Source organism: Monodelphis domestica, chromosome 3, assembly GCF_027887165.1.
Source record: "Monodelphis domestica isolate mMonDom1 chromosome 3, mMonDom1.pri, whole genome shotgun sequence".
NCBI classification, from domain to species: domain Eukaryota; kingdom Metazoa; phylum Chordata; class Mammalia; order Didelphimorphia; family Didelphidae; genus Monodelphis; species Monodelphis domestica.
The window spans coordinates 214370421-214658778 of record NC_077229.1 but is presented as its reverse complement, the minus strand read 5'-3'; the positions used below and the strand labels follow the sequence as shown (position 1 = coordinate 214658778).

General features: G+C 37.8%; 1 protein-coding gene and 1 long non-coding RNA gene across 10 annotated transcripts; one reads left to right on the top strand and one right to left on the bottom strand.

Moving 5' to 3' along the window:
* Positions 1–49062: 49062 nt before the first annotated feature.
* Positions 49063–285774, bottom strand: RNF144B (ring finger protein 144B). Of its 9 annotated transcripts, none has more exons than XM_007487884.3 (9): positions 285583–285774; positions 254536–254627; positions 124864–125064; positions 99154–99258; positions 85832–85892; positions 58711–58918; positions 56204–56348; positions 52672–52761; positions 49063–51523 (listed from the first exon to the last, which is right to left on the bottom strand). In XM_007487884.3, exons 3-9 carry the CDS (start codon positions 125026–125028, stop codon positions 51383–51385), a joined length of 915 nt encoding a protein of 304 aa, XP_007487946.1. In that variant the 5' UTR covers positions 125029–125064; positions 254536–254627; positions 285583–285774; the 3' UTR covers positions 49063–51382. The 9 variants fall into 9 exon arrangements, with proteins under 9 accessions (XP_007487946.1, XP_007487949.1, XP_056679468.1 ...); XM_007487887.3 differs by lacking the exon at positions 285583–285774 and adding an exon at positions 284477–284493; XM_056823490.1 differs by lacking the exon at positions 285583–285774 and adding an exon at positions 272507–272661.
* Positions 203947–223475, top strand: LOC130458369 (uncharacterized). Its single transcript, XR_008917625.1, has 5 exons — positions 203947–204025; positions 209987–210071; positions 214914–214947; positions 217104–217237; positions 223293–223475. It is a non-coding gene; the product is annotated as an uncharacterized LOC130458369 (long non-coding RNA).
* Positions 285775–288358: the final 2584 nt, after the last annotated feature.

The following is a 288358-nucleotide window of genomic DNA, read 5'->3' as shown; positions in this document are numbered from 1 at the left end:
AACCACTAAATAGTGTTCATGAAAGAAAGAGAAGCACTTCCCTGATGCAGACATAACTTGTTACAAGCAAGCGCTCCAAAGACTGATTCTGGAGCTAATATTTGGTGCAAAATAATGTAATGACTCACACTAACTTAGAGCGAGAATGAGCATGACTGGGCACACTGCTGTGAGACTTTATGCCACTTAGGAAAATGTTGAGAATTTAGCATGTTAATTAAAATTTTTATTTTACATGATTTTCTACATTTTTTAATTGCCGATCACATATCTGAATTCACATGTGTTGAATTCAGGTAAAACGAGGCCCTACTGTTAACATGAAATTAGAGTAGAAAGGTAGTTTGGTGTCAGCTTGGAGAAGGACTTAAAATAGAGGTTGAGGAGTTTATATTTTATCCTGGAGGCAATACGAAGCCACCAAAGGATTTCAAGCAAAGGAGTGGCAGACTCAGACATAAAAAAATGTAGAATAAGATGGTATACAATTAAGTGATTTCTTCTATGTTGGTCTCAGCTTCTTCATCCATAAATCAAGAGACTTGGATTAGTCATCTCTAAATTCCTTTTCGTTTCTAACATTCTATGCATCTAAAACCACAACTTAGTGTGGTAAACTATAGGAGAGAGTCCATGGCTGAAATATAGCTATCCCAAGAGGCTACTAAATGGCATGTCCTTGGTGATTTGTGAGGCAAACTGCGTGTTTGGCAATTATAGAAATGAGGGAGCAGAGATGGTTTATTGAGCATAAAATTTCTATCTTTGGCACACTAGGAATTTCCCTGAGTGCCTTGGTGGAATTTAGTCCAATCCTAGGGCCAGAAACATCTCGGGTACCACATGTGCACTGTAGCCTTGGTAAAAACTATCAGCGAAAGGACTGTGGTTTCCGGGACTTCCAGATGCCCGGGTTATGGAATAGAAGGTAGGAGAAAGGAAGACAACAGAGCTCTCTTTGCCTCTGCTTCTGGAAATGTTGACCTCTGGAGGAGAGAAAAGGTTGTAGGGTCTCTGCTGTTCTCTACTGCACTCACTTCTCATCAGCCTCTTGCTTAAATAATCAAACGTATATTGGTAAGCAATGGGGAGGCTGAATCCCTCTATTGTTAAAGCAGTTTGCTAGAAATAATTAATTTAATTTTAAGATTATGCTATTCTCATGTCTCATCATGATGTAAAAGGTGATCCTGAGTCCTGAAATGCTATGGAAGCAAACCACAAACTTTGGCAGGACCCACCTAGTATACTGAGAATGGACCTACCTTTGGAAAGGAGGCTCACATCAGAGATTCAACTTAGCTAAATCTGATTAACTAGAGTGTCACTAACAAAAGGCTATCTGCTAAGCGAATAATTCTTCTTTCCTTCTTTTCTACCTATTTCCCTCCCTCTCTCTTTTTCTCTCTTATTAAATTTTTTTTAAAGCTTCACCTTCTGTTTTAGAATCAGTACTAATTATTGGTTCCAAGGAAGGAGCGCAGTAAGGGTTAGGCAACTGGAGTTAAGTAACTTGCCCAGGGTCACACAGCTAGAAAGTATTTGAAGTCATATTTGAACCTAGGACCTTCCACCTCCAGGCCTGGCTCTCTATCCAATGAGCCACTTAGCTTTCCCCTCCCTCTTTCTTTTTTCCCTTTCTTTGCCACTTCCTTCTCTCTTCCCCTTCCTCCTCACCCCTCTTTCTTTCTATCCCTCATCTTTCTTTTTCTTCCCTTCCAACCTCTCTTCTCTCTTTTCTTTACTTTCTTCCTTCTTTCCTTCCTTTTCCCTCTACCTTCTTCCCTCCATCTTTCTCTCTTAAATCTCTTCTTTCCTTACTTTTTTCCTTCTTTTTTAAAAAAAATCTTTGTCTTCTATCTTAGAATTGATACTAATTATTGATTCCTAGACAGAACAGTAAGGATTTAGGCAATTAAGATTAAATGATTTGCCCAGGAAGTATCTAGGACAAGATTTGAATCCAGATTGTCCCTACTCCAAGCCTGGCTCTCTATCCACTGTGCTACCCAGGCGCCCCTCTTTCTTTATTTCTTCAGCAATTCATGAAGATTGTCTATTAAGGTACAGAGTTGGGATTACATTCTATGTTGGAGGAGAGTTTCCACACTAAGAAAATCATGGTACCTCTGAGGTATTAAAGCATTAACATTATTCTCTTGGAGTTAGATTCTTGTGTATACTGGGGAAATTTACTCAAAACTCTTCAAATTATCCCATGCATTAATAATTAATAAAAAAAGCTTGATAATCCTTATTAAACTCAATTATTAATATTAATACTTCATCTTCCCTTCTTACTATATTATCTACTTCTAGGCACAAATAAGTCAAGTTTCATTTTACCTGCTCCTCTAGATTTTTAAATCCATCAATAGCCATGAGAAAGCGATTTTGCATTTTATTCCTTCCCTCCGTTTTCCCAGTTCTGGGAAATAATATTAGGGCCTTCTCCTTAGCCTCATCTCCTCTTGGAAATCATGCTTGTTTGCCTCCTTATTTTATCAGCTTCCGTACCATGAAGAGCTATGCTTTTGGCACATTACTTAAGATAAATAGGGTTGGGCCCTGGTTAAGTATTTACAGAAAAATCTCTAAGGAAAACAGAGGGTGGTGGTTTAAAATGTGGTGCTCCACTTTCTGAGCCAGTATCAAAGGAGCCACTGTTGTGGGCCTGGCACAGCTATATTTGGAGAGGGGCACAGGGTTCTTTGCAAACTTAATAATACTTTGTGGGAACTGAGGTTTCTGGGGATCCCCTGGAACAGAAAGGAGGGGCAGTCAAATTCCAGTTGGGGTGGTACCAATATTTTCCAACCTCAATCTCCCTTAACAATGTTCAGTTCTTTAAAATACTTTGCCAACGGTTAAGATTAGCTGCCAGGAAATAATTTCTGGAGCCCATGGCTATCTTTCTGGATCAGAATGTATCAGCCAAAGAGATTCAAAGGTGGAAGAGAGATTCTTCATCTTAGAGGAAAGGAAACCTGGACTTGGGAAGGGGATATGACTTCTCCACGGTCACACAAAAGCAGGTCCAGCATTAGCCCCTAAATTTCATGACCCCATCTAGTATTCTTTTCTTTATACTACAGTTTAGAAAGAACATATTCTTTCCATTGAGACTTAGCATCACTGGAATGCTCCTTGGAGGTGATCTAATCCAGTGTTCTGACTTTTTCAGAAGAGGGAACAGGCCTAGAGAGATAAAGCAAATTACATAAAATTATAGAGGTCAAATTTGAACCCAAACCCTCCAACTAAAAACCCAGAACACTTTACAGTTTTCTAGAACCTCATGGATACCCTAACTAGAACATATGCATTTCAGAAGTTTATATCTAATAGAAAGGATGGGACCTATTGTTACCCTTCACCCCCTTAATTGATGAATAGTAGACTTAAGGATATCAAGTGTGCAAGAAAGGATTTTGAAAGCATTCAGTGACCATCTCTCCTAAAAATGGAACCTTGTTTGTCATGTGTTCACTATGCAAAATGTACCATCCTGAGGTACAGATTTTAACTTGGTGTATCATGTGAGATATGAGTCTATGCCTAGTTTCTGCCATATTGTTTTCCAGTTTGCCAGCAGTTTTTGTCAAATAGTGAGTTCTTCCCCCAATAGCTTGGATCTTTGAGTTTATAAAACACTAGATTACTATACTCATTAACTACTGAATGTTGATTTCCTAACAGATTCCATCGATCCACACCCCTATTTCTTAACCAGTTCCAGATTGTTTTGAAGATTATTACTGCTCTATAGGATACTTTGAGATCTTGAGCTAAGCATTTTAAGATGAGACAATCAGCAATGAAAAAGAAAATAACTTCCCAGGATGAGCTTTCAAGGATACCTTAGGGCTTTAAGAAATACAGCTGGGGAAAGGGAATGACTGAGTCTTGCATTGCATGTCATGGGTAGGAGATTACATTAGGAGGCCAAAAACCTCATCTCTAGCTTTATCACTAGTCTTGCTCCTAGAACAGAGGTAAGCCATTTACCCTACTTAAGAATAAAGGACTGCTCTACTTAAAATATAGATATGAAAGCACAATTGATAGAACAGAGTTAAATGCCATAGAATTCCCAAAAGTTAGAGGTCAAAGATATCATCTATTCAAACCCCATGTTTTGCAGATAAGGAAGTTGAGAGACTTAACTCTTGAGAGAGACTTTACCAGGTCCTCAGGTTTACCTAGGCCTAAGGACTAACTCTCCTGCCCAGGTTGAGCCAGGGGCCAGGAGTAAATTACTTAGTGCTTAGGCTACATATCTTACCTTATCCTCTCTCTGTTTTTCTTATTTCACTCTTTCTACATTTTGTAAATAAATTGTAAATAAATCCCTTGGGAATATATTAAATTCCTGGCAACCAAACTCTTAAATAATCCAGTCCAATCCTTTTAAAATTAACCCCTTTTCCCCCTTACAATAGAGAATCAACAGACTCATAGTACAGATTGAGGCATATTTTCTTCAATTTTTATTTTTCTTTCTTTTTTTCTTGAACAAGGCTAATGCGGAAATTTATTTTATATATCTATACATTTTTTCAATTGATTTCATTTTTCTTCCCTTCTCAATAAGAGAGGTAAAAAAGGAGAAAGGAAAGAATTTAGAACTTAAAAACTTTTTTTAATTGAATTTTGTTTAAAACAGCTTAGATATTTTACCCTTTCCACTATACATTCTGCCTACCCTTTAATTCTGGGCAGTCTCTGACATGAAGTTCTGGAACTAGGATTATGTTTCTCTGACTCATCTCTCTTATATTCCCCTTCTCCTCTATGAACATAGCAAGTGCTCAATAATTAGTTGGTTGTTGACTAAACAAGAGGTAAGATTTTTTTCCAACAAAATGGGCTGGGTTATATTGAAAACTATAGTGACACCCAGGTAGCACAGCAGATAGAGTTCTAATTCTGGAATCAGGTGGACCAGGGTTCAAATCTGACCTTAGATACTTAATAGTTATGTGTTCTTGATCAAGACACTTAACCCCATTTGCCTAGCCCTTTCCCTTCTGTCTTAGAGTTGTTACTAGGACAGAAAGTAAGAGTTAAAAATTTTTAAAAACAGTACCATTCTCCCTATTATTTGCTTATTGCCCCCTGTAAAAGTGGAGATTTGAACCCCAGACTTCAATCCCCAAAAGTCCTTGCTAGTTCCCAGAATTCCCTAAAATCTCACCTGAGTCCTCACCTGGGCCAAGAACACAATTTGTATTTAAACTGACTCTCTACCTACTTTGGGGCTCTCTGCTTCCGCTTCTAAGCACACCCATCTCTCAAGATATAGTAAGTGAAATTGAATGGGCTTACCAGCACTAGAATTTTCTTATTTTTTTATTTCTTAATTCTAATAATCTTTAATAAACATCATAAAATATAATACCCTTATAATACCCCTTAATTTTAATTTTTACAGTTTGGCTTATCACTTCGGTTGTGACGAAATATCCTCAATCTTCTAAATCTTTTCTCTACTGTGACTAAGTTCAGCTTATAATAGTCACTGCCTAGATTTTTTTTAAGCCACGTTTCTCCAAGGCTTTTTAGCAAGCCTCTTGACTCAACTCACTCCTGCCTGCAATCTGGACCTGTTTGATTCAGATCACTCCTGCTCCAGCTGCCCACCTCGGCTCCAGGCCGGCTCTTACTACTGGCTTCTCTCTCGCTCACCTGGCTCAGCTGATCCCAACCCCAGCAACTCTGGCCTTCAACTCAAATGGCTCATTGCCCCAGGCCCAGCCCCAGGACCCAGGCTACTGGCAGCAGATCCAATTTCTTCAGGATCAAAAACCAGCTAGTAAAAAACGGGGGTGATTTTTCTTTAGGCTACGATTAGCCTCCACATGGCAAGGGCCAGGGGATCACAGTGAGGGAGAAAGAGAGAAAGAGGGAAGAGACTTTTCCAAACAGGAACTTATAAGCATGGCTTTAAGAGGATATCTTTTGAGTGCACTGATACTTTTATTTATTTCACCTGAGAGTCAGGGGAAAAATTCAACTCCCTGCAGTTCTTTGGCCCAATTTGAGATTCCAAAATTCCACCCTTACTATGGGGAGGCAGCTAAGCAGCTCAGTGGACTGAGAGCCAGGCCTAGAGACGGGAGGTCCTGAGTTAAAAATCTGGCCTCAGACACTTCCTGGCAGTGTGGCCCTGGGCAAGTCACTTAACACCCCATTGCCCACCCCCTTACCAATCTTCTGCCTTCTGACAATAGGCATCTAAATGGATATATTTTTAAAAGGAACTTTAAAGAGATTGGAGGTTATATTTTTAAGGCTTTTCAGACTCCAATGCTTTATAAAAATCTCTGTGTTCTATTGCATTTTACTGATTGTTTTGTTTAAGATTTAACTTTGTGATTTTAAGTTCATATATTACTACATTCAATACTATTCTGTTACACTGAATAATTTTAATGTACTGGGTTTTAACTACTGTTAAATTCTGTTGCTTTTCCCCTATAACTATACTGAACAAACATTATTGAGTAAGCCCATATAAAAGCAGCTTTTCTATTTTTTACTTTGTAAATTGTCACAAAGAGGATAGATGGACTCCATCAGAAAATTGCTACAATTGTATAACAACCTTTGGAAAATTTAATGAGCTAAATATTGCAAATTGATTTTAAGGATTCTTTAGACATGATTTTTAGAATTTTTCTTAACAATCTCTGGCCATTTTGCCAGCCCCTAACAGGAGGTAATGTCCATTTTAGTAGCTGAAGTGAAATACAAATTTAATCCCCACCCCCACATTTAAAAAAATGTGAATGGAAGCTGGGAAGTTAATCCCAGGGCATTGTAACCCTAGAAGACTCCCCAAAGCAGAGCATCTCTCATTTATAACTCTTCAGCTCACTTTACAGAGGTTTCAGTTTTTCCTAGACTCCTCTGCCACACTTTTGTAATGATATATAGAATTTCTTGATAATGTTCTAGACCCAAAATGAGTTTTACTTTGTTTAAAAAAATATGTTTACCAAGGTTGAAAGATTTGCTATGTCTGTAAAAATTGTGACAAATATCCATCAGTTCATAGGCTTTTAAAAATGCCATACAGCAATTTATGTGAAATGTGATAGTGGGTTTGTTTGTTATTGTAATTAATTGGGCTATTGAGAATTGGGGGATATTGATACCTACATATTTGTACTACTGTTGTTTATTTAAAAAAAACTGTTGCCTTGTAAAATTCATTTGCTTGTACTCACAGTGGATCATGGCCAGATATGAAGAGGAAATGGATCTCATTTCTGGTGAGAAAGCCTTGTATTCTATATTTCCTTAACTGACACAGTGTGTCAATGATTATAGGCTATATTTTAATTTTTTTAATTCTTTTATTATCATATTTTTCTTGCATGTGCAATATACTATTTCAGTTTTTTTATTTTTATATTTGAAGCACATGTCACCAGTATTAAGATTTTCTTTAACTTTTTTGATTTTGCCATAATATAATTTTAAAATATATTTGCCATCATGTCAATACATGCCCCAAAAGCTTGAGACTATAAAAATAATGCCACTAATTGTTAAAAAAAATTATGGGACTTTGCTTGATGAGTCTGTCTGATTCCAGGACAAGATATACAAAAGAGTCATTTCACAGGGCCAAAGAAGCAAAGCTAAACCTGAATTGTGCCAAAAGAGCACACAGGTCATATAATAATAATAAACCAATCCAGGAAGGATTGATGCACTTCTAAGCCAATACAAAGGACTTGAACCTAGTGTGAAGACTCAAGGTTGCAAAGCTTAGCATACGTTAAGATGTAGGCCTTCCTTGTATCCACACCCTTTGTGAAAATACTTACAGACAAGTATCCCAAACTTGGCTCCTAACCTGGCTCCTATAATCTAATCCCTTTTCTGTCTTTCATAGTGTGGCAAACTTTCTGTAGTCTTGGCTACTGACTGGGTAAATGCTTACTTGCTTAGATCATTTTAATTGGGCCCTGATACAAGGACATGTTATAGATTTATTTTTCCTTTACTTAGAATTTTTATATATAAGACTTTGATAGTCTATATTTTCATCCAGAAATTTTCTTTTTTTATTTGGATTTTTCTGATCTTTTTAATTTCTCTTGCCAATTAATTCATATACCTCATAACTCAGCCATGCATCCCTAAATGATCCCTGTGTTTTTCAATCACCTTCTTCACAGGAGAATGTAAAAATATTATTATTTTAAATTGCAAAGTTTAAATTCCTTTTGCGAAGAATTTTAGGTTAAGAAACATGATACCTCTCCAAATCCAGAAACTGAACTGTTTGGAGAAGACACCATGAAGATGCCTCCAGACCACAAGCTGCACGAGAAGATCAAGAATAAACTTTGGGTGTGGTTGATTGAACATTTATTTGTATGTATACTTTCATGCCAAAGGGGACTTCCCCCTAACTGGTTTTTTTGTCAATGCATCTAGCAATTATTGGTTTTGTTCTTTTCCTCTTTTCCTCAAATTATTGTAATCTTTAAGTTGATTATGTTTTCATGATCCTTTTGGGGGAAACCTTTCCCAATAAGAATTAAATGGGGGAAGGTAAAAATGGAGATTTGAACCCCAGACTTCAATCCCCAGAAGTCCTTGCTAGTTCCCAGAATTCCCTAAAATCTCACCTGAGTCCTCACCTGGGCCAAGAACACAATTTGTATTTAAACTGACTCTCTGCCTACTTTGGGGCTCTCTGCTTCTGCTTCTAAGCACACCCATCTCTCAAGATGGAGTAAGTGAAATTGAATGGGCTTACCAGCCCTAGGCTTTTCTTTTTTTTATTTCTTTATTTCTTAATTCTAATAATCTTTAATAAATATAATATATATAAGTAAAATATAATACTTTTAGTAGAGAAACTAATTCTAATTTTTACACCCCATATCCAACCCCCCCCCCAAAACCCAGCTTTTGTCTTACCACTGATAGTGATAATCTGCCATTCTGGCCTGCCTAAAGTATTTAGGGGGCAGCTGGGTAGCTCAATGGATTGAGAGTCAGACCTAGAGATGGGAAGTCCTAGGTTCAAATCTGGCCTCAGACACTTCCCAGATGTGTGACCTTAGGCAAATCACTTAACCCCCATTGCCTAGCCCTTACCACTCTTCTGCCTTGGAACCAATACAGAGTATTGATTCCAAGACAGAAGGTAAGGGTTTAAAAAAATAAATAAATAAAGCATTTGCCATATTTTTAAATGTGTGATTAGATTTTCTCCAACTATTTTCTGGAGCACTTGATTGGTGAGTCACCAAAAGAGAACCTGAAGTGGGAGAAGCTGATAACTTAAACTGGGAAAGGGTGTGTCTCTTAACTGGCCTCAGGGGATGTTTACCATCTCTATTTGCCAATGAGCTAACTACTACAAAAAACAGTGAGCTAGAAAATATTTATTAAGCATTTACCATGTACCATTTTAATGATGCTAAGGACTGGAGATATGAAGAAAGGCAAAAGTATGTATTTGTATTTAAACTGACTCTTGCTCTCAAGAACTCATTCTAACTGGAGAGACAGCATGCAAATTACCAAGTCCCTACAAGATATACAGTATAAATGGAAGGTAATTCCACAGGGAAGGGAATTTCAGCTGGTAAGCTCTGTAAAGTTCTCCTGAAGAAGGTAAGATTTGAATTGAGGTTTTTTTAAACCCTTACTTTATGTCTTAGAATTGATACTAAGTATTGATTCCAAATAGAAGAGCAGTAAGAGCTAGGCAATTAGAGTTTAGTGACTTGCCCAGAGTCACACAATTAGGAAGCATCTGAAGCCAGATTTGAACTCATCTCCAGGCCTTGAATTGAGTCTTAAATTAATATTCAAAGAGGAGAAGGGAGAGCATTTTCTGGCATGGGGCACAGCAAGTATAAGGATATAGAATCAGAAGATGGAGAGTCATGTTTTTTAAACAGTAAGCAGGGCCATGTATTTGGGTCTTAAAGCGCATGAATGGGGAATAAAGTATGAGGAGATTGGAAAGATAGGAAGGGGACAGGTTGTAAAAGACTTTAAATTTCAAATGGAGGACTTTATATTTATCCTTATGATAATAAGAAGCCATTGGAGATTACTGAGTGGGGTGGGTGTGACAGATTTGAGTTTTTAGAATGTCATTTTGGTTGTTGAGTAAAAAGTGGATTAGAGGAGGGAAAGACTTAAGATAGAGAGACCAAGTAAAAAGCTATATCAATCATCTAAATGAGCAGTGATGAGGGCCTGTGTATTGTGAAAATTAAATTTAACTCCCCAGATTGTGAAAATTAAATTAACTCCCCTGTCCATTTTTAGATTTAATCACCAAAGGTGTAAACACCCCATTCATATTTGAGTGGTGGGGGGGTTCTGTGACCCACATGTGCAATAGTGGGTGACGAATCAGAATTCAACTGACTGCCCCTGAGCAGTCCTAAAGCAAAGCTTCATCTGTAATTGGTAGACATAAAATTAAGGGAAGGCACAGGAAGTGACATAAGAGAAAGTGTCTTTAAAAAGAAGTTACAACTTCCTGTGGAGGGAGAATTGTCTGAGATCTTCAGCTGAAGAAGAATCTGCTGACTGGATCTGAGACCCTGCTCCTGGTGAGGCTGTTCTTAAATCTCTTCCTTCAGACTGACATGTGGTTAGTGAAAAGACTGACTCCTTTCCTGGATTTACTGAAAATAAAAAGAGCCTCAGGAGAGACCTACCTCTTGAGAGAGTTTTCCCCGGGTCCTTAGCTTTGCTAAGTCTGGCTGAAACTAACTCTCCCTAGGATCCAGGAGTAAATTACTTAGAGCTTAGACTATATATCTTACCCTATGCTTTCTCTGATTTTCTTACTTCACTCTTTCTATATTTTGTAAATAAATATCTTTGGAATTAATATAAATTCCTGGCAACCCTATTCTCAAATAATCCAGTCTAACCTTTTATAATAAATAATCCCTTTTCCCCCATATAGTATGGATTGTAGTTGTGTGAGGGGAGAAAAAAAGACATAGTAGAGAGATGCCTTAAAGGCAGAAACAAGACATGGCAAGAGACTGGGTATGAGTTGAGCATGAGTAGTTGAGTAGTTATCATACTGAGCATAGGTGAACATGAAATGATTTGGAGAATAAATGGTGGTGCCACTGACAGTAATGGGAAATATGAGAAGAGGGGAGGATTGGGGGTGGGGAAGACTATAATGAGCTATGTTTTGGAAATATTATGTTTGAGGTACCCACAAGACATCCAATTTGAGACATCTAAAAGATAATTGGTGATGTGAGAATTGGGCTTAGGAAAGAGGTTTGGGATGGTTATAGAGATCTGGAAATCATGTTCAGAGATTTTAAATGAACCCATAGAAGCTAAGGCCACCAAGCAAGACAGACAGAGTGAGGAGGGATAAGGACAGAACTTTGGGAGATACTCATTGTTAGCAGGCATGACTTGGATGAAGAACCAGCAAGAAATTAAAGAGTGGTCAAACAAGTGAGAGAAGAACTATGAAAAGAAAATCTAGACAGAAAAAAGTATCAAAAGAGGAGAACGAGGGGGCAGCTGGGTAGCTTAGTGGATTGAGTGTCAGGCCTAGAGATGGGAGGTCCTAGGTTCAAATCTGGCCTCAGACATTTCCCAGCTGTGTGACCCTGGGCAACTCACTTGACCCCCATTGCCTAGCCCTGACCACTCTTCTGCCTTGGAGCCAATACCCAGTATTGACTCCAAGACGGAAGGTAAAGGTTTTTAAAAAAAAAAAAGAGGAGAACGTGATCAACAATGCCTCAGACCTCAAAAAGGTCAAAAAAGATGAGGACTAATAAAAAAGAAAAAACATTCGAATTGGCTATTGAGGGATCACTGGTAACTTTGAAGAGAGCAGTTTCAACTGATGTTGTTAGTCAGAAAAAGGAATGAAGATGGTTAAAAGTGAGAGGAGCTAAAAAGGAAGTACTGAATGTAAATGGCTTTCTCAAGGGTTTAAGCCAAGGGAAAAATGAGATAATAATGCTGTATTATTAATATTTCAACACTTTGAGAATGTGTGGTTTCATTGATAAGGGATACTCCTTCCATTAATGTAGATCTCAACCTGTTTGATGGTCTTTGTGAGCTTCTATGGCCAAAAAATTAACCACCTCTTTGCCAACCTGGTGATGAGCCTTCCTCTGAATTAGCTAATCTAGTTCTCAGATGATAATCGTAACATTTCTATAGTGCTTTATGGATTACAAAGTACATACTGGGAGTAGGGAATTTTTCAGCTGAACACTTTGAGAAAGCCTTCAACACTACCTTTCCTCTCACTTGCTTCTAAACCCTTTACAATCCAGTTTCTCACCTTATTAAACTGAAATTGATAACAAATGCCCTTTTCTCAATCTTCATTCTTCTTTATCTCTCTGTGGCCTTTCCACTGTTAATCACTTTCTTTTCCTGAATACTTTCTCCTCTCTAAATTTTCATGGCACCACTCTCATAGTGTCCCTACCAGCTGTCTGAATCTATTTCTCTGTTTTCCCTCCTGTTCTTCATTCATGTTATGTCCACTAACTATGGGTATCTCCAAAAGGTTCTGCCTAGGACTCTTTTCTCTATATTCTATCTCACTTGGTGAGATAGTATATCATCAGCTTCCATTATTATCTTTCTAAATATGATTCACAGAAACTCTCTCTTCCTCCCTCCCTCTCTCCCTCTACCCCTCCCTCTCCCTGTCTGTCTCCCTCTCTCTCTCCCATCCTCCCAGCTCCAGTCCCATATCACCAAGTGCCTATTAGACATCTTGAACTGACTGTGTTATAAACTTAACATGTTTCAAAAAGAACTCATTATAATCTTTAAAAAAAACACTCCCTCTTATTATTAATTAATCAATTGATTGATTGATTAAAAAAGAAAGAAAGAACATGAATCATGTAACCATGGAAAAATATTCTTAATTAATTAATTGATTGATTGATTGATTGGTTTTTTAAAACCCTACCTCTTCCCAACTTTCCTATTACTGTCAAAGGATACTATGTCCTATCAGTTACCCAGACATGCTATTTCAAAATCATTCTCAACTACTCATTTATATGCACCCCTCACATCAACCTGTTGTCTCATTTTGTATTTCTACCTCTACAACATCTCTCCTCTATGTCTCTTTCTCTCCATTCATATAGCCTTGTATAGGCCCTTAACACCTCTCAGCTGGACAATTATAATAGCCAGAATTAATTCCTTGCCTCAAGTCTCTCATCTACTCACTTAACTCTAGTGGTTTCTTATTGTATCCAGAATCAAACATAAAGTCCTCAGAAATTTAATACTTTTCACAACCTATAATCTTCCTATGTTTACAGTCTTCTTTATTTCCCTTCGTAGAATCCATCTACATTGACCTACCTTCTGCCTTTTCCACTTAAGCCTCCATTTCCTGGTTCTATCCTTTCATACTGACTATGCCGGATGCTAAGAAGATTCTTCCTCCTTACCTCCACTTGGGGTCTTCCTTCAAGCTTCAGCCCCAACCCCCACCTTTTGTAGAAGTTGTTTACCAATTCCCCTCACCCTATCCATTCTCTTCCCTCTATGATCACCTTCTATTTGTACTCATATATCTAGTATGCATATTGTTATTTATGTGCCATCTCCCACATTAGACTGTGACCTCCTTGAAGGCAGGATCCATGCTTTCATCTTTCCCCAGAGCTCAGCACAGTGCATGGCATGTCATTAAATACTAAATAAATGCTTGTTAACTGATCAGTGCAAATATAATGATCTTCATTTTGTAGGTAAGAGAGGCTCATGACTGATGCAAGATCATCCCTCAGCTTGTTAATGGCAGATCTGAGAACCAAACTCAGATCATTTAACTTCAGTCTTGTTATTCAGTTTTTAGTTGTGTCTGACTCTTTATGACCCCATTTTTAGGGTTTTCTTGGTAAAAATGCTGGAGTGGTTTGTAATATCCTTCTCCAACTCATTTTATAGATGAGGAAATGAGGCAAAAAGGGTTAAGCAACTTGCCCAGGGACACACAGCTAAGTGCCCAAAGCTAGATTTAATTCATTGAGAAGATGAATTTTCCTGACTCCAGGCCTGGCACTCCATCTACTGCATTCCCTAACTGCCTAATTCCAATACCAAGGCATGTTTTGCTATACCACACTACTTTAGCTATCTCAACCAAAACAAGATCAAGATTTCAAATTCCCTCATCTGAATTAGGAGTCATGTTAGGGAATGTGAGAGAGCAGGAAAAACCCAGAGAGGTGGGAGAAATGTCTTATGGCTCTTGTGTCTGCTTGTATGATCTTTGGCAAGTCTTCTGATTTATCTGAGCCTTAGTCTCTCCACTTGGGTAAAGAAGTTACTGGATTCATTGATCACTAAATTTATTCCAGATCAAAAACTTGATTTGGCCCATTCCATGAGCTTATAGTTTTGCCTTTTTCAGGGTACTGGGACCTGAGAAGATGGGATTAACTCTCCCCTGCCTATTTTTAGATTTAATCACCAGAAGTGTATATACCCCACTTACACTTGAGTGGGGGAAGTCTGTGACTCACATGTGCAATAGTGGATGATGAATCAGAATCGACTGATTGCCCCCTGGGCAGTCCTAAGCAAAACTTTAGCTATAATTGGTACACGTAAAATGGAAGGAAGTCACAGGAAGTAAGGAAAAGGAATGGTCTATAAAAATGCCAAGAACTTCCTGTGAAGACGTCTATTGCCTTCAACTTGATCTTGAAGCAGCTCTAGCTTGAGACCTCAGACTACTCTTGGACTTTCCCCTTAGAACTACCATGCAGGGTGAGTGAAAAAGGCTGACTCCTTTCCTGGATTTTCTGAAGGGACTAGACTCAGGAGAGGCCTACCCTCTTGAGAGAGGCTTCCTGCATCCCCAGGTCCTCGGCTCAAGGCTGAGGTCCCTCCGGCTTAGGACTAATCAGCCTGCCTGGGTTGGGCCAGGGGTCAGAGCAAAATACTTTGTGTGTAGGTTAGATATCTTACCCTATCCTCTCTCTGATTTTCTTAATTTCATCTTTCTATATTTTATAAATAAATTTCTAATCCAGTTCAACCTTTTATATTAACCCCTTACATTCTGGCACTTACAGACCTGAGAAATAACTTGCTGGAATAGTTTCAAGTTTCATGTGACTAATTCTTCAAGTGACTGGACATTTTCCAAAGCCTCTTCATAACCTTTAAAGTATGTGGGTACCAACCATCACAGCAGATTCTTGTGAGCTTCCTTTCCTCCAGCATATACATGCTCAAAAAACTTTGCTAAATATTTCTGTCTTAAAGAGCTTCTCTCTTAAGTCAAGTTTAAGGACTGACCTTTCTGCCACAGGGTTTCACTTCCCAATTCTATAGATGCCTTAAGATTCTGAAGCTTCCCAGTCATCAAATATGGGTACTGGAAAAGATATTAGAAGTCAACTAGTTCAACCTCCCAGACCATTGCAAGAATCCCTCCTTAGGCAACATCCATGATACATGGTGTGAAGATTAAATTTAACTCTCCCCTGATTGTGAAAATGAAATTAATTAACTTTTCCCTGATTGTGAAGATTAAATTAACTCCTTTGCCCATTTTTAGATTTAATCACCAAAAGTGTAAACACCCTACTTACAGTTATGTGGAGATCTGCCCATTTTTTAGATCTAATCACCAAAAGTGTAAACATCCCACTTAATCATTTAGTGGGAGAGGTCTGTGACCCAAGTGTGCAATAGTGGGTGACAAATCAGAATTGTAATGATGGGGAGTAGGAAAAAAAGAACCATTGTGTTGAAATAGATGTTGAGAACTCGACAGAGGCAAGGACAGCAGTTGGGAACTGAACAAGGACTTCTGGGAAATTCTCCTGGAGGAGCAGGGTCTTGGGTGCTGAGACACAGAAAAGAGTGGGAGGAGCTGATCGTTGGGGCCATTCAACACATCTTTGGGGATTGCTGACACTGACAGAAATCTTAACATTGCAGATTCCTGTTTAAAATATTGCTGGTTATTACAGAACCAAACTGACTGTCCTCTGGGCAGTCCTAAACAAAGCTTCAACTGTGATTAGTAGACATAAAATTAGGGGAAGGCACAGGAAGTGATGCAAAAGAAAGCATCTTTAAAAGGAGCTGTCACTTCCTGTGAGGGAGAGTTCTTCATTCTTTGGAGTGGAGGCTGGAGGCTTCTTCTCTTTGTGCTTGGGACTTCTGACTAATCTCATATTTGGGAGTTCTGAGTTCAAGTTGAAGGCTGAAGAAGAATCTGCTGACTGGACCTGAGACCCTGTTCCTGGTGAGACTGTCCTTGAATCTCTCCCTTTGGACTGACATGTGGTGAGTGAATAGAGCTGACTCCTTTCCTGGATTTTCTGAAGAATGGTCATCCAGCCTCTGTTTTAGTGTTCTATATCACTATCCCAGAAGAACTCATTTCATTATTGAATTGCTCTCATTAGGAAGGTTTTTGTTCCATTATGTCAAAATCTGTTTCTGGAGACTTCTTTCACTGGACCTAGAACTTTCTTTTAGAGCAAGAAAAAAACCTGCTTCCCTCTTCTAGAGGACAGACCCACCAATTATGACTAGTAGGTATATAATGTATCAAGGGTGGGAAAACATTTTATGTTTGCTATCTCAGTCAAAGCCCCTGTGTGGTAGATGTTATCATTATACCCATTTTGCAGAAGAGAGAATCATGGCTCAAAGCGGGTAGGTAGCTTGTCTAGGGTCACATAGCCAGTAAGCATGCATGAGGCAGTATTTGAATTCAGATCTTCCTGGCTCCAATTCCACCTCAACAAGCTAGCTGCCCTCAAATACTGCCTCCTAAATACTTAGAATCAAAAAATGTGAAGCTTAAAAGGACCTTAGAGATCATCTATTCCAACCCTCTCATTACAAAAATATAAAACCCAAGTTGTAAACTGCCAATCTCATTCAAGTAATAACTGACAAAGCTTGCTCCTCTAATTCTGAATCCATTTAGCTTTCCACTAAACCCCATCCATTCTCTTGAACAATCACCACATCCTGCCCTAACCTACAATGATTCTTCTCTTTTCCAAGCCCAACACACCTTGTTTTTTAAGAGATCATATACAGCCACGAGGTGTTTGGCATCAGGAAGAACTGAGTTTGAATCCTGATTGGGAGATTAGCTGCCTGTCTCTGGGCTTAGTTACTTAACCTCATTCAACCCCATTTTCTCATCTGTAAAATGGAATAAAGGAAACAAAGAAACATTTATTAAATTACTATTACGTGCCATGGAGTGGTGCTAAAAGCTTTAGAAATATTATCACATTTGGTCCTCACAACTCTTGGAGGTACATACTATTATTACCCTCACTTTAGAGTTGAGGTAACTCAAGCAGAGGTTAAATGACTTGACCAGAGTCACCCATCCATTAAGTGTCTGAGGCTAGATTTAAACTCAAGTCTTCCTGACTCCAGTCCCACTAATCTATGTGTGTACCATCTAGTTGCCTCTAATGAAATTAATAATGCCCCCTACTTCAGTTTGTTATGCCTACCAAATTTCTGGCATCCTAGAATGCTTATTATTATTAGCTATTATGCTTTCCATACCCCCTTACCATCTTAGTCAATCTTCTTTGCATATACATTAATTTGTCCTTTTCTCCATTAAAATTAAGTACAATCAAAATGGACCAAATAACATGGAACAAGGGAAAATATGCTGGATTTGAGTTAGATGACCTGGATTAAAATCCCAGCCTTGTTATTACTTGTTTGATTTTTGTTGTTCAGTTGTTTCATTTGTGTCTGACTCTTCAGGACACCATTTGTGTTTTCTTTGCTAAGATACTGGAGTAGTTTTCCATTTTCTTCTCCAACTCATTTTATAGATTGGAGTAGTTTTCCATTTTCTTCTCCAACTCATTTTACAGATGAGCAAATTGAGGCAGATACAGATAAATGACTTGCCCATGGTCATATAGCTAGTTTCTGAGGTTAGATTTTCTTGACTCCAAGCCCAGGGCTCTGTTCCCTGAGTCATCTGTATGACTTGGGGCAAGTTATTCAACCTCTCTGGGCCTCATGTTCTTCATCTATGAAATGAGAAAGGGGAGAGAGATAAGAAAGATAGACAATGGAGAGAGGGAGAGGGAGAGAACACATTAAGTCCTTATTACGTGGCAGGAGGGTCAACTAGATGGCACAGTGGCTAGAGTACCTTGCCTTAAATTAAGACTTTTCTTTGTCAGTTCAAATCCAACCCCAGACCTTACTAGCTGTGTAATCCTGAGCAAGTCACTCAACCCTATTTGCCTCAGTTCCTCATCTGTAAAATGAACTGGAGAAAGAAATAGCAAACCACTCCAGTATCCTTGCCAAGAAAGCCCCAAATGGGTCCATGAAGAATCAGACATGACTGAAAAACGACTGAACAACAACAAAAAATGTACCAGACATTTTGCTAAACTCTAAATGTACAAAAGAAGAAAACAAAAATGGTTCCTCTTCTCAAGGAACTTATATTCCATTGTGGAAAAAATAAGTATAAACTAGAACTGGAAAGCAGAGATGGGAATGGGAACCCTGTGAGAGATGGACAAAGTAGATGGTGGAACAGAAGGCAGAATGTAGAACAGTCCAGAGAATAAACTAAGTTTGGAGTAAGTGAGTAGCATGTCTGGGTCTACTCGAGATATGGTGTCACCAGGCAGGGACTCACCAATCAGAAAAGCAGTCCTCAAGGCAGACTTATTGTTTTGATGGGTAGAGTAGCTATTTAGGAGGTAAAGCAGTCAGGAGAGTGAATTGAGCTAAAAGTGAAGGGATGGGATCCTAGATGGCCTCTGGGGTCCCTTCTAGATCTCTAGGTATGACCCTTGATCCCGATTATGGTCTGAGGTCCAATGAGGACAATTTCTGCTTCCTGAACTCTGGACATTATTCTTTTATCACTGTGTTTCCTAATATCATCCTTCCTATTCTATGGAACAGTTTAGAGTCCTCAGTTGCTTGGCTCCACTCTGTTCCTTGGTTTCAAGGGATTTCAAGTAGTACATAGAGTTGCCTGGGTAAAATCAACCCCAAGTCACTCATCAATAAACATTAATTAAGTGGCCCCATATGTTCTAGACACTGTACTAAGTGCTAAGGACACGAATACAGTAGGACTTCATTTTATGTTATCATTACATTCTAAGACCTTTCATGTTAGTTGAAAAAATTCCATTTTTAATAAGTGTTTCTTATACAAACATAACTAGACACTTTATGACTCTTCTTAGGCTCATCAGAGCTACCACTGTCATTACTCTTATACTTTGGAGCCTTTATTAATAGCTAAATAGCGTTAATGAAACAAAGAGAAGCTCTGCTCTGATGGAGACATGACTTGTTACAAGTGGGAATTCCAAAGTCTGATGGGGGAGCTAATATTTGGTGCAAAATAATGTAATGACTCACCGTAATGCTTCTCGTGTGATTGGACATACTGCTATGAGATTTAGCACAAATCACAATTTTTTATTTTAATCACTAATCATGTGTACCAGAATTCATATATGTTGAATTTGCATAAAATGAGATCCTACTGTATGAAAAAGAAAGGCAGTCCCTGCCCTCAAGAACTTTACAATCTAATTCCCTCAATGAGGGCTGTGTTACACAGCCTGAGAGCCCAGATTACTGATCTAAAAACCAGTAACCAGATTCTCATTCGAGGCTGGCAATTGCTGCCTGAGTTTTCAGATTCAATCTTGAACTTCTGAAGTCATTTGATCTTAATGTAAAATCAGGACTGTCTTAGTAATTACAGAAGGCATGAGAAGATCAAATCCTTTCTCTTTAAGTTTAGAGATTTAAATGGGTTTAGCTCCCATTATGGGGGAGCAGGATACATACATCTAGGATGCCATAGCAATTGAAATTGATGCCATAGCAATGGAGGCTGAAACTGGGAAGATGAAAGGCTCCTGTTTGTTAAAAGGATAAAGGAGGAAAACATGGAAGAAGTATCCTTGGGGAACACCTCCCATAGGATTCCTGTCTTTCTAGGCTGTACAATGGGGACAAAGTTTTACACTCCTCATCTCTAAATGATTGGTTACCACTAACTTAGTAGACAAGAGATTCAGATTCGAATCTCAATTTTCCTACTTCCTAACTCATTTTACTAATCATTTAATGGGGTTTTGCTTCCACTTCCTCACTTATAAATGGAATTTGGCAGAGGAAGAGAACTTGGAACTAGGAGATCCAGGTTCAAATTTGGGTTCTGCCACTTCCCACCTATGGAACTTTGTGTGAGTCATTTAAACTGCTCTGAGGTTCATTTCCTTTTTTTTTGTATATCAAAGAGTTGTTTTAAGTGATCTCAAAGATCCTTCAGATCTCTCAGCCCAGTGAGCCTATACTAGAAGTCATCCATGTCTCTTACTGGACTACAGCCACCTTTCCTCTCAATTCTTTCCCCTCTAGTCCTAATTCTATGGAATCTATCCTAGAATACCTAGAATACAATGTTCCCTGATGACTTGGTTTGGCATCAGAATTTTGTGTTTCATAATTAATATCAAGTGAGCTTGAAAAAAAGGTTTTTTTTAACTCCAACATCATCTAAGAAGCGCCATGAATAAGTATTGTGACTGACTTTAGATATATGGCCTAGTAAAAGAAATTCCACTTTCAAGGCCTTTGTGGCTGTTGTTCTATATCAGACCCTGTTTTTCATGGGTGTAGGGAGTGCTCAGTGATCAAACATTTTCTGGCAACACAGTTCTCTGATTCATCTTCAACTGATAATCTAAGAGAGTTGTTTGGGGTACTGAATGTGACTTGTCCAAGGGTGCATAACAGTATGTGCCTGTCACAAGTGGGATTCAAACAGAGATGTTCCTGCCTCTGAGGTCAGCTCTTCCCTTCACTAGGCAACATTGCCTCTTATTGAGGCCTTAATAAAAACAAAAATACATAACACGTGTGTGCACATATACGTGAATGCCCTTTCCTTCTGGCAAACCTGTGAAAGAGATAAGTTCAATTTTCCCGAAGAAGATTTCAAAGCCTATTTAATTACATTTGACATTTCTGTGCTTAAAATTAGAGGCAACATTCTCACTGAAAACCCCAGAGCATTCATTATATTGCAGCCCTGAGGAGGGTATTAATTAATTTCGATCCTACCTGGAGGTCCAAAGGAAATAAGTCACTCTCCCCCTCTGACGACCCATGCTGCTAGCTGCCCTGTGTCCTTTGATTTGGCCCTTTATATTTGGATTTGGAAGTAGAATATCTAAGCTGGAAGGTTTTTTTTATTTCCTAACAAGAATTAAAAAAAAAAAAAGATAAATCAGGTGTCTTTTTAGAGCATTTATCTAAAGAAGTTAAAGGTAATACAAGCCTTTCCCTGGTTCTAAACAAACCCAACAGGCTGGCCAGCCTGCTTGCCTGCCTGCCTAAATCTGGCAGACACAGAACTCTTCTCCCTCTAGCGAGTTGGCCTTGGCTTTGATCTTCCGTGCTGATGAGACTATATTCTTTGGCTACTCCAAAGCAGACTGCCAATTAGATCCAAATGTGTCAGACCTACCCTATAAATGGTTGTGATGTGGCCAAGCTTACGTTAATGGCTGTCCCTGCTTGATGCTAGGAGGGCTGTTTATTTGGAAATGGAGCAGTCATCTTTCAAGATTTAAAGCTGGAGGGGCAAAAAGGTCCAGGGCTCTCCTGAATACTTTTCAATCTGCATTAAGGGCAAGAGAGAGAAAAGGAGACCTTTTTATTTAAGGTCAGACAGTATCAGAACATTGATTCACGGAAACACTGGGACACTTCCTAGCTGGGACAAAGGCAAGAGAAAAGGCTGAGTGAATAATTAGAGCATGAATGCAAGTGGTCTAAGAAAAACACTTTTGAATATTCCTACTGTTTCACAGTGGGCAGTGTGATGGGCTGTTTAGACAACTGACTTTTCTGTGGGTCCTAGGAATATAAAAAGATGAGAAAGGAAGATCTATGGATTCACATTTCCCCATTTCACCCTTTTCGTGAGTACATCAACATGGGTTAGGGATAATGGGCAGGTAGATGGTATAGTGGGTAGAGCATTGGGCTGGGAATCTTCTCATCTTCTTGAGTTCAAATCTGTCCTCAGATAATTGCTAGTTAAAGGACCCTGGCCAAGTCACTTAGTCTCATTTGCCTCAGTTTCCTCATCTGTAAAATAAGCTGGAGAAGGAAATGGCAAACAATTCTAGGATATTTGTGAAGAAAACCCCAAACAAGTTCATGAAGAGTCAAGCATCTCTGAACAGCAACAACAACAATAAGATGGGTTAGGGACTCTTCCCCACTCCCAAATCTACTGTACTTTGCTGCTGGCTTATCCAATCATTCTTCTAAAATATAAATATTGTGAGGAGAAAATAGAGGAGAAAAAATGACTCCTTTTTTGTGAATGAGTCACCCTGGCTGCTGTTGAATATGTTCTTATTGGGAGGGAGGAAGAAAGCAGCTAATATGTGCCATACACTGTGCCAAGTAAGCACTTTACACATATGTCCTTTATTTGACCCTTACAGCAAGCAACCTTGGAGAGAGAAGTGATTTATTATCCCCACTTAACAGTTGAGGAACTTGAGGCAGACAAAAGTTGAGTGACTTAATGTAGGGTCACAAAGCTAGTAAGTGACTGAGATCATATTTGAACTCTGAGCTTCCAGTCTTCAGGTCCAATACCATCACCACAAAACCCCCTCAAAGTCAACAGTAGCCTTTGCCAGTCACCCAAAGAAGACTAGGCTGAACTGATTATAATAGCACTTGGCTTGATTTGGCTCATCAACTAACTCTGAAATACCATGTGCATTTATCCAACCAACTTGATATTGTCTTTTCCAATTCCCCCCCCCCATTCCCCTTTCTAGCCCTTCCCTTGTTTTCTTTTCTTTTTTTTTTTTACCTTCTGTCTTAAAATCAATACTGTGTCTTGGTTCCAAGGCAGAAAAGCAGGAAGGGATAGGCAATGGGGGATAAGTGACTTGCCCAACATTACACAGCTAGAAAGTGTCTGAGTTCAGATTTGAAGGCAGAATTTTCGATTTATGGGCCTGATTCTCTATCCACGCCTTTCATTGTTTTAGGTTTTTCCCCTCAAGATTTCCTGTGAAGAGGGATATGTGATTCCTTCCACTTTAAAAGAAAGTTAGTAACTGTGGTTTTAGAAAGATCAAGTGTAGAGGCATACCTGGAGTCTGACATAGTTTCAGATCATCTGATCTCTTAAGGGTCTTTCCAGCACAGTAATATAAAGTGCCTCTAAGAAGCAATGAGTGCCTTGTGACAATGGCTTCACTTCCTCCGTCGTCAGGTGTTCTCGGTCTACATTGCCAAGTCTTGAGTATAATTTGTTATTGAGTCTGAGATTTTATCACTTAATATGCTGAAAAATAACCAGTCCTGGATACCATAGTCAGGGCTGAAGAGATTATTCTGCCCTTTGATGTCTAGCGAAGTCAAGCCAGGGCATGACTGGAGAGAGCAGGAGTATTAAACTTGTCTGGCTTCATCACGGGACAAGTGCCATCTGTGACAATATACTCATTTGCAGCTCTGGAAAATTTGGAGGGTTTGGTTGGTTTCCCAACCTCTGATTTCACTGCAGAAGGTTTGAAACACCTAGAAGTCCCTGCTCACTGTGTTGGTGGCTGCTGGCAAGATTCAGGGAAACCTGAATTTTGGTAGCATTGGGTCAGTAGGCATATCCCACTTTAAATCCAAAGTTGATGAGATTGTTTTAGTGTTCCATTTATCTTTCTCTTTGGTACACACATCCACACCTCTACATTTATACCTGAGCTCCAAATTCCTACTGAGAATTCCCCATCATCATCATCATTACTCTTTTCCTTCTCCCTCAGCCTTCATATCCTATTGGTTATCAAGTCCTATCCATTCTGCTTTGTAATCTATGTCCCCTTCTTTCCTCTGGCAATATCATCACTCAGTGGGAGCCCTCATCACCTCATTCTTGGACTATTATAATAGCCTGCTGGTGGGTCTGCCTACTTAATCTCTTCCCCTCTCCAGTTCATTCTAGTCTTCCATTCAGCTGTCAAAATGATCTTTGTAAAGTACAGGTCTGTCTATGTCACACCTTCTACTCCTTATCAATAAGTTCTAGTAGCTCCCTATTACCTTGAGAATCAACTATAAAAGCTTCTGTTTGGTTTTCAAAGCCCTTCATAATCTGGCCCTCTTCTACTTTTCCAGTCTCCTTATTCCTTATCCTCCCCTAACCTCTGAGTTCCAGGGACATTGACCTCCTGACTGTTCCTCACACAAGATTCTCCATCTCCCAATTCCTGGGATTTCCCCCATGTCTGGAATTTTCTCCCTCTTCCTGTCCTCTTTCCTATAAGTCTCAGTTAAAATCTTACCTCCTATAGGAACCCTTTTTTGATCCCCCTTAATTCTAGTGCTTTCTCTCTATTGATTATCCTCAATTTATTGCATATTCAGGACATCCCAAAAATCTTAATGGGGTTTTAAGTACTGGTTTAAGCCATTAAGTTAAAAAAATTTTAAGCTTAAAACTGCACTAAGGCTTTTGGGACACCCTATATATCATGTTAGGTAACCACTTGTTTCTCTGTTGTTTAGCCCATTAAAGTATAAGCTCCTTGAGGACAGGAACTATTTTTTGCCTTTCTTTTATCCTGTAAGGACTTAAATTTAGGGTTTGACCAAATATGTGAGAATTCTAAAATGATATGGTGGTTGCTGATTTAAAATATTATAGCTTAAAGGGACAGTTGAGTAGCTTAATGGATTGAGGACCAGGCCTAAAGATGGGAGGTCCTAGGTTCAAATCTGGCCTCAGACACTTCCCAGATGTGTGACTCTGAGCAAGTTATTTGACCCCCCCATTGCCTAGCCCTTACCACTCTTCTGCCTTGGAACCAATACACAGTATTGATTCCAAGACAGACGGTAAGGTTTTCATTGTGTGTGTGTGTGTGTGTGTGTGTGTGTGTGTGTGTGTGTGTATTAGCTCAAGTCAAAATGACTTTTAATGGCTTTTGTTTAGAAAGAGGTAAAAAGAGTGAAAGTAGAAAAATGCAAAAAGAAGATAGAGAAGATTTCTAGCCTATCACACTAAATATTGAAGAGGTGGCCTGAGAGACCCTAACTCCCCACTCATTATTACTTCATCATAGAAAGAGGCAGGTCTTAAGGATGCCAACACCCTTTCCTTCCCACCACTTGGATGAGCTACCACATTTCCCAACATGCCAGCTAGAACTTGTTCACATCATCTGATCTCTCCAGTGGGTCAGGTTTTACCCTACCCTTAATCCTTTCATCCTTTAAGATCTAAAAAAAAAGAAAAAAGGGAGGTCACAATCCAGATTCATTATCTGGGGAAGAAACTGTTTCATCCTGACCCTAAAGGTATCCAGTTCAATATTAATTTTCCACATCTTGTTCTTAGACCTGAGGGAAATCAAGCTTAAGTCTTTGTTTTGTTTTATTTTACATTTTATTTTTTCCAACTGCATATAAAAACAATTTTTAACATCCTTTTTTTTTAAATCTGAGTTCCAAATTCTGTCCTTCCCTTTCTTCCCCCTTCATTTAGAAGGCAAGAAATTTGATATAATTTATATAGGTATAATGAAAGCATAGGTCTTAATGACAATAAATCAGTGGCTCTAAAGCAAATTTCAAATAATGCATTTTCTTTCTCCCTTTAGTTGACTTTGATTTTAAGTAAAATTCTGTTAGTATGGAAATCTCAAGTGTATTTTCTGCAAGTTAGTATTTAGATTAGCTAAATTATAGCAATATCTAGCTGTTGTACATAATGATAACAATGATGACAACAAATACATATTAGCTTATAGTTTATAAAGCCCATACTGTACTTTGATTCTCACAATAACTGTGTGGTATAATTATTTTGCTACCATTTTTATAAATGAGAAAGCTGAGGCAGACACAAGTTGAATGACTTGCACAGTGTCACAAAACTAGTAAAAGCTTGAAAGAAAAATTGAATTCAGGTTTTCTTGAAATCAAATCATCTAAATGTCAGCCTAAGTCAGTGGTGGCAAACCTTTTAGAGGCCAAGTGCCACCCCCTCCCTCCCCAGAGACCCAGTGCTGTGACCTGCCTCCCCCCACTTACCCAAGATAGGGGAGGGAGGAAACACTCCCTTTGGGCTGCTGGGCAGAGGGGCAATGTGTGGAGAATGGGAGGTAAGAAGTTGCTTGTCCTGAGTCCCTCTCGCTTTCTAGTAATTAACTCTGGTGGGTGAAGGTGCCCACAGAGAGGACTCTGTGTGCCCTCTCTGGCACATGTGCCATAGGTTTGCCACCATAGGGCTAAGTGATAGAAATGGGTAAGACAAAGAAGGTTGCAATGTCTGCTGACTCTACCACTTGGGGAAAGACAGGCAAAGACAATTTTATCTATGCTACTCTTTGGAACTTTAAAATTATAGCACATGAAAAACTTAGTAGAATAGATGTTTCTGGGGAACCAGATGATAGTATCAGGGCATTGTGTTCCCTGTAAAGGCTAAAGAGAGGTGTGATAAAAGGAAAAAAAATAGTAAAACTTGAAGCCAAACTTATCTACTTCACAATTTCTCAACCAGATGGTCCCAGCATTGTCATGGGCTTTTAGTAAATTGAAATAAACTGGCCTTCCACAGAATGACAGACTTACTGAGATGAGAATATAATTAGCATCCTCAGGGAGGCAAGATATACTTGACCCTTAATTGCCACATTTTTATCCAAAGTGGTTAAAGACAGGGCTATCATGAATTTTAACCAGAAGACATAGATTAAGTCTTAGCTTCAGGAATGAATTTCCATGAAAGAAAAAGATTGTGGAGCTACTTTCCTATTGCCACCAACAATAGATTAGCTAGATAGAGGGAACAGTAGGAGTCTTTGCCTCAGACTTAGAATGGCATAGGCTGTGTGCCCAGTTGGGATATATGGGCATTTAAGAGGAAGCTCCCCAGAATTACTTACTAACCACTTCAAGGGCCACCCATCCAATCACAAGTGCTACTCCTCTTCCTTAGATTTGTTTTGGATCAAAAGAATTGGAATCCTAGGGAATACTGAGTTCTTCACAGGCAATTCAGAGAAGTAAAAAGTCCATGATGATCCCTAAGCACAATAAGTTTTCTACCCTTTTTTTTTTTTAGGAGAAAGGGGAACATTCATTAATAGATGTGGAATTTGGCCAGAATATAGCATGCTTCCTTTCTCACCATCCACATACTTCAACTGCAATAGGCAGAACTAAAACTGCTACTAAACAATAAAACAACTGATCCCCATATTCCTGTCTAGAAGAAGTCTATAATCAGGACACTATAGGATGTCAATTTCAAGGGGGAAAGAGTTGAAAAAATTTATTTAAAAGCATGCAAAATAAAAGTATAGTTCAAAGATTTATTTATTCTACTTATTATCTACTGCTTATTCTACTAAGGAAATATGGTTGCCAGAAGAATAGATCCACTTTATTGCATCTTCATGGGGCATCCTTTCCAAAGAATATAAAAGTAGCATGCTCTACTAAACTTAGTAGAAAGAATGTCAGGCTTGGAATCAGGAGGCCTCATCTTCCTGAGGTCAAATATGGCATCAAATACTTGCAAGTCAGTTAATCCCATTTACCTCAGTTTCTTCTTCTATAAAATGAGCTAGAGAAGGAAATGGCAAATCACTCCAGTATCTTGATCAAGAAATCCTCAAATTGGGTGATGAAGAGTTAGATATGACTACAACAATAGTCTATTAACTTCTCCAATGTATCTTTGGTCCTTTATACCCCATTATTTTCCAGTATAAATGAGGAAGACTCCTGGGCACCTTGTAGTCAAAATAAGAATGCAAATTTGTCCTGAGAAAGTGCAGAAAATATTGTAGAAAGAAAATAAAGGATTCCTATGCATACATTTGGGCTAGCCAGGTATCACAGAAGATAGAATGCTAGGCTTGGAGTCAGGAAAATTCATCTTCCTCAGTTCAAATCTGGCCTCAGACATTTTCTGGCTATGTGATCCTAAACAAGTCACTTAGCCCTGTTTGCCTCAGTTTCCTCATCTGTAAAATGAGCTACAGAAGGAAATGGTAAACTATTCCAGTATCTTTGCCAAGAAATCCCAAATGAGATCACAAAGAGCTGGACATCACTGAAACAATTCAACAACAAATCAATGTGTTCAGGGAAGTTGATAATTTTCTAGTTTAAAAATAAAAGTTTTTTTTAAAGCACCCAAAATCTAGAAGGCCTGAATTTCATGAATATGAATTTGCCTTAATGGGTTCAATAATCAAGTTATAGAATTCATCACCTAAAATCAGCTCATCAAACAGTTCCCAGAGTGTGTCCTCTGGCAGCAATCCCTATGTTTAATATGACTACAAATTTGAAGTGTCACATAATATCAAAAATAGTTACTGTTTTAGTTATTTTTGCTTAATTTTTTGCTTTTTTGATACAAGAGAGCTAGAATTGCATATCACAAACTTTCATAAAATAAAAGACATCCATATAATGAATATGGGGAAATCATAAATTATGAATAAAAAGGTAGCTGTGCTAAAGATCCTCATGGAAGAAGGCAAATTTGTCTTTATGTAGGTATTGGTGAGAATTTATAGAATGAAATCAATGGATAGAATGTAACTGTGGTATAGTCTATCTAGTTTTAAAATAATAAATTTAGTTTAAAATAAAAAAGAGGGTGAAAAAAATAGCAATGTGTGTTGAGAACATATTCTCATGTCAAAAAATTCTTAAACCAAAGGAAAAAAAGCATGATGGAAAGTATTTGGGTGAAGGTCAAGAATAGGCAGAAATAGAAACAATAATGTCAGTAACATACTGAAGACTACATGAATAGAAAAAGGAAGTAGTTAGGGAAACAAATCATAAGCCATAAAAATGATAGAGATTTCTATTACCTGGAGATCTCCCAGAATCTACCTGTCAAATTCAAAATCTTTCACAATCTGTTTACTGTGATCTTCCTAGGATGAACTTTGTCTCATCACCTCTGTTTGGGCCATACGTGCCCATTCATGCCAGAGATGGCCACCACTGTCTCTCCTGGTTCCTGGCAGTCAATAGGATAAAGAATAGTCAGGACCAGCCTGCTGGCGCATCTCCTCAAGTTGTCCTGTGTAGGGTGACTGCCCTCTCTGGCTTATTGCTGCTGCCCTCTTCTCCCTTCCTTTTCTTCGTCAACTTCATGGTTATTAGGACTTAGCCCTCCTTGCTGTAGAACTCCTATCCTTCTTGACATCACAGTGGGCTTGGTTCCTTCTTTAATAAATTGGAAAAGAGAGATAAAACAGAGATAAAAAAATGGCCAATAATTGAGGCAGCCAAGTGGCCTAATGAATAGAGAGCTGAACTAGAACTCGGGAAGATCTGAATTCAAATACAGTCTGATAATAACTAACTGTGTGACCCTGGGTAAGTAGTAAACTTTCCTCAGGATCAATGTCCTCATCTGTAAAATGGAGAAGTTTTTGTATCTACTTCCTAAAGTGGTTATGGGGATAAAATGAACTAACAAAGATTTTTGTTAATCTTATAGCACTATATAAATGTCAGATAGCTATTCCAGGCTCTGATATAAATCTTGAGTACTATGTTCAGTTCTGGAAGACCATACTTTAAGAAAAACATATGATAAGCTAGGGGTACCGTGAGAAGAGGGCAACCAGGATGGTGAGACAACTGGAGAGCATGTCATATATACACATTTGTTGAAGGTGGGGGAGATGTTTAGCTTGGAAAAGAGAAGACTTAACTGTCTTCAAGGTGTAATTTCAATTCAAGCTATAATGTGACAAAGTTGAACTAGACTTGTTCAACTTGGCCCCCAGACTTGTTTTTATTGGTTCCAATAGCAAAGGATAGATGTTTCAGAAAAACAACCGCAGATATGCAAAGGTGTAATGGACCTATTTTGATTGAGAGTTAGTGAGTTACATCTCTCTGGAGGTTTTCCAGCAGAATACATATGCCTGGGAATGGGGGGGGGGGGTGAGGTGAGGAGGCAGCTAGTTTCCCTAGTGGATAGTCAGGCCTGGAAATGGGAGGTCCTAGGTTCAAATTTGGCCTCAGACACTGCCTAGCTATGTTACGCTGAGCAATTTACTTAACCTCCATTTCCTAGCCTTAACTACTCTTCTGCCTCAGAACCAATACACAGTATTGATTCTAACATGGAAGGCAAGAGCTTAAAACAAAATAGAATATATATGACTACTTACAGTTTTTAGCCTGAACTAGATGAAGTCCAAGATCCTTCTTTTGGTGGCTCTGTGAATCAAAAACTTGAAGTAATAAAAGAAAAAAAAAACCTCCCAAAACAACAACAAAAAATATTCCCTTAGTCAGCATCATCATGCACCTGAACAAGCTGGGCATCTCCAAAGCCTTATTTGGACCTCTTGTTTTGCAAAACTAAGGGTAAACATCACTAATTTTTAAATTATGTCTGTAATATACTTTTAAAATTAACAGTCCCAAAACCATAACTGAAAACTTGATTAACAAAAAAAGACCACTACCACCCATTGTAAAATCCAGTTGACCCACTGATTCTTACTTTATTAAACCTCTTGAATTCCTTTTCCTAATTTCCATTTCAACACTAGACAAAGTCCTCATAGCCTCCTGCCTGTAAATATCATAACAGTTCTCCAATAGGTCTCTCTGCCTCATCTTCTCTCAATATAATCCATTATATACATCTCTGTCAGATTAAATTTCCTAAGAATTTCTTAGCCATCCATTTAAAACTCTCTGACTCCCCATTCCCAAAAGAGCAAAGTGAAAACTCCTTAGGTTGATAATCTGATAACAATCTCTCTCCAACTTCATCTCCTATTACCCTTCTACCAAAACCCCTTGTTCTCCAATCAAATTTCACTATCTCCAGAGCTCACCATGCAAATCTCTGTCTCTTTACTCTCACTCCCCTTCTCTGAAGTGCCCTCTACCTGTCTGAATACTTTCTTCAAGGTCCTACTCAAGACCCCACCTCTTCTATAAAGCCTTTGGAGACTATACAGTTAATCCCACTCATCGTGTGAAGTCCTCCCCAAGTATTCTCAAATTTGGTCCCTAGGCTTTTTGTAATTTGATAGTATAATATTCATTTGTACTATTACTTAAATATTTTTTATTTGATCAACTCATCAATATAACACGCCTTATAAAGAGACATGAAGTGCCATAAATTCATTTTTAGTGGCTACAAAGATCCCAATGCTGGTAGATTCTCTGACCTATACCACTCATCTGACATTTCATTTATGTTACCTTGTGTTATACCTCCCTACCCATCTAGAGAACTTAAAGAGTCCTAGGTAGATAGGGAGGCAGGCAGGCAGGTAGGTAAGTAGATAGATGGGTGGATAGATAGATAGATAGATAGATAGATAGATAGATAGATAGATAGATAGATAGACAGATAGATAGATAATCACACTGTGACAGCCTACATTAATGTCTCTGTGTCTTGGGCTCATGTTTGAGAGGATCATTTTTTAATAAGTATATCCCATATCCCCAGAATGAAGCTGGGTTCCTCTAAAGTCAACTTGAGTCTAGATGCTCAGTTATTACTGGGCTAAGCTTAGATTCAGTGATTATTTTTATTTGGAAAGTAAAAGGAAACAAAAAACATTAGAAACATTCTCTGAAACTCAAGTGAGTGTATTTTCACTCTTCACTTTTCCACAAAGTCCAGAAAAAAGTTCCCAAACTGAAAGCTGGAGGAGATCCAAGTTCCATTCCTGCCTGCTACAGGAGATAACCTTCTATAATAAAAAGTCTCATGAACTTCCTTTGCCCATGCCTTAAGACTTAATTGCAGACTTGCTTATCTTACTCCACCATTAGCTTCAGTTCAATGAATAATGTGTTTTCAGAATGCCTTTTCCCCCTCCTTTTTTTTTTCTTCCTCATGATCTCCCCTAAGAGAAGCTTTTCAGGAATTCAAAGCCTAGCCTTCCAGTGTCAGGCCTGATTCTTGAGTCCTGGTACCTAAAGACAAAAGTAGTTTTATTGTCTTACTAGAAAGTCTATATATTCATCATTTTTTCTTTTTCAAAGAGAACCGATGACATCAGGAGGGTTCACAACTAGAGATCTATCACTGATACATTCACTGGTTGATCACTGTTCAAGGCTAATGTCAGTGTATTTTAAATTTAGGGGGCAGTGTTTAGCTTTTTGTTTTTACTTTGTTAAACTGGGTTTCTATCTCAAAATCACCCATACCTGTTTATTGGCTCTGTTTAATGATTTTTCATAGAACAACTGCTCATGTATAATTGTTCCATTTTATTACATGGAAAATACATTAAACTGACATTTACATTTAAAATATATTTTATATGCAGCAAAAAAGGCTGCTTTTTCTCCCTTCCATGTCATCTCACTTCACCAAGATGTCTTCTGCCACTATTTCCCCTTTCATCTCTGTATCAAGTGAGAAAGCCTTTCTCCTTGCCAAGGCAAATCCCATTATAGCAACAAGGGATTCCATCCCATCATATCTTCTCTGATGGATTGTCCCTCCTTTATCATTCTCACTCTGTTATCTTCAGTCTCTTATAGAAAACTGGCCCTGGCCTGTTTTCCTACAAATATGTCCATGCCTCCCTCCACCCTCAAAAAACTCTCACTTAATCCATCCATCCCTACTATCATCCCATATGTCTTCTCCATTTTGTGGCTAAATTCCTTTTAAAAGTGGACTACCATAAGTGCCTCCACTATGTTTCCTCTGATTCTCTTCTTTACTCTGAGGGAATGGCTTCTTCTCTCATCATTCAATTATAACTATTCTCTCCAAAATTACCACTGAGCTCTTAATTGACAAATCAAATGGCCTTTTCACAATCTTCAGCCTTCTTGGCCTCCCTGCAATCATTGATATGGTTTACCCTCTTCTTCACCCTGTCCTCTTTCTAGGTTTTTGGACTCTAACCTTATACTACTCCTGTTTTTTTGGTTCTTCTTTTTCAAAATCTTTTGTTGGTTATTGAGTCATGTTAAGTCTGATAACTCTAGTTGTCCTATAGGACAATGTCCTGGACCTTCGTCTATTCTCCCTTTATACTAGTATCAAATGAAATCTCATCAACTCCCATGGATTCAGGTATCATCTCTTGTGCTGATGATTCTCAAATCTACTTATCTAGCCCTAAAGTCTCAGTTGATCTCAAATCTCACATCTCTTAACTGCTAATTATATTTTTTGAACTGGATGTCCAGTAGATATGTCAAACTCAACATGTCTGAATCTGCACTCATCTTTTCCCCAAATCCTCCTTCTTTGAAACTTCCATGTTACTGTTGTGGACATCCCTATCCTCCCAGTCTCTTACAACCTAGATATATTTGATTCCTTACTCTCTCACCGCATCCCACCCTTATATCCAATCTGTTGCCAAAGTTTGTCAAATCTGTCTTGATATGTCTCTAATATACCCCTCTTATCTGCTGTGACACTGCCATTACCCTAACAGACTCTCATTACTCCATGAGCAGACTACTGCAATAGGCTAGGGGTATTTCTCCCTCAAGACTCTCTCTTCTCCAATCTAAACTCCATTCAGCTATATCTCCCTAAATCAAAGATCTGTCCACCTCCCTTTTACTTGATAAACTCCAGTGGTTCCTGATCACCTCCAAAATCAAATATAACATTCTCTGGCATTCAAAATCCTTCAGAACTTGCCCCCTCACACCTTTCCAGGGTTCTTATGCTTTATATCTCAAACAAGAATTATTTCCTAGACCTTATCTCCTGACTCAGTGAATTTTCGCTGGCCATCTTCATATATGGAGTTCTCTCCCTCTTCATCTTTACCTGGTTGCTTTCCTGGTTTCCTTTCAAGTCCCCAATAAGACCTCACCTTCTGCAGAAAGTTTTTCCCAATGCTCCTTATTTCTAATGCCCTACAATGTTCATTATTTCCAATTTGTCCTATCATTTGTTTGTATGTAGTTTTTTGCATGCTCTCTCCATTAGACTGAGTTCCTTGAGAGTAAGCACTTTTGTCTTTCTTTATTTCCCCAAACCTTAGCACAGGGGATGTGCTTAAAACATAGAAAGGCTGTGAAGATTAAATTTAACTCACCCCTGATTATGAAAAATGAAAATAATTAACTCTCCCCTGATTGTGAAGATTAAATTGTAACCCCTGCCTATTTTTAGGTTTAATCATCAAAAGTGTAAGCACTCTACTTAAAGCTGAGTGGGAAGATCTGCCCATTTTTAGATTTAATCACCTAAGGTGTAAACACCCCATTCACACTTAAGTGGGGGAGGTCTGTGACCCATTTGTGTGATAGTGGTTGAAGAATCAGAATCAAGTGACTGCCTCCTGGGCAGTCCTAAAGCAGGATTTCAACTGTGATTTGGTAGATGTAGAATTAGGGGAAGGCACAGGAAGTGACACAAGATAAAGTGTCTTTAAAAGGGAGTGACAACTTCCTGAGTGCAGTTCTACTGGCAGTTCTTTCTTTCTTTGGAGAGGAGGCTGATAGAGAATCTGCTGACTGAACTCAAGAGGTGGTGAGTGAAAGGCTGACTCCTTTCATATTGGATTTTCTGAAGAGACTAGTCTCAGGAGAGATTTCCCCAGGTCCTCAGCTTTGCCAAGGCCTAAGAACTAACTCTCCCTGCCCATGTTGAGCCAGGGGCCAAGAGTAAATTACTTAGTGCTTAGGCTAGATATCTTACCCTGTTCAGTTTCTGATTTTCTTACTTTACTCTTCCTATATTTTGTAAATAAATCTGTTTTGGAATAATTTCGTGGCAACCCTATTTTAAATATAATCTGGTCCAACTTTTTTATATAATAACCCCTTTCCCCCTTTACAGGGCTTAATAAAGATTTCTTGACTGACTAAACACATTTATATGTAAATAGATACATAGACACAGAGGTACATAGATATACAGATACACAGATTATGTGTATGTATCTCCTGTCTCTGGTGGTTGTTGTTGATCTTTCGTTTTCAAAAAGGACCAATGACAACATAAGGGTGAAGTCTTGCCTCACTCATGAATTGGATTTAAGTGAAGCAAAGTTGCACAGTCAGCCTCACTCTCTACTCTTTCTCACTCACAGACTCTTTCAGAGTCACCAAAGTCTTCTGGCAAGACAAAAGTCAAGATGACTGGCAATGGCCCAAGATACAAGGGATGACCTCAGCTTCTTCGATGTCTAACCAACTTCTAAGCACTCCACAGTGTCTGCTTCCTCCACCTACATGGTCATTGAAATAAATTGTTCTCATCCACCTCTTTGGTCGAGGTTGAGAAAGGATTTTCACATGCCTGGGATAGGTGCCCACTAACTCATAGACAGGTTTCTGCCTCATCAATTACCCTTAACCTAGTTTATTTTGCCCATCAGCCAAGATGGATTACCAGGGTATGGCTACAGTGCATGCTCTAATTTATTGGAGTCACAGGTGAGAGCTAGGTGGTCAGCATCTCTGGATTATAAAACTCACAGGCATTCCTCATACCTCATATGTTCCTAGTACCTAATACAATTCTCTGGACATTCTCTTGGTCCAGATCTATTATTTCATTGGCAAAGGAAGTTCACAAGTGAGGAAAGTATCGATGTAGATCAGTAACTATTCTGCTATTTCTGAGAGTTGCTAGGGGCACTGGGAAGGAAAGTGACCAGCCAGTATGGACAGCAACTGAACCCAGGTCTTCCTTAATTTGAAATCAGTTCTCTATTGAATTTCACCCCACTTCCTCTTGCTATGCACATAATAGATTATCTATGGTAAACCCAGAAGATAATTTTCATTTTTTCCTAAATCTAGTTGCAGGCTACGGATGTTTATTAAATAAACAACAGAAATTGCTATTGGGTTTTAAGGGCATGTTGTTATGAAATTAGGCCATAATAAATAGCCTTAGCTAGAGAAAATCATTTTTTTCTTTGCTTTAATCAAAGTCTAACACCAAAACTTACCGTAAGGTTTTGTTACTTTGTTTTGTTTATCATATATTTGTGTCACTGTGAGAGGCAAAATACAGTCATGGTGACTCATATATTACCATCTAAATGCAAAAAGCCATTTTCTTCACAATAGGGCAGGTCAGTTATAGAGAAGCTTGATTTAAATCAAGTTAGAAAGAAGTTAGTGTTTAATCAAAAGATACATTTTTTTAAATCCATGAATGTTTTAATTCATTCTGATATTTTATTTTTTAAATGAAATTTGTCTTTAAACTCTAATCAAGCCTTTTACTTTCACTTTACAAATGTGACTTGTAATTATAATTTGAAAGTTATGTTCAACGTATGGCACCAACCATCATTACTTGATTTTAACATTTGAGGTGATGCTAAACTTTTTCTTAGCAAGCTATTTGTCTACACAGTTGCTCCTGGTGAACTGGGAAAGGGAAAGAAGAGAAATTTAATAAAGGAAATCAAAGTTCTCCAATTTGCTTGTGAAAATTAGGTGAAAAGGAAAAATTTATATTTATATTTGTGTGTAGGTAACAAGAAACAATTTACATATATATGTATGTATCCATAGATATACATCTCTGTGTGTATATATACATGTATATCACTTATAGAAAACATTTAATAAGCACCTACTATGTTCAGGGCACTCTGGTAGCTGGTAAAAATACAAAAACAGAAATGCAACTATCTCTGCCTTCAAGGAGCTTACATTCTATTAAAGGAATATTTATATATAAAAGTACATTTACAATGCTGGGTAAATTGCTTAAAGGGCTGTATCATATCAGTTATTATTTACCCAGGGTAGAAATATTCAAGCCAGCACTGGATTTTCTTCAGTCTATGCTTTGCTAGTAGCAACTTAGGTTATTATTAAGAGTTGGGGTTGGGGAATGAAGTTCAAAGGCAACAGGACTCTACTTCAAACACTTCTAAGAGAAAAGAGTTCCTCTGACATCAGCCAACCTTCCCTAGATCTTTGCTATTTCTGGGTTCTTCTTGGACCCACGTCTAAACTGAGCTAGAATTGAGGAGAGAACCATGTGTGGATAAGTGTGATCTTTAGAATCTGTTTGATTTTGGTCTAACAAACTGGCTGGGTGTCAAGATCTACATTGAAGCTGACCTACCATCCCTCTTTATATTCCATCACACCCAATTAATACCACAAGAGGACTTTCTAGATATTATTTTATTTTAAAATGTAAAATAATCAAGTATCATTAATCAATGTAACACATACAACAAAAATAATTCATCCAGTTCATTAAGGAATAAAATAAAGTGAGACAATTAAGAGTAAACTTTTAATTTTCTTAACCTATTGAGGGGCCTTTCCCCAAAAGGCCTTAGTTCTAGATACTTTAATGGAGGAAAGGGAAACTGGGGAAAGTCAGAGCATAAAAATAAATATATCTCTCAACACAAAAGGCAGAAAACCACACCAATAAAACCCAAAATGCAACAAAAGAATTAATTTACTGAAGCACTGAACTTCTTTATACACATATTTTCAAATACACACACATACACACTTTATTGAATCTTACAAAGATCAAAGCCTCCACTTCTTCATCACTTTGAAGTGGATGAAGGGTCATCATTTCTCCATCTAAAATATAAGAAAACTGACATAGAATAATAATCTATTTTTGATATGTTAAGGGGGAAATCTACTCCCCCACATCACATGCCAATAGTTCATCCGTCAATGCTCCATTTCTTATCTTTTTTAAAAAATAATGAGGTTTCCATAACAATCAAGTCACAGGTCTAAAATATGAGTTGGCTAAGAACATGATAGCAGTGCTAGTAGGAGGGTATTTGGCATCTGTGTTAACTGCTTTCTCACTATACCCCAAACAAGAAAAAGATCTCAAAAAATTAAATTTAATTGCAAGTTCAGAACATTTATGAAACCACTTTTTATTTCTCTGAAGCAGGCGATTAATGGGAGGCTTGGGAAGACAAAGGCATAATATGGCAGAGATTCCAACATTAAATATCAGATCTAGGAGAACCTTGGACATTTTTCTCAAACAACTTATTCTCAACCTTCTCTTCCCCTCCATTTCTCAGATGATTCCTTGTTAGGGTAGGACTAAGACTCTACATCTGATTGGCTTTGTATGTAGTCATACACTGACAAAAATGAAAAAAAAAAAAGACTATTTTAAAGTATTAGCCACCCCCTTCAAATGATCTAATATCTACTAATATAGATAATGGAGTTAACTATACTGTTTTATGAACTGACTGACAGGAGCAAAGCAGTATGGACATTGGAGGCTTGATTGCCCTCAGTAACAGAGGTAGATTTAACAAAATGGCCAATTGGAAAGAGCTTTGTGTTAATGTGACAGTGAGGGGATCAGGTTCAAATTCTGCCTTAGTCATGAATAACAATACACCAGGAACTTGTGAGAACTTCCTCAATCTTTACCTTTAACTCATCTATACTTAAGAGTCTTAGAGGGCTTTCTGAGTTTAAATTTCTTGCCATCACACATCCAGGTCTTTCTAACTTGGAAGTGAACACTCTCCATGATGCTATACTTCCTCTCTGCCATAACTGGCATTTATATGACACTTATTTACAAAGGACTAAACATCATTGTTTCACTTGAGTCTCACAAAAATCCTATGAGTTAATGCAAGTATTAATATCTATATTTCACAGATAGGGAAACTGAAAATCTCAAAAGAGATGAAGTAACTTGCTCAAGGTTGCACAGTGATTAAGAGGCATTTGGAACTTAAAAGCAGATCTTCTGATCCTAACTTCCCTGTTCTCTCCACTGCATGACACATTTCTCATTAACTACCTGGGGAACTTTCAGAAAGACCCAATCTTTCTCTGACTCAGTTTCTTCATCTTTAAAATACAAATGAGAAGCATATTCTACTATCTCATCTATCTCATATTATCTACCTATCTCATATTACTTGCATGAAGATAAAATGAGATAACTTAAAAGTTAGAAATGCACCATAAACAAATTAGAGGAACATGGAAAAGTTTGCTTGTCAACTTTAAGAATAACAGAAGAATTTATGACCAAACAAGATATAAAGAACATTACAAAAGATGAATTCTTTTAGATAATTCTGATCACATTAAAATTTAAATTTTAAAGGATTTTTACAAATAAAACCAGTGCAACCAAAATTAGAAGGGAAACAACACATTTAGGGGAGAAAATTTATAGCAGATATCTCTTTCAAAAGAATCATTTCTCAAATATATAGAGAACTGAATCAAATTTGTAAGAATATTGGAAAAACGATCAAAAGATATAAACAGGCAGTTCTCAGAGGAAGAAATTAAAACTATCCATAGTCACATGAAAAGTTCCTTCAAATCACTATTGATGAGAAAAATGCAAATTAAAACAACTCTGAGATAATGCCTCACCCCTAAGAGGTTGGCTATATGACTAAATAAGAAAATGACAAATCTTAGAGGTGACATGGAAAAATTGGGACACTAATCCACTTTTGGTGGAACTGTGAACTGATACAACCATCTTGGAGACCAATATGGAACCAGGCTCAAAGAACCACAAAACTATACAACCCTTTTGACCCAGTAATACCACTACTAGGTCTGTATCCCAAAGAGATAAGAGGTAAGGGAAATGATCCTACCTGTATCAAAATATTTTTAGTAGCTCTTTTTGTAGTGGCAAAGAATTGGAAACTGAAGGGTTGTCTATCACTTGGGGAATGGATGAATAAGTTGTGGGATATGGTTGTAATGGAATTCTATGCCACCATAAGGAACCAAAGCAGGATGAGTTCAGAAAAACTTTGAAAGTCTTATATGAAATGATGCAAAGTAAAGTGAGCAGAACAAGGAGAACAATGTATATAGTAACAGAAATAGCATACAATGATCAACTGTGAATGACTAAACCATTATCAGCAAAGCAGTTCTCCAAGATAACCACAAGGGACTCATGACGAAAATGTTATCCACAGCCAAAGATGATTGAAGCATGTCATTTTCCTCTATATTACCTTTCTATTGAGATTTATCTAATGAGATTTCTATTATATGTGTGATGTGCATCTTTTATCATGACATGAGCAATATGGAACTATGTATTACATGAAAATATGGATATAACCTATATCATGACTATTCACCACATGGGTGGGGAGGAAAGGAAGAAAACTTAAGTTTTAAATTGTCAAAAAACAATTGTCAAAGAGTGTTTGTACCTGTACCTGAAAAAAAATGTTGGAAAAAATTAGAAATGTTATGTTTTTGCAAATTATTTTGTTGTTTTTCAGTCATGTTCAACTCTTCATGTCCACATTTGGGGTTTTCTAAACAAAGCTACTCAAGTGTTTTGCCATTTTCTCTTCCAGTTCACTTTAGAGATGAGGAAATTGAGGCAAACAGGGTTAAGTGACTTGTCCAGAGTCACAAAGCTAAAAAGTGTCAGAGGATGGATTTGAACTTAAGATGAGTCTTCATGACTTCAGGTCTGGTGCTCTATATACTATACCACCTAGCTGACCCAGGACTAAGAACAATCCATGGTAAAGAAATCAGATGTTCTCTCGTAGCATGGGATAAGTCATCGGACATGGAAGGCTTGGAAAAATGTTTGTTTTCTAGCACACCAAAAAACTTGGAACCTGGTATAATCCTGATTATCAAATCTTCTGAAATACATCAGTTACATAGCATTTACATGAAACGAAGAGCTGCGTACAGCATCAACTGATTACCAGGGGCGTATGAAGCCAACTAGTCAAGAATTCCCTGGAAACACATACATTTAAATTTGCTGAATATTTAACATCAAATTCAATCTTTTAAAATTACAAAATGTTACTATGCTACAAAAGACCTCCTTGAGGACATTTGACTAAATGAATAGAGTTATACTCAATGTGATCTTAGGGATTGTACCAAAACTAAGAAAACTTAGAATTGTGTTACCTGTTAATTAGAAGCCGTTGTGCTCAGTAAGCCATACCACAGAAAGCCGAGGGGTAGGGCTTAGGCTATAATTTTATTGGTAAAAGAGGACTCCCAGATAGAACCAACCCCACCTCCAAAATAAAAAAAACATCTCCCTCTGCCACTGTAGGTTAGTTCTTTCTCATAGTCTAATAAAGCTGCCTAAAATACAGAAGTTAAGTGACTTGCTCAGGGTCACAGTTTGAGTCTAGAAAGGAATTTAGGGGGCTGCTAGGTAGCAAAGTGAGGCCTAGAGTTGGGAGGACCTGTGTTCAGTCTGGCCTCAGACACTTTCTAGCTGTGTGACCCTGGGCAAGTCACCTAATGCCAATTGCCTAGGCTCTTATTGCTCTTCTGCCTTGGATTATAAGAATTTATTCTAAGGCAGAAGATAAGAGTTTTTGGGTTTTGTTTTTTTTTTTTAAAGAGATACTGAACCCAGGACTTCTGAGCTGCTCCAAGGCTGGCTCTCTATGCCATGATGCCCCTAAGAAGAACAGATCATATCCAATGTGTTTAAATCATCCATTACCACTTGTGCCTAGAAGAATCCTTGGGGTTCTCTTAGTCTAACAGGGGCAATTCTTACCCTATTTCTAGAATTCATTTTTAATCTTGGTTAAACAACTCTTCTACAGGCCAATTGAATAAATGGAGCCTTGATTTCCCATCATTATCGATGGATTTTTAAACCATTTCTTCCCCACGACTAAAAGAAACAGCTGCTGCATTAGTTAGCAGGGGCATCTAACACCCTGCAACATGCACAATCAGAAATGATCCAAAATTCTGACAATGGCATCCTATGAAGGAGTCACTCCTAAGATTTAGAGCCAGAAGGGACGGTAGACGTCATCCAGCGTACCTTTTCATTTTAGAGGAGGAAACTGAAAAGTCCAGAGATTGGGGGGGGGGGGGGGGCAGAAGCTGAGATTTGAACCCAGGTCTTCTGACTATAGACAATGCTACGCTCTTTCCAGTATGCCCTCTGCCTCTGGTAGCAATGTAAAAAGAAAAAAAGTTCACAGTTGAGAGCATCCATTCAGTCTGCAATTCTCGAAGGAATCAATGTAGCATGAACTAGCAAGTGTCCCACTTTACACTTTCCTTTTCTTCAGGGTTTAGAATTTGTCTGGTAGACATTTAATAAATGTTTGCTGAAACCCAAATCATCCAACTGCTGAAACCCAAGAACAAGATTTACCATTGAGATACCAAAAAAATAAGGGCAATTTTACCAAAGTACTGAGGAGTTATTTATTCATTCTGAAGTTCCAATTTAGTACCCTCTTGGCCTTTTTCTTGAAGATTTAATTGAAAGGGAACATAAGAAATAAAAGAAAAAAACAAGAAGCTATTAAACAAATGGAAAATGGAAAGAAAATAGAAACCAATACCATTATTGAGAAAAAATATTGGCCCTTAAAATCACAATGTAAAATCCTAAAAATTATCAATGATGCACAAGTAGAATTTTGTTCTCCTTAACTATACTTCTATTGTCCTTAAAGTTATATTTTGATTAAAATTCAAATCAAGTTATTTTTAAGTAGGGTCTGACTCTTCATAATCCCATTTGGGATTTTCTTGTTAAAGGTACTTGAGTGATTTGTCATTTTCTTTTCCAGTTCTTTTTACAGAAAAGGAAACTGAGGCAAACAAGATTAAGTAACATGCCCAGGGTCATAGAGCAAGTGTCTGAGGTCAGATTTAAACTAAAGGAGATGAGTCTTTGTGACTTCATGCCCAGCATTTTATCCTATATACATGGGAGCAATTATTTATATTTTATAAATAAAAAGAAATCAACCATTTAGAAACATTAGTGGGGGGGGCGGACAAGCTAATAAATATTCAGATATTCAATGTTTAGGAAATGAGTACTAAAATCTGAGGTTTAGAAAATTATGATTTACCTACAAAATAAGGCATCGCTTTTGAAGATGTGAGCAGGAAGTTCTGAGGATTTATTAATAGACTGTAGCAAAGAATCTAAAGCCAATTAATTATGCACCTGGTTTGCCCCTCCCAGACACCAAAATAAAATTATTCTAAACAAAAACAAAAGACCAAGGAAATGCTAAAAAGCTTTTCTAAAAGAAATTGATTCATTCAGCAAACATTTATTAAGAGTCTATTATATGCAAAATGGGAAACTATGAGTCAGTGACTAGAACACCGGGTCTGGAATCAGAAAGAGTTCAAATTTAGCCTCAGACACTTCCTAGCTATGTGACTCTGGACAAGTCACTTAACCTGACAATACCTGACAAAAAGAACTCATTGGATCCCCTGAAAATGACAAACCAGTACAGTAGCTTTCCAAATAAAACCTCTTGGATAACTATGGACCATAGGGTCACAAGGAGTCTGACTCCAGTGAACAATAACAACATATGCAAGACACTGGACTGGGTGATAAAAAACAATTTTTTTAAGTCAGTTCCTGCCCTCAAAAAGCTTACATTTTACTGCGGGTGAGAGCAATGCAACACACTAAGTATAATTAATACAAGGTATGACATGATGGAAGTGAAGGAGAAATCTCAACACAGTGCCCTAGGGAAAACTGAGACTGGAAAGTTCACTTTTAGCTGTGGTGAGGAAGTTTGAAGTAGTTCATGAAATAATTAATTTAAATAATTCAAGAAATTTATGAGTGAGTGTATGAAAAAATGCCCTAAATGACTGATTAGAAAAATAATAAAACAAATCTGAGGCATCATCTCATATCCATTATATTAGTTAAAATGACAATTGGGCAAGAAGCAAATGTTGGGAGGGGATGTGGGAAAATGGGTGAACCTAACCAATCATTTTGGACAGCAATTTGTAATTACACCCAGAGAAACTGTTTACCCTTAGATACAGCAATACCATTGCCAGGTCTGTTTCCCAGGAAGATCAGGGGAAAAGGAAAAGAACCCATAGGTTCCAGAATATTTATAGCAGCTCTCTTTGTGATGGCAAAGAAGTAGAAAATTAAGAGGATGTCCATCAATGGGAGAATGGCTCTAAAGAAATTGTGGTATATGAGTGTTGTGGAATATTACTGTGCCATCTAAGAAACAATGAGCAAATTAATTTTTTTTTAACTGGGAAAGAACTCTACAATGAGATTATGAAGAGTGAAACAAGTAGAACCAAAAGAACATTATACACAGCTACCTTTTTTTTTTAAGACCCTTACTTTCCAACTTAGAATCAATATTATTCCAAGGCAGAAGAGTCATAAGGGCCTAGCAATGGGGGTTAAAGTGATTTGCCTAGGGTCACCCAGCAAGGAAGTGTCCGAGGCTAGACTTAAACCCAGGAGCTCCTGCCTCCAGGTCTGGCTCTCGATCCATTGAACCACCTAGCTGGCCCTCAACCACAGATTTAATATTTGAAGAATAACTTGTGAAGGTTCACCTCCAGATAATGAGCTGAAAAACTGAAATATGAAAGACAATCTATATACGCATATCTGTTTAGTGGATGATGTCCTCTGGTGTGGGGAAGGGAATGAGGAGCTGAGGCAACTGGGGGGAAAAGGAAGGAGGGAATGAGGGAGAGAGGGAGGGAGGAAGGAAGGAAGGAAGGAAGGAAGGAAGGAAGGAAGGAAGGAAGGAAGGAAGGAAGGAAGGAAGGAAGGAAGGAAAGAAGGAAGGAAGGAAGGAAGGAAGGAAGGAAGGAAGGAAGGAAGGAAGGAAGGAAGGAAGGAAGGAAGGAAGGAAGGAGGGAAGGAGGGAAGGAGGGAAGGAGGGAAGGAGGGAAGGAGGGAAGGAGGGAAGGAGGGAAGGAGGGAAGGAGGGAAGGAGGGAAGGAGGGAAGGAGGGAAGGAGGGAAGGAGGGAAGGAGGGAAGGAGGGAAGAATTAACACCTAATTTGGGACTTGAAGATTCAGAAAGGCAAAAATGAGTGGTATATTCTAGGCATAGATGATGTCTTCCACAAATGGATAGTGGGGGAAGTTGATAAATCATGTTATGTTCAAGGAGCAGCTAGTTTTTATGTTGGCCAGAATATAAATGTATAAAAAGAAGTCATTGAAGTAATATTGGAAAGGTCCATTGGGCCAAGTGTGGAGGGCCTTAAATGCCAGGTAGTGTGTTCTGTATCATCTTATTCTATGGATAACAAGAATTCACTGAAGGTACAAGGATTTCAATTAGTCAGTTCTGAGTTTCTGAAGATGTTCACCCTGGGTAAAAGTTAGTGTTGATTCTCAAGTTTTCTTCTTTCTTTCTTTCTTTCTTAAGGAGACAAAGTCAAGATGGTGTAGTAGGCACAAAAAGGTCAAACTTCTCCAAGCATCCTCTCCAACCAACCTTAAAAATAATGCTTCAAAATGAATGCTGGTGCGACAGAACCCACAAGGTGAAGGAGTGAGGCAATTTTCCTCCACAAGACAATTTGGAAGGTCAGCATAGAGAATCTGTTTTACTGGGGTAACAGGGGAGCACAGCCCATGGCAAGGCTGCACCAAGAAGTAATAGTGTAAGTCAATAGCAAGCCACCCCACCCTAACCCTACTACCTGAGATTTTGAACCCAGACCCAAGCCAACATCAAGACCATAAAATCCTATCTAAGCCAACAGCAGAGCACCCCCATGCCAACCCCTTGAAGTCTTAAGCCCTAGTACATGCCTGTAGGAAGGCTCCAAGCTCCAGCACAAGCAGTCCATTGTACACCTGGCCACTGTAAGCCCAAGAAAAGGTCTAGAGACCCTGTCCAAACCTGAGGTGATGCCTTGGGCCCCAAAACAAGGTAGCTCTTAGTGCACTGGGCCCAGTAAGCCATCAACAGGCCTTGGGAGAATCAGTAGGCAGCATCCAGAGCTCTCAGCCCACAGGCCATTTGTCATCTAGGAAGAACTGAAATTTATAGAAATGTAGAACTAGAGCAAGAAGGAAAAGATGAAGTTTAAGAGTGCCCTCTCTACTCTAAGAACAGAGCCTACCTTTAAAATAAAGATAAAAGTTAAGAAAAATGCTAGGGAAATGAGAAAACATAAAATAACAACACTTAACCACAGAAAATAATTATCAGACAAAGAAGAGCAAGGCACAAACTCAGAAGGGGACAATGAGCTCAAAGCAGCCGCATACAAAACTTCAAAGAAAAATAGGAAATGGTCTTAGATCCAAGAAGCACTCAAAAAAGATGTCAAAAAGCAAGTAATAAAGGAACAGGAAAAATGGGGCAAAGTAATGAAAGTAATGCAAGAAAGAGTCAACAGCTTGAAAAAGGAGGTAACAAAAAAATAAAATAACACTTTATAAAACAGAATTGGAACAAAACCAATGCAACCAAGATTAGAAGAGAAGCAACAAACTGGGGAACAAAATTTTATAACAAATTTCTCTGATAACGGTCTCATTACTCAAATACATAAAGAACTAAGTCAAATTCACAAGAATCCAAGTCATTCCCCAATCGATAAATGGACAAAGGATATATATAGGGAGTTTTCAGATTAAGAAATCAAAGCTATCAATCATCATATGAAAAAAATATTCTAATCCCTCTTAGAGAAATGCAAATTAAAACAACTCTGAGGTACAACCTCACATCTATCAGATTGGCCAATATGACAGTAAAGGGAAATAATAAATGTTGGAGGGGATGTGGCAAAACTGGGACACTAACACATTACTGGAGTTGTGAATTGATCCAAGCATGCTGGAGAGCAATTTGGAATTATGCCCAAAGGGCTATAATAGAATTTATATCTCTTGATCCAGTAATACTACTACTAGGTTTGTATCCCAAAGAGATTTTTTGTAAAAACAGGAAAGGATCTGTTTGTACAAAAATATTTATAGTTGCACTTTGTGTGGTGGCAAAATTGAAAACTAAAGAGATGTTACTCAATTGGGGAATGACTGAACAAACTGTGGTATATGATGGTGATGAAATACTATCATGCTATAAGTAATGATGAACAGGATAATTTCATAAAGACCTGGAAAGACCTACATGAATGGATGCAGAGTGAAATAAGCAGAACAAGAACATTATACCCAGTAACTGAAACATTGTTCAACAATCAAATGTGATAGGCTTTGCTAGTAACAACAATACAATGATCCAGGAAAATGTTGATGGACTTGTGAAAAAGAATAGTATCCACCTCAGAGAAAGAACTGTTGACGTAGAAATGTAAATTAAAACATATGATTTATAATTTATTTATTTGGGTAGATGACTTGGGATTTTTTGATTTTATAAGATTATTCACTTACAAAAATAAATAATATGGAAATATGTTTTGCATGATAACACATGTATAACCCAGAAAAATTTTTTTAATTTTAAAAACAGAATTGGCCAAATAGAAGAAGAGGTGCCAAAAAAAAATCCAATGAAGAAAAGGTTTTCATAAAAAAGTAGAATTGGCCAAGTGGAAAGGAAGGTTGAAAACTCTTTGAAGAAAGTAATTTCCTAAAAATTAGAATTAGGTAAATGGAAACAACAAAATCAAATCAAAAGAATGAAAAAATAGAAGAAAATATGAAATAAATCATTGGAAGAACAACTGACCTGGAAAATAAATCCAGGAGAAACAATTTAAGAATTATTGAAATACCTGAAAACCATGATAAAAAAAAAAGACTTGACATCATATAAAAGAAATTATCAAATAAAACTGCCCTAATGTTCTTGAAAAAGAGGGTAAAATAAAAATTGAAAGAATCAAGTTCTGTGCTCTACAGTAACATTATGAAAACTGGCACTACAACATCCTCAGACATGAATGGTCATATCTACAGCACCCTAGGGCTTGGCTACAGTATAATTTTTCAATTACACCATTAAGAAACTGACATCACTGAGGCTGAATAGGTTCAAAGGATGGTTTAAGGAGACAAAGTCCCAAGTTCACCTATTCATCTAGCTAGCTAATATTGCCACATTGCAGGATTTACAGGAATATTTACAAATCCTTCTTGTTTATTATTAATCCAGGTTGTCAGTATCTCCAGCTATATTTAGACTCTTTTGGCTATCTTAGTGCCTCAGATTGAGGGGTGCTGTCTACACAGTTAAGGTCCAATGTTCAAGTATCTGCCTCAGTTTATCCCTCACCAAATTATTTGGCTATTTGTGAGATCTTACTCAGTGTAAGCTACCATTTCTCCCACAGAAAAATCTTTCTAAAGTAGTTGGGTTAATTTCTTTAAAGTTTAAAGGTTTAAAGTTTAAACCTTTACTGTAGCTGGATTTCTCTTGAACCTCTATATTAATCCTTCTAAAGTGTTCTAGTTTAACAAAGAGGGTCACAGAACAGGGTTGTGAGAAAGCAGATTCCAAAGCCTGGTCCAATGATAGATGCTCCCTCCCCCATCCCTTTATCCAGTCCTGAAGGCTCTCTTTTACAGCAAATGGTTGGTATGAAGACTTGGGTTCAAATCTACCTTCATATGCTTCCTAGCTATGTGACCCTGGGCAATTCAACTTAACCTCAATTTTTCCGTTTATAAAAGGAGAAAAATAATAGCACCTCCCACCTAAAATTATCATGAGGGTCAAAAGATATAATTGTAAAGCTCTTAGCACAGTGCCTGGCACATAGTAAGCACTATGTAGATATTAGTTATTATTATTATCATTACTAAAAAAAAGCTCCAGACTCAAGTTACCTGACAGCAATGAGTATACTAAAATGTGAAATAGTACATGTGTCAAAAGAAATAGTTTTTTTCAGTGCTTACAATTACTTTGATCACATAAACACACCCCCTTGCCTAAACTGAGACAGCAATTTTCAGGGACGAAAAGGCCAGAAACCATCCATTCCATGACAGCATAGAGAAGGCACCATTGACAACAGGTGGGTGTTTCTTGTCCTGAGGGAAAGCAAAATGAAGGTGGGGGGTGGGGGGGAGAAAGGTGGGGTAGGGAGTACGTAGATGACAGTGAAAAGCAATAATATTATGTATAACTTTTCAGAGTTTTAAATTTTTTTTTTGATTGGAGGCTCCTGAATAAGTTTCCTCAAAATTCTCATCCATAACCTTTATAAATCATAAAAATGTACATGTATAAAATCACACCATCAATCAAGAAAGTTTTTATTAAGTGCTTACTGTGTGACAAGCACTGTGCCAGGTGTTAGGGATACTCCCCCCCCCCCCAAAAAAAGGCAAATCAATATGTAACAGAGATGACTTAAAGTGCTTTAAAAACATATATCCCCAATATCTCCATTATGTCCTTCTGGTTTGAGCAAACCTTTGTCCTTAAATAATGCCTTGTGACCAACTGGGACCTATTCTATGGCAATCTTATTTGTCAACTCACCAAGTGTAATAAATAGTGTATATCCAAGTGATCTCAGAATAGGCACTGGCTTTAGAGGAAGATGACTATGAACCCCTAGCATCAGAGTTTGTTTAACTTCATAGGTACTGAGCCTAGACTACCAACTGCATCTATTATGATGCCCTTAAAAAGTCAGAGTTGCTTTTAGGCATCTATTCAAATGCAAAGTAATGGAGCTATAAGAAAAGAAGTGATTGAAGCCTCAGAAAAATGGAGTTTGTGCATTTTCATCTCAACCAACTGATCATAAATTGGTTTTTAAAATTAGCAACACATTCAGTGTGCTTTCACTAATGTCCTCTACCTAGAGGGAAAATAAAAAGTAGAGGTAAAGTGGGCTCTCAAAGGCTGTCCCAGCTTGGTAGCTCTAACAGGTCCCACCACGTTTTAAAACTTATGACAATGGGTTGAGAGAAAGACCCCATTAATCTCTGAGGATCAGCCTAACTAAAGACAGAGAGGCTCCTACCAAAAACTGGCTTCTACGTCAATGGCTTTACTTCTGGCCATAGAAATTCAAGAAACTGCCAATGAAGGGGATGAGCTGGGATTGCAGTCTGCATGAATAGCAGAATGGCTGACTATGTACACAGGAAATCCATATGCTGTGCTGAGCCAATGACAGTGAACTCTAACTAACAGGGAGAACCTGCTCTGAAAAGACTAAAAAAATTCCGCTTTCCATCCTGGCACAGCAAAGAGTCACCTTCTCTATGGCTGTGACAAGAGTTAGATTCAGGACCTATTTGGTTAGTAACAGATATGGTGGCCAGTTCAAAATAGAAGATATTCAATGTGAAAGGGATGATTCCACTCTCAGTCCTTTTCTTAGGACCCACAAGGATATATAATGGAGATTTCTTCCAAGGTGGAGACCAGATGGATATACAGTAGACATAGGATTCATGACCTAATATTTGTTGATGAGATTTGCTTTTAAGCCCCATTTGATATCTTAAAGCTACAAAATTGTAGGGCCAAATTATGGTGCCTACAGTCTTCTCTACTGAGGTCTTCATAGCGTGTTGACCATTTTTCTCCCTTTTTTCTTACACAGAACACATCTTTAAAATAGGCTCCCTAACTAGAGGAAAAGGGTCTTCTGGGGAAAATCGTACTTGCCAGGTGGAGATGTTGGAGCAGGCATATTATCATTACCCTCTTTCTGTGAATTCTCTTATTGAAAACTGATACCCTTCCGAAGGCTTCTCTTCCTCCAGGTTATGGCTACAGAGAAAGAACCCCAAACCTTGTGTAGATATTGTCAACACGGCATCCCCTATATACCAAATACCTGGCCTATTTCTGCCTTCAGAGGAAAAGCAGACTCCATCCTGAAAGATTCCTCCCCAAGCTCTGTGGTTGGCTGCATGCCCTAGAGCTTTCCTTTCTTAAGTGCATCCTTCCTCACCTCAACACTGCTTCCCCAACACACAGACACACACACATTAAAGATTCTGTGTCTGCCCTTCCTACACTTTGTCATGATGGGAAAGGAAATACTTGAGCCAAGGTAATGTCTATCTCTCTCTCTCTCCGCTGCTCCTGTCATCATAATCATGGGCACACAGATTGCAGTAAGATGTTTCCTCAGGCTCCTTCTCCGTGGCTACAAGATGACCAGTCCTGGAATCACGGAGCTTCAGACAGTAAGTCTCCTCTGCCACATCTGTCGTACATATAATAATCATGGCAGCACAGTTTGTTGCAACAGGAGATATTTCCTCGGGCTCCTTCTGCTCAGCCACAAGATGGCCAGTCCAGAAATCATGGAGCTTCGGAGGACAAAATGACACTGGTCCTTTCCATCCAACCCCCAAGTTTCCAGACATATTCCACGTTCATAGCCTGGGCTTCACAAGCAGTCCTTCTTCAAACAGCAACACAAAGCTTAGCCTCCCCCTTATTGAAGACTCGCAAGCAAGTTCAAATCCTGTAGACATTAGGCACTTCCAAAGATTGGCACGGATAAGGAGATGAGTCTGCTAAGGAGGGCACCATAACCAGATCCTCCCTTAGGCCACCTCACATACATGCCCACGCGTGCGAGGCTTTTAGGTCGTGGATGGGTCGTGTTTTTTCTTCTTGCCCCGGCAGGATTTGCAAACGCAGCAGATGATACAAGGAGAAGCCAAAAGCAGCAGAGGTGAGGTCACCAAGGCTATGATGCCCAATCCCACAAGGATTCCAACAACCTGAAGAAGGAAAGACAAGGGGACGGTGTAAGCCAATAACCAAAAGTTCTGACACGAGTCCACTTCGGCACATACGCAAGCAGCAATAACAAGGAGCCTTACCCAAAGTCCAGCTACAGCCCAAATCAGAGCTAGAAGCAGCAGAGTTCAAGCATTATAAACACAATATTTGGGTTCCAAATCTAGCTCTGGCACCAACCTTGGCACCACCTAAAGCTGGCGACTCCCTCTGCAGTAAGTAACCGGTGCCAATGATGCAATGTCCCATAGCGGCTAAAGCACTGGACTTGGGAGTCACAGAAAAGCAGAGTTCAAATCCTGCCTCTGAGAGTCAGCAGCTGTCTGACCTCGGGCAAAGCCCTGAATCTCACATGATCTCAGTTTTTGCCTCGGTCCAAGAGGGATAATTAATATTTGTGGGATGAAGCTGGAGTGAAATTTAAATGATTTAGTATGTAAGAAACTTAAAGCACCATGAAAATGGCAGTTATTGTGAATGCCGGCTCTTCCTCACCAAAGTGGGGGCGATGCTTAATGAACCCAAGACAATTCTGAGTGGTGGAAATAACTAAGCCACTAAGTCTGGTCCTGATTTGTAATTTATGCAGACATGGACTGTATATTCAAAATATATCATGATAGCAGTAAACTCCAAAAAGGTCTTTATCTGCTCTTAGATATAGGCCCAAGGCAGAAAACCAGAATAACCCCTCCTCTTGTCAGGGGAACAGAACATATGCTTCCAATTCTAGGTAGAATCATAGATTTAAAGCTGGGGCATGACCCCAGAAGCTAGGAAATCCAATCATCTTGTTTATAGAGGACACTAAAGATTAAGTGACTTGCCCAGGTCACACAATGAGGAAATGTCGGTGGCAGGATTTGAACTCAGGTTTTCTTGATTGCCAGCCTATAACTCGAGCCACTAAACACTACCTGTTGCTATAGATAATACCCAGACCACTCTTCTGGTCCTCTAAGGGGCTGCTGCTGCTCATACTCAGCCTCTTCTACAGCATCTGTGTCGCCATCTTCTTCCATCAATGACAACCATCTACCCTTGTAAAATGGGAAGATTCCCAGGCAGAAGCCCTCCTAGACGTAGCACACCTCACTTATTCTACCCATCCCCTTTCAAACCACAGTACCTGTGTTCGGTTCCACATCACAGAGGCTCGGGAGTGACCCAGTTTATTCCGGCAGGGTCCTTTATCATAATGTCTGAGGAAAATGTCATTCTGAAAGAAAGGAGGAAGTCCCAATCAGCGTCAGTTTTAAAACTTAGAGAAGGGTACATGCCTAACAAAGTTTTCTTACAAAATGTCAGAACTGCAACCGGGGTTAGAAAACTGGGGCTTTGCCCAAGGGCACAAGATGTAGAGAATGCTGACAGTCCCTGAAATTTCTTTAGCATAATGAGGTCAGTTCATTCTCCCCCTCTATTCTGCAGCCTGCCAAGCAGAGATCATGTGCCACTATCCTGGGGCCTCTGTTTCTCTATCACAGGGCAACCTTCATCCCCCTCTCCTTAGGGCACCTTTCATGTTACTTGCCTTGAGCATGGTTTATGTTGCTCAATCTCAGCACACACACACACACACACACACACACACACACACACACAATCCTGCCAAAAGGAGATTCAGAAATCAAAGGTAAATGTTATGATCAAAAATACCTCCCAGCAAGCCCATGACCTTCAGAAATGTAACTGGGTGGCTCCAGAAGTTATTCCAAAGTCAGATAGCACCTACATAATTCTAGTAAGGAGTTTAAGAATCTTTGCTGAGACCAGCCCTCTCCCACAATATGGTGCCTTGTATGGATACATCAATTCTTCATAAAATAAAAACCAATGGATGAGTCTTTGTTGAACCCCTAATATATGGCTATCACTGAGGTGTGTCTTGAGGGGAATAAAAGAGTGCCTACAGGAGCTTATTAAGGAAATAAGAGTTAAAACTTAAGTGAAAAGTATCACATTAAGAGCAATGCAATGATCTCAGAATGATAAATCACATGTTTAATTAGGAAACAAAGCAATATTTTGCAAGATCTTAATCATGTGGTATAAGTAGTAAGTGTGAAAGGAACTGGGAAAGCCAATGTGGTCTTGCCTCGAAGCTTTGCCTGGAATTCTCTCTGAACTCATCTCTGTGTCACTTCCTTTAAAAGGCTTTTGATTCAATTCCCCTGATAATTCAATGCTCTCCCACCAACAAATCCCTACATATTTATTTTGTATGTATTCTATATTTACTTATTTGTAAACATGTTGTATCCCCACCTTGTAAAATGAGGGAAGGGACTGGACTCCCCAGTAATCTCATGATGGCAAGGAATGCTCTAAGAATGATACTGTCATGGAAGGATCTGAACAAGAGTGTCCCAGGACATCCAGGCATGGGAGATCCCTTGTTAGGGAGCTTAGCAATATCATTAAGATCAGAGATCTCTTGAAGTATTTACCATAAAAAATTGATTTACAATTAAAATTATCAAGAGAAATAAATCTGTGATGTTTGCCCAAATGAAAGCATTCTCCATTTGATGCCTAAGCTTAGGATTTGGATAATCACCTCTCAAGGCCCATCCTTAGAACATTCCTAGAAGCCAGACACCCACTATCTGAAATTTTCACAGGGCAACACAGCTCAATATGCAACCAATGCCAACACCATTGGTTTAAACAGAGCAAAAATGATGAATAGGAAAACGATGAATAGAACAAGATGCTTCCTTCCACATCTGATGTCAGTGTTACGAGCCATTTAACATCTGCCTCATCTCATCGCAAGTGCCAGAACTGTGTGTTCTTTGCAGCACCATTCACCAAAACACAAATAAATCTGCCAAAGAAGACCGAGATCTGGTGCATACATTTTTATCTCTGTTTTCTGCAGAAGGCATAAGTATGTTGTGAGCCCAGAATATGAATATGGCCCCTCCTAATACACTAATGGAATGAAGAGGAAATTGTCAATTCTATCATTCGTTTATCCTCAGATAAATTCATTTCAATTATTCACAAAGCTCCATAAGGGGTTATACAATCTGGTTTAATTCCTCTCCCAGAATGTACCATATCATAGCAGGCCTCCTATAATGGTGTTTCTCAGAAGGATTAGACCAAACCACACAAATAAGGGCAATAGTTAAAGGATAGCTAGGTGGTTCAGTGGAGAGAGAGCTATGCCCAGAAATGGGAGGTCCTGGGTTCAAATCCGGTATGATACTTCCTAGCTGTGTGACTCTGGGAAAGTCACTTAACTCCAATTTGAGTGATCTGCCTTGGAACCAATATTTAGTATTGATTCTAAGACAGTAGGTAAGATTTTTTTTTATGTTATATAGCAGTATCATTGCTGAACTGAGATGAATTTTTTGTGAGTCAAATGTGTAGTCACTTCTAATTAAGCTCAAATCACTTTGTATTCAAGGGCTCTGACTTCAAGGGCTTCTCACCCCTCCTTCACCCATCCTTTCCCTTATAGTCCTAAAGATTATCACTTGGCTGTGGGCTTGTAACAGTACTAACATGACTTTTTTTTTTTTAATTTTAGAAATAAACCCTTACCTTCTTTCCTAAAACTGAAATGACATAAATATCAGTTCCAGGACAGAAGAGTGGTGAGAAATAGGCATTTGGAGCTAAGTGACTTTCCCAGAGTCATACAGCTAGGAAATATCTGAGGTCAGGTTGAAACCCAGGACCTCTTGTCTCCAAGACTGACACTTAGCTGCCCTGTTGACATGATTTTAAAAAGAAGGAAAGGTTCAGTCAAAATATTGAGATGGTAAAAGCAGGGAATGAGATGAAGAATGATAACTGGGTCAGACGCTTTTCACTTGGTGGCAGCTCTGGGTTTCATGTGTCTGAATAAAGAACCAACTTCAGAGTAGCTTATAAACTCATCTAATCCAAGAAGAATTTACCAGTGTCCTATTATGTGCAAAGCACTACCCCTAGGTGGTAAGACTATAAATAGAACCTCCTCTCAAAATGTCTCATATTCTCAAGAAACCTACATCCTATGGGAGGTGAGGTAAAGATAAATATATTAAATTTATGGGGCATAGTGACACCTATTCCAGGTTAAGAGAACAACTTAATGGTTCTAGAATATAGTGAAATATCTCTCATCCAAAGAAAAAGAGATGCTCCCAAACAAACTTTATCTTTTGAGCCACCCTCGAGTCCATCCCTCCCTCCCTCTGGGAGGATGGACATGGAGAGATCCTCCCAGAATCCCCCTTTAAGGAGGGCAGCCCCATTTTCATTTCCTAATCAATGGCACTCCTTTGGACTTAGCATGCCTCTGAGTCAGGTCCCCTTCCCTTCCTCCTGCCAATTCCTTTTTATGTGTTGTCTTCTCCCAATAGATAGTGAGCATCTTGAGGGCAGGGACTATCTTTTGTCTTTCTTTGTATCTCTAGTGTTTAGAGCACTACCTAGCACACAGTAGATACTTAATATCCCAGTTAAGGCAAAAACCTTCAGATAAGGATCTACAGAAAGAGCTGTTAAGGTTGGAGAAGTCCTTTTTCTTAAGAAAAAAAAGTTTTCTACTTCAAGACCACTAGACATATTCAAAAATGGAAATAGGCAGGATGCCAATTCTCATTCTAGAAGGTTAAAAACAAATGCTCCATAGGGTGGAACCACACATAAGAACTTACATCCAGGTTCTGGAGACAGTACCAGCAGAATGTGTGCTTACAATTCTTACACATCATCTGAGCACAGCCTTCATTCCGTTCAATGTAGACTCGGCAAACAGGACACTGCTTAATGGGAGCTTCCGCATCCACCCCAATGAGGGCTCTAGAAAGAGAAGAGGCAGGGAGTAGGGAAATAGCTTATTCAATCAGTGAGAACCACAGCTATATCAACTAAAGTAGAAGATGAGGAAAGTGGGAAGATCTAAGGGCCAAGCTAAAACACAGACTCCTTCTTGTAAATGACCTATACTAAATTTGTAGGCCAATAATAGCAAAATGTCAATTTTCCATTATCCATGCTGGTGTGTATGTGTGCACCCTTGTGTACAGGAGCCATGAGTGTGCATCCATGTCTTTTTCAGAGGAAGTTGGAAAATTCAAGATAGAAAGACAAAGGACCCCAGATATGTAACAAGAAACTCAAAAGAACAGGTCACTGAAAATCCATTTACATTTGGTTTTGGCATGCATCGCAATTATTTTCCTTGGCATAGATCAATCTTCCTAATTGTGATTTGCCAAGCTAGAGTGAAAAATGAATGTGTATTCCTGGAGCACACTTACCATAACAGAAACCCTAAAGAGGAAACGAGAAAGTAGGAGAATCGAGCCAATGGTCATCTACACGTGGAGAATTATAAAATAAAATTGAGACTTGAAAAATGACCATTTCATATGAGACTGAAATGACAACTATTTATGCTGCTTATAAGACACTAAACTAAACAAATTAGCTGTGACATTCCCATTCATCCCCCACCCGGCCACAGTAAGATAAGAATTCTGGAATCTCTAATGTGGAAAAAGGAGTGGGAAGGAAGAGTGAATCACGGTCCTAGGATCCCTCTTTAGTGACTGAGAGACATCAAAGATGCAACAACCAAGGTGTGAGAAAGATGGGAATGGCTGGTCAAAGCCTGCCTAATCAGTCTATTAAACCTGCCTATAATCTGTATTAAGTCCTTAATCCTATTAATTCTTCATGAAATATGGAAAGACATCAAGATAAGTAGACAACACCAGGAGTCCTAAAAAGCCACACTACCAGCTCTGAAGCAGGGCTGAGATCCTTCCCTTGAATGCACTAGTAGCTAGCTATGTTCTCACTAACAGAGAACACTCATAGCCCCAAGCAAAACTGAGGATCAAACACAAAGGTCATCCTCAGGGAGCTCCTGTTTTGTTCAAAACCTCCCAGGACCAGAAGGCACAAGTTTAACTGATTCACATCTTCCCCTCTCCCAGCAGGGGTGCCACCTTCAAAGAGCCTGATTTCTTACATAACATACAAATGACGTGACAATGAGTACTCGTTTTCCCACACATTTTAAGAAGATTCAATTCCCTGTGAATGTTTTCAACGCAATATAACATTTTTATTGTCACCAGACCTCAAAACATCCTTGGGAAGAAGGTAGAAGAATGATGGCTCTATTCTCACTCAAAAGAAGCAGGAAAACTGAGGCACATGGAAATTAAATGACTAACATGAAGGAAGAAGGTATATGGTTGAGCCAAGACTTTCCCCTCTAGTTTCAACTGACCAAAGTGTCTCTCCCACCACTGGATGGGGCAAAAGAATCCAAGTAAAAACTCTGTATCATCAATAATACTAGGAGAAGTCTCCAGCCCCAAATCATTCCTTAAGAAATAATCTCTTAAGAGGGTAGCTGGATAGTTCAGTGGATTGAGAGCCAGGACTGAGAGATGGGAGGTCCTAGGTTCAAATCTGGCCTCAGACACTTCCCAGTTGTGTGACCCTGGGCAAGTCACTTGACCCCCATTGCCTAGCTTTTACCACTCTTCTGCCTTGGAACCAATACACAGTATTGATTCCAAGATGGAAGGTAAAAAAAGTAAGGTAAAAAAAGAGAAAGAATTTCATAATTACAGGAATATTTTGATGGCATTCAATATGTTGATAAGGAAAATGTTGTGTTATAATTTATTAAAAAGTGGCTACTTCATGCAACTCCAAAGATACTTTTTCTCCCTGGAAAGAGCATTTAGTGAGGGACTAGAAAAGTCTGTAGATCCCAGAATTTGAGAATTGGAAGGGACTTTTTTTTTTTAACATACACAGTAGTTTCATTCTATTACTGTTCTAGCCATGGAGGAATAACTGAATCCCCCTCAAATCCAAGGGGGAGCAGATGAAAAGGAATTAATTGGCTGTTATAGTGACTGTACATTTTGCATACTTTTAAGCAACTCTTAAATATTATAGAACATATTAAACATAAATGGAGACTACAATGCAGTACTCTATTTACAGTACATTTGAAGATCCAAGTTTAAAATAATCAAGTTGAATGTACATAACTGTTAGTGCATTTGAGTAGATTATGATTATGTCCAAAAAGAGCAATTTGAGAATTGGAAGGCCACCTGGTTCAAACCTCCACACAAAAGGAACCCCCACTCTAATCCCCCTTGTTGAGATAACAGATCTAGTTCAGTCTTACCCATGTTCTGTTGGCAAGACAACAACTGGGGGGCTGTCCCGACAAGAGCGATCAGCATGCCAGGTATCTTTGCAACATGAGCAGAACGTCAAGTGACAAGAAGGACATTCAACTTTTGTGGGCTGTCCTGAATCACTCTGTTCAATATGGCATACAGTCTGGCAGTCAGCAACAGGGCACCATGTCCGACAAGGGTCCAAATGGACCTCTGGAATAAAAAGAAAGAAAATGATGGTTGCATTCCTTTCTTAGGGTCTTGACTTAAGTTTTCCTACTTATGAGTCCTCTTCTGATTTCAATACCTGTTCAAAAATCATTATCTGGAAAATGGAATATTTGTTATCTAACATGATTTTTTTAAATGTTGGTGACATCTTTTACTAATATACAAACACTCTGGCAAGATAAAGATTTTAGGAGCAGTTTCCCCAACTACATAAATGATTCTCTGATGCAAACAATCTCAAGTCACATTTATATAGTAATCAAGATAAGATTTGCAAAGTACCCAGCACACAGTAAGCATATTAAAGATAAAGATTCTTTTTTCATTCATTCATTCATTTCTAGTTAAGAGCAGGGATTGTTTTTTGTTTTCTGTTCTTTTCAGTACCATTGTCTTACACATGCATAGCAGCCATTTCCTTAATTAAACTTAAATTCTTACATCTGCAAATGTTTATTTGTTCCATACTTATTGCCTATGCTTTTTCAACCATCTCCTAAATTATCTTGAAGCTACCTGGTTTACCCCAACTCTGATATTGTGTAGTATGAATAAGGTATAGTTGGTGTTATTCAAGAGTTGACTTCTGATTTCAAGAGTTATACAAAAAACACTATCTGGAAATCGGGGTGTTTGTAACCCAACACTTACATAGCAAGCACAGTGCTACCAAGAACAACCATTTCTACTAAGTTTCCATTAGGTGAATCCATATCTCATTTACTTGGTCCCTGATCATCATCCCTTTCCCCCATATTGTGAAATGCTATGTTTGCTGCTGATCTCATGCCCTGACAGCAAAGAGTGTCATCACCACTCATAAAATAAAACCCTTTCAGAAATGTTTATCTCAGGTATTCCAAAGAGATAAAAAAAAATCAACAATCACAATCCCCTGAAATGGCCAGTCTTGCCTCTATTTTAGAGAAAACTAGAATATGATCAGCCTGCTAGGTATGAAATTTTTTTTTTCAGACACAGACTTACCCTAACAATAGCCCTAGGTAATAGGTTATAGTGATTTCCTTGAATTAACAGAGGAAAATGCAGCAAATGGGGAAGCTGGTCCCAGACTTCCCATAACTGTGTCTGGGAGCCATAGAACTAGTTAAAACACAGAACTCATCTCCAAGGTGATCTACACATCCTCTCCATGTTATAGATGAAGAAAACTAGAGCCCAGGGAAATTAAGAGACTTGCCCAAAGTTATACAGGTAAATGAGCATCTGAGGTGAGGTTCTAACCCCTTTCCTTTGACTTCTGAAGACAGGGTTCTTTCTACTGTTACAGTCAAGAGGTTAAAGTGACAGAACTGACAAGCTGTATTTCATACTTCCACAACACTTCTACGATAATGAAACACTAGAAAATGAAGCAAATGGGGATAATTCGTTCCCCTAAAAGGAGAAATGGTCCAGATACACTCTAGCCATTGTGGAGACTTCATGGAGCAGGCAAGAATCAATCATCGCACCTCATACAAGTGATGGCTATGTCTGTCTCTTCAGAAAATAACAAAAGTCTTCCTCTTCAAGTATTCCCACACCCTGCCCAGCTTCCTTACTCCTTTTCAGTAAAAGATCCACAGTTCTTTCCATCAAAGGTGACCTTTAGAGGAATAAAATCATGTGGAAAATGTTGGTACTCCTTGAGGGGTGGAGTGGCCCTTTTCTCTCTGAAACGATGGATTTGGAAACCTTTGTACTGATGAGATTCTAATTTTAAAACCTCCTTCCCTTGGGAATTTATAGACAGAAGAAAGCAAATTTGAAGGAGAAAGAAAATGAAATAAAAAAGCTGAGAGATAGTCTAATTTCCCAAACCAATACTTTCCCAAATCAAATACTAAGGAAAAAAAAAAGTCTAAAAGAGTTCCTCTGGATATTATATTTATAACTACCTGAGATTTATAATAAGTGGATATATTCTTATTAGGAATTTTGAGTACTCAGGCACTTTCCTTATATACATGATATTTTGGTCCAGGATAAAGATTTGGGATGGAGGAATAGAGTAAGGAAGGGAAATGGAAACATCACAGAAAGGATAAGGAGAAGATAGACTGGGGGGGGGGGGGGGCACAAGGGGCTTGTCAAAATGTGATCAAAAGGAGACAGTTGCTTTCTAGCCCCCTTATTATATATCATCTGGCACCAACATTAGGACTTCCAATCTCTTAGAAAGTTCATTCATATGTCACAATGATTCCAGGAGAATGGCCTTTTGATTGATACCAGTTTTTAAAATAACCTATTTAACAAATTAAAATCTTTAAAAGCCTTGTAACAAGGGTAGTGCCACTTTTCTTTGTGTATTTCCAGAGGAAGGAATTATATAACTAGGTCTTAAATTATTCAGTTTATTATTGTTTACATATATAAATATATGTGTGTGTTTATATGTATATGCGAATTTTATGTATCACTAAAAATTCTGATCCAAAAGTATGCAGATAAAGTAATTGCATTTTATTATATTTTGGGAAAGAATGATGATTATTTAGTTGAACATGGCTGTTAGTATAATTTCAATATCAAATGTTCAAGGGCAAGCTGGCTAAAAGATACTATACAAATGAGTAATTTCCAAACACCAATGTCATATTACAATACAACATATTACAATAACAATGCCCCCCATTGAAACTTTCTATAAGAAATGCCTTTAAAAATAAAAACCTTGCCTTTTGAATTAGAATTAATTCTTCTAAGACAGAAGGACAAGGGCTAGGTAATCCAGGTTAAGTGACTTATCCAGGGTCTCACAGCTGGAAGTATTTGAGGCCACATTTTAATGGGACCTGCTGACTCAAGACCTGGTGCTCTATCCACTGTGCTATCTAGCTGCCCCACAAAATGCTTTTTAAGTTTAAAAAAAAAAAACAACCCAGACCTTGGACTCAGAAGTCTTGGATTCAAATTTCAACTCAGTTATTTACTCAGGTTCAATTTCCTCACCCAGAAAATAAAAGGTTAAACTGTATGATTTCTACATCTATGATTCTATGTTATGAAATATGCAGTGTGCATAAACATATACATATGCACAGGTGCATAGTGGCTAGAACACCAGGCTTCAAATCAAGAAAACTCATTTAATCCAGAAGAAAACATGTGATTTATTGCTTGTTTATACGGGTGTGTGATTTGGGGTTTTGGATTTAAAGGATTGCTCTTTTACAAAATTGAATAATATGGAAATGGGTCTGAGTGATTAAATATATAGATATAGATATTACATATGTATGTATAACCCAGTGGAATTGCTTGTCAACTCCAAGATGGGGAGGGGTGGGAGGAGGGAGGAAACACGGATCAAGTAATTATGGAAAACATTTTTCTTTTTAAGCCCTTACCTTCCATCTTGGAGTCAATACTGTGTATTGGTTCCAAGGCAGAAGAGTGGTAAGGGCTAGGCAATGGGGGTCAAGTGACTTGCCCAGGGTCACACAGCTGGGAAGTGTCTGCGGCCAGATTTGAACCCAGGACCTCCCATCTCTAAACCTGACACTCAATCCACTGAGCCACCCAGCTGCCCCCAACTTAAAAGTCTTAAGAGAAATAGCTGCTGAGAGCTCCAAGGATCACGTACACTGGGGCCTAGTGACTAGGCTGTCTATTTACTATTCTCCATTGCCTCTCTCTATCTGCTGAACTCTACTGGGTAAGAAACATTTTTTTAAACACTAAAAATTATACATTTGTAAAATAAAAATTTCAAGTCCTACTTGCTATGTATATAAATATGGGCAAATAAAATGCTATTTCTGGGCTTGTTTCTTCATCTGTAAAATGACAGAGTTGGACAAAGTGATAACTAAGGTCCTTTCCGGCTCAGAGGCTACAATGCTTTGCAGCTTCAGCTGTTTGAAGTCATCAAGAACGAACTGAATATAAAGATGTTATCAACAATACTGGCTGCTGCCATAACAAGGTAATACCACAAAGGAAGAGAAACACAATGAAAGAAGATATGGAGGCAAAGGAGACTTTAAAAATATTTTATGTTACATGCTCTGCTTTCCTTCCTAACAAAACGCCCAGCCTCATGTAACTAATAAGTAGGCATCGTTTTGTTTACAGGCAGCTCTTTATGCCTTTGCTTTCCTGAGCTGCTTCTTAGCATTCTCTTTCATTATTAATTTCTCTTTCATCCTATTCTAGCTCTCGCTGGGGATTATTTTCCCTTCCCTATACACCAACGAGTAGCTAGCAGAACAACTTAGAATTTAGGGGTTAGGGATAGGAAATGCCTCCCAACTCTGCTCTGGAAAAGTGGATGCATATGTGACTATTTCATATTATTACTGTGCCATCCTCAGCTACAAAAAGAATTAAGGAGACGGCGAGGTAGCCCTCGTTTGAGACTAGGTCTAGGGACAGGAGATCCAGGATTCAAATCTGACCTCGGACACTTCCTAGCTGTGGGGACCCTGAGCAAGTCACTTAACCCCAATTTACCTAGCCCTTACTGCTCTTCTGCCTTAGAACCAATACAAAGAGAGAAGGTAAAGATTTTTAATAAAGAATTAAGCTCAATGATTTAGAAAATTCTTTGAAATTTTCTTCATTGGGTGAGAGACTGAAAATTTTGTCTGTTCAATGCCTACTTCATTTTAGGTATCCAAATGTTAAACTGAAAACTCAATGATGCTTTGATGTGGCTGTTCTCCATACGAGTTCCTCCTCCTCCAGTGAGCATCTTTCTGAGCATCACTGTTTTCTGAGCAATTCTTGTCAAAATCCTCCCGCTGGAGGTCACCTTCCTAAAATCTCTTGATATTGAAGCAGTTACCAATGAAGCTATACTTTTTCCCCTCTTGTTATTAGCCCAGCTTTTTAATTAGTCATGTCTAATGACATCCATTATAGTACTTTTCCTTCCTTTTCTAGTACTAATTTTTTTCTTTTTTCTTTACTTATTTATAATCCTTAACCTTCCATCTTAGAATCACTACTGTGTATTGGTTCCAAAGCAGAAGAGTGGTAAGGGATAGGCAATGGGGGTTAAGTGACTTGCCCAGGGTCACACAGCTAGGAAGTGTCTAAGGCCAGAATTGAAGCCATTTCTCACACTTCCTAGCTCTGACCACTCTTCTGCCTTGGAACCAATATACAGTAGTGATTCTAAGATGGAAGATGAGTTAAAAAAAAGTGAAACCATTAACAGTCCTCCATGTAACTTCTCTTCTAGGGCAGAAAATGAAAGCATGGTGCCTGAAAAGAAAGTAGAATCTACAAATCTAACAGGGTCCCCAACCTAATGAATCCATGGTGCACCTTCTATGAAAATAGTTAAGAATCTCTTTCCAATATATAAAAATGTGACCAATAACAGATAATTGCCTACTTGCTTTATCTTCCTAAGAGTAGTTAAAAGTATTTGGGGCTAAAGTTGATAAGGTGCTTTGAAAAGCTGTGAGTCCCATATTATATCTAATTACAGAAACAATAGCTGCTAATTGTGTAAGAGAAATGCGTAGGGAAAGGTTTACTTCTAAGTCCACCAGAATTGTAATTATTATAATTTCCCTTGTTCCTACTCATAGCTGAACTCACAGCTATCCCAAGAACCACTCATTCTGCTTCACTTTTACTGCATTAGCAGTCAGGCCAGAAGGAAGTCAGATGAGCACTGGCTCCAGCATGGGGCCCAGCTGCAAGTGCCTCATCTCTAGTATCTCTCAGAAATACCTGGCACTCTTTGGGATATTCTGATAGCATCTTTCTTCTAATTAATTCCAAGTGATTCCTAAATCCCTCAATCCTATTTTACAAATAGAGACCCAGAGAGATCAGTTGGTTTATTTACTATTTCATTTTTAAATTTTTTTCATTTTTAAATTTTAAATAAAATTTAAATTTTTTTTCAATTACAAATAGAAAAAATTTTGGTCAATTGCTTTTTGACATTTTAAGGTTCAGATTTTCTCCCTTCCTACCCTCACTCCCATCCCTTAGGTGGTGAACAGTCTGATATAGGTCATTCCCATACTTTCATGTAACATATATTTCCATATTGTTCATATAATGGGAGCAGACACATATCATATATATAATAGAAATGTCATGAAGGAAATATAGTGGAAGATGGCATGGTTTGATCTGCACTCAAATTCCAACAATTCCTTCTTTGGCTGTGGATAACATTTTCCTCATAACGGTCCATTGTGGTTGTTATCTTGGAGAACTGCTTTGCTGATAATGGTTTAGTCATTCACAGTTAATCATGATTAATATTTCTGTTACCCTATACAATGCTCTCCTGGTTCTTCTCACTTCACTTTGCATCAGTTCATCTAAATCTTCCCAGGTTTTTCTGCAATAGTTCTGTTCATTATTCCTGATGATGCAATAGGTTTCCATTACAATCATAAATCCCAACTTGTTCATTCATTTCCCAAGTGATGGATAACCCCTCATTTTCCAATTCTTTGTGCCTACAAAAATAGCTGCAAAAAATATTTTGCTACAGGCAGGTCCTTTTCCCTGATCTCTGGAGATCAGTCAGTTTAGCAATGGCCAAAGCTAGAACCAGAACTAGGTATGGCCAACTTGCAGATCCATTTGCCAGGTTCTTGAAATCAAGATCATGAAGGAAGGTAAGTTCCTTGAGAATAAGGGCTATTTCCTTTTTTTTATAGCTACAACCAAGGTGCCAACACACAGTTTATATCTGTTGAATGATTAACCAATTTAAGAAGAATTGTGATAATAATTGCTAGCATTTATATAGCTCTTGTTTGTGCTAAACACTGTGCTAAGCACTTTACAAATATTATCTTATCTAATCCTCATAACAACCCTGGGAAGTTTGTGGCTATCTTATCCATCCTTCCAAAGTCCAAAAAAAAGGTCCAACCTTTTCTATAAAGTCTTCCTTGTGGATTCCAATTTGTGTTGTCTTAATGTCACTGATAAGATTCACATCTAATAAGCTATATCTTTACTATTTATCTCATTCAGTAATGTATTCAAATTAATATTTATCAAAGTAATAAACCAAGGTTTATCAAATGGTCACTATGTGCCAGGTCTTCTATTCCTGTGAGTATGTTTCATCTTTCCAGCTAGCTGGTAAACAAAGTCAATACAAGAGAATTCTATCACCAATGGCCAAGATCCTGCCCCACCATGTGTGGGACTGAGCAAATCACTCAACCTCTCACTCTCAGTGACCTCAGGTAAGTAAACTGTAGAGGAAATGCCAGTCTGCATTCAATGGGAAAGATTTCCTCATGAGGAATTTCCTTCAGGGATAAAATCACAAATCTGACCAAAAATAAGCTATAAAACCTCACAAAAGAATAGCTTCTAAGCTAGAATGCCACATGTTTGTTTTATGACCCTTGGGAAGTCACTTCAATTCTCAAGGCCCCCAAACAATCCTTGAGGACTATAAATTGCCAATTAGACAAAAACTGCTGGGAAATCTAGAAAACAGTATGGCAGAAACTAGGCACAGATCAATCCCTCATGCCTCATATCAAGGTACAGTGAAAATGGATACATGATTTAGAAATAAAGGGGAATATCATAAACAAATTAGGGGAGCATGGAATAATTTGCCTGTCATATCTATGGATAAAAGAAGAATTTATGTACAAACAAGATACAGAGAACACTACAAGATGTAAAGTAGAAGACTGACTACATTAAATTAAAAGGGTTTTGCAAAACCAAAACCAAATACAACCAAGATTGGAAAGAAAACAACAAACTGGGAAAAAATGTTCATAACAAGTGTCTCTGACAAAGGCTTCATTTCTCAAATATATAAAGAATAGAGTTAAATTTATGAATGCAAAGCATTCCCCAATTGACAAATGATCAAGGGATCTGACAGATGAAGAAATTAAAACTACCTTCAGTCATATAAAGAGATTCCAAATCACAAATAAGAGAAATGCAAATTAAAATAACTCTGAGGAACCATTCATATCCATCAGGCTGGCTCATATGAAAACAAGGAAAATGATAAATTTTGGAAGGGATGTAATAAAACTAGGACACTGGTATGCTACTGAAGGAACTGTGAGCCGAAATAGCAGTTTTGGAGAACTATTTGGAACCATGCCCAAAGGGCCATAAAAACTGTGCATAACCATGAGTAGGACTACATCCCAAATAAATAAAAAATAAGAGAAAAAGACCTATTTGTACAAAAAAAATTATATCAGCTTTTTGTGGTAGCAAAGAATTGGAAATGGAAGTGATGTCCATCATTTAGGGAATGGCTGTACAAGTTATGGTATATGATTGTAATGGAATAATACTGTGCCATAAGAAATGATGAGCAAGATGATCACAAAAAAAAAACCTGGAAAGATTTATATGAAGTGATGCAAAGTGAAGTAACAAGAGTAACAGCAAAAATTACATAACAATCAACTTTGAATGGCTTGACTATTATCAGCAATACAAAAATCCAGGGCAATCCCAAAGAACTCAGGACAAAAACAGATTTACCATCACAGAAGGAACTGATGGATTCTGAATGCATAATGAAGCATACTATTCTTCATTTTTATTTCTTCCATTAATATTTCTCTAGTCTAAGAGATATTTGTCTTTATTCACAATCTAATGAACATAGAAACGTATCATATGATAACACATTTTTAACATATATCATATTACCTGTAATCTTGAGGAAAGGGGAAAAGTGGGAAGGAGGGAGCGGACATATTGCAAAATGACAGATGATTATTAAAATTGCATCAACATGTAAAAAATGTAAAATTTTTTAAAAGACTATAAATTACAAATATTGAAAGATATTTCCTCACTAGTAGGCCCATAATCCAATGAGAAATAGTAACTGCTAAGCAGGCTACAATATTCCTTTCAACTAGTCATAACATTTGCTTCCCAAAAGGAGAAATTCTACTTGGGAAACAATACCACTGCCAGAAAATTGTTTGTAAGAAGCTATAGAACAAAGAGAAATGGATAATATTCAAGGACAGAATCTTTCCATAGTAGCTATTTCACCTTCCTATCTGTTCCCACAACAGGGATGCATCTACCAAACATCTGAATGTTGGTGTTGGAGAACCAGGTATCCACCCTCTGTTCTGGACATGGACAAGTATATTGATATGTTTATTTGCTACCTCCCCTTTTCCTAGACTCCATGTGTGTCCCATTCCAACTTCTGTTTTCCTTTATTATTAACAGGTTTGCATTTCTAAGATTACAAGGTATATTACATTAGATAGAGTTATATTATTCTCTATGATGCCACTTATTCATTTTATGACTTCTGGGAAGTATCCTGGAAACAGACCGTCTTTTATCTATTCTTCAAATGGACCATTTAATCTTCAAATATGAAATGGATCATTTACTCACATCTCAGAGAGTGTCATTTTTTAAAATTTTACTCCTCAAATTCTATGGGTACTTTATAGTACCCCCTTTTTGGAAATTCCAGTTCTAGGCAATGGAATAGGAAATAATTTATTAAGAATTGGCTTTATGCCAAGTACTGGCCAAAGGATTTAGAACACAAATAGAAAAACAAGACAGTCCACTTTCAAAGAGACCACATTCAAACTGAGAGGACAAACCATAAAGGAAGTTTCAGCAGCAAAGACAAGCCCTGTCAGTATCCCCAAACATATTTTCTAAACTCTAAACTCTCTACCCAGTCAATAAACGTTCTTCCCTATCAAGTACAACACCTCCAAAACAGATTTTACAATTTTAAATATGATCCTCAATCTAACTTGACTTCTTGGATCCCCCCATTTCTATGATTAGAAGCATCTTGGGTTTATCCCTTTATATTCATCTTTGATTCTCTTATTCTCCTAGAAACTTAAATTAGGAGATGGACCTACTATGATAAAGGAGATAGGCCAAGTGGAAATAAGCACTGTAAATAACTAAATTTTGAACGTATAAAGAGAGCTAGAACAGTTCCCCACAGTGTTTGACATATAGTAAACACTATACATGTTAGCTATTTTTATTTTTGGCAGCTAGGTGGTGCCGTGGATAGCGTGCCAGACCTGAAGTTAAGAAGACACTCCCTGAGTTCAAATCTGGTGTCAGACTCTTACTAGATGTATGACCTTGGACAAGTCAGTTAAACCTGTTCTTTAAAATGAGTTGGAGAAAGTAATAGCAAACTACTGCAATAGCGTTGCCAAGAAAACCCTAAATGGAGTATTAAAGAATCAGACATGATTGAAAACAACTCAATATTGCTACAGCAATAGCAAAGAGTGCTATGGGAATACATCCAAAGAAAAGATCACTTCTGGCTGAGGGTAATCAGAGAAAACTTCCTGTAAAGAGTGGCATTTTGGCTGGGCTTTGAAAGATGGTTAAGATTGGACAGGCAGAGATTGATGTGGGGAGAATGGGGCGAATAGCATTATAAGTAAAGACAACAAACAAGAAAAGACACAATGGAGGAGAATCGAGCATGGTTCAGTAAGTAAAACTGAATGCACTTTTCACATGAAAAAATTGCATTCAGTTTTAGTCAAAGAGAATGGGCATGATTCCAGGCTCTGACGCTTCTGCCTATATGACAGACTCCTTCCTCTCTCTGGGTCTCCGTTTTCTCATTAATACAATAAGGGTATTGGTTTAGAAAGCTGCCAGGGTCCTTTAGTGACAGCTAAATGGTCACAATGGATAGAGTGCTGATAGATTTGCAAAGATCAAGTCCTAAAATCAAACTCTCTCTCAAAAACCTACTACCTGTGAGATCCTGGGCAAATCAATTAACCTCTCCTCACCTACTGAATGGGAATAATAATAGTACCTACTCCACAAGTTTTTGTAAGGATCGAATGAGATAACATGAAGAAAACTTTAGAAACCTTAAAGTGCTATTTTATTGTTGTTGTCTTCAACCTTTCATGAGCCCATTTGGAATTTTCTTGGCAAAGATACTGAAATGGGTTGCCATGTCCTTCTCCAGCTCATTTTGCAGATGAGGAAACTGAGGTAAAAAGGATTAAATGGCTTGTACAGGGTCACTCAGGTAGTAAGTGTCTGGGGCTGGCTTTGAACTCAGGTCTTCCTAACTACAAGCTGTAAAAATTAAATATTTCTAATAATAAAAATATTATATTTTATGAGGTTTATTAAGAATCATTAGCAATCAAGGAATAAGAGGATACAAATTAAAAACCACATGCCCATGGCTGATTAGCCCATTTAAAATCCCCACACTTAGCTTACCACTATACTTGCTACATCATTGCAAAGGAAGAGGCATTACTGCCAGTTAAATGCCAATTGTGATCTCACCAACATGGAGACTCAAGAGAGATTATAGGGAATTCTGGGAAATACCAAGGGACTTCTGGGGATTGAAGTCTAGGGTTCAAAATCTCCATTTATACAAAGCACAGCATTCTATCCACAGCACCAACTAACTGTTATATAAATGTTTATTATTAGTAATCTTATCATCATCATTATTGATACTTCTGACTCAAACTCTGATTCTGAACAATGGGAGGTTGGAAAGATTATCACCATTTGAGAGTTAGAGGTCATCAAAAGCCATCTAATATAACAAAAAGGTAATCCTTACAAATGACATTCCTAACAATCTTCTATTTGAAGACCTGCAAGGAAAGGGTAGAGGGGGGACCCACTAGCTCTGGAGGCAGACCATTCCTGCTTTTATTTTTTTTTTATTAGAACATTGTCCCTAACATCATTCCTGGTTCTACCCTTACTGGTCAAACACGATAAGGCTGATCTTTCTTCCACATGAAGGTCATTCAAATCCTTGAAAACAGCTATCATGGCCCCTCATAGAGCTTAGCCTTCTATAGGCTAAACATGCCCAATTCTTCAACAAATCAGGCCGTTTATCATTCCATTTGTTCTCCTGTGATTACTGTCCAACTTTTCAATATAAATTATGGTATCCATAATGGAATATACACTGCAAATGAGGTCTGACTAGTGCACAATAAAAAAGACAATTACACCTTTCTTAATGCAGCCCATGATTGAATTTGTTTTTTTCAGCTGTCGTACCACATTGTTGTTTCATACTAAGCTTGCAGTTCACTAAAATCCCCAGATCTTTTTCAGAACAATTGCTATCTGACCATTCTTCCCCATTGTATATGAGGTTGGGGGTTTTTTAATACCAAAGTATAAGACTTTATATTTGTCTCTGTTGAATTCCATTTCATTAGATCTCTTGGAGTCTAACTCTTCTGTCTACTTGATTATCTGGTCCTACCATCTTTGTTTCACCTGTAAGTTGAATGAGCATGCCATCTATGCCTTTAACTCAATCCCTAAAAAAAAAAAACAGTACTGACATATTGACAATGAAAAATTGATTCTGTTTGTCTACTCAATCTGTTCTTTAGTTTTGGACTGTATCATTAAGGGAAGGCCCTAGGGTTCATTCAGTGAATCATAGGGATATATGGGTTTGGGTGTAGGAAAGTGAAATTGAAAGGTATATGGTAGAAAGATTAATCTGGTAGTAAAATATGAGATGATTTGGAGGTATAAAGAGATTCAATCTGAAAATGATAAACAAGAAGGTATTATAATAAATCCAGGCTAAAAGTAATCATTTTGTCCAAACTAAAGACAGTAAAAACTCAGTTTCATTTCATGATAATGATTATCATCATAATAAGCCTAGGAGGTAAGGTGTGAGGCCTTCCTTGAAGGGAAAATCTATAGGATTTGGCCTACAACTGGTTAAGGGGAAGGTGGAGGGGCAAGGTCAAGGGGGAAATCAAACACAATTCTAACGATTCCACACTTAGGTGCCTGGGAAGATAATGATTAAGTAAAAGAAAGATGCACAGAAAAAGCTTTCGAAGTTCCAGTATTGGGATGAAGATATGGAAAGTTCAATTACAAACAGAGTAACTTATGGCACACCAGTAGGGCCCCCAGATGAATTCATCTTACAGACAATTAAGATATATAGATTTGGACCATGGGCAAAACTAGAGACAAATAGTTGGGAGCCCCTCACATAAATAGGCAGTGGATGCCATATAAATGAATATCTTTTTCTCTCTCCCTCTCAAAGAGGCTACTTCATATACTTAATAAAAATTTACCACATACAAGGAAGGCCCTATAGTAGTGCTCGGAATACAAAAACACAAAAGAAATAATTTCAATTGTTTATATATTTTCTATTACTTTGTAACTTTTTTCCAGGATATTTGCCTAATTTTGTCCACTCCAATCTCCAATGCCTTAGCACAGTACTGTAGTAGTAGTAAGAACTTATAAGTACTTGCTGTGTCACTGATCTTTATCTTTGTAGTATTTGGGCATGGAGGAAAGGGTTGGTGAAGAGACAAAAGGAGGACTCAACAACTTCAGCTTAAATTTCTTTCAGATTAATTATTTTTCTTTTCCAGTGATGTCTTGCCCCAGTGCCTCATTGTGGCTTGGGGGTGACACTGAATTATTAAAGGCTATGCCAATGGTACACAAGTTCTGACAGGTCCTACCAAAATAGAAAGGCCTAGCAACAGCTTAGATTGCTACTAAATAGTCCTAAAAACTAGCCTAACTCAATTCACAGAAAAGCTTGTCAACAAGTTGGCCCCAGGGTGTCATGTTTCAGCCACAATTAACTCTCAAAGACTGACATAATTGATGACCACAAAATCAACTGCCCTTGAAACTTCAAATGAAAAGCCTTAGTGGAGACTCTCAGAAGTTAAGAATACCACTGCAAGTCAGTTCAACTTGGTCTCCCACATAACCCCCAAAACACAAGAACTCCCCAATGAGTTCAAATTTTTCAAGTATATGCTCAGAAGATGAAAAAATGAAAAAAGGGCCTCTTAACTCTTTTTTTTTTTTTAATCCTTAGCTTCTGTCTTAAAATCATTACCATATATTGGTTCTAAGGCAGAAGGGTGGTAAGGGCTAGACAATGAGGATCTGGTGACCTGCTAGGTTCTATCTGAGTCCATATTTGAACCCAAGATCTCCAGTGTCTAGGCTAGGCTCTCAATCCACTGAGATGTTTAGTGGTCCCCAGGGCCTCTTATTCTTAAAAATATCATTAAGGAAAGTCAATAACTAACAAAAAGTGTCCAGAGCAAATACTGAGGATTGTTTTAGGCATATTCAGAGCAAGAAGAAAAAGGAAAGAATCCTTGGGATAGATGGTTTAACATTAACAGAGGGCCAAGGGAAAGCTATGTAGATTGTAAATTCCCAAAGGCAGGGATTATCTTTGGCCCCTTTTATAACCCCAGAAGTCTAAAGCAGTGCCTGGCATAACCAGGCCCTTAATAAATGTTTATTGATTGATTTGTTATTATTTTTGCTTTCTTGCCCACTATTGAAGATGATCTTTAATCTGCAAAGAATAATGCGAACCCAATTAACAGGAAATTCTATGTATGTGCCAGTTTAGTTTGCAAAACATTTTACAAATATGATCTCATTTGATCCTAATGATTACCCTGGAAGGAGATGCTGTTATTATCTCCATTTTATAGATCAGGAAACTGAGGCAGGAAAGCAGTTAGGTCCAGAATCATATAGCTAGTACTTGTCTAAAGCTGAATTTTTACTCAAATCTTCTTCACTCCAGATAAGATGATATGAAGTCACCTAGCTGCTTTAAATAAATTCCTGTTTCCAGACTCAGACAAATTACATCCCAAAGATATTGAAAGGCACTGATGGTGTGAACTCAGAAATACACAGCTGGCAAATTTTGTAAAATTATGTAGAACAAGAAAGGTATCATTAAATTAGATCATTAAACTAGATGGCCAAAAGTATTCGAACTAACAAGATTATATTCTTCCCTATCACAAGGTCCAAGTCCTACATAAAACTTTAATCAAATCAACAGCAGGTGGGGGGAGACTTGGCTCAGTAGTACCTCACAAGAAAAAAATGGAAAGGTGGAAAGGCCTTTGTTCGCCAAGTTCAAGAAAAGCCAGAGTGACTTGTATGGTTGTCAAAAGTGGTAATGGAGTATAGCATGCAGAACAAGGGAGATGATTACCACAGTTTTAATCAGGATAATGAGGTAAACTAAAGGGCAGCTAGATGGCACAATGAATAAAGTGCCAGGTCTAGATTCAGAAAGATAAGTCTTCGTGAGTTCAAATCTGGCCTCAGACACTAACTGGCTGTGTCATTCTGGGCAAGTCAATTAACCCTGTTTGCCTCAGATTCCTCATCGAGAAAATAGGTTGGAGAAATGGCAACCCACTCAGTATCTTTGCCAAGAAAACCCCAAATGGGATCCCAAAGAGTAAGCTACAACTGAAACTAAATAACAGATAAACAGGAAGATATTCAGAAGTTTGTGAAGTGACTTGAAGTCATTAAATATTAGAAAAAATTGTAGGATTAAGGAACATTATACTTAGAAAAAGACTCAAGAGAAGATAGCAATCCTATCTTTAAAAATCTAAAGAGCTGCATGTAGAAGAAGGATTAGATTTTTTCATTGTGGTTTCAAAGAGAAGAATTAGATGGTAGATTTTGTATTTTTTAAAATATTTTTCCATGATTATATGATTAATTTTCTCTCCCTCCTCTCCCCCCCTCACCCCAGAGCCAACAAGCAATTCCACTGGGTTATACAAATGTTATCATTTGATACCTATTTCCATATTAGTCATCTTTGCAATAGAACAATCTTTTAAAACCAAAACCCTAATCCATGTACCCATATAAACAAGTGATAAATCATATGTTTTTCTTCTGCATTTTTGCTCCCACAATTCATTCTCTTGATGTGGATAGCATTCCTTCTCATAAATCCCCCGGGATTGTCCTGGATCATAGTATTGCAACTAGTAGCGAAGCCTATTACATTAGATCATTCCACAATGTTTCGCTTTCTGTGTACAATGTTCTTCTGGTTCTGCTCATTTCATGCTGCATCAGTTATTGAAGGTTCTTCCATTTCACATAGAAATCTTCCAGTTCATCATTCCTTACAGCATAATAGTATTCCATCACCATCGTATACCACCAATTTGTTCAGTCATTCCCCAATTGAGGGACATGCCCTAATTTTCTAATTTTTTGCTACCACAAAGAGTGAAGCTATGAATATTTTTGTAAACCTTATTCATTAACCTTTTGCGGTACAAATCTAGTAGTGGTATTGCTGGATTAAAAGGCTTTTAAAGCCCTTTGGGCAAAATTCCAAATTGCCTTCCAAAATAGTTGGATCAGTTAACAACTCCTCCAGCAATGCATTAATGTCCCAGTTTTGCCACATCCCCTCCAATATTTATCATTTTCTTTTACTGTTATATTGAACAATCTCCTAGGGATAAGGTGGTACCTCAGAGTTGTTTTGATTTGCATTCTCTAATCAGGAGGGAGAAGGTAGATTTTTTAGCTCAATATAGGAAAGAACTTCGTTTTTCCCACTTAAACATTTGAATAGGTTGGATAAGTGAGGAGGTATGGTGTAATTGAGTCTCTAATGATATAGGGGATATAATGATGTAGGTGGCATAATGGATAACACACCAGGTTTGGTATAAGGAAGACTCATGTTCCTGAGTTCATATCTAGTCTCAGACACTAGCTATGTAACTGGGCAAGTCACTTAATCCTCTTTATCTCAGTTTCCTCATTTTTAGCTCCTCAAGAGCTAAAAAGGAAATAGCAAACCACTTCATTACCTTTTCTAAAAAAACCCCAAATGGGATCACAATGAGTTGGTCATGACTGAAAAACAACTAAACAGCAAACGACAAAAGGAAATAATTTGCATGATGACTACTGTAAAGGGGTTACAGTTTTATTATTATTTTATTATTATTATTACACTACAACAGTATAAATAAAAAGATAAATAGAAGGAAGTTGGTCTCTGAGTAATTAGTTAAAAAAAAACAATGAAAGCCTCAGAGAAAAGATAATGAAACATGCTTCCTCTTCCTTCGCGGCAAGGAGGTAGAAGACTAGTAGAATAGAATATTGCCATATATATCATTAGACATCGTCTCAGTATTGGGTATTTTTCCTTTATTCTTAAAGCTTAAATTTGTTTGATTGATAATTCAGGTTAATTTGCTTAATGTTTTTCTTTGCCACAAGGAAGCATCAAATTTAGAATGGGAAATGATTATAATAGAAAGACAACAGGAATTAACAAATTGTATTTTTAAAGATTTTGCCCTTATAGCCAAAAACAGATTTCTTAGTCAAACATGGACCACCTTTAGAATTCTTAGGATTATTATCTGGAAATGAAGAGATTTTGTTTTTTCAGAGGTTGTCTAGCTCACTCTTAGAAGCAAAGGTCAAGGAAAAACACTCCTCATCTCACTCTAGCTTGAATGATTTTTCAGCCCTCTTATGCAAATTTTGCTAAAGAAGCAAAATAAAGGTAGAACATGTAATAGTAAACCTACTGAGCTCAGGCTAAAAGGTCTTCTCTTTGGAGCATTCCATGAAATTGCTTTATCTAAATATTGTTTTCTATAGCACTTAGCACAATGTACAGTCTTAACAGTATACAGATGGAAGTTAAAAAACTTTTTAATATCTTTTCCTTATTGTTTTCCAGAACAGTAGGATCAATTCACAGTTCCACTAACAATACATTAATGTGCCCATCTATCCACATTCTCAACAATATTGTTTTTCATTATTATATTTTTTTAATTTGAAGAGTATGAGAAACTTGAATTGTTTTAGTATAGTTTCCCTTATTAGTATTAATTTAGATTTTTTTATATTATTGATCATCACCTACATTTCTTCTTTTGAAAACCCTTTTGATCAATTATGTATAGGGGAATGGATCACAGACTTACTCATTTGTGCCATTTCCCAGTATGTCATACAAACACACACACACTACAGTCTTATTCTTGCTGCACAGATTGTGTTCATTAAAATGTTTTTTAAATTATATATAATCATAACTATATATGTTTTCACTTATGACCTTTGTATCTCATTTAGTTATGAGGATATAGTTATTTAATATTTTATGATGTGTCCTTTTTACATTTAATTTACTTTTCTATTTGCAAATTATTATACTATTAATGATGTAAGATACTGGTTTAAACCTATTTTCTGCCAAAGTACTTTGCTGTTTTCCTACCAATTCTTATAGAATAGAGAATCTTTCAGGTATAGCCTGAGATTTTCAGATTTATCAAGCTATTAATGTTTGACTGCTTCTGGCTCTTACGTATCTAATCTGCTTTTTTTTTTGTCTTACCTTCTGTCTTAAATCATATTGTGTATTGACCAAGGCAGAAGAGCAGTTGTAAAAGCTAGGCAATTGGGATTAAGTGACTTGTCCAGTGTCACACAGTTAGACAGTGTCTGAGATTATATGTGAACCCAGGGTCTCCTGTCTTTATGCCTGCTTCTCTATCCACTGACCCACCTGGCTGCCCCTCTATCCAGTCTGTTCTACCCCAACCCACTTTTTATTTTTTAACTCAAGGAGCAATGGTGCTAAAATTTCTTTTTCTTTTCTACACCGAGATGTGCTAGTAGCTTAAACAAAAATGACTATTTGGGTGCCATTTTAAGAAGACCTTTACAAATAATAGATTCATTTTAAGTTTTTTAACCAAGATCTGTGATTTCACTTGTATAAGGAACAACAGATAGATCAATAGACAGATGGATAGATGGAGATAGATAGAGAGATAGATAGATAGATAGATAGATAGATAGATAGATAGATAGATAATAGATAGATTAAACAATCTATGAATTTTTTTTTACCTTTGGCACTAGGCACTAGGTGACCTACTCAGTCATATATGTAATGGAGGAGATAAAAGGAAGGAGGGAGAGAGGGGAAGGAGAGTGAAGGGATTGGTTTTCTCCTCCATTACTTATGGGGAGGGTTAACCCAGGTACTGTCTCCTTGGAAAGGAAGTGACTCCAAAGAGATGTTGTCTTGAGAAATGGAGGACAGGAGACTGGAGAGGAATTTTATTCAATGAGGTGGCACTGTGACTCCCTCAGGGGAGTTAAGGCCCCCAAATTCAGAACGGCCTCTGTGAGACAAGATGACCCCTTGTAATTTCCACCTCCCAAGAGAGCATCAACTGCCAGCCCCCAAGGATTTGGGTATGACCAACTGTCAAGGAAAGAATGGTAGCTTCCTTGGTCAGAGATACCGAGTCACAGGGGTTGGAATCAACCCCCTCCTTGTGAGAACCTAATCCCCTTGTCTGATCTCTAAGAGAAGCCCAAACCCAAAGTCTAAATATTTCCAAATAGTTTATTGAAGGTTAATCTGAGGCAGATGATGGCAAAGGTATGAGGGAAAAAGGGAAGTGGGGAAAAGGTCAGCCCTAATAGTCTGCCCCTCCCAAGCAGATTGGCTCCCAAAGTCTGGAGGCCAGAGGCCACTGTGGCTTAGCCTCTTTTTTCACCAACTGCTTCTTCTCTAAACTTATACTTAAACTAAATCCTAAATTCAGTTCAAAAGGGGTAAATAAGGGAGAGAGATCAAGGGAGATGGATCAGATGGCTCAAAGCCAGAATAAATCCAACAAAATCCCTGTTGAGAAGCACATGGATGATGGTTGAGTCTCAGTGGAGATATTTGAGGGTCTCTGGACAAAGTCAGGTCTCAACTGGTGGAGAAATCTGCTTCAGTCTCTCTCAGCTCCAGGAAGATGTTCCTTCCCCTTGCTTTCCCAGTCAGAAAAGTCCTGACTATTGGCTCCCAGAGTTCTCTCCTCCCTGGTCTCAGAACCCTCACAGCATTCTCTTCGCCTCTCCTCCGCTACTTCCCAGGCCATCTGTCCATCAGTCTGGTTGTCAATCACTCTTTCTTACTTTACAGATAGCCATTACATATGAAAGGTGAAGCATATTATGTTCATTTCTTTGACATCACATAAAGCAACACATAACAAAATTATTCAAGATGGTACCACTAACTTCATTGTTTTAGTGAGTTACAGGTTAGCATGGATAACCCAAATCTACAAGGAATAGAACCACCAGACATTAACTTGATCTACAATAAAACTAAAGAATAAAAAGGTGGAGGGAGTCCATATTGTTATTGTTTGTTCAGTCATTTCAATTGTGTGTCTGACTCTTCATGACCCCATTTAGTGATTTCTTGGCAAAGACACTGGAGTTGTTAGCCACTGCTTTCTCCAGTTCATTTTACAGATGAGGAAACTGGGGCAAACAAGGATAAGTGACTTGCCCAGGGTCACACAGCTAGTGAGTGTCTGAGGCCAGACTTAAACTCAAGAAGATGAGTCTTCTTGACTCTAGACCCAGAGTCCTCTCTACTGTACCACACCTAGCTGCCCTAAAAGGGATCCTTAATTCCTCTTCCTTTTGTTCCAGAAGAAATGCCAAGAGATTGCTAGAAGTCAAAGAATCCAAGAAGGCAGAAGAGAAATCAAGGAGCTCATGGAATCAAACTGTGAAATCCTCAATTAACACTATAACTAAATCTGTAATATGAACCCAGTAGAGGCTCAATGGATAGAGAGCCAGGCCTGGAGACAGGAGGTCCTGCGTCAAAACCTAGCCTCAGGCACTTCCAAGCTGTGTGACCATGGGCAAATTATTTAACCTTAGTTGCCTAGCCCTTATCACTCTTCTGCCTTGGAACCAATATTTAGTATTGATAGAAGGTATGGGCTTAAAAAATTATAAACATATACACATATATGTGTATATATACATATATATAAACCCATTAAGGAAATGGTTAACTATGATATTTGCTTACAAGAGAGATGGAAGACTAAAAACAGACTTTTATTGGAAATTACTTTACATAATCAATTACTAAAGTAACAAATTATCACATATGAAAACAAACCTAGTGCTGATGACCATCCCTCCACGTCCACAAGATTAAGTTCCATGAAGTAGGAAATACAGTTTAGGATGAGGCTTTTTCACTCTACTTCTGTTTTCTGCCATTGGGAAATTCTTGGGAAATAGATTCTGAGAATAAAAATGACCATTTCCTTGACCCTAATGTTTTTCTCTTCAGTTTTCAGAAACTGACATAGCAGTGCTGCTTCCCCATTGACACCAGCAGGAGATGTGGCTACCTGCTTGTTACCATGCTTTATAAATGCTCAATAAACATTAAAGTCATCTTTTTGCTTTTCTCCCTCATCATGGGGCCATGCCAAAAAAGGCACTTTGTGAAATTTTACTATTATTGTGAGAAACATACCCATGCTGCTCCAGTTGCCAGAGGAAATAAAACATGCTGTTTTAACTTTTATGAGCTGTTGAATTTTTAGTCATTCCAAGGATTTGGTTGTTCCTGGTATCACAAAGGAAAAAAAGGCCTCAGAAATTTAATTCATTGCATTTATGGGTAAGGTACTCTGCCAAGAGCTAGTGATATGAAGATGAAACTGAATGGGTTTATGTTCCAAAGAGCTTACTGGCACAAAGGGGAGATAAGAGAGGAACATAAATGACTAGAATACAAGTTTAGATGTCATAGGAAGACCAGAGATGGTAGATGGAAAGCTAAATGGAAAGGTATATTAGGAAAACTAGGAAATCCGGATTACAGTTTCAGCTTGATCACTGAACTACTTATAAGATCTTGGGGAAGCTGTTACCTTTTCAGTTTCCACATCTATAAAGGGGCAGCTAGGTACCAGGCCTTGAGTTAGGAAGACTCATCTCCATGAGTTCAAACCTTGCCTGAGAACCTTACTAGCTACGTGACTCAGGGCAAGTTGCCGAACCCTGTTTACCACAATTTCCTCATCTGTAAATGAAATGGAGAGGGAAATGGCAAACCACTCCAGTATCTCTGCCAGGAAAATCCCATATTGGACCATGGAGAATCAGACATGAGTGAAAATGACTGAATAACAAATGTCAATAACAGGCAAGTTGAACTCTATGATCACACCAAAACTCAATGACTCTAAGATATTAGCACAAACTATTTAATTAGTGTAAGTAACCATACATAAAAAATCCAGAACAAGAAGAGATTACCCAGGAAGTTAATGAGAAGACTCATCTCCAGTGAGGAGAATAAAGTTTTTACCATTGTAATGTAATTCTCAGAAAGTGGCTAATATATGGGCAGTCTGGTAAGACCAATGGACTCCTTCTCAAATCATGTTTTTAAATTGTGACATGAAATTTATAAAATTATAAAGGAACACAATTATACTGAAATTCAGTTTTCAGAACATTTTAAGTTTATAGGTACAAGGTTAAAAAAGCCTGCTTTAGTAAAACCCACTGATTTTATTTTTAGTAAGAAAACTTAAGACTCAGAAAAATTAAATTATTTGTTAGGGGAATAAAACACAACACAGAGTTTCCTCATGGAGCAGTAAGGGCTGAAGTCCAGCCAATTTTATTTTTTCTTTCTAATATTTTTTGATGCTTAAAAAAAGCCATATATGGTCTCTTTAGTATCTCCCTATAAAAATGCCCCTTCCCCCAATTTTAAAGGTCTTTCTACCATAAATAAGCTCTTCTGAATTCTCCCATGTCCATGGGAACCTATCTTTCTAAACATCTATTTCAATGTCCTAATCTAAAAAAAGTCATGATCTATTTCCCCAGGGCCAAGGTGTTCAATGCTGCAAAGAGGTAGTTATGGGATTAGAACAAAATCTTTCATAGTTCTGCCTTAGATCCTATCCAGGGGGATTTACTCCCAAGAGGCACCAGAAGAACCTCTTTAAAACAAGTTTCACCATAAATGTAGTCCTGCCTGTTACAAGGCATGGACCCCAGGTCACTTGTCCACTAAGACAGGGTCTTTGATCAGATATTTTACATGAACAGAACATTTAGTTATCAGTGAGTGTTATCTGGTAAACTTTCAGTAGAGTTCCAATTAATACAACTCTTGATCACTGGTCTTCTGTGGCACAATGACAATGGACAAAACATTGGGCAGTGTTATAGAGACAACTAGGTGGCACAGTGGACCGAATGCTGGACCTAGAGTCAGAAAGATCTGAGTTCAAATTCAGTCTCAGACAATCACTAGCTGTGTAATCCTGGACAAGTCATTTAAAATCTGATTCAGTTTCCTCAACTATAACAAAGGGATAATAGCACCTAACTCCCAGGGTTGTTATGAGGATCAAATGAGATAATAATGGTAAAGTGCTTATTAATAAGGTGCCTGGCACATAACCAGTGCTTAATAAATATAATAAATGCTTGTTCCCTTCATTCCTTCTTTAGTGTAAAGAGAATTCAATATGGAGTCAGAAGAGTTGGGTTCATTCCTAGTTAAAAATATTTCTTACTCTCTGTGAGACCTCACAGGCAGATCATTTCCTTCACTGGCCTTTACAATAACAAGTTTGAATTAAATCTCCAATAGTTTTTTTCCAAGTTTAAAATTCTAATTATGATTTTGAGGCACTGCAAGATGAGTCATTAAGTGTAAAAACAATTATACAACTTCCTTAAACCTCAATTTTCTGACCTAAGAAAATTAATTAAATTAAAAAGCATTTATTAAATGCGTATCGCATGTTACGCTAGATGTGAAGTACACAAAGACATAATTCTGGAGTTGGTCTAGCCAATTTCTAAAATTTCTAGCAAACCTAACATCCTACGAGTCTGTATTCAGCATCATTTTAGCATGATTTATTATTAGATTTAAATATTTTTCAATTAACAAGTATTTTTTAAATTAATCTGTTCCTTCCACTAGCCTAATACACTAAGTAAATTTAAAAAACAAAATAAATCCCTTAACATATGCTGTTGTCTTCTATATCTTTGAATTTAAGCAGACAAATCTTCATTGCTCCTTAAATGGTTCAACATCTAAAAGAAAGCCATTCCTCAAAAACAATTCTCACACTGACCATGTTTGAAGTTCACCACCTCTGGAGGAAGCAAGTGGTATGTTTCATCTTTTTGAACTCATTGCTTTATTTTTTTTTTCCAATCCTCACCTTCCATCTTGGAATCAATACTGTGTATTGGAGGGGCATCAGGGTGGCTCAGTGGATTGAGAGCCAGGCCTAGAGATGGGAGGTCCTAGGTTCAAATTTGACCTCAGACACTTTACTATCCAGCTGTGTGACCCTGGGCCCCATTGCCTAGCCCATACCACTTTTCTGTCTTGGAGTCTATACACAGTATTGACTCCAAGACAGACGGGTAAGGGTTTAAAAAAAATAAAAATAATTTTTAAAAAATACTGTGTATTGGCTCCAAGGCAGAAGAGTGGTAAGGACTAAGCAATGGGGTCAAGTGACTTGCCCAGAGTCACACAGCTAGGAAGTGCAGATTTGAACCATCTCTAGGCCTGTCTCTCAATCCACTGAGCCACCCAGCTGCCCCCACATGGCTTTATTTTTATCAAATTAAAATCTTAGAATGTTTGAAGTAGAAACACTCTGGGAGAGCTTCTTCTCCAAGGTCCTTACTTCACATCTGAGGAAACCAAAGATCAAAGAAGTCATGTGATTTGCTCAAATTCCTCCAAATACAGTCCTGAGAGAGATTGAGTTAGAAACCAGGTGTCCCAAACCAATGCTTTGTCCTCCACCCATCATGGTGACGTATTTTATTTACAGTATATACACTAAACCAAAAATAGAAAATGGCAAACCACTTTGTTACCTTTGCCAAGAAAACCTCAAATGGGGTCACAGAGAATCAGACTTGACTAAAACAACTCAACCACAACAAAAACACGAAGACATTTATCAAGTGACTAATAGGTGTAAGGCATTATACAACAGAAAGCTCATAGGAATTAAACCTCAGGACAGGCCAAGTGTTCATTTAAAGATGAGGAAATTGAGGCCTAAAATGGTTGAGTAATGTGCCCAGGATTAAAAAGTACCTAGACAATAAGTGGGAAAGGGGCAAGAGGGAGGGAGAAATGTGGATCTCAAAATTTTTTTAAAGGAATGCTTTAAATACTTAATTTAAATAATTTAAAAAAAAAGAAATACTTGATGAAATGCTTAACAAAATCTTTTTTAAAGTAACAAGACATAAGGTCCTAGGTTCAGATCTGGCCTCAGACACTTCCCAGCTGTGTGACCCTGGGCAAGTCACTTGACCCCCATTGCCTACCCTTACCACTCTTCTGCCTTGGAGCCAATACACAGTATTGACTCCAAGACGGAGGGTAAGGGTTTAAAAAAAAAAAGTAACAAGACATAGATAGCACAGTGCCCGGCACCTAGGAGGCAGTGAGGTAATACAAATGATAAAGTACTAGAAAGACCCAACTTCAAATCCACTCTTGAGTACTTACTAGGTGTGTGACTCTGGGCAAGTTACTTAGCCTATTTGCCTTGATTTCCTTGACTATAAAATGGGAATAATAATATCTATTTCACAAGATTGTTGTGAGCCTCAAATGAGGTTATCTTTAAAGCCTTTATACCATTATAAATAGGCATTTAAAAATGCTTTTTGCTCTCCGCTCCCTAGTTAGTGCTTAATAAATGTTGGTTAACACATGAACTAGAAAGCAACTTTTAAACCATCTATGCAATCCCTTCATAACAGATTGGAGTGTTGAGGTCCAAAAAGGCCACAACTTGTTCGAGGTTAGATTAGTAATAAGTTCCAGAGCCAGTATTTAAATCCAGATTCCTTGACTCTGTCTCCAAATCAGGGTTTGTTCCACTAATGTAGCCGGGGATGATTCTAGGTCAATTCCTTTTAAATCACCGTATTTCCTAACCATGCCAATTAACCAAGAGTTCATTGGATTGGCTCAGTGGGACTACGTACAAAAAGGCCTATTAGGCAACAGGACAAGAATTATTCTCAAGAGGATGGATCTTTTCAGTCACAGACGTCAGTCCATAGTTACATTTTATTACAGTAGTTTGGTATGAGCAAATGAGACGCCAAGGGGAATATGAATGCATCTCTACTTTGGTGGAAGGGCACTATAATTAGAATAGTTATGCAAATCATCATTGGCCCAGAGTCTGAAAGAAATCAAATCAAACAAAAGCTTGTTTTAAAAAAAGAAAAGGAAAAGCTATGTCGTGAGACATAGCCAGAAGCCCAGCTGTATTGCTGATCTTGTCGTGTTTTCTCCTATGTCCATGAATTTGTGCAGGATATTCCCCATACTGCCAGGTATGCAGTCTCCATTCCTCCTTAAATCTTTCAAGACCTAAATCAAAGCCCTCCCTCAATTAAGTCTTCCCTGATCATCCCCCAACCTCACAACACACAGTTGAAATCCATCCATCTACCTCATCAAGTTTTATCCTACTACATCTTGCTCTCTCGTTTTTATCATATTTTACCTTCTGTCTTATTCTGTAGGTTAAATGATACATTTTCTTAATAAAGGATGGTTTTCATTTCTGTGTCTCAAGAAGCTCACACTATACCTTATATATGCCAAGACCTTAAATGTTTGATTAAATTAATTCAGTCCATATGACACCAATAAACATGAACAAAAAACATTAACCATTTGATGGGTGAACATTTTGAACCCATCTGAAAAGACTGGGATAGTAGGTGGTAAAATCAGTTCAGAAAAGATGTCACCTTCTTTTCCATTAATGTTAATTGTGAACCACTGCATAAGTCCTTCCACAGATCACAGAAAGTTAGGGAGTCAACAAATACTTATCAAGTGCTCACTGTGTGCCAAATACTGTGCTAAAGAAAGGCAAAAGACAGTCTTTGCTGCCAAGAAGCTCACAATCTATTAACAAGATCAAGTAAAAGAAAGAAAACCATTGCTGAAGCAAGGAAAGACTCATTTCTTTTAGGTTTGCCATTCTTTTTTAACTGGAGTTGAGCAATTAACACATTTATACTGGGGTAAAGGCTTTTGCCATTTGGGGTATCCTTACTATTTTGCTGAAAAGCCCACAGCTAACCCAAGTCTCTACATGAATTAATGGGGTTTGGGGAATATGATGGCTTAAAGATGGTGACTAAACTAGACAAGGGTCCTACCTCGTTCAAACTTCAACCGTTGGAAGAGCTGAAACTGATCCACTGGCACCAAGCAGGAGATCTGAAACCAAAAAGAGAAAGGTGAGATTCTCAGCACTCCATGGAGTTATGTTTGTTACTAATCTCGAGTTCTCTCTTTGTTGAGTTTTCTGTACCACCTTAACACAATATTGACCTCTTTAATTGCTTTGTAGTCCTCCTCTAGAAGTCATACTTTGAAAGAGGGCACCACAGAATCACCAAACTGGAAAGAACCAAGAAACCATCTAGTCCAACCTTCTCATTTCATAGATAAAATATTTCATAGACCTCACTTCATAGACCAAAAGAGAGAGGTTTATTACATAAAAAAGTGGGAATTAGTGACTGGGCTGTGGCTTAACCCCATTTTTTTTTAATGCCTCCGTCTCACATTGTGTCTACTATGCTGTCAAGTGTGCACTCCTCTGGAACAAGAAATCTGGTTCTTCCCAAACCTTCTAGATATTTACAGTGATTTCCTGATTTTTAAAAGACTGTGCATCTCACTTTTTAGATAATAAAGAGAGTTCAGACACAATTTGCTTAACTATGCTCTTTTGTTACAAGAAAAGTTTTTGCTTTTGTTCTCTAAATTTGGGAATGGATAAGAGGAAGAACTAGTGATGGTGATGCCATTTAAAAAAGGAAAAAGGATTCTTTATTATTTTTAATATTCAGAAGAAAATGGGAGAAAGTTCAGAAAGACAGACACATACAAAAGCTTTTAAACTACCATATTTATCTTACATATTTTTTAAAAATCTTTATCTTCTGTCTTAGAATTAACACTAAGTATCAGAGAAGCAATATTAAGTATGAGTTCCAAGGAAGAAGAGCACTAAGGGCTAGACAACTGGGGTTAAGTGGCTTGCCCAGAGTCACAGAGCTAGAAATTGTCTGAGATCAGATTTTAATTCGGGACCTCCTTGTCTCCAAACCTGGCACTCTATCCACTGGGCCACCACTTTTTTTTTTAAGGCAAACTCTTCAAAATAGTGATGAAGAGTTTTAGATATATTCTATTTTTCTGTCCTTTGTATGTTATTTGTCATGTGTGTTGGTATTTTTCAAGTTCAGAATAATACTACTTTTAAAAGATAAGAAAGAAATGTCCTAATCTAATTCAAGTAAAACCAGCTCTCCTGACCCTTTTCTTCACACAGGGAGTCTGAAGATTTGGCTACTGTATAGACATCATATATGATATTAGTAAAAAATGAAACATCAACTGGCAGCCTTCTTGTGGTAAAACAGCCTTTTCCCTCCCAGATGAAGACAAAAACCAGATTTTTCCTTATAAGTAATAAGTATTCTTATGTAACAAATATCTTTTGAGATTAATGATGTCGAATATGCAATTGCCTTTCACAGGTGCTTACTGGAATATCTTATTTGCCTAAAACACAGCCTTAAAAAATAAGATTCCACTGACGTCAAGATTTGTGTTTCAGTGTTGCTTAAAAGATTTAGAATTTGAGAGAGAAGGATTGCGTAACCAAACTCAAAAAACGTGAGCAAGCCCATACAGGCTACATTCTTAGCTTAGTTAGCATAGGTCTCCAAGTCTCCTTTCTTTTCATGTCTATAGATTGCTACACTTTATTGCAGCTAATAAACAGATAAAGATGTAAACTAAAAGAGTTTGGGGAGAAGAAAAGAGGCAGCTAGGTGAATTTTTAGTCCATGCAATAAATACCAACACGTGATACAATCTAGTCCTAACAGAGGAAAAAAATAAATTTGGCCATCTGGATAAAAAATTAAACTGTCAACTACATTGTATGAAGAACCAAAAGGCCTGAGCATTTGGGATGGTTCCCATTCCCAACAGAACGAAATTAAGCCAGGGACAGAGTTTGAGAATAAAAACTTTTTTCTTCTAAGCAACCTTATTCAGTTGAGAAGTGCTATATGGGTATGTTCATATGTAGTATGTGTGGTTGTGTTTGTGTATGCATATACACTCAAAAAATATATATATATACACACACATATGTGTATGCTGTAGTTATTGAATTCTATAATAGAAGGTTGTTTTTATACCAATCAGGTTTATTTCCTATGATCAGGAAAAAAGGAAAAGCACCTAGATTTCTGAAATATTTGTAGCATCTCTCTTTGTGGTAGCAAAGAACAGGAAATTGAGGGGATATGCATCCACTGAGAAATGGCTAAATAAGTCGTGGCATGCAATTGTGATGGAATACTACTATGATGTAAGAAATGAACAAGTTAATTTTGGAAAACATGAAAGATCTACACAAAAGTATGAAAAATGAAATGAGCAGAACCAAGAGAAGATCATATGCAGCAACAAAATATTGTCTGAAGAATAATTCGTGTAACTCTTCCTCCAGAGAAAGATCTAACAAAGAGAAACAAGTAAGACATGGTTTTATACAACATAGATCTTTTTGTCAAAAGATGCCTTCTCTAATGAAGGGAGGGGAGAGGAGAGAGGGAGTCAATTGTATATTTTCATGTAACAAACAAAAAATGTAAATGTAAAGGTTTTTCAAAGATTAACTATTACCCAGACATTCCAAAGAAGACCCAAAGTGAGGTTTATATTTTTCACAAGCTATATCTCCTCAAACTAAAATTTTTAAGGGTAGAAGTTTACAAAACAAAAACAAAAAAAAAAGAAAAAACTCTTTTTAAAATTCCCTATGTGTCTTAGCATATTGTCCCCACATGACAGGTCCCCAAAATGCTTGATAATAATATAAAAGAAGAAAGGTGGAGAACACGAGAGTAAGACAGAATAAGTCTCATATGAAGAATACATGCATGATAGATAGGGCATGGGACTTGGATTCATAAGAGACCTGGGTTAAAACACTGACTAGTTGTATGACTCTATGCAAGTGACTTAATAATAATCTCTTTTGGCCTCCATATATTTGTTTATAAAATGAAAACGGCCTCAATGGCCTCTAAATCTATGTTCATCTCTAAATCTATGATCCTATGAGCCTGTGCCATGGTAACAAATGAAACTCCTTGGGGAGAAATTACTTCAAATAATTACCTGGGAACTATATGCTGCAGAGCTATCCATGCCTGGCATACAGCAAGTGTCTAATGAATGTTTGCTGAATTGAATTTTCCCAAAGTCCACTTTGCTTCATATCTTTTACTACTTTGTCAACTGCATCCAACAAGGGCTTGAGAAGAAAAGGAAAAATAAGGACAGAGGAGAGAAGGCTGGCCTTGTGAAGTCCAGGGCAAGTTATTTAATACTTGAACCCTTTCTAGTGTATATAATTATTATTGGTTATTTATTTCTGGTTTTGTCCAATTCTTCATGACCTCTTTTGGGGTTTTCTTGGCAAAGAAAGTGGTTGGCCGTTTCCTTCTCCAGTCCATTTGACAGATGAGAAAACTAAAGTAAGGTTAAGGAACTTGCCCAGGGTCACAGAGCTAGTAAGAACTTGAGGCTGGATATGAATTCAGATCTTCTTGGTTTCAGATCTATCACTCTTGTCTACTAGGTCACCTGGCCACTCTGTGTCTCACTGACCTTAAAGGATAAGTGAGCTAGAAAAGCAAATAATAAAAGGAGTGCTTTGCCCTAATCATTTTGATTTATTCTTTTCCAAGATAAAATTTCAAATAATACAAGAAGACTCCTAGGATAATTCTCAATGTCATTTATTTTTGTCTCACATGAAAGGCACATGTCATGCATGGAAGTCAAGGAGAATAAAGTTAGCAGTGAAGATCAGAAAAAGAGAAATACTAAGGAGAGAAGGACACTGACAAATTACAGAGAAATTTGATCTGCCTTGAAGTCACAACAGCAGAAACAATTATGACCAGAAATAGAAAGAAAATGAATCAACTTATTACAGAAGACCATATTAGTGGTGATGGAAGGTTGTAATCTCATGTAGTGACTGGCTCTTTTTTTTTTTAAAGCCCTTACCTTCCATTTTAGAATCAATATTGCGTATTGGTTCCAAAGTGGAACAGGAAGGGCTAGGCAGTGGGGATTAAGTGACTTGTTTAAGATCACACAGCTAGGAAGTATCTGAGGCCATATTTGAACCCAGGACCTCCCATTTCTAGGCTTGGCTCTCAATCCACTGAGTCACCCAGCTAGCCTCTGCTGGCCATACTTCTTGATTGGGTTCCTTATTATCATCTTGAGGTTAGAGAGCTGTGAGCTGTGGCACTGGGGGGAAGGGAGGGATTCTTTTTTTTTAATGACTCTGTGATAAAGGTCTGAGAACTAACATATGTAGAGAATGAACATGAATATGGAAGACCAAGAGTTATGTAAAGGTAGCTAAGAATATTGCCAAAAGGTCCCAAAGAAATAATTGCAAACTATTAACAACCACATGAAAAACTGTTACCAAATCACTAACAATGAGGGTGATGCCAACAAAAACAACTTTCTCTCGTGCCTAAAAAACTGGCAAAGATGTCAAGAGATGTTTTTCACAATCTGTGTTGGAGGGGTAGCAAGAAAATCACATGCACTGCAGAGAGGTCAAACCATTCTATAAAGATTTGAAATTATTTTTAACATGATAAGGGAGCAAGTAGGTGGCACAGTGAACAGAGCACACCAGACCTGGAACTAAGAGGACCTGGGTTCAAATCTGACCTGGGCAAGAGGATTGACCCCATTTGTCTAGTCTTTGCTTGCCCTTCTGTCTTAGGGTTGTTGAAATTGCCAAACCTTTCAACCCAGGGATGCCACTGCTACACTCATATCCTAAGGAGGTCAAAGACTGAAGGGGTCTTCTATGACACAATCAGTATTCATAGTAACCCTTCTGGTGGTATCAAAGAACTAGAAATAAAATACTGTTGGTGCTTATTGACTGGGAAATAGCTAAACAAATCATAGCATATAAATGCTACAATATGAAGTGATGGAAAACTATGGGTATAGAATATTGTCATGTGCTACTGAGTGTGCTTGATTCATTGGTTGGTTTTACCAAACATTTTTTCCCTTTTAAAAAAATTTTGGTTATATTGAAGAAGGATATATTTTATAAATAAATATGATGAAGAAACAAAAAGGTATCAATAAAATGAGGTTTCATATACAAGCTATACCTCTATAGTATAGTTTATTAAGCTATATTCTAATAAAGGTATTTCTATATAAAACGTATCTATACCTATGACTATATAGAAATACGTACTTCAGAGAATCACAAGATTAAAGAATCTCAGAGTTGGTGATCTAAAAAAAGGATTTTTTTTCTTACAACAACATAGCAAACATGATTCTCCATCCACTCTTTTCCAAAGAAAGACACCAAAATTTTTTTCACTCAAGACCAATTTTACTTATTTTATCTATCTTCCCTCCCGATGAAATGGCATACAAAGGAGCAGCTCAGTGGGTATGGCAGGGTCTAGATATGGGAGGCTTTGGGTTCAAATGTGACCTCAAACACTTCCTGGCTGGGTGACCCTGGGCAAGTTCACTTAACCCCAGTTGTGCAGCCCTTACAGCTCTTCGGGCTTGGAACCAATACTTAGTATTAATTCAAGGGGAAGGGGAAGGGGAAGGGGAAGAGGAAGGGGAAGGGGAAGGGGAAAGGATTTCTGAAATTTCTGAAAAAAAAATGCTTTCCTCCATTTAAGTGATTTTTTTTCTTACAACACAGACAGGGAACTACATAATAGAAAGTTGAGAATGACTTAATTGGAAGCATTGTTCAACTAGGAGAAAGAAAAACCTAAATTCTGTGATTCTAGTCTTATGTGGGGTTCTCTGGCTCAAATGCTTATGACAAATTTGGAAAAGTTGTTCCAACAATACTGAAAAGAGTAATTGGTAATAAAAGGTGCTTATTCCATGGTGCCAGTTGCTTTCAAGAGAGTCCTCTAGAAGTCCAAGTTCCCAGAAAGAAAGGATGGCAATGGTAAACGTGGGAAGGCATGACTAGCATGCAATAGAAAAAAGGGGATAGAATGGTAAATATGGGAACACATGATTAGCATGCAGTAAGAGAGAGTTCTCTCTGCTGTTAAGGAAATTCCAAACAGCTTTAATTTTATCTCACCACACTCTATTAAAAATGGAAAAATATGCATGGTGGGAAGCTTCTGCTCTCTTCTCCCACTGTCTCTCCACTGACACCAATGGACCTTAACAGAATGTTCACTCAGTTGACTCAAATCCTTGCTACTTTTCATTCAGCCTCAGACACTGATGTGAGCTTTCCTATTATGAAGGATTTTCACTTTCCTACTGTCTCAAGACTACCTGGACACAGTCTCTAACTTTTACCTTACAAAACTGAAGACAACATATAGAAAAAAGGTTCATGGAGAGACAAGCAGTTTGACACGTAACAGAATTTCAAGGCTGAAATCTTTGGCATGTCCCTTTGTGGAAGACTGACCACAATTCATGTTTATTAACCTTCCCTGCCAAATCCCTACAAAGAGTGTCTGCATTCACTTGGCTGCTCACTCCTCAGCTTCTGTATCCACCACTGTAATGAAAGAGGTCACTAATGACCTCCTTGCTGTTATGTTTAATGGCCTTTTGTCCCATCCTTAACCTTTTTGTAGCATTTGACCATCCCTTCCAACTTCTCTGACTACTCCTCTTTTGTGGGCTTTTTATTTTCCTTCTGCCCCTTAAATGTGTGTATCTCTCTCTCAAGGATTTGTTTTAAGCTCTCTTCTTTCTACACTCTCTCCTTTTGTGATCAGATTCACTCCCACGGTTTCAATAACTACCTCCATCTCCATCCCTAGGCTCTCTCCAGAGCTCCAGGCCACATTTCCAGATGCTTGCTGGATATTTCCTGGGTAGGCTGCCAACAGCTCCAACTCAGCATGGCCCCTATCCCATTCCTCAGTTTCCTTTCTTTATTTTTCTGCTACCAGTCACAGAGTCGGTATCTTCCATGCCTTCTCTCCTTTACCTTGCTCAATTAATTGACACTACCTCTGCAATATCTTCTGCATCCATCTTCTTCCTGTCCATAACCATTGCAACAACCCTAGTTCAGCCTTTCAACTCTTCTCTTCCCAGTAGCTTCCTCGCTGGTCTTCCTGGCTTCAGGCTATCATTTCTCCAACCCAAAGTACCATTCTACGCACACACACATCATTCCTCTACTCAAAAAACTGCAGTTGGCCTTCTTCTTGTTGTTTAGTCATTTTTGTTGTGTCCATCTCTTTGTGACTCCATTTTAGGGTTTTCTTGGCAAAGATACTGGAGAATCTGGCAGTATACCATTTACTTCTCCAGTTTGTTTTATAGATGAGGAACTGAGGTAAACAGGATCAAATGATTTGCCCCAGGTCACACAGCCAATGTTTGAGGTCAGATCTGAACTCGTGAAGATGAGTCTTCCTGATTCCAAATGCAGTGCTCTATCCACTGTACCACCTAGCTACCCTTGCTTCTTATTACCTACCAAAGAGAGGTATCAGCTCCACAGTCTGGAATTCAAGTCACCAAAATCTGGCCCCAATCTTCTCATCCAACCCTCTCATACCTTACTCCCCTTCAAATATTTTATGTCACAATCAGCCTGGAATACTGTTCCCTATTCTCATCATACCTTTCCAATCTCATTCTGTGCTACTTTCTTTCATATGCTTTCTACTCTAGCCAAACTCTTCTGCTAGCTGCTCTCTGCATACTCTATTCCATTCCCCATTTCCCTATCTTTGAACAAGTGGCCCCAAATGTCTGAATACACTTACTCCCTCTTAATCTCTGACTTTTGGAATCCTTAGCTTCATTTATACACCTCCAGGTGCTACTTCCTACATGACACCTTGCCTAATACCTGCTAATTACTAGCATGAACTCTTTTAAAATTACCACTTCAGTAGAATGCATGTCAAGTCAACAAAGCATTCATTAAGTGCCTGCTATATGCCAGGCACTGTACTAGACACTGGGAATAAAAAGGAACAACAAAAAATAGTCTTTGCCCTCAAGGACCTCATAGTCCAGTGGGGTAAACAACATGTAAACAGCTATAAACAAAATATATATAAAGGTCAGTTGAAGATGATCTCATAAGAGACAGCCAATAAAAATGCCCAGTCAGAAAATAGAGCATCTTGTGTAAGGAACCCCAAGGAGGCCAGTGTCACTGGATTAGATTTCATGGAGCAGAGTAAGATAGGAAGGCAGGAAAGCTGAGAAGGTAGGAAAGGGAAGGGAAGGTAGGAAGTGGAAAGTTATAATGGGCTTTAAAAGCAAAACAGAGGATTTTATATTTGATCCTGGAAGTAAGGAAGAGCCACTGTAGTTTACTGAATAGATGGGGGAAATGGTCAGACTTGCAATTAAGGAAGATCAAGTGGATAGCTAAATAAAGGATGGACTGGAGTGGGCAGAGGCTTGTAGAAAGGCAGACTCAGCAGCAGGCTATTGCCAGTCCAGGCATGAGATAATGAGGGACTTCACCAGGTTGGTGGCATTGTCCAAAGAAAGAAAGGGGCATATGTAAGTTATTACAGTGATAGAAATGATAAGGCTTGGCAAGTGATTGATATGGAGCATAAGAGAGAATGAGGAATCAAGGACAACACCTAGTTTTCAGCCTGAGTGACTGGGAAGACAGTGGTACCTCAATAGGAAGAGGGGAAGAGTTTGAGGGGGAAATAATGAATTTGGTTTTAGAAATGTTGAGTTTAATACATTTATAAGACATCCTGTTAGAAATGCCCAAGGGTTCATCAGAGATGTGAGTCTGGAGGTTAGAAGAGGGATTAGGGCTAGACAAAGATCTTGGTATTATCTGCTTATGGGTGTTGATCCATGGGAGGTGATAAAAAGACTATGAAGCAAAATAATATACAGGAAGAAAAGAGCCCAAAACAAGGCTTTAGGGGATCCAGGAAAGAGGGCAACCTTTTTGTCTTTGTATTCCCAGAACCTTAAAAAAAAACAAAAACACTCTGCATATCACAATGGTTTATCAATTTTTTAAATTTAATTTTATAGACATACAGTGTGGAAATAACAGCTTTGCCCCACTTCCTGAACAAGGACCAATGATAGAACAATAGATGTGATAGTGATTCAACTAGACCCTTCCTTTTTCATTCCCTCTTCTCTTACACACTACAACCCTAACAGGGCATGGTAAAAATGTAGTCAGAATGCCTATAGGATAGGGAGAAATGGCAGTAAGCTGCTGGTTCCTCCCTTTCCTCTACCCGTGATAATCTCAGGCTAGCAGTAAGAGAGGCTAAATTGCTCAGGTTGTACCATGGCAGAAACTATTCAAAAGAATTTCCTGTTCAGCACCCAGATTTTCCACAGTCCAGTCAAACATTTCAGCCTCACCCAAGCAAGTAAATAGTAGTCTACTTCCTCAATTACTGTAACTGAACTGCTTAAGATTAATCATAACTTTTCCCAAAATATATGTAACTTCAAATCAGTCACTTATCCACAAAAAGGTTAAAAAAGAAAACTGAGGTATACCTTCCATTATCTAAAATAATAAATAAAAACCATTGGCCTGTGTTGAAAAGACCAAACAAGAATTGTGCTCAAATTCATGTGCTAGAAAAGGATTAAAGATGAACATGAAAGGTCCAGAGTTGGAATAGTTTAGAAGTTCCTTCCTATCTTTGTCCTGCTCCTAAATAGATTGCATCAGAATGAATTCCACTCAACCAAACATTTATTAAGTACCCACAATGTACCAGTTACTAATGCTAAGTGCTAAGGATACAAGAGAAGCAAAAGACAATCCTTGCCTTCAAGGTGCTTACAATCTAATAAGGTAGACAACATGCAAACAAGGACATAAAAAGCAAACTAAAATAATATTGATAGGAAATAATTAACAAAGGAAGACCCTAAAATTAAGAGTTGGGTAAGGCTTTCTGTAGAAGCCCATGTTCTATGACTTGCCTTTTTTTAGATAGAAATTAATAATGCCTTTTTCTGTTTTCCCTTTAATTAAACAGTATCTGAAGTGGACATTAAACACTTCTTGAAGTAGTTGTTCAATATTTGAAAGACAAGATTCAAAATCACAGCTGGGCCATCTCGGAGGGAGTAAGAGGGCAAATGCAGATGGAGGCAGGAGGGATGTAGGAGTAAGGAGCCAAGCCAACGTGTAGGCTAGAGTTTCTTGGTAAAACCATTAAGAGAAAAGAAAATTAGTTCCCTGTTTTCTTGTATCCCATGGCAACTATTCTAGAGAAAGAGACCTACTATATTTAAACATTTAAAAAAGCCATTGCGTTTTCAAAGAGAACATACAGAAGAGCTATAATATATTGTAATAGAAATATCAGCAGGACATTTCAGAACTTCCATTTATGATATGCTAATGTCCTTCATCAGTTAGGCTCATAACAAAATCAGTGAGTGTATGGTAATGGTCCATTAATGAACACCCTGGAGTGTCTTCCTGCTCACCTAATGGGAAATGGGCCTTGCTGATTTTCTCCAGCTTGAAAAAAGATTATAGTTTCTTCCCCCCATATCTTATTTTTGTAAAATTTTCTTTAAGGACCATTAAGTATATCTTATGCAATCTTAAAGTAAACTTCCTTTATATAGAGAGGTTGAATCAAACAGATTTTCTCTCAAACCCACAGTCTTAAAACATTAACACCAGGAGAGATCTAAAAATTCAGAAATATATTTTTACCTTCTAAGTCCATAAATGAATCTGTGTGTCATACAAAGGAGAGATTTGAAAAATGAAAAGAAAGACAAAACTTTTACTGAGCAAAGAAGGAAAAAATATTCTCTGTCATAGCTCTGTTCAAATAAGGCAGTTTTCTATGGCATATATATAAAAATATATATAATATAATATGATTATCTGGCAATTCAACATATGGCTAGAAATCCCCATCAATTAGACAGGTAGAGAGATTTGGGCAACTAGGTGAGATGGGATAGAGTGTTGGGTCTGGGAGTAAGGAAGACTCATCTTCCTGAATTCAAATCTAGCCTCAGATACTTATTAGCTGGGTGACCCTGAGATGGAGAAGGAAATGATAAACCTTTCCAATATCTTTGCCAAGAAAAACTCCAAATGGGGTTACAAAGAATTGGACATGACTGAAAACAACTGAACACCAAAGAAATTCTTGGGATCTCAGGATTGTAGAAGCTTGATTTAAAATTTAAAATATTTGAGCAGAACTGCATAAGTTTTATCTCTGTTTATTTGTTTTGTTTAGTGTCCCATCATACTTCTGACATCTACTTTGGACCAACTGCTATCTAGTCATATCTCTATTTTGTACCTGTGAAACTGATTTTTAAAACTCAAGTAGAAGACAACATTTAACCCTATGATGGAGTCCAATGTCTTAGACTACATTTTTGAATCTGGATGTCATCCAAAGAACCATATCAATTAAAAGTTAGAAGAGACTTTAGTAGCCATCTAGTTCAAACCATACCTGAAAATAATCTTCTCTTGCTTTTTCTTGAAGACTTCCAATAAAGAAGAAATCATTACCCCCCCAAAATTAAATTAAATGTATATTATGTGGGGCATATTTTTTACTTCAGGATTAAAATTCCATCCTAAACTTATCTGGGAAAAAATTTAAAAGAGAGTATATTATATCAGAGTTGAAAGTTACAAGTAGGTCTCAGATTAGTGTGAATAATGAATCCCCTAAAGTGGTCGCATTAATTGAATTTTTAGTGCATATTTCCATTGAGCTGGAACCAATTACTACATTTTACATAATTAAAACTTCAAATTGTACAAATCTGATGTGACCACTTCGGGCTATTCATTCTTCTCACTAATTAGGACATAGATTTTTTTACATGTTAAAGTTGCCAAAACAGATGCAAGGGAAGGTTATTTATCTTCCTTCCTTAACCTAAGTTTAAGCTTAATTATGGTATCTCACACATCAGGATGTTGTTCTTGGTAGTTTGCCTAAATGTTTTCTCACTCAGTCTCATACTTTACACATAATAACTCAGTATCAGAGATCAGAACTGCAAAGGCCCTAAGAGGCAATCTAAGACAACTCTCTCATTTTAGAGATAAGGGAACTGAGGCCAAAGAAGGTAAAGGGAATTGTCCCAGGTTAATGTCTCAGAGGCAGGATTTGAACCCAAGATCTCTAATTAAAAAACAAATTCTCCTTCTACTATACCATACTACCAGTCACTTCTTTGCATAAAACTAAATAATTACTTCTTTAATACTTTACTTTTGTGTCTATATATAGTTGCACACAAAAATATATGAATGTATGTGTCACTCTATTTTTCAATAACAATTTTAAAATAATTTGTTTATTCTCCAAAATCAATAACCTCCAAGCCCTTGTTTACTCCTTTTATTCTCCCCTAAACTTCCTCCAGGCAGTCTCTATGGTTCCAGTAATAAAATTTCCCCCTCAGGTGCAGCTTCATGAGAATTATTTCCTCTACTCCATGACCTCCCTGCTTATTTCATTGATTCATGTTTATATATAGCAGCTGGTGTATGTACATTTAGAGTTTAAATATAATCTTGGTCTTCCTGCTGGCCAGTCATTCATTTATCACTTTTTTCTGGTCTTCCAGCTTCTCCCAAAAGTCCAGAAAAGGACCTTTAAGCACAGACAATTTGTGTCATTGTTCTCCTTTAGAATGGTTTCTTGGAGGCAGCTGGGTGGCTTAGTGGATTGAGAGACCAGAGGTCCTGGGTTCAAATCTGGCCTCAGACACTTCCCGGCTGTGTGACCCTGGGCAAGTCACTTGACCCCCATTGCCTAGCCCTTACCACTTTTCTGCCTTGGAACCAATACACGGTATTGATTCCAAAACAGAAGGTAAGGGATTAAAAAATATATTTCAAAACCAATTATGATTTAGGTTTCTAGAATGTAAACACCTTTTTTAAAGACCCTCCCTCACACTTTACTCAGTTGGCAAATACGATTAACATTGGTAGTAGTCTAGGTCAAGTGTCAAACTCCCTGAGAGCCCCAACCAAATTAAAATGTAACTGGGAAATGTTTAGCAGAAAATATAATACAGGGAATGTATTTTGTGGTTTATAAATCAACCTGAGGCAGCAGGGATCTGTTTCTACTTGAGACTGACACTATGGGTCTGAGGCAATGAAAATATCTTCACCAAGAGGGATGTCTAGAAGAAATGCCAATGATTAGATGGTAAGAGTCTGAATAATTCACTGGTAGCCAGTGTTTCAATAAATACTTCTGAAAAAGAAAGCTAATAACTTGTTTCCAGTTTGTCTGGAAGGCAGGCTCACTGCCGCACAATCAGAGGTAAGAAAGAGCCCTAGGGAGGAATGTCAGCAGGGAAAGAGGGAGTATTGATTGTCCTTCTATATCCGTACCTCTGACTCCTGTAGGGTACCACGATTTAAGCACACCATGTCAGGGCAGGTGATGGGAGACCCACATCCTTCTCGAACTGACAGCTGCACGTACTGTTTCAGGCACTAGAAATGAACAGACAAAAAAAATCAAGCCAGTGAAATAATACATTCTAAGACCACAGAGGCTGCCAAAAAGAACCATCACTACAACCATCTGTTTCTTTATTTGGTAGTCCTGGGGATCAGATCCTCAGAAAACAGGTTATCTTAAATGTGAAAACGAGTGCCCCCTCATCCTTGGGCTGCCTAAAACTAGAATGAAAAATATTATATAGGTCTGTCAGGGTTAGTCTTAAACAAAGGTAGAATTGCAGTCATGTAAGTAATGTGTCTTGAGAAGCAGTGCAAAGGGAAGCTAGGTAGCACAGTGGATAGAATACTGGTTCTGAAATCAGGACGTCTCCTCTGCCGGAATTCCAATCTGACCTCAGACTAGCTGTGTGACCCTGGGCAAGTCACTTAATCCTGTTTTCCTTAGTTTCTTCATCTGTAAAATGTGCTGGAGAATGAAATGGCAAACCACTCTAGTCTCTTTGACAAGAAAACCTCAAATGGGCTCACAGAGAGTTAGGCGAGACTGATCAACAATAATGAAAAGGGCACCTGGCCAAAAGTTTCTTCTACCCATCTGAAATAGGCAGTCAAAATTTTACTATTGGAGGTTCAATCCTTGGACCTAAAGTATTGCCATCCCTTAATACCATTCATCTAATTTTATTTAAAAAACCATTTATTAGGTACCTACTACATGCAAATATCTCAGACAATCTAAAAATCTAAATCTCAGACAATTTAAAAATGGATTAATATCTAAGAGTAAATTAGTTCATAATTATTTGTTTCTTGACATATGACTGAAGATGAAGAATATTTTTGAATACTATTTTTTTCTCCAATTATATGTGAAAACAATTTTTTAACATTTGGGCTTTTTTTTTTAAATTTTGAGTTCCAAATTCTCACTCTCCCTTTCATCTTCCCTCCTTTCCCCTCTCCATGAGAGAACAAACTAATCTAATCTAGATTTTAAATTTACAATCATGCAAAACATTATGATGAAGAATTTTTTATGGGAAAAGTAATTAATGTGGTTAATTTTGAGACATGGGGCACTAGATAAGACATGTTCAGGTGAGCTACCACCTTGGGCAGCCTGAGGATGCAGGTTGACCAGGCAGAAGGGCACTATAACAGGGAAAAGGTGTGTGGGAGGAAGCCACTCATGTCAAAATCTTACCTAGGATAGAAAGATGAGCCTGATACTACAGAGACCACGAACTCCTGCACCCTCAACAAGTATCAAAAACAAGACATTTTAAGGAAGCAATTGAAGCAAAAGTGTCAGTATTCCAAAAGCAGGTGCTTACTTTTGACCAACAGGAGTCTCAAAAAATCCCTCCACCATTTTATTACTTTTCCAAATCACATAAAGAAGAACCTCAGTCTTTACAATTTCAGCAGATCTACAGATTTGATAAACATGGCTCTCTTCTATACCAACGCAAATCACAACCTAGTCATGCCATCTCAGCCTGTATAATTCTTGTCCATGTTCCTTCATTAAGGATCTCCTCAATATGGATTCACTGTCCTTTATTTTCTATTTCTCTTTCAACAGAACATCTCCTTTATCTATTTAGCCTGAGGGTAGAACTAGGATGAATAGGTCAAAATTATAGGGTACAGATTTCATCTGCATATAATAAATTTTTTTTCTGCAACAAGAATGCTGGAGAGAGAGAATGGTTCAGTGCTTCAGCATCAGGGATATCTAGACTCATCAAGTTCTTCCTTCATTTCAAATTGGCTCTGCAACCCTAGACAAATAATTTAACCTCTAACGGCCCTAAAAGAAAGAATTTCCTCACAAACCATATTTTGTACCAATGAAATAATAAACTGAGTGCAGCAATAATGAGATATCCAAAAGTAAAATGGCTTTCCTTATAGGTGCTGGATTACCCATTGCTGGTGGTCTTTAAGCTGGGACCAAATGATTCTCTTGTTGAGAATAGTAGAGTGTATTCATGATATGGGAAAATTCAAGGTGACTTTCAACGCAAATTTGATTCTATTGCCTCAGAGTAACAATCTGAAAATCAACAGACATCATTTCTGCTATTCAGCTCCTAAGAAAAATGACATAAGTGGTGGTAACCTGGTTAGGTTTTGCATTTGGGTCCCTAGGACAGTGCCTAGAGCATAGTGGGCATTTCATAAATACTTGCCACATTGTTAAATGATATCCTATTTACCCCTAAGTCATAGTGTAAATCTTAGGGGTGTAAAATTGAGATTTGAACTCTGGACTCCATTCCCCAGGAGTCCTTGCTAGCTCCCAGAATGCCCTCTAATCTCACTGAATTCTCACCTGGGACAAGAACAAAATTTTATTTAAAGGGTCTTCCCGTAGGCGGGGTCTCTTTTGGACTTCCGTTTTGGAGCAGACGTGGCTCTTTCCATAATGTAGGTGAGGTCTTGTCTAGGTCTCTGTGGCCTAGGCACTTGTTTCTTATCCTGTATTTTCTTTAATCCTTAATCTTCAATAAACCTCTAAGAAAATATATAATACTCCTTGCAGAGAGAAACTAATTTCTACCTGCCTCAGTCTCCCCTAAATTTTAATCTTTACAGGGGATAATCCACAAATAAGACATGCTACCTCTAATCCATTTTGAAGAAAAGAAATACATCTTCCTTGGGATTAGTCTCAATATAGTTCCAACCCCAGGAAAACATTGTGGGAAGCTTTTTGTGAATAAACAAGCTACTTATAATGGAAATTCTATCTAGCCTTAAGGTTATCTATGTTATATGCCATGCCATGTGCAGAAACTCGTCCCTTTGCATTTGCCAAATCCATTTGGAAAGGGTCAGGTGGGTCCTACTCAGTTTCAGAGAAACTTTAATATCATTAGTTCAGATGTTAAATAAGCAATATAATCAAACCCCTGCCCAATTAAAAACTAGTTATATTGCCCTTCAACTTACTAAACTCAAAACCTGTAGGCCTGCTAGATTTATTACTTTCTTTTGTTTCACTGGTCAAATCAGGGATTTAAAGACAGAACCAGAGATTTTCTCCTAGGAGTTTTAACTCTCATGTCCCAAACTTTGGCTCAGGAGTCCTGCTGTCATGACTGACAGTAGCCTCACCCAGGCTACTTCATGCTTCACTTTGCTTCCTATGCCCCTTCCCTAATTTCAGTCCTCAAGTCATGCCAATCTACTCTCCAAAGGTCCAACTCCAGGGAATTTTACTAGTTTCCCCAAAAAGGAGAGGGAGATTTCAAGGATATACCCCACTATGTGCTTGTCTCCCCTTACTGGCACACAAGCTGCCCCTTAAAAAGGCAGGGACTGTCTCTGCTTTCACACTTGTACCTAAAGCAATGCTTAATAAAAACTTTCAATCATTCATTGTAAGCTCTCTTTAGACATCTATGAACAATTCTTGCTTGTGGGGTTTACTTATTTTTCCTAAAACCATTCATAGAACGGAACAAAAAAAGAACAAAAAAAATGATGTTTCTTTACATGGAACAGATACATTGTCAGATTAAACATGTTCTTACTCAAGAATTAAGTTTTCCCAGTTCTTAGACATTTGCCAAGAACAGGCAGAGTCATTAACTGTTAACAGTTTATCCTTTTGCCACTGTTTTCTCTCAGAGCAGAAAAGGGAATTCTACCTGAATTCTCAGCTTCCTTGTTAGCATATTTTTTGTTTTCCTGAACCAGAATTCAAGTCCCAAGTCTCTTCAGTTACCTTTATAATGCTAACAGGGAAGGCAAAAATAACTTGAATATATGAGGAGAATGAGTAGCACTAGGGAACAGCTTTTTAAAAATAAATAAAAGCTTATAATGATGGGAAAAGTGGGCATTATTTGAAGATAGTGCAGCTAAGTAGCACAGTGGACAGAATGCTGGTCCTACAGTCAGGTAGTCTCAGCTTCACGAGTTCAAATCTGGCTTCTAACTACTGTGTGACCCTGGGCAAGTCACTTAAAACTCTCAAGACTCAGTTTCTTCATCTGTAAAATGATCTGGAGAAGGAAATGGCAAACCAGTCCACTATCTTTGCCAAGAAAACTCCAAATGGGATCACGAAGAGTCAGACACAATTGAAAAATAATGGAAGAATCTGAAGAGACTTCTATGGGTATAGAGAGAACTCAGTGAGGAAATTAAACAAAGCTAGGTAACTGGGGGGGTGGGGGGAAGGGGAGAGTAAACACCAAAAAATAATAGAAGAAAGCAAGCCACAAGAACAGGTAACAGTTATGATGCAGAATCTCATTTTTAACTAGTAAAAAGACCAGGAGGGAGTTTTTCATTGACTTGCATGGCATGTTAAGAGATTATCTTTCTCTTGTGGCCAACTAACTACTATCTACACACAAAACATCTTGATACAGGATAAAGAGGCAGAAGAACATACTCATTCCAAAAGTTACCAGGAAATATTGTGTTTTAAAATTATAAAAGGGCTTTCAAAGTTTAAGAAGAAAAGAACTGAAAAACCATAAAGAAATGCGACCTGAACAAGAAGTTGTAAACTAATGTGACAAAAGAAAGACTGTTTAACATAAAGTTAAAATCTTATAGTAGAGGGAACTGGACCTTCGGAGGAAACAGCGTCTTATATTCCCCCTGAGCACCCTGCAAAATGGTCATGAGGATCATAGTACAATAAGAATCAGAGGAAGACTAGGTAAGTAGTGGTGGCTGGTGTCTCATTTGGTAAGTACCAACAAATATTTATTTCTCAAGTCTGGTTTTAACAATAGAGAGGTCTGCATGGACTGCTGCATACTCCAAGGACATGCTGAGTAAGACAAAAAGACCCTTCTAAGACTTTTCAAACCTAATTATTTATCCTCATATGAACTTATCCTACTGAAGACAATCTTGACACAGGAAGTGCCTTTCATCAGTGCTGCCAATTAAAGACAGGGCCTTGAGAAAAGAGATGCAATTTGATTACCAAATCTGATTAAGATGATGTTTGAGTCAAAAATTGTTTCCATGCATAATAAAAAAAAATTACGCCCAAGACAGTGTTTGGATTTTTCCAAACCATGTCTTAAAATCTAGGAAAGACAGGGTTTTCAATGGGAATGGAAGACACCTAATGAGGGTTGGTAAGAATGTATTTGCCTAGAATCTTCCAAATGGATCAAAGGAATCATAAAATGCAAAAGAGACAGTCACTCAAATTAAAAGAATAGCAGCTATAAGAGGAGTAAAAGAATTGTCATAGAGATGCCCAGTAATTCTAAAGAAACTAAACTTTCAAAAGGAATCAGCAATAAAATTCAAAGACTAAAATATTTTTACTCAAATGAAGTATGGTTAATAAGTAAGATAAACTAAATATCCTAGCACAAGGAGGCAAATTTGATCTTTCACATAAATCACTGGGAGACATTATGAGGTGATTTTTATTGTTAGTCATTTTTCAATCACATCTGACTCTTTGAGATCTCACTAGGGTTTTTTCCTGGTAGAAAAAGTAGAGTGGTTTGCCAATTCCTTCTCCAGCTCATTTACAGATGAGGAAACTGAGACCAAAAGGGTCAAGTGACTTGCCCTGGGTCACACTGCTTATAAGTATCCAAGGTCAAATTTGAATGCAAGAAGATATCTTCCTGACTCCAGGTCCTGCACTCTATGCCCTATATCACCTAGCTGCCTCTATAGAATGTAGCCCATAATTAAAATATTTTTCAGGAAGACTTAAAGTTTATTCAGAAAAAAAAAGGCATGCAATAAATATGAGGGACAGAGATAGGATATCGTATTTTTAGAATATATTCTTTTTTGTACAGTATTCTAAATATTTTTAATTCATTAAATTTATTTATCTGTTTGTTTCATTAAAATTCTCAGGTATCTACCACCCCCACTCCCACCCCCTGCACTAGAGAAGATATTATTTGACAAAAAAAGATACATACATACATACATACACACATATAAAACAATGTCTTGCTTATTTCTCTTTTCAGTTCTTTCTCTGGAAGTGGACATATACAAGTTATTCTTCAAATAATATTTCTTTTGCTGAATATAATGTTTTTGTCATTCTCTGCTCATGAAGTAATCCTAGAACCAAAAGGAGAAATATGGTGGACACTACTTGGTCAAAGTTCAAATAAGTAATACAAGCACGGATTACACCACAGGCTATCTGTCAAAAGAGAGAACATTCTGTGATTTGTTTCCATACTGAAATTCCAAGTAGACTAAAACACCTCAAGGTAAGAACTGACTTTCTCCCCCATTTTTTGTCTTTGTATCCATAGTGTACTAATAGATGTTGTAAGTGTTTAATAAATGTTTCTAAAATTTATATAAATGAGTTCAGGACAAAAGTTCACAAACCTAACACAGAGAGACAAGATATAGCAGTAATTGGGAAACTTAAAATATGACATCTGCCATAGTTCTCTCTCTTTGCTAAAATCCTAGCTAGTGGGTATTTTTGTTGTTGGTCAGGATACTTCTTAGAAGGGCGACCCTGAGAAAAAGTCACTTCACTTCCATTTGTCTAGCTTTTCTCATCTGTAAAATGAAGATCTTCAAAGTGCCCCTAAACATATTATTCCACCAATATAGTATCTAGAATTTCTTCTCAAGAGTATATTCTAGTGGGCAACTGGGTGGCTCAGTGAAGAGAGTGTCAGGCCCAGAGACAGCAGGTCCTGGGTTCAAATCTGACCTCAGGTACTTCCTGGCTGTGTGAACCTGGGAAAGACACTTAAGACCCATTGCCTAGCCCTTACTGCTCTTCTGTCTTTGAGATGGAAGGTAAGGGTTTTTTTTTTAAAGTATGTTCTAAAAATACATTTTTCTACATCCTTCTCCTTGTACCTATTTGCATTCCTTTATATTTTTTCTCAATAAACTGTAAGTCTCCCTGAGACACATTTTAATCATGGTTTCCATCCTACAATGTCTCTCAATGAAACGTGTGAGAAATCAAATTTGCCTCCTTGAACTTTAGTTGGACTTGCTTATTAACCATACTTGTTGCATTTATGTATCTAGCATCTGCTCCCCAAGGTGGTTGTGGGGATCAAATAAGTTCCTATTTATAAAGTGCTCAGCACAGTGCCTGGCACAGAGCAGGTACTCTATCAATGTTAGATAATAATAGTAATACAGTCAATCTCGACTCTTGTTCCCTAGTCACCACTGGGTCGGCTTCAGAAATGAGAATTCAGGGGGCAGCTGGATAGCTCAGTGGATTGAGAGCCAGTCCTAGAGACAGGATGTCCTAGGTTCAAATCTGGCCTCAGACACTTCCCAGCTGTGTGACCCTGGGCAAGTCACTTAACCCCCATTGCCTAGCCCTTACCACTCTTCTGCACTCCAAGATGGGAGATAAGGATTTAAAAAAAAAAGAAAGAAATGAGAATTCACTTCTGTGTGCACGACAGATCTGCTGAAGAAAGAACAGATAAAAAAGACTCCATGCAAGCCTCCAGTTGCCAGGATGTAGCACACACACACATAGTACATATACACAAATTACGGTGACTAGATTCAAAGCTGGAGAAGAGTGACAGAGGAACATAATGGCCAAAGAATTGATCTTTTAGTCAGAAAGACCTGCATTCAAGTCCTAGAATATAGTAGTCCTGTGACCATGAGTAAGGTCACTTATTGTGTTCACCTGGACACTGAAGGATTCAATTACAGAACAGGTACTAATAGTGGATCATGAGTGCTCTTACACTAAGGAAATAAAGTCAAGAGCATCGGTGGTGGTTGTTCAGTCCTACCTGACCCTTTGTGACTTCATTTGGGCTTTTCTTGGCAAAGTTACTGCAGCAATTTGCCATTTCCTTCTCTAGCTCATTTTACAGATGAATAAACTGAGGCCAACAGGGTAATTAAATGACTTGCCCAGGATCATACTGCTAACAAGTGTCTGGGACCAAATTTGAACTCAAGAAGATGGGTCTTCCTGACTACAGGTCTGGCATCTCTCCATTGCACCACCTAACTGTCCCTAAATCAAGAATATACATACTTCTTTATTGACACCTCTTGAAATATAATTTTGTGGATGGCCCACGATTAGGTCAGTGTTGTGGGATCTGTAGCAGGATCAGAAAATAAACCCAAAGGGAAAGAGGCACCAAGAGTGATACCAGAACACAAACCACCATTTAGTGCAGTCTCTTTCGGTTACAAAGCGCCATTAAGGAACAAAAGGGGGAGAAGGGAGTCTTTCTTTATTTCATACATCCCATCCACTTTTCAGTTTGCTGTATATACCAACCCTTCTGCTCCAATTTATAGCCTTTAGTAGCATTTGACTTAAACATGGCAGTTACTAAAGAAACGGAAAAAAGGACAAATGTAGCCCAGCAGGCATAGTAATTATAGTATGCAATGGTACTCATCCAACTTCCCACAAAAAGCATCTAATTCTGGAAAAATTGGCTTCTGTGATATAAAGAAATTCTATTTTATTCCTTTAAAACAGCTATTGTATCTATGTACTAAGGGCAGCAAGGTGGTGCAGTTCATACAGTACTAGGCTTAGAATAGAGAAGACCCGAGCCTCAGGTACTTACTAGCTGTGTGATCCTGGGCAAGTCACTTAACCTTGTTTGCCTCTGTTTCTTCATCTGTAAAATGAGCTGGAGAAGGAAATGGCAAACCACTACAGCATCTTTGCTAAGAAAACCCCAAATGGGGTCATAGTCAGACACAACTGAAAGAACTGAACAACACAACAACAAATCTATGTACTTGGCAATCAGTAAAAACAGAAATCAATTTGTGGGTAGAGTACCCAGGTTTGAATCCTGCCTGTGTCATTTACTACTTGTGTGACCTTCCACAGGTCATTTAACCATAGTTTCCTCAGCTGTAAAATGAGAGGGTTGGACAAGGGGACATCTCTTGAGTAACAAACCCAAATTCTTATAAGTTTCATAAAATAAAAGCCTAGCACCATAAAAAAAAAAAACCAGTATGACAAAATATAGCAATTGCTCATGAAATCACTTTTTTAAAGTTTCAAGGTGATCATCTATTTTAAACTGATCAATTCTGCTTAAACCCCAAGTAAATGACAATTACTGCTTCCCCATAATGGATAACCATCCCCTAAACAGTTAAGCACAACAGTATAAAAGAATGATACTGGTAGATGGTACCTTCCCAGGGGCAGTAGTTTCCTAATCCCAAAAAGGAAGGGCGGGTGCTTGAAAATTCAGCAAGTCAGTGCCCACCATTGTCCATTGTTTCTGATCAGTTTAGTTGCTGTTCAAAGTTGTCTTCATTTATACAAGCTGCAGTCATTGTGTATATAGTTGTTTTGGGTTCTGCTCTCTTTACTTGAAAGAGATTCATCTAAACATGCCATTTTCTAAGTAGCAAATGCAAACATTTAGGGGGAAATAAGTGAACTACTCTATTTGTATTTGATTGAAGTCATTATGATCTAGAACAATGACCAGAATATACAAATGGCTGCTTCTTCTGGACAAAAAGACACAGAAGGTCATTAATACAACAACAGAGATTATTTGTAATTACTGAGACTCATCCACTGGAAGATTCCAGTGTCCTGTAATTTTCAGAGATGCTTGCACCTATACTCTGTAAATGGGCTAAAGAACAGTTTGAATTTGGATGGGAAGTATACATAAGATAACCTAGAAAAAAATTTCCTGACAACTTTTTTTTTAATCCCAGTGACAAAACACAAGAAACAAAAATATATTGTAGTAAGGTTTTCTAAAGGAAAGCAAATCTTTTAATTATGTTTCAAAATTCCTGAATTATTTCTTTTAAGATTAAAATTGACATTCTTCAAATATTCACAGGAAGAACTTCCAAGTGTAAACTGACAGAAAAGGGAGTTTGGGGGGAGGGAAGGGAAGGGAAGAGAAAGGGAGAGAGACTTGGCCTAGTTTTAAGGTATCAAAAAGAAAAGAAACATTTGATTCCAAATTTACATCTTTCTCTAGTACAGACAACAACTTCTTAAAATATGAGTGACACAAAGTTTAGATTGGTTTTTGTTTGTTTAAAAAAGCAAATGTTCAGATCTTATTGAATAATAAAACTACTTCTTAAATATGTAGATTATTTCATACTCCTTATTTAAACAATGGCACAGGTTATTTTACCCAGATCCAAAGCCCTTTCTTGTATTCCCAGCACCCGCCTCAACTTACAAAGTTACTCTTCTCAAAGGCTGAGTGAATGAATCACCTTTTAGGTGGATGTGGCTAGCAAACTTTTCCCATTTTAAACTTAGAGCTCTCACCTGGAATTACTTGTTTCTGAGGATATAAAATGCAATTTTGACTTGTTTAATGGGGTAGTACTTATATCTGATCCCAAGAGGTTTCTAGAGACTTGCCTTTATTCCATCACGAATTGTGTGCCTGAAGCGTCTCAAAAAGCATCAAGTACCCATAATAGCCTATATGGCTCTGTACTGAAGGATTTATATACCTTTTACCCTTTACCTAAAAGACTAACAAAATTCGTCATCATCTCATTTTAAGGGGATTTAGTGTCCAAGGTAGCCAAAGAACTTAACTGTAAGGCAACTTCACCTTATAATGGTCACACAAGATGTTTCTAAATTATATCATGCACCTCAAACAATGCTCTATTCGTTTCCTATAGGGGATAGGAATAGGAAGATGAGCTGTTTCTGTTGTTCATACATGTCAGAGGACAACCACTCTATTTATAAACATTAACATGGCAAATCACCCCTAGCTCTGCATCCCAACTATAACCAAAGCAACCGACAACAGCAGCATCCTGGGTAATAGAAGGTTAATGATAAATTACAATGGACATTTATAGTATTTTTAAGATTTGTTTGTTTAAACCCTTACCTTGTCTTGGAATCGATATTGGTTCCAAGGCAGAAGATACAAAATATTTCCTTTGCAAGAACTCTATGAGATAAGCATATTTAAGAGGTCTGCTGATCAATCAGGCAAGGAACAGTTATTATGTTGGCTAAATGTTAGGTATTGTGCCACGTGCAAGGAATGCAAAGGCAAAAAAAAATCCCTACATTCAAGGAACTTGTATTCCAATGAGGTAGACAATATATAAATTACAAGAGATGGAAGGTAGTCTCAGAGGGAAGTCCCTAAGGCTGTGTTGGCAAACCTATGGCACGTGTGCCAGAAGGCTGTAACCCCCTCTCCGACACACCTGAGGGCATTTCTCCCATTACCCGCCCCACTACCCTGCAGCCCAATGGAAGAGCTTCTTCTCTCCCCAGTCTGGGGTAAAGGAGTGCCTCACATGTGTGTGAGGGTTCAGTCGGGGCACTCAGTCTCTAAAAGTTTCGCCATCCCTGCTCTAGAGAGTTAGTTTGAGATTGAGATTTGAGAGAGTTGAGATTGAGGAAAACAGGAAAAGTCCCCTGCCAAAGTCTGCTGCGGAAGGTGGAGTTTGAGCGGATTCTTAAAGGAAAACAGGGAAATTAAAAGTCAGAAATGAGAGGGCAAAGGATGCCTTTCAGGCATGGGGATCATTAGTGCACAGGCACAGGGAATGCTAAGATGGAAAGTATTAGAAGAAGGTAATGTCTGTATGTGAGGAGGTACACATGACCCATGGTGGGATTACAGAATCCATAGAAGAAAGTAAGATATAAGAAATCTAGAAAGGTAAGAAGGGGGATACTTTATGAAGGGCTTTAAATGACAGAGGACTTTACAGTTAGGGAAATGAAACAGGGAAAAATTAAACAATTTGGCATTAGTAGCACAATTATTGTTAGAGGCTTTAGTATCTGACTCCTGACAGGTTTCGATTCACTTCATTGATATCTGCCCTCCAGTTTATACCAGAATTGTCAATTCCTCATTACTTCCAAAACAGCTATTGATGCCAGAGTAGAGACCATTTTGGGGCCAATGTAGACCAAACCATGGAAAGCATCAAACTATAGATCTGAATTTTTTAAACTCTCAAATCCAAATGTTCAAAGTGAGAATCAAGCCCTAAAGCCTAATCTGCTAACTTTCAAAGTGGTAACTCAGTAGAGATTAACACATATCCCTTGCAGCCAAAAATAACTGTCTACTGTTTTCTGGAACAAAGTATTCAGATCAAACTCTCTGAAGCTTTGATACAATAATTCTCCAAGAGAGAGCTTTGGATTCAGATCACAAAATACTTCAAGTTTTTACCAAGTAAACGGGATCAAACAGTTTCTTGTCTTGATCTCTGTTGATCGAGAAACATCTAAAATTAGGAATCCTAGTGATGGAAATAACACTGAAGAGAAATATGTCCAATGTGTGATAGACTTGACTGCTCTATGCTATATAGATACTTTCTATGTTGAAAGATGGGGCAACACGGTGGTGGGTAGATGGAGTGCCTGCCCTAGACTCAGGAAGACTCAACTTTCTAAGTTCAAATCCATCCCAAGACAACTTACTAACTGTGATCCTGGGCAAGTCACTGAACCCTGTTGGTCCCAATCCCATCGATAAAGTGGTGGGTAGATGGAGTGCCTGCCCTAGACTCAGGAAGACTCAACTTTCTAAGTTCAAATCCATCCCAAGACAACTTACTAACTGTGATCCTGGGCAAGTCACTTAACCCTGTTGGTCCCAATCCCATCGATAAAGTGATCTGGAGAAGGAAATGGTAAACCACTCTAGTATTTCTGCCAAAAAAAAAAAACAGAAAAGGTAAAAAGATTGGACAAGACTGGAAAACTACTGAATTGAGCAGGTCAAAAGTTGGACAACAATCACGACAGAGCTGATGTGCCCATTTAAATCTTTAGGTCTTTGAGTGCTTCCAACATTAGTAATTCAATAGCTGTCCACTGGCTTTTGAGATATAATCTCTTCCCCCATTGCTGCCTCTCTCAAAAGTCTTAAACCTGTCCCAGAATAGGGCCCAAAACGCCACACTATTCCCAAAGCAATCCAGCTGTGACAGGTGTTCTCTCCATAAACAGTATACCCAGAAAAGAAAAAGATGGCTCCTAGACAAAGAAACCAAGAGTTGAGCCAATTTTACATCTTTCCATTTCCTCCAAAGAAACCTTAGACTCCAAAAACTGCCCATTCTCAGGCTGCACAGAGGCCCCAACAACCAGCCTCAGAAAGCAAATTGCCTAAACAGAGTCATTTAATAGAAAAAGGAATTCAATCCTGGAATAACTGACAGAGTAGAAGAATGAATATAAGTTTCTCCCCTTTTTATTAAAAAAAAAATAAGTGATAAACACCATGCTTTGATTTAGCTGGCAAGCAGTCTTCTGACTTGTTTGAAGACTTGAAAGGAGAAGGAACTCGCCACCCTTGAGGCAGCCCATCTCACACTGGAACAACTCTAATATCAGAATTTTTCCTGGCATCTGTCCTAAATAGCCCTCTTGAGCTTCTACCCATTATTCTTAGTTCTAACCTCTGTAATAGAAGCTTCAAGGAACTAAATTAATGCAAATCCTTGTATATATTGCAAAAGAAAGTTGAGAAATCATGCTGTTCCTCTCACAGATCTATCTCCTGGTGGGGGGAGAGAGGGAGAGGGAGAGTGTGAGGGAGAGGGAGAGAGGGAGTTTGGCAGGTTATATACTTCTGTGGTTAAGGTGACCCTTTCCTCATTTTTGAGATCCACACCTAAAAAGGCTTACATTCCTCAAAATCCTCACACCTTCCCCAAGCTCATTTCAAACATCAGGCCACATATTTCTGCCATAACTAAAATTCAGTTGGTCACTTTCATTTTTGAGGGGTTCCTAGGATTCCTCTTTTCCAATTCAAGTCACCTAACATTTATTAGAAATCTAGTATTTGTCAGGCATTGAACTAAGTAGTGGGCCTATAAACAAGAGCAAAAATAATCCCTGCTGTCAAAGCACTTAATTTAATGGGGGAGTCAACATGAAAATAACTATGTACAAACAAGATAAATACAGCATTAAGCAAAAATAATCAGCACCAGCATTATTAAGGGGGAACATGAAAGACTGGCAGAGAGTAAGATTTTAGCTAGGATGCGAAAGAAGCCCAGGGAAATTAGGAGATGGAAACAAGGAGGGAGACAATTCTAGGAATGAGGGGTGTGGCAGAGAAAAGGCAAAAATAAAACAGTGCTTTAGGTGTACAGAACCAAGGCTGAAACAATAATCAGATTTCCATTTCCAGGTGTGTTTTGGAAAATAACAAACAATGAAATCAAAACTCAAAGGTCCTGCCTTCTAGGTCACCCCCAAACACTCTCTTGGCCAGAGTCATCATGCATTCAACTTTTCTGTGGCATAGGAAATGTACCACCAAGCAATTTGAAAACTAAAGGTCACCCTGGTATCTCTTGCACAACAGAAAAGAGTATTGGCTTGAGAGGCAAAGAAACTGGGTTCAAATCCCATCCCTGTGACTTTGGATACATCACTTAACAACCCTCAGGCTCAGTTTCCTCATCTGTAATAGAAAAGGATCTGACCTCTCAAAATATGAGATTAACCTCTGACTTTTTACATCTTTTTTCCTTAGAAAGAACAGAAAGGAAAAACAAAACCTGAATGCTTGAATGTTATAACCTAAGACCAGATTTGTACAGGCAATTCTGCCTCCAAAGAAATCTGTAAATAATAGTAACAAAAAGAATAAACACCGGGAGCTGTTTGCTAATACAAGTAAGTGAAATCCATGAAACCCAAATAGCTTGAAGGATTTTTAGTCTCTCAAAGGATTAACTTCATTCCATGAACTTACCTAATGAATGAAATTTCAGAGCCAACTAACCTACACAATTCCAGGCAGTCCTTGTTCCTTTCTCTCTTTTTCTTTTACTGGGGAAGTTTGGGTTTCAATAGCCAGAATGACCATCTTCATACCCTACTTTATTTTGCCTGTGGTGACATGGAGAGAGCTTTAACTAAACCAGAGACAGGAGTTGGCAATCCCCTTTGGTTGGAATGTTCTAAGTGTTATCTTTTTTATTTTTTATTTTTTTAAACCCTTCCCTTCTGTCTTAGAATGAATTCTAAGAAAGAACAGCAGCAAGGGCTAGGCAATGTCTAAGGCCAGATTTGAATCCAGTCCTTTTGACTCCAGGCTTGGCACTGCTGCCACTAAGTGTATCTTCAAAGAGCTGAAAATCTACATGTGTGTGCATATGTGTGTGCATGTGTGCGTGTGTGTGTGTGGCCATCTTAAGGATGGAAAACTGAGAGGAAGAAGAAAGATAAGTAGATACCCAGATAAGAAGAACTTAAGGATGAGATACCCAGTGGAATCATGCACCGGCTATGGGAGAGGTGGTGGGAGGTGGGGAGGAAAAGAAAATGATTTTTGTTTCCAATGAATAATGTTTGGAAATGACCAAATAAAATAATGTTTAAAAAAAAAGAATGACATCACTGATATCCTCAAGTGTACATTAAGCTTTTCTTGTAATAAATCTAGTAAAGAGGATCCCATAAAAAAAAAAGTTAAGAAACTTTTTCATTTTCAGAAGGAGAAAGATGATCATTGGTCAAAGATGCCCCATATCTTTATCAGTGTAATAGAAGAAGAAATTTAAGTAGATTTGTTTTCATCAATGTATTTCAAGATGTCCTGACACAGAGGTGGATGATGAAGCAGCTGAATAAGAGCTCTTCCAATAGTGATATTCAAGCAAAGCAAAACAATTTTCTGTTAACAGGAGAAAGAATCCATCCTGGGAAGAAGGTTAAAGTAAGTAAGAACACCTCATGTTCTGTCTCATTCTAGACTATGTTTAAGGCTAATACCAAATCATCAAGGTTTAGTATTAGGGTTGCCTTTGTCGCTACTTTTAACTTGCCCATGACAAGTAATGAAATGGAAAAGGGAATAAGGAGCACTGAACATTGATAAAGATCTGCAAGTTCAGGAAGCCAGCTCCACTTGAGTCATCTCTAATCACCACACACACACACACCCCCACCACACTATCTATCATTTTCCCACACTCCTCAGGTGCTCTCTGACCCCTCTACTAATTTCCCTGACTGTTTTCAGGGTTTAAATAACAATCATGCTATTTTTTTAAAAATTGGGATTTTTTTTAATGATTCAAAAGGATTTGTAGATCATATTAGTCTTTTTTTACTTTATTTTCTTTTTATTCTGAACTTTAAATAAAATAAGCATTTTTATACAACGTAGATAGGGGAGTATTATATGTGAAACTATAAAATTTTCTTATGAAGAATTTGCTTTATAAAATATTTAACACGTAACTTTAAAAAGCTGTGTCACAGTGCCCTAAAAGCAGGGGTTCTTAAGCTGGGGCCCAAGAATTTCAAATGGGATTTTGTGGACAGATTTCAAGATATCCACAAACCTGAATGGGGGAAAAATTAAATCTCTATTTTCACTACCCTTTAACTGAAGTTTATCATTCCCTTGGATTATAAATTTTTTTTAAAAGAACATTATTTTGACAAGGGGTCCATAGATGACATCTAGACTGCCAAAGGAGTCCATGACAGAAAAAGGCTTAGAAATCTACTCTAAATAAGGTCATAACCTGAGATTACTTGATGCAAAGTTAAGAATGAAAATAAAAGATAATGTAGGATATTTGACCAATCCAGAATAGAAAGCATTTTGAGAAGTGGAAAAGAGCTACTGGGAAAAAAAAAAAATTTGGCAGAAATTAGGTATAGACCAATGCTTTACACCATATACTACAATAATGTCGAAATGAATAGATGATCTGAATATTAAAGATTATATACCATTAAAATTTTTTTTCAGAGAACCAATCAGTGTGACCTACTCTGTATTTGTGTGTCTATATCCTCATTGTCTGGCACATCATAAGCATTTAATGAATATTTATTGTCTAACAATAAAAATGGAAAAAACAGCAACAAAATAGAAATTGAATGCTATATAATTGCAAAAAATGGCCCTAATGAAAATAGAGTATATGAGGATGTGTTTCAATCCCTTCTTTGCAGAAAATCTACTGTCTACAACACAGTCATGTGTTGATTGGTGTGTAACTGACTCCCTGGGTGGAGGTGGGAAATGATGCCAATATGAAAACGAGAATATATCATTTAACATTTTAAAAAATGTTTTTAAAGAAATTCATTCTGTGAAACCTGGCTGCCAAGCTAGTAAAATAAGGCAGCATTATAGATGCTTACAGTGCTTGAGTCTGTGTTACTCATCCATTTTCACTTCTAAGTTTTACATTCGCATTAGAATATTGGCAACAAAGAGTAGATCCAGAGGAAAGAGATTAGTAGAGTGAGTCAGATGACAAGCATTTATTAAGTGCCTACACTATGCCAAGCACTGTGCTACACAATGGCGATATAAAGAAAAACAAAAGTCAGTCCCTGACTACAAGGAGCTCACAATCTAGCAGGGAGAGACAACATACAAGATAGTTAGGAGAGCCAGAAGTTTTGAGAATCCATCAAGGGACTGGAGAACATTAAGTCCAGAGAAGATGTAGTGGGAATGATATTACTTTCTTAAGATATTTGAAAGATTAACATATGGAAAAGGCATCTCAAACATCTTGGTCCTTAAGGTCAGAAATAGAACTGATGTGAAGAAGTGACAGGGACGCAAATCCCACCTAAAATAAAAGAAGGCTCTAACAATTATAGGTGTCCAAAAATGAAATGGACTATATCCTCTAAAATTAAAGACCTTCTTCAGTTAGATATTGAACGATCCCTCTCCTCCATTGTTGGAAATATTGCATAGAGTATTTATGTTATAAGGTAGGGGTTAGACTAGGTTTCCTTTAAGGTCCCTTCCAAATCTATTTTATGATTATCAATGGGTAAGGAAGGAAAAGGATGGAATTGGACTTGAGGAATAAATGGGCCATAAGGAGGAAAGAATGAAGGGAAGAGGAATTTGTTAGCTGAGAAATTTAGATTATAAAGTATTTAAAGACACTTATCTAATGGGGAGGAGAAAGTAGCTCAAAAATCATTTTTTGGGGAAGTATAAAATGTTGAAACTACCATAAGCATTCATTTTAAAATTCCAAAAGAAAACAGGAAGATCATTATACTCTTTTTCTTATGCCTAATCAACAAAGATGGTAGTTTGTTACACTTATCCATCTGTGCTTTATATCCTCAATGGAATCACCTGACATATCATTTACTTTCAAAGTATTATTGGTTTTATGTTTTCAGTGTCACACTTTCCATTAGCCTCCAGACTTGGTAGTTCAGCTGGCATGATGCTTGTATCCACACTTTGGCCTGAATAGTCTCATTCACTGAAATGTACAATCTTTATTTAGTTTACTGGCATATGAACATCAACATAGAAATTCTTTTCTTTTCTTAATTGCTAGACTTAGAATTCCCTGAGATAGTAATTAGGCTGAGGGTAGGTGACTTTGACTATTCAGTGTTAGAACATAGTTATCATGAAGTAATTAGAAATCTTTTTAAATAATTGCTTTTCCCCCACCTTTTTTTTCTAAATATGTTCTTAGAATGTAGAATAATAACTCTGTATGAACATGCCATTGTGGTATACTTAGGACAGAAAAGGCATCCAAGTGATAAATGTCTTATCCAATTAAAGTGAAAAGGAAAATGAGTAAATAGAGTGCTATTTTCCTAACACAGAAGTCATTTAGAAGAAGACTAGAAAGACCAGTGACAAGTTCGTAGGACCTTAGTTTTACTTCAGCTAAAAGTTGCCCATCAAAACAAAACAAAATAAAAGGGGGGGAAAAGCCCATATTCCAATCTGTCAACTTCTTAAAAACAGAATGTGGACTTTTCTTAAAGGTCTCCCAACAGGTCTCAGGGGAGGAGGGTTCAGTCTGAAATATTTTATATTTCCTCTCACTCTTAAAACATTGGAAAACCCATTTGGCTTGGAGACCTAAAGAGAAAGGGAGTTTAACTACTTTGTGCCAATAAGATGTAATAGAAAAAAGCCGAGGATATGGCTGATCCCTATTTTCTTTTTGTTCGGTACATCCTGTCTTTAATCTGAAGGGTAAAGAGGCCAAACCCAAACATACCAACTCTTTTCAGGTGAAGTTATCTAGGTTATGAAAACAAGCAACACAGTTTTCATTTTTCCCTTAACTCACAGCTGATAGAAATCACTTCCAAAACAAACCAGCAAGGCAAATCATTACTCACAAGAGAGCAGACTAACAAGTTCTCCCTGCTTTGATAACTAAGTCCCAGGAGGAAGTTTGGGTCTCTTCTTTCACTTCTGCTCCATTTTTAAACCTTCCTTTCAGAAAACCCTATGGCACACATGGCAAAGAAAGAACTGGACTGTATGTCAGAACTGCTGCTTGGTCAAAATTAATTTGAAACTTGTCTATAGATTAATCTTGAGAAAAGTGGGTAAGGCTTTTTATATGGATTGTGTCATTACAGGATATGAAAATCTTTGATGAAAAATACATGGTTGTAGGACATTTTCCTCAGTGATCAAGAGATAATGTACTTCACAGGTTGTGCAACAAGTCTAAAGAGTTACCTACAGTTTAATATTAAAATATCCAAGATTTCACTAGAGCAGGCAAAGCCACATTTTTTTGGCATGACTAATACTCCACCATTCCCCCATATTCAGGATATATTGGTGGTAAGCTGTCATAGCAATCACAATAACAAGTTTCACTGGTAAATATCTTCAAGAATTACACAATTTCCCAGTTCTTTTAATGAGGAATTAGAACCCTACACAATTATAAAAATAATTTCCTTATATATTCTCTAGAGGTTTTGTAAAAATTAGTACAGAATTTTATCTATAGAAAATAATTTAATATGGTCCTATTTTGTAAACATTATAAGTAAATGCATTAACTATTAAACATTCATTTTTGAAAAATATTAAGCACCTACTATGTGCAAAGTACTGTGCTAGAAACTGAGAAGGAATAAAAAAAGCAAGGAAAGGAAAAGGGAGGGAAGAAAGGAAGAAGAACAGAAAAGAAGAGAGGTAGAGAAGGAGGAAGGAATGAAGAAACAAAAGAAGGGAAGGAGGAAGAGAGAAGTAGGGAGGGAGGAAGGGTTATGGATTAGAAAAGGATATGAATAAATCAGTGAAGGCTTTATGAAAGAGACAACACTTGATTTAGGGTATTAAAAGATGAGAAAGATGTCACTAGAGATATGAAGATATGGCAAGTATTTATTTTACCTCCCAAAGAATATCAGAGTAGACTGCTGGAAGTGTCATGTTGGGAGAGATTAGATAATTTCTAAATCTTAATTTTATAAAAAAAATTCAGTGACTGATATCCAAAAGAAAGGAGATGGAGGGACACAAAGCCTAGTCCCCCATTTCCCTATCTTGTCCTCTTCTTCACCATGCCACCACCAAGTCAGTGAGTGTCATGTTATGATAATCAAGATGGAATATCTTTAAAACTACATGAAAAGCTATGGAAAACATATAGTTCTAAGACTCTAACTACAGTATAAAGAACTATATCTTTTACTAGAACTACTGTATTATATACACGAAAACCATAAGTACAATATGTAGTCAGACTATGGTTCACTTTAACATTTAAGGAAAATTCCCTTTGTTTAAGTACTATTTTATAAACAGGCAGCTATGTGGCACAGTGGATAGAACCTGGAGTCAGGAAAACTCATCTTCTTGAGTTCAAATCTGGCCTCAGATACAAACTATGTGACCCTGGGCAAATCACTTAACTCTGTTTAGCTCAGTTTCCTCATATGTAAAATTAGCTAGAGAAAGAAAGGGCAAATGACTCCATTATCTTTATTAAGAAAACCCCAAGTGGGGTTATGAAAAGTCAGATACAAGTGAAAGGACTAAATAGCAAAACTTTTATAGATAGCTAACATCAATATGGAATTTCAGAGTTTGCAATGACCTTTACATTTAATATATCATTTAATCCTCACAACAAAGCTGTGAAGTAGGTGCTATTTTATTCCCATTGGGCATAAAATGGAACTGAAGCTAATAGTTTAAGCAACTTTCTCAAGGTTACACATAGAAAGTATGAGGCAGAATTTGTACTGAGATATTTCAGACTCACTATCCACTAGGCCACTTAAATGTCACTAAATGGAATGTGAGGGTTCTTGTCTATTGATATGACCAAGAAGGAGTGCATTCTCATCTTCTTGCTCCTCTCAACTCTGTTAAGCCTACCAAGTTGCCATCTTATTGGACTTTTATAAGCATGGTTACATTTATTTCTTCACAAGCCAAAGAAATATCTAAGAGCTTCCTATCACGTGCAAATCTGAGTCTGAAGTGAAGAGATTAATGTGCATGATTGTGGGGTTTTATTCTTTTCTTTGCATTGCAAAAGAAAGGGAAAATGGAGGACAAGAAAAATGTATGTTCCTGATGAACCTTCCTGAGAGCACCTTTTGCCTCTCTAGTCCAAGCACCCACACAGCCCCATCCCAATTGATGGTGTTCATTCGCAGTTGCCCCTTCCCCCCACCAACTGTCAGTCTTGTTTCCTTTCCACAATGGGTACTTTGGCAAGAAAACAGGTTCTAGGAGAAATAGGGAAAGGTTAATTTTTTATAGGTACAGCAAGTTCTCAGCTGGAAGCAAACCAAAAAAGAAGTAGAAAAGATAAATCAGCTTTGAGTTTTCAGCAAGAAGGAGGATGTTCTCTGATATCTCAAACTGGACAGTTAAGCATTCTCATTTCATGAACTCCCACCCCCTAAGCTGCTGAGGCAAAACTAGGAAGAAATTCTGTTGCTTTTTTTAAAAATGAGGAATGAGGCAGTTTTGAAAACAGTAAGCGATCACTGTTACCTTCTGGTGAACCTAAGTTACAATACAACATTGCTTCTACTTTCTATAACCAGAATCAACTTAATCAGATTTAACATTGCCTCCAACTCTGCATGGCTGTTTCATCCATTCTACTTCCTGCTTTCAGTATCTGTAACTGCTCTGGAAAAAGTTTCCATTTGAGGTTAGTAAGTGATTCAGAAGGAATCTTTTGTTTCAAGGAACAGAAGAACATGACAACAACTCTAATAAGGACACAGAAACCCTGAGACTTTGTCCCAAGTCTGATACTTTCATGCCACTCAGACCTTCTGAGATGATTCCCAGGACAACATATCCAGTCTTCGTCTCTCTTGTGAGCTCCAGGGTCACATCACTGACTGCCTCTTGGACCTCTCAAACTAGATGCCCCTTACACATCAAAAACTCAGCATTTCCCAAACAGAACTCACTACTGTTCCTCTGAAACTCTCCACACTTCCAGACTCCCCTCGTACTGTCACTAACATCCTTTCAGGCACCTCAGTGTCATCCTTGCCCCTCATCTGTTATCAAGTCTCATTATTTCTACCTTTACAGCATGTCTCTTATCAGTCTCTTCAACCCTCCCACAGATGTCACATTGGCTCAAGATCTCATCGCTTCAAGCCTGGATTATCCCAGTGGCCTTCTAAGTTTTCCTGACTCAACTCTCTCCTCAACTAAAACCTTCAACTGCCAAAGGGATCTTCCTGATCTGACCATGTTTACTCCCAATTCAAACTCTAGTGGCTTCCCATTACCTCCAGGATCAAATATGAAATCCCTTTCAAAGCCCTTTACAATGTGGCCTCTTTAAACCCTTCCATATTAACTACAAGCCAGGGACACTGGCTTGCTTGCCATTCCTTGCACTGTATACTCTTTTTATCTCCTAATTCTGTCCCTTTTCACTGCCTGTCCCCCAGGCCTAGAATGTTCTCCCTCCTCATTTCTTCTTCTCTTGGTTTCCTAAAAGACTTCACTTCAAATCTCAGTTTCTTTAAGAGGCCTTTCCTGGTCCCCTCCCCAACTCAACCCATTTTCTCCTACTAGTGTCTTCCTTCCAAGATCCACTTACATTGCATACATTCCTTCTATACTATTTTTTATTTGTTGCATTCTCCATTAGGATATGGACTCTTTAAAGGCAGAGACTTTGTTTTTGTCTTTCTTTCTTTGTATTCTCAGCATTTAGTGCCTCGCGCATAGTAGGCTCTTTATGCTTACTGCCTTATAAGCAAAATTCAAACAACATTTCCCACAGGGCTATCATCCCTTTGGCTAAACATGATACCTTTATTGATAGCTTCGAAATTTCAATCTTGAGAATTTCCCATCTTCCCTGGATTGACGCTACCTATCCTTTCCATGAATTCTTTTAAACCTGTTCTCCAAAAATCTAGCAATGTCTGGCTTTCTTCTCCTTTTCTGCAACAAATCTAATGAGGAAGTGGTTATTTCTCCACCCAGCCCTGCAACAGTAAACAATTCCTCCATATTGAGGAGAATTAGATCCAAAATAAACGACTCTGTTTTTGTTCTTCTGCCTTTCAAAGGAAGAAACTATAACCAAAGCAAGCCAATAAATGATTAGGAGTTTGGTTCTGAGCAAAGAAGACTTAAGCAGACGTCAAGATAATTAAAATTCCTTGCCACTATTGTGTCATGCACCTCCACAAAGGAAACTTGTGATCTGTTTCCCGTTTCCCAATTCCTCATTTGGACAGACCATTCAGAGAAATGATCTCCAAACTTTTTTCATCACACAGCATTATCAACAAAATAAAATTTTTGAACATGTAGCCCCAATATATATATTTACTTATTCATAAATCATATCTATGTACATATAAAACTAAGATTAAAATAGATATATTATTGGGCAACTAGGTAAGCACAGTAGATAGCCTGATCTGATATCCCTCACCCCCCACTGTGTGACTCTGGATGAGTCACTTAACCCCAAATGCCTACCCCTTACCGATCTTTTGTCTCAGAATCAATACTTCAATCCTAGGACAGAAGGTAAGGGTTTAAATAAATAAATTCTTGAAAGATAGATATGTTAAAAGGACGAGATAAAAAATAAATAATGTTTGCTTCTGGAGTCAATAAAAAGCCACTGAAATTCATTGCATGGGAGGAGTAGCTGGGTCAGACCTAGGCTTTAGGAAAGGTGAAGGAGGATGGAGTCAGAGTAAAAGTTTCATGGGAAGAAACCAATTAGGAGGCTCCTGCAATAGGTCAAGGGAAAGGTAATGAGGGGCTGAAGTAGGTTAGTGACTGTGTAACTAGAGAGAAGGAGATGTACCTAAGAGATACAGAGATACAAACAGAAAGATCTGGCAACTAGTTGGATACGTGGAATGAGGAAGAAGAAATAAAGATGACTGGGAGGTTGTAGAAAGAAGAATGGCACTGACCTTAACAATAATAAGGAAATTTGAAACAGGGATGACTTGGGGTTAGCGATAGGGTAGGAAGATAGTGTCATGATAACTTGGGATCCAGGTCAGAATCCATCCAACCCACCCAACCTGGTCATTCTACAGATGCAATCTATCCCACCAAAAATGAAAAGGTCAGGAAGGGAGGCCTGGATCCTCCTTGGTGGTCTCTACTGCTACAAGTCAGACTTGACCTCTAAGGTACTCCTGCCACAGTTGGCAGGAGAACATCAACTGAGCTGATGTTCAGCTCAGAATGGATGAAGATGAAAACTTGTACAGGATGGAGAAAGCAGAATGAGGCAATGCTAGAGAATCTTTATTCTAGATGCAATTGTTGGGAAGTAGGCCCCACCATTGCCACTTGTCTTCCCAACCTCTAATTAGTGAATCAAACCCCTTGAATTCAAGCCATGGATTCCCCATGGGCCATGTCTTCCCTCCCCCCAACCATTTTGGAGACCACTAGTTCATAGGATATTCCAGTGACAATGACTTCATTCCTATGTCTTTTGATATTAAACTAAATGCTCTCCCAACTATAGTTTTTAGATTGCTTGGCATGGACCTTTAAGGCAAAGCTCCTCTGCTTTACTTGCATTTTTCCTATTTTTTCCTTTTAGATAAATACGTATCTTTCCACGCCATATTCTAGTTAAAAGTCTCATCAAAGTCTCAGAAATCCCTTTAGGGTAAAATATGCCCCTTTTTACTCATACTTTTTATGTAGACATCCAAGATAATAGACTTAACTGCTGGTTCCTTTCTTGGATTTTTTTCTCTTGTAAAATTTTGTGTGTCTCTACTGGTGTTCTTTGAAGCTACTCTCTGGTAAATAGCTTAGTGGATATATGTCTATAGTTATACCCATTCATTTTTACTTTAAAGTTTTTTAGATGAGACTTGTAAGATTCCAAACAATACTTTTTTAACATCGTTATTTAGTACATTCTATCGTTAGCCAGGGGCCTGTCATTTAATGTATTTTAAGTCATGGTTCAGAAATCCAAATCTCATTCTCATACCCTTAAATAGTTGTTTGAGAAGCGTATTTTTAAAAAGCTGTTAACTTATCAATTCTGACCCCTGTTTTTTTTTTAATCCCTTACTGCTCTTCTGCTTTGGAACCAATACTTAGTATTGATTCTAAAACTGAAGGTAAGGGTTTGTTTTTCTTTTTGTTTTTTAAAGAACGAAATTAATATGGAAGGTGTGATTCCACTGCTAAAAACACTTACTTCTAAAAATTTGTATTTCTAATAATCAAAACTGTCCAAATGTGAAATGGGCTAACTTGTAAGGCAAGGGATTTCCCATCACTGGAGGACTTCAGATGGAGACTGGATCCCAGAAGGTCCTAGCTTCAACAATGAGACACTAAAGTTTCTGCTCAAAATTATACTAAAAGTTGCTTTGATCAAAAGGTCAAGGAAACTCACCGATGTACAAAAAATGCACTGACATTCCTGAAGAGTGGTCATCTTGTCCACAGAATATTCACATAGGCAGAGCTTGCAAGTGACCAAAGGATCCAAGGTCAGTTCTCCAGTTGCTGGTTTTTCCATTGTTATGGGATGATAGCAGAGCTCACCAACAGAGCCCATCAGTCTGTCTGGCCACTTCTTGGGTCTTCTTAATCCCTGCAATCAGATTTCAGAACTTAAATACCTTATCCAAATTTCTCAAAATAACCCTTGACAGGCTCACATAATGAACCCCCAATCTAAATACATACTACATAAAGGTAGGACAGTTAGGTGACTCTGTGGATAGAATGCCAGATCTGGAGTCAGGAAGATTCTTCCTGAATTCAAATCCAACCTCATACACTTATTAGCTGTGTGACCCTGGGCAAATCAATTAACTCTGTTTGCCTCAGTTTTCTCCTCTGTAAAATTAACTGGAGAAGGAAATAACAAACCACTCTAGGAGATCTACCCAAAAAAACTCCAAATAGAATCACAAAGAGTCAGACACAACAGAAAAATATACAACAAAGTTAAGGCATGTCTGGAGGCATTGTGTACTTTATGAAGTTTTATTTGGAGAGGGAGGAGCCTAAAAATTAAGTTTATATACATTCATAGCAGTCAACAAGGCAAAGTGGTAGAGTATTGAATTCCCAACTCTGTCACTTATTACCTGTGTGACCTGAAGCAAGTCATGTCTGTCTTTTCATATCCTCAGTGGATAATATAGTGCCTGGAGCATAGTAGGCACTAATAAAATGTTTACTGACCCACAGACTAACTTGATCATCCTTGACCTCAAGTTTCTCACTGGTCAAATGAGGAGGTTGGAGTATGTGATCTCTGAGATTGTTTTAGGGCAATATCACTTTTTTTCTTATATTTTTCTATGCAGATATCTAAGATAATGGATTTAACTGCTGGTTCCTTTCTTAGATTTGGTCTCTTGTAAAATTCTGGGTGTCTCTACTATAGTTCTTCCTATAATGAAACTTACTCTCTGGTAATAGTTTGTTGAATCTATATAGATAGCTTGTAGACTCAATGAATTCAAGGGCCATACAGAGAACATAAGAACAATCCCATTTTCCCTATTCCATTCCAACTAATTGCATTCAATAGAAATAAAGGTAATGTCTGTAGTCCCACAGTTTTCACTGAATTCACTGGAATCTGATAGCCCAAAGTCTACTTTGGAAGCCTGCCCCCTATACAGTATGCTTGAGCTAAAAGGAGGAAAGGGGGGGACGGGGAGCATGTGTAAAAAGGGAATTTAAGAGACTAGTTTAGATTTGTTAGAGGTTTTAAAGAATTATATTTAAGAAAATCTAGGGAAATGTATCAAGGAATCCTAAAAATAATTTTTCTCTTCATGTTTTTCTAAAATCTTCACATTTGATAATAACTTTAAGCTGTATAAGGCATTAAGTTTTTTAACTCCCCAAATTTCTTGTTTTTTAAAAGTATGGTCATCCAACTAAACCCCAAATCTATTTTGTAAAATACCTAAAACTTTTCATTTTGTAATACTAAGAACCTGCACACATTTCTCGAGAACTAAGGGTTGTCTTGTTTTTTCATTCTACTTTAAGAACCCCTTTGGGCAGAAATGCACATTGCCCCCATAGGGCAGCTGTCAGAAATGTTCATATCTGTTAATAAAAATGTCCTGAATAATGGAGAATAGCATAATAGATTTGGTGCTAGAAGAATCCTTAGAGACCACCAAGTTCAACCCTCTCATTTTACAGTTGAGAAAACTAAAGTACAATGAAGTGTCTTCCCAGGGTCACATAGTGTCCAGGGCAATATCTGAACCTAAGTCTTTCACCTTCAAACCCAGTGCCCCATCCAGTCTTCTAGAGGCATCAAACACAAGGCCCACAACACTCCAAATACAGCAGGACCCAGATTAAAAAAAAAAAGGTAAATATTTAGCAAAATAAATAAAAATACAATAAATATAGATCATCATACTAACATTTGGCTTTCTAAGTCAATATGTAGCCTGCAGGGATCCTTATTTTTGGTTCAGTATCCCCCATTTCTATATGAGTTTGACACCATTACTCCATTAACTCCTAAGGCAATATCAAATGTAACAAATGAAAAGAACCATCCAGTCCAACCCCTTCATTGATATACTGGAAATCTGAGGTCCAGAAAAGAAACATGCCTTGCCCAATATCAAACCCCTGGTTAGGGACTACCTGAAACTATTATAATTTAGCTTGGGTAGAATAGTGAGAGGCGGTGATAAAAGAGCTGGGAAAAGGAGGCTTTCATCATTCATTCCCTAAACCTGTGATTACCACAATGTACATGTAGTACTCAAATACCTCCTGGTAACCACTCAGTTCCATTTCCTGTCAGGGAAATGAAGCCTAGCAACTTAAGGCGCACCCACAGAAAACTGGAAGAGGATCTGAGGCAAGTCAAAAGGGACTCCCCCAAATCCGACACCAAAGAAAATGGGAACAAGAGAACCTAATAAGGCAATGCTTAGCTCAGATCCCTGATCATCATGCATGCAAATCCCTCAGCAACTTTTGAAGGTTTAAAATATTAAGTTATTATAGTTAATATTATAATTAATTATATTATATGTAATACATGTGATATATTATAATTAATAATTTTTCTTAGGTGTGAAGGGCACGTTACCATAGGGATGTGTAAGGTTAGTTCAAACCCTGAGGTCAAAAGGTACTTTGATCATTTCTGTTACAAGTATATGTTTTATAGTAGTAGCCATGCAAGAAGGAACATCCTATTTAACTAAACCTCTACTTAGCATTCTAGTTTGACTCAATCTCTATATCAAATCCAGCCCTTAGAGGTTTGCAATTTTCTTTAATGTTCTCTTGAGTCAGTTATGGGTGGGGAGAATGAATATATAACATTATTCTCATCACTGACTATACCCAGTCAAGAAGCTACCACTTATTTTACTTATTCCAAGAAAGCTTTATTTTCATGGAAGATACCCTATGTGTGTCACTGCTCTTTAGTCTTTTCCATAAGCATCTTCACCGCTTACAAAAGACTAATTACCTAGCACATCAGAATAAACAATCCAGGTATGCACACACATAATAGGAAAGATTTCTTCACTTAAGATTCTTAAATAGGGAATAGAAAAAAAAAACACAGCTGGATTTTTTTAAGGTACCAAAGAAATGGAAACAAAGCAGGTACCCAACAACTGGGGGATAGCCCAACATATGTGAATGTACTAGAATATCACTCCGCCAAAGGGACAGCTAGGCAGCCCAATGGATAGAGGGTTGGACCTGGCTAGAGTCAGGAAGACTCATCTTCCTGAGTTCAAATTTGGCCTCAAACACATGCTAGTTATGTGACCTTGGATAAGTCACTTAACCCTATTTGCCTCAGTTCTTCATTTATAAAATGAGATGGAGAAGGAAATGGGAAACCATTCCAGTATGTTTGCCAAGAAAACCCCAAATGGGGTTATAAAGAGTAGGACATGGCTAAAAAGACTGAACAACAATCTCCACGGTTGCATATTTAGAATTCACAGAAGTATGGGAAGACTTGTGAAGGGTGAAATAAGCAGACCCAGGAAAACATTATACATAATGACATCAATATGGGGGGGGGGGGGCTGAATGCTCATTTGTATTAATAGCCAAGGGGACAGCTAGATAGTTCAGTGGATTGAAAGCTAGACTGGAGAGAGGAAGTCCTGGATTCAAATGTGAGCTCAGAAACTTCCTAACTGTATGACCCTGGGGGGCAAGTCACTTAACATCCACTCCCTAGCTCTTACCACTCTGCCTTGGAATCAATACACAGTATTGATTCTAAAATGGAAGGTAAGGGTTAAAAAAAAAAAGGTAATAGTAGCCAAGGTTGGCCGCTAAGAATTAACTCAAAAATGTACCTTGCTCTCTTTTTTTGGAGGTGAAGAATTATGGGTGTGGACCACTGCACATAGTCAGACTTGATCAATGTGTGTGGTAGTTTTGGTGTCATTGCTCTCTCCCTTCTCTGTAATTTTTTTTTTTGTGCTACAAAAGATGACTTGCTAGATAGGGGCAAGAGGAAGGCAAATATTCAGAAATAAAAATAAGATTTTATGTATACATTGATAATTTTTAAAGAGTGAGGACTATCAGAAACTTCTCCCATATCTAAAGAGTTTGCCAATGTCGTGGGGAGAACCATGAAAATTTAACACTAGCCTATCAAGACAAATTTGGATTTTAAAGCAAAGGATTTTATATCTGAACTGTATTTCTCTGAGGTGATGGATGGAATCCTCCCTACAATGCTGGGAGACACTGTTTAGGAGTGACACAGCTGTTCTAAGAACCTGGTGGTAACTCCTGGAATCCAAAGACCCTTCTCTGGTCCAGACTGAGGTTGGAGTCTGTCAAATCAAAGCGGCATAAAATTGGACCGTTGGGAAAAGAAGCAGAGCTCTTTTGTCTTGGAATCATGGAAAAAGGAGGAGGTGAGGAGAGTACTGGCACCTATAGTGTGGTGCAATAGCTGGCTGGGCAGGGGAGAAAGAGGCTAGAAGAGTGCCAGTGCAATCCGGAGCCCTGATCAGGCTGTCAGGCTTGGGCTGCCCAGGAGAGCAGCCGGACTGAGGTCTGGCTCAAGAGCTAGCACAGCCAGCTGGGGGAGGAGGCTTATAAAGGGAATAGCCAACTATATATGGTTGGTGCCTTTTCTTTCTCTGGTCCACTTTTTATTATGTAACAAATAATTATAAATTAAGATCCAATCTCCCAAGAAATTTAATCTTAACAGAACTTTTCAAGGAAACCAAAACATTAGTCAGAGATCTGTCCATCACAGGGAGGGCATGGCTAAAGAAAATGATGCCAGGAATACCTTAAATTTTTTCAAATGTACTATAAAAATTATGGATAGCCTAAGAAAGAATTAAGAGAGAAGATGAAGAGTGTTCCAACTGAAAAACAATATTTTTAAGATTTTTAATACTTGAAAATCCTATATTTTGCCTAAATCTATAAGCTTTCTGGAAATTATAAGAATTATTTCTTTTCATTTAAATATAGGCTCTGAATATGATGAAAAATACATTAAATGCTGTCCTTTGTCTCTAGGAATTATAAAGATCACAGAAAAATCTGGAGAATAAATATCCATTAGTTAAACAGGTTGCCTGAAGAAAGAATGAGTTTCCCTTCCTTAGAGTCTGTCTAGAACACTCTAGATGGTCATGTCAAGGGAGTCTTGTACAAGTGACGGTTGAGCTAGATGGCCTCTGAGATCTTTTGCAAATCTGAGATTTGAAGAAAATAAAGTTATTCTTGGCATTCATTTCTAAGTCAGATGGAGAAGATTGAAAGAAAAGTTATATATATGATCTTATACCAATACATGATCAGAAATGACCTGGGGATAAGGGAGAATGGAAAGAAAAAATAGCATCATTCTCTTAGTTTTCTGTCAACAAAAGAACCATACTTTGGAAAATTATTTGTTTGTTCAGTATTAAAAGTACTTCCAGGTCCAAGTGGTGAGACTGCCTACAGATTTATTATCTCTCTCTTATCCAAAAGTACAAGGTTTGCATTTTTTAAGCCCTTACCTTTTATCTAGAATAAATAATGTACATGTTTTCCAAGGCAGAAGACGTAAGGGCTAGGAAATGGGGGTTAAGTGACTTGCCCAGTGTCACACAGCTAGGAAGTATCTGAGATCACATTTGAACCCAGGACCTCCCAGCTTTAGGCCTGGCTCTCAATCCACTGAGCCGCCTATATGCCCTGCACTAGGTCAGTATTAAGAGTAGGGAATATAAAGCAAGACAAATGACTACTGACCACCATTTGACTCTTAAGTTAGAGAAGAACAAGTTAGGTAGAGGAAGTGCCACAGTTGAAAGAATACCTCCCCATTTGGAGTGAGGAGACCTAGATTCAAATTCCACCCTAGATATACCATTTAAGAGCCTCAGCTCCCTCATCTATAATGTACGGATAACAACACCTATCTCACACAGTATTGCTGTGAAGGATAAAATGAGATATTTGCAAAACAGCACAGTACAAATTCTAGATATAGTTTTCTCATTATATAAGGATAGTTCTCTACCTACTTTTCTAAGCCAGCTATAAAGGGCTTAAAAGCCTAAAAAATTCTATATAAATGGTTTAACTTTATTAACAAAAATAACAATAAGTTACTATGACTGTAGGATCATAGATTCATTCAGGTCTAGAAAAGACTTTACAGGTCATATTCATTTTAAAGTTAAGGAAACTGAGGCCCAGGGAGATGACTTGCCCAGGTTCCCATGGGTGGTAAATGTCAGAGCCAAGAGTCTAATTCAGGTATTCTGATACCAAATTCAACATTTGTTCCATTACCTGAGTGGTTCCCAATATTTTTTGTTCCACAATGTCCCTTCACCTGCAAAAATGCACTGTGAACACCCCAAAGTAATTTAATTTATATTCTTTTAGATTTATCCAAGAAGTGCTTACAATAACAACAATGTGTACATGATCACACTAGTTTCAAATCATTGTAGAAACAAACTTACAATGCTTCAAACATGTGCATGCTTGTTGCCACAGAGGAAAAATATATTTGTAACATAAGTGGGCAATTATTTACTGCTTAAGGTGCCATTAAAGGATTTTTAGTATAGAATCCCTTGGACCATCACCATAAACCACTAAATGGAAAACCACCACATTATATGATGCTGTTCCACAAGCTATGCTAGACTCAATGCATTCTGTTTCTGTGTCAGAGGCTAATGAAAATGAGTATCTAAGCATCAAAGAATAAGATTTGGAGGAAGGTTTGGAAGAAAAAAAAAACCCTTAAACTTGATTGTTTGAGGAGGACATCCACAGGGGAAAAAAAATTTAATCTCCAATGTCAAAAGTGTCACATGCTTAAATACCTCTGACTCTAAGTTTGCCCTTTGTTTTTGTTTTGTTTGGAGTGAGGAATGGGGGGATTGGGAGGAATAGGTGAGGAAAAGAAGGAAGAAAAGCCAGCTTTTCCCCAGTTTGTACTGTTTTAAAAAGGAGCCCCAGCAGTCCTACCTATGTCTATAAATGTCTTCTGTACTATAAAGTACTCATTATATGAGAGGAGCCAAGCACTGATAGGAGAGAACAGGAAAACCATTTTCTCTCCTATGTTTGCATTAAGACTGCTGAAGAAAGGAACACTTGAGAAGCAGGGCAGGAAGCACAGGGTGTATAAGGAATTTTCATATTCTGCTGGCAACCCAAAAAAGCAATATGCTCCCAAAAATATGCAGTGGGTGGGAGAGCTCTGACATTGGAAGTATTTTTAACCAATATAGCTGCAGTCTGTTAGACTAGCCAAAATCAGAAGTAGATAATTTCTTGTAAAACTATAATAATAAGGGGGAGGGGGGCAAAATAATACCATAATGGGATAATTGTGCTCAAAATTTTACAAACTCGTTCTTAAATAGTGCTTTAAAAAGAGGGCACTTAAAGAGAGCAATAGGATCATTTATCTTTTCACAACCAGTTATGAAAATTTCCATATCCCCAGTACCTTACAGAGAACAGGCATTCAAACCTTTTTTTTTTTTGCATTAACTGTAAATACGGTACCAAGACAAGTGAAATATGAAATGATGCATGGAGCTGTCTCATCTATGGGCAGACCTGGGAAATTATGGGAAGGATGACTCAGTAATGAAGGACAAAGAAAGGGAAAGCCATGACTATTTTTCTCTAATGAGACAAAGTGTTCACTGCCAGAGCTGTGATGCAGTTGGAATCACAGACTTGATGAGATAACACACCACTGGAAAAGTGCACTTGAAGTTTTCCAAGAAAGAAAGGTGTGAGGAAAGGGTAAAACCACAACAGAGGCACCACCACCATGTTTAGTCAAGCTATAATACAAATCCTGGAACCTTCCCATAGCAGTCTTTATGTATTGCCATCTCCTCCCATCCAAAAGCAAATAACTTAGACGTCCAACCCTTGCTTAGTTATGGACACTCATGCCAGGCCTCCTGGGAAATACTGAGAGCCTGCTAAAGTTTAGCCACAAGCTGAAAATGAGTAGATAGTGCTGATGTTGTCTATTCTGCCCCCAACCTAATGGTTTATTTCGCTGGTGGTTGGTATCCTCAATCTAAGCTCTCAGCCAACAAAATATACTGAATCTGGCAGTATGAATATCATTGTGGGACACGATGGCTAACACTGGACAACCAGGTAAACATATACAGAAATGGAATCTAGACAAGTTAACCGATGGCAATACGAACACAGATTCCATTTCAGGCAATGATGCAAATGTATATGAATTCCTTAAATGATGGTTTATTTAAAACATTTATCATTTGGAGGTATTATAAAACTGTATAAAAAGGAAGAATTGAAGATACAGATCAAAGAAGTTAATACCTTGCTCAGGATAGAATCTGTATTCAAAAATAACCTTGAGGAACTAGATAATGTCCCTTGGGAAAAAAAGAGGATAAAGTTCAAACAAACATAGGATAACCACGTGAAAATATCATATAGCTGGGGAATCACTTTATAGGCCTAAATTGGTCAGGAAAAACCCTGGAAGTCTTAACCAACCGGGCCACAAGTTCAATGAGTCAGCAATGAGGTGCTGCTCAACAATCAAACCAGGATAATCATATGTTACAGGTCATTTGAAATGGGTTGTATGAACACTGCTTGTTAATACAAGATCCAGCACATAATCCTTCAGGAATACTCTACTTTGGTCAGAGCATTGTGGCTTGTTGAGGCAACTGTCATCTCTACATTTTAAAGAGGACACAGAAATTATAAGGGATTCAGAGAAAAGTAAGAAGAATTAATGATTCAGAGAATGAATCAGTTTTAAGAAAGAATGGTAGAAAGCAAGGAACATTGGCTCTAAAATCAGAAACCTTAGGTTCAAACCCCAACTCTCATGCTTATTTATTACCTGTGTGACTTAGCTGTTTTTTTTTTAAAACCCTTAGAATCACTACTGTATATTGGTCCCAAGGGAGAAGAGCAGTAAGGGGCTAGGCAATGGGGGTTAAGTGACTTGCCTAGGGTCACACAGTAGAAAGTATCTGAGGTCAGATTTGAACCCAGGACCTCTTGTCTCTAGTCCTATTTCTCAATCCACTGAGCAACCTAGCTGCTCCCACCTGTGTGATTCTAGATAAGTCATTTCACCTTCAGGGCCTCAGTTTCCTAATCTGTAAAATACTTATTCCCATCCTCACTTCACTTCTCCTTTCTAATCCTCAGCATCTAAGGAAATTCAGTCCTAGAGAATGGCCGAGGTGGGGTTGGGGTTGGAGTTAAGAGTGTTAAATTTCAACACTTTCTATTCCTATTCTCAAGATACTAATAAGGTTATAAGAATTTGTCATGGAAATGTTATGAAGTTCATTTTTTTCTTGAAATGGAACTAATAATTTAAATGTAACTTTTATTTCTTCCAGTAGACCTATCGGATGGAGATTTTTTAGCCTGAAGAAGAAAATTCTGAGGAACGATTTAATTATGGTAAAATATAGGAACTCTGATCTAATGGATTGAGGCCAATTGTCCTCCTTGCACAGGTAAAAGAATGGCAAATGATTTTATGTCACAACAAAAGACGTTTTAGTTAGATATAAGGAAGCTTTTGAAAAAGGCTAAATGATATCATCTCCCTTTCCAGAAATTACTTAGCTCAGAGCACAGGGCTAATAACGCCAAGATTCCACATTTAATGTGCTTATACTGGCCATTTGATTTTGTTTGGTCCAGTGACCACAGACTCCACCTCAAACCAAGACACCAACAGTCTGGGACAAGGCCAGAGAGAGTGGCTAAAACCCTATATATCCATTTCTGCCATTTCTGAACCTGGAAAAACTGAGTTGGTACATGTCAAAACAATTTAAGAAGAGGCTTTTAGCCTGACAGGTATTCCAGGATAATATGTCTTTGTATCATATTAACCAAAGAAAACATCTACTTTGCTTTGGATTTGTTTGTTGTTCATAAGTAATATGACAAATAAATAGTGTGCAAATCTCTGAGGATGAGTCAGGAAACCCTGAGTTCAAATTAGGCATCAGATACTGGATAAGTCATTTAGACGCCATTTAGCTCAGTTTCCTCATCTGTAAAATGAGAGTAACAACACCATCTCCTCCCTAGGATTGTTGTGAGGATCAAATGAGGTATTTGTAGTTAATAATTCTTGTTCCTTTCCTCCTTCCTCTTCCCCCTATCTAATGAATGGGTGGACTAGTAATCTTTGTCTTGGAGATACAAACCAGATTTAAACTTGTTTTACTTTCTTGAAAGTCCAAAAAAAATAAAGGTTAATATTTATAGGACCCTTGGTTGTCCAGAAGCAACATGGCATTGTAAATGAAAAATGCATCTCTACTACTTACATCCTAAGAAATAACCTTGAGCAGCATCACTGGTCTCAGCTTTTTCATCGATGAAATAAGGATGATAGGGACAGTAAAGCTCTCTCTTTTAAGTTAAAAGTTATGAAAATCAAATGTACCAAAAGACATGAAAAGTCTTTTGCAAATGTATGATTAAAATAATTTATTAAAGAAAAAAGATCATTTCAGGAAGGGTTTTTTTGTGGGAAAGGCAAAGCTATGAATTTATCTGTTTAGAAAATTCCCTGAATGGGTATGGAGATGGGGAGGGAAGCATCAGTGTAAATCACAAACTCTTCTGAAATTCATAGTGCTAGAGAATGGAAGTGGTTAAGAGTGAGGACAGACAGTGGTTTTTAATGCCTTTAAATCTCAATACTTTATCTACTTTCAAAATACCAATGAGATGTTGGTATTTGAAATAGATGATTATATTAAGTTCATCTTTTTTCTTAAAATGGAACTAATAATTTAAATGTAATTTTTATTTCTTACAAACTCTGTTCCACAGGAAAAAAGAAAGCATTTTACCACTGAGAGTTATGTTTTAGACCAAAATATTTTTTAAAAACCTCTCTGCAATTGGAATAATGCAGGCCCTTTAGATAACATCCTATTTCTTTGGGAACCCAACTTTCTTTGTCCATTAAAAAAAAAAAAACTTTCTTTGCCATTAAAAAAAAAAGGCAGTGAGGTGGTAGGTAGAGTATTGGACCTAGAGTTTGGAAGACCAGAGTTCAAATTCTACCTCAAACATTTCCTGGCTGTGTGGCCCCCTAACCAAGTTAACCTATCAGCCTTAGTTTCCTGAGATAATAATAGTACTTTCCAGGTTTTTGTGGAGAGAAACTGCAATCATGTATTTTTAAAAAGTGCTATATGAATGCTAGTTATCCTAATTACTGTTAATAATAAAAACATAAGTCAACCATTGGAGTGAGTGAATATTGAATTATGTGTCCGTTGATGGTTAAATTCATAATAAAAAGAAATATTTAAATGAAAAAAGTAAATATATATATATGTCTGAAGTTGTATTTTTCAAAGGGGTGAGAAGTGGTCTGTCAATCACTAATATCAAAATCTCTTATAATTAGCCCTAGACCCTAAATAATATATCCACTAGTGTACTAAATAAAAATGCAATTTTGTATTAAGCTGAAATAAAAAAAAATCCAATTCTAGGATATCAATGTTTAACAGTTGCTCAGAAACCATTATTTTCTGCAAATGACTCAGCTTGGCTGTTTTCAGCATAGTCTCATTACTACCACAAGAAGGACTGGCTGCTGGTCAGGTATAAATCCACTCCCAATTCTCCTAACAGAATTAGGCTATCAAAGTAGGCAGGAATGACTATGTGGTTGGCATTTTAATGATTTCTTTAGAAAGATAATTTATACTGCTCCTCTCCACTGGCCTCCCCTTTCCCACCCCTTCCAACATACCCTTGCTCTTCTAATCAGTAATATTCCTTTCTCCTAGAGCTATTTGCACAGTCCACAGAAAAGCCATCTTCTCTTTCCTGGCACAAGACTCCCTTTAAAAGCAAGAAAAGAGAGCATTTAGCTATTCAGTCTGTCAATAAGCATTTTATTATTAAGCACCTACTATGTGTCACTCACAGTACTAAGTGCTAGGATTACAAAGAAAGGCAAAAGCCAGTCTCTACTCTCAAGAAGGTCATCGTCTAATGGAAAATAAAATCCAAACAACTATTTACAAAAGCAATATGTATATATATGTAATATGTGTATATATATACATACACAGGATAAATTGGAGATAATCAATAGAAGGCACTAGCATTTAAAGTCTTTAAAAAAGGGGGAGGGGAGCTCTGAGTAGCTCAGTGGATTGAGAGCCAGGCCTAGAGATAGGAGGTCCTGGGTTCAAATTTGACCTCAGATACTTTCTAGCTGTATGACCCTGGGCAAGTCACTTAACCCCCACTGCCTAGCCCCTTACTGCTCTTCTCCCTTGGGACCAATACACAGTATTGATTCCAAGACAGAAGGTAAGGGTTTAAAAAAAAAAAGATGTGAAGGAAGCCAGACAAGAATGATACCATTGAAAAATTGCTAAAGTTCAAGGAAAACTGATATTTAGAAAGTACCACTGAACAAACTGTCCCCCATTCACCTTTCTTCCCACAAAAAAAAGTTAGCCCAAAAGATCCTTAAACTCTCTACCAATTCAGAGATCCTATTTACCAAGTCAAATGTTCAAATAATAACATTCCATATAAACTAAATTGCAAAGGCATGAATAGCCTAAATGGATACGAGGTTACATAGAAGCATAAATCTGGAAACTAAATCCCTTCATTTTCACAGATAACTAAACTGAGGCATATCTTGTAGTTAGTGTCAGGGCCAGAACTAAAACCTTGGTCCTCTGACTCTCAATTCATATTTCTTGGTTTCTATAAGTCAGTTGAGCTTGCAGAATGAATAAAAGCATATATAACCATGTGAATTTCTGAGAATGTCCAAGAAATGCACAGAAGGCTAGAAACCTCAGTTCCTGTTTACTTTTAAACTTAGTACTTTCCTAAACATTCAGCTGGTAAAGGGATCTTCAGTTACTTTGCTGTGAAAATTTCTCCTATGGCCAACCACAAATTTTTTGTAAGAAGAAATCTACAATGCAAGAAAGGAAGGAGATTGCTATGTAGATCCAAAAAGAACTATAAGAAAGGGATCTTATGTATCAACTCATCTAATCCTAACATGTTAAAGATAAGGATACTGCTTTCTCTACCTCATCATTAGCCTTTTCACTATGCTAAAGGAAGTCAAGTCATCTTTTGCAGCATCAGTCTACCAGCTCCATTGTTGTCATCTTTCAGTCTTGTCCCACCCCTTATGACCCCCATGGACCAAAGTACACCAATTCTCTCCATGGAGTTTCTAGGCAAAGAAACTGGAATGGTTTGCCATTCCCTTCTCCAGGTCAGCTCAACAGAATGTGACTAAGATAAAGTAGGAATTTCCTAGGTTTTTTTAGTTACCCTGACCGTCCATCAAATATAACAAACTTTGGAACCACTGGTTTTCTGGGAAGAACAAAGAGCTAGGAAACCAAGAGTTGAGATTCAAACCTACAGTTCTTAAGCACCTTATTGTTGTGTATCCTTCAGTCTGAAGAGGACCAGGGATGTCACAGGAAGTGTCTTGCCTTACTTTGCATGCTACAGTTTCTTAAAGCCAGGGGTGAGAATTAGGTGAAAGGTTACCTGAAACAGATTCAGCAAGTCGTGTTCAAAGAGATCTAGCACCTCTGAGAACCAGTTACAATTAATCAGAGATAACTTTTGTTACAGATTCTTTAATTTTGTAACAACATTGAGTGACAGAGACACTACATTTCCCAGGATGCCTGGGTCCACTGTGATGCTCAATGAAAGCACAAAAATTCTTCACATCTTGTGCACCAGCCACATAAATGGATTGTTATCAGGATATCTATGGGAACAGGGGACATGACAAAGAAAGTAGAGGTTGTTACATTATCCATCACCTTAAAGAAGAGAGGCTTCTAAATATACAAGAAATAGTAGATTTTTTTTTTGTAATTGTTATGGTTGGATCAAAGAAATAAGATATTCTGGCTATGAAAAAGCTGTTAAACTGCAGCATCGCCCAGGAGTGATGAGTATCCCTGGCCTAGCCAGTTCTTGGACTATAAGTAACAACACACAGGTGACTGGACAGCTACTACCTAACTGAAGCTAGAACAATTTTCAAGCTATGATGCCAGTTGTTTTTTTTTTTGGGGGGGGGGGGTGTATTTAAGTTTTCAAAGGAGAAAAGCCCCTTGTAGTTAGGTAGGGTAAGCATAGGTAATAGATACAGTTCTGGGCATGGAGTCAGGAAAAACTGGGTTTAAATTTGACCTGGGACATGTATGTATATAAGCTGTGTGAATCTAGGCTAGTTAGTTAGCCTGTCTGCCTCAGTTTCCCCATCTATAAAATGGGAATAATATCAGTATCTCTCTTACAGAGTTGTGATGAGGGTCAAATGAGATACTGGTATCCCTTCCACATTGTGGGGTTGGAGTACAGCACCCTTGCAAATTGGAAAAGTCACATAAAATTTCTTAGCTCTCCTTTCTCCCATACCTGAGAAGTCTGAGGTATTTTTTTTTCTTTTATGGTTTATTTACAGTACCTAATTGTAAATTGTAAGTTATGTATTTGGTCATAGGCTTTTTGTAAACTTTTTCTGTGTTGTCTTTGGCTTCCACAAAACTCCCAAAAAATTCTCACTTAATTTCTTAATGCTCATCAACAATATATCAAAACAGTATGGGGAAAGTTGCAATGTGGAAGGAATACCTGTACTACATGTAAAGTTCCTGGCACAGAGCAGGAACTTTATTATATATATAATATATATATATTATTGCTTTTATTATTGTATATATATATACATATATATATGCTTATTCTCTTTTTTGCTCTATTCTAGAACCATGAGTCTTAGAAAAGTTTGTTTTCTAAACTATTCTGGGAGGAAAACGCAGAAGTGATTGTATTCATTTGAGAATATGTACCAATGTTATTTCCTCTTTTACTTTACTATTTCTTTATTTCTTCCATTAAATGTTTAACTGTTTCAATTTCTGAGTCTGTGAGTTATAATGAACCAAACATTAACCTGAGTTAACTTCATTTTATTTCAATTTAATAAACATTTATTAAGCACCTATGATGTGCAGGGTAATGTACTAATTTGGGGTTTTTTTTCCCCAAAACTGTATAGAGACAAGCAAGCCAGAAGACAAGATATCATTTAAAAGCCCTAATATTTTTAATACAACTCAGAACTAGTTAGAAACCGATTACAATGGGTACCACAACCCAAATTAATAGATATCACCTATTATATTTAAGGAAGCAGATTTTTTTTATTCAAAGGAAGAAAATGACCAGAAACATTAACTTGTTCATATTGCAGAGGTAAAGACTACATGCTTGTTTAAAAATAAAAATGCCAAAAGTCCCCCTCCCAAATACAAAAACTTTTACTACAGGAAATTTTAAAACCAGGAATATGAAGTTTATTATGTAATCGCTTCTCAAAAGAAGCAGATCTGAAAAAAAATTTAGACCAAGTTCCCCTGCCCACCAATTGGTATACCTACTTCAGGTAACATTCTTATCACCACCAAGAATTTTTTTGCTACAGAAAGGCTCAAATTTGGTCAGCAAACAGTATTTAGACCCAATTTCAAGATGTTCTATTTTTTAAGATGACCTAAAAGTTTCTGTAGATTTCCTATTTTGTGAATTTATAGCATTTTCTGGATGCTAATTGTCCAAAATTAAAATTGGTAATAATCACGGAAGGAGGTCCCCCCAAATCGCTGTTCTTTATCTTCCTTTCCCTTTAATCCCTGTGGTTAATGTTTGACCCCTGGAAATAAAGATAAATTAGCACAAACTAACAAGGATCAGTGCCTCCAGCATCTAGCATAGTTCCTAGCATATAGTAAGCATTTAATAAATGTTTATTGACTGACTGACAAGAGCAAACCAAAGAGATATGATGACTGGAAGCAGCCTTAAGGAGAAACCCAGTACTTCAATCTTGGCGTCTGCATACAGCTGTTAAATTTCCATTCCATGGATAGCCCCATAGGGCAGGGTCCAGAGACAGAGAATTTGGAAGTATAAATCCTGTGGTCACTTGGCCCCTCTCCAATATCCAAAATAATCAGTTATGCAAAATAGGTGCAATCTCCAGCCATTTGGACTTTGCTCACCCACAAACCAACATCTAGGTTGAGCATGATTTCTGACCTCCACCTCAATCTACAGATCTCCAAACCCTAAAGGACTTGGCTAAACAGGAAAGTGATGCCACAAGTCATGGTCAGGAAAACATAGAAACATGACCTGTTTTTGCAAATAATTAAAAAAGAAATGTGCCTATGTTTATTTTTTAAACCCTTACCTTCTATCTTAGAATCACTACTAAGTATTGGTTCCAAGGCATAAGAGTGGTAAGAGCTAGGCAATTGTTAAGTGACTAGTCATATAGCTAGGAAGTATATGAGGCCAAATTTGAACTCCAGTCTCCGAGCCTAGCTCTCTAACCACTGAACAACCCAGCTGTCCCATACCTATGAATTTCAGCATCTAAAACATTGGGATCAAGACTCTGGAGGAATGAAGTAAACTCACAAAACACTAGCTGACCAAGTAAGGCAAGTAATGGTTTTGATACTTAAATTTCCCAGGAAGCTAAATGGTTATATGTAGAAATTGCAGTTCTGTTCCAAGAGATGATACATTTTTCTTAACTTTAGGAATAAGCCCCTTCTTTGGTTCATGGCCAGTGATCAGAAAACTGTTTGTTTTTTTTTAATGCCCATTTCTTATGCTGACCTGTTTTGGAAACCTAAATTCCCAATAATTAAATTGCCAATAAGCTGAAGCCATTCATTAGAATGGGGCTATTGAATACCAAGGAATGTTCCTGGGGGATCAGTCCCAAGATATTTGGCAGAGATTACTGTAAATATTTGTAAAGCACTGAGTAAACGGACAGTGTTTAACTGCCCTACAACCTATACTTCCAACAGTGTGGCATTGGCTGGCCTAGGGTTAGTGCGTAACTGGATGGCAACTTTAAGAAAGAAACACATACCAAAAAAAAGAAAAGAAAAAAAAAAACTGTGACCTGATTCTGCCTGCTTCAGTGACTGCTCAAAATTTCTCTTGTGTTGACTAAGCATGTTTACCTTAAGTGAGTTTCTGCACTGATTAAATCTGTTTCGGTTAACCAGACTCCCCTTTTTGCATGAGAGGCTTTTTCTTTCACCATCCTGTTCCCAAGGAGGTATCTGCCACAAAGAATATGATAATAATGGGGGCCAAACGTGTTGGGGGGTAGTAAAAGCTGGGGCTGAGAGTCTAACTGGTTTTATGGGTCTACTTGGGCATTTACTTACAGATCACTATAGGAGAGACACTTTAAGAAAAAAACAGAAATATATGCCCCCCGAAAAGGTAAAAGGTGAGGAAGAAGAAAAGACCAAGGGGATTGGGGTAGGGTTCAGGAAAGGGAAAAAGAAGTGGGGCAGCTACAGCCTGGTAAATGAATGTTGCTCACAAAGAAAGCTAGATCTTGTGATTGGCCAGCTACAGTGTGAAGACTGGCTGGTTTCCTTTAGCCTCTCTCACCCACACCCTAAAAAACTGAGTCATTTCAAAGTAAGTTTACTTTTCTGGTAGACCTACAGTCAGCCAATCTGCTCTTTCAGGAATTTTTAGGTCATGTTACTTGCTAAAGGGATGTTGTTTGAGGGTGGATATTCTAATTCTTGACTTCTGATGCTACAAGACTGGTTTCTCCCAGAAATGCCCAACTGGAAGTCCAGGAATATTTCTGCTGGGAACCACTTCTAATAACATTCTAGCAAAAAGCGTGGGGCATTGAAAAGAATGCCAGCTTGGACTCCAAGCATGAAGTCAGGGTGCATTTTCTTCACAATAGTGAATTCCACACCGAGAAACCAAAACCAGAGTTCACCTCACAGAGGTAATATTACAGCTGAATGCCCAAGGGATAAAGAAAGCGAAAGATACAAAATGTTTGTATACAGGAGTACGCATAAGCTTTTTTCCACCGTATTTTTTATTATTAAGATATTTTATTTTACCAATTACATGTAATAAATTTCCATATAACTTTTCCGAAGTTATAAGATCCAATTTGTCTCCCTCCCCTTTCCCGGAGCCGGCAAGCAATTCGATCTCCACCCTATTTTTTTGTAAACACGAATTAGGTATCCCCTTAATTTTAATCAATAATCAATCAGTAAACATTTATTAAATGGCTATTTTGTGCCAGGCATCGTGCTTTTAATAAACCGACGTCTGAAATAAGTTGTATAGGGAATAGACAATTTCAACCTACTTCCTTTCAACTATCAGCAACCAAACAATAACCATGCATAAGGCACTATGGTTGACATAGGAGTTTATTTTATTGATGTCAGTGTTGGGGGGGGGGGGGAAGGCCAGTTATTCCCAAGCAACAGCAGGTAAACATCTGAGATTACCCGACTACTTAAATAACAAGCCAACATTTTTCAAATGCACTTCCCAAGAGCACTGATTGCCTAGTATAATAGAACCCTTATTTTTAGTTTTTTCTTTTGAGCAAATCTTTTCAAAATGCAAACCCAATAATACATTTTCAAGACTTTTGTACTCAAGCACCCATGAATTAATTTAATCCCCTATCCTTGCAAGCGCTGTCTGCAGAAAGCAGAGCGAAATGTCATACAAGTCATAGACCTTGGTCGGAGAGTCCCCTACTCTAACCCCAAACACTTTTTCTCTTTCAGGCACTCCCATATTAAGTAAAAAGTAGACAGAATAGAAATAAGCATACCTCACCCCGAGAGGTAGGTCGACTCTCTGTAGCTGTGTGACTTTCCGACAGCCTCACACTCACTGCCCCTCTGGGCAGCTGAGAAGGTTCATAATCTCTCCAACCACTCCGCTCAGCGACTGGAGAGGAGAAACTGTTTCATTACGCTCACCGGGAGCTTTCCCCGTGTGCAGCTGCTGACAGCTATACACTTTTCAGGATTGCAACAGGACTTGTCTCCGCAGACCTTTGGGGACTGTGTAGCACAATCTCCTCCCTGCTCTCAAAACCATGTTGCTATCACCGCTAACACTGGCAAAGCAGGGCAGCACAAGCAGCTAGCAAGCAGCAGCTCTGGGTCTGGGTTGGGGGGGGGGGGGGGGGGTAGGCGGGTGGGGGGAAGAGCTGCATTTATTTATACAGGAAGCTCCAGCGCAGCACTTCCTACTTCCCATCTGAGTCTCACTTGGGCTGCAGGTGACTGTTTTAACCCTGTCATAACCTTGTACCCGCTGTGCACTCCAGAGCTCCTTCTTCCAGCATTTCTAGCACGCTTTCAGTAAATTCCCCTGGGGTAGAAATTGCAAGAAAGGCTGAAAGGGGCACCTGTTAAGCCATAGCCCTCTAGCGCCTACTTGTCTCACCCAGGCTGGGAAACCTCTCCTCTTTACTCTCAAGGCTCTCAGCTCTCCCTTTAACACCTAGCTTGAATTCAGCTCCTTCACAGAGGTTTCCTCCCCATCCTCTCCACCTTGACCCCCCCCCAACCCCCTGGCCTTTTGTTTTCCTTTTCCCACATGCCGCTATTGTTTCCTTCTCTTCCACTTTATTTCACCAGGGAGACAAGGACGTGCTTAGTATATATGCAAAGGCTCAGGTTAAGGGATTTCAACTAACTCTGAGACTGTTATTCAAATATCAGTTATTATCACAGTGTTGAGGAGGCACCAGACAACCAAACCTGCCTTCCTGCTGTAACTGCTTTTCATAAAGACTTCCCTCTAAGGGCCGTCTCAATAGGATGACTCCATGTGCAGGAATGCCCCTTCTACCTCTCATGTCTTCTTTCAAGCCATCGTATATTACCAAATAGAGAAAGTATCCATTTGCTTTGGGGCAGCTGAGTGACACAGTGGTTAGAGTGCCCTGCCTGAAGTAAGGAAAGACCTAAGTTCAAATCTTGCCTCAGAAACTTACTAGCTGTGTGACTTAGTTTGCCTCAGTTTCCTCATCTGTAAAAAATGAGCTGGTGAAAGAAATGGCCAACCACTACAACCACTTACAGTATGGAGGTCAGTAAGAGTCAAACAAAGGACTAAACTAGCAAAAGAATCCATTTGCTTTGAAGCACATGATACACCCATACCTCTGTGTAATAACAATAATATTTAACATTTATATAGTACTTACCATGTGCTAGTCACTTTATAAACATCTCATTCAATCCTCATAGCAAGATAATATTATCCTCAGGTATTTATTATTATCACAGGTAGGTGCTATTATCCTCCTTTTACAGATGAGGAAACTGAGGCAGACAGGATAAGTGATTTGCCTACAGTCAAACAACTAGAGTCTAAAGCTGCTGGATTTGAATTCTGGTTTTCCTGGCTCCCTGGCTGCTTCTCTATCCACCGTGAAGTGTTTGGTAAGCAAAGTTATATCAGAAAAGTGACTACTTCTCACATACAGTCCCCATCACCTACCCAACATGTCTGCAGCCTCCCTGTAGTGGACTTGTAGTTGGGCAACTATCTATTTAGTGTGACTTTCGTATCCTTAGATTCTAGAAAGCTATATCTTCGTATACCTTCTGGAATGATTTCCATACAGTTGACCTATTAGATCTATTTACTACTAAATTGAAACTGTTAGATCTAATACAGTTCAGAAATGTCAGCTCCAGTATAAGATTCTCTCTGATCCCTCTGCAGTTAAATGCAACAGAAACAATGAATACATTTGCTAAGGGAGAAGAGATTCACACTATCCTTTGTGGAAGGGATCTATCTGTTCTTGCCAACGAAAGAGCAGCAGTAGGCACTGCTCCAAGGGGCACAAAGCAAATTGCTCTCACAGTGCCTGACTGGAGGAAAAGTTCTTAGTGGCGGTCAAATACTGAAGGACAATGTTTCTATATGTTTCTATATCTGGAGGCTGGGAAAGGATGAGGAAGAACTGGCCTGAGAGATAAGTGTGGCAGGAGAACAAAGAGCAAGGGCAGGTACATGGTTAAGTCTGGAAGAGACAGACAATGGACAGTCCAACTCATTTTCAAGGTGAAGAACCCTATGCCCCCACTGGTTAAATGCTTAGCATAAGGTCACATTGATCTTGTTAGTAAGTCAACCAAAGCTAGGACCTAGCTCTGTACATTCAGTGTTGTGACCTTTGCTCCAAAACTGGGTAAAAAAAGGATGCATCCCTTAACTGAATCCCAAATTCCCAAGTAGCTTGGGCACTGAGAGCAAGGGTCAAGGAACCAGGTCAGGGACAGAAACCCTAACTAAATGCCCAGAATATGTACATTATACAAATGAATTTTTTTTAATTCCAGACATTTAAATTGTAATTTCTTATCATGGAAAAGAAAAAAAGGAAAGAGCTGAATGAAGCTGAAATGTCTGTTTCTTTACATAAAAGTCACACTACTCCAGATCCCAATAGCTAGAAACAACAGACTGAATTTAAGGGTAATTGTTTTGTTTCCCTTGGGTGGGGCAGAGTCGCCAGAGTGATAGTGGATGGGAATTCCAAGGAGGTGAGTTCTAATGTTGCCTCTATTTACTAGCTGTATAATTTGAGGGAGTCAATTAAGCTCTCTAAGCTTCAATTGTGCATTGGGTTGGAAAGCTCCTTCTAGCTCTGAATCTATGATCCCATGTGCCATTAATAGACATTATTTTTCATTCAGGAGATCTGAATGCGAATTTTAGCTCTCCCACTAAAGCTTCATAGCACATCACATCATTGTACCTCAGCTTCCTCATTTTAACATGGATATGGATTTTCATATTGTTATTATGAGAAGACTAAGTGCTATAAAAATGAGAAATATATATTCTAATGGAATGTAACCTTCTAGAGAATAAGGGAGGCTAGCCTAGAGTCAGGAAGATCTGAGTTCAAATCCAAACTGAGATACTTACTAGCTGTGTGACCCTCAGCTAGTCAATTAACCCTGCCTCATTTTCCTCATCTATATAAAAGGAGCTAGAGAAGGAAATGGCAAACCACTCCTGTATCTTTGCCAAAAAAGGTCCAAATGAGTCACACTAGTCTCAAAAGAGAACGAGGCTGGTATCAAGAATTGTTTAAAATTGTATCCCAAGGAGGCAGCTGGGTAGCTCAGTGGATTGAGAGCCAGGCCTAGAGAGGGGAGGTCCTAGGTTCAATTCTGGCCTCAGACACTTCCCAGCTATGTGACCCTGGGCAAGTCACTTGACCCCTATTGCCTAGCCCTTAGGGATATTCTGCCTTGGAACCAATATACAGTATTGATTCTAAGGCGAAAGGTAAGGGTTTAAATAAAAAAAATTTTTTTTTAATTGTATCCCCAGTAACATTGAACATATTGATGTTTTATCTTCATAAACATTTACTAAATCAATTGGTCCATGCATGCATTAATAATAAGTATACCTGTATTTAAAAACCCAAATATACATGTCAAACTGGTATAGTGTGAACTAGTATTGTGCAAAAGTTGTTACAAACAAGGGCAGCTTGGTGGCTCAATAGATTGAGAGTCAAGCCTAGAAATAGGTTCAAATCTGCCCTCAGACCCTTCCTAGCTGTGTGACCCTGGGCAAGTCACTTAACCTCCATTGCCTAGCCCTTACTGGTCTTCTCCCTTGGAACCAATACATAGGATTGATTCTAAGACAGAAAGTATGGGTTTAAAAAAAAATAAGGTTATTATGAACCTACTCAAGTAATCCCAGAACAGCCTCACTTCGAAATGTTAAAAAAAAAAATAAAACAAAGTCACTTTCATTTCTCAGGTTGACAAATGATGTACAGCCAAGATCTGACTTGAAATAAAATTCTTTCTTGTAGTTATAAACATCATGTTAACAGGAGGTTCCGTGGTCAGTTGTGACCATAGTGATCTTCCTTGCAATATTATAACAAAAGGAACTTCCTAGTATGAACTACACAGAGCTACAAAGAAACAAATTCTTGGCACTAACAGGAAATAATTACAGAATTAGTAATTTCACTCCCTTTACTGTCTTTACTGATAAAAACTGGGGGGAGGGAACCCCAGGACATAATTAGAATGTTCTTGCCACAGATTTAGCCAGAAAACAACTGAGGCAATAAGTTCCACTCACTGCTACATGTACAATGCAGTATTTGTACCCTACAAAGTTATATTTGCAAGAAGAGTTTTTAAATTTTAAAAATTATTCTTCACGCTTCTAGCTGTATGACCCAGGGCAAGTCACTTAATCCCAATTGCCAGTATGGCTTTTCTGCCTTGGAACCAACATTTAGGATTGATTCCAAGACAGAAGATAAGGGTTTAAAAAAAATTATTCTTCAGGTTTAGGGGAAATTTGGCATAGATGAGAGAGGGTTGATAGTGGGACTAAAAGGATATGGATTTAAATCTTACCTTTACACAAAGGAATGTGAGCTTTGGAAAAGACATTTAACCTGTCAATATTCTAGATAGCTCTCTTAACACTTGAAGTTGCCAAGAAAGTGCTAAGACGCATTCGTAAATAAAATTTCTTCACTCAAGTGACCCAATCCTTATCCCTTTCTTTTATTTTTTTTAAAACCCTTACTTTCCATCTCAGAGTCAAGACTGTGTATTGGTTTTGAGGCAGAAAGAGTGGTAAGGGCTAGGCAATTTGGGGTTAAGTGACTTGCCCAGGGTCACACAGCTAGGAAGTGTCTGAGGCCAGATTTGACCCAGGACTGGCTCTCTATCCACTGAGCCACCTAGCTGTCCCCTCCCTATCCCTTTCTACTGAATTGTTTTTTAGTAGTGTCTAGTTCTTTGTGACCCCATTTGGGGTTTTCTTGGCAAAGATACTAGAGCAGTTTGTCATTTCCTTCTCCAGCTCATTTGACAGATAAGGAGACTGAGACAAACAGGATTAAAGGACTTGCCAAAGGTCACATGACTAGTAAGTACCTGAGGTCAAATTTGAACCCATGAAGTTGAGTCTTTTTGACCTCAGACTTGGCTCTAGCTACTGTGCTGCCCAGCTGCTCCTTCTCATGGACTAATTATAAGAAAAGAAAATACATTCCTAAGCTAAGGAATAAACTTTATTCATCTCTAGTTCTGACTAGATAAATCACTTGCAATTTAGGTTGCAATCTCAACTATTCCCCCTAGCTAAAGCATTATACAAATGGTTATAGTCAGATATAATGAATCAAATGGAAGAATGCAAAAACTGTTGTGTACTAGGTTCTGCAATAACATGCAATTCCTACAATACACAAGGGAAAAAATGTGAAGGCAAAAGAGCCTGGAAGGTTGCCATTGGCAGCTAAAACATGGTGGCATCTTAATTGTCACTATTCTGGTGCATTTGATGTAATTCCTCTTAACTCTACGTAAATTAAATGTTATCTCAAGGATGAGTTGCTCAAAAACCAAAAGAGAATACAAAATCTAATAGAATAGGCTCAAATTACTCAGACCAAATCCATTCCCCATGTTCTCTCTCCCCTCTCCCTCATTCTCTCCACCATCTAGTTGCTCTTGTTTCCTTCAAATATGTTGTTGTTGATCAATTGTTTAGTTGTATCTGATTCTTCCTGACTATAAGAGGGCAACAATGTCCATGAAGTTTTCTTGGCAAAGATACTGGAATGGTTTGCCATTTCCTTCTCCAATGAATTAAAGCAAACAGAGGTTAAGAGACTTGTCCAAGGTAACATAGCTAGTAAGTTTCTGAGGCTGGATTTGAACTCACTTTTTCCTGACTTCAGGAACAGTGCTCTCTATCCACTGAGTCATGTTGCTGTTTCCTTCGAGGGGTTTTCTTTCTTTAAGATTCAGCTCAAATTCCACTTTCTGTAAAAGGCCTTTCCAGATCCCACCTCCCAAACTGCTATCATCTCTCCTCTAAGATCATCTCCAGTTCATACTATTTATACTTTGTAGGTCCTTAGTCGTTTGCATGTTGTTTTCCCCATTGGAATGCATCGCCTAACTTCCCTGGGATGGTTTTCTCATCTGTAAATTAAAGGATTTGGATTAGGCAGGCTCTCTTCCACCTCTACATGTATAATCTTGTGATTCCATCTTTGCCAAATGCTCCTGATGCCAATGAATGGTGGGTGGTATTCAAAGTGAAGGATTTTGGAGTATCAGACTGGTCAGGATTGATGACATTCTGTGAAATAGCACTGGGATGATGGAAGTTGGGATAAGGAGGAGACATAACTCAAAGGCAACCAATGTTACCCAATCAACCCTCTTCTAGGAAAAAAAATCAGGTCACCAGATATGAAGGTCACTCTCACAATTCAACTTATATCTTCCATTAATACCTCTGATTCTCAAGTAGTTAAAAGTTAAATGCATTAGCAAGATGATTTCAGAAAAATCTGCAGGAACTGATGCAAAGCAAAATAAGACCTGGGAGAACATTGTACACAATAACAGCAATATTATACAATGGTTATCTGTGAAGACTTGGCTACTTTCAGCAATGCAATGATCTGGGGCAATCCTGAAAGACTTACAATGAGGAATGCTATCCACCTCCAGAGAAAGAACTCTCATCTCAATGTGTTTTTGGTTTTATTCGGGGGTTTTGGTTATATATGACTTTGCTCTTACAACAATGACCGATATGGAAGTGTGGTTTACATGACAATAAAAATAGAATTTATAAAGTTCAGGCATGGACATTTTTTAAAAAGTTAAATGAATTAAAATGAAGCTATTTTGTAGGTAGAAGGTATAGCAGTGTTGAAAAAAATATTATAGTTTTGTCAGAAGACATGGCTTTCAATTTCTCCTCTGCTCTTTCTGACAATTATTTAGCAGGTACAGTGGGCAAGGTACACTGGGTTAGGCACAGAAGCTATTGTTTTAAGAGCTCTTAACCCCTCCGAATCATAGTCAACTGATAGATCTAATTAGTGGAAGAAGTGCCCACACTTCTTCGATCAAATCATCTTTAATATACTGAACTACAGGTTGTTGCTCAAGCTTATAAAGTTTGAGATGAAGTATACTACAGTAAACACACTCATCACCTAAACAACTTTCAGATCAGAAAATCAGAGGACAAACTAGACACAGCTCCATGGCCAAATTAAACAATGTTACTATAAGTAGTCATCCTTCTCTTTTCATTGTTCTATAATCAGTTCTTTGCATGTAACTGGCAATCAAATGACATTTTCAAAACTTTACATTCAAACAAGAAGTCGTTTTAAATTGCTAGAGCTTGAAAGTAATCCATTTGGATAAGTTGAAATAACTCAGAAGAGAAAGGGCCTCAAGTCATCAGGACAAAGGAAAATGCTTCTGAACCTCAACCTCCCACAGAAAGAAGAGAAGATTTCAATTGCTTAGACAGTAAAATTCTAGAATCCAGCATTAAAGTAATGGAAGATTTCTAGAAGAGCACCAGACCAGGGGATAGCTTCAAGGTAACCACAAAATCAAGAATTCAGAGACCTGTCCTTCTTAAAGAGAGTAGATTTTCTGAACACTAAGCTTCTTGGACCCACCACCATCACCACCACTATCCCCAGAGGAGTTGTAAAGGAATCACATAACTTTGGGAAGCAAAGGATCTGAACCTTTCCATTCTTTTTTCTCAAGGCCTCCCTGAAGAGCTTTGATATGGGAGACATGGGAGATACTGGCAAAGGATCATCCAGTATGGCATACTCATATCAAAGAAGGCACTGTGCTCTATGAGCAAAGCAGAATTGTAGTAGCTCAAAAGCAACTGGAGATACACAAATGTGGGGAAATCTCCATCCAAATGTTCATACAGACTATTTGAGCCCAACCTAAGGTAAACAAGTAAAGGAGACTGAAGAAATGGATCAGGCAAAACTGGTGGACTTTGACTCATCTCAAGAAAGAAGGCATTATTACAATGGCAAAACTTATGAAGATGATGAGAATTATCCCAGAGTTGGTCAAATCTCCTAATGGGCAGGGTCCATGAATACTCTTCTTTGAAATACTGGCTTTTGTATGAGGCAGTGGTGAATGAGTAAAGGACTACATCATCTTAACACATTCACTAGCTATCATTTTTTGTTGTTTTTGGTCATTTTTTTAAAGTTAATAAAATGGGTAATATAAAATGTTGACTTTGCAATTTATGACGTTCAGTGTACAAGATAATTCAACATCATTCATTATTTCCTTATGGTAAAGAAGTCCCTGGGCATCTTTTGCCATGACCTAAACTTTTTTGTTTCAATGTATATATGCAGTGGCTTAAACTGAGGTTTGATTCTTAATTGACTAACTATACACAAACATTTAAGCTCTGAAATTAAAACTTTGTTCTAAATTCACCATTCAAAAAAAAAAAAACCAACACTGTACACGTATGTGCATTGACTATACATGACATAATTTTGATCCTCTTTTAAAGTATGAAGAACAAGAACAACCAATCAACCAACTGAACTATTTAGATAGCAAAGACCTTTTTGGAAGGGGATTGCCTAACCAGTAGTGCCAAAGTTGTAAGGATATATGAAATGAGAAAAGTAAGTGAAAGTGTTTTAAATTGTAAAGCACTAGATAAATATGTTATTATTACCTACCCACATTACTACAGAGGAAAGAATCACATTAAAAACAAACCCATAAGGGAGGCAAAGACAAGATGTCAGAGTTGCATAAAGCAGAGAGCTCTCCCCAATTCATATTCCTCCAAACAGACCTAGAAAATGCACCAGACCAAATCCTGATGGGAAAACAGGAGGAAAAGTCATAGTTGGTCATTTTTCCAGGCTAAGTCACCATAGGGAGACAGAGGAGAGGTCTTGTGGACACAGCAAATGGGGTTTGGCCAGGCAAGGAAGCTCAGGGAGATGATGTTCAATAGGGCAAAAGGAAGTATCATATTCATACCAAAGCATCTCCTAATCCTTACACTGGGAAGAGGTGACATCCAATAGCTCTTGGTTTTGGCTATAATGTTCCTGAGAGTATTTTTTCTATTTTCACTTTGCCCTCTGATTCTAAGAGGGGTGGACAATTTTCTTTTAAGATTTACTAAAACATGAATGATAATATATGTATAATGCAGATCAAATTCCTTACCATGTCCAGGAGGGAGAGGAAAGGGAGAGAGGGAGACAACTTGGACCTTATAACTTTGGGAAACTTATGTTGAAAATTGTTGTTATATGTAATTGGGAAAATAAAATATCTTTTTAAAAAAAGATTCTTAAAAAAGGATACCTAGGCCCTGATGTCGACCTTGGTGTTCAGGTAGTAAATGAAATGAGAGCTCCAAAGATAAAACTTAGAAGAGAAATGAGAGCTATGGAAGAAAGAATTGGTAAGAGAATTAATAATTTGAGACAGAAAGTTACAAAACCTTATGTAAGTAAGAAACTCCTTGAAAATCTGAATGGACCAAATAGAAGCCAATGATTACATGAGGCAATAAGAAACATTAATATTAATCAAAAGACTTTTTAAAAATGGAAATTGCAAAATGTCTATCTCACAACTAAAATAACCGACAGAAAAAAAATCAAGGAGAAAACTTTTAAGAATCATTGAACTCAGGGGGCAGCTGGGTAGCTCAGTGGATTGAGAGCCAGGCCTAGAGACGGGAGATCCTAGGTTCAAATCTGGCCTCAGACACTTCCCAGCTGTGTGACCCTGGGCAAGTCACTTGACCCCCATTGCCTAGCCCTTACCACTCTTCTGCCTTGGAACCAATACACAGTATTGACTCTAAGACAGAAGGTAAGGGTTTAAAAAAAATTTTTTTTTTAAAGAATCATTGGACTCAGGCAGCTAGGTGATACAGTAGATCAAGAACTAGGCTTGGAGTCAGGAGGACCTGGGTTTGAATTTGACCTCAGACACCTAACCGTATGACCATGGACAAATCATTTAACTCCATTTTCCTAGCCCTTACCCTTCTGTATGAGAGTTGTACTAGGACAGAAGGTAAGGATTACAAAAAAAGGATTATTGAACTTAATGAAATCTGGCCTAAGAAATCTTAAAACTGCCCAGGTCTCTTCAAATCAGAGGACAAAGTAGAAGTAGAAAGAATCCACCAATCACTTCCTAGAAAGAAACCACAAAATAAAAATTCCTTGGAACATTATAACTGAAATCCAGAGCCATATCAAGGTCATAGAAAAAAATATTGTAAGCAGGCAGAAAGAAAGAATTCAAGTATTAAAGAGTGATAGTCAGAATCACACAGAATTTAGTGGCCACCACCATCAAGACTTGAACAGCTTGGACTACAGCAATCCAGAAAGAAGAGAATATTGATATTCCCTTACATTGCAGAATAATTTAAACAAAAAAAAATGAGTATAATCCTACAGAGGGAATAAACAGATTTTTCATGAAATAAAAAAACCTCCAAGGATTCCTGATGAAAAGGCCAGAGAATTGTGAAAAAAAAACTTTGAGGTTGAAACACAGGAGATAAGAGAAAAATAAATACACAAATTTAGAGATGTCTCCAAATGTTCATACAGTACTATTGGGATAAAGTACTATTACACTATAAAAGTAATGATGAAGGGGATGATTTCAAGGAACCACAGAAGACTTGTATGAATTGATGCAGAGTGCAATAAACAGAACCAGGAGAACAATTTATAAAATGCCAACAATATGATAAAGGCAAGGAACTTTGGAAGAATTAGGAACTATGGGGGCAGCTAGGTGCCTGTGTAGCTAGAGATCCAGGCCTAGAGATGGGTGGTCCTATGTTCATATCTAGCCTCAGACCCTTCCTAGTAGTGTGACCTTAAGCAAATCACTTAACCCCCATTGCCTAGCCCTTATTCCTCCTTCTGCCTTATAGTCAATACATAGTATTAATTCTAAGACAGAAAGTAAAGGTTTAAAAAAATTTAGGAACTCTGCTCAATGAAATGACCAACCATGATTCCTGAAGACTAATGAGGAAACAGACTATACATCTCCTGAGAGAACACAAAATATGAAATAAGACAGATTTTTGGACATGATCAATGCAGAAATGTGTTTTGTTCAACTATCCATGTTTGTAAAAGAGTTTTTATTTTTTTCATTCTCTATGGGAGACCAGTTACAATAGAAGAAAGAGAAGCAGATTCTTGGTGATTGAAAATATATGTATATATAATTTTTAAATGAAAAAATCAAAATTATCAATATTATCCTGTTTAAGACCTAGATAACTTTTATAGTACACCTACAAAGTATCTTTCTCCAAAGACTTAAACAAACTTGTATTTCCATTGTGTAGACAGAATTTACTCCCCAAGACCCACTCATCTTACCCAGCATCCTATTTGCATGCTTATATGGCCTGAATGTGTGGGAGGGACTGAGGATAAAAGTTTTGGTGTATTACCACCCCCTCTTTCACTAAACATGGCTGGGGAGCTCAGCTGAGAGCCAGGGGATGGTCAGTTAGGTTAGGCTTTAATCTGCTTTCTCTATCTTTAGTGATTATTAATAAAACTGTGGAAAATAAGAATCTGGAGTTATCATTATTGATATTAAATTTTACACCATTATTTCTGTGACATGATTCAAGGTTACTGCATTTTTCTCATGAAGAAACTATTGTGCCACTGTGTCTATAAGACACTGTAAGTATCTCTAGTTCTAAACACAATGGGAAAGCATACTGCCCAATTCCCCCTCTACTTGGGCACATGGAATGCAATCCTTCCCCATGTCTGCCCCTTGGAATCTCTAACTACATTCGAAGTTCAACTAAAGAGCTACCTCCTGAGCTCAATTCTTCCCTCTCTTCCCACATTTTCAGTTGCTAGAGCTTCTATCCTCCAAAAATAAACTACTTTGCATATATTTTATATTTATTGGTATAGAGGTTGCTTTTCCAAATTGAATGCAAACACCTTGAGGGCAGGGAATAATTCATTTTTTTATTTTGAATACCCACTACTCACTATTTGGCATAGAAATGCTTTTTGAAATGAATTAAATATCTGTCTCTAAACTTTAAAAATCCCAGAAGTTGGCTAATATGACAGATAAGGACAATGATAAATGCTAGAGGAGACGTTAAAAAATAGGTACACAGAGGCACTATTGGTGGAGTTGTGAACTGCTCCAGTCATCCTGGAGAACAATTTGGAACTATGCTCTAAGGGCTATAAAATTGTGTATATATACCCTTTGATTCAAAAATACCACTACTAGGCCTGTTTTTCTAAAAGATCAAAGGAAAAGAGAAAAGACTTATTTGTAAAAAAATAACATTCTTTTTATGGTGGCAAAGAATTGGAAATTGAGGGGATGTTCACAAATTGGGGAACAGCTAAACAAATTATAGTATATGGTTGTTGTCCTATAAGAAAGGAAAAGCAGGATAGTTTCAGAAAAACCTGGAAAGATTCATTTGAAATAATGCAAAGTGAAGTCAGTGGAACCAGGAGAACATTATATACTGCTGCATTAATAATGTAATGAGAATCAACTAGGTAAGACAGCTTCTCTGATCAATAAATACAGTGATCTATGACAATTCCCAAGGACTCATGATGAAAAATGTCATCTACCTCAAGAGAGAGAACTGATGAGCTCCAAGTGTGGACTGAAGAACATTTTTTTCACTTAGTTTTTCTTGCTTTTTTTTTCTTTTGCAACAGGGTTATATGGAAATATTTTGGGTATGACTTTACATGTATAATGAGTATCATATTGTTTGTTTTCTCAATGGGAGGAGGGTTTAAAAAGGAGGGAAAGTAATTAGAACTCAAATTTTAAAAGTTAATGATAAAAAAATAAAAAAATAAATGCTTATTGATTGACTGAAAAAAAAAATCCAGAAGTTCTGGTTCTTTTAGGTGTTTATCTGCCTACTTGTATTCAGAACACTGAACCTAATGACCTTTTGGGATTCCTTCCGACATTATGATGTCACACCCAGATTGTTGTTTGGAAATATTTCTTAAATAAGTGTTACCCAAGATCTGATATAGTATAATGAATGCCCTGGAGTCGGGGAATCTGGGTTCAAATTCAATCTCTAAAGTTTACTACTTGGGTGTCCTTATGAAAGTCACAACCTCCATTAAACTTAATTTCTTTGTCTGTGAAATAAAGGAGGTGGATCAGATAGCCTCTAAAATCCCTCCGCACTCTAAAGCTATAATCCTATGATTGCCTGCAAAACACTCAGGAAAGCTAGACACCATATCTAAAGATAAAGTTTAAATTATAGTAGCTCAACAATATTTCAATTTTATTGTTTCAAAATGGACCTAAACTTGCAAATTTAGAATTATGGGTCAACAAGGTAATTAATTGAGTTGACATCCAACTGATTATGCCACTTCGGAACTAACTAAAAACAAATAGATAAATAAATAAGATATATGTAAAGGTGTACTGAACTGAGCTTGCAAAGATCATGTCGGAGTTTTCATTACCCAATCTGGGTGCTCCCCACCACATACTAGCAACTTTTGTTGCCCATTAGACATTCCATGGCCAGGCAGACCCACTGCCTGTCCACAAATCAAGAAGAAAAACATTTGCTTTATAAGTCAAGAAGGCTCCGCAGGATTCCCTGAAACTTTGAGGTTTTAAATATACACAGCAGTGTGAACCCACTGTTTGCACAGAAGCCCTGAAGCCCAGAACTAGCACTGGTCATGGCAATCATTTCAGGAAGGAAAACTTGGATCAAAACCACCAAGGAAAACCCTCACGGACACACATGAAAATTCAAAGGCTATTTTAGAAAGTCCATACTTAAGACCCAAGATGTTGATTTTTAAGGTCCTAGAAGAGTTAGGAAAGCTCCTTATAATGCTCTGGAACTTCCCTAGAGATGCACCAGCAGCAAAGTGGGAATTGGGTAGAAAAAGTCAAGTCCTAACTAGCTCCACCACCCTGTACCCTTAGGCAAGTCACAATCTTTTTTTTTTTTGGTTTGGTTTTTTTTTTTAACCCTTACCTTCCATCTTAGAATCAATGCTAGGTTTTGGTTCCAAGGCAGAAGAGCAGTAAGGGTTAGGGATCTGGGGGGAAAGTCACACAGCTAGGAAGTATCCAAAGTCAAATTTGAACCCAGGACCTCCTGTTTCTAGGCATGGCTCTTTATCTACTGAGCCACCCAAATGCCCCAAGTCACAATCTTTCTGAGCCATCCTTTAGCCAGTCAAAACAGAGATAATATTTGTGCTTCTTGCCTCTCAGGATTGTAGTTTTTGGACATTTTTCTGTGTTATATAGAAATTTGAGCTGCCATTACAAAAACAGAATTGAATATATGGCATGCTCACATCCAAGGAAGTTTAGTTGCTGAAGTTTTGATAAGGATCTCTCTGAAAAGTGGTTTTGCAGGTAAGACAGTCCAAGAAGTTCCATCATGTTTACCTTTAAGACAAGAAAAACCACTGGGACCCATGTGTTAATCTGTCCCTGGTCCTTGACAGAAATGATTCAGCCTGGAGGAACCACAATGAGATTCCATCATTCTCCTTTAAGTTAAGGAAAACCACCATGAGCCAAGTATCGCTCTGTTCTTGTCCTTTGACAGGAGATATCTGATTCAGCCTAGAGGACCCTTCATAATGACCTCAGTGATTTATTTTGTCTCCCATCCAGGTCTCCCCACATAACAAAATTTGGCTTATATCCTCTACAAGCATGAACTCGGGCTAATAAAGACATTCGATAAAGGCCAGACTTTAATTGAATTTAAAAAAATACACAATGTGCTAATACCTGAATCCTTCAGCAGTAAGGGAAATTATCTGTTTTTATGGAGGATATCAAGCAACACTCCCCTTCTGGGGGGCTCCTCCCCCATACTCCCAATCCCTACAATCCACACGAGTGGTTAGTACCAGCTATGGGACAGATCCAAATTGCTCCAAAGTACACCAGGTTCCTTGTTTACAGATTCCCTCTCCTTTCGGAAATTTTCTTTGTGCTTTTGGGTCACACAAACGACTTTTGGGTTTATAAAATCCTCTGTAGGTCTGAGTAAAGCTAAGTGTCCACAGTTCCTCTCCTCCTTTTTCTTGCTGAGGTTACAAAATGCTTTGCTCTTTCCGATTCAATTTTTATCCCTCTATCCATATATCCATCTCCTCTTTGGATTCTGTGTAAAGACCACACAAGGGGGCAGCTGGGTGGCTTAGTGGCTCAGTGGGTTGAGAGCCAGGCTTAGAGACAAGAGGTTCAGGGTTCAAATCTGGCCTCAGACACTTCCTAGCCACCCTGGGCAAGTCACTTAACCCCCATTGCCTAGCCTTTAACCCCTCCTTCTACCTTGGAACCAATACACAGTATTAAGTCTAAAGGCAATAGTTAAGGGTTTATTTAAAAACAAACAAACAAAAACCAAGGAGGCACCCAGAATTTTTTTTTTCAATTCTGTGAATAGCCCACAAAATTTTACCTGTGTTCTTCTCTGAATCTAAGTATCTGCATGCATGATTGGAGGTTCTTTATTTTCTTTTTTAAATCCTTACCTTCCATCTTAGAATTCATACTGGGTATTGGTTCCAAGACAGAAGAGTGGTAAGGGCTAGGCAATGGGGGTTAAGTGACTTGTCCAGAGTCACAGAACTAGGAAGTGTCTGAGGCCAGATTTGAACGCAGGACCTCCCATCTCCAGGCCTGGCTCTTTATTCACTGAGCCACCCAGCTGCTCCCATATTGATTCTTAAACTTTGTTGCTACAACCTTGAACCAGCATCTGAACCTAGGTGGCCGATGGGGCAGTGAGGATCAAAAACAAGGAGAAAGAATACTCTGTCCAAGGAATTCAGAGTTTGTTAAAGAGCCCATAGAGTAGTATTTATATTCTCCTTGGAGTGTGTACCTGGCCATGCCTAATTCAAACCATCCAGGATTTGATATTATAATCTAAAGAAACTTTGATTTCAAACAGACTTCCTGGTATACCCACTCTGTGTTTGGTGATATAATCAAGCTATTTTACAGAATTCATGAAGTAAAATATTCATTCTCTCCTAATAAAATGACCTTCTGCAGCTTAATCCCAGCTGGATTTTACTGGGTACACAGTTGGTAACTGCCTTCCAATTAAGCTAGAAAACTATTTTTAATGAACAGGCAATTTTGACAAATTACCAGGAAAAAAGAAAGAAAAAAAAGCATAACCTCTAAAATCACAATCAGCATACTCAGCCTGATTTCCCTCCATCATGAGAGGAGACAAAGAAGCCTTTTTGAAATGTGTGGTGGGATAGTCTTTGTAGATTTAGGTAAGGTGAGCTGAAAGCTGCCCTTCCTTATCTCCTCAGGCCCCAAGATTCAGATTGCAATTCTCCCAAAAGCAGGTGTGGTAAAGGGAAGTGAATAGCCAAGTTAGTAAAGAATTGGCTATTTTTCCAAAGGCCTGGTGCCAGTGTTTGTGTGGTTTTTTTGTTTAATTACAAAAGAGTGATATTGCCAGCATTCACAGAATCTTTCAGATTAAGAAGGAACTCAATTTCTGGAAATGAAGCAGGAAAATGGCTTGATAATTGTTCTTACTTATGTTTAGACCCTCACTATCCAGCCTGTAAACTTCAAAGTTAGAAATATATTCCAGATATATAAGTAAAGAGCAGAGGATTTTATGGTTTCCCTTTTAAGTGTCTTTTATTATCACTATTCTATATATTCATAAAAGAGGACTAATTCCCTTCACTGAATGCTTCTCCCTCCAGCTCATCCTCAAACAAAACTAAAAAGGAACCTGAGATCGAGTTCCTTGATTAATTAAATTTTTAACTATCAATAGTTCTGACATGCTATGTCTTGGATTTAATTTAGAGTTGGGAAATTCAACTTGAGAAAAGAATTGAAATAATTTGCTTCCTCTCAAACATAAAAAATGGAAGTGACCATTTGAAAGAAGCCTTGTACCACACCAAAGAAAGACAAGGATGTCTGAAAGAAACTAATAGATCAGGATGGAAAAGCTAGAGAGGGGAATGAAATAGATTTATCCATCCATCTGCCAACCTATCTTTCTATCTATTTATTTATCTTTGACTATCTACCTCCTTATCTATCTCTATCATTTATCAATATCAATATATCTATGTGTATATGTGGAGATATACATATATGTCATATACATAACAGAAAAAGAGAGAAAGTAGGAGAGAAAAGGGAACAAGAGAATGAGATTTATTATATAAGCAAATCATTTTAGAGTATGAATATAAAATGGATGAGTCAAAGTTTAAGACATTTTAGTTAAAAAATATTATTGACTAGATCAATTTCTACACAGTAACTGTGGCCATGCCTTCGTCTCCCATTAGCAACTTGCACTGTCAAGGATGCTAGTAATTGAAAGAGCAATTTGGATAGCAGCAAAGAGCAGGAGATACAGTTCTGGTTCTGCCAAAACCTAATTATGCAACCTTGAGCAAATCAGTTAACCTCGTAGGGCCTCAGTTTCCTTGTGTATAAAATGAAGGAGTTGAAAACAATCTATAAAGCCTATTATAAGGGAGGAATTAGGGAATTTCTCAATTTGATCAAGGACTTAAATATTAGAATATAAAATTCATTTCCATTTCATAGCAATCATAATATAAAAAAGTATTGATGAGAGGACTTTCTGACCAAATTGAGGAATTTCCCAGTTACCACTCTACTTTTTGTACTATAACTCTTGAAACTGAAAAGTATTCATTCATACATTTAATTACTATTTATTGAATTCCTACTGTATTTCTAGAACTAAGCTATCTAATGGGAGAACAGTCCAAGGCATTTACCTTCTTATTCATGATAGAGCACAGCAAGAGACTAAATCAGGTCAACCTCTAGAAACCTAGAGATCTCTCACCAAGTGGATTATGGGAGTAGCCACTGCTGACAAATTTCTAGGAGAGAGACAGTTTACCAGTAGTCACCAAATTATTCTCCTTTCCAGTATATTAACACCTTCCCCATTAGCACTGACCTTCCCCAACCCTGTCACAACATCACACCCTATAAAAACCAAGGCTTTAATGAAATAGAAGTTAATTCCTACCTAAGACAAGAGTACAGACTCCAATCTTGGTAAAGACTGCAAAAATCACCAATCCAGTAAGAAGTCTAAAATTATTTATTGACTTCAGTAGAAGTTAACAAATGGTCTATTCCCTTTTAAAAAAAGTATTGTTATGACACAATATATACTTCCCAGCAAATACTCTTAACAAACCACGGACTTGGGTTCAAATCTAATCTTGGGCAAAAAATCATTTCACTTTTCTGAGCTTGTTTTTTTTCTCTACAGTATTATGGGTTTCAACCAGATAACCTCTAAGATTCCTTCAAGCTCTAAATCTAGGACTCCCCAAAATACAAAGTGCATCCTCCAGATAGCTTAAATAAAGCTAACAGATAATGCCAATTCAATGAATTACTTAAATTCTGAAATTAACAACAACAAAAAAATTTGAGCTACCATACTTCTGACAAGATCTTAAAATGCCAAACACAAATATATGAAGTGTACATCCGGGCACTAAAATTGGAAAGAGGGAAAGGGGAAGGGATCAGCCCTTCCACCTCAAAAAATAACCAGCAGCTGAGATGGCTTCCAATTCAGGGCTTGCTTTATGGAGTTAATGCTGATTGCTTCAACTTAGTAATTCACAGATTGCTCAAGATGTTTCTTTGATAGAACATCAACATATATCTCTTGCAAGGCAGCATTATGGAAATGAATATTCCAAATGCACAGACCAGAGAATATTCAAAGCATGCTTGGAATGTTAACATTTAGAGTGTTTTATGCTGAATTGGATGATTATGCAAGCAAGACAAACAGAATGAGTAAGTAATATTAATGGTTATAATTCAATTCAGTATAATTCAATAAATAAATTCTTGAAACCTACTCTGTGCTATTCTCTATGTTAAGTATTATACTATAGGGTTTTCAAAGAAAACCCAGTCCTATAAGTAAGAATTATTAAGCATAAGGAATAAAACAAGCATACAAATAACTATAGTTTATAGCAATATGGGATTAAGTCCAACCAAAGAACTCAGGGTTCATCAGAGAGAGATCAAATCTAGTTAGGGGAATCTGGGAAATCTTCACTGATGAGGCAGGTGGCATTTGAACTGGGTCTAGAAGAATGAGAAGGATTTCAGGCAGAAGGAGATACAAGATCAAATAGTGAGGGTAGAAGGTGTAGATAGTGAAAAGTGCTGGAGGTTTTGAGGGAACAGTTTGGCTAGATGATAGAGGGGCTAATGGGAAATGGGATTAGAAAGAGATGAATGCCAGGTTTAGGTATTTAGAATTTATTTGGGAGGCAACAGGAAGTCATTTAAGAAGTTTGAGGAAGGAAACAACATAATATATCTATGCTTTGAGAACTGTTCTGTGCTGGACCTGTCTCAGACCTTCCTCTGGTAGTTTATGTTCAATACTAGAATAAAAGGAGATACAAGTTTCTATATTATATACAGGATAAATTGGAGATCATCAATAAGGGATGGTAGCATGAAGAGGAATCAGAAAAGTGTTCCTGTAGAAGGTGGGATTTTAATTGGGCCTTGAAGAAGTTGGGGAAGCCAGAAGGAAGAAAGGAGAAGAAAAGGAATTTCAGCCTGAGGGACAACCAGGGAAAATGCCCAGAGTCTAGAGAAGGAGTATCTGGTACAAGAAACAGTAAATAAAGAGGCCAGTGTCATTGAACTGCATTAGGAATGGAAAAATAAAAAGACTGGAAAGGTAGGAGGGAATGGGGGTCATTAAGGGCTTTGAATGCCAGATAAAAGATTTTATTCGGTCCTCAGGATCAAAGAATGATTGACAAGGGATCACTGGAGTTTATTGAATAGAGGGGTTACATGGTCAGATATGAGCTTTAGGAATTTGACAGCTGAGGAGAAGATGGGCTGAAATGGGGAAAGACTTATAGCAGAAAAACTAATCAGCATGTTACTGCAGTAGTTCTGACATGAAGCGATGGGGTGGTGTCAACACCATAGGAGAGGGGGGAGGTATCTGAGAGATGCTACAAAGGTAAATCAACAGGACTTCGAAACACATTGGACAGGGGGTTGTGAGAGAGAGAGAGAGAGAGGAGCCAAGAGTACACCTAGGTTGACAGCCTGGGTGACTAGGAAAATAGTGGCTCCTTGACAGTAAGGGACATTCAGAAGGAAGGAGGGTTTGAGGAGAAAGAACAGAAGGATAATCAATGAGAACAATTGATGACCCCCTCAAGCTGATTTAGATGAACAAATCTCTCGTTGCAGCCAAGCTCACCAGTTAAGCATCTGAGAACCTCTTCAATTTCCCTATGGCTGCCATGTACTCAGGCAATGAAGAAAGAAGGAATGTCAGCAGTCCCCTGAGCCAATCAGTCCTTGAGGAATGTGTCAAAGCCCTTTAAGGAAAAATTGGCCTAACTGGCATGGGGAAAGAGGTTGGCTATTGATCCTACCACAAAAAGTTTAACTAAACTAAGGACAAGATGAGCAACAGGAAAAAAGATTGAAAGTAATTAGGAGGGGACCAGTTTGGTGGCTTAGTGGATTGAGAGCCCTGGGAGGTCCCAGATTCAAATCTGACCTCAGACTCTTCCTAGCTACATGACCCTGAGCTAGTCACTTAACCTCTATTGCCTAGCCCTTACTGCTCTTCTGTCTTAGAACCAATACATGGTATTAATTCTAAGACAGAATTAAGGTTTCAAAAAAGAAAAGATAGTAATTAGGAGGCAAGAGCAACAGTTTGGCTGAGAGATGAGAGTTTGATGAAAGCAATGGTAATAGAGATGTGGGAGATAGAAGGTGAATATAGAATTGACAGGACTTAATTATATTAACAATTATATGTACAGAGCGAAGGAGGGAAGAAGCCAAAGGTGATTCCAAGAGAATCTAATTGCCTAAAAATGTCAAAGTCAGAGGACAGTCACAGGAAGAGAAAGGCTAAACTAGGAAATTGCCTAGGAGAAAAGCAGCTGCTTTTTTAAACAAAAAGAAGCCAAGCAGGATGTATTGCAAGTCTTTAATATGAGTTGACAAAAGTTAATGCCAAAATAGAGGAGGAGGATGAGCCCAAGTCACAAGTTGTTGTCACCACCAGGAAACCAGGCCATGTATATCTTGAAAGGAAGAGATGTTTGTTGTTCAGTCCTGTCCAACTTTCCATAACCCCATTTGGGGTTTTCTTGGCAAAGATACTGGAATGGTTTGCCATTCTCTAGATCATTTTATAGATGAGGAAACTGAGGCAAATAGGGTTAAGTGATTTGTCCAGGGTCATACAACTAGTGTCTAAGGTTGGATTTGAATTCAGGTCTTCCTGACTCCAAGCCTAGTGTTCTATTCACTGTACCACACAGCTGCCTTTTTGAATATCAAGCCAGACATTATTGTCTCCATTTTTAGATGAAGAAAGTAAAGCAGAGGACGTTAATAACATCAAAGTCTAGCAGAAAAGCCAGGACTACGACCATCATTCTTTCCCCGGAGCCATTTCAACTAGACAGTGATAGCTTACCAAAATATATTTGCTGGCAAAATCTAGTCTACCATATCTGGATTATGATTTTCCAGTGGAAAACATTTAATCTCCTCTTGGGGCCTGTCTTTTGGAGGAGACAGAAGAAAAGGAGAAAAGGGAAGGACAACGCTCTATTTTTAAACCTTTGCTGAGCACTAGATGTTGGGTGCCACACAGAAACAAATTGGACAATGCCCCAGTATGAGTAGCTTCCCAACTTGCCCATGCAGACAGGCAAGGCACACATCCTGGGAAAGGCTTACACCAGGTCCAGTAGGTCCAGGAGCCCTGAATGCCTTGTATTCTCAGCGTAAGTATTCTGGAAGAAGTGAGATAGTAAGTTTCCTGTAAAAATCAGTGAACCATTTAGTATGCACGTAAGGAGCAAAGGGTATGACTCAAGGGCTGTTTCAGCCCAAGATCCTATTTCAACCTAGCTGTGCATCTGTTTGCTATGAACTTAGAGGTATCTGGACCCAAGTCAAAACAGGAGATGAAATCATCTCCTAAAGTAACCTATGCAGGCGGTCCCCTATCATCACCCTGGAGTCATCCTCAATGAAGGTGTAGGATAATAAAAAGGATACTCACAGCTGCTCCCATTTCTATGATAAGTCATAGTCTCTCAAGTGCTTCCCTGTCCATCATCTTATTCACTCCTGACAAGAACCACAGACTCCTAGATTCTTAGAGGAAGAAGAGAGTTCAGAGGCCACCTAGCTCCAGAATGAAAGGCCAGTTCAAATTTTAATTATTTTCTTGGAAAATCACATATCCACTTCCTGGCTGGATTTCTGAGCTGTCATGCTGTCTCATCACAGGAAACTGAGTTCAGGGCCTCGGCTGCCCCAGCTGGGAGTGCTGTAGAAAATATTCTTAATAAGCAAAGACAAAAGTTTCATGGAGACAAATGAGGTGGAGAGGAGAAAAACAACCCAAAGAAATATAGACAAGAATGTCAAGCAGTGAGCTTTAAAATTGCAGGCAAAAAGAAAATGATCTATGTCTTTAACGAATAATGCTTGGAAATGATCAAATAAAATATATTTTAAAAAAAATTGCAGGCATTTCCTGATTTCTGAATGGCCTATTAGGCTGCCAACCCTAAAATCCATTCAGTTGAGAACTTATACCACCTCTCATGTCATTAGAATGTGTTTCAGTTCATCAAGAAAAGGTGGCTATTTGTCTCGAACCCCTACCCCAGTCTCTCTCTTCCTGCTGGTTGGATTAAACTGCTTGAGGAGAACAGGAATCCCACAGGACTTCAGGAAAGACTGGGAAATGGTTAGCACATAGGAAGGAGAAGCTGGGATGTTTTCTTTTCCTCTACAAACAAAAACAAACCCCAAATACTAAAAGGAAGTCTGGTTAGGGACCACATATGGCAGTTTGGCTTCCTTCAGAGGAAACTAGCTCTGTCCAGGATTGCCCTACGGAGTCTAAAGGAAGTTCATTTCTAGATGACTTTAAGGAATCGAGTTGAAGGATGCTCTGTATCAGATAGAACTTTCCATAGGCCTTCTCCATGACCCCTACCATCCTGAGTTGTTCCTGACATACCCACCACCCCACCAAGAATACACAGTAGGCAGATACTTCTTAGTTGTGTGACCCTAGACAAGTCACTTAACCCAAGTGCCTAGCTCTTACTGCTCTTTTGTCTTGAAGTGATACTTAGAATGAATTCCTTTTTTTTAAACCTTTCCTCTTAGAATTAATACTCTGTATTGGTTCCAAGGCCGAAGAGCAGTAAGGGTTAGGCAATTAAGGGATTTGTCCAGGGTCACCCAGCTGGGAAGTGTCTGAGCCCAGATCTGAACCCTGAACCTCTTGTCTCTAAGCCTGACTCAATCCACTGAGCCACTTATCTATCACTACTTAGTATTGATTCTAAGACAGAAGCTAAGGGTTTAAAAAAATGAAACCTATTTTGTACTGTTCATGGACAGCTACATTAGGGGTCTAAATCCTGCCACACAGGATTAAACCGTCTCTCCAGGCTAATAATCTTTCTTTGATGGTAGTACCAAGGGATTTGTGGAAGAGTATCATCCTCATCTTAAATAGTAGGGGCAAACTCCCCCAAATCCCTTAAATTACCCCAATAACTCATAATACAAGTAAATAGAAGTAGTGGGTGGTACATTTGATAGAGCACCAGCCCCAGAATCAGGAAGAACTGAGTTCAAATATGAACTTAGACCCTGGCTGTGACCCTAGGCAAGTCACTTCATCTATGTCTGCTTCAATTCCTATGAAGTAATACTTGTCAAAGGTAACTAGGTGGTACACCAGATAGAGTGCCATGCCTATAACCAGAAACACCTGAATTCAAACTTATTCTCACTTATTATGTGACCCTAGGCAAGTCATTTAACCCTGTTTGTCTGAGTTTCCTCACTTGCAAAATGAGTTGGAAAAGGAAATGGCAAACCACTCCAGTAACTTTTCCATGAAAATACCAAAATGGTTCACAAAGGATCAGACACAAGTAAAAACAACTAAACAATAATGTACGTAAAAATGTTGAGCATAATGCTTGATTCATAGTAGATGCTTAATAAATGTATTTTTGTAAAAAAAAAATTTAATTTATCTAAATAAGGGATTAACACAGAGATTTCTAAAGGTGTTTTTTTATTTTTATAACTATTTCAATTAAAATCGTTAGCTTTATAATCCTTTGTATTTTAATTCATTTAAAAACATTATTCTCAGAAGGAGTTGAGAGACTTCATCAGATTGCCAAAAGAGTTTATAACACACCAAGAAAAAAAAGTTAAGAACTTCTTTAAAAAAGCCCTTTGTGAAGGTGTTTATATAATTCACAGCCTAGAGCACCACTTAGGGTATTGAGTTCTATTAGTTTACTACCCACAGTGAAAAATGGCATTTCCTTGTATTCCTTACATCAACCCTATGACAGGTGGTTCAAAAGTTACAAGGCAAAAGAAACAATGCATTTGTTCTATTCTTAATCACATTCTTTAGAAATCTGGAAGGCCAGAGTTAAAAAGTACAGCTTATGAATCCATCATATTCATTTTTGCCCTCTTAAGACGCTGACATTCCTGCTCTTGAGTCAAAGAAAGAAACATTTGCACCAAAAATAAAAGAAAAAAAAAAAGCTCCTTTGAACAATGAATACCCATGTGGCTTTGTTTGCTGGATAGATTCTAAAAGAATAAATTACAGAAGATGCAAAAATGTTCTAATCTGAGAATTCATCATCTTTCTTACACAGTATGTCCTAGGTTTATAGCCAAGGTTCCAGCTGTTAATGAACCCAAACAAAGGGAAGAGGCAGAGAAGAAGAGAAGAAATAGAAGAGTTAGAGGGGGGTTGACCGAGAAAGTATTAAATCAACAAAAAGTGTTTTTGCAAAAATTGACTCTTGGAGATATTGTACAATTATCAACTGTGAATGACTTAACTATTATCAGCAACTTAAGGATCCAAGACAACTCCAAGGGACTCATGATAGAAAATGCCACCTGCCTTCATAGAGGAATTGATTGAGCCTGAATGCGGATTAAAGCATATCATTTTCTGCTTTATTTGCTTCATGAGTTTTTTCTTTTATGTGAGATGTGTCTTCTTTCACAACATGATAAATAAAAAAATATGTATTGCATGATAACAGATGTATAATCTATACTAGTGATGGTAATGGCAAACCCCTTTAAGACCCAGTGCCCAAACTGGAACTCTCATGCCGCATGTGAGCCCCCACCTTACCCCATACAGGGGAAGGAAGAAGCGCTCCCATTGGGCTGCTGGGCAGAGGGGTGGGTCATGTGAGAAATATCCTCAGATGCAGTGGAGAGGGGAAGGGGAGCAGGCCCCTCTGGCATGCTCCAGCATGTGTGCCACAGGTTTGTCAACATGGATCTATATCATGTCTTGGAGAAGGGATAAGAAGAAGAGGGAGAGAATTTGAATCACAGAATGTCGGAAAACAAATTTTAAAACTGTTTCTGCATGTAACTGAGGAAAATACAATAAAATATTACTGGGGGCAGAGGAGACAAACTGATTTTTTGCAGTTAGCAAAGGCAAAAGTCAATCACTTCCAAAGTTTTAAGTCTCATTGGGTATCAATAATATGAGAACATCATAGCAAACCTATAAAGTTAGGTAAACTCTTTTTAGAAGTTATTTTTTAAATTCTTTTAGAAAGAATTGTTCATTTCTTTGTTTTCAAAGAAAAAGAGCATCCTAGAGTTTGAAAGGAAAGGAATAGTCCTTAAAGGGAAATCATGTTGATGCATATACTTGCATGGACTTAAATCAGAGAAAGGATGAGGCATAGATTTTGGACATAACTAATGTGAGAATGTGTTTTTCTTGGGAAAGCATATTTATTATATCTTATTACTTATTTATAACAAATCATATGTATTATGTTATTTTATATCATAAATTATGTATGTATTTTAAAAATAAAAATTGTAGTACACACAAAACAAAAACCTAAACTGATATGCTTGACATGGCAGTGACAGCAAAAGCCTGGGACTTATATAAATTTAGTAATCAGCTCTGCAGGATAAATATGTGGATCCATCTCTTAACAGACTCATGAGAACCTATTGTTAAATTTTCAGAAATTGGCAAACTCTACAAATCAGGACTTAATTTATTGTCTTCCTGACTGCTTAGTCTTAAGTAAATGTCAGAGAAACTGTTCATCTTAAAAATATGTGGATTTAATGGTCAGTTGGCTCAGTAGTCCTGAAATGGGAGATAGATCCTGGGTTCAAATATGGCTTCAGACACTTTCTAGCCACGTGACCCAAAGCAAGTCACTTAATCTCTATTGCTTAGCCCTTATTGCTGTTCTTCCTTAAATGGAATCTAATCGAGATGGAAGGTAAAGGTTTTTTTTAAAGCGTATGTCTGGCCTCAGACACTTCCCAGCTGTGTGACTCTGGGCAAGTCACTTGACCCCCATTGCCTAGCCCTTACCACTCTTCTGCCTTGGAACCAACACACAGTATTGATTCCAAGACATAAGGTAAGGGTTTTTTTAAAAAGTGTATGGTTCATATTTTTTCCCTTGAGAGCTTACTTAAATATTTATCTGTACATCCCTGCCAAAAGCACAAGTCAAGCCATATCATTCTCCAGCTGAAGAAGCACCTGTGGCTCCCTATTATCTCTAAGGTAAAACAAACTATTCTACTCAATATTTAAAACTTTTCAAAACATGGCTCTAACTGATCTCTCTAAACTGATTTCATATTATTTTCCCCAACACCCTTTACATTCTAGCTAAACAAGATTAATTGCCATAGGTGAAATTATGTCTCCCATCTCTATTCTTTTGGAAAAGCTGGAACCTTCCTCCTTATTTCAATTTCTTGGAATTGTTGGTTCCCTTCAAAGCTCAATTCAAATGCACCTCCTCCACAAGCTCTATTCTGACTCTCCCTTCTCCCCCAACTGCTAACATTTTCTTTATCCCAAGATTACTTTGTATTTTGTGTTTTTCTATTTTTGTAGTGGTTATTTCCCTCCACCAGAATAAAATCTCTTAAAGACCAGGGATTGATTATCTTTATATCCTCAGTTCCTAGCATAGCATTAAGCACAAAGAAAGAACCAAAATATTTATTAAATCACCTAGGTAGCATAGTAGAAAGAGTGCAGGGCTTGGAGTCAGGAAGACCTGAATTCAAATCTAATCTTAGCCACTGAATAGCTGGTTGACCCTGATCAAGTCACTTAATCTCTGCTTCAGTTTCCTCAACTGTAAAAGGGATCAGAATAGTATCTACTATCCCAGAGTTGCTGTGAGGATCAAATGAGATAACATTTGTAAAGCACTGACCACAGTGCCTGGCACATAGTAGGTGTTTAATCAATGCATGTTCCCTTCCCTTGCTAAACTGGAAAGCCCTGACAAGGTTAGTTCTTTTAATTTACCCCACATTCAGCCATCTTTAAAGATGAAAAAGAAGCCTATAAAATTCAGCTAAGGAGTTTTAGGGAGGTTTTTTAGACCAGCACGATCACCATTTGCTCCCTACACACATATATGCTCTGTGTGTATGAACCCTAGTAACATGAGGCACCCCCAGGTTGATATCAGAGCCTTGGAGTCCCTCCATCACAACATACATGGATATACATCACACTACCCACTCAAGAATCAGACAGTGATATTGTGATGCTTCTTCCTCTCAGGCTTTTCTCACTCTCAACACCCTATTGCTGCATCATTCTTCCTACAGGAAAGCCAATCTCTTTAATGTACCCCTATTCCCCATACACCAGTAATCTTACTACTTCCTGTACCATCCCTCCCATTATCAACTTCTCCATACTTGTACCTTGGTTATATGGCTCCTATCAACTCCATGGCATCACGATCTCTTTCATTCCTCTCTCCAAGGGCCACAGACACAACTCACTGGAACTAATTGTCCAGTGGAGATAGGCTACAAACATTTAAAGAATGTGGCCACTTTGAGGGATTCCTTATCCCCATTAATTGTTACTTAGTTGTGGTACCTATCATGTGCTACTCCTCCCTTCCACTGTGCTCTCCACAAACACCATTCTATAATACATTAACTTTGCTCACGTTTCTTACATTTTCTTGAATTCATGAAAGTCTGAATTCGGAAGGAAGATACCATATTCCTCAGGACATCCACCACAAGCTGCACGTTCTCACATGACTCACAATTTATTGGTCTTCTTCTTCTGCCAGAACCCAGCACCTCGCCTGTGAAGGAAGTTCCATCTGTCTCTGCTTCAAGTTTCTATTTAGATCCTTGTGGTGGATAACCATTCAACCCACCCCTATCCCCACCAGCTGATTCTCCTTTTATCAAGGACTTAAGTACCTGGTTCACTATCTTCCTTTCTGCCCCAACCTTGTTCTCATTCTTGAAGATTTCAAAAGGTATGTTGACATTCCCTTCAACATCACTGAGCTGATCTTTCTCTGATCACTAAATGTGTCTCCATCCACACTTAAAGCTCAGTCCTGTGTCATAGGAAACTTTGGAAAGCCTCCAAGTATAAACCTCTGAGGGACTCAAAAGACTTTGGGGAATGGGATAGGCAGAAGCATCTACAGGAAGGCATAGCTTGGGATGTCACCACCCTTCCTGAACATTTACGTGCCCCCATTCTCCTGGGGAGTTGTAGCTCAGTAGTTAAGAGCACTGGACCTAGAGTCAGGGAGACTTAAATTCAAAACCAGACACAGACACTTCCTAACTGTCTGACCCTGGACAAATCACTCAACCTCTCTTTACCTAGGAGGCAACTAAGTGGCTCAGTGAGTAGAGTAGGGTCTAGAGTCCAGAAGATCTGAATTAAAATCCAGATTTAGACACTTCCTATCTGTGTGACCCTAGGCAAGTCACTTAACCTCTAATGGTCTAGCAAAAGGATCCACTGGATCCACTGTAAAGAAAAAGACAAATCACTCCAATATCCTTGCCAAGAAAACCCCAGGGATAGCAATGGGCCACAGAACCACAAAGGATCAAATACAACTGAACAGTGGCAGCATTCTCCTGAACTATGGTGAAATAGATCAGTTAGGATCAGTGAATTTAGCTGACTACTTGTCAACCACAAGTATGTCTTTAAGAATCCTCTCTGAATTTCTCCATAAGTGTTCCTACATAAGAGGTCAAGTCCTTCTATATTTAAGATCATGGGATATGCACCTGGAGCCAGTTCTCCTTGAAACAAAGTTTTGCATTACAGTGCTATCCATCAAGTCTCCAAATTACTGCTTCATTATTTTAAATTTGGATGAATTCTTAAAATGGTCAGAAATATTAAAATATGAATACTAAAATTCATTCACAAGCCAAACACAAATGGTCTTTTGATTGCTTTTCATATTATCCACAGGACTATTTAATTTCATTATCATGAATAATTGAGAGCCTCTTCTATTTGCTAATGACACATTTTCAAAGTCCCAAAAGACTAATTCCAAATCATTTTAAAAGATTCATTTTAATAACATCAATAATAATTAGTCATTTATATAACTTCAATAATTCTTGGTTCATTTCTGTGGTGAGTATCACATAATAAATCTGGTAAGGATGTACTTGTCTTTAGAATTATTTAAAATATATATGTTCTATGTTCTTGAAGGAAGATTTCAGGAGAATGGTATATAACTTACAAAGAAAAACTTAAATTCTGATATTTTAGGATTATCCTAAAAGCCAATTAGAGTTGGAAAAAGATTACATATATATTATGAAATCTATGTATAATGCAATGGGAATACATTATGATGCATTTACAATAAAAAAACTAAGTCCTTTAATTTGTTGAACTTTTTGGCATTATAACATTTGATAGAAAAAAATATTGCTACAATTACATATACTCCATAGTTCATATTGTCCAAATGTCTCCAAATAAATAAACATAGTATTCTTCTAAGGAAGTGTACCTAAAAGTATCCATTTTAACTTCCTTTGAAATCAACTAAGTTTATGATGGAAATTTCAGGACAACCTCAAGGAATGAGATAAGGACCCAGCCTCTGGAGTATTTGCAACTTAGCCATCCACACAAAATTAACCTACGTGCTCTATAACTTGTCATATATGCTGCCTGTAACTGGCCCTTATGGGTCATAGAATTAAATTCTTTTTAAATGAGTGGGTCAGAGATATAAGATAGGAGCTAAGATGTTAAGAGTAAGGGATGCTCAGCTCTCCAAAACCCTCAAAATACACAAAAATAGAAAATAAAGCCCCTCAAAACAAAAGAAAGTCAGAAGGGCATGTCTCATTAGGGTTGACGGGGGAGAGTAGTCCAACTGGTGCAACCCTACTTGCTGCCAAGTGGCCTGAGGCAACAAAACAGCAGACAAGGAACAGCCCAGAGACCAGCCCTACAGAAAGCTGGGAGAAGCCCTACACTCAACCTGAGGCAACAAAACTGGTAGGGTGGGAGAGTGGGGGATGAGGCAGACAAGTGATGGCTATCCCAATCATCCTGAGAGATAGCAATCAGGAGCCTCACTACATGCTTCCAAACAGCTTGAGGCAACAAGATGGCAGAGTGGAAGAGCAGCCCAACACAGGAGACAATAGGGAAACTAAAAACAGGGAGAGCAGAATCTAGGTAGAAAAAAATGCTACAAGTCTCCCCACTGGAAGCCAACTGCTCCATCCCCTAGAAGTGTACACTGAAGGATCCAAAGAGAGCTAGTCCTACCCCAAACAACAGAGAAGGCTCCATTGCAAATTGAAGCAGAAGAGAACCTCAACAAAATAGATAGGCAAGATAAAAAGAGGGGGAAAAATAACTACAAAAATAAGTGGAAGACCAAAAACAACCCTAACCTTAGACAGTTACTTTAGTGACAGGGAAGATCAAAATATAAACTAAAAAGAGGACAACAATAGCAAAAAAAGAAACATCTAAAGCCTCAAAGGAAATTGAGAAAGGATGCCAGGCCCCAAAAGACCTATTGGAAAAACATAAAAAGAAGTTTTAAAATCAGATAATAAAATAAATGATAAAGATTCAACAATTTGGAAATTAAACTAGGCCAAATGGAAAGGGAGGCAAAAAAAAAAACACTGAAGAAAACAAATCTCTAAGAACTATAATGGGCCAAATGGAAAAGGAAACATAAAATGTCAAGGAATAAAATAACTCCCTAAAAATTATAATTGAGCAAATTGAAGCTAATGATTCCATAAGGCATCAGGAAAATAAGAGAAAATTAAAACAATGAAAAAAAAAAGAAGAAAATCTGAAATACCTTACCGGAAAAACAACTGATCTAGAAGATAAATCAAGGAGAGACAGTCTAAGAATCGTAGCAATAACTGAAAGCTATGATAAAAAAAAAAAGCCTGGACCCCATATTACAAGAAATCATCAGGGGAAAATGTCCTGATATCCTCAAGCAAGAAGGGAAATTAGAAATTGAAAGAATCCACCAGTCAACTTCTGAAAGAGACCCTAATACCAAACATCCCACGACCATTATAGAAAAACTCAAAAACTCCCAGACCAAGAAAATGGGAATAATTCAAATATCATGGAGCCATAAACAGAATTACACAAAACCTGGCAACTTCTACACTAAAGGATCAGAGGGGATGAAATGTGATATTCTAGAAGACAAAGAATCAAGGTCAATGACCAAGAATCATATACAGAGAGAAAATGAACATAACCTTCCTGAGGAAAAATGTGGCATTTAATGAAAAAAAGGCTTTTAGACATTTCTGACAAAAAAAAAGAGCTAAACAGAAAATTCAGTGACCAAATTTGACACTCAAGAGAAGCATAAAAAGGTAAATAGAAAAGAGAAAACTTAAGGGTTTCAATCAGGTTGAATTGAGTACATTTATACCTTAGAAAGTGATCATTAAGATACTTAACATATATATGATACTTGAGTCACATAAGGTACTTAAAGTATTCAAGATAAATAAAGAACCTGGGATACTTAAGAACTTTATCACTATTTGGATTGTAAGGAGTATTCATAGAAAGAAGGAAGGGAGTAAGCAGAATAGGATGGGTTGATAACAACAACAAAAATCAAAGAATAGGAAAGAGGAACACAGCAGAAGAAGAGAAAAGGAAAGAAAAGAAAAGAAAAGAAAAGGATATAAATTATCTTACATAAAGAGACACCTAAGAGTTAATACAATGTAGGAAAATATGGGGATATGGTGGGCAATGTTTGAACTTTACTCTTATCAGAATTAGTTCACATTGGGAATGATACCTACACTCAGCCAGCTATAGAAATCCACCTTACACTATAGTGAAATAGAAGGAATTGGGTTATAAGAGAAAGGGGAGAAGGCCAAAAAGGAGGGTGGATTGCGAAAGATAGTGGTCAGAATCAAAACATTTGTGAACAGGGAAAGGCTGAAAGGAATTAGAGGAAAGGGGAAATGAGGAAAATAAGATAGAGGGAAACACGCACTTAGTAATCAGAAATGTGAATTTAAATGGGATAAATTTACCCATAAAATAGAAAAGGATAGCTGAATGGATTAAAAATCAAAACCATGCAATATGAAGTTCACTAGAAACACATTTAAAACAGGGAGAAACACATAGAGTAAAAGTAAAAGGCTCAGACAGAATCTATTATAATTCACCCAAAGTTAAAAAAAAAAGCAGGAGTAGCAATCACAAGCTCAAACAGAGCAAAAGTAAAAATTTGTCTAATGAAAAAAGATAAAGAAATTACATCATGATAAAAGGTACCATCAACAATGAAACAATATCAATACCAAAGTATCTTGTGGTAGAGCCATGAAGAGAGAGAGGTTTTGAGAGATTATGTTATCAACGTTACACTGACTGTTTTACAATTGCCATTTCAATATGAACTGGTTCTCTGGCAAGTCCTGGCACAAATGTATGTACTCTTTATGGCTGTGTTGCAGACTCTAATTCAAGTGAAGAAAGTATTCAGATTTGTGGTTCCCCTTAAGGCAGAGAAGATTATGGCCATTGATACTAATCTAGAAGGCATGATTAAATCTGTATTTGAACAACTGATTAAGGAAAAAGGACTAGATCTAGTTATGGGCAAGGACAATGAGCAAACTCATTTTGTACCTCAGGAAACTAGAGGTGGCATTGAAAATGAGAACCAGGCTGCTAGTGACCCTGGGAAAATATGCCCACTAAAGGAAGTCACTAAGCTAACTGCTAATGCTGGTGTGAGAAACTCAAAAGCCCATAGACAATTTTCCACTCAGGAATTTGAGTCCAATAAGCGCCTTTTCCCAAAATTTGTGGACAATCCTTTTAAATCACAAAAGGAGTTTAAACATGCATTCAGGATCTTTGATCTGGATTTCGAAGATGTCAAGTTCCTATTGTCAGAACTGTTCAGCCCCCATGAACAAAAACAATTTTTGGAGAAAACTAGATCTGACCACAATTTGACTAGCTGGCCAACTGTAGAACAAAGAGGGGATATGGACTTTGCCAATCCAACTAGCATGTCCTACCTGAAAAGGTGTAGGGAAGATTTGCTGCAGGCCATTAAGCAATGCTGTTCCAAGCCAAATGCATGAGCTAAGTTTGACAAGATCAGGCAGGATAAAGGGGAACATCCTGCCACATACATAGACCGTCTGTCAGAGATGGCAGACTCCATCTTAGGTCTAGAAGCCAAAACTGAAGAGTTGGCTGGCCATGTGCATAGGCAATTTCTAAGAGGATGCACACCAAATTTGAGAACATTTTTTCAAAAACTATTTCCCTAAGTATGACTCAGTTTCCCTGATTTAATTGAGAGACACAGTGAGTTACCTATTTGAAAACAATTCAGATCAAACCAAGCAAGTTCAAGACCTGAAAGATAAGTTAGAGATGACTGAGAATGATTTGAAACAAAAGGCAATTGAAGAAATTAAAAATCTGAAAATGGTTAGGACATAAAAAAAACCTAATTCCCAAAAGATACCAAGTTACAAGGCAAGACCAGTGCAGAAAGAGACTAGGGAATGTTTCTTTTGTCACAGGAAAGGTCAAATTGATTAGAAACTGCTTTTTGAAGAAGAAACATGAGAGTAATAACAATGACAAACATAATGCATAAACTAGGTACAAGAAGTCCTCTTATTGTTCACACTGCAAGTTAAAGTCCTCACAGCAAGCTCTGGACTTGAATGAAATGCAACTGGTTATAAAAACTAGAGCAAAACCCAAGTATTCTGATATGGTTAGAAGAGAGTTATGAAGCCAGGCCCATAAGTTGTTAAGTGTGACACTTGGAGATAAAAGAAATTGTGAGAAAGAGGCTGCAGTTAAAAACAGTAGAAAAAACTTGGGAAATAGTATAAAATTGGTGCAATAAAGTGACTCTGTGAATGATAACCATTGCAATAAAGCAAGAGAAAGGCTGAGACAGATTAAAGAAAATGAGGCAGAAATTAATGAAATAACATCTCAAATAGTAAATGAGATGAAAGACTTTGAGATGAGTTGCACAGTAACTAAACAGGAAAAGTCTATAAAGGAAATCAAATCTTTCTTTGAGAACTTTTTCCAGTGTAGAGTGGATAATGGGATTGAATTATACAAAAGCTTACCCCTAGGCATGAATAAAATCACATGTAATCCATACTTGCATGCATAAAGAAAGATTGATAAATTCTGGCATTCACGAAGGTTTCAACTTACTTCCATAAAAATGTACTTTTCACTCTTACTTGCACATACGCGTTAAGATTTTACTTGCACACATTTGTTCACGGTTTGTTCGTGTGTTCTGGGTTCCTGATTATTGCTGTGGATCCTGATTTGAAGAACACAAGTCTTCAATCAAGTGACAATAGACAGAAGAGTAATGTGCTGACCAGAGAGGAAAAAAGAGTCTCTACAAACAACATGAATGGACTTGGAAGGACTTTGGAACTTTGAAATCTTGTAATTTTTGACCATGAGGATATGTAAGGATGCATCGTACATGTGAACATCACATATATATGCATGCGCATCCTACATAGCAAAGTAAGATATTTCATGGATTGGGTAAGTATACACCATGTATAGTTGCATAACAAAGAGACACACTGATGAAAATTTTCTGTGGGATATTCAAACAGTTAAAGATATTTCTTTTTTCCATGAATTTGCACAGAAATTTAGAATGATGTACATATGTAAATCTGTACTAAGTATATCCTATGGACACATGTACTTACTAATTAACTAACATGCTAACTATATTGGAGTAATTTACTAATATATTCTAACTACTAACAATAGTGATAGCCTCGTGAATTTGTTTAAGGCTTAAGAAAGTAGAGACATAGATGTTCCGAAGTATAGGAGTTAGATTGCATTATAATTGTTGGTTAGCATTTGTTAGTGTTAGGAGATTTTCTTAGTGACTTATAGACATTAGGATAAGCCATTTGCATGTTCAATATTTTATTGACATTGTTGAGATGATTTGAACGTTGGTACTTGAGTTGTTGTGATATGAAACTATGCTCATGTAAATCCCTTACCTAAATCATTTTCCTATCCCACTCTTAGCTTAGCATTTAGGTGGTTAGAATAGCTAAGATGAGTTAGGATTTTGTTATGGGGGGGGGGGGAGAGTAAGGGTATCTTTATAACAGAGCAGAGTTAAGATAGATAGAGAAAATTATTATTAAGATAAGTATCATTGAAAAATGCAAGTTGCATTTCTTTAGAATAAAAGGGGGGATTGTGGTAGAGTCATGAAGAGAGAGACGTTTTGCAGGACAAGCCAAGTTGCAAGAACCTAGGCTGGGGAACTATCTGCAAAATCAAGGAGAAGGTTCCAAAAGGAATGTTCCCAAGAGAGGCAGTTGAAGCTGGCTGAAGGACCGTTGGGGGGTGTGCTTGGCTTTGGGCTCTGACCAAAGGAGAAACTGATTCTGTCTCTCTCTCTGGCAGTTGAAGCTGATCAGAGGAGAAACTGGGACTTATGATCCTGTATCTCTCTCTGCGGTGGACTGACCAGGAGACTTTGGCTCTCTGGGATTTTACTGACCAAGAGTTGGAGGAAAGCCAGACTGGAGGAGAGACTTTCTTGATGGTTGGCTGAAGGAGAGAAGCCCTGAACTGATATTATTAGTTTCTATCCCAGGCTGAAGGACCCTTGGGGGGGGGGGAGGAACTTCTGAAATTAGGCTGAGAGACCTTGGTGGCTTTGTGAATAAGAAAGAAGATTTTAAACAGTTGTCCTCCATCTCTCTAACTGTCCCTCTGTCACAGTTGTTACTGGACTAATTTCTCAAACCCTCAAATTCTTATTATAGATTAGGGAAACCCTCATTCCTCTTACCTCAGTTTCCCATCCTGTTGTTTCCCAATAAGCCCCTTACCTGAGAAAGAAAACAAGAGTACTTTATAGTCTACTCAGGGGGGAGGGAGGAAGCCAAAAGGCTTCAAGAAATGGGTGGTTAAGGGAGGGAATGAGGGAGGAAGAGGTTAGGAAATAGATTGATCCACTAGTCATCAAATAGGGATCATTAGGCAAACCCCAGTGCATTCCCCTATGGCAATATCTCTCAGTGTCTCTCAAAGTACTTCTATCTCCATTGTAATTAGGTACCCTCAGGTGTGTCCCCATACTAGCAGCTCTCTAGTCTCAAGCCAGAGTACATCAGTCACTGCAACAAGAAACAGTATCACACATATTATCTATCTATTACAATATACACTAAATGGCATAGTATCCAAATTCCTAAAGGAGAATTTATATGACTTATAAGAGAAAATAGACAGTAAAACATTACTAATGGGAGACTTCAAACCTTCCCCTCTCAGAAGTAGATAAATCCAACCAAAAGGAAATAAACTTTAGAAAAGTTATCAATGATAGATCTCAGTTGGGGTGGCGAGTGGGGGAGGGAACCAAATGGGAATAGAAAAGAATATATCTTTTTTTCAACAATACGAGACACCTCTGCAAAAACTGACCATATAATAGGGGACAAAAATCACATAAACAAATGTAGAAAAGCAGAAACACTAACTACATCCTTTTCAGACCATAATGCAATAAAAATTACATTCACCAAAAGGCAGCAAAAAGAAAGACTAAAAATCGTCAACTAAATAATCATATCCTAAGGAAGGTTGAAGAACATATTATAGAAATGATAATTTCATGAAAAAAAACAAGGAGTAGACAACATACCAAAATTTATGGGATGAAGCCAAAGCTGTACTTAGGAAGAAATTTATATCTCTAAATCCTTACATCAATAAAGTAGGGAAAGAGCAGGTCGATGAATTGGGCATGCAACTTAAAAAAACTAGAAAAAGAACAAATTAAGAATCCCCAATTAAACACCAAAATGGAAATCTTGAAAGTCAAAGGATAGATAAATAAAATTAAAAATAAGGAGACCTTTGAAGTAATAAATAAGAAACTCTAGTTTTGTGAAAAATAAATAAATAAAATTAGATAGATCATTGATTACTTTTAGTTAAAAAAAGAATCAGGGGCAGCTAAATGACTCAGTGAATTGGGAGCTAGGCCTAGAGTCAGGAAGAGTTTCCAGGTCCAAATCTGACCTCAGACATGTTCTAGCTGTGTGACCCTGAACAAGTCACTTAACATCCATTGAATAGTTCTTACTGCTCTTCTGCCTTGGAACCAATGCACAGTATCAATTCTAAGATTGAAGGAGAGAGTTTTTTAAAAAGAAGAGAAAGAACAAAGCCAAATTATCAGTATCAAAAAAAGTGAAATCACAACTAATGATGAGATTAAAACAATTATTGAGAATTAATTTGTTCAACTATATGTCAATAAATCTGACAATCTAAGGGAAACAGATGAATATTTACAAAAATATAAACTCCCTAGATTAACAAAAGTGGAAATAGAATACTTAAACAATTCAATCACAGAAAAAGAAATTGAACAAATCATCAAAGAACTCCCTAAGAAAAAGGCCCCAGGGTTTCGGTTTTAAAAGATTACTTTATTATAGATATGAATAATATGGAAAAAGTTTTGCATAATAATATATAACCCAGTGGAATTGCTTGTCAGCTCTAGGAAGGAGGAAGGAAGAAGGGAAGGAAAGAACATAAATCATATAACCATGGAAAAATATTCTAAAATATTCTAAAAATTAATTAAAAAAAATTTTTAAAGGCCCCAAGGCCAAATGGATTCACAAGTGAATTCTACCATTCAAAAAACAGTTAACACTAATACTAATACCAATACTAATATTAATAAACTATTTGGAAAAATAAAAGAAAGAATTCCTCCAAATTCTTTTTATGATACAAATATGATTTTAAGACTAAAACAGAGAAAGAAAACTATGGACCAATTTCCCTAATGAATATTGATGTATTAAATAAAATACTAGCAAAGAGATTCCAGCATTATATCACAAGGATCATACACCATGACCTAGGTGAGCTTTATATTAGGAATTCAGTGGCGGTTCAATATTAGGGAAACTATCAGCAAAATTGACCACATCAATGACAAAACCAACAAAAAACATATGATTACCTCAATAGATGCAGAAAAAGCCTTTGACAAAATACAATTCCTTATAAAAACATTAGAGAATGTTGGAATGAAAGGGTCATTCCTAAAAATAATAAACAGTACATATTTTAAACCATCAGCAAGCATCATCTGCAATGGGGATAAACTAGAATCTTTCCCAATAAAATCAGGAGTGAAGCAAGGATGCCTATTATCATCACTACTATTTAATATTATGCTAGAAATACCAGCTATAGCAATAAGAACAGAAAAAGAAGTTGAAGGAATTCAAATAAGCAATGAGGAAACAAAACTATCAGTCTTGATATCAGATGATATACACAAAGAACCCCAGAGAATCAACAACAACAACAAGAAAAACAACTAACAGAAACAATAACTTTAGCAAAGTTGCAGGATGCAAAATAAACCCACATAAATTATCAGCATTTCTATTTACCATCAACAAAGTTCAATAGCAAGAGAGAGAAAAGGAAATTCCACTTTAAATAACTATAGACAATAAAATACCTAGGAGTATACTTAACAATACAAATGCAGCTACTTTATGAATACAATTACAAAACACTTTTCACACCAATAAAGTCAAACCTAAACAACTGGAAAAATATTAATTGTTCATGGATATGCTGATGCAATATAATAAAAATGACAATTCTAGCTAAATTAATTTACCTACTCAGTGCCATATCAATTAAACTACCCAAAAATTATTTCCTAGAACCAGAAAAAAATAATAACAAAATCCATCTGGAAGAACAAAATGTCAAGAATATCAAAGGAATTAATGGGAGGGGGGAAAAAAAGCATGAAGGATGGAGGCCTACTCATGCTAGTTCTCAAACTGTAAAGCAGTAATTATCAAAGCAATCTGGTACTGGCTAAGAATTAGAGTGATGGATCAATAGAATAGGTTAAGAAATCAACATACAATCGTTAATGACAATAGTAACCTAGTGTTCAACAAACACAAAGATCCAAGCTTTTGGAGAAAGAACTCACTTTTTGACAAAAATTGCTGGGAAAACTAGAAAACAACATGGCAGAAACTAGGCATAGACCAACATCTCCACCATACACCAAGATAAAGACAAAATGGAGACTTGCTCTAGAAAGAAAGTGGAATACCATAAACAAATAAGGGGAACATGGACATGTTTTCCTGTTAGACTTATGAATTAGGGGGATTTTTATGACTAAATAAGACATAGAGAACATTTTGAAAAATGAAATGGATAATTTTGATTACATTAAATTTAAAAGGTCCTGTACAAACAAAACCAATGCAACTAAAACTAGAAGGGAAGCAACAAATTGGGGGAGGGAGGATTTTATAGTACATATCTTTGGCAAAGGCCTCCTTTCTCAAATATATAGAGAACAAAACCAAATTTATAACACTACAAAGCATTCCCCAATTGATAAATGGCCAAAAGAACAGGCAGTTCTCAGATGAAGACATTTAAATGTCTAGAGTCATATGAGGAAATGCTCCAAATGACTACTGATTTGAGAAATACAAATTAAAATAACTATGAGATAACACCTCATATGTCTCAGAGTGGCTAACATGACCAAAAAGGGAAATGATAAATGTTGATAGGGATATGAAAAATTGGGACATTCTGAAAAGCAATATCAAACCATGCTCAAAGGGCTATAAAACTCTGCACACATCCTTTGATCCAGAAATACCACTACTGACTCTGTATCCCAAAGAGATCAGAAATAAGAGAAAGGGATCTTGTACTTGTACAAATATATTTTTAAAAGCTTTTTTTTATAGTGGAAAAGAATTAGAAACTGAGGAGATACCCATCAATTGGGAAATGACTGAACAAGCTGTGGTATATTGTTGTAATGGGAAACTATTGAACCATAAGAAATGATGAACAAGATGATTTCAGAAAAACCTAAGAAAGATTTCTATTAACTGATACAAAGTAAAGTGAGCAAAACCAGGAGAACAGTGTTTACAGTAACAGAAATATTGTACAATGATTCAACTGTGAAAGATAACCCCAAGGAACTCATGATTAAAAAAAAAATTTTTAATAAAATGCTATCTATAGCCAAAGAAGGAACTGTTGAAATCTGATTGTAGATCAAAGCACGCCATCTTTCACTTTATTTCCTTCCCGAGTTTTTTTTTTATTATAGATGTGATATGTATCTTTTTTAATGACATGGGGAATGTGAAAATATGCATTACATGAAAGTACTTACATAACTTTTATCACTATTTGCCAGCTTGAGGAGAAGGAGAGAGAATGAGGGAGGGAGCGAATCTAAATCATGAAATGTTAGAAAACAATTGTTAAAAATTGTTTTTTTGTGAGAGTTAAATTGTGTTAAATTGTGTTAAAAATCTACATATAATTGAGAAAAATTAAATTCAATTTTAAAAAGCAAAATAAAATAAAATTAGTGAGATAATAATAGGTACATATATACATACACATATATATATATATGTACACATGTGGTCACAGGAAAGATGACCAAAAGTGGGAGAAAAAGCAGCTCCATCGCCATCAGAATCATCCCACATTAGGGCTGGAAGTCATTTAACCCAACTCTTTCATTTTACAGAGAGGAAACAAAAACCTAAAGTCACATAGCCTCTAAGTAACCTACTTGACAAGGTTTTCTGACCAGGTGACTGGTCTACCCCATGATGTTTGATGATGTTTCTTCATCTATATGAGGAATGAGAAAGTTGGCTTTGCCTTAGCAACGGTCAGTTGTAAAATGCTGGATCTATAGTCAGACTGACTATGTAAATGCAAGTTGTTATAATTCCAGTTCCAACAATCTGCCATTCTACAATAATTGTTGATGCCCAGTCCTTTTGCTGCTGTTACTTAGATATAATTCTAAGTTAAGACACAATTTGCCTCAAGACACGATGAGACAGTGAAACTTTAGAAGATGCCTCTTTTTCTGGCAGAACAAGCAAAGGGCAGGGACCCAGGAAGTGGCTAGCATTACCTTTGCCTGGGATACTCACCCAGTCTGGGAGCTCTCATTATGCTATCAGGAATTATTCAGATATCCTTGAGGCTGGTTATCTTCAAGGACAAGCCTGGGTCTTGGCAAAATCATATAGTATACAAAGAGTCCTTGGTGCCCCACCATTTGTCTTTCTCTAACAAATGACCTCCCTGAACACTTCCTGACTGTTAGAATGTCTGGTGCTCCTCTCTTGTATTTTTCCCCAATCCCCAGCCCCAACCAGGCAGAACTGCTTAGGAAGCAGAAACCCAGATGTGAGCACAGCTATAACCAAAATTCAAATAAAGTAAGCCACTCACCCACAAGGTGACCTTACAGGTCTTATCCTCACTGCTCTGTAGTAGTGGAGCTGGTGGTGTGGGGTTCAGGGAGGGGACACTAGAAAGCAAGCCACAAACCCCACAGAGAGGAGCAGGGATCTAGAGTTGGAAGAAGTCTCAGAAGTCATCTAGTTTAATTCCTTCATTTTACAGATGAAGATAATAGGACCCCATGTGGTTAAGTGACTCTCCCAAGGTCATACAGATAGTTCCAGTCTAGATTTGAATTCAGGTTCCCCAGGCTCCAAGTTTAGAGGAAAAATTTAGCACTCTTTCCACTAAACCACAGTAACACCCCTCCCCTCAAAAAAAAAACAAACAATCATGCCATGGGGTAGGCTGTCAGCCTCCATTCTCATCAGCTTGAAACACATATCATATATACTCATTTTCTCATCTACCTGTTTTTGTTCTATATTCCAGTAGTCGTAGCTCTAAGCCAGCCTCTAACTTTTCCCACTCCCCTGACCACATAGACAAGCATTCTGCCAACTTCCTGACTTCCCTAAATAATTCACAAAGAATCACAAATAAGAAAATATTTATAGCAGCTTTTTTGTTATGGCAAGGAACTGGGAACTAAAGGGGCACAGAAACTCACAAGTATAATCCTCTTTTTCTGCTCTACTATGTATAGGGAAATGCTAGTTTATTTGGTGTTCATTGGTTTATCAAGTTCAGAATGGGGCAGCAAGGTAGAGCAGAGGATAAAATATAGGGCCTGAAGTTAGGGAGACTCATCTTCCGGAGTTTGAATCCTACTAGCTATGAACAAGTCACATAACCCTGTTTGCTTCAGTTTTCCCAGCTATAAAATGGGTTGGAGAAGGAAATGGCAAACTGCTCCAATATCTTGACCAAGAAAACCCCAAAAGGGGTCATGAAGAGTAGAACATGATGGGAAACAACTAAACACTAGCAGTTATAAGATTAAAAGAAAAAAACAAGGTGATGAACCCCAGGTTTAAGAACCCTTCAGTGGCACTTAAAATGATATTCTAAGAGGCAGCAGTGGTGATCTCATCCGATCACCTGAAAATGTGTAAGGCTCTCTGCTAATGACAACCTGGCACTTACTGCTGCCTAGAAAGGTGACGGGGTTCTCCTGCTCCCCTTGAAAAAAAGAAAGGGAGATAATCACTGGCTCCTGCAGAGCAGTCAATATGGGGAGGGCAGCGAGCATCACCGACACCTTGTCATCTTGCGAAGTCATGAGTGTAGTTTTGAGCATCCATAGCTGCTAAAACTATTCCTTCAGGCTCTACATATACCCAGCTAAATCTGTACAAGGGGACTGGGAGATGGAGACACCTCTCTCATACCAATAAAACAGCTATTAAGAAAGAAGGCACTGCCCAGCCTCTATGGGGGGCTTAAATAGGGCGGGGGGATCAGGCCTTTGCTCCAAGGTGCTAGACACCTCCCCGGACAGGTAAGTTTCCTCCCTGTGCTCTGCCTTAGACCCTTGTTTCTTTGTCTAGCTTCAGGCCATCACCCCAAGGTGACATTCTTCTCTCTTGTTTCCTAACTTGTCTTCCCTCAGTGGCAAGGCTCACATTTTCTGATGGTAAGGCCACCTGTCTCCTGGATCAACAATACCTTTGATCAAACAGATCTCTGTACCACCGCCAGAACCCCTCTCCCCTGCCAGAGGAAATAAATCTGGAAGTGAGCTATTAAGATTAACTGTACTAGACCAAACTGATGGAGTTCAGATAAACTGTACTACCCTGACATGTACTATACTAGGATTGTCCTTATGTCCCTGAACTGGTACATGCTGAGGTTGGAAAGGTGGCTTACTAGAAATCAAGCCACAAGCCTTGCACATACTTTTTACATGTCTACCTCCAAGCATAAAACTGGATATAATGAATAAAGGTAATGAATAATAAAAATAGATATTATTAGGTAATTAGGTAATAATATATAAAATTTTATTTATATTACATCATTTATAAAATATATTATAAATATAAATATATAAAATAAAATCTATAAAGATAATGAATAAAGCTAAGAAAGTGAATGAGCATTTTTCATTTGATGACCTCTTAAAATATTTTATTTTTCCCAATTATACATAAAAACAATTTTGAACATTTGGAGTTCCAAATTCCTTCCCTCCCTCCCCTCCCCTTCCATGAGATGACAAATAATTTGATATAGGTTATACATGTGCTGTCATGTAAAATGTATTCCATTATTAATAATGTTGAAAAAGAAAATACAGATTAAAACAAATAAAAAAGAAAAATAAAATTTAAAAAGCTGTGCTTTGGTGTGCATTCAGATTCCATCAGCTTTTTCTCTGGAGGTAGAATGCATTTTTTATTTTAAGTCCGAGATTATCTTGAATCATTGTAAAGTTGAGAATAGTTAATTCGCTTAACAGTTGATCATTTTTAAAAATCCTTACCTTCTGTCTTAGAATCAACACCATCAGTTCCAAGGTAGAAAATCAGTAAGAGCTAGGTAATTGGGGTAAAATTGTCCAGGGTCACAAAGCTAGGAAGTATCTAAAGCTAGATTTGAACCTAGGACCTCCTGACTCCAGGCCTGGCTCTCTAGCCACTGAGACACCTAGCTGCCCCCACAACTAATCACTGTGCAATATTGCTGTTACTATGGAAAATGTTGTCCTGGTTCTGCATATTTCACTTTGCATCAATTCATAAAGTCTTTCCAGGTTTTTCTGAGAGTATCCTGCTTGTCAGTTTTTGTAGCATAATAGTATTTCATCACAATCATATACCACAACTTTCTCAGTCATTGCCCAACTGATGGGAATCCCTTCCATTTCTAATCATCACCACAAAGAGTTATTATACATATTTTGTACATGCAGGTCATTTCTCTTTTTTGTTTTTTGCCTGAATAAGCATTTATTATGTACTAAGCCTTAGTTAAGTTGGGATATATAACAGAAGAAGCAAGACTGTCCCTGCTTTCAAGGAGTTCATATTCTAATTGGGGGAGACAATATAATGAAAGTATGCCAGTTTGGGGGGCTCACAGTTTCACATTTTCCTTGTCACAATGAAATGCACACCCCCAAAACACATGCCCAAGTACCAGTGCCTCTCCTTCCATGTTCTAATACTCATAGTGGCTATGCTGCCTTTCAGCCATCCCTTGACACCTACATAACACTGTGCCTATTTCCTGATAGTCCTAAACATTGCACCCCACCCCCCATCCTCAATCACAACCAGAAAAGGAGGAAGGGAGGGAAGGAGTCTTCCCTTCAAGTGCCAGGACCTACACCTCAGTCCCACCTCCCACCTTACAAAGCTGGATACTCGCTGCCCAAGGTTCTCCACTACAACAAGGAACATGGCATGGGAGAACAGCATTTCATGCTGTTATTTGCTGACTTCCTCCAAACCCTTACTTCCCCTTGATCAAAACATAATTGTCCCATGTCTCATTTCCTTGTAGCTAGCCCTGGATGGTACTGTTAATCATATCTTGGTATTAGCCAGCTACCTTATTCCCCTTCCCAGGTAATATAATAACTTCAGTCCATTGGAGGGGAAAGCCAAACAAACAGATCTTCCAGAAAGTCCCCAAAAAGTGTCTAATTGTGGATATTTTGAGAACTATAATCCTTTTTCTTCTTTAGTTGAGATCGAGGGAAGATTATGCCTCTGGGTGGGGAAGGAGGTCTTGAGATTTAATTTCTATTCACAGGTTTACATGTGGCTATGAATATAGGATTCTATTCTTTGACTCTTTTCTTGCTCTTAGGTGAAGGAGTATCAGACTGGGCTGAGACTTTGTGAGCTTCAAAAGACCACAGATTTAGAATCTATAACAGATTTTGCTGGAAGTTTAGACCAGTGAGGAGGGAAACCTCAAGAAACCTGCTTGATCAAGCACAGAAGAAGATCAAAGGAAGCCAAGAGTGAACAACATTGATCCATCTATTAGTTATGCCACATCCACAAGTGAACTAAATGGGAAGAATGCTATCTAGAAACTGCTTTAAGATTGAGCCCACTCTCCCCAGAGAGAGTGTGCCCACAGGTGTTGGGGGAAATGATTTGTGCTTCTGTTCTTGCTATGGTTCCCCAGTAGGTATCCCTTTATAAATACTTCTAAAAGGTGGAATTGGGGGAATCTATAACAGATCAATGGGGGAAATACTTTGGAGTCTTGAAGTCACTGAAGACCATTTCAATCCCCCATATGTATACCTCCATCTATTTTGCCTACAGTAGTGTCTGTCCCTATTCAAGAAGCACACTTTCTCACTTTCTACAGTTGATAAAACATTATCTAAAGACAGGGGTTCTGACTCATAAAATTATAGGTTTGAAGCTGATAGGCACCTTAAAGATCATTTATTTAATTCTACCCCAAAAGGAAAAAACCAGAAGTCCTCTATGAGTGATTTACCTAAAATCACACAGGGAATAAGTTGATATAAGCATGGTGCCAACTCAAATCCTCTGATTCTAAACAAGCATCTTTTCCAGATACCAAGCTGCTACTTCCTTCACCCACCAGCAAAAATAATCAGAAACTGCTAATGTTGAGCTATTTCAAGGGTGCTCTTGAGAAGCTGGAAAAGGAATCTTGTACTTGCACAAACCAGAAATGAGATCCTTATGGTCTTGGGCAACTTGACATGGGAAGCTCATAGGAGAGAGAACTAGCTAATGAAAATTTAAGTAGCATCATCAACAATAAATAACTAAGGTCTTGTGCTGTCCTTTCTTCCTGAAGAAGGACTAAGTGCTTGCCTGAATAAACCATGGTACCTTATAATTAACTAATGTCTCCTTTTAATTAGTTTCAACTTGCTGCAGGCTCCCCTCTGCCTCTTAGTTTTAATGCAGCCCTAAAAACACTGCAATCCATCAGTTAAGGTTAACAAAAAAAAAAGGTCCTTCTCAACCCAGACATCAGGTTAGGCTTCCAGCAGCTTACTAAATTACAGCCTGACCAGCCAGCCAGAATATTTCCACGGGCCATTTGTGCTTGGTTTGGTGATCATCTAACCAAATAAGTTAATAAGGCTTTTCAAAGATCCAAAGACACAGTCTACCTAGTTACTGCCACTGACTCAGCATTTAAAATAGGAATGTACATTAGAAATATTCTGCCCTCTGACAAAGAACCGATGGAGTCTGAATGCGGACTAAAACATACTATATTTCATTTTCTTCTTTTTTTATTTGAGATCTCTTCCACAAAATGCCTAGTATAGAAAAATGTTTTACATGATTACAATTATAAAATCTAAATCAGATTGCTTACTGTCTCAGGGAAGGAAGAGGGCAGAGAGGGGAGATCATAAGAAGGGAGACAATTTGACTCTCAAAACTTTAAAAAATAATTTTTAAAATGTTTTTACATGTAGTAGGAGACAGAATAAAATATTAATAAAAAAGAAAGTTTCTGCCAATCAATTAATTCAGGATTGCTGGGTAGGGAATACAATGAATTTAGAGAAAGCATATGAATAAAAGTATTTTTAGTTTATTAGTTTGAACTGAAAGGAAACAATATTTTCACAATATATTCAACAGATGATTACAGATTCCCATTATGGTAATTGATAGCTTAGGAAATGCCTTAAAAATAGAACTTTTTGCTTATCCAGAAGGCAAAATGATTTTAGGTAAAATTTTACCCAGAAATGTATAGTCTTGTATAAATCGTGAGAAATTCTGATCATGTTATTCCTTCATGGGTTTAAGCTTGCAAGTGAACCAAAGAATGGATTATTTTCCACCTTAATCAAAATTTCTCCCACATCACATTGTTGTCCAAGCAAGAAATGAGGTTCCCACAAACACAACATATGTCATCCTTGAATAAAAGTCACCAGGTCCAAGGTGGGAAAAGAATTGTTATCTGTGATTCCTGAACTATTGTCAGTGATCTTTAAAAAGTCCCAGAAAACACAATAGTTGCCACGGGCCTGGAAAAGAGCAAATGTCCTGACCAAGGGAAAAAAAACGAAAAGAATGTAGTCTAAACACTATAGACCAATGATTTAACTTCAAATCCTAGAAATTGGTTTACAAAATAAAAAGCAAGGGAGCAGCTTAGTGGCTCAGTGGATTGAGAGTCAGGCCCAGAGACCCAAGGTCTTGAGTTCAAGTCTAGCCTCAGATATTTCCTGGCTGTGTGACCCTGGGCAAGTCACTTAAACCACTTAATTTTTTTTTTTACAAGATTACTAGATTGATAGAACAGAGAATAGCTATAGTTACATTTACTTAGATTTTAGTAAAATACTTGAAAAAAGCATTAGTACTAATCCTGTAGACTAAAAGGAGAGGTGTGGATGAAACAAAAATTCATTTAGATAGATTCAATTTTGATTCAGTGACCAGATCCTTAAGAAGAGTAATTAATGATTTAATGTTAATGAAGTTTTTCAGCAGAGTATCCCACTGGTCTGTACCCTGTGCTGTTTAATAACTTGGATCAAATTTGTAGGTAACACAAAACTGGGAGTACTAATGAACACATTGTAAAAAAAAAGTTAAGATCCAACGGGGAGGCTAGGTTGATAGAGCGCCATCCAAGATGATCTTGTCAAATTAGAAATGAGGCAAATAAGATGAAATTTAATAGGAATATATGTAAAGTCTTATACATGGTTCAAGAAATCAACTTCACAAATACAATAGGAACTTTGACTAGACAGTCTGTCAGCCAGTCAGTAAACATTTATTAAGTGCCTACTTTGTGTCAGTACTATACTTAGTGCTAGAGATACAAATATGAAAGACAATTTCTGTTCTCAAGGAATTTATAATCTAAAGAGGGAAGACAACACATGAAGGAAGCCGAAAAGGGAAAGGAGGAGTAACACTTTGTCTGCAAAGTGGGACTTTAAAGTGCTTTATGAGCTTAAAATGAGATAATGTGATTTGGCATCCAGAAAGTCTGATGCTATTGTGGACTGCATTAAAAGTGTCAAAATGAGGAATGTGATAGTTCCTCTCAACACAGTTGTGGTTAGACAACATCTGGATTATTGTTCTCAGTTTTAAGTGTCACATTTTAGGAAGGATATTAACAAATATCCTGGAGAACATGCAGAGAAAACCAAGAAGTATGGTTAGAGAACTGGAGTCCTTGCCATTTGCTGATCAGGTGAAGGAAATGGGTATGAGTAACCTGAGGAAGAAAAGATCTATTAGGACATCTGAATAGTCTTCAAATATGTGAAGAGCTATCATGTGAGAGGCAATAATTTTGTTCTGAATGTCTCCATAGGGACAGCAGTTAAGAGTAATAGAAAGAAATTGCAGAAAAAAAACAGATATCAGCTCAAAGTAAGGAAAAATCTCCTTATTAGAATGCTCAGAATTAGAATACTTCCCCTGTCTGGGGAAGACCTTTAAATAAAAACTGGGTGACTGTTTTCCAGGTACCTGAAAGAGTGGGTTCCTGTTCATTTATAGGTTGAATTAGATCAGCTTCAACAATCAGCTCTGTGACTCTGGGAATTGGACTGGAATGTGGCTCTACAGTCCTGGATAAGCTACATGAAGTAACCAATCACAGAACTGGTCAGATAACCTTCAGTTCTTCAAGGTCCAATTCAAATGCTACATATTCTTTGAAGGCATCATTAATTCTTTTTTTTTTTTACCCTTACTAGGTATTGGTTCAAAGGCAGAGGAGAGGTAAGGACTAGGCTATTGGGGTTAAGTGACTTGCCCAGGGTCACACAGCTAGCAAGTATCTGAGGACAAATTTGAACCCAGGACTTCCCATGTCTAGACCTGGTTCTCTATCCATTGAGCTGTCTAGCTGCCCCAGACATTACTGATTCTTAACTGCCAAACCCCACAGTCAGCTAGAAGCTATATAGTCCTCATCTGATTCATAACACTTTGAATACCTCTTACTGGTATTTTATTTAACTATATATCTTTTTTATCACACACACACACACACACACACACACACACACACACACACACACACACACACACAGTGGAGATCACTGGAGGCAAGGACCTTTTTATTCCCCTGAATCACTTAGAATATTGCATTGCATGCTGTGGGTTCTTGTAAATCTTTATAGAAACAACAATGAATTTGTGAATGGACAAGTGGATGGATAAACAGATGGCAAATATCAGCCAAATCTACCAAACAAAGCATTGACATCTATATGTGGGGATTCAGTTTGGTAGAGCAAGTTGTGGAAAAATCATGTCCAGGCAAGAGGATGCTGGGTGGAAACTGTCACCTTGCTTTCAGCAAGTTAGGAAAGGCTGGATCAAGGAGGTGGAACTTCAGATCTTTGAGGAGAGAGAGGAAAGGGAGGTGACTTACTGAGGTCATAGGAAATGGGTAGTCTGTGCAGGCATAGGTGTGGAAAAAAGACTAGGCTTTGACAAGTCAGGACAAATGTCCAAGGCCTTTGTCATCTTTGTAGTCTTTTGTAGTCTTCCTCTCATAAAGCACGTTGTGGACTAAGAGAATACTTGAGCATTTGCCCAGGAGCCCATAAGAACACTATTTTCTCTTGGGAAAATGTGGGTTAAATGGGAATAGATAGTCTATGCACACATAGAGTGTGGAGAACAGACTAGGCTTTGACAAGACAGGACCAAGGTCCTTGGACTTCCCAGTTTGGAGAATTCTATAAAATTATCCTTAACTGAAATTTGTAGCCTCCATCTCATGAAGGCTGTGGACTAAAAGAATGCTTGAGCATTTGCCCAGCAGCCCATAAGAATAACATTTTCTCCTGGAAAAATATAGGTTAGCTGATTAATGAGTTTTTCTCCAACTTAAACAACATCACATGGGATATAATCGTTCTCTAGAAGACTAGTATCATAGACTCTTCCTTTTCCTAATGCCTACCTCATTTCTAAACTTCACTATTCTTATTAAGGGTACTGTCATCCTTTCACTCATATTAGCAAGCACAAAGTCATCCCTGCTTCCAATGATAGATTTACCTGACTTGAACATAAGGAGAATACTATAGATATAGTTTACCAGATTTTAGCAAAGTAATTAACAAGATTTTTTTATTATATTCATATGAACAAGATACGGTATAGGCTAGATATTACATTAATTAGGTTATTTCAGAAGTAGTTGAATGGTTGGACTAAAAGAGTAGGTATTAGATTAATTGTTAGCTTGTAAAGAAGTCTCCAGTGGAATGTTCCAGGAGCCTCCCTTGGTCTTGTTCTATTTAATGTTTTTGTCAATGCCTTGAACAAAGGCAAATTATTACATGATTACCAAGAGTTGGAAGGAATAGTTAAAATACTCCCAGAGTCAGGATCCTAAGGGTCTGGCACCCATTCCCATTTCTCCCCCTCACCCTAGGCCAGGCCCTCCTCACTTCTCACCTGAACTATTGTGATAATCTCCTAATTTGTCTTCTGTCGCAAATCTCTCAACCTGTCCAGTCCATCATACTACTACCAAACTGATATTACTGAAGCACATATTATTCCCCTGCTCAAGAAGCTCCAGTGGAATTTTAAAAGCATGTATTCAATACCTACAATGTGTAATGCAATGTGCTAGGTGATGCAAGAGAATAAAAAGATACTAAAGATAAAATACAAACATTTCCATTAGGTTTTTAAAAGACAATCTGACTTGAGCCTACCTTACCAGGCCTTTTCTACACTTCCCTCTTTCACACATTCCATATACAGTTTCCTCCTCAAAGTATTACACCTCCCATCTCCGTGTCTTTGTATAGGCTGGCTCCAAGCCTGGAATGCCCTTCCTTCTCATCCCCTCCCCATAGAATTTCCTGTTTCCTTTAAGGCTCAGCTCAAGTGTTACTTCCTACAGAATATATATATTCTGATTCCTCCATAGAAATTATTCTGCATATATTTGGTATTTACTTTTCTGTGTATATGTTTTCCCCCAGTAGAATATGAATTTCTTGAGGTCAAGGACTATCTCCTAGCATAATGCCTAGCACAAGCAGGCACTTGCTAAATGACTATTCAATGAATGAAGGACAAGTAGAAATACTAAGCTGAAGCTAATAAGATGAAATGTAAAGGAAAAATAAGGCCTTGAACTTACATTTTTAAGAAAAATCAACTTCATATATACAAGATGCTGATGCATTACTAGGCACCAGATCTCCTCAAAAGACCTTGAAGTTTTAGTGACAATTACAAGCTCATTATGAGATAGCAATGTGATAAACTAGACAAAAAAGCTCATTGATCTTACCCTAGGTTAGGAGAGGCCATATAATTTAATTTATATTTGCTGGGATGGGCACTACATTTTAGGAAAGAGAGAGATAAGCTGAAAAGCATCCAAAGGAGGGGGACCAAGACAGTAAAAGGCCTTAAGAGCATATCATTTGAGCATCATTTGAAGAAATGGGGCAATATTAGCCTGGAGATTTGCAGGGGAATGTAGAGATGCCTGCAAAGATGTAAATTAAAGTTCGATGCCAGGAGAAAACTTAGGGCTATTCAAATATGTAATAAATAGCTATAGAAATAGTTGGGGCAATAGGAGCAGCTAGGTAGTGCTGTGGATAGAGCACCAAGTCCCAGATCTGGAAGACCTGAGTTCAAATTTGGCCTCACTTACTAATAGTGGTATGACCCTGGACAAGTCACTTAACCTTGTTTGCCTCAGTTTCTTCATCTGTCAAATAAGCTTCAGAAGGAAATGGCAAACCACTCTAGGATTTTTTCCAAGAAAACTCCAAATGGAGTCACAAAGAGTCAGATATGACTGAAACAACTGAATAACAACATAGGTAGTAAGTTCTTCCTCAACAGACATATCACAAAAGCTAGATGACCATTTGTCAGTTACACAGTGTAGTTTAGACATAGGGTAGACAAGATGATCTCTGAAGTTCCTTTCAACTCTGAAACCCTACAATTTGATCATTTTCTGACCTTTTCCCTATTACCCATGTCAAATTAATCTCGCTGATTCTAATGCTACATCTCATTTATGTCTTTTAGGTACTCTCATGATCGACTCTTACCTAGAATACTATTACAGTAATCTCCTATTTCGTTTCTTTTCTTTCCCTTTCCCTAATCCATTCCTTCTTCCAAACAACTACCAAATGAATCTTAAAATATAGTTCTTGGGGGCAGCTGGGTAGCTCTGTGGATTGAGAGCCAGGCCTAGAGGTGGGAGGTCCTAGGTTCAAATCTGGCCTCAAACACTTCCTACCTGTGTGACCCTGGGCAAGTCACTTGACCCCCATTGCCTAGCCCTTACCACTCTTGTCCCTAGTATTAGTATTGATTCTAAGACAGGAGGTAGGGGTTTAAAAAAACGATATAGTTCTTTTTTTGTTTGTTTGTTTTAACCTTACCTTCTGTCTTAGAATTGATACTAAATATTGGTTCCAGTCAGAAAAGCAGTAAGGGCTAATCAATTGGAGTTAAGCAACTTGCCCAGAGTCACATACTAGGAAGTGTCTGAGGCCACCTATGAACCCAGTACCCTCCTGTCTTCAGGCCTGAGTTTCTCTCCACTGAGCCACCTAGATGCCCCTCAAGGCACAGTTCTAACTATATCACTCTATTTCGCGAATGTTTTCCTTTTATTTCTGGGATTAAAAAAAAAAGAAAAGACTTCCTCAGTATAACATAAACTTCCTCTATTGTATGGTTCTAATCTACCTTTACAGGTTCAGATTATCTTTACTCAGATGGTCCTCCTCCAGGACTAGAATGCACTCTTTCTTCATCCCAATCTATGAGGATCTTGAGTTTCCATTCAAGCCCAGTTCAGGCATAATTACCTACTCTGAGCTTTTCCTTATCTCTCTAGTTGTTAGTGCTTTCTCCCTCCTCAAATACTCAGTATTTACTTAGAATTAACAGGCTGCCTCCTACCTATTCTCTCCTCTGCTCTGTCCAACCAGAATATAAGCTCCTTGAGGGCCTAGACTTTCATTTTAGCCCTTACATCTCTGGTGCCCAGAATAGTGCCTAGAACATAGGAGGAAATGGATGTTTTATGTGAATTGAATTGAATTGCCTTTGCAAAGAAGCCAAACACTGTCTACAGTGTCCAAGGTGTCATGGCAGAATCTGGATTCTGTATATATTAATTTATACATCTTATATGAACATGATATTTCCCCTGGATAGATGGTGAGCTCTTTGAGGACAGGAACTCTTTTCTCTTTTCAAGTCACCAATGCCTAGAATAGTGCCTGGACCATTTTTAGTCATTTTTCAGTTACGTCCAACTCTCTGTGACCCCATTTTAGGTTTTCTTGGCAAGGAGACTAGAGTGATTTGCCATTTCCTTCTTTCACCTCATTTTACAAATGAGGAAACTGAGGCAAACAGGGTCAATCACACAGCTGGAGTCTCTGAGGCCAGTTTTGAAAGAGTAGTAGGTCCTTTATTAACATTAATTGGTTAATAGACTGAATGGGATAAACCTCAGTAAGAGCTACTCAGGACAAAAAGTCAGTTAAGCAGGAAGCTTATAACAGATACAAGCATACCCACCACCAAATGGCAAATGGAATGATGGAAAGAAATGAGGCAAAACAACTTCACTCAGGGCAACAGTCATTTCCTCCTGGAAAGGTTAATTCACACACAAGAAGCAACAAGCTATCAAAATGTAACTGATGTTCAGGGTTAACAGTGAAGGAGCTCTTGTTCACCACCAGCAAAGTTGATTTATGTCTTGGGATATCCTGGATAATCACAATGTTACAGTGGTGGGGGGGGTGAGGCTCCTGATGCGACCCGGGGGCTGCTTATAATATATTCCTGACATTGTTGTGAAAGGACATCAGTGGGAGCAATGTTATATGGGGTGTGCTTGTCCTGAAGGTCTGAGCAAACAGGGTTTCTAAATCAATGGAGACCAGCCAAGAAAGAGAAAAGTAGGCAGGTACTATATAAATCCAGGCAAGCAAAGGTCTGGGTCCAAAGGGGTCATTTGGGATAAGGTCTAAGCAAGTGGACAAGCAGGATCCAAAGTCCAAAAGGTTTCAGAACAGTCAGTGGCAGGATCTTTGACAGAAAATCCAGCTGTCAAGACCCCAGTTTCTAAGGAGAAGAGAATCACACAGGGAGCTAAGGAATCTAACAGAATGAACTTGCATTTAACCCTGCTGGTTTTTTCTCCTTGTACCCAGAGGATGTTGACGGGGAGGAAGAGGACATCACCCACCAGGGGAGAGAAAAGTCAACTGGATAGGATAAAGCCCTTTTGCTAGACAACATGATCATCTGGAGTAAGCCACTCAAGGAAACCACCCTTGCTCAAAGGCTCTTTCAGGGTCTAAAGTCCCCTGACATAACAATATGACAATAACAAGAGCTTCTAGGAGACACCGTAGTTGCTATTGAAGACCTCTAGCTTTAACTCCGTCTCCCTTGACCTCAACTTATCAGCTATGCCCCTCTCTATCCCACAGACCTCTTATTTCCTGCCTGACCCCCCAATTCAACCGGTCTGTTGCTGTGGTCAGCGCCTGTCATTGTCCTAGTCCTGAGCTTTGACGCTGCCCGAAATTGCCTGATGCTCATATCTGTATACTTCTGATCCTTGCCCATTCCTGGTTTCCTTGCGGTATTTCTACGATCAGTTCTATCTTTTGAAAACCTACCCCTGGGGCAAGGTCCAGAATAGGGCTCAGCTGGGAGAGAACACAGAGAGGAAGTTGGTGCTATCCATATTCCATAGGCTCCCCCATGACCTCTAGGGTCAAATACAAACTACTCTGAGATTTGAAGTTCTTTGCAACCTAGCTCCACTCTATCTTTCCAGATTTATTATACATTACTATTCTCTTGCACACACTAATAGTATATGGTCTTCTTGCAGTTCTTTACATACAAGACTATATCTTCCATTTCTGAGTCTTTGTGCAGACTGTCAGTGTTCCTCCTCACTTATATCTCTTTGAATTCCTAGTTTTCTTCAAAAATCAACTCCACAATTATTTTCTATCTGAGGTCTTTTGTGATTCCTCCCAGGTACTAGTGTCTGCCCCACAATTACCTTGTATTTATTTTTCTTACACATTTGACATATACTTAGATATGCCCATCTCATTCTCTTCCAAAAGAATAGAAGGTACTTGAGGGCAGAAAATGTTTTATTCTGTCCTTGTATCTCCAATGAGGAGAACGGTGTCTGACACATTAATAAATGCTTGATTTAATTATTAATCCTTAATAAATTATTACTTGACTGAATCCTCCTCTACCTGAGTACCAGTGATGGGGCAAACCCCACAGAAGGCCTTGTGAAAGTAAGAGGTAAGAATGTGATACCAACAAGCCAAGATGTAGGAATGAGTTAAATTAAGGAACTTGCAGGGCAAAGACAAGATCATGGATTTAGAACTAGAAGGGGTTTTTTGGATGAAAAGGTCATAGACTTAGAGCTGGGAAGAGACCTTAGGGGTTATCTTATGCATCCTTCTCCCATTTTAGAAATGAGGAAACTCGAGCCCATAAAAGTATTAGACTGAGGATTTGAACTCATGTTCTCTGGTTCAAAATCCAGCACACCCATGTAGTGCATCCACCATTTAGAATCTTAAAAAAAAAAATACATGTCATAACTAAGAATCACAAAAAGGTCTAAGAAGCTGCAAGGGTTTGATAGTTGAGGTGGGAAAGGGAGGAGAATCAAGGGTACAAGTTAGGCAAAAGAATGACCTCAATTTCTATGTGAACTGGAACAATCTCCAGGAATTGATGCAGAGTGAGAGGAGCAGAACCAGGACAATACTGTACACAGAGACTGATACACTGTGGTACAATCGAATGTAATGGACTTCTCCATTAGTGGCAATGCAGTGATCCTGAAAAACTTGGAGGGACTTATGAGAAAACACTATCCACATCCAGAGGAAACACTGTGGGAGTAGAAACGCAAAAGAAAAAATTAGGATTGATCACATACTTAGATGGGGATGCAATTGGGGTTTTGATGCTAAAAGATCACTCTTCTGCAAATATGAGTAACACAGAAATAGATTTTGAACAATGACACATGTATAGCCCAGCAAAACTGCTTATCAGATCTGGGAGCAGGGAGGGAAGAGGTGAGGGAAAGAACATGAATCATGGGAAAATGTTCTTAAAAAAAAGAATGGCCTCAACTTGCATTAATCAGCCTCATAGCACAGAGCCCTGAGAGTTATAAGATGTTTAAGACTAAACTCTACTCTCCAGTCCCACCCAAATTCCCTTTATCTAGTGATCTCTCCTCACTGTCACTGTCCAATAGCTCATCCTTAATATCTATAACAATGAAGGCAGCTAAGTGGTTCAGTAGATACCAGGTCTAGGGATGGGAAGTCCTGGATTCAAATCTGGCTCAGGAACCTCTTAACTGTATGACCCTGGGCAAGTCTCATAACCCCCACTGCCTAGCCCTTATTGTTCTTCTGCCATAGAACCAATACACAATATTGGTTCTAAGACAGAAGGTAAGGGTTTTTAAAAAATCTAAAATAGCATCCATTTCTACCTCAACCACACCCTAATTAAGACCCCACAGTGGTTGTTTCACTCTAGCCCCCTGACCCAGGCCATAAGCCGACTTAAACTCTTTTGCCACTGAAATCAGAGAGAGCAGCACTTATGAACAGGGCTGGTGAATACAGATCCTAGAGCAGAAGTGATTTATTCTGTCTATTATAGTCCCTGCCAGGTGTGAGCAGCCCAGCCTATGGGTAATGATGGTAGCTAAGCAAGAAGAACCCTGCCAGCAGATGCTGTCTGTAACTAAATCAAAGACAGACATAATACTTTACAAAGAAGTAAAATGAGTCTCTTCAAGTCTCTCCCCCTACAGAAAAAGGGGAATGACTGAATGAAGTAGCGAGGAAGATATCTAGGAGCAGGAACAATCAATAAAGATAAACAAGGAACAATTTTAATTGAAAAGGCATCAAAATGAAGAGAATGAGATGATTCAAAATTTCATATAATTTCTGTGCTTTACTCATTTACTCATTAAACAAGAAGCTAACTATTTACTATCAAAGACTTCAAATTTAAGGAATATCATTTTAATTGACTCCAGGAGATATACCCTAATCAAAATACTTATTGTTCCTTAAAACTTTCATGATCTGTCTCTTTATTTTCAAGAAAAAATAAGGTTGAGTAGATTATATCCACTAGACAAAACAGATTTAATGCTTTGATTTTTTTTTAAATCCTCTCTCCTTCCCACAGAAGGAATAATAGTGGTTAGCATTTATAATTTAACGTTGTTTCAAGGCAGACTGTACTCTCATTTTCCACCTACAGTATGTGCCATTTAAAATTCAGTTCCTTTGTTTTCTCTTCATGTATCATTAAATCATATTTCCCATTATGTATTTTACTGATAATGACTTCTCTGTCTGCAAACAACATAATACCTTTTTAGGTATTTGATATTTGCTAGCAACTATAGGACTTTTCAAAGCAAGAGTTAGAATGAAACATTCAGTGCAAGTCAGAAAATTCTTGAGCATCCTTAATTTTTTAAAAATATTTTTCTTTCCAGGAATTCTATCCAGCTGAAAGAAGTTTAGTTTATCACAATTTTAATGCTAATTATTATTATTAATGATCACACAAATAATAAGCAAATGAGCATCCCAATTACCTGGCTGTTTTAGGAAATTAATTTTTTTTTGCTTAGAGAAACTACAATATTTTATCATTAAACTATCACAAATCAATTCTTTAGAGCTTTGATTATATGTTTCAAAAGTCAGACTTTGTTAAACTAAAGATTTTAAAAGGCTTTTTTACCAGATTCTTGCTTAATTAAAATAGATAAGTTCATGTACGACAATGACAATATACAAGAATTTTGTAATAATAAATTTTGCAATTCAATATAATTCGATTCAAAAAATGAAAGCACATAACCTTTACCATAAGTTTCTATTATATGAAAAGCTCTAAGCTGGGCTGTAAGAATATAAAGATAAAATGACAGTCCCTTTTCTCAAGGAGTTTATATTCTACTACAAATTGTTATGTATCTCCAACTGTATGTATCTCCAAGCCAGACTCTAATGATCTCTGTCTTTGGTGGAATTGTAAATCAAAATTAGGTCAGCAAATGGAAGTTTAAAGTAGTTGCTGATTGGCTTAATGCTAGTTGATAGTTCAGTCAGTATAGAAAATTGACTCTATCCCTGTCTGGCCTCTCTCTTTCTGCTCCCTTTATGTTCCCTTCCATTGATTGAACTGAAGAATGTTCTAAGATGAGGACACAAAATTCTGGAAACATTGGAGCAATTAAAGGCATCAATGAATCCTCAAATTATGTTTAATGCTTCCTTTGACACCTCACAGCTGGGAGGAGAAGAGGGACTTCCAGCATGGAATCCAGCTGGCATCCCCAAATTGGGCAGTGCTCCCAGATGCCCCGGTTGTGACTTTTTGACCAAAAGTCCTTTCCAAAACAAGTACACAAAGATTGTTATTTGATTTGTCAGCTGTTACTATATGCAGAGGCAGCTGATATTTATAACCCCCAAGCCTTCCTAACCTCTTAGTAGTGTGCTTTGGCTCAAAAGAAAATATTTTTTCTGAAAGCTTTTTCTTTCAAGTAAATGTAAAGATTCTTGAAAACCAACAGTGGTAACAGACAAACCAACTGTAACAAATGGACTGAGTGCTGGATTTGCCATTAGGAAGACCTAGACTCATATACTACATCAGACACAATTGTGCTATAATGATAATTAAGCCTCTACTTCTCTAAGTCTTAATCTTTAAAATGGGTACAAGATACCAGTAGTCTCTGCCTCATAGGATTATTAAGCCATAAATGAGATAATCTACATAAAAATACTTTAAATTCTAAAGTGTTTTACATAATATCAATTATTACTTTTATTATTATTATTACAAGTAATAATAAAAGAATGAGAAAAAAATCACTTGAGAATTTCTAAAAAGTAGTTGAAGAACAGATCAATCTTCTTGCACTATACAAAAATATATGTCCTCCATGGATACACACACACACACACACACACACACACACACACACACACTACATAGACCTGAAAGTGTGAATTTTAGATTTCCTCCATCTTGCTTGGTCTAGCACCCAAGAATGTGCACACCCACACTACACAGGCATGTGCTAGCTAATGACAAATCAGAAACATCTAATTGCCCCCTTGGGCTGTCCTAAGCTACCATTGGCACATGTGAGATGCAGGAAGTGAGATAGAGAACAGCCTCTGGAATTCTCGTCACTTCCTGTGGAGAAGGCTAGACACCAGTTAGATCCTGGAGCTCGAGCTTGAAGGAGCCCCTCAGACAGCTTTCCTTCAATTGGTCACATGGGTGAGTGATAAGGACTGACTTCCCTTTTCCCTTTGGCTCCCAGGCCAAACCCTTTAGCTCCTGCCTCTGGCTCAGCCTGAGCCAGAGCAGTTGAGCTAACTCCCTTTCCTTCTCTCCTCTCTCCCTCTCCCTCTTTTAATTTCTTCCCCCTGTTGTAATTAAATCACCATAAAACTCCATTCTGACTTGAGCATTTCATTTTAGGATTTTATAAGTAAAATCCTTGGCAATCTATAATTACTATATTCAATCTTTAACCCTAAATTTAAATCTAACAAAAGGCAAGGGTACCTAGGCATAATTGTTCAATTCTCCTCAGCTAAAACTCAGAAACATTAAAGGGTTCCATTAGCCTCTTTCAGGAGATGCCTACATTTAGTTTGATCATACCTACTACCTGTGTGACTCTGGGAAAGTCAGTTTAACTCTATTTGCCTCGGTTTTTTTTATTTATAAAATAAGCTTGAGAAGGAATTGGCAGATTACACACACACACACACACACACACACACACACACACACACACACACAGAGTAATGCCAAGAAGCTACCAGATTATATTTGCCTGACAATATCTTATAGAAGAGAGGGAGGTGTAGTGGTTCACTGTGAAAATAGCATTGCCTCCAGAATCAAAATACTAAGGTACAAATTTTGCCACTGACACTTACTTTGGGACTTTCAGAAAGTTACTGAACCACCCTGAGTATCAGTTTCTTTATCTGTAAAATGGGGAGGGGGGGGGGGGGTTGAGCCAGATGGCTTCTGGGTCTCCTTCTAACTCCAGATTTATGATTCAGTTCCACATTGACATGGATATAGACATGGTCAAATGTTATACAAGCGCTCAATGTGAGCTTGGGGAGTTCATTTCCAATCTACAGTCAAACAAAACCTATCTGTGGGAGTGCTCAATGCCAGCTGATGCTATAAGTAGTGTTCAGGGAAGGATTTGATTCCATTTGCTTATCTTCTCCATCCCAAGGTCTGATCTACTTAAAATGCACATCTCCTGTCTCTTGTGGAAACCTTCCAGAGTACTAGGAATTTGACAGCTTGGGACTGTTCGACCCTAGAAATAAAAATATCAGATTTATGTAGTGTCAGCCTTAGGTACGAGCAGAGTCTATGCTTGCTTCTGTGGTGTAATGAGGGCTGGAGAAGGCCCTTCTGCCTGAAAATATCTCCACCCACATGTCATAGGGTTTGAGGTTCCAGCATTATGACTTCATTTCTCTAGGTTTCTCTTCCTTTGGTCTTCTTTTGACATGAAACTATTCCTGAATGGAGAAGCACAATAAACTAATTCACACTAAGATGTCTGTGATTCATCAGCTCTATCATCCACCTGAAAGATAAAACACTAAGAGAGCACTGAGAATCTGGGCAAAGGAAAAAACCTAAAAGGTGAAAAGGGGTACACAAAGAAGAGGTACAGGGCTCTTTAGGAAAACTGTCTCAACTTCACAGTTTGCCTGGGGTCAAACAGCAAGGGAGGCTACACTGTGATATTGCTGTCAACTGAAGCCAGAGGTATCTGGCATAAGACTGCTGGGCACATGAGGTCATGATCTAGTTCAAAGCTGGGTTATAACCAGAGCTGTAATTAGGATAGACAACATATTCTCAGAGCATGTTTCCTCACTGAATAGGGGGAGGGGAGAATTGGACTTTCCTCCCTATGGTGGTCCAAAGATAGCTCTCTTCTTTCTCCTCTCTCTCTCTCTCTCTCTCTCTCTCTCTCTCTCTCTCTCTCTCTCTCTCTCTCTCTCTCTCTCTCTCTCTCTCTCTCTCTTTTTCTGTGTGTCTGTGTGTGTGTCTCCCTCTCTTTCTCCCTCTTTTGTCAGCCTTCATGACCTTTCTCCCTCATCCAACTCCATCACTAGAATCTCATCACTAGACACCCTTCTCCTGGAGAGTATGGGGGAAGATCTTGGGGAATGCATCACCTATTTTCCCAGACCAAATTTGCCCACCATTAGACTGTCCCCTATACTACTCCTACAAAAAAAAAAAAATCCTTGTCTTTGCCCCAAATGGCTACTAACATATCTGGTGGTTACCAAGGATATCAAAATGCCAAAATATGGGTGATGTTAGGGAGTATAGCCAGAAAGGAAATCCAAGAGCCATAAGAGTCCAAAGCCCAGAAGAAGATTCATTTCAAAAGAACTTTCAGGAGTCTTTGGGAAAGATCATTCATTCCACTGTCTACTGTCTGGAATCTGCCATTTTCTTAAGCTGTCCCATGATCCCTAAAACACCCCATAGTCATAGAGGGTGCAGAGCTTGCTCATATACTTCCAGACAGATTCCTTCTTGTAAATATGTTGCATTTCTCTATGCTTCCCTCATGACTGAACATGGATTTTTGTTCTTCTCCAGACAGTATCATTTACTGATAAGATCATGATTTGCCTTAGAATAAACCATACTCATGTTTGTAGGTTCAAACACATCCCCAGTCTCCAACAGTGTACTCAAGTGAAACATTATCCTTTGTAAACTCCTTGAGGGAATGCCCATTTCTGTTTCTGTCTTAGTAGTCCCAACATCTAACACAATAGCTGACATGACGTTGGTACCTGCTATCTCTTATAGAACAAGCCTGAGGGAAGTTTATTCTCACCTATTTGCTCTCTTAAATGGGACATCATTGTGTCAAGGGCAACAGCAAAAGAAAGAAATTGAATAGTAATCACCCTTCCATCAATGACCATGCATGGAACACTTTCAGTGGTCCTTCTGAAGAAAAGCTAAAGTCATTGGAAGAGTTTTTCAAGCTTCTACTTGCTAGAAGAAAATTTATGGAGAGGTAAATAAGTCCTCAGCTCAAAGTTTCTTAAACAGCTATTGAAAGAGATACGGGTCATCAAAATGCCCTTCTAAGTTCTAAGAAGACTTATGAAAATATTACTTATGCTTCCTTAATGATTAATTTAATAGCATAATAGTTTAGGTCAAATCTAAGACATATATATATATATATATATATATATATTTAAGTTCTATAAAAGCCATTTCTATTCATTGGAAATTCTTTACGTAATCAACAGGTATGTCCATTTTATGAGACTTGCAGTATAATTTTAGTGTTTTAATTGTAATGGAGGTTTATGTATGTTTGTTCTTATCACAACACTGGAGGTCATATCTATGACTTATGTGAAGCCAAGTTCTTATTTAAGAACGTAACACCCAATTATAAAATTATTCCTATTTCTATTCTGGGGAAACACTACCCACTTAACAACCATCTGTTTTATGACAACAGTTTCCAAAAATTTATTTCATAAAAAATTGGGTCATGGCTGTTCCATACATAGTTAAGACACAGAAAAATTAAAAGGTCAATATTAACTTTATAGAAGGATTGACAGGATTATAGAGTTCTGTACAAGTGACCATCCAGCTTTTCCTGAGGCAGGTCACTCTACTTTTGGCCACTTCTAATTCTTAGGAAATTCCTCATCCCATTGAGTCAAAATCTGTCCTGTCCCTTTGTAGCTTCTACCCATGGCTCCTGGTTCTACTGTCTGGATTTAAGCAGATCAAGTCTAATCCTTCTTCTACACGACAGCGCATTAAACACTTTCAGACTACCTTCATCTCTTTCTCTTTGTATGTCTTCTCTTCTCTAAGATTCCCTAGTTCCTTCCACCAAATCCTGGCTTGGTTTCTAGTCCTCTCAGTATCTGTGTCACCCTAATCTGGATTTATTGCAGTTTGTCAATGTCCTTCTTAAAACAGGACATACAGAACTAACTACAACCCCTTGAAATGAGACCTAACCAGGACAAAATACAGAGTGACTATAGCAATATCATTGGATCACAGATTTGGAACTAAAGGGGGCCTTTGGAGCCACTGAGACTTCCATCCTTTTTAGTATACAAATGAGGAAACTGAGGCTCATAGAAAGAAAATTACTGGTCCAGACACTTGGTCTCTGTTCCCCTAACTGACACTATCTAAAGCTCACATTGGGGGCAGCTAGGTGGCACAGTGGATAGAGCCCCAGCCTGGAATCAGGAAGACTTATTTTCATGAGTTCAAATCTGGCCTCAGACATCACTGTGTGACCCTTGACAAGTCATTTAACCCTGTTTGCCTCGGTTTCTTCATCTGTAAAATGAGTTGTAGAGGAAAATGGCAAACCATTCCAGTATCTTTGCCAAGAAAACCCCCAATAGAGTCACAGACAGTTGGGCATGACTGAAAAATGACTGAACAACAACAAAACTTATACCAGCATTTTTTTTGTTCTTATTCTTATGTCAGTCATACTGCTGATTTATTTTAAGCTTGTATTCCACTAAAATCCCCAAACACTCATCTGATGATACCTCCCCAACTCTGTACTAGCACAATTGATTTTTTTCAACTTATGTTTAGGTCTTTGGTTGCCTCTGTAGGTAGTGGAAATTCCCTCATTCTACTACATGATCATTTGATATGGACATTAGAGAGGGGATTTCTGGTTAGGTATAGGTCAAACTAGAAAAAGTTTGTAGTTTTTTCATTCTTTCATTCTGTAACTTTATATTTAGCACTGTTAAAATTCATCTTAGATTTAGTCTGTCCTTATGACCTTTCAAAATCTTTTCCATCCCATATGCTGCTACCCAACATATTAATCTATCCATCCCCAGCTTCCTGAATTCTGAAAATGACAAGTATGTTTTCTATGACTCCATCCAAGTTAGTGATTAAAATGATGAATAGCACAGAACAAAGTTTGGACTGCTGGGGCCAGTAGGGACTTCCCTCCAGGATAGTAATTGAACCAGTCCCAAAGCCATCTAACTATACAATCAGAGAGACCACATCTCTCCATCATGTCCAAAGGATAATCTGAACAACTCTATTAAAGGCCTTGCCAAAATCCAAGCATACTATGTCTATGGCATTTCCTTGATTCACCAAACTACAAACTGTCATTTGACCAAAAAAAAATCATTTAAAGAGCAACAAATTGACCAACCACAATTCTAGAGAACTGATTGTGAGGAACCCAAATACTTCCTAACAGAAAGGTGATGGACTTAATATATCCATCAGAACTGAGACACATTTTAAAGCATGGCCATTTGTTTTGCTTAACTATCCATGTTTTTTACAGAGGGTCTTTTCTTCTTTTTTTCCAGGGGTGGAAAGGGGAGGTGGGAAAATGTAAAAAAAAATGTTCACTAGTTGAAAATCATGAAATTTAACTTTAAAATAAGTCTCTTCCTGCACTTACGTATTGGTTTGCAGCTTATTAATTAAGCAGCTCCTTGACAAAGAAAATATATGGGAACCTAAAGTGTTGGGATGAATCTTGATGGCACATCAGTCAGAAATGATGATAAAGCAATTCTGAAATTATAAAGAATGTGTGGTTGGAGTTACAAATATTTAGTTTATATATATATACCTTTTTATAAACTATTCTATTAAGTAATTGACTTAAGCAAAGTATACACTAGCCTCAAATGAACATTCATGATCTAAAATAATTGAATTAATGAGGCAAATAATTTTTTAAAATGTTTTTGCTAAATATAAACAGTAGAACCAGGAGCATTCCACAAAGATATACATGGATAACAACATGTCTCCAGGCTTCTGCCCACTGAGACATAGCAACAACAGCCTGTAGCAGGAATAAATAGCTCTTTAAAACTAAAGCACAACCCTCTTTTAATATCAGTTGATAATATAAGATTCTCTCAAAAAGTATTGAGCTAATTCCTATTTTAGGTCTGTATAACTAAGAGGTATGCATAGACTTAAAATAATTCATGCAGTGCAACCTAATCAATCCTTTTCTTAATGTGTAAGGCCCAGGTAAAATTAAAAAAAAAAAAGACCCAAAACAATCATTCATACTGAAAATGCACACATAAATTTACCAGAAATAATAGAAAATGTGTGCTATGGAGACTGACTTGAATGACTCATTCTTATCTTCTATTCCAGTTTCTCTGGATCTCAATCTCTGTCCTGGGAAGATGGACACACAGTCAGGACTTCAATACCCCAGTGGACCTGTGATCTGATCAATGTAAGTCCTCCCAAGCTTTTTAGCCTGGCTGATTCTTGTTCTTCCTTAATTCCTCCATGGAAGATCAATTCACTGATGACCTTCCCCTAGCTAGATCTCTTAGCATTGTGTGAGTGCCAGAAGCTAGACTGGCTGTCACTTCTCTCACTTTCATACACACCTCGCCCACCTCTTCTGCTCATCATTTCCCAGTTGATAGTGTTTCTACCACCTGTAACCCTTGTCACTCTGGATATCATGTAGTAGCCAGCCTCCTCTGCAACATATGGTCAGAGAACTGCGTAAAGAAGTGTCAATGCAGCTGGGTTTCAACGCTCCCCAGGACACACCAAGCAGATTAAAATATAATTGGCAAACATTTAATAAAGTCAGTAAAGATACAATCAAACATTAAAATATAAAACAAACCATGTAGTAGGTCACCCTCTCCATTCATCCCCAGAGGGCTTTTCATTATTCTTGGGTTCACCAAATTCTGACTTGGAGAATGAAGTGTTCCCTGATTGTCAGCCAAATGGCATGGGCTGCCACTAAGGTAATATTAGACTTTAATGATTTAATTAATTAGCTAATGGTAGCTATTATAATGAGTTAAGCAGCACCTTTTACCAAAGACTTTCAAAGCACTCAACTATGTCTCTTAGGACTTTGGCATAGGAAGGGATCAAATAGCATTCTCAGTTTGCAACTAGAAAAAAACTTATTTCAAGTATTTTACTATACTCTAAGCTCCGATTAGGAGGTCTCTATTTACTATATAAATGTTGATCTGAAAGAATATATTTAGGGGCAGCTAGGTGGCTCCATGGATAGAGAATAAGGCCTGGAATTGGGAGGTCCTGGGTTCAAATTTAGCCTCAGACATTTCATAGCTATGTGACCCTGAGCAAGTCACTTGACCACCATTGCCTAGCCCTTACCACTCTTCTGCCTTGGAATCAATACTTAATACTGATTCTAAGATGGAAGATAAGGGTTTAAAATCAGATATATATTTGAAATTCAATGGCATGACTTTTATGAAAAGAGCATTTACTGCCCTCTTTCCTCCCTGCCAAAAAAACAGGAAGACTCGTGTTTAAAAGAGGAATTTTTATAAAATCATAATATTTCAGCAATGGAAAGTAACCCAGAGGCCATCTAGGCCCAACCTAACATCCTGTACAAGTCAATACCTCCTTTGAAGATGTCCACTGGCAGGCAGCTAGGTGGCACAGCGGATAGAGTAAGGGGATCTAAAGTCAGGAAGTCTCATCTTTATGAGTTCAAATCTAGCCTCAGACATTATCTGTGTGACCTTGGGCAAGTCACTTAACTCTATTTGCCTCAGTTTCCTCAACGATAAAATGAGCTGAAGAAGGAAATAGCAAACCACTTCAGTATCTTTGCTAAGAAAACCCCAAAAGGGTCCATGAAGAGTCAGACAGGACTGAACAACAAAAGTAGTAAGAAATACATATGAAACAGTTAAACAATAGCATAAATTGTGAAATTAGGGACATTAAAAAAATGTTTAGAGAAGGGAGAGAGAGACCAATGTGAACTAGATTAGTATGTTTCATGGAGAGGTGGAACTTTAAAGCTCAGTCATAGAATAGGTAGGAGTTGGTGAGCTGGAGAAGGCAACAGAATTTCAGATAAAAAGGACATGAATAAAATAATCAGAATTGTAGATCTGTGGGACCAAACAGGCAGAATTGGAGGAAGTAGTGTTTAATAGGTTTAAATCAGGAGGATGAGGACATAATATAAAAGACCTTAAAAACAGACTAAGAAGTTTTGAATTTCTACTATAAACCATGTGTATTCAGTAAAGATATTAATCATATAATGCTGTACCAGGAGATCTGGTGTTGGATACATCAGAGGAAGAAAAGACTAAAGGCAGAGATTATGGGAGATTTCACAGTATCACCAGCCTGAGATGATGAGAGTCTGGCACTGAAATAGACGGGACAGATTGAAATATTTCAAAGACTCCACAGGAGCCTTGGTGGACGATTTGACACACATCTCTAATATAAGAGAGCATAGAGTTGGTCCTCAATCAATACTTGTTGATTGAATGATCTTTGTTTTATCTCTCATATTTTTGTTGGATTTTCCCCCAAGCCTTATGATTACCACACAGGGAGGATGTTCTAAGAAGATTTACTGGTCCTCCCACAGAGTCTTCTACCTCCAACTCTGGGCATCATTAGCATTTAATTATTCTGTGATCAGCATAGTTCAGCCTGGCAGGGAAGCCAATAAACCCTAAAGGGGAATGATTTTAGACCAATAAAACTACCATTCATGTACAAAAAAGAAAAACAACAGTCCATATGAATACTTCTCAAAGTACTTAGTAGCCATTTTGATATGAAATTTTTATACTCTATGACAGAGGTCAGCAAGCAACCATGGGCTAATCCTGTCTGCCACTTGTTTTTGTACAACTTTTGAACTAAGAATTTTAAAAAATATTTTAAAATCAAATTTTCTTGTATTTAAAAATACAAAAATTATTCTTAGCTCTCAGGTGTTCAAAAACAAGAGGCGTAGGCTCTAATTTGGTGACCCCTGTTCTACGAAGGCTGCCTGACCTCTCTGAGGACCTCCAATCAAACATCCAAATGGCAAGAAAGTCAATCAGAAGCATACTCTCAGCTCTTGGAATTTGAATGGAGGAAAAGCTAGATACACCAGAGTATAAAAGAGAAGGGGACAAACAACATCAAAAGCTGCAGAGAGGTCAAGAAAGATAAGGATTAAGAAGGCCAAAAGATTTTACAATTGGGATCTCATTAGTAATTTTATTTATTTTTCAAACTTTACCTTCTGTCTTAGAATCAATACTAAGTATTGGTTCTAAAGCAGAAGAGTATTAAAGGCGAAGCAATTGGAATTAAGTGACTTGCCCAGGATCACACAATTAAGTATCTGAGATCATATTTGAACCCAGAACCTATTATCTCTAGACTTGTCTCTCTATCCACTGAGTTTCAGTTGAATGATAAGGTCAAAAGTCAGTCTGCAGAGAGTTGAAAAGAGAATTGCATAAATGAATAAGAGGAATGTAGGAAATCTTCTCAAGGAATTTAGCTATAAACAAGAGAATATGAAAGGCTAGCTAGTAGGGATGGATAGATCTAGTGAGTGTTTTTTGAAGAAGGAGAAGGAATGGGTTTGTTTGTAGACAGTAGGGAAGCAATCAGTAGATAGGGAGAGATTGAAGAATAAATGAATGCAGATAAGAAAGGGAGCAATTTGTTGGATTAGATGAGATGGAATTGGATCACTGGTGTATGTAGACAAGGTTTAGGCTGGCAAGGAAAAGGATCACCTCATCACATGAGACAGGGTGAAGGTGAGAGTAGTAGAAAGCATCTGAGTGATAAGAGATGAGGAGGAAAGGAGGAGAGAACTCTTGGAGAATGGACTCTGTTTTTGTGGGGGAGTTTTCAGTGAAATACCATGTATTCTAAAAGACACATGAAAGACACATGTATCCTAGATTAAATAGCAGACTCTACTTCAAATATTGTCTTTTAAAACAGTATTCATAATTTCTAATGCTATTATAACAGACCAGCATTCCTTATTCAAGATAACTCACCCTAATCCTTGCTAAATTATCAGGTTTTATACAAGTACTTAAACTGCTACTTTCAAATCAACTTTTATTTCTGATCTTAAAAAAAAAAGTAAGTTGACCTCTGATGAAAAATGCTAGCCACTTCCAGAGAAAGAACTGAAGGAATCTGAATGCAAATTGAAGCATACCATTTTTTTTACTTTATTTTTCTTGTTTGGGGGGTGGGGAGGGTCTGTGTTTTCTCTTACAAGATTACTAATTTGAAAATCTGTTTTGCATGACTATACATGTATAACCTTTGTCAAATTGCTTGCCTTCTAAAAAGGGGGGAGGAAAAGGAAGGTGGAAGAAAATTTAGAATTCATAATTGTAAAAAATAAAAGTTAAAATTGTTTTATAGGTAGCTAGAAAAAATGAAATAAAATCATTTTTAAAGTAAAATAATCATTATAATAGCTTATATAGCACTTGCTCTGTGCTCATCATTGTGCTGAATGATTTACAATTGTTACTTCATTGGATCCTCACAACAACTCTAGGAGGTATGTGCTATTATTATCTCCATTCTGTAGTTGAGGAAATTGAAGCTAACAAAGGTTAAATAACTTATTTAGGGATATTCAACCAGTAAGTGTCTAAGGCGACATTTGAACTCATGGTTTTCTGACTCCCAGTCCCATGCTCTATCCAAATTTGTGGCCAGAGATCAAGAATTAACTCAGGGCCTCCAATATATGGCATTATGGGCACAGCTAAAAGAACTAGGAGGCAGACAACTCCTTACAGTCTTATCTGAAAGACAAAAGGGACACTGAAAAGAAAGCAAGAGCCATTACAACATAATGAATCAACAACTACAAACTAATATTCAGGTATATGTCACTTCATGAAAACAGACTATATGAAATCTGAATTTCTAAAGCTGATAAAACTAGAGGGTAACTAGAGGGTGCATCATAAGCATTCTTTAGAGAAGAATTAATTTACAGGCTTTTCTCTAAATGTATTTTCCCATTTATAAATACTTCTAAATACATAAAAATATACATAATCAAGAACGTACAGAGGAAGGACCCATCACTACCATAAACTGAATTATTTCTCAGCTCATACATGTTAAAGTGATCTAGAGGGTTCCCTTCGGCAGCACATATACTAAAGTTAAGGGGATCTAGAACAAGAAAAATTAGCAGAAATGACAGAGTTGCTATCGTATGGCTTTCTGGAAGAGGTAACTGTTAAGCCTTTATTTTTCCTTTTTTAAGGCAATGACTACTTTGGATTGAAGCAGAGAAAAAGGTAAGGAATTCCAGGTGAGAGACAGAGATGGTGTGTAATTTAAATTGATTTCCTCACTCGAAAATCTCCAAGCATCCCATGAGCTGATTTTTTACTGACATAACTGGGATTTGGATAACATATTTGACAAGAAAATTTATGAAATCTGTACATAGAAAAATGCATAGAAGTTTTCATATAAAAATATGACTGTTTAATGATGCTACTGGCATCGTGATTTCCTGTCCTCCCCTTGCCACCATCAGCATGGCTTTCATCTCCATTTGTCTGGGAAGAAAAACCAAAGAAATATAAATAGAATGACTTGCTCAAGGTCAGGTACAGAGTCAGAAATCTTATCTCTGCCCTTCAACAGGTTCAATCAGTAAAAGGGGGAGGAAGAAGGATTATCTCTATTCACCAGAAAACCTTCCCTAGCAAACACATGGCCAACCACATCTGGACACAATAGACTAGTTCCTGAGCTGATATCAGAAACCATATTCCTGAAAGTTATGTTTATGAGCTTCCCATGACTCCAACAGACTGAATATATAAACCTCGCGGGAGTCCTGGGGAACAGAAAATACAGCTGTAAAACTGTGAGAAACCTGACACCTGCCAACAGCTGTATAACAACCTAGTCTCTCAGCCATGACAATAGCACCTCTGAGTGAGATCAAATATGAGTTGAAATTGGTTCTTTCCCACTATGCTATTAAGGCTCCTGAAACAAAAACAAAAGCACGAAATGTGTAGTGCATTAAGATGACTCCCACCATACAGCAACTTCTCCCCAAAGAATTTCCATTGTCAGTAGGTTGAACACACGAGGACATATATTAACGTGCTGCTGTGAGCATTCATTTCATGTGCTAATTAGTTTATACAGGTGTGTATATTTAATATTCAAATGAAAGAGAATATTTACTATTTCGATATGAATCAGACACCCATGAGGAAATCTGTATTTCAAATATTAATCTGGTCAAATGTTCAGACAAATTCTATTAGGTGGTTCCTTCCCTTAAAGTAACCCCTTCTTAGAAAACCATGTATATGAAAGTGACTAATATGGAAATAGACTTTGAGTGATAATACATGGATAACCCATTGGAATTGCTTGTCAGTTCCAGGAGAGGGGAGAGCAAGAATATGAATTATTTAATCATGGAAAGATATTTTAAAATAAAATTATATTTAAAAAAGAAAACATTGTCTATGGTGGATCAATCAATTTTTCCATATCCTAATCCATGATTTCTTTGTGAAATAAAGTCAACATAATTTCAAGCAACATAATTACAGGCATAAGGCCTGCTTCTGATGCAAACATATGTCTATTTTTACATGTCAGTGGCACAGTCCTTCAACTCAACATTTTTGGTTTTATAATATGTGAGAAACTACCAGTGAGAAAGCTCCCTCTATTTGTGTATCCACAACTCCATAAAAGAGTCTTGGAGAGGGAAAGGTGTATTAGAAGCAGGGCAGGCAGATGGCACAGTGCATGGAGTCAGGGAAACCTGAGTTCAAATTAGTCCTTAGACACTTGCCATTTAACCCTGGTTACCCCAGTTTCCTCACCTGTAAAATGAATGGAGAGGTTTGCCATTTTCTTCTCCAGTTATCTTGGCCAAGAAAACCCCAAAGGAGATCAGGAAGAGTCAGATAAAATTAGTGCACTAAACAACAACAACAACAGTAGTGAGAGGCAAAAGTTGACCTTCAGGTCTTCCTGATTCCAGTCTAGCCCTCTATCTACTATACAAATCTGGTTCTCAGCCTGAATAACAAAAGGCAACCTGGCCCTGGGAAAAGGTAGGGCTGACCTCAGAGGAGGAGGAACTGAGGGCAATAAGAATTCCCCAAACAAAGAAGTGTGTGAAAAATGGAAGTTGGGAGTGAAGAATTACATGAAAGCAGAAAGACCCACTAGTTTCCTGATATCAGGAGAAAGGGAAATCCCAAGTTCCTGCTTAGGTATGTCTCTTCTACTCCCAAGCATCACTTCCCACAAAACACAAGACCATTAATTACTTTCCCACCCTCAGAAGAATTTACTGATCAACTAAACTAAAAATCTAATGATTTTTAGAGGTTGTAAACAGTTAAAATTATCAGTGAGAAAACACAAAAAGACTGTGGTATGAGGTTTTTTTCTTCTTGTTTTTCAGCCTGAGGTAGTCAAAGCTGCTGCAAGGATGAATTTCCTCAGAGGATTAGAATACCTTAGGGCTGGGAAGCACCCTGGAGGCCACTGAGTCCAACCCCATTATTTTACCAATGAAGAAACTGAGGCCTGAAGTGGGTAAGTGATTTATCTGAAGTCGCTCAACTACTAAATGGTCAACTGAGTGCAGAATTGAGTTTGATTTCTGTCTCAGACATTTCCTATGTGTGTGATCTTGTCACTTACTCTCTCCAGCCTCAGTTTCCTCACCTGTAAAATGGGAATGATAATAATAACATCTACCTCACAAAATTATTATGAGAATCAAAGGACACAACATATGAGTGTACTTTGCAAACCTTAAAGTGTTATTTATATAAATGCTACCTATTATTATTATAATTATAATAACAAAAACACAGCTAGAACCAAGTTTCTTCATTCCTAGGCCAATTTTTTTTCATCACCCCTTGGTACTTCACTCACCTTTAAGATAATTGTACTAAAGAAATTAACTCAGTTAATTAATAAAGCTGTGTAAAAATCTTATTATTCTTTTCTTTCTGACAAAAGAATATTTTTTCTTTCACAAAAAAAAGGGAATATGAACATGCTGTTCGTATACTACTTACTATTCAAAAATACACCCAAGTTAACCAATTCTGAAATTGAGCTTCCTATAACAATTATTTGTCTATTTGTTATAAAAACCATTTTCTAACCCAATTGCTTTTATGTTTTCACATTATTTCTAGGCTACAGATTGTATAATATATACACTGCATATATTGTTGTTGTTCAGTCATTTCAGGCGTATCTGCCTCTTTGTGTCTCCATTTAGGGTTTTCTTGGCAAAAATATTGGAGTAGTTTGCCATGTCGTTCTTCAGTTCATTTTATAGCTGAGGAAACTGAGGCAAACAGGATCAAGTGACTTGCTCAGGGTCACACAGCATAAAAGTGTCTGAGGCCAGATTTGAACCCAAGGAAATGAGTCTTCCTTACTCCAGATCAGGCTCTCTATCTAGCTGCCACATATTATATAGTATGTACGTATTTATATTTTTATTTATATATATATATAATAAAATTTATCAAGAGCATGAACTATATATGCAATGTGTTTACTATATTACATAGGCATATATAATGTGTTATATTATATCATATATGCTATACTTTATAGACAGACTGATAGAGACAGACAGACAGATAGAGAGAGATAGAGATAGACACACAGACAGACAAAATAGTTGGGAGTTAAGAATTAAATACATGAAACGAAAGACACCCACTAGAACAGTGATGTCAGAAGAATGGGGAATCTCAAGTTCCTCCTAGAAGGAAAACTACTTAGATATGTCTCCTCTAGTCCCCAGACTCATTTCTCACAAAATAAATTGCCTTCTATAATATGTATTATATAGATTTTAATACATAGTATACATACTATAACATTTAACTACATACTGTATATAAATACATAACTACTGCATATATGAACATCATCCACACATACACATGTTCTAGAAATTTTTATATTTTGTAAATATATATAAAATGTAAATATACATATATAAAATATTTAAAATATATTAAATAAGCCTCTTCCTCCACAAAGGTCCTACTTTGATGCCTTATTGTTGAAAAAAAAATTTGAGTTCTCCAAAAGCTAAGTCAACTAACTGACTCTAAACTCCAGCATGGAAAGACCTCGATATGAAACTGGTAATGGATAGTAAGTCTGTCATCAGAGGGCCTGTCTTGCTAATCTCAGGATGATGAATTTCCACAAATAGCAATTCCCAAAGATCATGTGCTAAGGCAAAGAGGGGGCTGGGAAACACAGCAATGAAATCATAGCTCCTTGACACACTGAAGAAATGAATAAATGCCTTATACACACACATAAATAAATTCACTCCCACAGGATACAGTCACAGAATTGGCTTCATATTGCCTTAGAAAACCCATAGCTCTGGAATTTTCTGCCTTTCTGACTCTGTTGTTTCTCTTACCTCTTAAACGTGAAAATCCCATTGAAATCAACCACTCTTCTCATATGATCATTTGTAGATTTGTTGAAATAAAAGTAAACTCCAAGTTTAGTGGAAACCAAAGAAGAAATCTATAAAAAATGAATTTTGACTCAAACTTAAAAGTTGTCTTTTTGTGACCTCAGTGGAATTCAGGGAGCAAATCTTAAGCTGTTTTGTTATGTACTCAACTGATTAAGATTCACTACCAATGAATAAGCATTTATTCATTTAACTAGAGCATATGCCATATATGCAGTATGTATATATATAATATATTATTATATTTGTACAATATTAGAATTCAGGTGTCCCTTCAACACGCTGATTTTCCCTTCTCAAATTGGCATAAGAAATTCAACACAATATTTCCTAGGGTATTCCAGATACCAAAATAGGTGTGATCGATCTCTCTCTCTCTCTCTCTCTCTCTCTCTCTCTCTCTCTCTCACTCACCCTCTCTCTCTAGCATCTTTACTCATTCCTTTCTTTGTTTCTTTTTGTTTATTTTTATCTGTCTCTATCTTTCTCTCAAAGATATTCACCAGTCAATTGAATACAACAAATTACCAAGGATATCCTACTCATAAGAAAAGCAAACCAGATGAATCTAAAGCCAAAAGCAAAAGCCACAAAATAACAATGAAATTTCTGATCATAGAAATCATTGGGGCACAGAAACCTTAAACTCAGCATCATTTGAATAGCCATGATCCATAAATGATCTCCTTGGATTTTGAATTAAGGTTTGTGTAATTGAAAATCTGTTACCCTAAAAAAATCCCTACATTTCCCAGGAGCGCACTGACTTCTAGTCATTACATACTTTCTGTAGATTGAGGATAAATTCAGTGGATGTTCTGGCTCTCACTCTTTGGCTTCCTGTTCGGCTAATATGGTGGTGGTAAACATGGGAGCTTTAACAGGATAATTAGCCATGGGCATGTGGTGGGTTTTTTAAATTTTGTATCCGTTTTATTCCTTTATTTCTAATCATCATTAATAAATCTCTTAAAATATAAAAAAAAAAAAAAGAAATTCAACACAAGTTTTTCAGGAATTTTGCAGAAGCCCCAGATGGTACATGAAGGCCAGCAGACAACATAGAAAAGGTTTAGAAACTCAGAAATGTATTTAAAATTGTATTATATAATATCAACATATTGACCAAATTTTATAATAAGGTACTATAAACACCCCATAAAAAAAAGAAAAAAAATCCAACTTCTCTTATATAAAGAGATACGTATAGGAAGGTTCAGATAGAGGGGGAAAGGAAAGGAATAAGCATTTGTATAGCACCTGCTATATGTCAAACATCATGCTAAGGGGTTTATTTGGGGTTTTTTCCCCAGAATTATCCCATTTGATCTTCACAATAATCCTGCATGGTAGGTGCTATTATGCTCATTTCCACTTGAGAATACTGAGGCAAACAGAAATTAAAGTAAATTTTCCCAGGCTCATACCATTAGTAACTAAGGATTAGGAAACAGTCTCAGGAAAGTTCAATGATTTAGCCCTGGTCACTCACCTAAGAAATGTCAGAGGCAGGATTTGAGTCCAGGTTTACCTAATCCAAAGTCCAAAATACTACAATCAACATGATTCTCCCTTTCCACTCAAGAAAAATGAGTAGAAAAAAATTAAAATATAGCATTATTGCATTAAATATTTTTAAAGTAACCATAAGAACACTATCCCTTTAAAATGTTTATTAGCGTAAGTCCATAATGTTTCCTTTCTAAATAATAAAATAGAATAGATGATATTGCTAATGCGGGAGAATGACATGAGATCTGGATTTTTAAATTAATAAAGATTATAATAAAAACTTGAAGTTGAAACCTGGAAAAATGAATAAACTAATTATAAAAGCAATCAAGTTGTCCAACAAAATAATAAAAGTTTTTGATCATCAATTTTAGAAGAACTACAAAGCCTAGAAACAACATGATCCATCTCATCTCACCTAGCCCAGTCATGTACCATATCCATTTTACTCCTGCTTCTTGTTGGCTATTGATTCACCACCAACATACACCAAAGTAAATTTTTTGTACTGCCTTCACAGCTAAGGAAGTCTGTGTGTTTGGGGGAAAGTAAATGCCTTACTCTATAACAAAGTGCTAGTTATATCAGTCCAGAGCAGGAATACCAATCTTTCCAGAGTAATGGCCCTTGACCTAGGTCGGCTCCAAGAAGCACATATGTGGAGCTATGTAACTTCTTCCAAGTTCCTGTATCACCCCTAGCAAGTTCACTGTTGCCTTTTTTCTCAAAGAGTTTAGTACCTGGCTCATCAAGTTCCTTTCCTTACCAAATCCTGTGCTTATATTAGGGCAGTGATGGCAAACCTTTTAGAGACTGAGTGCCCAAGATGCAACCCTCACGCAACATGTGAACCTCCCTTCTCCCTTACCCCAGACAGGGGCGAGAGGAAGCGCTACCATTGGCCTGCTGGGCAGAGAAGCAGGTCATGTGAGAAATGTCCCAGATGCACATGGAGAAGGGGAAGGGAGCAGCCTCCTCGAGCACACTCTGGTACATGTGCCATAAGGTTCACAGCACTATAGAAGTATTCAATATCCATATTAATTCACCCTCAAATTCAAAATCATTATCAAATGGCTTCTTCCTTGATGGAGTCTCTGGTTCAAAGAGCAGGAGCATTTTAGTCAATCTATTTGTATAATTCCAAATTGGTTCCCCAAATGGTTGTATCATTTCATAGCTCCACTAACAATGTATTAGTGTACCTATTATGCCACAACCCTTCCATCATTGACTGTTGTTATTTTTTTATTTAGCATTTTTGTCAATTTTCAGAATATAAGATAAAACCTTAGTGTTCTTTGATTCATATTTCTATTTAATATATTATGTGTAGTATTCTCTCCTATAGTTGTGAATACTTTGCAATTCTTCTTCTTAGAACTGTTTGTTCATATTCTCTGATCACATATCTATTGGGAAATGTTTTTTCAATGTATTGATAACTGTTATATGGGATGGCTCTATGGGAAGAAGGGATACTTAGGAAAACTAATGATATAAGAGACAAAAACTATCCACAATATTTTGGAAAAAAAAATCCAAACTCCTTATACTCTCAATTCCTTGGTTTTCTTAAATCTCATTATCTATTATTTTATTCCATATCAAATACAGATAAGAATGATCACAACCTTACCATTACCCAGAAATGTACTCCCTCTAATAAAAACTCTAATCATTCACTATCTGAGTATAATCTTCTGTCATTCCATCTCTCCTTATGCTTCGCCTCTTGCTTTAACTCTTTTTTTTTTAACCCTTACCTTCCATCTTAGAATTAATACTGTGTATTGGTTCCAAGGCAGAAGACTGGTAAAGGCTGGGCAATGAGGATTAAGTGACTTGCCCAGGTTCATACAGCTAGGAAGTATCTGTGGTCACATTTGAATCCAGAACCTCCTGTCTCAGTCTGGCTAACCCCATTTTTCATACCCACCAAGACTTCTAATTTTTCTACCTTTACCCCTGTTCTGAATTTACTTTTTTCTCTCTCTAGTCTTGACCCTATAGTTAGCCATGCCTACCAAGGTACCTAATATAGTAGCACTTGAGAATTTATCAATTCTGGGGATATGATTGGGGATGTAGTATATAAATGATCACCCTAGTGCAATTATCAATAATATGGAAATGGGCCTTGATCAATGGCACAGTGGAATTACATGTTGACTATTGGCAGGAGGGGGGGAGGGGAGAGAGGAAAGATCATGAATCATGTAACCATGGAAAAATATTCTAAATTAATTAATTAAATAAAAATTTTCAATTAAAAAAAAAGAATTTATTAATTGATTCATTCTGAGGTGAAACCCTGAGTAAGCTGAAGAGAGAATTATCTAAAGGGCCCCAGAACTGAATGTAATCTAAGTAAACCAAACTCTTTATTTCAAACCCACCAGACACATACCTAACAAACATTTATTGATCATTTTTTATCTGCGAGGAACTGTGATAATAAGAATATAGTCCATTCTATCTAAGAATAGCTGCTGAGCTGTGTCCAGAGAAAAGTTGGTGAATATACTAAAGATGAGTCAATGCTAGCCCGTATCTGCCCACAGTTTCAGTGTCACTCATGTCTTCCATTCTGTTCCACACTAGGTGACTTCTGGAGTGACAGAGCCGTGCCGTCGGGCGCCCAGACCCCCATGGACACAAGGACAAAAGCCCAGAAACAAAACTATGGATATTGCAGCACCTGGACTCAGTGGGTCTCTCTCTTGTGCAATACAAGTGCAACTCACTAACAAATATAAACAGCTGAATAAACCAGTCCCCCTCTAATTCTCTCACCCCTTTGGATGTTCCATGCAGAAGTGCCAGTAAAATCAGCTAGCCTGAGAGCAGCTAGCTGTCTCTGTAGATAGAACACCAAGTCTGGCATAGGGAGGGCCTGGGTTCAAATCCAGGATTGTGACCCTGGACAAGTCACCTAATCCCAATTGCCTAGTCCTTATTGCTCTTCTGCCTTAGAACTCATACTTCATAGAGATTCCAAGGTAGAAGATTACGTGTTTTGTTTTGTTTTTAAATCAACTAGCCCAAGATTCCAGGATTTCCTGTGGCCTGGCATGGGAGGGGGGGGGGGGGGAATTCAGAGATGCCACCGATTTTCTCTTCTGCCTTTGTATATAACACAGAGCCCTAGTCTCTGTCTGGCACGAACACGCTTCCTGGGTGGGAAATCCAGGATCTTTGTAAGGACCTCAGGCAGAGCAGCTTTCTGATTTGCCCAGCTCTCTCTTCTCTTCTTGCCAAAGCTGTTTCCCAGAATCATCCTCCCCTGGTGACTCTCTATGCCTGGCACATAGTAAATGATTAATGAATGTTTGTTGACTGACTGACTGACATTCCACATTTCCTCAGCAATTTCCCAGGGCCTTGACCCTTTGCTAGGTGATTGACAGGTTCACTGACTTCAGATCCTGCCGTTGACGCTTATTAGCCCTGGGATACCAAGCAGGTCACTCTGTTTGCCTCAGTTTTCTCACCTGTAAAATGGGGGAAATGATAGCAACTTGGAGAAGGAAATGGCAAACCACTACTGCAGTATCTTTACCAAGAAAATCCCAAATGGAGTCGCAAAGAGTTGAACTTGCCTGAAACATGAGTGAACAACAATTGCAATTACCTCCTGGGGGGATAGCGTGTGATAATATTTGTAAAAGGGCTTTGTAAATCTTAGATTGTTATATTAATGCTAGTTATTAATAATATCTTAATAATAGCTAACATTTATGTAGCACTTACTATGTACCAGACACTGTACTAAGTTATTTGATAATTGCTATCTCATCACAATGATTATCTTATTTAATACTTACACTAATCTTGAGAGGGAGATTATTATCTCCATTTTATGGATGAGAAAACTGAGGCAAACAGGTTAAGTGACTTGCCTGAGGTCACACAGCCAGTATGTATCTGAGGCTAGATTTGAATTCTGAGCTTCCTGACTCTAGGCCCTGGACTTTATCAACTGACATAGGACTTAAGATCTCTCCTTTCAGTGAGTGAAGCATAGCCTAGCAAATCCACAATCAGCCTCAGCCCTGGAGGATTGGAGGTGATATGGCATAAGAGGATATGCTCTAAAACCAGAATTAGGAGCCCCAATGTCAAATTTTTGCTCCATTTTATCCTATCTCTATGACTTTGGGCAAGAGTCTTAATTCCTCTAGGACTCAGTTAGCCTCCCAGGTAGCCTCATTTTTGTATGTTAGCACTTGCTGTATTGCCTTATTCATACTAGCATGCTAATGATTGCCCCCAAGTGGAAGCATGCCATATAAGTGATTTCTGTGCTTCCCTATGATCGCCACACTGAGGTTTCCCTACTTCCTGGGCTGGGAAATCACAGGAGCACTCTTCAGGGACAAAAAACATCCCAAACTCCTCCTTCGGGACTAAGTTTAGAGCCTGGCTCTGGCATACTATCATCCTATGATAGTACTATTTAGAAGAAAATTTGAGTTTAAAAAATAAAATAAAATAAAATAAAATGAGGAGGTTGGATTAGATGATCCCTCTGGTTCCTGTCAACTCTAAAGCCTGGGATCCTACCCCACACACACCTTGGGACTCTCACGGGGTGGCTTTATTAGCTCCAAAAGGTTTAATTAGCCTCTGAGAGGTAGAATCTGAGCTCATGGCTCCTTGTCCGGATGCTCTTGGGCAAGTCATCCAACCTCTACAGATTAAGGGTGGCAAGAACACAGGAAATAAGGCGGTTCGGCCATTTCAGTCATGCTCCACTTTTTGTGGCCCCCTTTGAGGTTCTCTCGCTAGAGATCCTGAGTGGTTTGCCATGTCCTTCTCCAGTTCATTTTACAAATGTGGAAACTGAGATAACCTGGGTTAAGTGACTTACGCAGAGTCGTAGAGCTACTAAGTGTCTGAGGCCAGATTTGAATTCAGAGGATGAGTTAACTTCATTGTGCCACCTCGTTGTCCGCTACCTATCCAAGAGTCCCCTTGAATAACGTACTGAATCATGGACAGTGAGAAGGAATGGCAGCAACTTTAGAAACCTCTAGAAAAGAGCTTTCAGCACGGCCTGATCACACACACCTTCCCCCCACCCAGTTGCTAGGACCCCCCCTCACCCCTCCACTGAATCCTAAATGACTTTGTACTTATTATCCGTAGGCAAGCTATTTTCCCCTCACTCTGACAGAATGTAAACTCCAGAGGGCAGGACCGTTTTCATTTTTTTTCTTCATATTCCCAGTGCCAGAACAGTGCTTTGCAATCCATCAATCAGCCTTTATGAAGCACCTACTGCTCGCCCAAAACAACATAAGAGGGGATAGTTCCTGCCCTTATGGAGCTCACAATGTATCTGGGAGACATTTTGTATAATTTAGTTATGTACAAAAAATGAGAAGATAGTTTTGAAGGGAAAAGCACTAATTTCTAGGAGGAGAATCATGAAAGATTTCAGATAAAAAGATGGCCACTACGAGTAGAAACACAGAAGAAAAACAACTGCTTGATTACATGGGTCGAGGGGATATGGCTGGGGAGGTAGACTCTAAATGAACATCCTAATGCAAACATCAACAACATGGAAATAGGTTCTGATCAAGGACACAAGTAATACCCAATGGAATTGCGCTTTGGCTATGGGAAGGGATGGGGGGAGGGAGGGAGAGAAAGAATGTGATTCTTGTAACCAAGGAATAATGTTCTAAATTGACTAAATAAATTTTTCAAAAACAAAAAAAAAGATCGTCACTAAGCTTGGTCTTAATGGTGTAAGATTTAAATTAATATCCAATAAATCCAAGTAGTATATTTTATCAGATTCATTAATAATCACTTGAAGTAGAGGAAATAAAATTACAAAAGTAAAAGCCAGAGTAAAGAGAAGTTTTCCCAACTGCATTAGTGGAAGAAGAGTCAAGAGGCGATGTTACAGAAACTTTATCTCCAAAATGTGAGGATACAACATGAGGATGAAAGTGGGATTCTGGGAAATGGAGTCCTGGGGTACAAAATTCTAATTACACAATGGAAACTAGACACTCTAAGAGACAGAGACTAAGACGAAGTGCATTGCTTGTGGGACATGAAGAACAGTCAGCTACACAAGTGCCAAGATGGAAAATGGGCATACCATGCATAAGGAACAGGATGATAAGTTGCTTGTGAAGGGCTTTAAATGCCAGAAAAGTTTCTGCTTGATCATATAGGTAAGAGGGAACCAGGGCAGTTTTTTGAGTGGGGGAGTAACATAGGTAGTTTTACATTGCAGGAAAGTTTATTTTGGCAGCACTGTGAAGAATGCGGACTGGACAGGGTAAAGATGTGAGTGTAGGAGATCACTTGGGAAGCTATTGCAAAAATCCAGGTTGAAAGATGATGACCGTCTGAACTAGGGTAATGGATGTGTGAACAATGAGAGGAAGAATTGAGATAGTGAGAGATTGGTTGGTTGGTTGTCATCCTTCATACTAGAAGAAGATCAAAATGGCATCACCAGTGATGTCTTTGGGCTTGTGCATAAGCTGGATTTAAGTGAGGCAGAGTTGTATAAAATCTTCAGCCTCACTCTCTCTTCCAGAGTCACCAGAAGTCAGTGGCAAGGAAGATGTCAAGATGACTAGTGATATCTCGTGATGCAGTGGATGAAGTTAGACACTGATATTGAGAGGAGGTAGGGATGGCAAGAGTTGGCACCTGACTGGAGAGGTGGAATGAGAGGAAGGGAAGAGTTGAGGAGAGCAGCAAGGTTAGGTCCTTAAGTGACTGGAAGAATGGTAGTGCCCTTGAGATAGTAATAAGAAAACCAGAAGGGCAGTGAGTTTGGGAGAGAAAGAGAATGAGTTCTGCTTTGGCCATGCTGAATTTTAGATGATTCCAGGGCATCAGTTTTAAATGCCCAATAGGCATCTGTTGATGGGGAATCAGAACTCAGGAGAGGGACTACAGCTAGATATACCACAAACTTAGAATTGAAAGTGATGTTAGAGGTGATAGGGTTCAACATTCTCATTTTTTAGATGAGGAACCTAAGTGTGTGATTTGTTCAACATTACCCAGATAATAAGTGGTAGAGCCATAATTTGAATTCAAGATCTGAAATTCTGTGAATCATCTCACAAATGAAAATTAAACTCATGAAAGCTAATCAAGTCACAAAGTAATAGAGTATAGAAAGAGAAAACAATCTAGGACAGAGCCTGTGGGAGTACACCTAGGAGAGTGTGAAGGATCAGTCAGACCAAAAGTAGAAGAATCAAGACAGAAAAACTAGAAAAACTCATTTAACGCTAGAACAAAAACTGACACTATTGTCTCCTGGATATTTTTTACTCTAGTTTTTCATGAGAAAAAAAAAATTTCCAGGAGACAATAGTGTCAAATGCTGTAGAAATGTCAGAAGAAGGGGGCAGCTGGTTGGCTCAGTGGATTGAGAGCCAGACCTAAAGACGGGAAGTCTTAGGTTCAAATCTAGCCTCAGACACATCCTAGCTGTGTGACCCTGGGCAAGTCTTGACCCCCATTGCCTAGCCCTTACCACTCTTCTGCCTTGGAACCAATACACAGTATTGATTCCAAGACAAGAAGGTAAGAGTTAAAAAAAAAAAAAGAAATGTCAGAAGGAGGGAAGACATGGGTTCTAATGTGGCCTCAGACACTTCCTAGATGCATGACCCTGGGCAAATCACTTATTCCCAGTTGCCTAGCCTTTATCACTCTTCTGCCTTGGAACTAATACTTTGTAGTGTAAGATTTAAATTAATATCCAATAACTCCATGTATTCTTTTATAAGATTTATTAATAATCACTTGAAGTAAAAGAAATAAAAAGAACAAAAGTAAAAACCTGAGTAAAGAAAAGTTTCCCCAGTCGCATTTGCAAGAAAAGAAAGCAAGGGGCAGGGCTACACACAACTTTATTTCCAAAACTTAAGGACTTAACGTGAGAAGGAACATGGGAAACTGGAATTTAGAGTCCTGAGGAGCAGTTTCTGATTATACAATAGAAATTCTTAAACAGAAGGTAACGGTTTGGGGTTTTTTTAAACAATTAAACTTGGCAAACAAAAGAAGATCGATAACTTTGATGATTAAATGTTTGCTGAATGAGTAAATGAATGAATGAATGCTTGAGTCACCTCATCTTTGTAGAAAACCTAACAAGGTCCAATATTACTGTCATCCTCTCTGAAATATATACAGAAGAAAATATGCAAGAGTCCACAGTCCATTACTTGTCAATAGAGTAGAACTTATTGTACCAATGAGAAGCCTGAAGAAGAGGGAAATTATGTAATGAGTGATTCTGGGTAAACTCAGTGGCCAATGGTTTCTATAAGCATGTGGAGCTTAAAGGTAACACATTTTCCTATCTAGATACTACATGGTCCAACTATATCTATGCTTCTAATAATAATAATGATAGCTAACATTTATATAGTACTTTTTGTGCTGTGACATATAATTATTATCTCATTTGATCTTAAAAATAATCCTTGGAGGTAAGAGCTATTATTATCTCCATTTTATAGATGAGAAAATCAAGGCAACCAGGGGTTAAATAACCTGCTCAGAATTTCACAACTAGTAAGTGTCTTAAGCTGGATTTGAATTCAGAACTCCCTGCCTTCAGATATGGTGTTCTAGCATGTTTCTAGCACATGTTAATACAAATGACCAGTGTAAAGTATTATGAATTCCTAAATTACACACAATCAAACTCAAAGATAAGCTTTAAATTTCAAAACTAAATGAGAAGGACTGAATCACTGAATGTCAGAGTAGGAGGGACCTTGGAGATGATCTAGATTTAACTCCGTCAATTTGCAGATGAGGAAGAAAATGAAGCCAAAGGATAATATGTGATGTTTCCAGAGTCAAATATTCAGTTAGGAATAATGTCAAGACCAGGTCTTGACCCAAGTTTCCTTACCTGATGTCTACTCTAATTCTCTTTCTACCACATATGATTGTCTTGATATGAGTAGCTGACTCTTCAGTGGACTCTCAGCCCTCCACCCGGATGTAAAAGGGCAGAACTGTGTAAAAACGAAAATAGAACTCACTGCCACAAGTAAGCATAACGTGATCATTGGGTCATCTTTGACCAAGAAAAACAATAATGAAATGGTTATATTGCCCCAAATCTCAACCAGTGATAAGAAATTACAATCTGAGCCTTGCCAGCAACCACAGCCTCCAAGGTTTAACCCCAGAAAGGAAGATTCTTTTCATTTTGAAGTATGCATCTTGGGAGCAACAAACAAAGGGGAGTGAAACTTTCAAAGCTAAAGTGAGTCATTTAGCCAGTGGCGAACTAGGAAGGCTTCCTACAGACAGACGCATTCCCTGGGGTTTTTTCACTAATTGTCCTTACATCATAAGCTCTGGAGAGTTCCTCTCTTGGAAGTTTTCTGTCACCTAAGTAAGTCACATTTCAAGATTTTCTTCTTCTGTCACTTGTTGCTATGGAAGTGTAGAGAATGGTTAAACAAGTCACAGCATGTGATTGTGCAGGAATATTACTGTGCTGCAAAAAATGATGAACAGGTTCATTAAAACACACACAAAAGAAAATATGGAAAGACCTAGATGAAATTATGAAGAATGAAAGGAGCAGAACCAAGAGATTAGTATCTACAGCAACAGAAATATCATTTGAAAATGGACTTGGGTATGTCCACCTCCAGAGAAAGAACTGATAAACAGAAATAAGCAACACAGAGTTTTGTATATTCATATCTTTTTGTCAATGATGCCTTCTCTAATGGAGGGGGGAAAGGAGGGACTTATCTGGGTATTTTAATGTAAGAAATAAAAGAATAAATTTAAATTTTTTAAATTGTGAGAGCCTAAGAGAGGCTTAGAAAGACCCAGCTCAATCCATTTACCACTGTCCCTTCTAAAATGGAATAAAGAGGTAGTTGGGCCTGGAAATGCTGAAAAATGTTGATCAAAACCACTAGCAACTTTTAGGCACACAGACATCATTGGCTGAGGGAGCTCAGATCTTCCAGAACATAGCAGTTCCTAGAGAAGACAATGAATTTTCTTGGTCCCAGAAGGCAATGTTAAAAATTAGAGAGAAACAGATTTTAACTCAATACAAGGAAGAACAATCTAACAGTAGAAACTGTTCAACAATGGAATGGGTTGCCTTGGAAGCTAATGACTTTCCTGTGACTAGAGATGTCCAGGCAGAGGGTAGATGATTACCTATCAAGCTGTAAAAGGGATTTCTGAACAGGAAAATAGGTCAGTCAAGATGACCTTTGACACTTGTTACCGTTCTGAAAATCTGAGATTAGGTTCTTCCTACATATTTCTCAATTCATACATAAATAATGCTAATTTTAGATATGTCAAGGTTATTTTATAAATTATTTGATCAATAGTTGCATTATAAAGCATGGAAAATGCTTATTTCTTGGCTATAGATGCATGGTCCTGAATTATTAGTCTAAGGAGCCCTCTAGTGTTGACAGAGAAAATTTTAACCCAGATCAAACGGAGAAATCCAGATTTAAGACCGCATCTATACTTTCGTATGGAATGCACTTTGATGAACTTCCAGACATAAAGATAGAACTCTATTAATTACAACTAATTCTACTAATTCACAATCCTTATTGGATTCCCATTGTGACCAGGCATGTACATTTTTCTGAACTACTGGCAAAAATTAGGCAAGGAAAAAAAAATTACAACCCTATATGGCATTTGTGTGGCCCTTTAAAGTTAACAAAGCATGTTCTTCCCTAACACCCAGTGAGTAGATAACAATCTTTGTTCAGTCCTTTTTCAGTCATAGCTGATTATTCATGCCCCATTTGGAGTTTTCTTGGCAAAGATGCTGGAGTGGTTTGCCATTTCCAATTCCAGCTCATTTTACAGATGAAGAAACTGAGGAAAACAGAGTTAAATGGTTTGCCTAAGGTCACAGAGCAGTAAGTGTCTGAGGTCAGATTTGAACTCAGAAAGATGAGTCTTTTTGACTCCAGGTCCAGTGCTTTAATCACTATTCCACCTACCTCTATAAGCAGAATGATAAAAAATATAAGTGCCCTGGCTATGGTATCAGCAGACCTGGTTACAAATTTTACCTTTAATGATTACTCTTAGGTAATCTTGGACAAGTCATTTTAACCTTGCTGGCCCTCAGTTTCCTTATCTGTAAAGGGAAGCAGTTGGGCTAGATAAAGTGCCTTCCATTTCTAAATCTCTGATCTGATGATCTATGGAACCAACTGGATAACAGAGACATAGCTTAGGAATTCCAGCACCTGGGACAAGTCTGGTTGAGAAAGGGTGAGGGAGAAGGCATTCTCTAGTGAATGGCCCACATAGACTTGGGGTAGAGGTCATAGAAGGTGGGCAGGTTGCAGGACTGGGAGCTCAAGATGCTTAAACGGTGTCGGGAACTGGAGCATTAAAGACTGTGGACTAGATATTAGACATAGTAGGAAAGAAGAAAGTACATGGATGGCAGCATCAAGGATCTAGAATTGATGGAGTGAACTTCAAAGAAGCACAAATAGTTACTGAGTGATGCTGAAATTGGGAGAGTTTGAAAAATGGCAACCAGGCACGTGGAGTGTACCAACTCTCTTCCTGAGCCCTGTGTAGATAAGGATAGGAGATGTTGATGAGAGAGGACCAAGAGATAGTGTCTGCAGGAGATAGCTGGATTTCAATGAGGATGGGAGGATTAAGAGGAAGGGACTTAGGATGGAAAATAGGGGAGAAATTTGTAACAACTGAGGAAAGTTCCAGAGAGCAAAAGGAAAGGGAAGGCAGAGGAAATGGGGTCTGGGGAAAGATAGGGCTGAGCTGGACAGGGAAGAGTATAAGGAGAGGGAGCAGGGTAAGGGATTTTCACCTCAGTAGAAGATGGTAATGAATTGCAAGTGTTAGAAGAGCAGGAGGTGGGAATTTGGGAGCCATAGTGTTGGAGGGGTACCAAGTATATAGAGCCTTCAAATCTTCAGGGTTCTAATTAGGATAGCAGACAAATTCCTTTGCAGATCCTATAATACTAACTATAACAGATCCTAACCCTGAAGTGTAAGACCCTCAGGTGATTACAGTAGGCATAGGAGACTGGTTATTTGTTTTAATTTGCATTTCTCTAATCAAGTCAATTCTTCTTGACTCCATTTGGAATTTTCTTTGCAAAGATAATAGAGTTGTTTGCCATTTTCTTCTCCAGATCAGTTGACAGATAAGGAAACTGAGCAAACAGTTAAGTGACTTACCCAAGACCACACAGGATATACCTATAAAAGTTTCCCCTTTTCCAGGTTTTATTTCTTGAAAAGCTTGTCTCTGATTTTTTTTATTAATATTCATTTTGATGGGGGTTTTTTAAAAGAAGGAAATATACAGGTTGCCAGTAAAAAATTGGCTTCAGACTTAAAACTATGAAATATTTCACAATTTTCCTCATACAGAGTACTTGGCTATTAACCCAAAGTTTAAAAGTTCATAATGGATTTTCAGACTAAAATTTTTGTTGGGCAGTGCCAATAAGCTTCACAGCTGCTTTATTCAATAATATATATATGTATATACATATGAATATTATAAAGTGTTTTTTTTTAATCCTTACCTTCTGTGATAACAGTGAGATAGTTAAGTGATAGAGTAGTAAGGGCTGAGTAATGGGGATAAGTGATTTGCCCAGGGTCACATAGCTGGCTCTCAATCCACTGAGCCACCTAACTGCCCCCATAAAGATTTTAAAAGTAAGTGTATGAAGCCAGATCTGAAATTAAGAAGATGAGTCTTCTTGAGCCCAGCCCTGGCAATATCGACAGTGCCACCTAGCTGCCCAAGATGTATGTGCCAATAACAAGTGTTCAAAGAATATAAAATTAGTTTTCAAAAGAGGAATCAATACAGTGCGCTGGTTCCAAGGCGGAACATGGGAAGGAAGGGTTAGGCAGTAACTTGCCCATAACATACCTAAGGCCAGATTCAAACCAAAACTCTGAAATAAAAACATAAATAAAGTGAAAAATAGTATGCTTTGATCTGCCCTCAAACTGCAACAGTTCTTTCTCTGGAGATAGATAGCATTCTTTGTCACAGGTCCCTCAGACTTATCCTGGATCATTTGTATTTCTAAGAGTAGCTAAGTACATCACAGTTCAACATGGTACAATATTATTATTACTGTGTACAATGTTTTACTGATTCTGCTTATTTCACGTTGCATCAGTTCATGTAGGTCTTTCCAACTTTTTCTGAAATCATCCTTCTCTTTGTTTCTTAGAGCACAGTAGTATTTCATCATGAACGTATATAATTTATTCAGCCATTCCCCAGTTGATAAACATCTTCTTAAATTTTTTGCCACCACAAAAAAAGAGCTGCTATAAATATTTTTGCACAAACAAGTCCTTTCCCCCTTTTTCATGATCTCTTTGGGACACAGATATAGAAGTAGAATTACAGAATCAAAAGGGTGTGTATAGTTTAATAGCCCTTTTGTAGTTCCAAATTATCCTCCGGAATGGTTGAATCAGTTCACAACTCCACCAACAATGGATTAGTGTCCCAATTTTGCCACATCCTCTCCAACACTTATCACTTTTGTTTAATGCCATATTGGCCAATATGATGTGAGGTGGTACCTCAGAGTTGTTTTCATTTGCATTTCTCTAATCAAGAGGTATTTAGAACATTTTTTCATATAATTATTGATAGCTTTCATTTCTTCATCTGTAAACTTCTTGTTCATATCCTTTGACCACTTGTCAATTGGAAAATGACCTATATTATTATAAATTTGACTTAGTTCTCTATGGAAAATCTATTTTAAATTAATATAAAGAGTACTGCATTTTATTTAGGGATTTCTCTGCATCTAATGATGGGTCATTTGGCCTTCATTTTTTTTCTCTTGATAAAATGTATTATATAATTTTCTTCAACTCTTACCTCCCATTTATAAATGATTTACTTATGAGTTTGAGAAGATTGGAAAAATTCACTTGTGAATCCATCTAGGTCCATTATTTTTTATAAGGCTGTCCTTTATTAATCTCTTATTTCTCCTGAGATTGTCCTATTTAGGTTGTCCATTGCTTCATAATTTGGATACTTAATACTTTTGTAGATAATTATGTGTTTCCTATTGGTGAGATTTTACCCATTCTAGCCACAATCAGATCCACACACAGCTGTTCTTCTCCACCCATAATCCCTTCTACTTTTACTACAGGAAATAGCTATCAGAACCAGGCTACCAGGGCAGTGAGATGGTTCAGTGGAGAGAGAACCAGATGGAGAGACAGGAAGTTCTGGATTCATCTGACGCTTCCTAGCTGTGTGACCGTGGGCAAGTCACTTAACCGCCATTGCCTAGCCCTTACCACTCTTCTGCTTTGGAGAGGATACTTAGTATAGATTCTAAGACAGAATGTAAGGGTTTATAAAATAAAAACCACACAATCCTTCCTGGAAAAGAATTCTCAATCAACTACTCTATGACTCCATCATCTCTGTGACTTCCTTGCCCAAAATATCTTTTCTAACAACACTTCCCCATATGTCTCTTCTTATTAGTTCTTTGTTATATGAGATGGCTCTCTTCAGCAGGAGAGAATGAGGGATACTAGAGAAATTTTGATGGCATAAAAAATAAAAGATATCAATAAACCTTTTTAAAATTAAAAAAATATATAAGCATGTTAAGAGCAGGGATTGGTTTGCTTTTTTGTTTGTAAACCCAAAGCTTAGTATAGTTCCTAACACACTGTAAGATCTTAACGATTTTTTTCATTCATTCATTTCTTTTAGATTCTCAAGTTTATTAACACAGAGCTATGTACTATAGTGCATTTTTTAAATTCTTTTTTTGGTGATCTCTCTTTTCGTGTTCTTAATTTTGATGATTTGAGATTGTTCTCTTTTTTTAAAAATTATCCTACTAATTGTTTAATCAACTTTGTTAGTCTTTTTTTTTAACTCTTACTTTCTGTCTTAGAATCAGTAATGTGTATTGGTTTTAAGGCAGAAGAAAAGTAAGAGTTAGGCAATGGAGGTTAAGTGACTTGCCCAAGGTTGCATAGCTAGGAAGTGTCTGAGATCATATTTGGACCCAGGACCTCCCACCTCTGGGCTTGGCTCTCAATACACTGAGCTACATAGCTGCTCTTTTTTATTAAGAAGAGATGCACACACCATTTCATTTGTGTTCTTACTTTTAATTGTATTGATTTCTGCTCCATGTTTATTTAACCCTATCTTTTATTTTACTCTAGCTTATGGATTAGTTCTTTTAAAAAAAATTTTATCCCTCTCTTCCTGATTGAAAGGTTGGAATTTTAGCACTCAAAAACAGGAAGACTTGGTCTTAAATATCACTGCAAATATTTACAAGCTGAATTACCCTGGGCAAGAATTTTAGTCTCCAAATGTTCTAGAAAACTCTCTAAAACTATTAGCTATAGAGAAGTGCTGACCTGCTTTGTTAGAGGAAGTTACTCCTTCCAAAAGTTCCCACTATCAAGGAAATCAAAGGTCCAGTCCCAATCCTTATCTCTTTTTAATTATATTTATTGATATGGACATTCAGTACTACAAATTTACTTCTAAGTATTATCTCGGCTACATCCCATAAATTTTGATATGTAGTATCTTCATTTTCATAACTTTTTATGCAATTTATTGTTTTTATTATTTCCTCTTTAATGTCATTTAAAAAAACTTCTTACCTTCTGTCTTAGTATCAATTCTAAGACAGAAAAGCAACAAAGACTAGGTAATGAGGGTTAAGTGACTTGCCCAGGTCACATAGCTAGGAAATATCTGAGGTCAAATTCGAACCAAGGTCCTCCTGACCTGGTCTCTATCCATTATACTATCTAGCTGTCCCTTTAGTGTCATTTTTTACTTTCCATAAGGTCTTTACACCTTTTGGCTATTGCAGTATTGTTGTTGTTATACTTAATTGCTGTATTTGCTTTTAGGAAATAACAAAGTTCTTTTAGTAACCAAAAAACCTTTTCTGGTAAATCAGAGGATTCTTTTTAACAGCAATATTCTACCAGTGCTGCTTTATAATAATAATAATAACAATAATAAACATTTACGTAGTGATTTAGGGCTTTCAAAGCATTTTACAGATATCTCATTTTATCTTCATAACAAACTTGGAGAGGTAAGTACTATTATTGCTATTTTATAGAATAGATAAGGCAACTGAGATAAAGAGGGATTAGGCGATGTGTGATGATCACACATCTAGTAAGTATCTTCCTCACTCCAGCACTCTGCATTGTGCCATTTCCCTGTAAAATAAGGAGTCTAACAAATTTATTTAGCCTTCATGAGATAATAGGGAGGAGTTTGACAGATGCAAGAAGGTTGCACTATATAACCAATGTTGCAATATATAACCAATGAGGAGCTCCTCACAATAAGAATAAAAGATGTCTTTGGATCAGTTAGGTAAAAGATGCCAATTAGGCAGCCTGAGTGATTTCTGAAATCCCTCCTGATGTCATGAAAGTGCAAGCAAACTCTCTATGACTTTGGATGAGTGCCCTGTGGTGAATTTACTTGAGGACAAGTTTGTGCATAGGATGAAGGGGAATGAGAGAGTTCCAGTGGACTCTTCTGAAGGGAATGAAATCACAAATCAATATGGGTTTCTTTTTTTTTTTGCAGGATTATTAGGTGCATATATAATTAAAATTGATATAATCTTGGGGTAACTACATAGCACAATGGATAGATTTCCAGTCCTGGAGTCAGGAGGACCTGATCTCAGACACTTCCTAGCTGTGTGAACCTAGGAAAGTCACTTCATTCTGTTTGCCTCACCCTTGCCTTTCTGTCTTAAAATTGTTACTAAGATAGAAAAGAAAGGTTTAAAAATAAAAAAGATTGATACAATCTCAAAGAATCCCAGATCTTGAACTGGCAAGGATTTGAACAATCATCTTGTTTTCTCCCCTTGCTTCATAAAGGAAGCGAGACCCTTCAAAGTAAAATAACTAGCCCAAGATCACATCAGAAAAGATGACAAATGTAGGATATGAACTGTCTTTTGTATGTTGTGTGTGTCTACACATTAACTCCAAAACAAAAATCACAGCATAAATTTGGGTTAATGTGTTCATTTATAAAAGTTTGTGTAAATGTTTTCTTTAAATAGCTAACAATTCAAAGGCCTTCCCAAAGCCTTCACCTATGAAAACTATGGAGAAATACTGTGAAATGGGCACTGCTGAAAAGGAAATAATAAGTTTGGGGTCTAATTAGACCTCTCTATATTTTGTACTTTCTACTTCTTGTTCTTCTTTAATTTCTTTTTTTTAATTGGCATCTTGGTAGTGCAATAGATAGAGAGATGGACTCAAAGTCAGGAAGACCTGAGTTCAAATTTGGCCTCAGATATTTAGTAACTTTATGACTCTAGGCAAGTTAATCTGTTCACTTCAGTTTCCTCACCCTGTAAAGTGAAGATAACCATAGCACCTATCTCCCAGGATTGTTAGAAGGATCCAATTAGATAAAAATTACAAATTGCTTAGCATGCTGTCCAGCACATAGTAGGTGCTCTATAAATGCTAGCTACTGTTACTATTCTTTTCTGAGCTCATGTGAAATCTATGATGTTCTGGGCTGATCTTGAGTCTCAAACTTAGTTTAAGTTCAATATTACAACAAAATGAGACATTTGTAAATCATTCAACAATGAACAAAAGAGAGTTATAGAACTGTGTGTACCCTTAGACCCAACAATAATATTTTAGGGTCTGTTTATATGTCCATGTTGCCCACCTTGAGGATATCTTTTGTGATGTGGAGAGGACAAGAAGAAGCTGGGACCCTAATGGACAGGATTTAGTATGTACATGTGAAGAAAAGTAGGCTAACCATACAAGAGATTGGTGATTTTATTTGTGTTCTATCTTCTTTTTCTTTGCATGTGAAAACGCTTGATTTGTTTGGTTTTGTAAAATTTGAAATAAATAAAATTTTTGAAAATTAAAATAAATGAAGAAATCATTAAAAAATGAACAAACAAGATTTGCTTGGGCAAAGAAGTAAAAAAAATATTCAACAAGAATAGGAATTGAGAATACCTCAACTTCATTTTAGATGAGTAAAACTTCTTTGTCCAAGCTGCCTATCTACCTGCCAGGCATCAGAAAATAGGGGTAGATGGAGCTCCTTATGGCTGTTATGTACTCAAATGAAAAAGAAATTACGTTACAATCTGAGTCTTCAATTCCCTGAACCAACCAAGCCTCAAGGATGGTTTCAATATCTTCTATAGAAAAATTAGCCTAACTCACATGGAAAGAAAGGATTACAATTTTTGTTCTACACATGAAAACTTTACACAAATCTTTACATCCTATCCATGAAGACAATTTAAAAACCAAGTTTAACCTTTGTTTTCAAAGCTTGAAAGAAGGAAAATTAACTTGAGATTATGCCCTATTTAGTCCAATACTAATTTATTCTAACCTTTGATAAGACATGGCCCTGGGTCCTACAAGTTCACATAAGTGAGGTCTAATCTTGGGGGCTAACTCCTGATGATCACTTATTGTTTGGCTCTGAAGTCTGCAAAAACTCCAAATACAGTCCTATCTAGGTTCCCACAAATACAGATAGAGCAGAGGTTTCAGTTTCCCACATAAGCATTCAAGGTAATAAAGTCATATCAGAGAGAGGAAATCAGATATTTTACCTCACAAAAAATAATAATACAAAAGGCACAAAGGATTTGGAGGACCCACATATAAATCATTCATTACAGTCCCTAGGTTTATGCTTTCTACCTCTATAAGAATTCTTGATAATCCATCATTGCTCTGGCTACCATTTGAAAAAAAAAAATCTCCTTCCCACCTCCTACTTACTATAATCCAGAAAAAAAAAAGTCAAAAAAGGTAGAAAAGTATTAGCATCTCTTAAAAAACTAGCACAGAGGGCCAGAATCTTGTCCATCTTTCTAAAAATCCCAGAAAACCAATCACCATCTCCAGACACTGGAAACCAATCAGAAGTTATCTTTATCATCTTAACAAAGAGACAATGGGCATATCCATGCTGTATAAGAAAATGATTATATTCACCAAATTTGCTACAGAACTCTCCTTCTTTACATTTAATAACATAAAATTAATTCTTTGGTGACTACAAAAACTCTACAAAACATAGTGATATATAGTCAAACCTCTATTTTACATAAATTGGACAAGAAAAAATAGCATTGAGGCATATGTGAATGACCCATTCCTTCCAAAGTCACATAGCTTGTGACTATTCTGCACATTTAGCCAAAATAACTATAATGATAGACAAGGGAAGGTACCTTCATCTAATTGTGAAAAGGGGTGTGGGGCCTAGTGAGAGGAAATTCAGTAAGATCTGCTCAAGAATTTGTCACCTAAGTTTCACTAAATAGTGTGATTGATGTCAAATCCTCTACCTTGTAAAAATTACAAATATTTCTATGCCTATATCCTAGGGTGGGTCTTAGAGAGCAATGGAAATAGCAGATGCAGCTGTTCATCTCTTTCCCATACAATTCAGAGCATCTGAATGGCCCTGTCATATGATGCTTGTAGCTAAATACAACCCAGAACTAGTAGACCACCTTGAAATACTTTTTTATGCCATTTGTAGTGATGCCCTTGAGTACGTCTAACTCATGCCTATGTCAAAAGGAGACAGCTTTTCTATTGAAGGCCTCAATGTTAGACCAAAAAAAAATAAACTGTGAGCTATGCAACAAGAAAAAGCAGCTTAATTTATTTCAGATTGAATTTTTATGTATTCAGAACTATGCATTTGACAGTCAACTCTCTATGATAGATCAGAAATTGTTTCTATCTTCTCTGTCTACTGACTTCTTAATGAACTGGCAATATGTCACCATTGCTTACAGTTGTATTTTTGAAGATCATAGGGCATCTGTGTAAGAAGCAAGTTTAGAGATTCTTTTTCTTAACCCTTTTTTTACAGACGAATAAACTGAGACACAGAAAGATTAAATAAGGGTGAATGACTTGACCAAGGCCACAACATGATGGACAGTTCTAACTCTATCTAGATTTTCTTTCCACTATAATTTGGAGAGCCCTAAGTAGAAAACTTTAGAGGGAGGAGAGAGCTTTGGAACTTGAACTAGGAAGAAATCGGTTCAAATTCTGACTCTAACACATTAGTTGTATGGCCATGGCAAGTCTATTCACTTCCATTTCTTTTAAAACTCTCTAAGGCTAATCTGCAAAGTCATAGAATGCTTGCAATACAGTGACTTAATAGAATGAAGGCCAACTAAAAGGCAATTATTATTTCTGGAGAAAGGAAACCAAGTGCCCAAGACCCAAAAGTTCACCAACAATTAACCATTATCAGTCATTTACACAGAAAGATTTCCAAAGTTCAACCACTAGTTTATTTGTATTAAGTAAAAGTCAACACTACAGAGCAAAGAATTTGAAAAGCCCTGTGGAGTCCTTGATCAGAGTATTTGAACTATATTCAGCAGGGATTTCTTGGACTATATTTTTACAGTGTGTTAGAGGTTTCAAATTTCAAATCCAATATCCAAAATATTCCTGATGACAAGAATATTTCCTTCTTGGATGCTTTGTGGGGTGTGGAAGAGATTATTGCTGTAGGATAAATATCCTTTGGAATTCAATGCATTCTTATGCTTCATTTAGCTCTCTTCTTCTCTACACGTGAAGGGGAAGCACTATAATTGTTCCTGATTTAGAAAAGGATATAGAAGGTCCTGAAAAAAGGCCACTCAGAGTTGCAGCAGCCTCAAGGGAAGGAAACCTAGGAAAATTCTTCATTCTTGCCTTCCCTCAACCCCCTCAACCCCAATCCCAGGAACAATACATAAAGGAAAAAAATAACAGGCAGGTGATAATTGTTATTTCCTGGTCTTACACAGTACTTTTATCAGTGAAAAACTTCAGATCTATTGTCAACATCCTCCAGGGTGTGCTGGCCATTAACCTACTTCACTGGGGGAAGGAGAAGGATCAGAGGTGGAGAAGCCAAAGCACCAATTAATGTGTATATGTGTGAGAACAGCAATGAATTTTCAAGTCCAAGCTTGGCTCAAACTGCTTTGTGTTTCAAGGATTGTAGCTCAGTTTGTTCATCAAATCACAGACTACGAGTATTCAAAGATTATCTTGTTGAACGTGCCTCCCAAAGTATTTTATAGATGGGAAAACCAGGGCCCAGAGAGGAGAGACCCTTTGCCCTGAGGTCCAATGAGTAAAGAGATCCAGCAGAGGAAGAACCCCGGAGAGACACAGAACAGGAGACAGTAGAACCAAGGGCTCATTTTATTACAATACATTGCTTCTTTAAGAATGTGACAGAAATCTATTGACAGATTTGTTTAAAAAGAGTCAATATAATTGATAATTACTGAGATTTTGTCTTGTAAAAGAGAGCTCAAACAACCATTATTTCTTTAAAAAAGTAACTCTGTAACTATAATGTTTAAAAGGAATTATAAACTATGGTCTCTACCTTTAAGAAAATGATAGTCCAAAAGAGCTATAACTAGAAGAAACTAAATTCAAGGCAATTTCAATTGGTTTGGCAAGTAGCACAGTAAGAGAATATTGTGCCCACCTCATGGTCACATTCATGTAAGGAGGTGCAGCCTGACCCTTAGAAAGATCCATAGGAGACATGTCATATCATATCCTATAATAAGTACAACATAATATAACAATATGTAATATTAAATCATATACTATAGTATAATATAACATAACAGAATAATATAATGTAATATAGTATAATATAGTGCAATGTGATATAATATAATGTAACTATAATATAATGTAATATAGTATAATGTGATATAATGTAGCAGTATAATATAATGTAATATAGCATAATGTGATATAAAATATTGTAACTATAATATAATATAATATAATATAGTATAGTATAATGTGATATAATGTAGCAGTACAATATAATGTAATATAGCATAATGTGATATAATATAATGTGCAGTATAATATAATATAATGTGATATAATATAACATAATATATACCATGCCACCCTAGGACAAGAAGGAGGCACTATATAATGCCCCACTCACGATGACACCCAAAGACAAAGTCCTCAATGCTAGTTAAGGCTCTCCTGTCTGCTTGGGGAAATGACAGGAAGTAAGACACATAAAAAGTTAATAATATGAGAACATATATAATCAGTGTCAAAATGTACAGCCAAATAAATGCAAAAGAATTCTGAGAAGGAAGCAGTCACTGTGGATTAAAGAGGCACAGGATGTTTTAAAAAGCAAATATTTAGGATATGCCTTAAGGGATAGAGAGATTAAGGAAATATAGAGACAAGAGGAAGAGAATTCCAGGTAGGGAGAAAAGAAGATGCAAATACAAAATTCATCTTAAGCTGTCTAAATGAAGTAAGGGGTTTGAACTTGGAAACAGTGGGAAAGCCAGTTAAAGCCATACAACCGCAGCAAGCTTGGCAAACAAGCAGGTTAGACTTCACTAGTTGTCATTAAAGGTATCTGAGTAATGAAGTGACAAGTCTAAAACTATGTTTTAGAAAGATAAACAAACTCATGTTGTGCAAGAGAGACTAGAAAACCTTGAATGACTAGTTTGAAGGCTATTAAAATAGTCTAGGTATAAGCTTGTTAAGGACCTAAATTAGAGTAGAATAGTGGCAATGAGAATAAAAAAGAAGGAATATGTATACAAGAAGGGGGGAGAGAAAAACAAACATTCAGCACCCACCATGTGCCATGCACTGGGCTAAGGGCTCTACAATAGTATCTAATTTGATCTTCACAAGGACATCCCATTATGATCCTCATTTTGCAGTTGAGGAAACTGAAGCAGACAGTGTTTAAGTGACTTGTCTAGGGTTGCATAGCTAGTTAAATGTCTGTGGTCAGATAGGAACTCTAGACCTAGGGCTCTATCCATTTGCCTCCTCATTGCCTATGAGAAGGAAGAATCAATAGAGTTTGGTAACAGATTAGATATTGAGTAGAAGAGAAGGGGAAAGAGTTAGAGGTAACTGAAGTTCTAAGATTGGGAAAATGATGGAAAAGGCAGAAACAAGGCAGTAAGATCATAGTTTGCCTTTGGGAACATAATGAGTTAAGATAAATAGTGGATGGGGGAAGCATCGTTACAAAGAATATTTTGTACAGGATAGGGGCATCTAGGTGGCACAGTGGATGTAGAGTCATGCCCGGAGTCAGGAAGACTCATCTTCTTGAGTTCAAATGTAGTCTCAGGCATTTACCAGCTATGTGACCCTGGGCAAGTCACTTAACTTTGTTTGTCTCAGTTTCCTCATCTGTAAAATGAGCTGGAGAAGAAAATGGCAAAGCATTCCAGTATCTTTGCCAAGAAAACCCCAAATGGGGCCACAAAGAGTTGGAAATGACTGAACAACAATAGTGTGCATGATGAATACAATGGCAATTAAGCAAAAGTGGTTGCTATTTTCAGTAGTTTTTAAAACATTTCCTATTTTGAAAGGTTCAAGTTTTTCCTGCTGGTCATTTTCAAATAGCATAATTATTCCAGCTGCTAGCATGCGGCAGTGGCCACACCCTGGGCAACGGCTTCAACAGGCTGGCTAAACCTTGTGAGGGTAGCCATCGGGTCGTCGTGGACCCCTGGTGAACTAAGGCTTTGCTCACCCAGCATGTGAAGACTGCTTCAGCGGAACAGACAGAAGAAACCAACAAGAAGGCTCAACGGCTGAGAGGGCAACGCAGCAAAGCACTGTGGAGTGCTCAGGGCGTGTTGGAGCACAAAAGACAACATGGCCATCCAATGCAGCTGAGGAAGTCTCCAGGTGTAATGACTTTTCGTGCCACTGGACCCAGGCTTCCAACGCCAAGAGTGGGACTGTCTCTGTGCATCGACTTTTCCACTTAAATCTTCACGCACAAGTGTCTTTGTGCACAAAAACGCACAAAGACAATCATCATCCTCGATTACTGAGAGACTACTACTACTACTACTAAACCTCATTTGGACATGTATAAAAATCACGATTTTTAAACACATCTACCAAGAAAACTTAAATCATAGGAATTAAATTACTTCTAAGGAAAACTAATCGAAGTGAGAAGTAATTGAGAAAACATTCAATCTTGCTGTTTTAGAAACTTAGGAGTTTATTCCAATCAGTGTTCTTAATGAAAATCATGACAACTACGGATGGCTTTCATTTTTAATAAATCTAAACACTTTTTTAAGAACCACTCTCCTTGAGTCTTTTCATTCACCCACCCAGCCCAATTAAGGCTCCAAGACAGTGGCATCCACGTTCTCCATTAGCTTAGTCTACTGTATCTGACCTAGTAGCCCCAAAATGGGTCAGAGGAAATACTTGACTATGCATACCATTCATACCTGCCAGGTGACCAAAGAATTGTGGTTTGCTGACACACAGAGAGATTATGGGGCTTCAGCTTTATTTCGACTATTGGTGGTTGTTGGTCAGTTGTTTCAGTCATGTTTGACTCTTCATGACCCCATATGAGGTTTTCTGGGCAAAAATACAGAAGTGTTTTGCCATTTCCTTTTCTAGCTCTTTTTACAGATGAGTAAACTGAGGCATAAGAAGTTGTAACTTGCCCAGGGTCACATGACCAGCATGTTTCTGAAGCTAGATTTGAACTCAGGAAGATGAATCTACCTGACTTCAGACCCAGCACACTATCTATTGCATTTTCCAGTTGCTATATGTGTATAAATATATATATACATATATATATATTCACACACATGCATACATACATCTATGAACATCCATCTATAGATGAGTGTGTGTATGGTGACTATATATGTGTGTACACACAGTCAAATACATATACATGTGGGTTTTACACACATGTATATTAATGTATCTGTATGTCCATATAAAACAAGGGTATATAATATATTCACATATAATCAATTAGAATGGTTGAAGGAAAACAAATATGCCACATTGTAGTATAGTTGTTTAGATAATGATAATAAGTTTTTGAGGGTGAAAATAATGTTTTAGGTAATGATAATAATAATAGAGTGCCCATATGTAGTAGGCATTGTGGTAAGCACTATACAAGGATTACCTCATGTGATTTTCACAATAATCCTGTGAAGGAGGTGCTATTATTATTATCACTTTACAGTTAAGGAAACTGAGGTTAAGTGACTAGCTCACCATCACACTTATGTCACCCTATTACGGGTCTATGGCCTGATTTAAATTCAGGTCTTGCTGCCTCCAGCCAGGTCCAACACACTCCCCACTGTACCAGTTAGCTGCCTATATATGTTTATACATCATAGTAACAAAGTCTGAGTGAAATTGGGACTGAATCATTATCCAGATAATTTAAATCTCTTTTGTCTCTTATAAAAATAAAACCAAAACCAAATAACCTCCATCTTTTTACTTTCCAACTAACATTTTTTTTACCCTAAATTATAAAATTTAGTGCTCGAAGGAGTCTTAGAGGTCATGATTTTATGACTTGCTCAAGATCATGCTATTAATAAGTAACAGGGATAAGAGATTCAAACCCAGAACTTCTAACTCCAAATTCTGGGCTTGTATTTTCCATTATTGTGTTGTTTGTTTTTTTTCACTTCTTCCATTACTCAGCATGACAAGTTAGGAATTGACTAATTTGTGTGTCACCTCCTTTTCCTTCCTCAGCCCTGTATTCTGAATGAAATGATGAAAAGCACTGAAATGTCAAGACAACATAATCACCTTTTGAATAAGTGAAAATTGATGGCCATTATGATATTCATAAACCACTGATTTCAGGCGCTTTTATCTTTACATCCTTATATTTATTTCCTTGCAGGTTACTACCCAGAAAGTCCTTTTTTCTTTTTTATCACAATCTTCTCTAGAATTTTCTGGGAATAGTTTGGTGCTGTATTATTTTAGAATATGTATGTGTCCATATTTGAGAACTTAACCCAAAGAAATGGATGTTTCAATCAATTTGAAAGTGACAAGGATAAAAACAAAATACTGGCTACAAGTGTAATTTTCCAAAACAAACTCATTTGAATACAATGTTCTGAGAAATTGTCCTGGAAAAGTGCATTAGCCTCCTACCTGGGATCCCAGTCTGTCTCCTCCCCTCTCCAATCCACCCTACAAACAGCTATGAAGCTATTCCTAAAGCACATGGCGTTCCTCCACTATAATGAGCTCTCTCACCTCTAAAACAAACTCCTCTGTTTGCCTTCCACAATATGGTTCCAGTTTTATTGAACATTACTCTCCTTCCAACATTCTTTAATTCTAGACAAACTGGTCTGTTTTGCTATTTCTCCTCCCCTTGTCTTTGCATAGGTTATTCTTCTGCCTAAATGCTCACCTCTACTCTTCCTTCTAACTTCAGTTCAAATGAACCTCCGACAGAGAGCCTACCATGTTCTTCTCCATTTCCTAGTACCTTTTCACTTCTACTCCCTGCAAACAAAATTTGTTCAAATTTAATTTTCTCAGTACATGTCATTTCCCCTTAAAGAATCTAGGAAGACCCTCTGAGGACAGATAGAGTTTCATGTTTGGTTTTGTATCCTGAGCAACTTGCATAATGCCTGGTATACAGTAGGTACATCATAATTCCAGCTGAATAAATGAATGAATGAGGAGAAACACTGCCTGATCCTGTCAGCCCACCTGAAGTTTTAATTCTCTGGATTGTTTCTAATTTTGTGGTTCCATTCTATTTTCTTCCTTAAAAATGCAGGTGGCATATGGATACATACATACATACATATATATATATATATATATACATTTATATATATATAAAATCACACCTTCACATATATAAATAACATATTTATATGAGAATTAAAAGAAAAAAGATGAATTCTGTTGAGAATTTTGCAAAATACATATTGTATTTAAATAAAAGAAAAATATTTTAAAACCTAAACTACTATCTTAGAATCAATACTGAGTATTGGTTCCAAAGTAGAAGAGTAGTAAGGGCTAAGCAATGGGAGTTAAGTGACTTGCCCAGGGTTGCACAACTAGAAAGTCTCTAAGGGTCACATTTGAACCCAGGACCTCCCATGTCTAGGGTTGGTTTTCAATCTGCTGAACCACCTAGCTTCCCCCTACATTTATTTTTAAAAGAGAAGATGTATTTAAAAGATACATTTATTTTAAAAAGAAAAATATGAGTTATGATGAGAGAAAATTAATTGGGGTGATGCAGGAAACCTTGGGATATCATGAAACCCTAGCTGGGATTTACTGTTCTGCTAATAGGTGACAAAAATCAAAAGTATCAGATCCCCTCTGCTGCCTCTGAAGGAAATTAAGGTTTCTGATCTATTCACCCATGTTCCTAAATCTATACACTGGCCATGTCCAAAAAATATTTCCTTCCTTTTTCATTCTGAATCCTTTGCCTCTTTATCAGGAGTCTTCTGGAATCATGGTTGGTCATTATAGTGCCTAGGGTTCAGCACAGTAGTATTTCATCCCATTTATGTCAACAACTTATTCATTTCCCAGTTTATAGTTGCCCTCTCACATTCTCATTTGCCTCTTAAAAGAGAGCTATAAATATTTTTGTACATCCTTAGAGATTGTTTTGCTTAGAACTAATACCTCCCTTAATATACTCTCTCTCTAATTTCCTCTCCTCCTTTCTCCTCTTTCCCTCCTATTTCCCTCTTGAGTTAACCATATTTCTTTACCTAACTAATAAGGGAATGTGTACTGTTCCTTCTTTTAACCAGTTCAGATAAGTTTGAAGTATCTGCTACTTCTCCCACCTGCTCACCCTTGCTTGAATATATGCCTACTTGTATACTCTGGTTATGGGAGATAATTCCCCCCATATTTCTCTTTCTTCCCTCAATCCCAATGTACTCCTCTTCCCTCTCTTTACTTTCTTTTTTTAAAATCAAGACATAATAGTACCACTCCCAGGACCACTTCTTGGCCCTCATTCAACCTGATTACTCTAAAGCTACTGACACTACATCATCCTCTCCTTCTTAGATATTCTTTTTTCCTTTGGCTTCTATAATACTGCTCTCTCCTACCTGTCACCATTTCTTCTCTGTCTCTTTGCTAAAGCATCATCTTCCTTCACTCTACTAAGTGAGAATATCCTTCAAGGCTCTTTCCAGGGACCTCTTCTCTCTCTGTTCTTCTCAATGATCTCTAGCTCCTTTGGGTTCAATACTCACTTCTGTGGGGATAATTCCCAAATCTACATACTCAGCCCTCATATTTCTTCTGAATTCAAGTCTTACATTACAACCTTCCTTATGGACATCTCTACCGGGAAGTCCTACAGGTATCTCAAACTCAGTGTGTCCGAAACTGACTTTATTTCTCTCCTTCATTCTTTTGAAGGCGCAATTGGTCTTCCAGACCCCTAAGTTTGCAACACTGCCACTCTCACTGCCCTCAATATCTAATGAGTTGCCAAGTCTTATAGATTCTACCTCTTCATTGTGTATAAAATTTTTCCAGCAATCTACTTATTTCCATATTATAGCCTTTACCTCAGTTCAAGCTATCACCACCTCTTGGCTAGAGGATTCCAATAACCTCTTAATTGGTCTTCCTGCTTTTCTTCTCCCCTCTCCCTGACTCCAATTTATCCACCACACTCATATCTGTAAAACAGATTGTTTAAACCCTTGTGTCTTGGAATCAATACTGGGTATTGGTTCTAAAGCAGAAGAGAGATAAGGGCTAGGCAACAGGGTTTAAGTGACTTGCCCAGGGTCACACAACTAGGAAATGTCTGAGGTCACATTTGAACCCAGGAACTCTTGTCTTAGGCCTGGCGCCACTTAACTGCCTTCAAAACAAATTTAATTATATCATTATCCAATTTAAAAAGTTTCAGTGACTCCCAAAAGAAAATGTAAATACCTCTACCAGGTTTTAAAGGTTCACCACAATCTAAATCCCACCTGTCTTCCCTCTTTTATGTCCTATTGTCTTCTTTCACGCATTTTCCATTCCAGTCAATTTAGCCTATTTGATATGTGTAACATTCCACCTCCAGTTTCTGAGATTTTAATACAGGTCTCTAGAAGACGCTCTTTCTTCAAACCTTCTGCCTCTTGGAATTCGTAGCTTCTTCAAGTCATGGATCATCTGCCTCCTCCTTCCCAAGGCTTTGCTTAACTTTCTCTGTGGTTAACAATCTGTCTTTTTCTCCCTATTTCTTTCACCATCTCTGTGCATATGCAAACCACACACACAGTCAAAAACCAACTGAGCCAAAAAGATTCTGAGCATCTCAGCACTTAGTTAAGCTAATAGTACTTAGACAACAGACATAAAGTTCATTATCAGGTCTATACTTGAATCTTTACAGCCTGCAAGGATCTGTCTGAACTGGCATTTCGATGGCAAAGTCTTTAAGAACCTAAAGTTACCCTTGAAGAACTGATTTCTCTCCAGTCCAGTTGATGATACTAGAGAACACAAGGGGCAGATAACAAAGATGAGGCCTGAAAAAGCAGAGATTTTAATGCCTTTTTACCCTTTTAAAAGGTGGGAAGTTCTTCATGCTTGATAGAATTCGAGGGCAGCTATTCATTGACTGCTCAAAGACTCAACCACATCATGTGTGTAACTTTAAAATGCAAAATATACCTTCTTAAAACATTTTCTAAAACTTTCAGCCAAGGAAAGCCACTGGAGGGGCTTTGTAAACAGAGACAATTAGCCTTGACCATCAGAAGTTGAGCTGTAGATAGAAACAGTTCCAGAGAGTCAGAGAGTGTAGCTGATTGCCTTGGCCAACAGAAATGCTATTATTAGATAGATAAGACTATTTGAGCCCTATAAAGCCAGAGGTATGAGTTGCATGGGCCACATATGTTTCCTATGCATGCACCTCTCTTAGGTATATGCCCATTTTTGTGTGAATATTCATGGGATAATATACCCCAGACTTATAAAGGGGATGTCTCTGAGGATGTTTTTATCATGCCATTAGAGTAAATGCCTTTGTTTTGCGCTAATTGTGTTAAAGGGTTGACTATTGTAGGCTAATATGCCACTGGAGGCTCATGAGCTATAGCATTAGGAGTGTGAACACATAGAGTACCTTAAACCTAGAAATCATCTCCCAGGGGAATTCAACCTACAAGTGGAAGCAGGATGGTCGACCAAAGCAGGTGTCACACCTGCAGGTGACACTATGATAAATTGATGTCAATCTCTAGGGAAATCTTATAAAACTTTGTCAGGAACCCAGGGTAATTTTATTTCTAAGATTCTAATTTCCATTTCTCTGATTAGTTTCTTTTTAGGTCAGAATCAGAACCAAAATCATAGATTTCTTTAGTCTATCCTCTGCCTTTTAAAATAGTAAATTATTAGCACGCAATTTAAGAAACTGTAGAGAACTCTGTTTTTGGCAGAAAGAGACCACCCAAAGCTATCTAGATTGAGAGAAAGCACCATCAGATATCTTGACCACTCACATTCCCCATCACAATTATAATCAGTCTCCATGCCAGCTTGGCATCTCCATTAAGAACTAAACTTTCAATTCATCTTTCTGACTTAGGTGGCCTATAGTATTACTCCATCACACTATCTTTGTCTCTTCCTGTTTTTATCTTAAGTTATCATTTCCATCATTCTTTTTGTCTCAGATTCATAAATTTCTTCAAAGTTGTCAATAAAGAAACAAAGAAAAATGAAATTTTCTTAATAAACAATGTCATGCTGCTACCACTTTTATTTAATCTTTCTGAACTGAGTGTATACCTTCTGTTTTTATATTCTAGTCATGAATCACATTCCATTATATCTCAATAATACCCATGATGTCATATTTCCCTTCTGGCACTAAAATCTCTAGCTCATTTTGTTTCTTATCCCTATTCTCTGCATTGGCATAAAGGCAGCTGAGGCCTTTTTTTTTTCCCTAATTATTTTCTTTTTTCTATTTTATCTAATAATTTCCTCTTTTCTAATTAGTTTCTCCTTTCTATTTTTCCCTATTTTCCTATTTCTAATTTCTCTAATTATTTTCTCATACTTCTAAAAAAAATTCTTCTGCCATAATTCTTCCTATGTCATATGTGCAGCTCTTTAGGGTCTGATTTGCTACTTTTTTATAGGTAATTTTCTCCCTCCTCTTTCATTTTCAATTTAAAACCCTCTGGATCAAATCAGCAAGTCTCCAGGCAAATGCATTCTTCCTGGACTTGATGATGCAGACTCCCTTTCTGACCAAGAGCCCATTATTACTTTAATTTTAATCTCTGACCTAGGAAGTCAGATTCCTGCTCTTACACCACTTTTTTTTAACCAATTTACTTCTCACACCAGCTGCTGACTGCTCATATACCCCTTTCTAGTCTAACATCAATCAGTAGCAATGATTAAAATACCACCTGTTGAAGTTCTTTAGTTCTCTGCCTAGGACTTCATAAACCCTTAAAATAGGTTGCTTCTGTTCATTCATTCCCACACTTATAACCAAAAGTAAGAACTCGTGATCATATTTAACAATTCTCAGGAAGATCTCTCTCTCACTTCAGATACATGAAAATGCTGTTACTATAGTTCAGTCATTACAATCACATCCAACTCTTTGTGACCCCATTTGGGGTTTTCTTGTCAAAGATATTGGAGTGGTTTGTCATTTCATTCTGTGAATCTTGAAACTACTCAGACTGTACCTTAGAAGATTTGGTCAAGCTATTCCCTATTGTAACAATGGAGATACTTAAGAATCAGGAATGTATTGGGAACTTTTAAAATTACTCCACCCTACTCAGACAGTGCCTTAGGGGAAGATAAAGTTATAAAACTCCTGATTAAACAATGAAAGTCCCCAACTCATACCTTATTGTAAAGCTAGAACTTTAAGCTAGGACTATTTTTAGATCTAATACAAAAAGGTATTAAGCACCTGTAAAGGTTAAATTAGTACCTAAAAAGGTCAAGTAACTTTAAAAAAGCAAGCTTAACAAAGAAGTGTGAAGTACTCAGAAGATTTAATCTAACTAGAGAAGGTGAAAACCAAAGAAGGTGAAAACTAAGAATGGGCAGTCCTGGGGAAAAGCGTCTACTGTGATTGGTAGATGTGAAAATTTAGGGGAAGTGACATAAGAGAAAAATCTCTTTAAAAAGAGATGAAGGAACAGTTCAGGGACAATTGAATTCAGTGACAATTGAATTGAGTTTGCAATTGAATTCAGTTTGGAAAGTAATTTCATTTCGGAGTGGAAGAACCCAGCTTGGAGACAATCTTGTGGTGAGTGATAAAGACTGACTCGCTCTCCCTTACCCAGGCCCTTTTACTACTTCTTGGCTCAGCCTGAGCCAGAGCAGTTTGAATTAATTCTCTCTCTCTTTCTCTCTCTCTCTCCTTCCCTTAATTCCTTCTTTCTTTATTAATTAAAATCTCCATAAATCCCAGCTGACTTGGGTATTTTCATATTTGGGAATTTCCGATGGCGACCACTTATTTTAGAATTTAAGTCAAAACACTAAAAATTATTGCTTACAGTTTTGGCATTTACAATTCTCCAGCTCATTTTACAAATGAAGAAACTGAGGCCAAGATGTGAGGTGATTTGCCCAGTTGTACAGCTAGTAAGTGTCTGATGTCAGATTTGAACTCAGGAAGTTGAGTCTTCCTGACTTCAGGTCCAACACTCTACCCACTATGTTACCTAGCTTCCTCTACATGAAAATAGGTCATCTCTAAATTGACTGTGGTTTTCAGTACACATAGATGCCTCAGTACACTGCAGTGAGAAGTCTCCAACTACTTTGACATAGCTTTTGTTTCTAGCTAAGAAATGGCTAATAATTGATATATTGGTGGTCTCCTTGAAGGGGTATACATGTACTGGTAAATGTTCAACAACCAGCTCTTCTCCTCCCTGGCCAAAAATGTACATAGCACACTTTAAGTTTATTGTGTATCATTAATATTTTCTCCTTCATACTCTAAAGCCATGAGAAAAAAAGCCTTAATTTCAACATTTGCCATTTTCAAAAGCATAAATGCTCAGACTGAAGATTTTACAATGGGATAGGAAGTTATGAAGGGGCTCCAAAGAACCACTGTCTCCTAAGAAATTTCGGCTCTCTCCCCACCTTCTCCTCAAAGAATCACAGTCCCATTATAACATTCTACAGATTCAGGAGCCTCTCTTTCTCCCTCCCTCTTTTGAGTAAGATCATTGAGCATTTAAATAAACTGTTATATTAATGGAACATGATTTTTGTAACATTAAATAATGCCTGATTAGTCTGATACAATTCTCAGAAGATAAAGCATAAAGATAAAAAGAAAAAAAAGTGCAATTTGCTTAGATTTTTTAAAATATCTCTGACAAAGTCCTAAAGGGACAATTCTGAAGGACTTATGGCAAAGAATGCTATCCACCTCCAAAGAAAGAACTGTTAGAATTAGATGCAGATCGAAGCATAGTATTTTTCACATTAAAACTAATGGTTTTATTTTGGAGTTTGGGTTTTATGTGAGTTACTCTTACAATACTGACCAGTATGGAAATATGTTTTGCATTGTAATACATATATAACCTGGATCAAATTGCTTACCGTCTCAGAGAGCAAGGAGGGAAGGGAGGTAGGGAGGCAATTTGGATTTTATAATTTCGAAAAACATATGTTGAAAATTGTTATTACATGTAATTGGGAAAATAAAATATCTGAGAATTCTTAAAATGGCAAAGTTCCAAATGAAAAGGATTCAGGGTAGTGACATTGTCTTGAATTAGAAATGAGCTTGGAGACTGGGAGCCAAAGGCAAGAATCCTTTGTGCAGCCAATTTTGAAAAGCACCTTACCTTAATACTTCAGGGACACGAGATTTCATTGATATTTCCTCTTCTGGTACCTATTACCATCCCTCCATCATTCAGGAGACAGTCTTCAGGTGCTGTTATGATCAAAAAAATGAATCACATATTTGTACAGATTGTGGCTTCCTCTTCCACCCACCCCCTAGTAGATTGTATGCTTTTTCTATCTTTATGTCCTCAATGCTCATCAAAGCGCCCTGTGCACGATAGAGGCTGAATTAACTGACAAGCATTTACTAAATGCCTTACTATGTGCCAAGCATTATATGTTCACTGGTAATATTGACCAAAAAATGAATTGGTCTCTGCTCTCAAGGAACACGCATTATGTCAGAGAAGCCAAATTCTATACATAGAAGTTATGCCCAAAGCATTACAAATTAAAAAAGGTCATTTCAGGAGAAAGGCATTATTAGCACCAGGGACCAGGGAAAGCCTCATGGAGGAGAGAAAGAGGCATAAGAAGTAGAAGGGCATTCCAGGCATAGGAGACGGCTTGTGAGCAAAAGTCCAGAGAAGGCAGATATCATATATACCATGTAGCTCAATAGAACAGTACATGCATGCTGAACTCAGAGGCAGAAAGACAAGTACAATCCTAGCCTCAGAAACGTATTGGCTGTGTGACCCTGGATAAATCCCCTAACTTCTCTGGACCTTGGTTCCCTCATCTATAAAATGGGGATAATAATAGCACCTGCCATAGAGTTCTTGGGAGGTTCAAATAAGATAATAATATATGTAAATTGCTATATCAATGCTAGTTATTAATTATAGTTGATAAGGAATAGTAAGAATAGTTTAGTTTTACAACACAGCTTTATCTGAATTGACTAATCCTCCAGTGATGAATCTTTTGAATTTAGCTAAGCAAACAATAGGCTCCCAGGGGGTCACCAGACCTATAGCTGGAGCTCTTCTAGGTTCAGGAGTGGCCCCAGCTTGCCTTCCACTAGCATAGCCTTTGAGAACCTGAATTCCAAGTTCATTTCCATTCCAAAAGGAGACACTACAATGGAACTTTCATTGAGAAAAACCCAATTTATTCAACATTTTTCTAAATTATCTGGCAGAAGTCTTGCATAAAGAAATTTCCAGATCTATAGATGACACAGCTTTTCTGGCTAATAAAAAGTTTATCAGATAGGAATAAGTTGTAGGAAAATCTCTTATGGCTGTGAAAGTGAGCAGAAACTGACAGGTGAACTTAAATGTGGCATTTAAAGTACTTCATTTAGGGGAAACTAATCTAAATCAAGTACTCTAAGTCATCAATCAACAGCCCAAGGAAAGAAGCCAGGAAGTCACTTTAACAGACTTTTTGATGCTTGATGAGGACAAAAAACCTAACAATATTGGCCATCATCAGAAATTTCATTGGAAAGAAGGAAAATGACACTATTCTCTTGTACAAAATCATGGCTTATTCAATCATAAAACACTTAAGGTAGATCTGAGCCCTACACCTGAAGAAGTAAAAGAGCAAGATAAAGTCAAGATAAAAGCTATTAAAATGATGAAGGGGATGGGAAGAGAAAAGGGGAAAAAAATTTCAATGTGAGAGCAAACAGAAAAGATTAGAACTGAGTCTGGAATGATTAACTTTGAAAAGGAGTATTACAAAAAACTGTGAAATCATATAAGAAATAGCACCACACTTTCACTCTTTCATTCCTCTTTGGGCTCTACTTCTTACTCTTCAGATTTTTTTTCCACCAGCTTTCTCATCCTAGGAGATACTGCAGATCCTTATTCTGAGCAGTCAGTTCCATCTGGAACTTCTGTTTTAAAGAAAGTACCCAAGTCAGTCATATTCACTTTTTCATTCTTTTCTGGGGTCCTTCTGTGCCTCTTCAGATTTCTTTCTCCACCGTGATCTTATGTGGGTACCTTGACCTCCCTCTTTCTTTTATATGTTGTCTTCCCCCATTAGATTCTAAGCTACTACAAGGCAGGGGCTATCTTTCCTTTCATTTGTATTTATGCTACCTATATTTAGCACGGTAGTCCGTACATATTAAGTACTTAATAAAATCTTATTGACTTGATTTGACTAGATTTTGACTCAGAAGACCTGCATTTGAATCCATTTATTACCTGTGTAACCACTGGAAAATCAGTTCTGAGATGAGGTGATTGGATTAAATAGTTCTTCTAGCTCTAGATTCTTTGATCCAATATAATAGGATGAATGTGTGCCTGTTTGCCAAATTCTAGACTACTAGAACGAAGGGAAAGCATTGGAAGCCTCAAAGAAGTCAATTTTACACACATTAAAAGAAAGTTCTACCTTTCAAAGCAGGGACAGCTAGGTAGCAAAGTAGGTAGAGTGCCAGATCTGGAGTCAGGAAGACTCATCTTCCTCAGTTCAAATCTGTCCTCATACACTTACTAGTTGTGTGACCCTGGGTAAGTCACTTAACCTTGTTTGCCTCAGTTTCCTCATCTATAAAATGAGGTGGAGAAGGAAATGGAAGACCACTCCAATATTTTTGCCAGAAAACCCCAAATGAGGTCATGAAAAATTGGACACAACTAAATGAGGAGCATCAGCTCAGACCTTAAGGAGTTTACAAATGAGTGGAAAGAAACTAAATCTATAGATAGATAGATAAATGTGGATACTATCTATGTGTATACATGGTTATAGTTATGTATGTATATACAGAGAAGTACACACAGGAATACAAACTATACATACACACATGAATGTACTCTATAGATACACATATGCATAATGTATCTTTTTGTAACCACTAGGTGTCAGTATGGTAGCTAGCTGTCTGGAAGCCCCTCACCCACTCTTTCCTTTACCTCAGGGAATGAGGGGAATAAAAATCCTCCCAGACTCTGCCTACTAGGGCCAGCACAGGGTGGATTTCCCTCCTAGACACTTATCTGCCCCAACCTTTCATTCCAGCCTCAGAAGCCCAAGGGCTAAAGGAGTCAAAACTAGTCATTAAAAGCAGTAGAAATGAAAAACTCAAAAGTCAGAGGGGATGAAAAGACCTAGCCTCACATTTTTACAGTTTCTGCCTGTGGGGATATTTATGATATTATTTTAAAAATAAAATGAATCACTTTTATATTGATCTTATCTCCTAGGTGGTTTCTTTTTTTAAAATACATTTTTATTGATGTCTTTTTTTTACATCATCATAGTTTTTCCCTGTATCACTCCTCTTCACAGAGTCATTCCATACAATAAACAGCATTTTAAAGACAAAAAAGGAAGGGGGGAGAAAGAGAGAGAGAGAGAGAGAGAGAGACAGAGAGAGAGAGAGAGAAAGAAAGAAAGAGAGAGAAAGAGAGAGAGAAAGAGAGAAAGAGAGAGAGAAAGAGAGAAAGAGAGAAAGAGAGAAAGAGAGAAAGAGAGAAAGAAAGAAAGAAAGAAAGAAAGAAAGAAAGAAAGAAAGAAAGAAAGAAAGAAAGAAAGAAAGAAAGAAAGAAAGAAAGAAAGAGAAAGAGAAAGGGAGAGAGAGAGAGAGAGAGAGAGAGAGAAAGGGAGAGAGAGAGAGAAAGAAAGAAAGAGAGAGAAAGAGAGAGAGAAAGAGAGAAAGAGAGAGAGAAAGAGAGAAAGAGAGAGAGAAAGAGAGAAAGAGAGAAAGAGAGAAAGAGAGAAAGAAAGAAAGAAAGAAAGAAAGAAAGAAAGAAAGAAAGAAAGAAAGAAAGAAAGAAAGAAAGAAAGAAAGAAAGAAAGAAAGAAAGAAAGAAAGAAAGAAAGAAAGAAAGAGAAAGAGAAAGGGAGAGAGAGAGAGAGAGAGAGAGAGAGAAAGGGAGAGAGAGAGAGAAAGGGAGCATTAATATGGAAAAAGTCTGAAAATATGTGCAACACGCAATTCCAGTGGGTTAGGGGTATCCTCCCACTGAACACATGTTTAATCTTTATAATTTTGTTACCTTCAACTTTTGATTCTTTCTCAAAGATTGTTCTTTCCATTTACATATGCATGGTTTTTTTCCTTGACTTTGCTTAACTTCACTCTATCAGTTCATGTAGATCTTTCCATGTTTGTAGTCATCACACACACACCATTTCTTTTTCTTTTTTTTTAATCCTTATTTTCCATCTTAAAATCATTACTGTATATTAGTTCCAAGGCAGAAGAGTGGTAAGGGCTGCTAGACCTTAGAGGTTAAGAAACCTGCCCAGTACACCATTTCTTATAATAGTCATAATCCTTTAAATTCTTCCACCATAGTTTCTTTAGTCATTCCCCAATGGTTAGGCATCTATTTTGTTTCCAGTCCTTTGCTATCACAAAAAAAGGCTGCTATAAATACTGGTGGCACTGGTCCTGGAATCAGGATGACATCAAATATGACCTCAGATATTTACTAGCTGTATGACCTTGAATAAGTCACTTAATCCTGTCTGCCCCAGTTTCTCATGTGTAAAATGCCCTGGAGAAGGAAACGGCAAACCTCTCTGATATCTTTTCCAAGAGAGCCCCAAATGGGATCACAAAGAGTTGGACATGACTGAAAAACAACTGAACAACAACAACATAAATATTTTACACTCTATTGGGTCTTCTTATCAGTGGCTTCCTTCCAGTATAAGCCTAGTAATGGTGCCTCTGGTTCAAAGACCATAGACATTTTAGTTACTTTATTTGCATAATTCCACATTGCATACCAAAATGGTTTGTACTATTTTACAGAGGGTTTCTAAACCATCAGAGGAGAACAGAGAATTTTCAGCTTATGTATTCTGTGAAATATAAATATAAAACTCCCTCAAAGGCTACTGCAATCCCAGTTAAAGATAACATATGCATAAAACAATAGAGAATAAGTTATTTTATTTAAAGAAATAAGGCATAAAGAAAAATGCTATCCCAATAGGAAAAGATCAGGCTAGAGATAGATAATGGGAACTGGAGATAAATCTTAGTTTGAAAGGACAAACAGGAGCTAAAAGGATGAAAATACCTGAATGCTTTCTCACCTTCCCAGAGGAACTAAATGCCACCTGCTGCTATTATTCTGTGCCTCCCACTTCTCTTCTGTCTTTCTCTCTCTTCCATTTAAAACTACTACCTGTGTACTTTCACTGTGTACTTTCCTGTTTTGTTTTGTTTTTTTGAAATGGCATAATAAGTCTTGATTAGGAGAAAAAGCCAAAACTACCAGTTCTAATATTCATAGCTGGTGTTTAATCTATTTGCCTCCTTGCTTTTTTTCATTGACTCTCCTAGTCCAAAGAGGAGTTTTACACAGGTATATCAATATATACGGAATAAATGCATAGTCATTTGGGGAGGAAGTTATTGCAGCTGTAAGGAGAGAGGAATAGACATTTTATGCGTTCAGTAACTCAATCGACATTTAGAAAGCATTTACTAAGTGCCAGGAACTGTGCTTAAAACCTGGGATACGAGGAACACTTAAAAAGTACAGATGCTTTCCTTAAAGAGCTAACATCCTAACATGGGAAACAACTTATCTAAGTAGAAATTGGTACATGCAAGATAGAGTAGAGGAAAATTCATGTATTTAAGTGTAAATAATTGAAAAGAAAGTTGAGTTAACTATACTGATATTTAATATGTTTATAATAAATCTTTTTAATTTAAATTTTTTTAAATCTGTTTATTACAATAAAATATCCAATTAACTCCCTTCCTCCCTCCTCCCAATATAGAAGGCATCATTTGACAAAAAGATGTATGTATATATAAAACCATATCTTACTTATTTCTAATTATCATTTCTTTCTTGGGAGATGGACACACGCGAGTCATTTTTCAAACAATATTTCTGTTGCTATATATAACATTCTCTTGATTCTGCTTGTTTCACTCTTCATATTTTAATATAGATCTTTCCCTGTTTTTTTTTCAAAATTAATCTGTTTTTATCATTTCTTACTGTAAGGTAGTATTCCATCACAATCATATGCCACAACTTGTTTAGCCATTCCATGGGACTGGAGTTCCATGCAAAGGTTTGGGAGGTGCTAAAGCTTCCAGAGTCTTCTACACAGAGGTGAACCATAGAAGTTGATGAGATCATGGAAGAGGGAAGAGAATGGGTCTTGGATCCCAAACCAAGCCTGGGGAGCATCCTCACTCCAAACCCAAGAGGAGAAGGAGAACTCAAGAGTCAGGAACCAAGCACAGGTTCAGTCAGAGAGGAGTTTTCAAAACAGCATCAATATCACAAGAGATATTTATTTAGTGAAAGATTGTTAGGACTTCTCTGCTTTTCCATTTTCCCTCATTCACACAACATTGATGGAAGAGAATGATACACAGGAAATTTGTCATGTCTTATGAATCTTTTCATCCCCCTTTTCTCCCTTTCACACCTAGCACAATACCTAATAGTCAGTTTTCCAAATGTATAACAGTTAAATTTGCTCAAACTTCACCCAGAATTTCTGCATGAATTTCCCAATTATTTTAATACCCTCAGTTTCATTCCTCAACGGCACGTCAATGGTTTCTAAGACACACAGAGGGTTACACCCTCCTTACACCCCTCTTACAAAGAGGGACCTCTCATCTTCTTTTAAACTTACAACTTTCCTCTTTGAGTTGAGGATGTCATAGTTTCTGCCCAAAATGTGTATGTTACATAATAATATTAATTACTTCCCTACAAATTTTGAAATATAGATGTGGTCAACAGCCTTTCTTAGCCTCTCTAAATCTATTCTAATTTTTCTGCAAAGTATTTTTCCTCAGTATTTTCCAACAATGGTCTGATAGTTAAAGGAGGTAATACATGGGAATGCTCTTTACATTATATTATATACATATATTATATTATATTACATTATATTATATATACCAAAACATTATATTAATTTAAAGTGCTAATGTTTTTATTGTTATCATTATTATAGTTCCATTGTCAACTTTAGAGACACATTTATAGAATTAATATTTAGAGTAGTCCCACACCACAGTTTTACCAACAGAAGATGGTAAGTGAAATTGCAAATTTTGAGAAGGTAATGGGGCAGACAGCATTTAAAAATGCTTTTCAGATTCTCATCGGCAAAGAAAAGTTATCCATTAGTCCCCTAGCTGATAATACAGTTTAATGATTTATGGGTATAATCGTCAGTGCCTTGTGGTAATGCACAATAAATAGTTTTCAGGATTGATTAATGGCAGAACACAAGCACAGGCAGTGAATCTTAGTGGCTGTGTTATTGCTTTTATGTGCTACTAAAACTAAAAGCTGGTTCCTTAAGAATAAACTAAAAGGGTAATTATTGCACATGGGTGGGGGAGGATGTCTAGGTTTTCCCAGCTGTAAACCAGATTGTTAACCTTCTTTAAATTGAGCAAAAACACATATCTTTAATTAACTAATTAAAATGCTCTTGGGCCAGGGATGCACTGAGGTAATTACAAGAAATGCAAATAATGCAACTGTGAATTTTTTGTGTGAATAATTTGAATTCCCACTAGGAATTCCCACTATTCTTTTCTATCATCTTTTAGTCATTGATCAATCAACAACCATTTACAGAATGATGAGTAAGCCAAGCATGAGCTGAGATAGAGTCTGTGTTGACATCTTTCCCAGAATCAAAAAAGTTTAGCTTAGGACATTAAAGACCAATTAGTCCATATACACATTGAATCACTGAGGAAACTGAGTCCTAGAGTGTGATTTGTCCAAAGTCATCTAACTTGTTAGTGAAAAAGGTCTTGGATTCAAACACAGAAGTATTTGGTTTGCCATTGTTGAGTCATTTTTAAGTCACATATGACTCCTCATGACCCTGCTTGGGTCTCTGAAGTGGCTTGCCATTTCCTTCTCTGGCTCATTTTACAGAAGAAACTAAGGCAAATAAGGGTTAAGTGACTTGTCCAGGATCACACAGCTATTAAATGTCTGAGGCTACATTAGAACTCTAGTTTTCCTGTCTCTGGGTCCAGCGCTCTGTCTACTGCATCACCTAACCATGCAAAACATGCTATTATTAGACAATGTAGAAACATTGACAACATGAAAAAGAGATTAATAAAAAATATTACATTATGCTGAAAGATAACAGAGATAATAAAACAATATCAATATTAAACTAATATACTCCAAATATCTTAGCCACCAAGCTTTTAAAGGTAAAAACTGAATTATAAGAAGATATGTACAGTAACAAAATGCTGGCAGACATTTTAATGTCCCTCTCTCAATAGTAAGTAGACATCTAGCAAAAATAGAAACAAAAGGAAAATAGAGAATAAAGAACAATTGAACAAATTGCTGGAAAATCTAGAGCCAAAAGACTTATGGGCTCTTCTAAATGTCACTGATAAATAATATATGTTTTCTTAGCACCAAGTGGAACTCTTAAGAAATTATCTATGTATTAGGGCACAGAAATGCTGTAAATAAATATTAATTTAAAAAACAAAACAGAAAAGAAAACCCGTCCTTACCAAAACATAAGACAATAAAACAGTAATCAGTTGAGAGAACACAAATAAAAGACACAGACCCAAATGGAGAATCAACAATGAAATCCTAAATAATGAGCAAACCAAAGAACAAGTCATAGAATAATGAATAAATTACCTGAAAGAAAATGATAATAATAAAATCTATACACCAATATTTCTGACATGCACCTAAAGCAATGGGGGGGGGGGGGAGGGGAAGAGAATTATGTTACTAAAAACATACATTAGGGATGAATGAATTGAATATGCCTTAAAATGATTAGAAACCTGACAAATAAACAGAACCAAAATAGGCATGAAAGAGGAGATACTAAAAATTAGAGGAGAAATAGATCAACTAGAAATGAAAAAATATGAAAATGATAAAACTAAAAGCTTATTTTTTAAGACCAATAAAATTGGTAAACCTTTGACTAATATGACTAAAAAGAAGGCAGGAAATCAAATCATAACAGCAAATAAACAAAGTGAAATCATGAAAAAATCAAAATAAGAGTTATCCGAACCTGTACAGAATTCAGGGAAAAGTTGTAAGTGACTACTTCCAGCTCTGTGCCCTATGTCTTAGCCACAGATAGAAAGTGAACTGAGAAGACTTATCCATAGGGCTGGTAGTCACCGGCAAGCAGTGGTTGGAAGGACCTACACTGTGTAATGAGTGAGGAGCAAAAACAAGGAGCAATTATGTGACTGACTCTGACCCCATCTCACCTCCCCATACTTTCCCTTCTTTTTAGCAAAAAAGTATTCCACCTTTCAGACCATTTTTAAGAAAATTCTGAATACATTGAAGCATCTGGGTGCTGCTTTTTCTTATGTTCCTCTTTGCATATGAAGACATTTTATTTTTCAGTCTCTTAAGGTCACATTGGCCCATTTTTTATTAATTTCTTCTAGAACTCATAGAGTCGATCTGTGTCCACCTGGCTCTAATTTGCCCCTGAACTATCTCTAAGAAGCTCATCTCGTCTGTGAGAGACGGTACCAGAAGATAGCCTCCTATAAACAGACAGCTTTCAAAAGAAAAAAATCCACGCCATCAACAGCCATGTGAAAAAAATACTTCAAAACATGAATAATTAAAGAAATGCAAATTAAAGCAACACATTCATCAAGTTGGCAAAACTGATAAATAAGAGGAAATTTAAAATGCTAGCGGAGCTATAGGAAAACAGGTACATTAGTGCTCTGTTGATAGAACTCTGAATTGGTTTGATTATTTTGAAAAGCAATTTGGAACTATGGCCTAAAGTTTCTAAACTTTGCATGTCCTTTGACCCAATGATTGGACTAGTAGGTCTATACCCGATAGAAATCAAAGGAAAAGAATCCATATGTACAAAAATACCTTTAGTGGCTCTTTTTATGGTAAAAAGTTTCTAGAAATCAAGACAATGCCCAGTAATTGGGTAATGACTGAATAAATTATGTTATGTAAATGGAATGGAATGTCATTGCAACATAAGAAATGATGAAAGGGATGCTTTCAGAGAAACTTGGGAAGACTTACATAAATTGATGCAGAATGAAATTAACAGACCCAGGAGTATAATTTGTATAACAATAACACTGCATAGACAAAACTTTGAAATACAATACCAATCAAGACAATGACCAAACCGTGATTCCATAAGGTGGATGATGAAGAATGTTATCCCATCTCTGATAGAGATGATGGACTAAACATGAAGAATGAGAGCTAGAGATCAGGAGATAGATATTTTTGACCACAGAAACTGATAACATATAAAGGGATTGTGTTAAATATACCACTAGAGATAATCCCCCACAAAAATGAGGTCTGTGAGGTATCAAGGTTGTTCAGTCATTTTTTTCAATTGTGTCTCACTCTTCATAACCACATTTGGGGTTTTCTTTGCAAAATAATGTAATAATTTGCCATTTACTATTATTATTGAAAGTTTTCAAGAAGGACTGCAGTGTTATCGGAAGCATACATGACCCCTTGATAATATTTCACATCACCATAAAATTGAATAGTTTTGTCATTAACTAAAAGTGCAGACTAATTTCTCAGAGAAAATGTGTAGTATCTCTACAAAGTTATGATCTTTTACATAATATTAAGTTCATGTCTTTATCAATAGAAAGTAGAAGAGACCCTAGTATAAGAGAGAGTGGTAGGTTACTTTAGGGTCAGAGGATCTGGATTCAAATAGTGCCCTTGCTACTTACTGCCTGGGTGACCTTAGACAAGTTACTTAATTTCCCTGAATCTCCTAAAGATACTTTATCTTCAAAATGGAAGAGGAAGGTAATGTGATATCTATCACTTGTGATTTTTCTTTATATTCTCATGGCCCCTTTTGTCTTTTTCTCTACCCTTTTTAGCAATTTAAAATGGATAATCAAAGGAATTTTTATTGGAGATGACTCAAAGGGAGTGATAAGAAGGGCTGGGCTTATATGGCAAAAGATATGGGTTCTGACTTTTATGAAGTAAATTGAGGAAAGTAATACTTGCTCTATCTAACATTGTGTTGTTATTTTGAAATCTCTAAAAGGATTCCTTTTCACATTTCAATTGGTCCAAAATATGTATGTTTCTTTTTTTTTTGTATGTTTCTTTAAAGATGGGTTTGTCACAAAAATCTTTGACAATCAAGAAAGCAAATGAAATGGCTCATTCAGCAAGGTTAAAAAGCCAGTGAAAATTGAGGTATTACCTGCTGAACAAGGAAGACCCAGAGGCTCTGTTACACAGAGGCAAAGCACTCACTCAGAATTCCAATCTGTTTTGTCACTTATCTGTATGACCTGGAGCAAGTCACTTAATCACTCAAAACCTCATTTCCTTGTATGTGAAATGAAGATAATAATATCCTCTATCTGCTATCTATTCACAGTAAAGATAAAATGGAATAATCTTGCACCTCCAACTACTTTTCAAGCATCTCAGAATGTATGTCCAGAAGACTTCTTAAACTCACTAGGTCCAAAATAGTACTCATTATCTTTCCCCCTAAACCCTCTCCAACCCCCTACCTTCCTTGGCAACACCATTCTCCTGGTCCTATAGGCTCATGGCCTAGGCTTCATCCCAGGCGCCTCAGTGTTTCTCATCTTCTCACATGCAGGCTGTTGCTGAGGCATGCAGATTTCACCTTTGTAAGGCTCCCTTCTCTGCTCTGACACCATCACCATCCTGGTACAGGTCCTCATCATCTCACACCTGAACTATTATAGTGGTCTGCTGGTGTCTCTGCCTGCCTCAGGTCTCTTTCTCATAACAATCCATCCTCTGTTCAGCCACCAAAGTGATTTTCCTAAGCATGTGTCTGGCAAAGAACTCCCCTATGCAATAAACTCCATTGGCTCTCTATCACCTCCAAGAACAAATATAAAATATTCTGGCATTCAAAGTCCTTCATAACCTAGATTGCCCTGTCTTTCCAGTGCAATTTATGCCTTATTCCCCCACATTTACTCTCTGATCCATGGTCACTGGCATCTTAGCTGTTTTTTTTAAAAAGATACTCCTCTTGATTCTGGGCATTTTCTCTGTCTGTCCATCATGCCTGGAACACTCTCCCTCCTCTCCTCCATCCAGTAACCTCCCTAGCTTCCTTTAAGTCCCAACTAAAACTCCATCTTTTACTAGAAGCTGTCCACAACCCCTTCTTGAGAAGGCCATCTACAATCAGTACCTCCATTTCCTTTCCTTTCACTCCCTTCTTTTTTTTTAAACCCTTACCTTCCATCTTAGAATTGTAAGATTTAAATTAATATAAATAATTACAAGTATTATTTTTTATAAAATTTATTTATTAATAATCACTTGAAGTAGAAGAAATTTTTTTAAAAAGAAAAAGAAGTTCAAAGCCTAATTTTCTAAGTAAAGTAAGGCCACATGTGTAAATTCTCCTGGCCTGACTAAAAGCCAGCTTCAACAGCCATGTTCAAGGAAAGAGAGAGGGGTGGGGTCACACCAAAACTTTATCTTCTGTGCATGAGCACACAAATGGGACAAATTCTATCCACACATTCCCCCCTGTGATTCCACTGGGAGGCAGGCACTTGGAATCTCCCATATTTACATGCCTAGTCTCCCCAATGAATCATTACACATAACCAGCTTATATCTCTAAAGATCTCTTACTAGAGATGCATATAATATTGCACTTTCTAGGGGGAAATTACAATAATTTGGGGATAAAAAGGAAATAAAAGAGAAAGAGAGCAAAACCAATGGTAGCTAGGCGTATTAACAAAAAGCCAATTAGGGAGCAATCCCCTTTGGTATAAGAATTTACATTCAAAATAAATGCGTTCAACCCCCATAGTTCAATTCACTACATCCCAAAGTTCATTCTGGATCTTTGGATGCAGTGTGCAGTTTCTGCAGGCATCTTCATGGTGCCTTCTCCAAACAGTTCACTTTCTTGATTTGGAGAGTTAGCGAGTTTTTTTCCTGAAATTTCTCTAAAAGATCTTAAACCTTGCATTATAGGATAATAATACAGTATTAATTGTATGGTATCTGTTCTAAAGCAGAAGAGAGGTAAGGACTAGGGAATGGGGATTAAGTGACCTGCCCAGCATCACAGGGCCAGGAAGTGTCTGAGGTTAGATTTGAATCCCAGATCTCCCATCTCTCTAGGTCTGACTCTCTATCCATTGAACCACCTATCTGCCCCCTCCTATCAATCTTCTGGTTTCATCATTCAATGGAAGTAGCTCTCTCTAAAAATCTCTTGATTGCCAAATCCAACAGCCTTTTCTCAAGCCTCAACCTTCCTGATCTCTCTGCAGCCTTTGACACTGGCGATCACACTCTTCTCTTTAATACTCTCCTCTAGAAGTTTTCGTGATGATTTAACTCTCCTGATTCTCCTCCCACTGTCTGACACTCTTTCTCTGTCTCCTTTTCTGGATCTTCATCCAAGTCACACCTGCTAACCACAAGGGTCTCTTCCTAGTCTATCTTGGGCCGTCTTCTCTTCTTTATCTATATTATTTCTCCTTTGATATATAGGTTATTCTCCCTCCTTTCTCTGTAAGTTAGGTGCATGGTCCATGATGTTCTTCCCACTCCAACTCCTATCCTTAAACCAGGGGATTTCAATATGCCTGTTGATGTTCCTTCAAAAACTCTTAACCTTCCAGCTTCTTAATCTGCTCACTTTCAATGACCTACTTCAGGACTGCTGACATAGGATCCTTCCAACTTTGGAATGTTCCCACCTAATTATTCCTGAGTCTGGCTGTGAGGTGGAATGGCTACTGAATGATTGATTGTCAACCATGACTCTTACCTGACTTCAAACAGAATTAAGGGTGCTAGTGTACAAGTGATAAATCATTCTGTCCTTTCAGGCTTATGCTGAAAGGAACTAGTTCTGATGCTGTCCTGTCCCTTTTTCCTTTTTAGAGCAATTTTCTATAATCAAAGCAAGTAGTTAATAGAAAATATGGGACAATGCAAATATGTAAGCTGTTTGCAATATGGATGTATAGTAAATAGAGTAACATTTGCCTATTAATACCTTGCCTATAAGATTAAGCCCATTTAAATAGAATTAACAACTAGACATGTTTTACTATAGACAAACCATTTGGTATACACTTTTCTCTGTATACAATTGGATTTAAGTGGATCTGTACCCCATCCTAAGTTTTTGTTTCAACTGGTATAAAATCAGTACATTTGTGTAATCATTGAATCTAGGGGCAGAGAATGTTGTTGCTTATGTTTTCATCTATAGGACAAGATCCCTAATAGCAACTGATTCTCCTAAAAGAATTGGAATGAGGGAGATTTTCCTCTATTATTGGCAAGGGCATTGTACCCCTAGAAACTCAGGCAAAGTATGATTAGGGAAATTCCTTTGCTCCCTTTCCCTCTGACTCACAACCCAAAACATCTAACCCTGAGAGGATTATCCTCCTTTGATTGTCCCATTGATTGTCCAAATCAGGCAAACCTCCTCCTCAACCCCTTGCTCCAGAGTCAAGTCCTCACTGCAGTAAAATATAAAAACCCCAGAATGGAGGCATTCTGGGAGCAACCTCCAGGTTGTTCCACTCATGCTGTCTTGCTGGCCAAAGATTTAACATTACTAATAAATCTCTCTCTTTACTTTTAAGCTAAGTTTCGGAATCTCGAATTCTTGTGAAAGGTATCCTTCCTAAACCCCACAACATTATGATATATATGATGTTGTTATAACTGTGTCTCTCCTTTTCATTTTATAGCAAATTTCTACGATCAAAATAGATAAGTGGTAGAAGTTTTGTAAATATTATATTAAACCTATGAATAAGCTGATTCTGGAGCATCTCTGGGTTACTATAATAGGAGGCAAGTATGAAAAAACTTGGAATTTAAATCTGTGATGAAACTATAATATGGGGATGATATTCCCTTCCAAATATATTTAGTAAGGATAATCCTAAAGAAAATGAAATTATTTTCCCATTTTTAAAGTACTTGTATGGAACTTTTTATGTTAGGTAAACAGAAAATGGTATGTAAAACTGAAATTCTCTGAAGTTTGAGGGTTAGGGAAATACACTTAAAAGACTAAATTGTATTAAGTCTTGTTACTGGCAGATTTTGGTAGCTTTTAATCTAGGAAACTTTACATGTGATTTAGAACTAGAGAAGAAAAGCTTCCTTCAAAGCAGTCCTGAGAATAATGACAATTCCAGGAAGCCAAAGAGAAGATATCCAAGAACCACACTCTCAAGAGAATTTCTACTACCAGATTAACTGCTTTCTTCCTCTGGGCTAAGTTTGTAGCATTTGGTCCCATTGCATCCATACAGATTGTTGGAAGGCCACGATGAACCCAGAATGCTTTTTTCCAGCCCTCCAAAGCTGTGGCCCATAGAGAGAACCTTACTGACTGTTGGGTATGCTCAGCATCCTTTTGGGACCCTCTTCAGTCTTTCTTCCCCTTGGGCACCAGGTCATATTATCTTACATCCCCTTTGCTTTCACTATTGCTTCTTTTGCTATTTGACCCTTGCAGGTTTAATTGCTTTGTTAAATTTGTGGCCTCTTGTCTGTCACAGTTCCAGTTCCAGTGTTAATTACTGAGTAATGAGTACATATCTGACCACTGGATGCCACTGCTGCTACCTTCCATTCCCAGAAGTTGTGGAATAACCCCGACTACAACAAGTAATACAGGACCCTATATCTATCCCTGATTCTGTACAGACCTTTTTCAGCATGAAGAAGTTCCAGAAGACTGATGCTTCACCCCTATCCTAGTTCTTGGCCCTGGGTTATTTGAAGGGGGAATGGCATGGGTTGCCATGCAGAGAGGTTGGTGTATGGATGTTGACAGATTGCTATAAAGATGTAGGCAGGACTTCTGCAACCAGTCAATCAGCCTGGGCACAGCAAACTAGACTTTCCCTCCTTTGGAATCTGCACAGAATCAGGCAAAAGTAACCTAATGTTACCACATAGTGTGTAATCTATCATTAACATCCCATTTGCATTGTGGTTTGCTTCCCCCAGAGTGGAGAATCAAGATGAATCATGGGTGAGACCACACAGAACAAGGTGAACTATGGGTAAAGTGACATTAGTTCCTTGGAAGCAGCAGGGTAATAACTGCCCAAACAAATGATCCCTTCCTTAGTAACTAAAAAAAAGATAAGAATCATTGCTGAAAACCTGTCAGGGCCTTTCCATCATCATGGTCACTTCATCATCAGAGCCATTCTACCAACTTCCCTCTCTCAATAAAGCATGTTCCCTCACCATGGAGATTTCCTGAGCTGTCAGTTCTTTGGACAAGACCCTAATTTTTCTGCCCCCATATTAGACACAGAGCATCAGGTCTCTGTGTATTCCATAAAAGCTTGGCAAGAAAAGATCTAAAAGGAAAGAAAGCTTCTTAATTGTTTTAGAGAATTCCAAAGAGCACAGTTGAAAGGGTGAATATATCTGGAATAGGCCAGGGTTGAGGTGGATAGGAATGAAAAAAGAGAGAGGGCATCCTAAAGGGGAGTGGTTTACTCATGAGCATCCAGGGATTCATTATCAACTGAGAGTCAAACTAATGGAGACAATAGCTTTAGCAAAGTAGAAAAATTTAAAAATAAATTCAACAGTACTTATAACAATAAAATTCAGGCAAAAATAATAGAAAGGAAAACCAAATTTAAAAAAAAAGAAGATAAATAAAACATCTGGGAATCAATTTACAAAGACACAAGCCTCATCTGAATACAATTATAAAACATTGTTTAAAGAAATAATGAGTAACTAAATAATTAGAGGGATATTCATTGCTGTGATTGGCCCTTGACAACATAATAAGAATAACAATGCTAACAAAATTAATTTATAGACTTAGTGCTAGACCAATCAAAGGGGATACTTCAAAGAACTAAAAATAATAATAATGTTCACTTGGAATAACAAAAGGCCTAGATTCTCAAGGAAGGAAGAGAAGAAGGAGGAGAAAGAAGAGGAGGAAAAGGAAGGAAGGAAGGAAGGAAGGAAGGAAGGAAGGAAGGAAGGAAGGAAGGAAGGAAGGAAGGAAGGAAGGAAGGAAGGAAGGAAGGAAGGAAGGAAATGATTGCAGGGAGGAGTATTAAAACATATGCTGCAATGAAAAAATCTCTTCTCTAATAGGATTCCACCCCCAGTTCTCCATTAGTGACTGCCTCACCATGACCACAATTCAATGAAATATTTCATATTTTCTTCTATTTTTCATTTTTTTGTTTTGTTTAATTGTTTCTTGACATCTCATGAAGTCATCAGCTTCTAGTTGCCTAATTCTAATTTTTAAAAGATGAATTTCTTCCATAACCTTTTGATCCTACTTTTCCATTATTTGGTCCATTCTACTTTTCATGGAACTCTTTTCTTCATTGGATTTTTTTTTGCCTCTTTTTCTAGTTGACCAATTTTGCTTTTTAAGCTATTTTCTTTTTGCATTACTTCATTTATTTTTCTCATTTTTCTTTGACCTGTATTATTTGATTTTCAAATTCTGTTTTGAGTTCTTCTAGCACCTGAGACCAATTCCCATTTTCCTTTGTTTGCATGTGGTTGTTTGAAACTCATTGTCCCTTTTTGACTGTGTCTTGCTCTTTGTCTCCCTAGAAATGTTCTAGGGATAGGTGTTTCTTTTGCTGTTTGCTCATTTTCTCAGCCTTTTTTTTTTTGCCTGTGGACTAGGAGTTCTGAAAGCTGCTGATTCTGTCTCCTCTGCTGATGGCTTGCAGGACTCAGCATTCCAAACTATTTTGGTCAAGGGTTAAAGCCTTCACCACAGCACAGGCTTGAAAGGGCCAACTGCTATGGACTTCCAGGCCTCACTGAAGGTTGGCGTCAGGGCTTGGCACTTCAAGGGGTTAGGTCTGGGGTATGGAGTTCTCTGGTACTGGTGTAGGCAGGGTCTTAGAATCCCGAAGTTGACCTATATACAGGCTCAGAACCTGGCATAGTAGGTGGGAGAGTGTGGTCAGCCAGCACTCCTCTATGTGCAATTTTGCTTTAGATTTCCCCCTTATCCCATGAAACTCAATGCTCTGCCTACCTTTGAAGTTGTATTCAGTAGGAGAGACCCTTCACTCCATCTTTCTGTTGGTTTTTTACTCCTGTCATTCTGAGGCTCTTAATTTTTGCTGCTACTTAGATGCCAATGATGGTTTCAAACAAAGCTTTCTTTTTTTCATATTTTTATAATGTATGACTCTCTAGAAAGAGGAAGGGGAAAGGAATACATTAGGAAACATAAGTTTTGTAGAGCAAAAGACATTAGTTTCCAAAAATTAATGTTTGCAATATATTGTCCGAATCCTTAGTTGCTCAGTTTAAAAATATCCCTGGTTGGTACTTGGTATAAAGAGTTAAGTAAGCAGAGATGCACGGCTTATTGCTAAGAATCCAGATTCAGTTTCTGGGAATATCAAAGCAAGGAAAATAATTATAAGGTTTAACTGTGGCAACTCTCCTCTTAGATAAAGATATTCTCAAAAATTCAAAAAATCTCAAAAAATTCTGAATTTGCCATAAGTCAAGTATTAAATAAGTTTGAGTAATAATTATGACAATAATAATAATTATAGCTGGCATATTTTAGGGTTTGCAAAGTACTTTGTCCTATCTCACTTGATTCTCACAATACCACTATGAAGTAGGTGGTAATATTATCCCCATTTCATAGATGAGGAAACTGGGGCAGAGTCACATAGCTGGTAAATGGCCATTGGCCAGAATTCAACTCATGCCTTCCTGATTTCAAATTCAACATTTGATCCCCTTGGCCACTTAGCTGCCTGGTAAAAATGTTCAACATCAAAACTTCAGGAGAGCCTAATCTCAACTGCTACTCAGCCTCACAGCTCAGGACCTGTTTGAATTCTTATATAGAGCAAAGAAATAAGTGTGCCTTATAGGTATGTTTGTTTGTTTTAAACCTTTACCTTAGGTCTAGGAGTCAATACTGTGTATTGGCTCCAAGGCAGAAGAGAGGTAAGGGCTATGCAATGGGGGTTAAGTGACTTGCCCAGGGTCACACAGCTAGGAAGTATCTGAGGCCAGATTTGAACCTAAGACCTCCAGTCTCTAGGTCTGGCTCTCAATCTACTGAGCCACCCCACTGCCCCTCATTTGCTTATTTTTAAATATTTATCTTGTCTTAGAATCAATACTATGTATTGGTTCTGTCAACTTGAAATCTGGAGACCCCAAATTTGTAGCAACTTGAAATCTAGAAACTCTTGTCTTTTGAGAATTCCCAGAAGGGGAGCTCTCAGATTCATGAGTTTCAGACTAACAATAGACCTTAAAGTATAGGACAGGTCTGGCTAGAAGACTTAACCAAATGCTTAAGTACCCCTTTGTCCTGGTAGTTTTTCCCATAGTATCAAAGTCCTTTCCCAGGTAGCCTAGCCCTTGGTTGGATCTTTCCCTTTTGTATCCATTGTAAGGCATCAGCCTCTCCCTGATAATCCTGTCTATTGCTTTTCATTTCCTTGTAGCCATAGTAAAGCCAATCAATCATACTCCCCAGTCCCCAGTACCCCAAAAGGTATATAAGTTCCAAGTTCTATTATTCTTTGCCTAGGAACTTGACTGAGGAGGAGCTTGTGTTGAGATTTCAGACTGCTTCTCTTCGGACTGTCACATGGTGAATGAAAGGCTGACTCCCTTTCCTTAGCTAGCCTCTGGAGAGGCCCCTCATCTTGGAAGAGGCCTCTGTGGCTGGAAAACTTGTTAAATTTAATTCTCTGGGCACACACCTTTGCTGGGGCCTCTGAATTCCTTCCTGGTTCTCTCTCTCTCTCTCTCTCTCTCTCTCTCTCTCTCTCTCTCTCTCTCTCTCTCTCTCTCTCTCTCTCTCTCTCTCTCATTTCCTGAATTTCTTCTCTCTATTTGTAAATGAACTACCATAAAAGCCATTCTGACTTGAGTAATTCATTGGAATTTAGTAATTAAACCCCTGCTCAACTATTCAGTCCATGATCTAGCGCAGTTTTCCTCTCTGAGATACTGTTGCCAGAGTATAGGATTCTGTCTGGTAGCCGAATATAGAATATTGAACATGATCTCTTTCCTGATTAAAGACTTGTATTTTCTAACTATTTAATGTTTCTGTATTTTTTCCAAGTTAACAGTTCCAAGGTGAAGAGAAATAAGGGCCAGGCAAATGGAGTTAAGTGACTTGCCTAGGGTGGCACAACTAGGAAATGTCTAAAGACAGATTTAGATCCAGGACTCTTCTCTCCAGGCCTGGATCTCTATCCATGAAGCCACCTAGCTTCCCTTTCCTTTCCGCTTTAAAGCAGTTGAAGCAAATATAGTAATATATAAAGAGCACTGGACCCAAAGTTACAAGGCCTAGTACAAGTACAAACATTTAACAGCTGGGTATTAAGTTCCAGAAAATGCAGATGGTCTTTTTTGCCTGTATCTTTCCCCACCAGGGGTCACATCATTAAGGTTAACATTCTCCTATTTGTCCATATCTCCACAAAATCCAACTCCATGGTACTGAGGTTGCTGTGGGTTCTTGAAAGCTATGCCCACGGAGCTCCAGTCATGCCAGGATCTAAAATGCCAGAAAGGTTTGAAATGTGATCCCAGCAACCAACTATGTCTCTTGTCAAGAGCCAGCCTAGCAAAGAATAAGAAAGCCTTATCCCAGTAGGCTGGCCACCTGGTGATTAAATCTTTGGTCATGGAAACAAAATAACATTCAGTTCTGGGTGGTCCACTTCCATTTCTATAGTGGCAGAAAAGGAAACAATGCTAAGTATTATACAATTATTTAAACTGCAAACTTCAGTGTCGTTTTTAATACTACACTCAATATGAGATCCTTATCTAGTGACCAATAATAGGATATGCTATTACATAGTTCACTGGAACTGAATTATATCAATCTTGACATTATCACTATGAATAAAAGCAAAAGAAAAAGGAATGTTGGGCTGAATGAAAAATCACTCATAGGTTTTCCTAGGGATGCAAACAAAGGGCTGGCTAGAATGGTTTCATCATGCATGAAGCCGGTTGTTATTGTTGTCTAGTTGCTTTTCAGTTATGTCCCACTCTCTGTGACCCCATTTGGGGTTTTCCTGGCAAAGATACTGGAGGGGTTTGTCCTTTCCAGCTCTTTCTACAGGCAAGGAAACTTCAGGGGTTTAGCAAATAAGGTTTAGTGATTTGCCCAGGGTCACACAGCTATTAAGTGTCTAAAGCCATATTGAAACTTAGCATCAATTGCATCCACTCAAACAGCCAAAGCTCCAAAGCTCCCACTGGTTTTCCTTTAACTAAACCAATCCAAAACTACATTATTTCAAAACAAAAGCTATTCAATTAAACAGCATAGCAAAATAAGTGACCAAAAAAAATCCCAACTCCCTTACATTCTCACACAGATCACTGTGTTCCGGTGGGAGGACACAAGTGGCCAGAATGACATGTATGAGAAAGGGCACACACAACTTCTGTTCTTAGGGCGGCATCTCCATTGGAATGCTTCTCTTCCCCCAAAGTTCTCCCAGCTAAGCTATTCCCATTATCCTGACAGTCCAGCAATGTTACCAAGCTGAGTGTTTCTCCATTACATTGCTAGGCTATTCCTCTCTGCTGCTTGGCACTCCTGTAATTCTCCTTGACCAGGCTACACTCTGTTCCCATCTTCTCGTTCTCCACAGATGGGCCACTCGTGGTACTCCTCTGCGGCTCCTTGCTGACCTTTCGTTGTTAGTCAATTAGGTGGCACAGTAGGTAGGAAGGCCTGTATTTGAAATCTGCCTCAGTCAATCCCTGGGTAGCTCTGGGCAGGTCCTAGAACCTCTCTTAGCCTCAATGTCTTCATGATAGCACCCAGCTCACAGGGTTGTTTTGAGGGATCAAATGAGATAACATAAAAAGTGCTTAAGTGATTTGTGCCCTATAAATATTAGCTAATTACTAGTTATTATTTTATTGAATTGACACTCGTCAATGTGGAATCTAGAAGCCCCCAAACTTGTAGCCTAAAAAGATTTAGTGACCCCCAGTTTTGGTTTGAAGGTGAAGACCCCAGGTTTGACCTTGTCACAGGACAAGGAAAGTCCCTGAGGGAAAGAGCCTCTTAGACTAACAATAGACCTTGAGTTAGTTCTGAGTGGGGACCCCAAAAAGATGCCACTTTTTGCCTTAGGAGCTTCTCCCATTGTACCACATCCCCCTTTCGAGGATAGAACTCAGGACCTTGGCTTATGAGACTGACATGCTACCTACTGTGGTAAAACTCAAGGTCTATTGTTAGTCTAAGAGGCCGTGAAGTAGGACTTTCTCCTCAGGGAGTAACTCTTGTGTGAGGAGGTCAAACCTGGGGTCTTCACCTTCAACCAAGTAAACTGGGGGTTACTAAATCTTTCTAGGCTACAAGTTTGGGGGCTTCTAGATTCCACGTTGACACACTGTTAAATGATTTTGTTCCTATTCATTTAAGGGTAGGGTTTTGGGCTCTTTTCATACATAACACCAATTGCTTTTTTGCAATTTCACCCCAGTCACAGCCAGCTGGTCAGTCAGAAGAAGACTCAAGCTTAGGTTAAACTTGTCTTTTTAACTCCTTTAATCCCAGCTGAGTTGCTATTCTGAGATGTCAGTCCATTGTTTGACTAAGAGTTAGAAAATTCCTTTCAATTCCTTTCTGCTCCAATAATGTCAATTATGGTGCCTGTAAATTACCACCCTGAGAGCCTCAGTAAGATCAGAGGGCCAAGGCAGGGGTAGTGCTTTTTGACTTGCATTCCTAGCCACAGCAAATTCATGGCTTTCCCACCATATGTCCCAAATGGACCAGAAATATCATTTCATGTGATATTTGGTCAACTAAAATTGCAGGGCTCATGATAACTCTTTGTAAGAAGATGCAGCATATGTATCCAGCCCCAATACACTAAAAGCCTCCTATGTGAGATCTACGAATCACTCGAGTTCACCCTAGCAGCTAGGTGGATAGAGAACTGGAGATGCAAGGTCCCAGGTTCAAATCTAGTCTCAGACACTTCCGAGCTGTGTGACCTTGGGCAAGTCACTTAACTTTCATTGCCTAGCCCTTATTACTCCTTTCCTTAGAATCAATATGCAGTATTAATTTTAAGACCTTAGAACCAATACACAATATTAATTTTAAGAACTAAGTTAAGTTATTAAAAAAAAAAAAGGAGTGCACCCTAACTATCCACACACACACACTCCAAGTGGGAAATTACACAGTACTTTTTAATAACCTCAAGTTTCTCATTCAAATTTTAAAAATCAATATTATACAGATGATCCTATATGGTTATAAGTCATAGGATACTGTAGTCTCTGATGAATTAAAATTGTAGATGACCCAAAGAGCCATAAAGAGGTATGTGAATAGGCTGCAACATATTACCAAAGAAGAAATTTTCAAGAGAACCAGCATGCAAGCTGTCAATAGAGAAATAATATGAGTAATAACCATGCAAATGTCAAAAATCCTTGTGAATGGCCCCACTGACATCAGAATTCCTATGGAAGATGTTGGGATCCAGGCATGAACAAATCATGTAAATATTATCGATGTACCCAAAGGCTGACTCTTATGAGCAATCCGCTCATGTACCAGGCTTATGGATATAATTCTTATATTTCACATGATTGATTTCTTGTTCCTTGTAACAAAGTGAATCGCTAATCTTATGGTGTTCTGACCACTCTTCAAGCCTTCGGTCCAAAGGTCAATTGGACCTCTGGGCAGGGCACTGACCTCTATCTTGTCTTAGCCTCCACCTCTTTGATCTTGTAGTTAACAAAGCCAACCTTAAATTCCCTACCATGTCACATATTCATTAATTACCTCCCATTCCCCATTCCTTGATTCCGCAAAAAAAAAAAAAGAAAAAAAAGATTCACATGTGGCTTGCTCTCTTTTACCATTAGAGGAGCAAGACAGACTGAATCCCATGTTGTTGAACCCTTCATCTCTGTGTTTTTCTCCCGTCCTCATGTTCTTTCTCCCTTAATCCTTAAACCATTCGACCCTATTTCCTCAGTCCCTAGCCTCGCTTTCAGGTGGTGGACCCACAAAAGAACATCATATAGCTGCTGAACAGCTATAGAAGATTGTGGGGAGACCTGGACAAATACCATACAGAATGAGAAAGCTCAGATAGGGAGGAATCTATATCATTGGTGGATGTACACTGATAAAACTATAGGTGTATCAAAATATAACGTCGAAGAAAGTTCAATTTCCTCAATTACAGACTTGGAAATGGATGCCCCCAAATGTTGAGACTTGCCCAAAGATACAAAGGTAATAAGTATCAGTCAGAAAATGTCAACCTATATTCATCCCAGCCTTCAAGTAAATGTACACATTTTTAGTAGCTGTGCATAATCAATGCTAACTCCTTTCTATTATTCTTGTTTATAGCCAAAGTTCATCAAATATTTTCATGAAAAGCCAATACAGAGGTAATTCTACTTCAAGGAGCTATGACTTTGCCAGTGAATGTACTGGCAGCAAGAGAAATCATGGCACCTTTGAAAGAACACTGGTTCTAGATTCAAATCCTGCCTCTACTATGACCTGTATGACTTTAGATAAGTCCTTAGTTTCCTCTCTGTAAGATGAGGTTAGACTAGATGATGTTTAGGGTTTACCACAGCTCTAGATCTATATCGTGTCACTTTATGACACAGAATGCCATGTCTCTGACTTAGCCAATGGTCTTCAGGAATAATGAGGAAAAGCAAATATATACACCTGAGGTCAAACAAATTGGTAAGCATCTCTTATGTTACTGGTTACTAGCTGTTACTAGCCTGGTTCTCAAATAACAGATTTATAGGTCTCTGTCACTGGGCTCATTTCTCAAAGTCTTTCCAACTTAGTAACGCCAACCAGAACTAACACTCTACTGGTGTAACCTTAGAGGATTCAGAGTCAATTCTGCTCAAAAATGAGGCATTGAAGGATTGTGGTGGAAAAGAAATTATAAAACACTAAAAATGCCCCTCTTAGACATCTCTTATTATTTTTTTACTGCCATTAAATACCTAGAAATTAAGTTGTTAACTATATCCAGAGTTTGCCATAAGACAGTCATAATTTCATGATGTTTATTTAGTCTTTTTAAACATTTACCTTCTATCTTGGAATCAATACTCTATATTGGCTACAAGGCAGAAGAGTGGTAAGGGCTAGGTTTGGGGGTTAAGTGACTTGCCCAGGGTCACACAGCTAGGAAGTATCTGAGGCCAAATTTGAACCCCAGACCTCTTATTTCTAGGGTTGTATCTCAATCCACCGAGCCACCTAGCTGCTCACATGTGTAAACCTTAAAATTTCTTAGACTTATGAATGTTAGAAATTTCCCCATTGGGAAATTTCATACTTGAAAAATTTCCTACTGATAGTAAGAACTCTATTGGAATGTGAAACTCCTTGGCATGGGAGGATCCTTCTCTTCCCTACTTAAGACTACTTTAGGACAGAAACCTTTTGCTAAACAATGGAAAGGGCTTTGACCTATGCTTAAGCATAGAACAGGAAGTTCTTTGAGTCATGATTGATTTTAGAATTGATACAATAGAGATACTTGGAATGACAGAACCAGGTCTTGGAACTTACAATCTCCACCCTACTCAGAGTAACAGGATTTAGGAAGGGATGCAGCAAAGATCAAGATTTAATTATTTGAGAATATGACCTTCAACAGACATGTGCAAAGCCACAGACCTCTGGGCAGTCCTGGGTTAAGCTAGAGCCACCATTGGCACAGGGGAGACATGGACAGTGATTGGTAGATGTGAGAACTGAGGGGAGGGAACTTAGATTGTTGACTTAAAAATAGCGGGGTCTGAGGACAGAGGAGGAGTTTTTTGCTCTGAGAGGTTTTGCTCTGAGGAGGTTTTGCTCTGAGAGGTTTTGCTCTGAAGGAGTCTGGAGGTGGAGGCCCCTGAGACTGTTTCTCCATTTTGGTCATGTGAGTGATAGGGACTGATCTCTTTTCTTTGCCTCAGCTATCTAAGGGCTTGGGCCTTTGGCCCAGCCTAAGGAGAGGGGGTATTCAAGTCCTATTCCCTTCTCTCCCCTTTCTCCTTCTCTCTCTCTCTCTCTCTCTCTCTCTCTCTCTCTCTCTCTCTCTCTCTCTCTCTCTCTCTCTCTCTCTCTGTCTCTCTGTCTCTCTCTCTCTGTATAATACCTTTCTTCCTCCTGTTTGTAATTAAAAACTCCAAAAGGTTGAACTGCTGACTTGAGTTTTCATTTAGGAATTACATAGCTGAATTCCTTGGCGACCTTAAATTAATATATATCAGTCTTTTAAAGTGATTTCGATATCACACATGCTGAATGAGTTTTAAGAGAATTAGTACATCACTTAGGACAAAGGAAAAGCCAGGAGATGGTTTATATGCTAGAATACAGTAAAGGAACACTACCTGTAGCCACAGGTATTTCCTGGCAATTCTGCTGAATCTGGTTATCTATTCAAAGATGTGTTTGTTTGTTTGTTTGTTTTTAAGAAAAAAAGTAAAAATATCTCCATCAGAGGCTGAAATCTTTTTGTTGTTGTTGTTGTTGTTATAGACTCCTTTGGCAGTCTGGAGAAGCCTCTGGATCCTTCTCAAAATCATTGTTTTTAAGTACATAAAATAAAATACTTAAAATTACAAAAGAAACCAATTTTATTGAAATTTATCAATTTATTCATTTAAAAAAAGTTCATAGACCCTGGATTAAGGGCCCCATTTTATTTTATTTTACTTTATTTTATTTAAATCCTTACCTTCCAACTTGGAGTCAATACTGTGTATTGGTTCCAAGGCAGAAAAGTGGTAAGGGCTAGGCAATGGGGGTCAAGTGACTTGCCCAGGGTCACACAGCTGGGAAGTGTCTGAGGCCAGATTTGAACTGAGGACGTTCCATCTCTAGGCTTGGCTCTCAATCTACTGAGCTACCCAGCTGCCCCCAAGGACCCCATTTTAAATCAAGAAGGCCAACATTTCCTTTGGAAGCCTGGCAGAGAAAGTCTGGTGTCAATGAAACATTACATTGAAGTCCAAATTAAAGGTCTACAGAGCTGTGGGAATGCCTAATCACTGCTTATATGTGGTTACAAGACTGGTACCTATTATTTTCCTTTCTTTGGGAAGACTGGTCTTCTTGGATTATACATATGAGCTAAGTTTTCTTTTCACATGTCTTATTAAAAGTTCTTCTAGCTCAAAATATATATCTGTGGCCCTATTTCCCTGAAGTTTTTTGTTTTGTTTTATTAAAATTTCCACTGAAAAACATAATCAAAACCTAATGCTTATTGCTTCAAGTCACACATAACAATGTTATGGAGTCTTATTCCTATTAAAAACATGTGTTACAAGTATACACATAATTATATAAATCCCAGACTCAATTTGCACACACATACCAATGGCCACACACAAACCTTAGGAAAATAAGGATAATAGTCTTTTCTGAACCAACAAAATCTATAAAATAACACTGTAACCCAGTTCTTCATTCAATTCACTAAGCAAAAATTTTCCAAAGATCAGCGAACCATTTTATAAATTATGTGGAATATAAATGGAGTATAATTTCCATGTAGTGGAGTAAATTAAGGTCACTTTTTTCTTTTCATCTGAACATATTTTCTATACTTGGTCATCTTAAGCATGTATGTCTGTCTATACCATATTTCTTTGGGCAAATGCTAGTTTTGTAAAGAAAAACTCAACCAGAACCACAATTGAATTAGTACAAAAATTATTTGTGTAAAACTTTTTTTTCTGGAAATTCAAAACTCCTCACAAACATTTTCAACTGACTCTTAAAGTCCCAGATACTAAGATGTATATATGTTTATAGATTTTAATTTATGTATAAAATGGAGTCACTATTTTGTGGTGAAACAGAAACAAGACCGATAGCAGTTCTAATTTTGGCTTATCTATTAAACTTTGGGCAAATACAGCATAGAATAATGGCTAGAGCACTGAACTTAGAATCAGGAAGGAAGAGAGTTAATTTAAATAACTACTATGTGCCAGGAACTGTTTTAAAAATATTATCTTAATTTTTTTTAAGCTCTTACTTTTTGTCTTAGTAACAACTCTAAGACAGAAGGGCTAGGCAAATAGGGTAAAGGGTCACAGGGCTAAAAAGTGTCTGAGGTTGATTTTAATCTAGGTTCTCCCCTTCCACATCAGGCCTGGTGCTCTATTCACTATATCTTCTAGATGACCCCTCATTTGTTCTTTAAAATAACCCTGGGAGGTAGGTACCATTATTCTATTATTAATCCCATTTTACAGTTGAGGAAACTGGCTGAGAAAGATTAACTGTCACATAGCTAGTAAATATATGAATCAGGACTTGAATTAAGGCTTTCCTGACTCCAAACCCAGAATTCTATCCACCATACAGCTTAACTTCCTCTATTCATGAAGATCTGAATTCCTTTTCAGACTCTTATTAAACACTTAAGTCATTTAAAATCACACCCCTCAGTTTCCTCATCTGTAAAATGAGACAGTTGTGTTTCGTTGCCTCTCCATATCTCAATTTCCTCATCGTTAAATTAAAAAGGAAGGGAACAGGTTAGAAAAGTTCTAAGATCTCTTAAGCTCTTAATTTCTATTATTTCTTAACAATAATAATTTGTGTAGCATTTTATACTTTACAAGATGCCCCTCCATTTCATTTCGGCATTACCCCCAATCCTATGCATTAAAGGATTAATCCTAGTTCTGTCAACAAGTGCTAGCAAGAGGAGTTAGAAAATGAATACTTTGATTATTAGTATTAGCCTGTATTTCCCATCTATCTACACTGATATATTCAAAAACCACATTCAGTAAGTATTAGGTGTAAAAATATTAAGTAACTATAAACTTTTAAGATGAAGAAAAGCAAACATACTGTACTAGTGGAAATTCAATAGCTGGGCTAGGCCCTTGGAAATAGAAGTTTCTAGTGTGTGAGTGATTGACATACTTCTCTTGCCTTGTGCTAAGAGCCAGGACATTTGTGATTAGATACTCTTCTTAAGTCCCGTGTCCCAGACCTTGGCACAGAAAGTGGAGCCATGGACACCAACTCAACAGTCTTTATTTTTCCTCCACGGGATTTGGGGAGAGAATGAGATGAAAAATTGTAGTTTGTGATATGTGTAACAATTGTTTTTATAGAAAATGCATATGTTTATTTTACCACTGATTAAATGCGTTTTCCATAGTAATGATATTGATGGAGGAGATTGTACAAAGCACATTTAAGGAGCATAAAGGCAAAGACATGACTAAGAGCGAGCGATGGGGCAAGCCAAATGATATGATTGGTGGAGACACAAACACCCCCTCGCTAGAGGATTGAATTCACCATCACTCATGCAGAAGGTGGGCCTAAGGCGTGATTGACAACTTGCTGTCCCTGAGAATCTGACAGAGAAGGACAGCAGCTGGACTTAGAACAGACACTCACAGTGCCTTCTTGTATCCAGCGACGGTCATCGCACAATAATAGCAGTATAAACAGGATCCTAATTAATGAATATAATCATTCTTCCCTGCGCCCGGCATAATTAGTTCTAGTTGGGTTGTTAGCCATTAACACCCTGATTCCCCACCCCCAGATTGGCAGCGTTCTCTCCCTCCTCAGATTATTACCTTGTACAGTACTTAGATATACGATGAATTTCTCTTTCCCCCTGCCCCCATTCAGTAAAAGATAAGAACAGCTTTCAATTGTGTCATTGTAATTCCAATATCTAGCAAAGAACCTTACGCGCCTAATTAATGCCTAATTGACCTGAACATTTTAAAATGCGTGTGCTTGCTGCGGGTCACCGACTAGTCCCCGAAAAAGCTGTGTGACCCTAAGTCTCAATATCGGTTGATCTTGCACCGCAATGAATGTATTTCTAAAAGAATTCTTTCGGTCCAAGAGTCTTTGAAAAGGTCTTACTTAGCAGTATTTTGTTGTTGTTGTCGTTTACTGATATTACAAACATTCAAAAACCTTATTAGGTCCTGCAGCCGGGGGAATTTCCTTCGTTTCTTCTAACCTTGAGAGTCTTCTCTAACCAGAAGTGTGACCTTGCCCCTTCACGCCCCTTCAACTGGATTCTATCTTCGTTTATCTGGGCATCTATCCCCGCAGGCGCCGTTTACCCTCTCGCTTTCTTCAAGTCCTCCGCCCCCTAGATTCTCCTCCACCCTCCAACACCTGTACGATCGTTCATACTCAACAGGTATGCGCAATATGTCACCTCCGTATTTCAGGATTAAAAAAAAAAAACAACTTTTCCTTGGGCAGCGCTTTACAATATTCAAAGCGTACGCTCTATACTTGGATGGTCCCAATTCATTTTACAGAGAAAGAAAAAGAAGGCTGGAGCTGTTTGGGGGTGAATACCGCGACGCCACAGCGGAAAAGTGAAACACCCCCCAATTCTGCAGTCTCTGACTCAAAGATAGGTAGAAGATGCCTTGGCTCAAGGGCGACATTGATTTCACATACAAGTTTTGACCCGGGGGGGGGGGGGGAGGGGGAAGGGGGAACGGGAGGGGCGGACGGTGAACACAGATGTTACATTTGGAAATTTATTACAAATCTAAGTAGCTATTGCCAAACTGTTAGAATTTGCTTTTGTTCCCGTTCTTCTGCTTCAGTCCCTCGGGACTCTACCGCCCTGGACTTCCACCTCAGGCGGGAAGAGGCGCGCGCGGCGCCGCCGCCCACCCACCCCCCAAGAGGCGGTGGCTCGTAGGGGCCGGAGACTAGACGCGGTGGATGGAGCGCCAGCGGTTGGCAAAGCTGAGGCGCGGATCCTGACAGAAGGGGAGCTTCTGCTAGTCTCAACGCAGGCAGTGACGGCGAGGGGGGCTCCGCGCACGCACATGCCCGTCTGTCCCTCGAGTGGGCAACGCAAAGTGGTGGCAGGCTCACCCACAGAGCCCAGGCGTGCGGGCCGGCGCCCTCGGACTCAGGCTTCCCCGGTGCTGGGGCTGGAGAGAGCCGTAAAGAGGTTTAGAAGGGGTGGGTTGGTGGGTAAGGTCCGCTCCCAGATCGTGTGGTCTCAGGAGAGTGTAGCAATAGAAGGAGATGGGTAGCTAACTCCTTACCTTCTTCCCCCGGCCGAATAGTGGGACCCTAGACGAAGGGCGCCTGCCCCAGCCCCGATCCGTACGGTCAAGTTCAAGCTGCGACCACTCCAGGGTTTAAAAGGAAAAGCTCTTCTTGCTGTCTGCCTGCCTCCGACAACTCACCCCCACCCCCCTTTCTTGATTGCTCCTTCTGACCCCTGTCCCTCTATTCCTTCTCCTCCTCTCTTCACTGTCGGTCTCCCTTCTCATTCCTCCCTCTGCTGTGTTTGCTGTCCCACCAGTTCCCTCCCAGTCTCCTCTCTCCTCCCAAGTGGGAATGGCAAACGCTGTAGCAGCTCTCCCTCTGCTGTTTCTATCTGAAGGCAGTAGCCCCTCTCTTTTTCCCTCTGTCCCCACCACTCCCTACCCGCCCCCAGCCTCCAGCACATATGCACATAGTCTCATATATGATTTAGGAAGGTATGCAGGGTATGCATACCTTTGTTAACTCTTCTGGGCCTGGGCAAGTTGGATATTGGATTGTTTTCCCAATTAGTGAGTCAGTCAATTAGTGCATACTGCTATGGGAAGGGGAGGTGGGGGGAGATTTCATACTCAACTATCATAATCCCCTCTTCCAATCTTTCTAGGTACACCGAAGGCACTAACTAAATGTTTATTGGTTTATCAATTTGAGGCTTAAGGAGGACAATTTAATTTTCCATTTAATATTTATCACAAGAACAGTGTCAGGGGTTAGTATCCTAAAAGATATTTTTAAAATGAAGTTTAAACAGAGCTTAACCAAAAATCTGTTTAAAACATCCCATATATTCTTTCAAAATATCTTTTTGAACTGCAATACAAGTCACTGAGTAGGATAAAAATTACCCTTATCCTTATTTCATTTGTCATTTAGCATTTAATGGGGGTGGGGACCAAGGGTGGGGAGGATGAAGGTAACTGCATTTTTCTGAAAAGGCTTGTTTTCTTTTGGAAACAATCAAAAATGAGTTTAAACAGGCACAGATATTCATTTAAAATATATATATATATATATATGTGCATATATATATATATATATATTTGTCACCTAGTCACCAAGAAGGCTACAATAAAGAATAAGATACTGCCCCTGCCCTTATCTCAAAGTTATCTAACCTTAGGTTAGCTTCACTGAGGAGAGGATACCATTAGTTACATAAGGTCTCTTTCTCTGTAAGATCCCTTGCTGCCACCTGTCAGTGTGCAGAAATAATTCTTTTAGTGCAAAAATACTACTTATAAGTTGGTCTCAGCTACTGGCACTTGGGAATGTCTACTTTTTATTGTTTTACAAATTGGAGGGGGGGAAATGGAGGAGAGGGTTATATAGTTCTACTAATGAACTGGAAGTGAAGGGAACAGACCAAAATAGCAGGAAAGATGAGAAAATTAGGAATGGGAGAGGGAAAGAATCACTAATATGCAGGGCCAGCCCTACTTGAGAGCCTAATGCATGTGTTAAGTCCCCTATCCAAAAATACTTCCCCATCAAGCCTAGCATGGGGCTTGAAATTCCTTAAACATTCATTTCTTGAGTTCAAATTTGTCTCCTTGTAAAAAGGCAAATTCCATACATAAGATCACAGATTTAGAACTGGAAGGGATAATAAGAGACCATCCAAGTCTAGCCCACTCATTTAACAAATGAAAAAAAATGAGTCACAAATAAGTCAAATAAACTGCCCAGAGTCACTCAACTAGTAAATATCACAGGCAGGATTTGGGCCCAGATCAGACCTAATTTGAAGACCAGGATACAACCAATTAGGACATCTCTTCAGAAATAGTTGGTTTGTTGTTGTTCAATGTTCTCTATGAGGTCCAAAATTACAGCACTGGATAATATCTTTTTACAAGTAAAAATTGGATTTAAGTGAGGCAGAATTGCACAGACATCAGCCTCAGTTTTCCAGAGTCATGGAAGTCTAGTGGCAAGACAAAAGACAAAAAAAAAGAATGGATGACCTTGGCTTCTTCCAGATCTGACCAAGCTCTAAGTGCTCTACAATGCACTTCAGCTTCCTTCATGTTCACTGGAACAAATCAGCCTTGGCAAAGTCTTCACGTCTCAGGATAAACCATCCTGACAGGAAGGCTAAATTAGGTTGAGGATAAATGACAGGCCTCAAATCCTTCAATGAGTTAGGCAGGGTGTCATACATAGAATTAAAAGAGTCAAAAGACAGACTGGAGTATAAACTTCTTGCCAGTACATATCAGTAACAAATTATTCACATGGTTTTAAAAAATTCACAAAGCCTAGATACGGGAAGTCCTGGGTTCAAATCTGACCTCAGATACTTCCTAGCTGTTTGACTCTGGGCAAGTCACTTAATTCCCATTGCCTAGCCTTATTGCTCTTCTGCCTTGGAACCAATACATAGTATTAATTCTAAAACAAAAGGTAAAGGTTTTAAAAAAAATTCACAAAACGCTTTTGTCCTACTAATCCTTGAGCCCCTATTGCATGATCAGAATGTGTGCTAAGTGCTGGGAATACCAGAGAGAAGTTAAAAACAAACAAACAAACAAAAAAACCCCAGACCCAATCCTCATGGCGCTCACAATCTAACAGGAGAGATAATATGAAAACAATTGTATACAAACAAGACATATACATATATACATATATGTATATATATATAATTGGAGATGACCATTTTTAGCTGTGATTTGAAGAAAGCTGACTTTAGAGTAATAAAGCCTATGTTTCATAACTTTAAAACATTAGAACAAGGTAAAAGATTATTACTTGTATTGTGGCTTATCA

Bases quoted from the DNA above. Each gene is read 5' to 3' on its own strand.
- RNF144B (XM_007487884.3), bottom strand. From the start codon at position 125,028: ATGGGCTCTGTTGGTGAGCTCTGCTATCATCCCATAACAATGGAAAAA. The intron at 99,259-124,863 runs GTGAGTTTCCTT...GTTCATTTCTAG, and splicing joins AGTGCATTTTTTGTACATCG to TGCCTGAAACAGTACGTGCA. The intron at 52,762-56,203 runs GTAAGTTCTTAT...CCTTTCTTTCAG, and splicing joins ACTGTCTCCAGAACCTGGAT to AATGACATTTTCCTCAGACA.